Source organism: Meleagris gallopavo, chromosome 10 (assembly GCF_905368555.1).
Source record: "Meleagris gallopavo chromosome 10, MGAL_WU_HG_1.1, whole genome shotgun sequence".
NCBI lineage: Eukaryota > Metazoa > Chordata > Aves > Galliformes > Phasianidae > Meleagris > Meleagris gallopavo.
Window position 1 is genome coordinate 18,278,269 of NC_139413.1, and position 244,148 is coordinate 18,522,416.

General features: G+C 37.0%; 7 protein-coding genes and 1 long non-coding RNA gene across 63 annotated transcripts; 4 read left to right on the forward strand and 4 right to left on the reverse strand.

Annotated features, from left to right (window-relative positions):
* Positions 1 to 466: 466 nt before the first annotated feature.
* On the reverse strand, positions 467 to 23,451 carry GIPC2 (GIPC PDZ domain containing family member 2). The gene is made up of 6 exons (XM_085231614.1): positions 23,078 to 23,451; positions 16,078 to 16,263; positions 12,739 to 12,919; positions 9,613 to 9,722; positions 8,814 to 8,895; positions 467 to 1,719 (listed from the first exon to the last, which is right to left on the reverse strand). Exons 1-6 carry the CDS (start codon positions 23,318 to 23,320, stop codon positions 1,565 to 1,567), a joined length of 957 nt encoding a protein of 318 aa, XP_085087740.1. The 5' UTR covers positions 23,321 to 23,451; the 3' UTR covers positions 467 to 1,564.
* Positions 23,452 to 29,125: 5,674 nt separating this feature from the next.
* On the reverse strand, positions 29,126 to 53,594 carry DNAJB4 (DnaJ heat shock protein family (Hsp40) member B4). Of its 5 annotated transcripts, XM_010716252.4 has the most exons (5): positions 38,951 to 51,889; positions 38,422 to 38,614; positions 37,265 to 37,550; positions 34,169 to 34,743; positions 29,126 to 32,626 (listed from the first exon to the last, which is right to left on the reverse strand). In XM_010716252.4, exons 3-5 carry the CDS (start codon positions 37,473 to 37,475, stop codon positions 32,393 to 32,395), a joined length of 1,020 nt encoding a protein of 339 aa, XP_010714554.2. In that variant the 5' UTR covers positions 37,476 to 37,550; positions 38,422 to 38,614; positions 38,951 to 51,889; the 3' UTR covers positions 29,126 to 32,392. The 5 variants fall into 5 exon arrangements, with proteins under 5 accessions (XP_010714554.2, XP_085087746.1, XP_085087748.1 ...); XM_085231620.1 differs by lacking the exons at positions 38,422 to 38,614; positions 38,951 to 51,889 and adding an exon at positions 53,439 to 53,594; XM_085231622.1 differs by lacking the exons at positions 38,422 to 38,614; positions 38,951 to 51,889 and adding an exon at positions 53,290 to 53,416.
* A 157-nt stretch (positions 53,595 to 53,751) lies between these two features.
* Positions 53,752 to 94,600, forward strand: FUBP1 (far upstream element binding protein 1). Of its 19 annotated transcripts, none has more exons than XR_014885218.1 (23): positions 53,753 to 53,985; positions 54,904 to 54,994; positions 55,947 to 56,009; positions 56,833 to 56,871; positions 57,223 to 57,262; positions 58,008 to 58,057; positions 58,149 to 58,220; positions 58,448 to 58,505; positions 61,038 to 61,200; positions 61,283 to 61,381; positions 61,465 to 61,566; positions 62,210 to 62,312; positions 62,390 to 62,490; positions 63,098 to 63,242; positions 64,647 to 64,807; positions 65,547 to 65,701; positions 65,788 to 65,867; positions 68,825 to 68,953; positions 69,538 to 69,612; positions 73,733 to 73,878; positions 75,446 to 75,543; positions 76,409 to 76,456; positions 89,834 to 94,600. XR_014885218.1 is itself a non-coding variant. In XM_085231599.1 (22 exons), exons 1-22 carry the CDS (start codon positions 53,872 to 53,874, stop codon positions 89,849 to 89,851), a joined length of 2,004 nt encoding a protein of 667 aa, XP_085087725.1. In that variant the 5' UTR covers positions 53,752 to 53,871; the 3' UTR covers positions 89,852 to 94,600. The 19 variants fall into 19 exon arrangements, 12 of the variants coding, with proteins under 12 accessions (XP_085087725.1, XP_085087720.1, XP_085087721.1 ...); XR_014885216.1 differs by lacking the exon at positions 89,834 to 94,600 and adding an exon at positions 77,363 to 79,039; XM_085231599.1 differs by lacking the exon at positions 75,446 to 75,543 and having other exon boundaries at positions 53,752 to 53,985; positions 61,465 to 61,518.
* NEXN (nexilin F-actin binding protein) lies at positions 79,859 to 105,939 on the reverse strand. Of its 23 annotated transcripts, none has more exons than XM_085231573.1 (15): positions 105,806 to 105,827; positions 101,875 to 102,001; positions 96,825 to 96,906; positions 95,514 to 95,705; positions 95,288 to 95,369; positions 95,054 to 95,202; positions 93,643 to 93,684; positions 92,346 to 92,540; positions 92,094 to 92,267; positions 88,810 to 88,995; positions 84,688 to 84,891; positions 83,348 to 83,569; positions 81,267 to 81,452; positions 80,443 to 80,809; positions 79,859 to 80,344 (listed from the first exon to the last, which is right to left on the reverse strand). In XM_085231573.1, exons 3-15 carry the CDS (start codon positions 96,849 to 96,851, stop codon positions 80,331 to 80,333), a joined length of 2,040 nt encoding a protein of 679 aa, XP_085087699.1. In that variant the 5' UTR covers positions 96,852 to 96,906; positions 101,875 to 102,001; positions 105,806 to 105,827; the 3' UTR covers positions 79,859 to 80,330. The 23 variants fall into 23 exon arrangements, with proteins under 23 accessions (XP_085087699.1, XP_085087705.1, XP_085087704.1 ...); XM_085231579.1 differs by lacking the exon at positions 105,806 to 105,827 and adding an exon at positions 105,517 to 105,631 and having other exon boundaries at positions 84,688 to 84,888; positions 92,094 to 92,255; XM_085231578.1 differs by lacking the exon at positions 105,806 to 105,827 and adding an exon at positions 105,517 to 105,631 and having other exon boundaries at positions 92,094 to 92,255.
* A 1,664-nt stretch (positions 105,940 to 107,603) lies between these two features.
* On the forward strand, positions 107,604 to 119,222 carry LOC146543719 (uncharacterized). Its single transcript, XR_014885220.1, has 4 exons — positions 107,604 to 107,736; positions 111,115 to 111,416; positions 111,513 to 111,599; positions 115,952 to 119,222. It is a non-coding gene; the product is annotated as an uncharacterized LOC146543719 (long non-coding RNA).
* On the reverse strand, positions 108,320 to 143,005 carry MIGA1 (mitoguardin 1). 5 transcript variants are annotated; one of them, XM_085231611.1, is made up of 18 exons: positions 142,847 to 143,005; positions 141,949 to 142,119; positions 140,492 to 140,669; positions 139,847 to 139,983; positions 138,383 to 138,509; positions 137,805 to 137,941; positions 137,003 to 137,126; positions 119,209 to 119,309; positions 114,527 to 114,645; positions 114,277 to 114,349; positions 113,847 to 113,933; positions 113,623 to 113,721; positions 113,201 to 113,335; positions 111,786 to 111,839; positions 110,419 to 110,535; positions 109,871 to 110,032; positions 109,644 to 109,739; positions 108,320 to 109,506 (listed from the first exon to the last, which is right to left on the reverse strand). In XM_085231611.1, exons 2-17 carry the CDS (start codon positions 142,045 to 142,047, stop codon positions 109,686 to 109,688), a joined length of 1,803 nt encoding a protein of 600 aa, XP_085087737.1. In that variant the 5' UTR covers positions 142,048 to 142,119; positions 142,847 to 143,005; the 3' UTR covers positions 108,320 to 109,506; positions 109,644 to 109,685. The 5 variants fall into 5 exon arrangements, with proteins under 5 accessions (XP_085087737.1, XP_085087736.1, XP_085087733.1 ...); XM_085231610.1 differs by having other exon boundaries at positions 108,320 to 109,739; XM_085231607.1 differs by lacking the exon at positions 142,847 to 143,005 and adding an exon at positions 142,594 to 142,838 and having other exon boundaries at positions 108,320 to 110,032.
* Positions 143,006 to 143,096: 91 nt separating this feature from the next.
* Positions 143,097 to 178,741, forward strand: USP33 (ubiquitin specific peptidase 33). Of its 6 annotated transcripts, none has more exons than XM_085231561.1 (26): positions 143,097 to 143,294; positions 146,839 to 146,891; positions 147,418 to 147,530; positions 148,559 to 148,612; positions 149,282 to 149,329; positions 150,270 to 150,332; positions 152,963 to 153,112; positions 154,256 to 154,355; positions 156,369 to 156,438; positions 158,188 to 158,301; positions 158,977 to 159,055; positions 161,028 to 161,448; positions 161,854 to 161,994; positions 162,771 to 162,883; positions 164,116 to 164,288; positions 164,399 to 164,493; positions 165,045 to 165,078; positions 165,895 to 165,940; positions 166,678 to 166,858; positions 167,987 to 168,113; positions 169,337 to 169,506; positions 170,692 to 170,773; positions 173,348 to 173,456; positions 174,539 to 174,641; positions 175,417 to 175,485; positions 177,822 to 178,741. In XM_085231561.1, exons 3-26 carry the CDS (start codon positions 147,450 to 147,452, stop codon positions 177,977 to 177,979), a joined length of 2,781 nt encoding a protein of 926 aa, XP_085087687.1. In that variant the 5' UTR covers positions 143,097 to 143,294; positions 146,839 to 146,891; positions 147,418 to 147,449; the 3' UTR covers positions 177,980 to 178,741. The 6 variants fall into 6 exon arrangements, with proteins under 6 accessions (XP_085087687.1, XP_085087688.1, XP_085087689.1 ...); XM_085231562.1 differs by having other exon boundaries at positions 164,423 to 164,493; XM_085231564.1 differs by lacking the exon at positions 143,097 to 143,294 and adding an exon at positions 143,385 to 143,533.
* Positions 178,742 to 186,439: 7,698 nt separating this feature from the next.
* ZZZ3 (zinc finger ZZ-type containing 3) lies at positions 186,440 to 242,987 on the forward strand. 3 transcript variants are annotated; one of them, XM_085231567.1, is made up of 13 exons: positions 186,440 to 186,580; positions 210,878 to 211,034; positions 212,551 to 214,109; positions 227,143 to 227,281; positions 228,693 to 228,840; positions 228,923 to 229,041; positions 229,319 to 229,390; positions 229,586 to 229,687; positions 230,837 to 230,932; positions 235,369 to 235,521; positions 238,666 to 238,800; positions 241,173 to 241,273; positions 241,644 to 242,987. In XM_085231567.1, the coding sequence occupies exons 3-13, from the start codon at positions 212,602 to 212,604 to the stop codon at positions 241,786 to 241,788; spliced, it is 2,718 nt and encodes a 905-aa protein (XP_085087693.1). In that variant the 5' UTR covers positions 186,440 to 186,580; positions 210,878 to 211,034; positions 212,551 to 212,601; the 3' UTR covers positions 241,789 to 242,987. The 3 variants fall into 3 exon arrangements, with proteins under 3 accessions (XP_085087693.1, XP_085087695.1, XP_085087694.1); XM_085231569.1 differs by having other exon boundaries at positions 228,926 to 229,041; XM_085231568.1 differs by lacking the exon at positions 186,440 to 186,580 and adding an exon at positions 187,030 to 187,126.
* The last annotated feature ends 1,161 nt before the right edge of the window (positions 242,988 to 244,148 follow it).

Consider the following 244,148-nt stretch of genomic DNA (forward strand, 5'->3'; position numbering starts at 1 on the left):
CACCTATGAACTTTCTTAAATACAATAAAATGTCTGATCTCCATATGTCTTTGTACTACTCATTTCATAAAAATGAACATCTATATTAAGCAAAAGCTTATCCTTAAGTTAGAGGAACAAAACACTCACAATGGCATTTACAATTTGATGACAATCCCCTTGAAGAGCATTAACAAGATTTAAAGTCAGGCCCCATATTTTTGTTTAATTTCACTTTCAAGGATACTCATTGTGTTATTTGGCTAAAATGTAAATTGCATATATTTTTTCAAAAAATCACAATTGCTACAATTATCTCTTGAAAGTTACGTTTTCTACATAAATTAGCAAGTATGTCTTGATTAAAACCTAACACAGTAATAACTGAAAAAGAATACAGTTATAAATAAAAACAAAACACTGCTCTTCATTAAATATAGAGTGAACAAGATGATAAATGCAGACATAGAATTGTGTTAAGAGACAGTTAATTTTTTAACAATCCGAGATTTATTAGTAAAACATTATCAGTTAAGAATAAACATCTACGTACAGTATAATTTGAAATCCTGAAGTATAAAACGATATTAATTGAAGTTTTAGACATTCATTTTCATCCAGACTGCAGTTGTGATCATACAACTACATCTACTGATTCTGAGCACCTTTTTAAATATCTCTACATTGCCATTCTGAAAACAACAGACAAGATAAAGGGAGAACTTCATAGGATTTCAGCAAGGTGTTTATTACAAGCAAAGATAGGTGAAGCATTTAGTCAAGTATTACAGTCTCCAGTGCCAGATCACAGATATTATCCAAATACGTGAATATTAATCAAAATTAACATTTGTTTCTTATTATGCAGTAGCTATTGTGATAATATGGCATCTGTATAAAGCAACAGATTCCTGCTCTAGGCGTTTCTACTAAATCATTTCAGGAATACATAGGCAGTGTGTATTATGACCAAAAATGAGAGCAAGTTCATCTTAAAGTCATAGTTGTTTGTTGTTTTTTTTTGTTTGTTTGTTTTTTGTTTTTTGTTTTTTTCTCCCAGAGGAATTTACTTTTTCCTGAATGTGAAACGTGCCTTTCCAGAGGCAGGGTGGCTTCTTCTCCTCTTTGTCTACTGAAAACAGTACAGCTCTTGGCCTACTTGAATACTTAAGAACCAGCAGATCAGAGAACTGCAGTGTGTTGATTTTTTTTTTTTTTTTAAATCAAGTTTATAAATCTTTCTTAAAAAAAAAAAATAATAATAATAATCCAAAAAATTTTGCATATATCTATCACTCCTCAAAATAGATACCAAAGTACATAAAATGCATGTATAAATACATCTACTTGACCCTTCTCCCCTCAGTGATTTCTACATTTAAATTAAATGTTCATTCTAAATGTGCAGTTGTTAGACCTTTGAGTTTATTTCTGTTAGAAACTTTCCTTTGTGAAATAAAGTTTCTGATAAGAATACTTATATAGAGCATCCCAGATTTATATCAATAAAAATATTAGTCTTCTGACATACATATTTCAAAGTCACCTTATATTTTTGAATTGAGAATGATGAACTTCACAATTCTCATTCCAGTCGTCCTTGCTTAGCATCCCCTATTGCTCCCCACACATCAAAGACAAACTCATCTGGAAATGCAAAGTCTCCAAGAGTTTCATCCAATGCCACTGCAAATTCATCTGGGTTTTTCTTGTCTCTTCCTGCTTCTACCATTGTTGCAGCTGAAAACAAACAAACAGAAAGTAAAAAAATTATTCTCATGGAAGTGACAACTAACATTTGTCCAAGATATTTTTTTTGAGAGTTTTCAGAGGCCAGTAATGTTAAGGGGATCTAAAGCTTACCTACTGAATCCTAAATTCATTAATATTTGTGTATCTTTCCCCACAGTAGATACATTATGTTTTGGTAAATGGGAGAGCTTCCTTGGAGTGTTCATTATATATTCTTTTAATTGTTTGGGGGATGTTAATTCAATCAGACTTCATTTCCCTCTAGCTAAATTATGTTCACCATTCATTACTACACATAAAGCATAGGTCTAAAGGCAAGGTACAGGAAACTCCTGTGATAACAAGCCCATGCTAATGCACAACCAATTTCAGTGAGTTTGACATAGGTTCACTTATTTAAAAGGCATACTCAAATGCTTTTTTCCCCTCTAAACAACAAATAAAAGATCCCAGCAAGTCAGAGTTTAAAATAGCCAAGTTTGTTGTTGTTTTTTTAACAAGAAGTTTGTACATGGGAAAATAATATACAACGTATGCAGTAGATACATGCAACAAAATTAGTATGGGTTTGCCAGAAACAGCTTCTAAGTTTAAGTGTTATAATCCGTATTTGGAAAAGAGCAATGATAAAAAAGTAGAGAAAACACTTGAATACTTCAGGAAAAAAGGATTCAAATACTATGCACAGTATCAAAAAAGCCACAAAAGAGCAGAATGTAATTTGTTACCAAACAGAGATAGACCGTTATCTTGTTCATCCAGCAATTTCTCCTGTTAAACACAATCAATCTTTATGAAGTTTCAGACTTCAGTTTGGAAGCTGCTTTAGCCACTGGACAACTCCTCAGATTCCAGGAGAAATTACAAGTCTATCACAACACTCAACAGTGGCTGTAGGGACATTAGCGCAAAGGAAAGCTGTGAGGGCTCAAAGCTCTCTCTCTCTCACAGCACCTGCACCTCCCGAAAAGATGAAAGATGTCAGCTCAGGAGCAAAGCTAAGCTAAACCAGTAGGCTATCTTTGTTTGAGGGGTGCAGAAGACTGTAAAACAGACTCAACACAAAAGGACTGCTGAGTGAGTTTATTTTCTGAGCTGTATCTTTGCTCTACAGCCTCTGTTCATATTAACAACAACAAAAAAAGATTATATTGTACAATAGATGAAATCCTGAATCAAACTCTGATTTACTTCATTGTCATCTTTTACACCTGCCTCAAACTGCAAGATGATGTATAACAGAAGATGAAGAACAAGTAACCACCACCTTCTTCACAAACATATTAAATGCTAATGTCACATGTGGAGGATTTAATAACTTCTAGTCTTTTTTTCAGAGGGATAACTGACTGGAAAACATGTATTACAATGCCTAAGAAAGGGAAGAAAATGCTGAAATCACAGACGACCATTTTCAGTAGGACAGTCTACTGCATACTTGCTATGTAATGCATGCAGTACATGGTACTGAAATGGCAAAATCTCACTGATAAATGTAAAATAAGCTTTCCATGTTCTAATGTCTATTTAATATTATTTTGTTAACCTGAAATTGTTTATTGACAGTTGGCACTGTCTGGAAAATAGAGCTGGTTATTATGCAAACTTTTAACAGTGTGGCCACATGCCACACTGTAGACGTCAGCAACAGCAACTCTGAAGAAATTTGATGTTTCAGTTTTAACTACATTCAGACGTGAGACTGCAAACAGGATCTCCATGCCAAACACCACAAAGAAGCCCAAAGTCTGACAAACAAACTGCTGTGTTCAAGGAAGCTTAAGCTTTACCCAGACTCTTGGCAACACTACAGGATCTCAAGACTCAAGATGTCTTTCCCTGCCAGAACTAACCTATCCTTGTGTGGATTCTTTCAGCATCCCCCATGGAGTCCATGGGATACTGACTCAGAGCAGTCTAAAAGGGAAATGAGGTGAAGGGCTTAATTTAACCTTTGCAGTCCTCCTGATACAAATGAGGGTATGAAGCTGTTCCATATAGACAATGAAACAAGGTTGGAGGGAGAGAAGATGTGCAAGGTGAAAGACAATTTAGACGTAAAAAGTATGCCTGAATACATTTCCTTAAGATATTAAAAAGAAGGCAGTCATCAAAAGAGTGAGAAATATTCCAGTGGAAAAAGTGGTAGAGCAAGGAATTCTGGAGATAAACTGATATATGAAAAAGCCATGTGACAGTCTAAGAGCAGTGATAACACTTTAATATAAGAAAGTTCAACTGTCCTCGTTAAAACTTCAGAATTACCAGTCATTAACCAAAATGCTACTTCAAACAAGGCTTTTTAAATTTTGACCTTCCCAAATTATGAAGTGACAATAAGTCAAAATGTCACAGCCAATTGAGAGCAGCAGCCTCAAATAAAAACCTTTACAACCATCTTGAACAATTGCAATCAGCACTACCACTACACTTAATGAGCTGTACTTGTTAATGCAGACTGCTCTTCCCTCTTCCCTAATTCACCTGGTACACTTATGCAGAAAGTGCAAGATCTTCCTGTCTCCTGAATACCTTTTCAGTAGCATTGTGCTGACCTCTAGTGCCAGCAGCACTATATTACCGTTCAGCAAACGGCAATGTGAGATGCAAGCAGTCCCTACTGGTGCTGGCACACTAGTCCTTACCACCGATGCATACGAACAGGCAAAGATGAACCCTATATTTCGCTAGTTTCATACATACAGAAGCATTAAGACAGACTAGCTTCTCTATCACGCAGTGTACACGTTCTTATCCCCCTGGGCAGTTACCACGTGCATGGGGTGGCATCCATGACCTCAGAAGGACAGCTAGAAAATTCTGTGCAGAATATGCATGCTTACATGGTGACAAATGCATAATTCCCAAAGCAAATCAAAAATTGCTTAGTTCAAGGGTATTTGGTAGATCTGTGGCAATTGGAAGAGAACTTTACTGGCTCTCAGAGGACATCTCCATGTCAAATTAGCTCCACTCCCCTCCTTCTCCCACTGCTTCTCATGACAGCTGCACAATAAGTGATTGCATAAATTTTATTCTAATACAGAGAATATTTTTCTTGACAATCCAGATAGTCCCATTGTCTTCAGAAATTTGTTTTAAAATCCCACTGCTAGCAATGCTCATACTTGAGAAAATTTCATAAAAAAATGTGAGAAGTTCAATGAACTCAAAAGTGACAAAAGAAATTTTCTTGTCAGCATTAACCAAGGAAGCTCGCTATCAGGCTTCCCAGAACACAATCACCTTACATAGCATTTTTTGCCACCTATATCCTCTTCTATCACTTTCAGGAAAAAAAAAAAATCTTTCGGAAGCCTTAACAGACATTTCAGTATTTATTTAGCTGTAATGATATCAGAAGTTTTGCTTTCATCAAAAGGCAACAAATATTAGTCTAGCCTAACACTTTAAAAGAGCTAAAATTATCATCTACACTCCTTATCAATATGACAGAAAACAAAGCATGCCATCAGAGTTTTCAGTGTTCAATATACCTTGGTGTTAGCTTCATGTTGAACATTGTCACAAATTAATCAATTTGAAGGGCACAGAACAAAAACTGGAGAAATATAATCCTTTGAAGATTTAAGTTTGGTAACAGGAGAAGAAAGCAACAGATTCAAGGAAAATACCACTTCATTCAAAGCATTTCAAAATGCAAATATCCATCCAGCATTGCTGGGATGTACAGATGATCAAAGAATAAAAGCTTACGTGAGGAAAAGCTTAAACTATATGGAATATAGTCATATTTTGAGTACATGGAAAGCTGGAAAAATAAAACCAGAAATTGAAAAGCAGATCTGAATTCTTCTAAACAGAATTGAGAGTATGCTAAGGTATGTTATGTCTGACAACATTAAAGGAACATCTGCAAGGAAACAATCATCCAAAAGCATAAAAATAAATATTTTGTTCTATAAGTGAAGAGTAGCCAGAAGATGGTGGAGCATCTCAACTTGGACAGGAAACCCATTGCAAAAGTTTTCCATTGATAGCATTCTGGCGTTGAGTGCTGTAGATACAGGCTTTCTCCCATCCACAACCTTTGATGTCAAATACAGTTTATCTCAATTCACTGATTTAAAAATAAATGCCATAAGAATTCTTCACTAACACTGCTTTCTGAACCATTCCAGTTAATCAGCTGTTCATGTTCCTGTATCAGAAAATACTGACAAAATTTAAAATAATCTTCAGCAGCCCTCACTAATGCATTTGTATTTTAAAGAAAGCTGAAATCTTTTCCAATTTCTAACATGCGCATGAAGCTGAGGAGCACGTTTCCAGAGCCAAATGTATCTTCTATGAATTAAGCCACATTTTCCCCAGTAAAATAGAGAGGTAGAAGTGCATTCATGAAGCAGGTATGTAAATCTCAACAGTGTTTAGATACCTGAAAATAACCATCTGTTGCCACCCCCCACCCAAAAAAATATATACGATGTTCAATTAAACAATTTAAAAGCTTTTCCTCCAATTCAGGGGCTCATGTGTATATTTAGTCAGCCATTCTTGAAACTGCCAAGATACTTAGCAATGCAAAAATTAAGGGCTTTATCTCATCTTTAATTCTGTCTATAACTTTACATTATTTTTCTTTCTCTTCTTTCTAACTTCTGGCTCAAAATTAGGGCACTGTTTCAGAATTAAATCTCACTATGAAAGTGTCATTTTAATGGAGATGAAAAAGCAATATTAACTGACAACCAGAGCTTCTGACAAACAGAACTACATGGGAGTTAGCAATGATTGAGATCTTAATCACTTGTCGGCTGTCGCATTGTGATGACTTGCATTTTCAACTAATCTGGCTTGAGTAATGAGTGAAATTTCTAGCTGAGCAGTGATTGGCATTCTCTGAATGAATCTTTTCCTCATATTTCATCTTCATGGGTGACTGATCACATCTAGTATATAAAAAAAACTGACATATGTTAATTGAACAGATTTGTGACAAGTGATTAGCTCTCCTTTCCTAAAGAGATCTAGAGCTGTTTAATTATTTAAAAGTGATAAAAACTTTTTTTTTTTTTTTTTTTTTTGCCATCACCTTGACTAAGATTTGAACTTCAAGAAACAGCTAGAAGGATGTAAACTAGAGCTAGGTAAACCTGTTATGTTTGATTCATGACAATTTCTCTTTGTTTAACAGCCCTCTTGAGAGGAAGAGAAGAAAGAGGCAAACCAGCAGCCCAGTTGGGAAGCACAGAGTAGCTTTGAGGACAAAGACCTGTCCATTCTTCGAGCGTTTTTTAAAGACATTGTTTAGGACTATCCAAGGTACATACTGAAAGATGCAAGGACATTAGATCTGTTAAAATACATATATAAAAATATCAGGGAATTCATAGGACTCTATCAAGTGCTTGGCAATCAGCAGAGCCAAGCTTTCACTACAAACTGAACTCTTCAGTACAAGAACCACCCAGTTATGATAGCGAGAGAACAGTAGTTCCCACAGGAACTCTCGATCCTATCACACAGCAGAGCACAGCATATCCTGAAGATCCAAAAAACAAGCTCTAGCCTACAGTCTCAGGATCCTGGGCTACAGATACCAAAACAAGAGCTACCTGTTTTTATGAGGCAGGAGGCCTGGAGACTTTGGATGTAACTAACAAGGACAGAAGCCTACAGAACATTGGATCAAGCTGGGGCTTGCAACAGCTGCAGGACAAAAACAGCTCCAGAAGGGGTGACTGGCACGAGTCTCGGAAGCTTTGAAGTCTGAGCCAAAGACTGTTCACAGTAAACCTCAACAGAGGGTCAGACTGCACCACCCAGGGCTCCTGAGAACGTATTGCATGCCAGAGGCATCACGTACTAGAGAGTTGCTGGGAATAGAATTTTTGAGAACTGTTAGTTTCCTTAGAACTCGGAGGTTAGCACTGTTTTGCAGATATTATCTGGTTTTATGCAGCTTCATTCTCGCTTCCATGCCAGGAAGCCCACCTTTACCGTAGGCTGAAAGACAAATAGTAATTCGCCTACAATTTCTCCTGTGAAGAAATGTGTAGAGCTGCCAATAAGATGCTTGCCAGTAGGAGCAGCCAGCAAAAGTCTTTTTGGTTATTCAGATTATTTTCTATTGTTCTTATTCTTGTCTACTAACTGCTGCCTGTCCAACCATTCTGCTTTGCCCTTAGCTACATGCCAGACCTATCACCTCTTTTGCTTTGCCTCTATCACTTCTCTCACATAAAGGCTTTTTTTCAATATTACTTTCCATTTAGTTTGTCCTTTCCTAATTCTTGTCTGATTTTTAATATTGCAATAACAAATAACTTCTGCCTTTCTTTCAGCATTAATGATATCATATGAGGACTGCACCTAGCCACTGCTCCCACACGGGCAATTCTTAGTCAGCTAAACTACAAAACACGAACAACTTCTTCCCTTACAAATGGAAGTTCATATTTACGTGGTGTGAGATAAACAGAGAAACAACAGCTGCAGGGGCAAGTTTAGTGCAGTTTTAAGGAACTAATAATACTGATCGTCAACATTTTCTTTCACTATAAATTGATTATTTTAAAGCTAGCCAAATATAATGGAAAATTTCCCATATTTCTTCAGTAAACAGGCTCTAAAGAATTTGATAAATCTGCAATTACTCTATCAGTCCGGTTGCTAAATAGTTACTCCTTCATTGAAAAAGATCTCAGACGCTAACTTCAATGATCTCCTTTAAAGTGTTTAAGCCAAGGGATGAGAGAGAGGGAGAGGAAAAACAGCAAATAGACATGCTTGACCTTAACAATCGCCCAACTTCACACACAAGGTCTGTAGAAAATTTATGCCATAAAAAATGGCAATGACAGTTAATGGCAAATAACTAAATAAATTATTCAATGGTGTATAGATAGAGGGCAGAAAAAAGATTAATTATATCATAAGGCTTGTAGTGAGAAATTCTCCCTTTTATCAAAGATATGGAAAAATATAGGCAAGGTTTTCAGTTTACATTCTAGACAGGTTTTGTTGTTTACACACACAGACTGAAACAACTATAAATTATAGGGTAGGTAGAATGAGAAATTACTGAATCATGTAGTAAAGCATTTGTTAAAACTCACCTAATTCAATATCTCTTATCCCCATGTATGTTTCAAGAAGTTCATCCACTTTTTTTACTGCTTTTTCTTCAACTTCAGACAGCTTTATTGAAATAAAGGGAGAGAAAGTGCAGAAGTATTACGCAGACTTTAAAACAACAAGAAATTGCCTACTGCTCATCTTCACTCTCATTGTAGCTGCTTAGACTTACAAGACCTAAAAGTAAAACATGTTATCCCTCCCTATTCTCTTCTTTTCACAAACTAAAATCATCCTACAAACTTAAAACCACATAACTCTTACACTGACCAAACAAAATGCAGGCCTTTCAACTATTGACAATACAGATCTTTATCAAAGTCTCATCAGCTTTAGAGGATCCTGAAATAAGAAAATTTCTTCTTCCCAACAGTACTCCTGGTTTTGCACACATTCATGTCAGCATAAGTTATTAGCCTCTCCTAACAACCATGCTTAAACTAGCCCAGTACACTTTGAGGCGTCAGATACAAAACCACATCTTCAGCCATTCCTTTTATTTTTCTCTTTCCTTCTTTTCAATGCTCTTTGGTCTAATGCACTTTAACACCATCCATCTAGGTAAAGGTTCTCCATTTCCAAATTCTTGAGCCCCATCCTATCTTTCCTAGCCTTCAACTTTGTGTAAACATTTCTCCTTTCAGAAAACAGTCTTCATCGTAAGTCCCACAAGCTTTGTAACGTGGATTTGTCCCTCCCTGCTTTACCTTCAAAACACTGGGGAAGACTAAATCGGGTGCTAGAAGGTTGAACTTTTGAAAAGCCACAAAATAACTTTACCATTTCCTCCACAGTGGCAGGGCCTTTATTTCTCAGTCGAAGTGTTTCTCTCCCTCTGGAGATTTTAGCCTCTGTCAGAGTCCCACCTTTGGACCTTGCTGCCACCTTTTCTAAAGTAAAAAAGAAAACAAAGAAAAAACAAACAAAGCTAAGTATATGGTATGCATACAATGCATCTGCTTCGCTGTTACGTTACCTTCAGTTTTAATTCTAACCAAAAACCAGTAGGCATCTAAAACTAACTGTAAATTAACTACATACCCCACATAGCATTGCTAACAATATCTTGTCTTCAAACTTTGATAATCACTTTGACTACGCTGAAGCTGGGATATCTATTGACAAATATTCTGTTGAAGCCTATTGCGTTCAGTATTACATGTGCATTTCATATAATTTTACTTTCGTATTCTACAAAAACCACAAGTACTTATCAGATGATATCTGAAGTCATCACCCAAATGCTGACTTTATCCTGCCCATCATAGGCAGACTATATGGCAGCTGTAGCTTTGCAACATTTTCATTCTTCACTGAGCCTACAATGAAAACATTTCAAAATGCATGATAATGAGCCACACAGTGGTGAATCGGTCCAACTGTTTCACTCTAAACCATTTGATTACTATCAGTCACTCAGATGAAACTACCCATAAGTAGTCCTGTGGGAGTTTTTCCACAGGTTTCAGGGAGGTCAGGATTTCACACCTAATAAATCCCCGAAGAGAATGTCAGGTTTTATCTTAAGTTTTCTTTATCTGAATTCAGTTTCCTTGTTTATTATATTAGTATGAGTTATTATGAAATCATATATGATATGTCCTAGATCATAAAGGCTGAGATGAGCCATAATTTCAGATTCAGGATTTGCGAGGATTTAATTTACTTACTAACTCAGGAGTTAAGTAGTTAACTTGGGAAATACTAGAAAGAATTTTGTAGAATTGTTTTCACTGTGCTATTTTATCCTCCAGACTATTCCTACTTTTAGAAGAACTTATGCTGTATGCATTCTGCCTAGACTATTCTGCTAAAAAATCTTGAAATGTGAACTTCAATGAAATTTAATATATAGATATTTGTTAATTTGTCCCAAAATATGTAATATGCATATTTTTCTAGTTCTGCCACCACTAGAAACTTGAACTATGACATAACCTGTGTTTGCAATACTTCACTTCAAAGCGCTCTGGCCAACATAGAAACTATTCCTTTTTCATTTAAATTTATAGTCTGCCTTATGCTGTCTTTGCTTTGTTTCTATTAATTTTTCACCAATTTACTGAAGTCTAGCTTAAGATTGGTAAGGACAATTCTTATTCAAAAAAGTCTTCAATTCTGTACTTTAAGCCTTGCCTAGGGCAGCTAGTGCAGCATCTGCACACAAGGTAGGAAGATATCTAACCAGTAAATTACACTTGTATTTGCTTTCCACTAATAGGAAGGAAAATAAAAGCTGGTAATTTGACAGATACTTGTCCCTCATTCCTACACCTTTGCAAACATAATTTCAACAAAATCTGGTTACTTTAACAGGCATCCTGCATCTACTTGTCCAGTAGGATCTGGATCTTGTCATCTCCTCTGTGCCTATTCTTGGCATACTGCAGAATAAACAATCTCATACAAATTTGTGCCAAAAGCTCAACTACACCTAAGGCAAAAGCCAGGGTATTCTTAGCCTGTCTCATATTGGACACCGGTTTTAAGCCCATTTCTGTAGATTAAAAAAAAATACATACAGCTTTCAAAAATCTGTCCAATAAGCTCTACTTCACACTTAATTTAGTGTCAGATAAAAGGTATTGCCATGGAATTACCAAGTGTCCTTCTCTACATCATCAGCAGACAAAGAGGTACCTTAATCATCTTTGGAAAATAACTGCTATTAAATAATAGTTCAAGTCATCAAATGCTGATTTACCCCAGTCTTTACAAGCAAACTATGTAATAGGCTTAGCCCTGAATGCCCATATTAAAAAGATATCATTATACTGCTAATTGCAACACTGTATGTATGTACATTACACTGAAGTACATTACAACAGGAATATTAACTTATATCCAGTGATATTAGAGACATATCACATTCTGTGCAGAAGCACCAAAAGCAATCTTCCAATTTCTGTTTCTATTTCTGCTGTTATTCTGACACCAAGTGTCAAGATTGGTGTATGACAGCAGTTGTAAACTGCTAACAGATTAAAATATATATATATATATATCAAACATTTTCCACTGTGGTGATGAGACTGTGAGTGCACATGAAGTCACATACTTAAAACGCAGAAGTATCTTGTACTTTCTTGTTAAAGAAAAATAATACATGGATCAGGGGGAGAAACAAACCAAAACCTGAGAGAATAAAAATCAAAACTCAATTTCTATTTTAGCTCCCTAAGCTAACACAACATATTTTTATTTATTTTTACTATATTGATAAAATTGATGTACATATGAAGTAGCAGGAGGTATACATTTGTCCTGTATAAGTATCATTTTCACACAGCAGTCAGGCATCAGGTAGAGGCAGAGCTTTGTCTGATTCATTTCCTTCAGTTGTAAGTATACCTGCTGTAAAATAAGAGAGTGAACAAAATGTTGGGGATAGCAGCCAAGGAGGTGCTCTGAGGAATCCCAGACTCTTCTCTGCTTCACTCTTCTGCATTAGATAGCTCAGTCCCACCTAAAGCTCATAAATAGAAAAATCTGATACACAGATAAACAGGTTTCATATATAAGAGATGTAAAAGAGAACAGAAAGGAAAGTTTGAGGATCAGTGGAGTGATCCATGCTTTAAAACTGTGCCTATGAAACTTGTACTTATTCTGCATTGTCATGTGGTAGCAAAGAAATCAAGCAACTGAGACTCAGTGCTGAGTCAGCCCATACCAGGATAACTGCTGGAGAAAGCAGATGGAAGAAGATTCCTTCCTAAAATTCCCACTCCAAGAAAAATATATTATATATACACACACACACACATATGTATCTATTCTATACATAGAACGTTCCTCTCTTTTTGCAGCAGTTACATTACCTTGCCTGAAAACAAATTTATAATGGAGTGCAACGTCAGGAGCTCAATATCCGTGGAACAAGGCAAACAGCCAAGCAACACTCACCAAATGACTTCATAGGCTCTATCAGCTTCAGCTTAAACACCCGACCTTTCTCCAGATCTTTTAGCATTTTGGCAACTTCATAATGCCGAAGATCTGACACATCTTTTCCATTTATAGACTCTATGTGATCGCCAACGCAGATCATTTTGGTTTGGTCCATAAGGCTCCCTTCTCTGATTCGCTATTGTTTAAAAAACAGAAAATAATTAAAAACATTTTTTGAAATGGTAAAGAGGTAACAGATTCAAGAACGTCAGTTAAAAATATCAATAGCACTGAGTTTGCTTTGCCAGCAGGACATTTTGACTTTAAGATTTATGCCATAAAAGACCTTTTAGAAAATTATTTTTAAACAAAGTACTTTAATATACATTGCATATAAAAACAACAATAGAAAAAAATGCAATCAAACTTCAGAAGTTAAGGCTTCTGAATAAGCTAATGCTTTGGGTTTTTGTTTTTTGTTTTTTGTTTTTGTTTTTTGTTTTTTGTTTTGTTGTTGTTGTTGTTGTTGTTGTTTGCTTTAAAACTGTACCCAATGTGCCAGTAATGTGAATGTCTTCTTGATTTTTGATTTTAATACTCTGACAAGCATAGGTACAAAACTTCTCTTGTATACAAAAAAATATGTGATATACTAAAAAATGAGGTACTATGTAAGTCTAGTCTTAATAAGGCTTATCTATAGGGAGTAAACTTCTACAATTTTCCTCACTTAACTATATAACTGCATATGGTAAGTTATTTCCTGTGAAATAACAATGAAGGACAATAAATGCTTCCAAATGTTATTTCAGGGAATACAAGTGGCATAGAAGCAGAGGTCATAAAATGAAACTGAGTTTAGTATTCATAGTTTTTCCAAGGTTCAATTTAAAGTGAAGAAAAAAACAATCATTAAAAGATCTCTATGATTTATCAAGTCAATTAAAGGACAATTAAGATTTCAGTGATTCAGTTTATTGTTGTTAAATGCTGTCATATTTATCACGCTCCAATCATGAAAGCCATTATCCTATTTAATATAAAAGCTATGACATTCTAGAATGTCTTCTATTTTCGAGAGATACAGATATCATTTGAAAATCTTCCTAAATAATGTACATTTCAATAAAAACTGAGACTAGTTTCAGGCTGGCTTTGAGTTTACAGTGAGACGAGGGAGATAAACATATTTCCACCTAATACTGTAGCACATATCCTAGCTGTTAACTATCTTAAAAACCTGTTTCTAGTTTATGTGCACATGTCTAAGCCCACATAAGTGCCTCCATCTGAGAAAGTAAGTGGGAAGTGTGATGGTGCTCACTGTCCTATAAGACACTGCACCAATTTTTAGCTTCATGCAGAGCTTAACTCATTCTAGCACTTTTGTTATTGCTGTTTAACCTAGATTAAAAACAAAAACTTCTGGTAAAAGAAGGGAGGGGTATTGTATACAAACAAGAAACCAGGCTCCAAATGCATTTCTATTGCCAGGGTTCAAAACTGTATCTGCCACACTTCACGTTTAGTTTAGGCGTTGAATTCTTTCTACCATTTTTTCTTCACTTGGATCCTAATACCAAGACTGTTTAAGTAGTATTACTTGATAATACCATTTGTGCAGCATTCATACAATTTTTTTTTTTATGAGACACAGCACTCCAAGTTAACTGACTCAAGACAGTTAAACTATAATGTCATAGTAATTAAGATGCAATTGATATGCTTGTATTTCAAGTGCTCTAGAGAATGTGTAGAAGCTAGAATCCTTATTTCCTATGAAAATAAGGAAATAATTCCAAACTATTTTTTAAGTAAAGTCAGTTTCTGTTTAGTGATGTAGCTAGCCAACTAAATATATAATATATACAGCTTCTACTTTTGTGTACATACATATATTCTGCTGTTTAAAATTAGCCATTAGCTAAATATGCAACAGTAACAAAGCAACCTTGCAGAAAATCTTTTAAACTGATATGGAATTGCCTTCCCGTGAAGACATCACCACATCAGTTACACCTATTACTAGACCAATACAGCGACAACATTATATGTAGTCAGACAATTCCTATACAATTTCCTGGAAACTGCAGCTTACTGGTGTAGTGAGGGTTTTCCAGTTACTCAAATTATACAGCAGTCAGTGCGATTGCTGTTTTCCTCTTCCCCTAATACCAACCGTGGACAGAGAAAGTCATGCTCTATACAGTGCTGCACAAGTGAACTTGAAGCACTGCTTTCAATGTCTTATTTTAAAATGCGACATAAGCAGCAGTGTGACAGAGTGTTATGGGTTGCATTGATATTACCACTGAAAATTTAAAGTTCCCTAACTATAAACATAAAAATGAGGATACAGTTTTGCCAGACTGCTTGCTGAAGCCTCCACAGCATCTCAATTTTGTCAAGAGCAATCTCTATCACTTTTTTTTTTTTTTCAGCAAGCAAGCCTACTTTTTATATCCATGGTAGCTAAGAAATAAATAGAGAATACAACCTCTCCATACAAGAAGCTCTGTTAATAACAGTAATAAGATCAGTATTTGAGACAGCAGTAACCAAAGGTTATTTTCAGTGCCTCACTAGTAACAGTTAATTGGAATAGATTAAAGCAATGCACCTAGAAAGGCTGAAAAAAATGGGGCAAGGTTCCTAATACCTAGTTTAGAAGGAAAGGTGCCATAATTTCCTCCATCTTTACTTGTCTCAAAACAAATGGCCTACAGCTGGTGAGGAGGAGAGCAATTATGATTAATTAACACTTTGCATGTGCTACTACCTATGTTTTCTACGCAAACTAATTGGGGTGAATTCTGTTAATCCATGTCCTTGCCACCTTTTAATCCATCCTACCTAAGGCAATACCAGTATTGGAAAGCTGAAAGCGCTCTGTACTTGCATTTGCTCTTACAGAGCATGCAGGATTTTACCCCATGAACACTTTAAGACTGAAAGAAAACAGTCTTGTTACAATGAGTGACAGATGTGTTATAAGGGATCTAACCAATGATGTCAGAAAACTCACCAAGAAAAAAAAAAAGAGGAAGCAGACATAAGCAGTATGCAACACTTATCATCTCAGGATTGGTTACACAACAATGATCATATCATAAAGCCCATACACAACACAGAAGAAAGAAACAAATGATCTAATTTAAAAATGACATGCAGTACAGAAATAGCTGAACTAATTTCAAATGATAAATCTAAGGAAAAGCAACTTTTTCTGGTACTTGCCATATGCTAAACGGCTTGATAGTTCCAGAGGATCATTAAAGTAATAATTAAGCTACCATAGTAACAGAAACTTCTACAAAAAAAAAAAAAAAGCATTGAACTGGAAAATAAATTTACCTTTATAAAGGGACAGCCAGCTCCATTGTCTGTAACAGTAAGCCCAAGCAAATCATCAGATTTAAGAACTTCCACTTCTTTTCGTTGTCCTTTTATGTGGGCAAATATAAAATCTTCAAGGCCAATCTGTGCACCTAACAGCTTGTCCATATCAACTTTATGAGTGTTCAAAGTACAAAACATGATCTGTGCAGGAAGGAAAGAAACATATTACCTTGAAGTTTAACAGTTTATTAGGTTTGGTGAACTTGACAGTCTGATGGGCTCTTTTAAGGAGAGCATAATACCAGCCTCTGACAGATCCATAACTGACATGATAAAAACTCACTTTCTCCAGCTGCCCCAGGAGAAGTGACACTCTCCATCCATAAAACTGACAAGAAGCATCAACAGCTCAGACAGCAAATATGAGATTGCAGGGAACAAAGGAAAGGGACGCATCTGTGCAAGCAGCCTCTCACAGTGTGCCACAGGGCACCAATCCAGACACCAGCAGCTTCAGCTGAACAGCTTAAGGGGGGGTTGAGCATACCACCTCAAGAGCAGCCATGATTCTGTTCTCTGTCATTTACCAATCTCCAACTTGTAGCATTGCTTGTGGACAGACAAGGGGTCTGCCCACCACAGCACTGTATGGAGGAATCAGGCCAGCCCAGGCAGGTGTTAGGCATTCTGATGTAGCACATGCTCAAAGGGAAAATAGTCTAGCCAAGAAAATAAGAAACAAATCCACTGTTCCACCTCACAGCTAGGGCAATTTCATCTGCCGGCTGCTTGCCAAGTTGAAGCCAGACAAGAAAAAGGCCTGAGGGCGGCCCACACAGCTTCCTCTCAGGCAGTGCCAGAGAGTACAGGGGCACAGGCCAGAGAAACTCCATTCCTAAGATCTACATCTGAGGCAAATGATTCTCTCAAGACCGTATTTCAAGTAGAACTGAAAGCAGGAGAGGAGGAGGCGGCAGCTTTATACTGCATTTGGCCTCTGTCACAGGTGCAAGCCACTGGCAAGGGATGTCATCATGTTACATCTGCATTGCTGCCAGCAGGATGCATCTGACAAAAACAGCAGTGGGATGTCACAGCGTCCTACAGCTCTGCTACTGCTCTAGTAGCAGCCATGTGTGTCTAGCATGCTAGCCTAACTGCTCCTAGTCACAGGTATAGATCAGCACCTGCAGGACCCCTGGTGCTCTGATGAAAATGTGGGCTTCCCTTCTTTCCCCATCACACCTACAAAAGTTACGTGGATTTCAGCCCCAGAACAACTTCACTCTAGTGTCACTGGATGATGGCAGGAAAAAAAAAAAAGAAATGAAAGCAATCAAGCTATTCAGTTCTTTTGTAGAACAAGTGAGGGGAAAATGCTTTTCCTAATGTATTTCAGAGAGAGCATTTTGTTTTCCTCATTTATATAGAATGTGAGACCTATTAAACGTGTCTTTTCACTTCTGAAAAATGAAAGCTCAGTAGTGAGATGGAGATTCCAGGTTGGTGGAATCTTTAGTTATTCCCTTAAAGAAACAAAAAAATCCAAAACAAAACAAAACCCCACAACTAAAACAGTCTAATTACTTATCTGATAATCCATCAAACAAACACTCCAACCTAATTGCTTTAATAACAACAGTCACAACAGCACTTAACAGACATCAGTTTTATTCTCAAGTAATGCAAAAAGTATTTCAAGTTAATAAGCACTTACAAAATAATATAATCTAGAGAAATTCATATGGCTATAATCAGAATATTATATTTTATTAATACTAATCACACCTAATCATTAACATTTTTTTAAAACGAAAAAGTTTCAATCTGAACAGGTTATATAAAATCCATATATACACTCAGCTTTCTTGCAAGCTACGTAACTTGGCCAGTTTACAACTGCATCTCAGTTCTATTTCTTACAATGAACAACAAGCCGTATGGCTTTACACTTTAGACATTAATATCCTTCATCTGACCTTGTCAAATAAACAATCATCTAGTAATCACTGTCACACCTTTGAATAGATAAAACTGGCAACAGAGTAGAAATGTGATATTTAGAAACTTGATCCAGAGTTTCTCTTTTTAGACCCTCATCTGGATGGTATTCCCCACTACAGCCTATAAGTCTCCAGAATTCTCAGTGAGTCAGTTCCATACTAACCACAAAGCTGAGAGAACATCAACTGGTCAAAAATAACACTTAAATCATCCTTTATCCTCTTTAGTGAACAACTGCTTTTTCTCAGAACAGATATCTTCAAAGAGCAATGCACTAAAGATGCATCCACCCAGGATAATATACAGTTACACCATCAGTTATAGCATAGCTTTATTTGTACATGACTGAGGACTGCTAATGGAAAATTTCTATTTTTTCTTAAGTTTTACATTAATAGAGGTATCTAATTAAAACAACAGCTACTGTAGTGCACTTTGCTATCCACTCAAAACTCTGTATAATTTTAATTTTAGTAATTTTCTTACTTGGAAAAGAAACAAGAGAAAAACCAATGAGTAATTCTCATCGTAAAGTCCTTTCTTTCCCTTCTCACCCTTAACCTTCATGTGCATTTGATCTTCAGCTCAGCATAACAGTGCTGTGACATTTCATGCCAACTGTAGCAAGGTATTATAAATCATAGCTGCTGCACCAGTCCTGAAATATCTAGGATACCTCCTTCACTGAGTTATCTCACACAGCAAACACAAGAAGGAAATTCCATTTGGCTGGCAGAGACCTTGTAAAATAGATTCATCAGATAAGATTACTAACAAATTATTTCCTGCATCCATATTTTCAATAGTAAGAGACACCAGTCAACAAAAATGGGCTTATACTGTTATACAAAGTAAGAAACTGCATTAGATAAGAGGGTTACACTCTGTGTTATATAAAGTACCTACGCAGTACCGCATTGCATATGCTTTATTAATCACCTTCTTAACTTCCATTAAGCCTAGAACTTGAAAGATTTCAAAAATAAGTTGATTGATTGATAATATGATCAGAAGCTATTAAAAGCACTTTTTGACTCAGTAGAGCTTGTATACCTTTACAAAGGACATCATAATCATGTTACTTAACAAGCTGAGGACTTCTACTTATGACACCCGCTGACGTATTTCCCTCCATATGTAGGTGTCATCTATATCAAGAAACCACCAACATGTTTTCTAGCTACCCTACTCATTTCATTCTCCCTTGGGAAAATGCGGGAGCCTCAACTTGTTGCAGCGACAAGAAGAGTAACCACATCCTCTTGGTTTCAGTGTGGTTTTGGTACTCTATCAAGCAGGCAACTTTGTCTCCCCAGATATATTCATAGTACATAAGTAAATAGTAAATAAGCTTTCAGCATTTTATTGTTTAAAAAAAAAAAAAAGAAAACTCCAGAACGTACAAGAAATAGAGCAAGTTTCTCCCTACAGCTACAAAAATACAGCTAAAAAGCATCTGAGGAGCAGATCATCAACACAGCAAGCATCAGATGCACCATGGTATCAAATACAAGCACCTTAGGGAACAGCAATAAGCCAATGGGTTGAAAGGAAGTGGTTTGGAGGCAGTGTCATCTTTGATCACTTAAATTTGCTTTGCTTCAATCTTTAGGCGAGATTGAGAGAATTCATTTCAATAGATAAGTGAGTACTCAAACTCCAGATATTTTAGTAAATTTCACAAACTGATCATTTTCTCTAGCCTTCTAAACTATGTTTTAGCATTTTTTTCCTCTTGTGAAAAAAGAAAATGTCACTTATTGAAGTTGCTTCAACACTATTATTCGGTTTTGGCTATTTTTCAGCAATTTCATAAAAGTTTAAATTGAACAGGTTTAAATCAAATACATCTATGAAAGTTTAATGTGGCTGAGCCTTACTGTATACTTAACTGTTTAGCATCAGGAGGCAATGCTACGGAACAGCAGCCTGGGCACAAGCTCAGCAGCTGAGCTCCTATTGCTGGAAGAGAGAGGCAGCTGCATTTCTACTCTTGGTGCTACTGCAAAGGCTTCCCTGTTCCTCTGTTCCCCTTAATGATGTAGAAGTCCTTTCACCACATTTGATATCTCAGCCTTCACAAGCATTTGTTAGACGCACCCACTAAGCATTCAGTTCACCTCACCTTACAAAGCAAACAAAATAATCAGAAGCGTGAGCTATGAGTATGCAAACTGAAAGCTTGTATAGCTATCATTTACCATTCCCTTCCATCTGAAGAAGTAGTCTTGATATAGTTAGACTTTAATATTCACTTTCAAGTGCGTGGTTAGCCATTTTGAATAACTCAAAGCCTTACAATGTACTGTCACAGAAGCACACCAGAAAATGCTTTAACAGATCCATGTTGTCCTTTAGTCAGTGCTCATTTATTTGTCATACAGGCTGCACTTCTCCCCTGTGCAAAGAATCAGCTGGTTTGGACCCAAAAAAAAAAAAAAAAAAAGAATGGCAAAACTGAGCAAGGTGGGCAGGAATGCAGGCCAAAAGCCAGGTTCAAAAGGGACAATAGGTATGTTATCTTCAGATGATGGATGAAAAATAAAATTACTGGACAAGAAGAGGTGAGTATTGGGAAAGCCTCAGGAAGCCACTGTTGGGACTCCTGGGAAGGATCAAGCAGCTCCTTTGAATCTAGGCTGGTGTTGTCCAGTACTCATCCTACCCTACTTTCAACCAAGGTCTGCACAGAAGTTTCTGTCATCTGCACTGATTCTTCAGTGTCTGTCCAACAAAAACTGTATTTTACATCAGGCTCACTCACAGAGCCTGGAAAGGATTGTCCAGCAGAACTAAACGCAGCTTTATCCTGAACGACACGATACAAAGAGGAAACGAGGTGCTGCAACTATGCTGAGTCAAAAGAAGTGAAAGCTTACAAGTATAGCTCATCCTGCACTGTGCCGAAATGCTTAAGTAGGAACTTATCCAAGAATCCATTCCCTTGCCTACACTGCACTAAACTCACATGCCACGTTAAATGTATTCATTTCAGCAGTGGTTCGCCAACTGCTCTCTACACTGAGCTCCTCCCCTCACTCCTTCTCCGTCTATTTTCCACCTTGGTGACTGCAGGGCAGAGATCTCTGTGATAGTGCCTGTTTCCAAAGGCATTCAGGTATCACAATGTCGGACTTCAGGGCACCTGGGTCGCAGAAACTTTCCTAGACAGATAACACCTGTAAGTGGCATTTGAGTACCTCAGTCTTTCAGCTTGACAAGTGTTGCTTCAGGTATTATGCTTTACACTAGACTATACAAAAGCAGCATTAATTAGTAGATAATACTATTTAAAATGTCTGGTGTCCCCTTATTTCCAGCAAGTTTAGCAGCTGTCAGCAAATTCTTATGTTTTATGGCAACACTTGCTACTTCTTCCTATCAGAATTTTGTCACATTAATTAGGTTCAGATTCTTCACTCAGCTCTGGAAGTCATTTTTATTACTATTTTTGTTTCATTCAACATTGTTTCTTGAAGCCAGCTGAATTTCTTGTGTTAAAAAAAAATGTAAGCATTGGAACAGATAGCCCAGAGAGGCAGTGGGTGCCCCATCCCTGAAAACACTCAAGGTCAGGATAGACAGGGCTCTGAGCACTTGATGAAGCTGTAGGTATCCCTGTTCACTGCAGGGGAGTTGGACTAGATGGCCTTTAGAGGTCTCTTCCAACTCAAATGATTCTGTGATTCTAAGTTCAGTGCTTTTAGCACTATTTCCCCATCTGTTTTTACCAGTAAACCACATTAAAAGAAAAAAAAAAAACAACAATGTAAAAAAAAATATAGGAGTGGGACAGTGAAGACAGAAGAAAAAAAAAAAAGAAATTTCCAGTTTAGACTCTACTTACTATAATAAAACCTGTAGAAGTGCCAGATTATCCACCTAGAAGGAGAAATGGGAAAAGCACTGTTCCTCCAGAACTGAATTTCCTGGTGAATGCTATTACTTCGAGTCAGCAGAGCCATGAGATCGGTAACAAAAGTTCATTAAGAACAAAATTAACACAGAAGCCAATCTGACAATTAGAGAACTTGAGAGTCAAAGGTACAACTGGAGATTGAACAGAGAACAAAAGGGAACAGAAGCTCAATATGGAAAGAAAACAGAGAAGCAGAAGGTCAGAGCAGCTGGGAAGGTACTGCTTAATTACTTAATGCAACAGTGACTGGTTAAACTGTATTCACTGTTACTGACACTTCTGTAATTTACTGTGTGAAATGCTGCTGGGTCAGGGCAGCCAGCCCCAGAATAAAGTCTATGGCACTTCAGAAGAGGCAGCCACACATAAGAGAAGCGGCACTGATACATGGGGACCTCTGGACACTTAAGCATTCTCTTTCGATTTGCCACTCAGAAGTTAAGGTTCACAGAACCACGTAGGCACGGCAGAAGAACCTGATACGGCCACTGCCTTCCAGCTAAGGGAAAACAATGTGATTCGCTTGTGTTTGCGGCTGCAATCTAAACAAACGTTTAAAGCTTAGCTCGGATGAAAAACAAAACTTAAAACAAATGAAATAAGAATTAAAAAGGCTTCAGAGTAATAAATAAAATAATTCTTATTACGAATTTAAACAATCTCAATTAAAAGGACGCTCTTTGACGATCCGGCAAAGACTTCCCAGCCGTCGCTGCAGTTGGTTTCAGAGGCTGTGGCTTCCCAGCCCGTCACTCCGTGTCACCCCGCTGCCTTCCCTGCAGGCACGGACCCCCAGCAGCCCGCTGGTTTGTCCTCGATTGCGGCAAGAACGGCCGCAGCCAATAACCCCTCACTGGAAATAATTAATCCACCGCACTCCGGTATGACCCAGCGCTGCGGAGCCCTGCTAACAGCGGGCCGACGGGAAGTTCATCGTGACGGCAGACAGACCGAAGGGACAGCTTTTTTTTTCCGCGTAGAAGTTAAACGCGGTTACACTTACGCCCTTTCTTCGCACATGTAAACGCTCGCTCGGAATCAGCAGTTTCGCCCGTAACGGAACGCGAAGCCGCCCTCCCGCCGGGGCCCTACCTCGGTAGGGGCGATGCCGAACACCTCGGCGATCTTGGCGTACAGCTCGCGGGCGCTGCTGAAGCCCTCCACGCGGCCCGTGGGGCTGCCGTGCGCCAGCTGCGTGTGGAACTGCAGCCGCGAGGCGCTCGCCGCCGGGGCCGGAGCCTCCGCCGCGGGCGGTGGGGCCGCAGCCTCGCTGTCCACCAGCTTGGAAGTCTCCTTGGACTTGCCCTTCTTCCTGGTCCCCAGTCCCAGGGGCATCTTCCGCGCCTGCAGCGGGCTCCGGCCGCCGGGTCCTCGCGCTGGACTCTGCCCCCGGCGCCGCCCCGGCCCGGTGCGGCCATGCCGCCTCCAGGTGAGGCCTGGGCCCTCCCGCCCCGCCCCGCCCCGCCTTCCCGCCCCGCTCCGGGGCGCACACGGTGGGGAGAAGCGCCAGGGAGGGCAGCGACACTGGGAGCCCCCGGGCCACCGCCCACGCGAAAGCAAAGCAACACGGACCCGGGACATGAGCTATTTCTATGCATAAACAACACTTCCGTCCACGGGGTTGATTAGGAAGGGTTTATTAGATGGGCACTTTCAGTAAGTGTAAGTTACACCAGTAACACCTACTCAGCCAAAGACGGTTCATGTTCCCAATACCGGCCAGCACATACATCATTTCATTTCGTTTCCTCTGTTTGGATATTAAAAAGCATATGCTATGAAATCTATTTATATACCTTTAAAGTCTCTAATTTATACACAGAGCCATTTTGTAAGAAGACTACCATCTTTCCAATGAATAGGCTCATGAATTTCAACCAGGAAGAAAGATGTGCTAAATACTGATCACAGAGGTTTATATTTAGGTTATAGAAGAAAACACAAAGTAGGTAAGGGCTTCTGCCAACTCTTTTCCTTTTTACCACAACTTCGCATACTATAAACCTCCAAGAATTAACACAGCTACAGCCATATAAGCAAGGTTTAAAGACATTGCTGTAACGGACAACAGCTTTGCAGTATTGAGATTTAACATGTTAGAAAACTATATTTTTCTAACATTTAGTGGATTTTAAGTGTTTCCATCTCCCGGAACAGAGAAACATATTCCATATAAGGACTTAGATACCACAGAAGACCTCTGCTGTGCTCCAGCATAGCTACACTCACCTCCGTAGAATAACTTCATTTTAAGTGGTGCATTTACTCCACATCTTGAATGGTCAAGATGTGAAGAGAGGAAGATTCCTGAAACAGCATCCAGCACTTCTGCAGGAATCTGCTGTAAAGTTGCAGAGAGAAGCAGCACTGCTTTGCTTTATCTTCCACATCTTAGAAAACACAAAACACCCAGAAGAAACAAAAAAGGATTCTGGTGTACAGAATCAGAGCAGATAGGCAGATTGAAGAGGATGATGAAGAGGCAGCCTGTAGTGAAATTCTAGTATAGTTGTTTGGAGAGTATCTAGTGCTTATCAGAAAATACATAAAATGGTTAAAATTCTGTTCCTGGGGGAAGAGAAAGGTTTTGAAGTCAGCTGGATTTGGGTCTTTCCAAATAGCGTGTGATATGTTTAATTGAATAATTCAAACATGTCTAACTTTTATCCAGTAAATCAAAGGTATTAATTTTCTAGCAATTCCCACCAGTAAAATACACCAGAGAATAAAGTTACCCTCAGACTTTAACTGACCTTCCAAGACTAGTTTGAAACCAGAAAACTGAAAATTCAAGATTTCTCTGAACTTGGAAAACTGTATGAACCTTCCTTTTCAATATTGGAATAGAACTGAGAGAACATTAGCAAAAACTGAGATTGTAGTGAGACAAAATTAAAAGACAGTACCAAATGGTTCATGTCCAAACATCCTGTTATTTTGGTTTTTCACTGTTATGCTATTTTTCAATAAAGTATTTATTATAAAACATGCCTTTGCCCATTTACTAAAGTGTCAATGTCACTAATTCTTTTGTAATATAATTCTTGTCCCCACCAATCTTATCTCTTCTAACTCATTCCTTAATCTTCTGAAATCATAATTGAATCAATGTTACAAATCAATTGCTGTTCATTATTGATGTTAGCAATTCAGTTAAATGGAAACAAAAACAGTCAAGTTTCTATACACAGCAGAAGATGAGCAGATTTATTTCACAATCCTAAGGACACTGATGTAGCCCTAATTTAGGAATGTTGCAAAACCTCCTCTCACTGAAGTGTTATACTTCCTTGCATTGATCTATCTATAAAGGACAGACAGAAATAGGCAGCTAAACTTGTACCAGAATTATACTGATCCCACTTGGAAGAACAGCATCAGTTTTTAACCACAGAAAGAAAAAGCAGTGAGAAACCAGCACAGCTGACCAAGTAAACTGAAGATCATATTGCACTGTTAATACAAATACGGAACACATATATACTTTCATTATTTACATAAGAAGTAAAATTAAAGTGGTGAGTGCTATTTGGTTCTTATTTTTTTCCCTTAAATGAGAAGAAAAAAGTACGCATATGCTATGTTTTTCTTTAAAGCCAAATCTAGGACAATATTTACATTGTTACCATTAGCAGTTTTCAGCTTTGGCAAGAAATCATTAGGAAACATTCAACAGCTTCAGTTTCATATGTGCTACATGTACTTGTTTTTTGATGAGCTACAAATGCTATTCATTGATATCATTCTGTTCATGAATTAGGAGCTTCAATCACTCAGATTTAACCAGTATAATAATGTGGACTGAGTGATTCGTGGACCTAGAAATGAGTCAGACTGCTGAGCAACTCAAAGAAAAGAAAGCCTATAATAGGCACAAGACATTTTCTCCAACTACAAGCAGTTCTTTTCTCAGGCTTCTTCAAATGCATAGCCATCAGGAAAATATCTGCCCACAGTAAGTAACACACATCATAACTAGGTCATTAATTCAAATAAGCTTTCAGCAGTTCAGGAAAGTTGAGATCCAAAAAGAACTTAAATTGCATTTTTTAGTGACACTGCAGAAAGTTAATCATTTAAATAAAACATTACTTATTACTTGCAATAGTTTTATATAAAGTAAAATATCACACTAAAAAGAGAATTGGTTATATCCTACTAATATTTTACACAATGCATCATATTCCTCAGCAAAAGTATTTTGAATGCAAGAACTATGGCATGCAAAAGCCATGTCTGTCAAGAAAGTGCTGGGAACAAAACTGAGTCATACTACTAAGGATGAAATGCAACAGTGTTCTACTGCAATGTACCAACGGTGTATACAAAACGACAAATGATATATGAATCCATGACTTGAGGAGCTCTTACCTGCAAAAAATCTTGTTTTTCTGGTCATTTACATTCCAAAAGAAAGTAAGGGCTTAAAAGGATTTTGACTACAGAACAAAGAACCTGTTTTATAAGATATTACAGGACCATATCTTGCCTTGCTTAGTTTAATGAAAATTGAGTTGAAAGAAAACAGAGTTGTTCTTTATAAGTTTAGTGCTAGTACCTTGAGATCTGCTATTTAAATAAAGTTATAATAGAAATGAAACTAAAGTTTCCTAGTCATGCTACAAAACAAGGCCTTTTGAGAAAACAGAGGATGAAATACAATTTTTGAGCCAGGAGCTTGAACAGAATTTCGTCTGTGACAGAAAGGGAATGAAATCCATTACCAGATTTTACTGACCTTCTAATAGTACAGCCATACTGCATCAAATATTCGTATTTTAGCTTTGGCATGTGAAAAACTGCAACTAGATGAGAGCATTTGTGAAAGTCCACATCACAGCAACAAACTCATTTTGTGCACTGACTTCAAGTTTCAAACTGTGACTTAACAGGGCAAAAGAGCAGATCCCCAGAATTTGATCTCCACTACGTATCACTTAAGATCAATTTGGTGGTGCATGAGCAAAATAAAAGTATATGTAGTTCTCTTGGTAGGCACTGTTTTTCTTGGTCCATATTAGACTTACACTTAAGTCTTCTTTCAAGGAATACTTCTCATTCAACTCATTCTCATCTCTTCTATAAAGAGGAATACACACAGTTCAGACACTTTTGGAACATTCCATTTGGTACACACGCGGAAATGCTGCAAGGTATTTCAAGAACTGGCTCTGTGCATATTGACTTTTTTAATCATGTAGGGCAACAAGTGTGAAGATAGCTTCTCCGTGATAAAGCAATCAGCATGACTAACAAGATTGTTGCTTGGGTAGGCTAGCACTTACAGTGGAGCAAAACAAGCACACAGAGTTGCTAGACACAAAGGGAGTAACAGTAGCCCTCTACTTTCAGTATTTACACAATAAAAGAATCTTCATAAACATCAAGTCACTATGAAGTAACAAAAACATCTTAAGACTTAAAAGTTTTTGGAATTAAAACATTTTGCCTATACCTACTGAGTGCTTCAAAGAAGAAAAGAGGACGTAGATAAGTATAAGGTCAGACAATCTCAGTAAAGGCCAAGGAAAACAGCCTTTGGAAACTACTATTGTTTTTCTCTTACCTCAAAATGTACGTCAGCCAGTTTGTCTCAAGATATTATTAACACAAAGCATGAGTAATTAATAAAGTAAATTTGTTTTACACAAGCATGATGATAGTGGCACTTAGCAAGAAGCAAAACTCACTCTTGGCAAAGTACATCACCACCATCCAATGCAGTGGTTTTACTTTTGTACGGATCCTACAAAAAAAAAGTTAATCCATAACTAATGGTAGATTATCCAAAAGACAAAAGGTGACATTCTCTCCTCCAGTATCTAAGCAAAACTATGCAAGGTTGAGAGTTTTAGGTGCTCAGCTCAACCAGTGTCTTTACAACCAAGCCAGCTATAGAGTATTTCCTCATATATGCTTTGGCTCATTGGCATTGAAGATGCAACCATTTTCAGATCTTTATTTATTCACTGTACTATGCATCACTCTTAGAGATGTCTCCCTGTGCCTGAATTTTTGAGCACCCACTAAAAATACTAGAACTATCACGTGAGACTCAAAATACTGCTAACCTCATTTCACCAATTATCATAATACATGTTGCCCATTTTCAGGGTTGTTTGTAACATTTGGACTGATGGTCATATTTAAAGTAGGTGGTGAATAATAAAGGAGGACACGCAAATGAAGTCTACTTACACTACATAAAAAATGAATGGGAGTAAGCATCCACAAAGTTAAAAGATGAAGGTGGGAAAAAAATAATAGCAGAGACCCAACCCCAGCTACAAAGCACGCTACTTCCCTAAATAAGAAAATGGATCATTATTCAAAACCATCCCCAAACCACAGCACTTCCTCAACACACCACAAACAGGCTTTACATAGTCTTCAATTACACAAGGAATACTGGAATAAAACAATGGAATGCTAATATTCTCATGACATCGGAAAGTCTAAGAATGAACTCCTCTGAACTAACCAAATGGCTTTTGCTGTGTGTGGCACTTCAACAACCCTCAGGAGATTAAAAATATCACTGTCCTCCCAACTTCATGAATGTCAATTTATTTTCATGTATTTTAGTAGCTAAAGATATAGCAGGTGACTGAGTATTTGCCTCTGTCTCCCACAAAGCCTTTACTTAAAATAATCAAGCGGTTTTTAAAACATAGCTTTTAATATTTCACTATTAAAAGTGTGCTTCTTTCTTGCAAATCTTGGATTAATGCCCTCTCTCATATTTTGAAGTAATTTCAGGTGCTATTTTTTTGAAATGCATGCTTTGTTATCTCTCCATTAAAAAAAATAAAAATTCATACCAGTTCTACAGTTCTGAATTTTGAGCATGAAAACAACTAGGAAAAAAAGAAGTCTGTTGTACATGTGCCTCTAAATGCACAGGATACTGCAAATCCTGAATTGAACACTACTTTTCCTACCTGAAAATAGTTACAAGAGATAAGATAATTTGTTTGGTTTGTTTTTTTTTTCACGAGTTAGACTACTGTTACAAGATCCTGCATTACAAAATTTCAATTCCATTAACTTTTAAAGTACCATACAGATATTTTAGGATGATACACTTCTTAAGTTATATAGATTTCAGCATCTGCCAACATAACAAAAGATGAGAGAAAATGAAAAAACAACTTTACACTTTTTACTTAAAAACCACATAAGAAATGCAATACAGTACATATTGGGAACTTTTTCAACAAACAATATATAGTGTTAACAATACGCAGAAACATTAAGCAGCTACGTTTGTCCTTTGCGATACTGTTCCAGCAATTGTTTCATTCCTTGTAGATCTACTGCAGTTGTAGGACTACAACTGACAACATACAAAGAGATAAGCAGTTGAAAAATTATTTGAACAGTATCTCCCAGAAGTTCTATTTCTTTGAGTAATAAAAATGGAATTTTTTTGCTCATTAAAAAGCTATTGTAAATTGAATCCCAACTTCCATATTATTTACTTTCCCACAGAAAAGCGTTTATATGAAATTAATACTGCTATTTCTTAAGCTACCTAACAAAGCAGGTAACTACTGAGTTTCCACAGTCAAAAGGCTAACAGCAAATCCTATATATTTTCTTCTTATGAAGAAAAGCATTCTCTGAAACTGTTGCTAAAGCACTCTATTATATTTTAAACTCAAGTAACAAGAACAAATCTGCAAGGCATTTCTTCCACCAAAATGAAGGGAACCAGCCCTATTACAATATTACAAAACTAGACTATTACAGAGGGCTTTCCTTTTCCCTATGCACCTTTTAACTCTAAAGATAAGTAAGTCATATTTGTATTCAGAAAAGACTCAATGCAAGCATGTAGAAGTTTGTGGACAAGCCCTATCCTATTTCATGTCTTCAGCAGACTTCTTCTTAGATGGGACCTGGGATTCTTTCTTTAAATTAAAATCTGCATTATTTTCAAGGTCTGAACTTGATGTCAACATGATCTTTAAATATCTGCTCTATGGCACACTTCTTAGAGTGTTCTTTATACATCTTTCCACCCAAGAACCTTCTCCCTACGGATTCAAGTTGTCACATCAGCACCACCCCATCTTTGGGCTAAGCCTCATTTACAGAGCATGGTCCTTAACACTGTCTACTGAAAAAGGTTCCTAAGTCAGTGTACACAGAATCTTCTAGGTTAGAAGGAACCTCTGGTGATCACCCAAATCTCCTCAAGCATGGCCAGCTAGACCAGGCTGCCCAGGACTATGTCCAGTTTGGTTTTGAGCATCTCTATGGATGGATACTCCACAGTCTTTCTGTGACCACCCTCACAATATTAAAAAAAAAAAGTGTATTAAGTTGTCCCCATGCTTTTTGTCCCAACACTGGGTGATACTGAGAAGAGTCTGGCTCCCTTCTCCTCATTCCCTCCTTCCAAATGCTTATACACATTTATAAGAATCCTCTGAGCTTTCTGTATTCCAGACTGAACAGTTCTAGTTCTCTCAGTCTCTCATAGACTTGTTCCATCAAGCCACTGTCTTCCTTCTACTGGGGAGACTACAACAGGACATGGTATGACAGATGCAGCCTCACTAGTGAGGAGTAGGGAAGGATTACCTCCCTCAATCTGCTCGCAAAGCTTCCCAGTGCAACCCAGGATACCATTAGCCTGTTTTGCTGCAAGGACATATTGCTAGTTCATGGTCAGTTTGTTGTCTGCCAGAAACTCAAAGCCCTTTCTCAGCAAAATTGCTTTCCAGACAGCAAGCTCCAAGACTGTACTGGTACCTGAGTAATACTTAAGGGAGCAAGATTTTTACTCACAGAACTGTGTGTTTTTTTTCTCTGTACGGTTTTTGTGGACCACCAAAGCCCTTCTTAAGGCCAGCACAATCAATACGGTGTTACTGACCACTCCTCACAGTTCTGTATGACATGCAAACTTGCTGAGTGTGCACTCCATTCCATCATACAAGTCTTTAACAAAGATGTTGAGTATTACTGGCCACGGTATTGAGCATTTGCATACACCACTGGTGACTTACCTCCAAGTGGACTTTGTGACACTGATAACAAAACCCCTGTGCCCACTCAGTCACTTTTTAATTCATCTCACTGTCCACTTATCTATCCCGTACTTTGTCAATTCGCCTACTAAAGTCAAGGTAAAGAACACAGACTGTTTTTCCATTATCCATCAAGCTAATCACCACACACACACTGTAGAATGAAATCAAGTTGGTCAACCATGATTTTCCCCTCTGTAAATCTATGCTGACCTTAAATCGCATTACTGTCTTCCACATGTTTGAAAATGCTTTCTGGGAGGATATTCCTTTTCACCTTCCCAGGAACTGCATGAAGGCTGACTTGCTGGTAATTCCTCATATCTTCTCTCTAGCTTTTCTTGAAGACAGGAGTGATATTTGCTTCTTACCAGTCTATAGAAACCTTCTCAAATCAAAAGATGATTGAGAGGCCTTGCAAAGGCATTAGCTAGAATCCTCAGCAATTCTGCATGCAATCTGTCAGGTGTCATGGACTTCTGTATATCTAGTTTAAACGCACTTCTATGTTGGTTCACCACTGAGGTTACCTCTTCCTTGTTTCAGGATTCCCTTCTGGTTTCAGGGGGCTGACTCCTGGTAAAGACTGTATTACTGGCAAAGATTGAGGCAAAGAAGCCACTGAGTACCTCAGCCTTCTCTACATTATTTGTCACCCAATTTCCCTGTTCCATTTGACAGCAGGCTCACACTTGTACAATCCTTTCTTGCTGTTCTGCCTGAAGCATGAGGAACCACTCAACAAACAGCTACCTTCTCCTCAAGATACATGCTCTTTCCTAGACTTCTAATGCAGATCCCTCACATTCTGATGAAATAAAGAAAATACTTTCATTTCAGTGGGGGGCAATTTAGCAGTCCAAGCTGATTCTCCTAGTCTATGCTTTGTATAGTGGACAGCAACAGACCAAATAGTATCCTTACTGTTTTGTAATTTAAAGTATTCGCACATGTATATTTCTACTACCACATCCAATCTCTGTATAAACTGTTTACATTAGATAGAGTAGGGATATAAGGAATAAAGTACTTGGTGGCTTGAGTACTTTATCAGAAATATGCATTGGCTTTGTAAAAACTGACTACACTTTATATTAAGCAAAATACTGAATAAGCTTTTCTGATTAGGAAGATCTAATATAAAATATGAGTGGTTTTCCCTGTAAATTATACTGCAGAAGTCATCCATATGACTTGTACTTAACTCTTTTCTTCTCATGCAGCATTACAATATTTCCCCCCACCCAACCCACAAACAAACAAAAAACAAATATTCCACTAGTTGTTACACATTGCACTTTTAAAGCACAGACTTGCCAGTCTTCTGCATTTCCAGTGTCCTGCTTAAACAGTTGACATAGTCCTCATTTTATGAAACTGGAAGATTTCGCCTAAGTACTTCTTTTGATGCTGGAGAAATGTTATCTGGGAAAATTACTTCAAACTCTATAATTAAGTCTCCACGTTGGTCAGGATTTTTGGGAAATGGCAAACCGTATCCTATAATTCTTCTTCTCATCCCAGGCTTTACAACTTCATTTACTGTCATGGGTATGGTTCTTCCTTCTATTGTTGGCACATTGATAGAGCTGCCACACAATGCCTAGAGAAAGATTGTATCATAAGAAAAATGAATTGGTCAGAACATTGTTTGTAGCTGCATTTGAATTTTATTTAGAAAGGACTAGCATTGTAAACAGAATACTTCCACTGTGAAGTGAGAGATTTAATAAGTCTATCTGAATTTTGACAAGATACAACAATCTTATGCAATACCCACTGAAGAATGAGTTCATATATCCTTCCATAATTTTATCAAGTAATATGGTAATTGACCCCAGGGCAAACATACCATTCACAACTGTCCAACAGCATATCTCTAGATACAATTTCTACAGGTAATTTAGAATCCTTTCAATTTTTTGTTCACTTGCACAGGGATTTACTCCAATGCTTCCATCAACTTATGTTACATCAAATAATACAACATTTAAATGTCTAAGTGGAGACAATCAAATTTAATAGTTGTCTTAGGAGAGCATTTGTGATGGTCAAAGAAAAACAAACACTATTTTAGAATATCAAAATTAAAATATGTCATCAGGAAGATCAGGTTTTCTCCTGCTTTACCCAATGGTTTGTCTTCATTACTAAGATTTCTGATAAAGATTATTCCAGCTTCACCTGGTCCCGTATACTTGGTCTATACTGATAGATGCTCACTACTACGTAACAGTGCAATAACTCTACATGGACTTTTATCCATGAAAGAACTGTATTACCCACATCATTAAATAGTTCTCTTCCTCCTTTACCCTGTTTTAAGTGTTTCATTTTACTTTAAATGTATTTTTAGAAAGGAATCCTCTCAGAAGGGAGCTCATAATATGCACGAAGAGCTCAAAACCTAAGTAAAAACTCACTCCTTCACCTAATACTAACTGATAGAAAATAAAACACATTCAGCTATGTTAATTTTTATATTACGACCACCACACAGCTTCAGATTCTGAAGAACTCTCCTTGGTTGCCCGATTCTTTCCTTTTGAAAGCCAGCGTGTTTTGTTCTTGGAACAGAATTAAAAAAAAAAAAGCTATAGCATTTTTGTTGTTATATATAGCTCCTATAACACCTGTTCTCAATAATTTATCCTCATGAAATCAATCTCTACCTACTTTGAAATCACACTGAAATAACGTATGACATAAAAAGGCAGGCTTAGAATTTGCTGGCACTGAAAATAGTTAAGAAATTTCTACTTTGTTCCGTGGAAGCAGCAATCACATCACACAATAAATGAGCATACCATATTGAATGCATTTATTGATTTAGTCTAATATGTATTTATCTAGAAAGGTAAAGTACAAAGATTTAAGTCATATCAACTTTTACTTTCACTCTTCCATCCTCATTCTATTCTACCTCCTCCATGGTAAACAGCTTGAAATAGTATTCCATTTATATCAAAACAGCTAGTGCTTCCACTATAAATAACTACATTCTGTAGTCACATTTTTTATGAGAAACGCTTTCTTTAGAACAGAAAAAAACCACTTCATCGCTGTCATTTAGTTTTTGCTGTATAGCTATTGTACCACATTATAATAAGGTTGAACAATGAGTTCCGCTAAAAGAGAAACTTACCTCCCTTAAGCTGATCTTAACAGGATAGACAATATTTGATCCATCTCTCTTGAAATGAGAGTGAGGTTTATCTTTTATGATAAAAACAATGTCAGCTGGAATTGTGTTGGGTGTTTCATCACCTTCTTTTGGAAAAGTGATTTTAGTGCCTTCTTTCCATCCTCTTTTTATTTCAATAGTGAGAATTTTGTCTTCTGTTCGGACACTTCTACCATCTGGGTTCAGCCTTTTCCGTGAAATCCTCATCCTTTTTGTGCAGCCATGATATATCTCTTCCAATGACACCTTAAGCTCATGAATTACAGGGGGATCTTGTTTACGACGTAACTGGCTACCTACTGTATTCCTTTCTCTTGGAAAACCATTCATACTGAAACTAGTGAACGATCCAAACGGATCACCATCCACCTCCATGTCTTCAGTGTCTCTACCACCAGGCATCCTCCTTCCAAAGAAGATCTCAAAAGGATTTGTGCCACCAAAGAAAGCTGCGAACGTAGCATGTGGGTCACCATGGAAGGAATACCGGAAGGTACCACCCTGTCCATCAGGTCCTCCAGCACCTCCTTTCAGACCTAAAAAAGACAAATATGCAAAATTTTATACAAGACAGCTTATACTAATATTCCATTTATCAGGGAGTGGAAGAATAGATATCATAATTGACAAGCTGAAAAGATCTATGGGGTAGAGTGGAAGGACTCCTCCTCAATGAGGAAATACCAGACTACTCAGTATCAACTATTAATTCAAATAATATTTCTCTCATTCTCCATTGTTCAACGCCAATCTATTGCTGATAAGCTTTACTTCTGCTTTCCTGCAATGAATTTTGAGAATAAAAGAACAGGACAACACTCAAGCAGCCATACTGCTTCTTTAACATTCAGAGCAAAATCTCAAATTTATGATAGAAAAGGGAAGAAACTTGGGAATATAATTCTATCCAGCCACAAAAAAAAAAAAAAAAAAAAACCCTCAGAAGTTCACCTATTTGTGTATGAAAGTCTTCTATAAACTGTCATTGTCCCTGTACAAAACCAAAAACAAACAAACAAACAAACAACCCACATTGTTCTCAAATAACTCTTCTCTACCTCTATCTTCCCTAGGCAGATATCTACATTTAATGTCTTTCTGGTAAGACTTTCCTTACGATTCTCACTGGCTGGTCCTTTGCACTTCCTGACTGGGTTTCAGTAAGTTCTAAATGCCTTTCTCAACTCCTACTAGTTTTTTGCTTTGATGCACTGACAGTTTCAGAATACCATCTCAAACCTCTAAGAAAAAAAAGTTTTTGTAGGACACTTAGTTCAAAACTCACAATGCCCAATTCTTTTTTTGTTTGAAAAAAAAAATTTGAAACAGGTTTTATTTTTTTCTTTGTTTTGCTTAGAACTTCTATGCATAAATCTAATACCAGTTACCAGCAGTAACTAAGAAAAACATCAGAATACGGTCAACTTCCCCATCTCTGTACCTTGCCATTAAAAAGTACTTTACAATGAGTAGTTCTATCCACATAGCACAGAACTGTTAATGGTAAACAATCTGATCAGTGGATCTATAAATCTGTGATAATCTGCGGTAACAAAATGACACCTCCTGGAATAGCTGGTCAGAAGTTTTTACTGAAGGCACATCAAGGTTCTTCACTGTAAAAAACAATGATATTTGCTGCTTCCTATATCCCACCTCCTCACCTTTTCCTCAGAACTACTAATTACACTCTCTGAAGCAATGGAAAAGCTTAGAGAACAACTGAGTCATCACAAGGTATTTCCAGCGTCACCACTGCTACCTTTAACGTTTCGCTCAAAATAAGCAAACATATTTTGAATCTCTACGCTCAAGTATATATGCTAGGACACAAAAGGCTACATGCCTTACTTCTGGGAAAAAATAACAAAAATGCATCTTTGGGAGAGCTATTTGAGATGAGCTACTGCACAGGAATAAAAAATCTCAAAGAATAGCAAGGTAAATAGTTATATACTCATATACAGAAAAGAGGCATGGAAAATAGGATGAAATGCAAGGAGGCAGAAGACTAAGAGGCAATGAAGGCCTCTGGTATCTAAAACTTTTTCCTAGAACGTTTCAAAAACAGCACTGAAGATTCTGGACATCTGCAGTAGAACAAAACAAAAAACACTGCACCATGTGCAGAAGCTAAAGGCTTTCTACATGAATTTATAACAATTTTTTAACAAATTCATTAAGCCCCACAGATGACAGAGGATCAAATTTCATATAAGAACTTGCAACTTCCTGCACAAAAACTAATGCTGGGGGTCCTTTCTTGCTCTCTCGAAAAAAGGGGGGCATGAATGGCAATGAATGAGTGGACATACTTATTAAAACAGAAACAATTATTTCATCTGGAATTTCTGATAGTATAACTTTAAGGGGAGAGTTGTTAACGTCCTCCTCTGTTGTTCAATCATAAGACTGAGGCAAGTCATGTTGGTCAAAAATAAATTAAAAAAAAAAATCCTCTTCAGATAACCATTTTAGGATAAATATGACATTTCTGAGGCCTCATTCTCTTGGCATGTTATCACTGTTTACAATTAAAGCTAAAAAATGTTCTGGTATTTCATGACATCAGCCAAATTCTTTCCTCCCTAGGCAAGAAGCCAAGGACAACTACAGACTGGACACCTGGGCTTCTGCTCAGGACTGCCATGCTGAGATCAAGCAGAGTGCCCTTTAACAAAATCTTAAAACAGAATTCATCTCTCCAACTGCATCTAAAAGTGCTAGAGTAAGGGAAGGCAGCAGTAAGACGAGATCCCAGAAAGCTATTTATGGGTCATACAGACTTTTGCAGTCCAATGACTTTCTGCCTGTGAAGTAAGTATTTGGCACTTCTAAAACATAAAAACATTAACAGAAGAAATTAAAACTAGACCATCATTAAACCTGTGCAATACATTTTACATTATAAGTCTAATAAAAATGAGACAAAAAATCAAAGTGGTACAGACATATTGCCTAAAATAACACATGCTTCTATGCATCATCTGTGCTTATTTTGTTTCTTCCAACATAATTAAAGTGGCCCCTCACAAACTACAGCAAAGATATACATACCTTCTTCCCCAAACTGATCATAAATGTCTCTCTTTTTGGGATCACTCAGCACTTCATAAGCTTCTGCGATCTCCTTGAATTTTTCTTCTGCATGAGCAGACTTGTTCTTATCCGGATGCCATTTAAGCGCTTGTTTTCTGTAAGCCTTTTTGATATCCTCTTCAGAAGCCCCTTTTTCAATTCCCAGAATAGAATAATAATCCTTCCCCATCCTCTGTGTTATAGGAATTTAGATTTTCCTTGTTATAAAGAAACCAGTATCCAGTGTCTCAGCAATGCAGAGAAGCTAGAGAAGGAAAAATAAAGATCAAATTTGGAAATTAAGTAAACAGAACAACCAAAAAAAAAACCCAACAAACTCTGATACACTAGAGAAACGTTAGATAGCTTATCCGTATTTCATTCCTTCCACTGTTGCTCATTTATAAATAATTATACACACAGGACAGGACACAGCCCTCTCCAGAGTCCTCCCATCTAAACTACGTGTCTCCGGCTCTTTCTAGAACGACAAATACTACAGGGCGTCACTTCCCCTGCTGAACAGTCTGCACAGTTCATTTGCTCTCAAGCACGCACACACACAAACTGTTGAACTATTTCCTCCCTCCTCCAGCAACTAGAAAGTTTAAGCATTTAACAGTGCAATGCAATGCCTTTCACTAGCAGGGATGAACCCAACCATGTCTAAAGCACATAACCACTCCAACTGCAATTCAGTAGCTCATATGAAATAATTACAGCATTTTACTTCACAGTTTCTGTAGAGACAACTGTACATACAACTACTTTCTGAACATACAATCAACATGGGTTTGTACACTTTCCAGCGAAGACTGCAAAGTATTTGACACCAAAGCTAACAACAAAGCTTCAGAAAGTCTAACTGCATTTCTTTAAAAATAAAATTAACTCACTCTCAACAACAGTTGACTGCAGCCGTACCATTACGCACTAAATCAAACATGAAAGAAACCTTAAAAAAAAACCAACAACAACAAAAAACAACTAGAAGCAGATCAAATGTGTGGGGTATTTTTTTTTTTCTTTTCCCCCCTTTACCTCTCACTCTATAGTGGCAATATGAAGCCAATGCAAGTATCGCAACATATCCAGCCAGCATTCGTGTCGTCATATGAAAGCTAATAGAAAAGTACCTGATTCCTGCACATTTCTTTTACAACATGTAGTTCAAATTTTAATCTTTAAGATTTTCTAATACTCTGCAGAGAGAATGGTATCAAGTTTCAGACTGTTTGATTTCTTTCAGTTGTTATGAAATTATCCTTGTTTATCAGGATCGTAATAAACTTCAAGACTGATTAGCGCAGCTTGAAAAAACGCTCCTTCCTGGAAAAAAAAAAGGATTAAAATATGCTAATTTTAGTCATGTCTGGAACTTACTCATAAGAAAGCACCTCTTAGTCTCAAACTATCTTCCCTATAGTGTTGCAAAGTTTAAGAGGGTATAAATCAGATAAAGGACCCTCAAAAGAAAATGCTAATCTTTAGATTAGCTGGTTTTGTTGCTTTAAAGAAAACAGTTTCTGAAGTTGTTTTCCAGATTCTGCTCTAACTTCAAAGGAGACGAAATAGAGAAGATTGAAAATTTCTTCTAAAATAGAGAGTACTATAAAAAGAGATATCTCACCCCCTTATGTCATCACCCTATTCCCCACATCTTACCTGTTCTTTCTCACTGCGCTAGATTTGACCAGATTCCTTCAATGTATCTGGGATTTGCTTAGATTTTTTTCTAATCTCCTTGGAATAGTAATAGGGATGAAAGATGACATTTCACCACAACCATGGATTTTGCATACCTGTAATTAATATTTCAAAACCAACAGAGGTGAAAGGGCATTGAGAAGAAGAATCTGATTTATCACCAAATCTCTAAGGACTGATTTAAGTTTCTGGAACACTGGGAGCCACAAGGTTACAGAATCAATTCTCTTCACAGCTGAAGGAATAAGTTGTTGGTGATCTCTACATGGAATAAAGCTAGTCTTTTATTAATTACCCTTTTCTCCCTATCTTTCTTTAAAAAGCACTCGCTTTGTTAATTTACTCTTCCAGACAACATCTTGTAGATCCATGCCCTAAGTTGAGGGATTTGATAGCAGAAAAAATCCTAAGGCAAGAGGGGTATAATAGGTTGAATTAGAACAACGCTGAAACCAATTTCATTCAAAACATACATAAGTAAAGTTGCTTCTTAGGGAGTAGCAGTATGTTTTAGTGGGCAGCTTTAATTTTATTATGCTCAGGAAATAGCTGTGAATATGACAAATCATCATACAAACTCAGCAGTCACAGTCACTCTGAATAACAACAGCAAACAAACTTTATCACTATTGACAAAAACCAAATTCAGCACAGCTTGAAGTCCTCTTGCAGAGCTAACAGTACAAGGAGTCACCATGCCCGGCTGTGCTGCCATTGCAGTGTTTGAGCCAGCACAGTGGGGTCACACCTTACATCACTTGCAGTGCACTGAGTAGGACCACACACTATTTGTGTGACCATGGTGATTACATCATAGAACGTACAGAACAGCAGTACCTCAGACTAGCCACAGGTTTATCTTCCATTAAGTTTTTCAAAACCTCTGGTCATTGGAAGTGGTAGAGTGTGTATATGCTAGATTTAAAAGCAAAGTATAAAACCTTTCTTCCCTGTTGAGAACATTATATTAATTAATTATTTTAATTATCACAAGAATACCTAAGGAGTCGCCATAAGCACGGCTTACACTGCCCCCTGACATTTTGTAAGACATAGTAATTAATTTCCCAGGTTCCATTAGAAGATACAATAGTCAGGATTTCTCCTTAAATCAAAAGCTTTTTCCACCCAGGAAGAACTTAAGAAGTCACAATGAGAAATTTTGCTGACAATCACAGTGAGTAACTGTTCAGGCATCCTTTCTGTAAGGGGCCTACAGAGAGAAACACGCTCTTCCAGCATTAGTGCCAAGCTATAGCCTAATTAGGTAAGTTATTCTCTAAAAATAATAACAATGTAACAATGAAGACTGAGTGAAATACACAGCAATGACTATTGCTACTTCTACTTCCTGCCTACTTAATGGGACAACTGAAACACAAGGTTTTATAAAGTATGTTCCTTCTTTCTCTACATACTATCTTTTTTATCATATAATTAGAGACCTTTTGTTATTTTACTTATGTTCCCCCTTCAGTGCTGTTAACAAGAAAATCCTTTGGGCACTGTACAGAAAATGAACTTCTAGTACTGCAGCTCCTTCAAATAAGCACAGGTGAACAGAAACGAAAACAGCTACAAAAAAGCCTCCTACATTATCCGTTTTTCATGCTATAATCTGAGCTTTTTTAATGCCTGAAGGCATTAAATATCCTGTGATCACTTAAGGTGGGACAGATTAATTCATTCATGGGATCATTTAGTTCTTTACAAGTTTCTGCCTTCCTACTTCAAATACTCTCTTTTGCAGTAGTATTTAGGATCACCATGAGGCATTCTGTCAGCAAGTGCTTCCCAGAGTCCTTGCATTAGAATAACACCTTTATTCTGAGCTTGGTGTTTGGGTTGGAATACCAAGAGGTACCTACCCTGCTTGCATACCTGCCCACGCCCGCAATTCTATGTACAGCACGCTGGAATGCCAGCTCACCATCTATTTGGACTTTTAACTGAATTCTGCCTAGGGAGCACTACCAGCACACAGCCTGGTAGAACTTATGTAGCCAAGAGTGGCCTCGGCTCCTTGTATGTGACAAGCTAGCAGTACTGCATCCTGCAGCTTGATGCCTCCCGTAAGCAACCACTAAGCTAGGTAGCTGTAAAATCAGAAAAACTCTCACCTAATGCTTTGATTCAGAATGCTCATGAACAAGCACCAAGCAAATTCTGAAATGTACATCTCCAGTAACACACCTGTCCACGACACCACCTCATACGCACAATACAATCTGCCAATTAGCTACCATTCTTTCTTATTCTACCATATCAACATTTCTGAATGCTATACCACATAAACAAAAAGCTGATGGTTGATTCTTTACACAGCCAGATGCAATAGCTGTATTCAATCACTATCATATCAAATAGCAATTATGAAAATAATGCTTAGTCAATTCTGGAAAACCATTTTCTGCCAAACTATGCTCAGTGATCACAGTACTACAAGAAATATCAACACTGATTGCCAAGTTTAGATTCTGGTAGAATCTCCTCTTTCTTCCAAATGATTCATTCCATGGTGGGGAAAGGACTAAAAATAATATTTCAAATGCTTGTGCAGCACGTGAAAATTCAAATACTAAAGAAGCACCTGAAACACAGCTTATGTGATGAATCCCAATTGTTAGAAAGTTGTAGTCTGTGTCTACTTTACATCCATATACTTTCAGGCAGCACATCATTTGTCAGACAAGAATGAAAGTAAGTTCTGAAACAATGCTCAGCATGAAAAGGCATGCTTTTATAGCAGAAGTTTTCTAAGCATTTATATGTAGGTTCTTCAAACATCCTCTACACAAATAGTCACATTAGATTTTACTCTAAAGCATTATGTATACAGACTAGGTATTAGTAATGCTTGACCACATGATTCCATTAACATTGAATGAAGTCAGCTTCTGATGCTGCGTATATCACACTGAAGTACTAAAATGTCAAGCAGAGCAAGAATTTTATCCACTTTATCTACAAGATATACATAATAAAGATCAGATATCTTCTTTACAGTATATCACCACAAATGTTAGGTTTAATTTTCAAATAAAGTTCATAGATATTTTTCTAGTTTTCCTAAATTCTACTAGATCTAAAAGGTCTGACTGTTGAAAGCACAGTAGTTTTCAAGGCTTGTTAGCTGATAACCAAGTATTCAGAAACAGCAGTTCCCAGAAAACATCTCCTCCAATTCTTACAAGTTACATGAGGGAACTCAAATTCCAGATCAGTCATAAATTAGTACCAGTATAAGCTTTGCTTAAGGAAAAGCAGAACTGTATCATTCCTTGAAATAGTTGAAGTTGAACAAAAATGCTCATATCTCCTTTCAATTAAGGCTTTTAAAAATAAATTAAAAAATAAATTCCTCACATGTTAAAAGCTCAGACAAAACTGCAAGACAGGACTAGATCACAGAACAAGTTAAAGAGCAAATAAAACCACAAAGGCAAATTCCAGACAGATCACAACTATAAATATACATGTACACATAAATGTCAAAGCAGAGGAGCCAAATCTCTGCCCAGAAAAAAACTTTCACAATTAACTAGTATCGTATTTGAAAACTCACAAGAATGAATGCAATAAATTAACATCTGTTTAAAAGGGTTTGAAGAAAGCAAATCTATGTATAATAGAAAGTTTTCTGTAAGACCATGCATTATCTTCCAAGATAAAAGCATTCTGACAATGACTTTTCTCCTCACCACCTCTAACAGCATGTAGCCATTCTCTGAGCTATGTTTATGCTTTGGGACTGTGCATAAAACCTTAGACAAGAATGAAAGACATACAGCCACATTCACAAACGCATTGAATAGTGTTTCACCACAGAAGCATTCAGTAGTTTGTCTCATCTACAGAAATAAACTTCAGTGTCTGTTAGAGAAGAAACAGTAGAGCCATGTAGCGAAACGTGACCGAGTGTGAGCAGTTCTTTCTAACTAGTCAAAAGCTGCAGCTTCATTTAGTCATTCACATCACATCCAAGTAACTGCCCAGAAGTTTCTTGGAATGAATCACAGAACATCTTGGGACCTCAAAGATCATCTAGTTCCAACGCTCGGCTGTCGCCCATTGGATCAGGCTGCTCAGACCTCATCAAAAGTGGCCTTGAATGCCTCCAGGGATGGAGCACCCACAGCTCTCTGAGCAACCTGGGCAAAATTTAATAATTTTACTTCTTTTCACCGCAGAAATATGTTGCTACCATGATTTAAGTAGAAAGCTCACTGTAGATAAGGATACCAGGGTTTGATTTTACATCTAAGTAATTAGAAGAGAAAGCAAAACACTGCACAGAAAATTTAAACTACTCATAGAATTACAAAGTTGCCATAGATAGTAACAGTATACTTTAGTAATGGCACACTCACTTTACATTTTTGTAGGCATAGATGGTGCCTTCAAAACACTCTGTTCAGAAAGAATTCAAACCGAAATGCACCAAGCAGCATTAACCATAGTTTAATGGGAAAGCAGGAGGGGAGCTGACCTAAGTCTCAAGTAGATTTTACACCAAATATGGCTGCAATGATCACCAAAAGCACAAGCAGGCCGCTAAGTCATACACGTACTGATTCTTCACAACATAGCCAACTTATAGGTCATTAACAAAGAATTGCCTTCTCATGCCTGATACTTGCCTAAGTCACAATCTCTACTACAGTTGAAGATCAAAAATACACTTGGAAGAATTTTCCAAGTTTCACCTCCCACTGCTGTGAAGGAACAGTCAGCATCTTAAAGCAGGCAAAGTTCTTAGAACTCAGTTAAGATGCATTGTTTTGGCTGGAACTCAACCAACTAGGCTTACTTCACAATGGCATGATTAACCACTTCAGGCAAATGCACTTGGAAAAAAACAAAAAGGAGAATCTCAAGTACGGTTGCAGAAGACAGGAAATATTTTCATCTACAAATTAAGGATTCCCTAAATTCTTTTCAGATCCAGAGACAATAATCATTTCAGCTTCCACTCACACAGAAGCTTGTGAACAAGGTCTCTTCTCCAAACGCAAGCTGATAGATCAAGAACTAAAATAACCAGTGATAAAAAACACTTCACAGATTCCTTCACATTACTAACAACACATTTATCACACACAGTTACAGGCTTCAGTGGGTTATGATGTCATTGTCATGCTTTTATAAATATCTATGCAGAAAAATGCTCTGTGTTGGTAAGGAAAAATATTTTTAGTCTCCTTACTGTTATTAAGGAGAAAAAAGGAGGAAGCTTAAGTTACACTTCACTCAAGAAAAATGTTACATTTTGACAAGTTCCACACAATCTACTACAAAGCTTATCAATTAACAGAAAGCAGAAAAATCCAGTAGTCAGAGATATGAAAATGCTTCCACATGAGAAACAACTGAGAAGGCTTGAGGTCTTTTAAAAAAAAAAAAAGATGTAAAGAAATGAGAGGTCTACAGAATGATGGAGAGCAGGAGGATGAATGAACTGAGCTGTTCTTGACCTACTCCAACCTAAGCCAGAGCCTCTAATTGAAGCCAGTAGAAGACAGTTTCAAAAACAAAATTAAGAAGTCGTGTAAGTGGTAGAATTCTCTCCAAAGGACAGTGTAAACTCAAAAAAAAAAAAGTTTCAGGGGGATACCAGGGAGAAAAACAAAAATCACCACAACCACAGAACAGATCTGACCCAAGTTAACCAACAGAGAAGCCACGCAGGAATTCTCTGCAACAGGAAAGTGGAAAAGAAAAACAACCAGGTGCTTGCTTTACTCTCACTTAGCCTAAAGCAACTACTTAAGACCACTTCTGAATGCAAATCACTGGAACAAACAGACCATTTAATGGACAAGTAGTTCAGCATTCTCAGGACGAACAAACTCATTAGATTCATGAATATCTCAGTGCAATGTAATTCAGCGACTTCCACGCAAGAAATAATAAAGACTTTCCAGATCAAAAGCTTGAGTTGCAAGCATTGGCACTTTGCAATTAATCTCAGTGTCACACAATTGCTGTCAAAACGTATGAGTTCAGCCAGGCACTAAAATTCTGCTCCATCTAATTTAATGTAGTAAGTATTAGTATTAAGTAACTAAGTATTAGTAGAAAGAAATGTGTTTGGGTACTCTATATTACAAGAAAGCATGCTAGAATAACTATAGCATAGTTCTGTATGAGCAGTAACCTCATATCTAAGAATACTTACTTATATTTCTTCAAAAGTACATATACTAGCAGCACATTGTTTAAAACCTACTGGAAATGTATAAATCTGAGCATGACCAGCAACCACACTGCTTCCACTTTCTCTCCCACCACCTTTCTCTCTGTTCCTGAAAAACAACACATCCATTGCCTACAGGCTTTCAGTCAATTCACAAAAACACATGCAAAACCTTTAAAAAGGTATGCAAATAGATTTGTACTTTCATTTTTCTATCTGAATATGTTTATTGTGCAAATGGTAGAAAATAATCAATTTATATTGTTTTACACCTAAATGAAATGTTGAGGAGTGTTGTTTCCAATAGCAACAGTGAGGCATTCAGTTAGACTAAGTAAAGATGTCTCACTATAAACATTTTCAAGAAAAGTAAGGCTTAAGGTAACAGTGTGATCATTGGATTAAGTCCTATTCTTGCAGCACAGAAGAAACAGAAATTGCCCTAAAACCATAGAGACAGATCAGTCAACTCATACACAACTCCTTCTGTAGTCCAGCATTCACCCCAGGGATTAGAGCCAGCTGGCACCAGCCAAAGTAACATTTGCTTTGGGCCAGGCTGAGACTGGACAAGAGGCCAACCAGCTCAGAGACCCTGGGAACCATGACTAGCTCTCTGCTAGCTCTTTCACCAAATGAGTTCTGGAGCAGGAGAACTGACGTAATCACAGTGGTATGTACTGATCATCAGGAAAAGAACAACGGAAAAACAGCGCTAATTTCCACAGTACCCCTAGTTGATTTTCCTTCAAGAAATTAGAACGGACAAAAAGACCTGAGAAAAAGGCATTTAAAGTAGATTTCAATAACATACATACAGTTATCGCAACTATCTTTTCACCCAGGAAACATTAGGATGAGTAGGCTGTCTCAATTAGAGACTCTCCATTTCAGTGGCAGGAATATACAACAGCTGGTATTTTAGTCTTTACCTACAGTACACATACAAGCTGTAACAACCTCCTCGTGTTCATATTAACTATGGCAACAGTTCTGTCTGTCAAAGAAAAACAATCCTAAGGGGTTTCTTCCAACAAGCAATAACCATTAACAAACTGTTGTCTCAAAAAGGTGGCAAGCAGCAGAGAATTCAGGGCACCTAGAGAATATACAGTCCTTTCATGTTTGCTTTCACTAGAAGTCTCCTTCAGGAAGGTGGTACTGGCACAACTGGGATCTGAGTTTTGCTTTTGAATGGTTATCAGCCTATCACAGGTACTTTGATTTGTTCCATTAGAGATAACAACAACACATGGTCAATTTGGAATACTGATTAGTGGAACTAACAGCTTATACATTATAGAAATATTTCCTTAAGTGAAGAAGATGCTCTACAGCTTTAAACTGAAGACTGTCAGGCACATCTAGAGTAGTCTACTACTAGTTCAGTAAAGTTCCACAACTAAGGAACAGAGAGAAGCTAAGTCTGCAAGTCATTTTTTCCCTCTTACAAAAGCACCAGATAGTTGTTTTCTGGCATATCTAAAAAGTTATCAGTAAAGAGAACAGCTGGAAGAAAAACACTGAACAAACAACACAAATCATAGTCACATGTAAGAAGGGGAAAGGGGAAAGGTAAGAAGAAATTGTGCCTGCATGATCCCTAACCACACTCTATTTGGGAACTTTTTCCTGCAATAATGATAGAAAATAAAAATCACAGAATAATAGAACTGTTAGAGTTGGAAGGGACCTTTAAAGATCATCTAGTCCAACTCCCCTGCAATGAATAGGGACACCCACAGCACGATCACATTGCTCAGAGCCCCATCCAGCCTGATATTGAATGTCTCCAGGGCTCCCAAAGCATCCACCACCTCTGGGCAACCTGTGCCACTGCCTCACTACCCTTAACCTAACAACAACAACAACAACAACAACAACAACAACAAAAAAAAAAAAAAAAAAAACAAAAAACAAAAAACAAAAAACAAAAAACAAAAAAACAAAAAAACAAAAAAAACAAAAAAAAAACACCTTTTTCCCTATATCCAACTCAAATCTCCCCTCTACTAGTTTGAAACAATTTCCCCTTGTCCTATCATAACAGATCCTGAAGAGTCTGTTCCCTTCTTTCTTATATCCACCCTTTAGGCACTGAAAGGTTGCTATCCAGTCTCCCCAGAGCCTTCTCTGCTTCGGGCTGAACAGCCTCAACTCTCTCAGCCTGTCCTTACAAGGGAGGTGACTTAGAGTTTTGTTCCCCCGAAATAGTACTATTTATTAATTTCTTCAGACCTCAGTAGGAATGGGACTAAGTTTCCTGTGTTACGTTTGAATCAGAGTTCAACTTAGCTTTCATTTCACATCCTTGGCCCTTGTGTTTGACACAATCGTAACACTTAATGTCAGAGGGAAAAAAAACCATTACATATTTAAAAAAAAAAAAACAGTTATTGTTTTTTTTTCCTTTTTGTTTAGGAGGGTGGAGTGATGGTAATATTTCAGTCTCAGTGAAGAGAGGAACTGCAGGACAAATAAATCCACTTGAAAACAAGAGTCTCTACATTGTATTGTTTTTGATTGCAGTAAACAACCTTCATCTTGGCTGCAATGCTTCACCAAATAAGGAACTACAAACATCTTAGCATTTTTTCTTTTTTGCTGTAGACATGAGATCCTGCTGTTCTTACATAAAGAGATGGTCACACTAAATACTTTTTCCAGAGTGTTTTTCATGATCCCATCCAGCTGCTCTGATTCATGCAGTTAGTTTCACATGCGAGGTTGAAATAGTTCTATAAAGGCAAGAATTTGATAAGGAGACATCAAGAAGAATTTTGTTTCACCTGAAAGAATATATGTCAGCATATTTAAAGTGACTTGATTTAAATTAAAACACTAAGAATATCCTGTTCACCTACAGAAGACAGATACAGACAGAGTTATATTTATCATAATTCACTGTAAGAGAAGTCAAAATAGCTGTTCACTGTCTTTCAAACGTTTCTAACACATCCTATAGCTCAAATAAGGTTTCTTAGTTGTTCTCCACCCACCTCCCAGGCTGAACCTAGAAGTTCTGGGAAAAGGTGGAAGGGACAAGTTTGATAGTCCTACTTTCAGTTCTCTCTTATATGGCTTTACTTCTTCAGATGAACAAATGCATGCTGGCCTAAGAAGAAGAGATGATACAACATAGAAAGATGAACAATTAAGTTAAAAAATGTCTGGATGGAGTGGGTTCTAGAGAGATGCAAATTCCAGCATCTGATCTACTAACAGACTATAGAAATTAATGAAAGTTATCAAACTAAACCAATAATGGAAGATTGAACTATCTTTCCAGGACGTGATACTCTAGAAAGTAGCATATTTCCTGAATATATAGTGCACCTGAATCTTTTATATATTTTACTATCTTTTTTGGTGCCTGAATGCACTTTAAGAGCTCTGTTGATAGAGGAAAACATGAGACACTTCTGTCCCCCACAGCTACTACTGCATTAATTTTATCTTCCTTTTAGAAGCCCATCCCCAGTCTCCATCTCTGCCCTTCCTAATCCCCCTATTCACATACAATTTTCATACCTAGCTTTACCTACCAACCTATATGCCAGGCCTTTCTCACTTCACCCATTCTGGAAAGAGTTTTGCAGATGTTAACAACAAGCAAATGCTCTGGGCTCTCAAAGATTTTCTTCCCATGACATCCACAGAAAAACATGCAGGCCTGCAAACGAGTAGGACACTGATGACCACACTACCGTGCTGACTAACATTATCCAGCAGCCTCTCTGCACTGCATTGTGCAGAGATCACTATATGGTGATCGCTGTCTCATTGCATGCTTCAGCTGTATTTAAGGAAGAATTGCATGTTCTCTGATTTATCCTTCCATATTCATGACACATCAAACACACTGGTGGCCAAATGCCATTTGGCTGCCTCCCGCTTGGTTTCAGTAGCAAGACCACATTAATCTTTTGCTGCTAAACTGTCTTCAACCCCAGAATTGGAACTGGCTGGTAGACCTCAACCCCTTATCTTGAGGCAAAGAACTCTTTTTCCCTTTTAAGTTTTTTTTTTTTAATTAAATTTCCTTTCATCTGCCTCATCCCACTCATAACTTTAATCAAAGACACATGAAGTAAGATTCAAAGAGTAAAATGTGTAAGATATATTCTACAGCATCTACAATATCTACACAGCTTCTATTCAAATGCTTCATGTCATAAAACATTTTTGCTAAGAAAAGCAGCACAACCAAATATAAGACAAAAAAATTGAAGACATTCAAGCTTTTCTGAAGCTTACAGTATTTTAGGTAGATACACAGAGACCAGATGTGGACTTAGAGAGAAAGTTCACTCTTCCACCCAGAAGAGAAGAAGAAAGTTGTTATCACCAAGTGAAGACAAATGGGTTCTGCTTTCAGCAAGCTGCAGCAGAGCAGGTTGCCCTTCCCCTTCCATCTGTTGTTTTTTTTTTTTTTTTTTTTTTTTTTTTTTTTTTTTTTTTTTCCTTCCCATCCCATCACATTCCTCAGAAACAACTCATGCCTCTGCACTTGTCTGGAATGAAGCACTACAGGAATATTTGCTGAATAGGAAGACATGCTGATCTGTTAGATCATCCTGGGCATCCTGGGTAAGTGAAATGTGCACAGCAATCTTTTTATTTCCATCCTAAAAACTGTTCCTCTTCATCCCTCTTAAAAGAGAACCTAATCATGAGCACTGAAAAGATTTTGTAGTTAATGCTTTAATTTTATCCACCACCACATTCTTTTTTAGGTGCAACTTGTGATTCTGAAATTCATAATTGCTACTTCATTGCACACGTGGTAATTATGAAAGCTTATGACAATATGAACTGTTGTTTGGATGCAGGGCACATGCTGCAACTCCTCTCAGAAGTCACACAGGGAGTTTTCTACTGTTAGCACTGCAGATCCTGGACACCTTTTGCCAGAGCAAGAACACCAGATTACAGTTAGGACTTGAGTCAGTTCACTTGAATCTCCTAAAGAAACCAAATGCAAACATCGCCAAATGAGCAATGATTTAAAGAAAGCAAAGTGGGTAAAATTAGCACAATGATTTAGAGACTATCATAATTTTAGCATATTTAGGCAAAGTTAAACGAATTTGTTCCTGAAGAGCTACAGGAACAAAGGTATAAGAAATTTAATTATTTAGCTCATGACTCATTGAGAGGAGTCCTATGTGCACTGCTTCTTTCAGGACTACCACATCCTTAGATCTGGTCACCATGGACCAACAAAGTTGAAGCACGTTGTTTAAAAAGAAAAAACTTAGAACAGAAGTTAACGGAAGCATGCACTCAAGCAACCTACCATATGCGAAGGATTTCATACTATAATTCTACAAAACCTGAAGTATCTGATTTAGAACTTCCTCAAGTAGATTTTTGTAGAAACGAGGACTCTTTCACACAGAGAATATTTGATTTGAGTTTCAGAACTCTCCAGTACTCAAGTTTGACTATCTATAATACTGTTAAGTTTTCTGACTTGTCAGACTACTACTAATTATTCATTATTCTAGTTTGATGACTACTTTAAAAAAAAAAAGAGATACCTTTAGCCCAAATAGCATGAGATGTCATTAAGAAGCTTAAGGAACACACCCTCCTCCATCAGAAATACCAATGGACATTTTTAAAGCTCCACATTATCTGTTACCTCTACTATCTATTAAAATTTCAAAAGTGGTAGATTTCTCTACCACACAGCCTTTCTTAGCAGCAGAACAAGTTACTGTAGAATAAAAGCGTATTTTACATGGCAAAACAGAAGTTCTCTTGCTCTAGAAGCACCTTGCAAATATTTGTTTACCCATCTACCTTATTTCCTAGAAGGCAGATTTTTGAGAAAACACAGTAATTCTGCAAGTGATAAAACCGTCATAGCTGTACATTATAATATCAAGTCAGGAATGGAACTGAAAGAACGTTGCAGTTGGCACTGTTCAGGGTTAGCCTCCCCACCCCCAAATAAGGACAAAAAATTAATCCCAGAGTGGTAATTATCTCAACAGAAGTGCTATTTAACAAGGGAAAACAGAGGAAAGTGTGCTTCAGATGTAGGGGTTTCAAGGAGATCAGAACTAAGTGTCATCAGGGGAAACAGAAGCAACTCTATTGATAAAGGTCATCAGATCAGCTTAAGAATGATGAAAATAAGAGTCTAATACTTATACAGAATAACACTTAAGATGTTATTCCTCTCTAATTGGCTAAATTTAATCTTCTGGCTGTCTGGAAGCTCCAAGACTAAGAAATATACTGCCTTCAAGAATGTGAAAGATTGAACACTCATATATACATTAAGCATCTCTCTTCATTTTCACATGCACCACCTCAAACATTACCAAAAAAAAAAAAAAGTAAAAAATCCCAAAATTAGCACTCACTTATATTTAGCTGATCACAAACAGAACTAGAAGAGTTCTGTTACTACAATACTACACAAGAGTTTCCATTAACCCAAGGCATTATATTCACTTTGTAGTCATTAGTGTAACATGCTACTGGCTTGTCCCACAGTTTAACAAAGAGTCATTATCCCATTTTATAATAAAAAGACATTAAGGACACAGACATTTCACATCTTCAAAGAAGTGACAAAGACATGAAAGACATAGCCTGTAGTAACTTCAACACAACACAGTCAACAAGTATTAATTAACTTATTTATTTGCATAGCTGGCTGGTACACCTAGCCAACATCACAATAACAAAGGATATAGAAAGAAAATAGCTCAAGCTCCAACTACTGTTTCAAAAGAACAAAGAGTTAAGCATGAAAACAAAGCTTATGCTTTTCCCAAACTATTTTACTTCTCCTCCGTCCCCAGTTAACATAACTAAATTAACAGAAAGCATGTGCTAAATCTTGCAAACAGATCTCTTCCAGTAGAAAGTTTTACCTCACTCTAATTATACAGTGCCATTTACTTAGAAGCATACAGAAATTTCAACTTTGTAGAAATTAAATGTATTAGTCTTAAAACTTTTAAATTCCAAAGAGCTATACAGAGGAAAAAAAGTAGCACATTTTTCAGTTTCCTTTGGTGGAGTTATTTGGATGTGAGACACAGGATAATCCTCCCTCAGCAGCAGCACCATACCTCAAGGTGTTTTGGCAGGCTTTCCTATTACCTATTCTCATCATACTGCAAGGATCCTAATTATAAACAGCCACAACTGAAGGGACCAATGAGAAACCTGGGACTTCTTAAGGCAGCATGGAACTACAGAGCAAGGAACAAGAAATGACAGGGCATAGTTTCTGATACAGCTCGTGCAGAGTTGCAGAGCTTAATGGATTCCCCCCCCTACACGCAGCCCAAAGCCAGGCCAAGCCCAAATCAACCATTCCTCAAATAAGAGCTTATCCACATAAATACAATCACTTAAGGCTGAAAAAAAAAAACCATCCTTCAGCTTAAAAGTACAGTTTATTTTTTTTAAGCACTGAGTTAACACAGTCTGTAAAGAAGGTAGTTTGATGGATACAGAGTACAGCAAAGCGATCCCTTAGAAACCGTCATACTGCTTAGCTTCCCTTCAGTCTCTAAGCTACAGTAGGAAACAGACATTCTATGACCTTATCTAGAGGCGAAGCCTTTCCAGCACCGTCATCCATACTCAGCGTGTCAGTTCATTCCCAACTCGGTCACAAGACCCAAACAGGGCCCAGACAAAGCCCCGCTAACTCCCATTTTCCCTCACTAAAGCTTACGCTTGCTCAGCCACGGAAAACAAGTCTCCTCCGCCCCTCAGTTATCAAAACCGCGCAGCGAGCCGTGCAAGAACTGCTTAGAAATAACTGCGGATCCCGCAGGAAGAGAACCGAGCGGTGAAAGAGAAAAGCCCGCCCCGCGGTGCCGTTACTTGGCGGAGCCCCGCAGCCGTTCCGCCGAGTGACGCACCGCACTGAACAGTCGCAGCCCGGTACCGCAGCCCAGCCAGTACCCCTCCTGCCACTACCGGACCCCGAGGCTTCTCCCCCAAATAAGCTTTTATTATTCTATACAGCCGTCCCGCCGCGAGCACGCCGAACGACCGCGCACCGACCCGGAGAGCAGCCCCGGCGCTGCCTCGGGGTTAAGGAAAGCACCGCTACCACCCGCACCGCCCGCTCCTCCGACAGCCAGGAAACCCGTCAGGAAGGAACCAAGGCACCAGGGCACTGAACGTCTCCCCAGGCGCTGGCAGACTGCCAAGCCACAGAGCTGCCCATCGCCCTCCAACCCCCGCCCGCCACCTCCCTCACGCACTCACCAGTGACGCCGCCTCAACCGCTCCCAGCCCTGCCCTGCTCCCAGCAACCTCCGCGTGCCGCTCTTACTCGCGAGTCCGCGACGAAATCACGCGAGAGTCGCCCACGGCCGTGCTGTTATCACGTGACGCTTCTAGCCCTATCGCCGCGCGTCTGCTAAATCTCGCGTCGCTCTGGAAACATCACGGGCACTTCACACGGCCGCTGCTGAAGGGCACCCCCTGGAGGCCCCGCCGGCGGTTCTGAAGAGCAAGGCCGCGCGCCTCCGATGAAATCTCGCCCTTCCCCGCCCCAGGTCTCGCGAGGTTCTCCCGCTCTTCCTCCCCCCTCCCCGAGCACGATGCAGCGCAGGAATGTGAAAGGCTCCCGCCCGCCGCCATTTTCTTTCTTTCTTGGCAGGCAGCGAGCGGGGCAGGAAGCGGTGGCGGAGCGAGTATGGCGGACTATTCCACGGTGCCCCCTCCTGCTTCGGGTGCACCCGGGGGAGGCGGCGGTGGAGGTGGAGGAGTGAACGATGCCTTTAAAGACGCGCTGCAGAGAGCTAGGCAGGTGTGTGAGGAACGTGGCTCTGCAAATCAATGGGTGCCCAGGGCAGCTCCCGGCCAGGCCTCGGCGCCTGAGCTCGGGGGGGCGGTGAGGAGGGGCCCTCCGCCAGCTTCTCGGCGCGGTGGGAGCGGCGTCGTCCCATGCCAACACCTCCCTCCGCGCTGCCGGTCCGCCTTCCTCGAGGCGGCGAAAGGTCTCCCGGTCAGCCTCCGGCCGCCTCCGCTCCGCCATTGCTCGCGGAGCTCCGCGCTGCCGTAGGGCCTGAGGGGAGGCGAAATCTCGGCGGGCGCGGCGCCTTATCGCGGCCCGGGCTCGGCGCGAGAGGGCGGCTCCGCGCTCGGCCCCGTATTGTGTCCCCCGAGGCGCCCGCGCTGCCCGCCGACCTGCTCAGACCGGTTGGGAAGGCGCGGACTGAGGGCTGCGACTCGGAAATTCTTCAGCCCGAAGTTCCCTTTGTAGTTGTTGCGCTACGGGCGATGCTTTCATGAATTCTCGGGCAAAATTTTCGCCTCGTCCGGTAATAACCGATCGCGGTTTGGGCAACGTTTGAAGAGCTGGCGCAGTCGGGACTGGCCCCAGCAGTCAAGCTCTTCGACGTGCCGCAGTGTTTCTTGAAGAACGGGCAGGAAAGGAAAAGCCCCTTTTAGGAGAAATACAGGGGGGAAAAAAAAGTTTTTATTATTTGAAGAGTAGGGGTTGTTTAACAGATTAAATAATATAGAAAGCTTTGGTGTTAAAGGATGACCGCGGTCTCCTGGAATACACTAAAAAATTAACCTCTCTTTGCAGAGCTGTTTTAGCAGCAGCCTTCCATTTACTTGTTTTGGGTCATTGTAGTTTGTATCATATGACGACCTTAATGTTGTTCAGAAGACCTGCTTTTTGTTGTTGCTTTTTCCCTCACATCTGCCTTTTGTTTAGATTGCAGCAAAAATTGGGGGAGATGCTGGTACATCCATGAATTCCAATGACTACGGTTATGGAGGACAAAAAAGACCTCTCGAGGATGGAGGTATGCACTCTTTACTGCTGCATTTATTTTTACTCAGTGTGGCCAGGGTGCCAGAAAGATTTCAGGTGCTGTTTTTTGTTTTGTTTTCCATAGCACAATAGAAAAGCATTTTGTTCCGTTTATAGATCATGACATGCTTTTTCATTTTCAGTTCAATGGGGAAACTTCTTTTAAACCGCATAAGCCTGCTTTAAAATACTTTAGAGTGTGGCTTAAAAACTATTAAGAAAAAAATGAGTGCTGGGGAGGGGGACAGATAATTTTGTGGCTGAGAAACGCTTGTTACAGGTATGTTATTGAAGTCTTCTGTTTGTTACATGTGACAGATTGCAGTTTCCGAATGGCAATTAGAATGAGAAGTGGCCATTCTTTGGGTTGCTTCATATACTTTATTACCACACAGGTTCAATTAATAGTATTAATGAATTTTATTGTAAAAGCATAGGACTTTAAAAAAAGACAGGAAAGGTAAATTTTCTACTTTGTAGACGTTTTCACTTAGTGTAATGTTAAAGTATATAATATATACTAGATCATAGTTAAGTCTCCTAGTTTGTCGCAAATTTTTGAATTTCTTTTATACTGTAATAAAGATTTCTCCTGAAGTGTGTGTGTGTGTCCTCTTCTGTCTCTTACTAAGCAGCCAGTTTTAACTGAACAGGGTTTGATATGTTTAGTAAACTCACAAAATCCTGGCTAAAATATGGAAAGAAATCTCTGAACTTGTTGAAATGTTCTCGTAGGTCTTACAAAAGGGCAATGCTTTTTTTTTTTTTTCCTTTGAGAGGATTGAAACTCAGTCTACAGAATGTAACTAAGGCTTTATATCAGGAGTTCTTGTGGCCTGTAATAAAGTTTTTTTTCTATTGATGGTGAGGTTTTTAATATACAAAAATGAGCTAATGATGCTTCAGATGATATATGTAATGTATTCTTTTTATTTTATGTGTAGATGGCTCTTGGACAAGTCCGAGCAGTACAACACACTGGGAGGGAATGCCCTCTCCTTTTAAAGGCAGGAATTTTTATTTATTACCTGTGTTTAGTATGTAAACATGACATAAACTAGTGGATCTTTCTGGATAGACACAAATATTTCTTGGAATATGTGTCTTGAATTTTTGCTGCACATAAATTATGGTGGTTCATATAACCTATATTTTGGGGTGGGAAGGAAGCATCTGAAGTCTATCCTTTCAGATAAAGGTTAATTATGCCTTTTATTCCTTTACTGTACAAAAAGGATTTGGATGGTAGTGATGTAGTTGCTTTGAATCTGCTTTTTTTTTATTTTTGAAGTTTTATGCTATGAAATGCTTGATATTTGATAGGAGTTTTGTTCCAACATCCAGGTTGAGATTGCATTGCTATGTGATACTGTTGTGTTTTCAAATGTTTGATCTAGACTTGTAGTCATTGTCAGAATTTTTTTCTTTAAATTGTTGTTAGTTTTTGTATGGATTTTTTTTTAAATTATAGAAGCATCATTAGCTTGAGCAACCAACAGACCTAAACTTTGTTCCTTGTCTTAGTTAAGTTTCAGTGACTGGGTATCTGAGCGATCTACTGTGTGTTCTTAAAAACTCCACCTTTTGTTTAACTACTGAATAGATATACAGAAAAACCTAACATCTTTTCAGCTGTACTAACCAAGTGCTGAGTGCTCGTGAGATTCTTTCTTCTATTCAGATGATCAACTCCCTGAAATTGGAGAAAAATAAAAAAGGAAAAATAAAAAAGGGGGACTAAAATACACTGGAAGGTTGCACTTCACTCTAAAAGGTGTTAACAGTTCTTGAATTTCTTGGCAAAATATTTAAAAAATCTTAATTTTGCAGATCAACCAGATGCTAAGAAAGTTGCTCCTCAGAATGACTGTAAGTAGTTTTTATTTTGTTGGAAAAAAAAAAAATTCTAAACAAGTGTAGTATTTTCAGAATGACAGTTTCAAACTGTGTTCTGGTAGGTGCTACTTTAATCAGTGAGATCAAAAGAATGGCTGGGGGAGTTATACCTTCCTTTTTTGAAGCTGTGCAAATCTGCTTGGTAAAACTGAAAAGGATATATTAGCAACAATTGAGAATATTTTTGTTACATTTTTAAACTTCTTGATAAGACTTCTTAAATACTCAGTTTGGACAGACATCTGTGCGGATGAATTTTATCAAACAAAAAAGCTGTAAAATATAGTATTGTCTTGAAATTAATTTTCAAAACTTGCTTTATAGCTTTTGGAAATCAGCTACCACCAATGCATCAACAGCAAAGGTAAGAGTTAATGCTACATCTTACGTAAAGTTTTCCACTGTACTGAAAGAAAGCAGTTTCAAGAAATTCTTTTGGAAAAGTGATATCGATGCATAAAACAGTTACTCCATGTTTGTGTCATACACTGAAATTTAGCTGCAGCATTCCCACGCCAAACCTTTAAAATGCATCTGGTAATATCTTGCTGTCTGTCTTTTCTTGGCAGCCAATGCTCTGCATCAAAAATAGTAGGAGGAAAATGAATTGCTTTTCCTTAGTAGTGTTACCAAAACTTGGAAGTAGATCTAAAGGGAAAGGAGCTTGGTGCTGTCTTGTAATAGATTCAAAAAATAAATAGGGGTAGAATTAAAACAGCTTATCATTGTCAGCTACTTTTGGTACAACTTAAGTTTTTGTTACTTGTCCCTAAACAAGTGCATCCAAAGTATTCTGTCCTTTGCCGTTGAGGGACATATAGATGAAACTGTTTTAATAATACACTGGCCTTTTCTATACTCCATGCCAGTTAATAAAGAGAATAAAGGAAAGAATCAATTGACTCATGTTAAATTTGTTCTGGTCACATTTGAATATTCTTAGTTTGCTTGCCACTATGCTTGTGTGTGACTTTCAAAGTTAGTGAGAAGCATGAATGCCAAGTCAATGATTGGGACGCTGACTTCCTTCCTCCAGTTTAATGGGATGTTATTTCTAAATTTGGTCTCTGTATGCTCATTGTCTTTGTTTGATTTAACTTACTCTACAGGTCTGTGATGACAGAGGAGTACAAAGTTCCAGATGGAATGGTTGGATTCAGTAAGTATCTGACTACAGTACTGCATTATAGTGAGGGATTTTTAGCAGATGCTGTTAATGCAAATATCTTTCTCTATTTTCTTTCTCCAAGTCATTGGCAGAGGTGGAGAGCAGATTTCACGCATACAGCAAGAGTCAGGATGTAAAATACAGATTGCACCTGGTAACTATTTGTTTGCTTTTTTTTTTTTTTGTCTGGTTGCCTTCATCCATACCTTCATTTAAGGTACATTTTAATTCATGTGCTAATCATGGTTATCACAGATTAAAGAAGCACAAAGTAATGTAATAAAAAGAATTCTTTACTTCAGTGACCTTCCAGTTTATGTATTATGTCTAGCTTCATCAACTCTTCCTGACTGCTAAATTGATTTCATTTTATAACCCTAGATAGTGGGGGCCTGCCTGAAAGATCATGCATGCTAACTGGAACCCCAGAATCTGTTCAGTAAGTAAAATAAATTCCTGATATTCATACTTAAATATGCAGTACATTTTTTAGATCTAAATGTAATGTTTAGGTACTGTTTGTTTCCATTCAAGAGGCCATCTAGTGCTAACTATGTACAGAATCCCTGATACTGCAGTCAGATCCCTCAGCATATTTGTGGTTTTAAGACAGAAGTATGTATGTAATTACTAAACTTAAATTTCTGAGTCCAAAACATGTTTTTGGTAGTGTTTATCTAATTGTACGCTTCTTGAGGATGAAATGCATAACTGAATGATAAAAAACAAAAATCTAATATGCAAAAAATGAAACTCAATTGCAATTCAAAAGATTTAGGTGAAGAGTAATGCTTCAGAGAAGGGGTTACTCAAAGTGCAGTTTGACAGTTCTGAAGTATGTGGTGTAAACTGTGTAATCAGAGGTACAAAAGTGATGCCAATCAGCAAAACACACTTCAGCATTCCTGTGTTGAAAGGAGAAGGTGACAGCAAAGTCATTTTTTACTGGGACAGAAGTTTTATGCTTACTTGAAGACTTGCTTATCTTGGCTTGGCTAGGAATGATCTTAGCTGCGTCAGTATTCTTGGTAGTGCCTCATTAGCTGCTCCCACTTTATAGTTTCAGGTAAGGCCTACAGCTACGTGTTGTTCCATTGTTAAAGCAGCATGGCATTCACCTTGTACCTTGCAGCTAAGTATGCTGCTGTTTGTAATGCCATTCCTTTATGGGAGTTTCCTTTCTAATTATAGTCTATTCGGCTCATGTGTTATAAGGAAGAGTTTGTAGCTGGTGTTAGTGCTGTAATAATGATTTTACTCTGGCACTTGACTGTATGTGAGGTGTCTGCTTTTCTTGTAATGGTTAGAAGTGCCAATATCCTTACATTTCATGCAGAATTGAAAAGCAACTATGACTGTACTGGTTTATTGTATATGCTAGGTTTATTGTAGTCTTTATTTCTTTTACCTTGTTTGTAAGTGTTAGCATAAAATGCTCTAAAACTAGCTGCTTGTAGGTGAAAGAAAAAGTTCTGTCACACTAGGTTGCCCAAATTAATTACTTGATTAGTTAAGAGTAAAGTTAGAATAAACTTTAGTGTTTTGTGATTTTAATGCACTGGGCAAGAATAAACTGTGGCTATGTCAATTCCTCAAGTAAACGGTGAAGGTTTTAATAATATTTTTAAGGATGAGGTTTCCATCATTTTTTCCTGAACTAAGTTTTCTGTATGTAATTCAGGCAAAATAGTTATGTTTGAGGGGCAACATTTACTTCTGTATTTGGTAAAGGAACTATCTTGGGATGTTGGGGTGCTTTTAAGTCTACCGCATGACTTTGTCATTAGTTTCTTAAGGTTGTGGTAAAAAATTTACTGAATTTTTCCTTATTTCTTAGGGTGAAGGTGACTGTGCTTCCTCTGCAGAAATTTTTTGGCTGATGATAATTTTGCAGAGAGCCTTTTGACATTCCTGGTGTTTCTCAGTTTAGCTGCACATTGTGCAGTTTAGATTTTTTTTTTTTTTTTTTTGCACAGCCATGTATGTTGTTGTTCAGTAAAACAAACAAACAAAACCCCATGGATTTGATGACTTGGATCCTTGTAATTTATAGACCCTTCTGTGCTTGTCCTGATCAAGCAGAATGAAAGAATTAGTTTGATAATGTGAATGAGTTGAAATTTCAGCCTGTGAGCAGTTCAGGATAAATCTGTGTGTGTACAATTACTGCAGATACATAACTAAAAGACAGTCCTTTCAGCCTAGCTGTTGTTTGATACATTGGAATGTTTTCCTGAGAAACTGCCCGCTCTCTGATCATCCTCTGGACCTGTTTTAACAGATCCATGTCCCCAGTACTGAATGCAATACCCTATGTGGGGTCTTGTGAGAGCAGAACAGAGGAGAAGAATTGCGTCCCTCATTCTGCTAGTCATGGTTCTTTTGATGCAGCCCAGGATGTGCTTGCAGCCTAAAAAGCCACATGTGTATGGCTGACTCAGTGAGTTTTAACATCAACCAGTACTCTTCAGAACTTCTTCCAGTCCATTCTCCACCTTGCCTGTGTTTGTGCTTGGGGTTGCCCTAACCCAGCTTGTTAGGAGATAGTGATCTTTATGATGGTTAACTTGCACAAACTTGGCAAAAATCATCGTCCAGCAGAGATATAATCCCTTTAACTGTTAAAGAAGCTGTTAGGTGTGTTGTGCATTTTGATGCTAGAATACACACTGGAAAGGGACCTGGGAAAAGGATTAAAAACACTTCCCTTAAGAGAGCTGCATCATGGTTGATACCAGATTACTACTTTTTTTTTCTTTCAAGGCCTTAAAGGAAGTTACATGGGGGGGGCGCTCGGTGTCTTGTGAAGCATATGTTTATGAAGCAGCAGGTATCATTGATGCATTTCTGAAACTTAAGTGCATAAAGGGGTCTAAGATCTTTTAATTTTATTTCTTCTAAGGAGAACAGACACGGGCAAGTAATAATTGTAGGACTAAGTGTATTTACAAGGATGTATGTTCCTTCACAGATCAGCAAAAAGATTACTTGATCAAATAGTTGAAAAGGGAAGACCTGCACCTGGCTTTCATCATGGTGATGGACCTGGAAACGCAGTCCAAGAAATTATGATTCCAGCAAGTAAAGCAGGATTAGTTATTGGTAAAGGTGGAGAGACAATTAAGCAATTACAGGTATATATGTGTCTGTTTTTTAAGTGTGTGGTAATATTAGATCTGGTTTTGAGTGAGTATTGACCTCCCTTTTGTTGAATAGGAGCGAGCAGGTGTCAAAATGGTCATGATTCAAGATGGTCCACAGAACACTGGTGCTGACAAGCCCCTTAGAATAACTGGAGACCCTTATAAAGTTCAAGTAAGGAATCCTTCAGAATTCAGAAGATTTGAAAATCTGTGCTGATGTTGCAGTGCCTAAATGAACTTTCTTTGTGTTTTTAGCAAGCCAAGGAAATGGTGCTGGAGTTAATTCGTGATCAAGGTGGCTTTAGAGAGGTGCGCAACGAATATGGGTCACGAATAGGAGGAAATGAAGGGATAGACGTAAGCATGGTTGAAAAACTTGTTCACTGTATTTTGAGATGTTAATGTTAAAATGTTAAAGTGATTAATACTGTTGAAAGTTTTTGACTAGATTCTGAAAGTAACGGTAGTTTGTGTTTGCTAATTGCTTAAGTTTTGCCTTTAAATAGTGTGCAGTATTCGTTTTATTACCAACAGTTCTGAAGAACTTCAGTTAGCTGGCGAATTTAAGTCTTGTAAATGAGAGCAAGTAAGTTTTATGGCTAAGTATATAATGGTATATAATGATGGATGTCATTACAGAAATTGGAGTTTAGACATTAGAATATTTAATTCCACCTGTTACGCAAGTTTTGAACTCATAACTTCATCAGAGGTGAAGTTGAAAGTTACACCTACTGAAATCTGCTATTTAGGCCCATTAGAACTTCATGCTCTTTGCTTATGGAAAACGTACTTTCCCCTGCAATTTCTGCCATTATAAGAATGTGCAGTGCAGAGGATTTCCTTCTCTTTTATGTTTTTTTTCTTCCATTATTTATTGAGCTTGTGGCTTGATAGGTGATGTTAAAAAATAAAAAAATCACTCTTCAAAAAGCCTGAAGTGGCATAGGTCCTGCCTTAGTTTACCATTCTAATATGTTTACCTTTAATTTTGTTTAAGGTTCCAATACCACGGTTTGCTGTAGGTATTGTAATTGGAAGAAATGGAGAGATGATAAAAAAGATACAGAATGATGCTGGTGTTAGGATCCAATTTAAGCCAGGTTGGTAATGAATCTGTATGCTATTGTGAATGAGTTTTATGGATTACATATACTGGAATTGTTCATTTTTATTCTAGATGATGGAACAACTCCTGATAGAATAGCCCAAATCACAGGGCCTCCTGACAGATGTCAACATGCTGCAGAAATTATTACAGATCTCCTTCGGAGTGTTCAGGTTGGGTAATACTTAATATTATTTCATATCTGCTATTTGGCTTTTAGAAACCCTCTGTTAAAAATAGTGTGTAACAAGAAAAATGGTAATGGCATCATCTGAATTTCCTTCAAAGTTAAGTCTGAGATATGAATGTTTGCTTTTACAGCTGCAGTTTTGGTAATCAAGTTGGCACTGGTAATACTGATTCAAAGACAGAACAGCAGTCGATCTCTGTTTTAGAGTTGCTTTGTTTGTTGTGTCGTCTTAGCAGCCAGTATGCTGTTACCTTTAATTGAAATTAGTGCTTAAAAACTGTTTTTCATGAGATAGGCCTTGCCACTACATCTTCAGAAATTGTATCTTTGTACATTTGAAACTTTTTGCTCTTTTAGTTTATCCTTTCCATTTCAAAGATGAGGAATCTTTTGATATGCAGAGTTATGTAAAAACATGTAAAACATAATTCAGGTGTTTTGTAAGATTCTACTTTATCAGAACTTTGTAAAACATCAGATCATTTCTGAACAAATGATGTGATTATTCCAAGCAAGTAACCAGCTGACATAAATGATTTGTTTTGCAGTAATTTTCATAAATATGCTAATTTGTTGCTTTTTGTTTTTAGGCTGGTAACCCTGGTGGACCAGGAGGACCCGGTGGTAGAGGAAGGGGTAGAGGTCAAGGCAACTGGAACATGGGGCCTCCTGGTGGATTACAGGAATTCAATTTTATTGTTCCCACTGGCAAAACTGGATTAATCATTGGCAAAGGCAACGTATCTTTACATATATGTGCATCTGTGTGTTAAAATAATTTTCTTTCTGTTTCTATAAATAGCCATACTAATGAGGTGCTTCAAGAAAAGCTTCTGCATGTGGTTCTGTATATAGCATAGCAACACAGTCCTGAATTACAGCACCTGTAATATTCTTTTCATAGGATGGCTTGATTTGGAAGGAACTTTAAAGATCATCCACTTCAATCCCCTGACATGAGCATAGTTGCCAACCACTAGATCAGGTGCCCAGTGCCCCATCCAGCCTGGCCGTGAATGCCTCCAGGTGTTCAGGATGAGGCATCCAAAACTTCACTGGGCAGCCTGTGCCAGTGCCTCACCATCCTCTCAGTTAAAAAAATAAAAAAATAAATAATAATTTTAAAAAAATTTCTTCTAACGTCTAATCTAAATCTCCCTTTTTAGTTTAAAACCATTATCCCTTGTCCTAGCACTATCAGTCTTTGGGTAGGAAAGATTCTCTTCAGCAAAACAAACCTCAGTAGCTAAAAATCAAGCAGTCAATTTCTCTAACCCACATATTTAACAGTGATAAATACTAAGCTACGTTTGTAGTGTTTGCTAGACTCTTAAACATGTATTCTACTTAACTTGCATTTGAATTTGTTTCATCAGCCTAGTCTTACTGCATCTGTAATCCACTCTAAAACAGATTTTCAGACATTATGGTGAAGATCTTTTGCAGTGAAATCCTGTGACAATTTCTTTGCTGTTTATCACTTCTCATAGAATTTCATTTTTTTAAGTTAGTGTATGCTTGTAAATGCTGATCTTCTTTTGTAGTTCAGTTCTTGACCAAACAGGTTGATTTTATTTATTTAATGCCAAAGGACCTGTTTTGAAACTTTTGTTTCTACTAATGATACAGATATCTTAGAATTCTCTAACGGGAAGAGCTGGTTTAGGGCTATTTGTATTTCTGTTTGTAGTGCACTGCAAAAAACACAAACATTGCCATATGTTCATTTTCTAAGGAGTTTTGTAATCTAATTACTGCTTTATAACAGGATAAGGCTTTACAGTTGTACTCAATGATAACTGCAGGTACTGTTTGCTGTTTGTGACTAATAATAATGTTATGTCTTTACATGAGTGGAAAAAGAAGTGAACAACATAGGAAGAGTTCTTTGCTGTTTGATGTTTTTTTAAGTAACAGTATTGTCTTAAATCATATTTACTGATTTATTGCAACCAATACTTTAGGTACAGTGAAAAGACTTTTTAATGTGCTCTTAAAGTGCTCTTATATGACTCATGCATAAGTGACTTCTCGGTTCTTTATTTTAAACTTCCTTACAGATGATTTTTCTGTTCTGATTGAATCTTAGTATTTTCACTTACTGCATTAATGTTATAGAAGTTGTCTGTTTCATTATAGGTGGTGAAACTATTAAAAGCATAAGCCAACAGTCTGGTGCTAGAATAGAACTTCAAAGAAATCCTCCTCCTAATGCAGATCCAAACATGAAGATGTTTACTATCCGTGGAACACCCCAGCAAATAGATTATGCACGGCAACTTATAGAAGAAAAGATTGGGGTGAGCGTTCAAGTATATTTTGTTCTACAATTGGTCTCCTGTGAGATTTTTTTCCTTTTATTTCACTTCCAAATTACTTTATCAGGTATTTGGTTGGTTGATAATGAATTGTGTCTGTGTTGATACTTAAGTAAAGTTTATTTTTGTAGTGGTAAGTTGTTGAATATGCCTGCTTTGTGCGTACTTGACAACTTCAAAGATATCCTTCATTTTCTTAAAACTAGTAAACTCCTTGTTTAGTATTCCACTCTTAATATACAGTCTTGGTATGTTCAGTTACAGTTTTAATTCTTAAATAACACTGTATTTTTGTATGTCTGTATGTGCAGGTAAAAAAGCTTACTGCCTGGTTTTTGAACCTGACCTTACCAATGATGTATAATCATTGTGATAGCCAGATTGAGATACATCAGTATTTTAAAACACTGATGGTCTTGCTTTGTCATCGTCTTTTTTTTTTTTTTTTAATTCAACTTGTGGAAAAATCAGTGTTTTTCTAAAATTTTTCTTCATCAAGAAAACTGAAATAAATGCAACTTAGAGCAGCTGTGGAAGTAATGATTTAACTCTATTTGTTAACCTAATTAAACGTTGCCAAAAAGACCATGTTCTCCGAGGAAATTTAAAAGCCATCAGACCTTTTAGATGCCATTCTTTAATTGTTCGTATTTATACACCTAAGCTGCAGAAAAGCCCTTACTCTGGGTTTATTTTCATCAGTGTGCTATTTCTGTTACAGGGTCCGGTAAATCCATTGGGTCCACCTGTTCCACATGGACCCCATGGTGTTGTTCCTGGCCCACATGGACCCCCTGGGCCACCAGGCCCTGGTGCTCCCATGGGACCATATAACCCAGCTCCTTATAATCCAGGGCCTCCTGGCCCAGCACCTCAGTAAGTATTGCTTCAGCGAGCTTTCTTCTTTGCAATGTGACCCTGAGTCTGGTTCTCAATTTATTCTATTACTTGGTCTTTTCTAGTGGTCCTCCAGCTCCGTATGCTCCACAAGGATGGGGAAATGCTTATCCGCACTGGCAGCCACCAAATCCACCAGATCCAGGTAGGGAATGGAGCGCAGTTTACTGTAGCGTGGTAAACTTCGAATGTATTTGTTTTGTCCTTACAAGTATATGCATTCTTAATACGTGTGTTTCACTGGTAAATCTGAAAGGTTTTCTTTACAGATGGTCAGTTTATGTATGGTTTATACTTTCCCAGTTTCTTGAGATGTTGAAATGTGGTTGTTAGAGCTGGAATGTGCTTCTTCATTAAATGTTATTGATCTTGCATCCCAGTTTATGATGCTTCTTGTGAGGTGCTTGGTTATCTGCTTTTGTGCAAATCCATCCATTTTTTCTTGTAATGGAATATGATGAGCTTTTATGTTGTTACATAAAGTTCTTTGATGAGAATGTTTTCTTTTTCAGTACTCAATGAGTTCTTCTTTTATTTTAAACAGCCTCCCTGATCCTGACTTTGAACAGTATGCTGTATTGTGTATTTCTAGCTTTTGTTGACCTATATGAGATTGCTCTTCAGAGTCTGGTACAAATATATTTTGTTCAGTTGTTTTTGAGGAATAAAACTTCTGTTGCACTGTTTTTAATACAGTAAAAGTACATAGGATTATGTATTTTGAGGCTTTGCTTATAATAGTTTTGTATTTTCTTTGAAATGCATCTTTGTAGGATCTGTTTTTTCTATTTCTGTTTATCTTTGTCAAAATCAGGAGTTTTTTCTTAATTACAACTTCCTGAAGTTTTAGTCTCCTGCTTTTAAGTTACATCCTTTGGTTGGACTAAAGCAAGTGGGGAATCTCAACTGCAGTCACAGAAGGCATGGTAAGGCTAGATGCTTGAGTCACTTGTACCTCATTTGTTTGAGGCAGGCATTCTTCAGAACTTCAGCTGAAAGATTTCAGTTTCCTTTTTTGTTAAAACGGAATACATCATTTTCTGATAGCCACCGATCCTGGAACGAGTGCAAAAAGATAGGACTTAGGAGGATGTTACAAGCTAGACTTTGTTTGTATTGAAGTCTTTTATATAGCTGCTCTTGGCAAAGAACCATCTGTAGATTCAGTTCCTGAACTTATATGGTAATTTTGCATGCGTTCTGTTTTGTATTTAAATTGCCTGTTGCCAGTACTTGAAAGTAGAATGATTCAGGGTGACTTGACTTGAAGTCTCAGCCTACTGGTTGTCATTTAATCCAAAACCACTGCCAAAAAGTTGGTCTTTTTCGTTACCACATTTTCATGGCTTTATTAAGAAAAATGGCAAATACCTGTCTGGATAATTTTATTGCTGTTTTTCAGGTAAATACTTGACTTATAAATCTAACGAGGTTTTCGTTGGTGCAGTTTTCGTTGGTGTTTCTTTTGACTAGCTTTTACTTGAACAATTTCTATACAGGTGTCCACAGTCACTCATTTCAACACAACAAATGGGTCATTTTTTTGGTGTTGTCTTTTTTTTTTTCCCCAGATTCTTTCTCCATGCCATGCTTGTATTGTTGCATGGTAGTGGAGCTAGTTACTACAGTCAGATTCTTTGGAAATTCGGTGAACTGCACATTGTGTTCTTCTGTTCTGGAGAAATAGCTATAAAAGGCAAGGGGTGGGGGGTGGAACCAAGCAATCGCTTATTTGCTATTTCCAAGTAACCTTAGAATCCTACACATTAGCTCTGTGTTAAATGAGGCTGTGTAGTATTGGCTACATCTGTCATGAGTATACTGTTCTGTGTTTATCCATGCAAGCTGTTTGATAGATGTGGTTCCTTCTGCTTTTATGTTTTGTAACATGTTAAGCTGAGTATGCAACTCTTCTCTTGTGTGGAAGCATTTCTGCAGTGAACACGTGGTAGGTTTTCCTTTGACAGTCTCCTCAGAAAAGTTAAGCACAGCCCCAGAGTATAATAATATTGTTTAAATCCACAGTTGTCAAAGCTAGCAGTGTAGTTTAAAAGGGGAGAAGCCAACTCTTAACTTTGCTTTCTATATGCTGATACTACTGTATGCATATTGACTGGTTACATCTGACTGCTTAATGCAATACTGCATGAAATTTGTTGTGTTCTGGTTTTCACATCTCTGATGTTTTTTCTCAGGGGATTTCTTCTTTCTCTTCAGTCAGTCACTTACTTACCTATTTTTGGTTTGGGGAAAACATATTTTCATTCCCATAGTTGTTCTCCTAAAATGTCATTTGTATATGTGTTCTTATGTGAAATTTTTCATCATTTGGCCCCAATTATTTGCAGTTACTTATGTTCTTCAAGGATGCAAATCATACTAAAGGGAGCTGATTGTGTTATAGAACATCATGGTTTCTAATAGCAGATATGAAATTTTTGTGGATTGCCAGTGTGTTAATGTAATCAATCTCTGTGTGATTCAGCAAGAAGAATAACTGTTCCTACAGGCTATATGTGAGAAACGTTAGAGAAGTAAGACTCTAGGAAGCAACATCATTGGCCTACCTAGATGTAGTTAAAAATAAGGGAAGCATGGAAATAGCCACAGAAGATGCGAATGTTGCAATCATTTGTTTTACTAAAAAGCTGTAAGTAAACAGTGATGCTTTATAGCCACGTATGGGAATCCAGGTTCTTAAAATACTGTGTTTCTGTATTTTACTGTTTAAAAAAAAAAAAGAAAAGCATTGCAGTTGCCTGATTTTTGCCAGTATTGTGGGTGCAAGGCTATAATGAGAGTGAAATCATTGAAGTTTGGTAGTAGAATGATTCATTGTTGCAGCTGTTTAGTAACATGACTGCTTAAATAATTTTTAATATGTTTCTGTTTAAAAAAATTAGTACATGGTGCTGTAGCAGTCTTGTGAAATATGCTTTATACAATGCACTTATACAAAACTCGATAGAAAGCTTGTGCTAGAAAGGAAAAATAGAAGGCTGACATGATTAATTAGATGGATTTTTCTTTGGAGGAAAATATGGCCTAGGACAGAGTTAATTGAGAGCACTGTTTTCATAAGTGCTGTATTTGATTTCATAGGTAAGCCAGGAACAGATCCTAATTCAGCAGCATGGGCAGCTTACTATGCTCACTATTATCAGCAGCAAGCACAGCCACCACCTGCAGCCCCTCCTGGTGGACCAGCTACAACCCAAACCAACGGACAAGGTAGCTGCTCAGTAAAGTGGATAAGTTTCTCATTCCTGTGGGTGTAGATGTGCCATAATTTTCTATTGTCTTTGTATGTTGGGTAAACTTATTGTAAGGTAAATTGTTTTCTTAGAAGAATATTGTTCACAGCTTTCAGTGTTGCTGTTTGTTATATCAGCATTAATGAATGTAGTCTTTTCTGTCTTGTAACTTCAAACACATAGTTTTCCTGCTGCTTAGTCTAGTTTAATTTGCATCTTTATAGTGTGGTCAGTCAGAATTAAAAATGGAACGAGCCAGTTAATTGCCATTTGCTTGAACAGTTGCCTCACTTCCTGTGGTTTTAAGGAAATTATAGTTGTTGTATTAAGTTGTGTATTAAATAGTTAGAGGCTTAATGCATTTTAATTAGCATTTTATACTGTGAGTGTGTACACTTTTCTGAATTGTTTGCATTTATAGCAGCTTATTTCACACAGGCTTTTAGTGAAGGATTTGAATAATATTGAGATTATTGCTTAAAAAATTCATCTGATTGTAAATTGTTATATAAAACCAAAATTAGTCATTTTATTTAAACCTTTATTTCTTGCTCAATTCAGGAGATCAGCCAAACCCAGCACCAGCAGGGCAGGTTGACTATACAAAGGCATGGGAGGAATACTACAAAAAAATGGGTATGTGTGCATATTTTTCTTGTTTTGTGGTAGGATGTTGTAGGAGATCTGCATGTCTCATGTCTCATTTGATGAGATTTATTTTTCTTAGTTAAAGAAAAATGCATTATGGACTTGTCCCCTAAACTATAGCACTGAAACCCTGAACCTTGGAAGAAAAGCAGAAAATAATAGTGAAGGCATTTAATTGTATTAATTCCAGTAATGAGCATTGCAAAAAACCTGCTTAAAGATGTCTGTACTTGATCACTGGGAGAAATGATTTTTAGGTGCTTAAAATTTTGAGTATTTTAGAATATTTTCAAGCACGTTTTGGAGGTCTGGTTTGTTTTTTAATGAAAATGTTGGGTTTGGCGTTCAGTAGATTTGCTGTATATGCTTTCACTTAACTTCCATCTGCTTATTCTGCTTTCTGTCATCAAAGTATTAAAGTCATAACTAGCTTTCACTTTTGTGATGTGCTTTTTTAATAGCTTTTGCTTTGCAGCATTTAAGTTGTGCTTTCAACTGAAGTTTGTATATTGTTGCAAGCTTCTTGAAAATAGTTTGATCAGCCTGACTTCTAAGAAGCAAAGTGTATTTACATTTACAATTTAAGGTTCCATCACTGACTCTCTAACTAGAGAGAGAATATGCGATCTTGTGCATTGGCAGAAAGTGCTATCTTTTAAATCGCGGTAAATTCTGGTATGTACATGTTTAGACTGTACTGATCCCTCATGTTTACTATACATAGTGTAGATTTGTGTAAGAGGATATCTGATTTATTTGTTGGTTTTTCGTTTGTTGGGAGTTCTTTTGTTTGTTTAATTTTACTGGGACAGATTTTTTTTTAATTCTTTTCCCCCTCTTTGTATGGCACCCCCTTTTCTTCAGTAAAATATTTTAAAAGCTTTGGAGTTAGGAGTAATAACATGCTTAGTTCCTCCTACCAATGTGCAACCAACTTGATCTCAACTTGCCAAGATATAACTACCTTTATTCTTATTTTGGTGTAGCATATTTAAAGATATTTAAAGATGGATGTTATTTCAAGAATTGTGTATCAAAATGTAAAAATTGAACTTTGAAACTCTCAGTTTTCAAGAGGTAATGAACATTCTTCCAGTTTCATTTAACTGGTTTTGTTATTGTTTGGTTTGGTTCTGGTGGTGGTTAACTGTTTAAGTTTGCTGTCTCAGTTACTACAGCTCACATGGTCAATGCAAGGTACCAGAGCTTTTTTTAATTGCCCTTAAATTAAGAGTAATTTGATTTATTAGCAGTAGCTCTGCCATCTTTTTGATTTGTTATCTCTGAAAAGCAAAGTGAGGATTGCAGTACTCTTGCACTTGCTCTAACCAAATACTGGCTTGAAAGGTGGCGGGTAGCTCTGGGAGCAAGTCCAAAAAGGAGTCTTAACTCTAAGAAGACGATGTTAGGAAATGTAAAGAATTGTTCTTAGAATTGAAAATGGATAAATTCTAACAAAAATCAAGTAAGAGGTAAAACATGAAGTTCTGATCTTCATTTTTTTTTTCTGAGTCTTTGCCTGAGTTTGTAAATCATAAATGCCTTCTGCTTCTGTGATTTCAGAATGCTTTTAGAATTGTGGGTCATTCTTGGATTCCATTTCAGATTTCTCACAGCACAGATTATTACATGGTTGTTATTAAAAAATTGTACATATGCTGTTTCAGGTAATAGAACTGAAACGTGGGTGCAGAGCCCAAATAGTTTTAGTTCTGCAACTGGAGAAGACTATATTGATAAGCCAGTGATAAGCTCATGGTGGTGCTAAGCTAAACAAGTTTCATGTGATACTGCAACTAATGCTATGGATTTTTCTCATATAGTGACCTGAAAACTAAAATGCTCTGAATATTGTAATGAAAACTGGAATGCTGTTTTCCTAAGTGACTTTCTACTTGATTAATAGGACACAGCTAATCACAGAGGACATGTGTTTTGCCTATGATTTTTAAGCTTGTAATAACAGTGGCTTGAAAGTTACCTGTTACCAACTCACAAACATAGTGGCAAGGTCCGTCCTGTTTTTCAGACCCTTGTTTTGCTCAGGAACTATTGCTTTGAGTAGCAAATACAATTAAAAGTAAGACTGAAGAGCTAATGAAATTGCTTATGCACACTGGTAAGTTACTGTATGTGTGTCTTGTAGGTGGCTCAAGCCTTCTGTCTCGTAGTACCCTAAGTCGTACATTTAAAAACTTGTTTTAAACTTCAGGTTAACAGGACAGCAGTTTAATGCTTGAAGACATATTGGTGCTGTTGTCTTGAACTGAAGACATACTATTTTTCTTCCTCTCTGCTAGAGTTCAAGTAAACATTTAACTACATAAATAAAAGGATAATGGTTCCCAAGAAACATGAAGTCACGTTTCACTAAATGATCTGTATGTCGTTGTAGGAGTTAATGCGTATATTGCTTTGGAAACTTGGAAAGAGTGTATCCTGGGATGGTTTATAGCCACATTTTCAAGATAGCTTTGGTTAAACTTGCTGATCTGAAGCGTAAATTGTAATTTATGTTAGGGTATAAATGTAAATGGCAACGTATGGTTCCAGCTCAAGGTTTTCAGTAAATATTGGTTAGTTTTTCTAGGAAAACTTGTGTTACTGTATAATTAAAAAATGATGGAGAGAGGTTTTATTTTTTTTTTTTAATGATACCAACAGTGTAAGTGGAAAAACTGCATATTAGATACGGTTAGAGAATGGAAGGCTGTAATTTGTAGACATTTAAGATAGCACAGTGTCAGATATTCATTTTCTGCTCACACTTTTTATTCCTGAGGAGTTTGGGATTAAAAACAAAATCAAGAACAAACAAAAAAACACCTTTCTATCTGATACTGTAGAAAGCAGTTTATTAGAATCCTTGATACTTGTATTTCCCAGAAGACTGCTCTGTGGTCTTGTAGTTGAAAACTTCCAGCCTTCATCCTTTGGAAGCTCCCCCTTGTTAGCAGAAGATCAGACTAGGGGCACTGTCTTAAAATGGTGAAGAATGGAGGCTTGCATTTTACTAAGATTTGTTTGTTGTAGTGTGGTAGGATAGGGTTTGGTTTGGTTTCCTTGAACACTAGAAAAGGTGTAACAGTTTGGTTGGGGGAGTGGATGCGGGTCGTATTCCAACGGTAGTGTTTCAGTGGTAGCAATCCAGTCCTGCCTTTTTTTTCCAAATGGAAATATTCTGACCTCGTAATGTTTATTACAGTAGGAAGAATTGCTCTGTTTCAGAAGTTTAAGAAAATATATATGGACCTCTTCTGGCTGTGTGCAAGCAGTAGCTGAATAGAGAAGGTGGTTGTGTTCATAGTCAGGTATCTTCTTCACTGGTAACTAGCAAAGAACCTTTGAGATAAAAATCTGTGAAGAACGTAGTGGTAATAACTGGAGTGGTTTTGCTCTTTCTGAAGTAAGGGGAAAGGAAGCAAATAAGCTTGCTACAAACGTTTCTTGAAATAGTAGTATGGCTTAGGACTTAAGTTTGGCTGTAACATTTTTGAAAGAGTCAATGTATTAGTCTTATCACCTTTATTAAAATGTTTTAAGGTGCTGTTTGATTTTGTTGGAAAGATTGCATGTCTGTGTATACTTACAGACACTTGTGCCTTGAGCAGTGGTTTAGAAGTTTCAGGGCTATATTCTTCTGGAATAAAGGTTTACAAAAATTAATGCTCTTTTGAAAAAAGGTAATTTGCAGAAATCCAGAAATTTCACTGAGAAAACCAAAACTGGGAGAATGAACAGATGAAGTTCTGACAAATCAAGTATTGCAGCCCATACAGTACAAGATAAAGTCAGTCTAGGTAGGTGACAGAAAGTGATCTCCCCTGCTAACTTGTGTTTGGTTTAAACTGGTTGGTCAGAATCAGTTTAGACTGGATGTTATAAGCACTTATACTTTGGACTGTGGTTCAAGAGTTGGACAAACTTGTCTTAATGGTTCCTCAGTGGAAATCACTGCATTAAAAATAGAGTGAGTGGTAAGGTAAGAAGGAGCAACCACAAGGTTGTTCAGAAGTGTAAGCAAAGTGATGTTTGTTAGGCAGCGAGATTCTGAAATTGTTTCACTTCTGTTGTAGCAGCAAAGCCATATAATGTGAATCACTTGTAGGTCAAGCAGTTCCTGCACCTGCTGGAGCTCCGCCAGGTGGTCAGCCGGATTACAGCGCAGCATGGGCTGAGTACTACAGGCAGCAGGCAGCATATTATGCCCAGACGAGTCCCCAGGGAATGCCACAACATCCTCCAGCACCACAGGTATAAACTTGCTTCAGTGTGTTTTTTCTGGCTGGCTTCTGTTTCAGTGGTTATAGATGTTTTTTTGCATGTCTCCTGCTTTGTTACCTTTGGAGTATGCATTTTTTTTTTTTCTTAGCACAGTAACTATTATCAGAATAAGTAATAGATGATGTTGTTTACGTGATAACTTGATTTCTGTATATATCTGTGTGTTTGGTGATTTTAATTTAAAAAAAAAAAAAAGAAAAGAAAAGAAAAAAACTTTCTCCTCCCAGGGTTTTGAAAACCATGCAAGAAGCCACCACCATTTACATTAACCGATTTTTCTTTCTTAAAGGCTTCACTCCTGAGTTAGCTCGATTTAAAGGATTTTCTTTAACTTGTTGTGTATCTCTTATGTATCTCTTCTGCACAGGGCCAATAATAAGAAGTGGACAATACAGTATTTGCTTCATTGTGTGGGGGAAAATACCTTTGTTAAATGTATGGATGCAGACGCCTTGATGAAGATCTTAATTTTGTTTGGTTTAAAAAAAAAAAAAATAGTGTTTTTGAAAATGTACAAAATATCTATCACTACTGATAGGAGGTAATATTTCTGTGTAGAAATGAAAAATGGTTTGTTTTTAGTATTAGTGTAGATGTACACATTCCAGCAAATGTATTTGCAATTATGTGGTCAATGCTTTGTGATATAAATGTACTTTTTCAATGTATTCTTTATCACTTTTAAAATGCCTGTTTTGTGCTTTACAATAAATGATATGAAACCTCCTGTGTCGGTAAGTTGGATATGTGGGTATTTAAAGAATTATAGGATTGATTTACAACGCTGAATCAAGGTACCTGTATACACAAATGAGATTTTTTTTCCCCTTGGAACTTTGTTGAGTTTAAACAGTTGTCATTAGCATGTTTTTCCCCTCTTGCAGAATAGTTGTAGATGGAGGATCTCTTTCATTCATTGTATTTTGCTGCCTAGCAACAGTAATCTTGGTATCTTAATTTTCTTTCTATTTGATTAAAACTGCATGTGTTTAAGGTGATCTTTTGGCATACTTCCATTGCATTAACAGTGAAATTTCCTTTTACATGTGACCACTGTTTCAGACCTGTGCAGCTGTTACAACAGATGACTTTTGTTTTTAATTGAATACTTCAAACCTGTTCTTGCGTAACTACTTTAAGGATTTTTTCAGGCTAGTTATAAAAGTTATTTTAAGTCTAATGTGCTTAAGCCTTCAGTTAAAAGTAGTCCACTTCAAAATTCAGTGTAGAAAAGTCAATGTGTTATGCATAGTAGTTACAGAAATTGCATCTGTCCTTGAAACGCTGTTTTGTTTGAGTGATGGGGAGTGGTTGAGAACTTCCTGCAGAGCAGATAACTTCTATTTTCGTAAATACTCAAGTACTTGAATCGATTGATTTTTATTTTTTTTAATATACTTGAAATTTCTTATTGCTCTAATGCTCATACTAAAAATCTGATTCTCTTGAAATCCTGTTTGCTCTTTGCATATTTATTGGCTCTTTGCATATATTAGAGAACATGCAATACAGTCTGTCTTGCCATTGTCTGTTGAAGTGCAGGTTTGATCCAGCCAGTATAGAACTAGCTCTGTAGGGGTGAGGAGGACTGTGCTGTGTATCATCCTTGATTGTTCCTTCAAGGAGCATTGCACTGTAAGTACATCAGAATGACAAATTGATGAACTGCAACAGTATCTTTTTGTCAATGTTCCACATAATGAAAATGCCATACTTGTGTGAATATTATGTTGGAATACAGTGCTGATATCTTAGGAAATCGTAATTGCTTCTTAATTCAGAAACATAGGTTTGCGTATATACATATTACATACACATAATGTGAGCTTTGTGGGTAAGTATTCCTGAATGGTATAGCAATAGCAAAAAAAAAAAAAATTAAAAATATGTTGCTGTTTATCTGAGTAATAGTATTTTCTTTAGTACTTTTGAGACAGCTGTATCATTCAGTGTATTAAAGTATGCATATCGTAACATTGAAGTTTTTGGAACCACTTGATAGACAGAAGTTGTTTTTGTCGTCAGATAGTTTGCAGATATGTAGTGATGTAGGTATGTTTTAATTCTATAACTGTTACTTAATCTTCTTGGAACGACGTATTGTTGCTTTGAGAATTTTTTTAGGGTGGCTGCACAGACAAGTTGAGGCTTGAAATTTGAAATAGTTTATTCAGGTAATTAGCAATATATGTACTGTGCTGTAGAAATGGAAGGAATTATTTTTATCCCTTTAGCAGTTAGGAATTATTCTGGTACCGTATAAAGGATAGGAGGGTATTTGCTATTTTTAGCGTAGGGTATGAAGTATAATAGTTCAGATATTTTGCATGGTATTTTGTAGATAATCTTAAAGAATGGTGCATTTGTTATGTACTAAACTGAGCAAAATTGAATTCACTGGATTCTTTATCATTCACAAAATGGAGGCTGTTGATTTTGATTCATTTAAGGTATAAAATCTTTATTAATTGCAAACAGTGCAATTATTTATACTTCACAGTGCCTTCCCAGACCTTCCACCTTAGGTTCTGCTGCAAAAAAGCAACAGGTAAGCACAACCTAAGGAAGTATATAAATTTAAATATTTCAGTACATTAATGTTGTCCCTGTGAGATCTTTGTGGTTGTGTATTGAAAAGCAATCTTCTGCTTACCCAAATGCATTGTTACTCACGGTTCCATTTCAGTGGAAAGTCTTTTTAAGTTTTTAAACAACTGTTTATATTTCTAGGTAAATATGTATCTTTTTTTTCTTTTTTCTTTTCTTTTTTTTTTTTAAGAAAAATGAGTGAACTGCAGTAATTGAAGTCAAGCAGAATAAGTAGTCATTTTTGTTCTTTTACCTCGAATAGCTACTTGTTGCAATTAAAGAATCAAAACCTTTACAATATGCAGGAATTACTTGTGATAGAAATGTCAACAGCCTTCACAAATGTTTTTTATAGTAGGGCACTGTTCTCACTCAACTCATAAGACGTAAATACAGTAACTTCTTGTTGCCGCTGAACTTGATGACTTGTCTTTCAGTTGCAGTGTGTTAGTGGCATTTTTAGATAACTTAGTTTGCTAATTCATACTTGACATAGTAGGAAAATAGAATCTGGAGTTTCACAGATTAGTATGTTTTACTTGGAAAAGCATGTGCACCAATTAAAAATGTTAACAATACAGCAAAAAATATTTTATCGATATGTCAGTCAGTGTATCTTGTTTCTTGATACTTTAACTGAATTGCTGTATATTTTGATAGTTTAAAATGTTTGTATGTCTTATAGATGGTCTGGTACAGGTTTTTCTTTTTTTTTTTTTTTTTAGCTTAAAGTAAAGCAGCATCTGTTTGTTTTTTTGTTGTTGATATTCTGTTTCTGAAATGTGCTGCTCCTCTTTCGAAAGTCCTGCTTATCTGTACATTCAAGAAAAATATTCAAAAATACTGCCTTCATTTTCACACACAGTGCTGAAGATGCTGCAAGCACCAAATCATAGCTCATAGAATCAGGTCCTGAGATAGTTACTACCAGTAAAGAGGAATCCTTTGAGTGTATGCCATTGGTGAGCCGATGAGCATGGACCGTAGAAGGGCTCCATGTAGAAGGTAAAATTGGCAAAAGCATAACAGATTTGAAATGTATCCCATGGTGTAGGGTATAATTTTTGTTTTGATCACTTTTCATTCTTTAAAGTATTATTTGTTTGACCATAAATGTTCCATGATCTGTTTTTTTTTTTTTTTAACTGTGATTTAATAATATTAAACAAGCAATTTTAATTTATATTCTTCTATATGGTCAAGCTTAGATATCTTGGCTTTTTGAACTGAATCAATAGTTGTTGTTTAGTTTCTCAAGCTACTTAATATTTGATTATCTGTAGTGTAATATGTAATTTGACTTCATTTTTGACACAAGAAAAAGTTAGGTGTGTACCATTTGGATTCTGATACTGTGAATTTAGTGTTGGGGTGAGTCATTTCTTCACTTCATTTTACGTGGTACTTTTTTGCTTATAACTGTCATTCTTAAAATATTATTAACAATATTTCAATTGGTAAGTTTAGCCAGTGGGAGGAAATAAGGAAGAAACCCAGTTTATTGGAATATTGCTAGGGTGTAGAAGATGAGTTTCTTACCTCAGCATATAGCACTTGAGGTGTATTGACTGTCACTGCAGAGCTTACAGGCATGCTGTTTTATACTAAATGTAGTGGTTATTTTTCAACTCTCCAAATTCATAGTTCTTAGGAGAATTTAAAAAAAAAAAAAAGGAAAAACAAAACAAAACAACATTATTGGAGTTACTCTGATGGCAGAAGATAACTAGACTTTCTTACAAATGTAATGAATTTGTCCATAAGCTCTATTTATATTCTTGCTTTTCTTCTTTTTCCTTCCCTTTGGAGTCTTAACAAATTAGGTAGAGTTTAAAGAATATGAAAAGTGCTGTAAGGGAAGCATGTTTGAAGTAGAGGAAAGATTTTCATATACTTTCTGCAGCCTAGACCTTAGTAGGACATGAAGTAAAATGTCAGGTGGATAATCTTCAGTCTAGCATGATCACAGGTCATCTGTTTTGTTCAAGTTGAGCAGTCAGAAAGGATCGTTACTCACTTGCACAGCCTATCTTAACATGCTTCATCGTTTTACCAGTAGTATTTTATTGTATCAGATCACAGAAAATGTTTCTCCCCTGTTCTCTTCCAAAGTAATTTTAAGTTTTCCATTGCATGCTAAGGGCTCCTGTTTTACTTTTGTCTGGAAGTGGGGGGAGGAAGGGAGGACCGGGCCTTTCAGAAAGCCTGCAGTTGACAGGATTCCTTCTTCCCTAGTAATAGCTTATAAAACTCGTATGTATGCACAAATATTTCTCTTGCGTGCATGTGAAATGCATTTTCGTCCTGAGAAAAGTGTTCTCTGCAGAAACTACCCGTGTGTAAAAAGAAGATTGGCTTTAAAAGGCAACTGTGATGGGAACAGTGTCTTAGGGAGATGCAGCTTGGACTTGAGGTAAATTGAATGCTTTCCAAAAATGTGGTTTTGAGCTTGCATTGACATTGTATGTAATATGGGTACACGTTAACTGTATAATGTTTTTTGTATGGTTTTTCTCAATAAATGTAAACTGATGGATAATAATAGCAATGTTTTTGTCTTTCTTATGCTCCTACCCTGCCTTCATTAGAAATTACAGCTTTAGAGGAAAGATATCGCAACAAAGACTCATGTGAATGAACATCACCCACATGAAAGTCTATTTATATGGCTATTAAAATACTCACTGAAAACATCATGCAACTTACAATTTTTTTCAAAATTTCTCTGAATTTTACAACTATTTTATTGAGGCAAAAGAGTGACTTCCATAGGTAGCTATACTAATGGCAGTCATGTTTACTATAGTAAAATTTCTTAATTTAGTTTATGGAATCATTTAAAAATCAATTACTCTAGGTAGTCATGTCTTGTGCTAAAGCTCTGCATGTGCTCTTCAGTTGAAAATGTGGCTTATTTGTAAAGTAACTCTTAAAGAAGCTTATGCTAAAAAATTCAGGTGGGTTTAGCACAATGACTTTAGCACTGATACCAAAGAGGTCTTACTGAAAAATAAACTACGCCTCAAGCAGGTGTAGTTTACCGATGTAGCAGTAAATTCATTGCATCAAAAGAAAATCAAAGTTGAAAAATGTACTTCTTGAAAATAATTGTTTCCTTCCTATGAACTTAACTGTTGGCTTATATCTCGTTGCCAGCTGTTTCTCTGTCTTTTAAGAAATGAAAAAGTAGAATTTTTTGCAAGCAAATGTTGATGTTGTAATGATAACTACAGGCCTTACTGAGATTATTTTTGGATTACCAACTGCATGGGTTGATAAAAGTTTAGGAGTTCAAATGCAAGTCTATTTAAAAAAAACGCAACCACCAAACCAGTGCTCTTAAACCACAGAACAGTGAAAGTAAGCAGTTATGTAATCTTTTATTGTTTAAAAATAATACACTGAATTCTTGAAAAATCGTCGATAAGTATTTCCTTTTGCCAGTTCTATGCCTCTGGGATAAAGTAAGACAGCTTAAATATTTAGTGCTCATGCAAAACTATACCGGTAGATTTACACTACTATAAAAGTTTCCAGATTGTGTATTCAGCTTTATACTATTACACAACAGTTGGTCTTCAAATATGGGAGCACTACTATCATTCAGTTTTTCCTTTTAGTTGATCTTTCACACATTGATTCCTTTTTTTTTAGCCTGCAATACTAAATTCTGTACTGAGCAAGGAACCTGGACACACAACTTGAAGGTTATTCGTATCTGATGCAGGAATGACAGTACATATCCTTGCTTTCTTTAGTTGGCCCCATCAGAAAAAGAGATGATGCAGTAAGAAAGTTTTGAGGGGAAGAAAGATTCCAGCTAAAGTAGAGCATTAGTAGTCATCAGCTAGAAAATAAAAAGGTTAAGAGAGAGATTAATAGATTTTTCATAATAGGAAAGATACAAGAAGAGCATTTGAGATTTAAGCAAATTAAAATACTAACTCTTACTTTCAATGGTGAGAATACAGGTGCTAGCAGATGTGCCTCTGTTGTTGACTGCTTTACACATATATTCACCTTCATCTTCTGGGAAGGTTTCAGGCAAATAAAGGCAATAGGTTTCTCCTCTTTCAATATATTGATAGTCCTCAGAGTCCTGCAACATTTCCCCCTCAAACCACCATGTGACTTGAGGTTTTGGTTCTCCAGTAATTTTAACTGTAAATCTCACTGGCTCACCATCAACAACCGATGTGTTTTTCAGTGACTTCTTGAACCAGGGAGCTCCAGATCGAGCTTGATCTTCCTCATCTTCACAAGTAGAACCATTAATAACGCTTCCCTCATCATCATCTTCTTCTTCCCTTTTCTGTTTTAAAATAATTCAGTTTAGAATTTTCAGAGTAGCAATAGCAGCATGACTGCTAGTAGTAACATGTAGTTGATTACAGAAAAGCTGTTGTTTTTAAGAAGGGGAGATGCCTATCCATGCTAAAAAAAAAAAAAAACAATGTTCTGAATGTGGAACAAGCAGTAAATGCTGTCTAAACTTTGTTTTAATGAAACTGGTATGGTTGGTGTCTTAGGGGAAAGTATAGGCATGAATAGTGATTTCATTTTCAGAATATTCAAAGGAAACTGCAGATTCCTTCCAATATATTTCTCATGCTCTTCAAAATATTAACTCAAAAGCAATGACACAAATGCAGTAACTTAGATAAGTATAATGCTCCTTTTATACTGATGGCGACAATGCCAGAAGTGGTAATCAGAAGCCAAGTTAAATGATATTGAGGACTGAAGAAAAGGTACTTTGTAATCTCTACCTTCTGTAATGCAGCATCAATTTCTTTTTGTTCGAACTGCATGCGGAGTAATTTTTGTTCTTCAATTCTCCTCTGTTCTTCTTCTTCCCTAGCCCTTGCCATTTGCTCAAAACGTGCCTTCATATTTACTTTATGAGTAAATGGAGCCTCAGATTTCTTGGCTGGTCTCACATCTACCTCATCATCCTTGGAAAAAAAAAAATAGGATATTACTCACGTTTTACTTTTTAAATGTTCATAGCAATAGCACTAGTTTAATACATCAGTAATTTTTAACTATGCAGAGCCATCCTGAGTCCTCTTGGTTGTTTTTCTCCCCACAGATTTGTTAATGTTGGATTTAAAACGAAGTCTCTTAATAATCTCTCAAGTTCTGAGATGGGGGTTTTTCCCCCCCTAAAAATTACCAAAAACATTTCATTTGATGAACCTTACTCTAATATTTCAATTAAAAGTTTTTCAAAAAAAAAAATTACTTATTGAGTCTGCAAGGTATGGATTCAAGAAACAATGTATTGTACAGGTAGAAGTCTGTGTACTATAAATTCAGATGTTTCCTATAATGTCCCACTCTTGATGGCACTCTGTTAGCAGTATGTTATAGTAACACAATAGAAGTAACTTTGGCTACAGCTGTAGCTATGGATTAGAGATGATAAACTATTAAACCAAGGTAAGGAAAAGAAAAATGCAGGGTTTTTGAAAAATGTATTTACTGGTTCTTTAAGGACAGTTGTAAAGCGTTAAAGTTAATTGTCACTGCAGTCTTAGGGTATACATTTTTACATTGGGGAGCAAAGTAAATATACTTAGTGGCCCTACTAAGTATGTGTCCTTCCTTGTTTTGAGAAGAGACAGTGATTTTTATTAGGTTTCTTTCTTCAAAAAGAATACTCAGATATTTTTGCAACTGCCCATGCTTGGATTTGGGTTTTTTTTTTTGTTTGTGGGTTTTTTGTTGTTTTTTTTTTTTGTTTGTTTGTTTGCTTGCTTTGTGCATTTTAGTTGATTTTGGTTTGGTTTCAGCTAATTTTACAGAGAATTTAATTCTTTTCACCTCAGACGAGGGGACTAAATTCTATTGGGCCTATGCTGTAATTCTCCATAGTCCTTCCCAAGGAAAAAACCTATTTTCTCCAGAATCTGTGAAGTATAGAAATGATAATTGGAATACTTGGTTTCTCTTACTGTCACATACTAGAGATTTCTTCACATTGCGCAACTAGCTGGTGTCTTAGAAGTCACTGCTGATTTGCTTGTACAAGTTCTTATTTGTGCTATTGGCCTTTTTATTTGTGGCCTTGGAAACCAGGCCTTCCCAGTTAAATCATCTATTCTGTAGGCTGTTTTTTAGTCTGGACTTGTGCTCCATTTTTTGGAAAATAAACAGCTTAATGATCACAGAAAATTATTGTAGAGTAGATGAGGGAAGAGAGAAGATTAGAGATAAAAATACAAAATATTTGCAAAAGTAATTTCAAGTGTATTAGAAAAATATTTTCTAAAGATTTTACTTTCCTGTGTAAGTTGCATACCCTCTTGGGGCAATGGTAAGTGCTTAGTCACTTAACTTTTATGTCATGGTGTTCTGGCTTCAACACTTAAGTAGATTGTTGACCTTATAGAAATGTTAGTGTCACTTGTTAAATGAAAAGTTTAAACATAAAAAGCTCTGAACTGATACTGAAGTGAATGATTGCAGATATTAAAGCCTCAGTGTGGGGCTTTAATTTATATGGTGGAGAATGAATTAGAGTTCAGAAGGAGCAGCAACTTGCATGACCATTAATAGAACAGACTCAAAAATCAGCATGTTTCAGCACCTCAGCCCAGCAGGTTGTTAAAGCACTGAATTGAAGTATGAGCAGAAAAACAGATTTCTGCTTGAGTGCAAATGATTGACGATAAAATGGTGCAGTTTCTCTTAGAGATGCCACCATCATACATCCAAAGAAGGGAACAGAGAAGTAAGGACAGAATCATGTTGGAAATACAGCAAATTTTGGTGAAAGCAGTAGTATCGCCCAGTACTATCACTTGTGCTAGTTAAGTAAATCATTACCATATAGAACACAAATTACCTCTTGAAACTTCTCAGCTTCCCTTTCTCTTATTTCTTCATCCATTGCTCTTCTTTTGGCTCGTTCTTCTTCAATCTTCTTCTGTATTTCTTCTTGAGATAATTGTCCTATTTTCTCAAATTTGCTTTTCAGATTCTTTGCTTGAATAGAACCACTTCTTTTTAGCTTTATTAATTCTTCATATTCTTTGCTTAGCTCAAAAGTTTCAGACTCCTCTTCCAGCTGTTTAGAAATAACAGAACATAAGATAGAAAATATATCCTGGTTATTTTCACTACCTGTTGTCCCCTCAGATTGGTGTAACTTCAAGTACTTGAACAATTCTTTTAGCTTGGATTTATTTCAAGTTGAAGACCTTTTCCCTCCAATAACTTTTCTCTCAGTGTGGTCTGGGCTCTACTAAATTTATAGCATCTTTAAGCTTTAATTTTAAAATATCTTTTCTCTGGTTTTACAGGAGAAAAAAAAAAAAGAGATTTCAGGCTGTCACAGCTGCAAAAGAAGTGACATTTCTGGATACTGCAGTCAAACTATGTCTGCTGCGGTAATTGTTTATATTCTGCTCTATCACTTCATGGCCTCTGATGGCAGTAAGAGAATACATTTCAGTTGTCTGTCTTCTGCCCCAGCATGCAAAATGTACTTGTAAAGCCCACAAGCTGCAGCTTTTATTACTTGCTCTAGCTTTGCTTACCAAAAAAAAAAAAAAAAAAAAAAGTCATCCTCTAATATTCAAAAGGGAATCAAATTCTGAAAATTACCACCCACAACCAAATCAAATCGGTGTATGCTTCATGAATGTGATGTTCAAGTCATCTGGTATGCAAGGCGAATTCTGTGTGTGATTCTTAAAATCAGCTGTGACAGCCTTCAAATCCTTGATACACTCACTAGAAACAACTTGAGGTCACTGTAATTCTCTCCAAATTATTTAACACAGCATTCCCCTGAACAGGGCAGGAATTTTGCTTTTCTTTTTTTTCTTTCTTTTTTTTTTTTAATTTTGAATCCAGGTGTTTCTAGTTTCCCAGGATTGGAAAGATAGTACTTTCATTAGCACAGTAGAATTTGCAGGTAACTAAAGTAAAACACTAAAAGGACAAATTTAAAATTGTTTTTACTTTAAGAGTAGCAAGGGGATACAAGTTTTTTGGTAGGTAGATTAGTAATTAAATGAATGCAACGTTATAAAAAGATATTTTTGATTTTCATTCTTTTCACATAATACAGGAAGTATTGATCTTAATATCCCTTAAAAAGGAATTCTCAGTTAAAATCTTGAACTCTGAATATTGTTGTTTTCTTCAGAGCATGCTTAACACATCTTTTAATATACAAACCTCTCCCATTTCTTGTCTTAACTGTTGGAATTCTTGCTTTTCCATTTCCAACTTTTGCCTACGCTCCTCTTCTGTGCGTCTCTTTTCTTCTTCCATCTTTTGTCTCAGCATCTCCTCAAAATTGATTTCCAGTTTACCAGGGATGAGAGATTCTTGAGAAAATGTTTTAAACATTTCTGGTGATCCATCATCATCAATCACCTGCTGGAAATTCAGATAGTTAATGGTGAAGGTACTTGGGAGGAATTATGCAAGTGTTCTGCCTCAAAGCAGTAAGATGCAGTAGGGCAGCACAGGTAGTGCTCTCATGTTTTGAGCAGGAATGTGTTTGGGAGTTTTGTTCTTTCTTATTACAACACTAAACTTTTTATAATGGAGGTGAAGGTGTTTGTACAAATGCACTCTTCTACAAGATAATGGGAGAGTATGTCCTCTAAAAGCAGCTTTAGGACTGAAAGCTGTAAATTCCTGTTCATTCCACCGGCTGTCCTTAAATGAAGTATTTGTCTAAATGGCATTGCCCTTAACACTAAAATATCTGTAGTCTTTCTTCTAGGCAAACTGTGTTATATTTCTTTGATACCAGTATTGCTAATATGTATAATTGAGAAGAATTTTCTATGAGAAACTTATGCACAAATGGAAGATACTAAATCATGTTGCCAGTTCATTGTAGTGAGGATTTCCTTCTTTCCCTGTCCTTTTCTCAGGCTGCGCAGCCTGGCTGGGCGTTAATTGGTCATTCTGTCTGAGAACATGGCTTCTTTTTCTGACCAATTTATAAAAGGATAGTATGGCCCCAGAAAAGCACTTCTTAATTACTTCCAAAAGCAGGAAATCTAGAAACAAGTATTTGATCCAAGTGCACTTGTTAAAGCAGTTCATGGAAGGGGTGATAGCATGGCCATCTGAGTTGCATAGGAAAACAAATTCTAGGTAAAAACCTATGTGAGTCTACTTGTGTGTGTAACTATGTAAACCTGTCACATTGATAGAGACTTTCTCAACAAGAGCAGTCTGTAAGGTGTGAGATGAGGTCAAATACTGATCTAGAACTGCACAAAAATAACAGCTTTTGGCATGATTGAATCAGTGCATGTTTGAAAAGTCTTGTGGCAAACATTGTGGAGCCCAGTCTGCCTGAAATTCTGGACATTCCTAACAGGAGCCATCATCCAAATTTTAGAAGGGATTAATGGATCAAAGCTTTCACTTGAAAAAGCCTTTTAACTTTATTAAATATATATATATATGTATGTATATATATATATGCACATTAAAATTCTTTAGTGTTTTCCTTTATTGCTGCTTCTCTTTTTCCTTTATTGCTGCTTACTGCTGTTGTAATTTGCACTTTTTACTGCTGCTTGTGCCATCTTTGTTCATACTGCTGTTCTGACCTATTTTGCCTGTTTCTGTTTTTATTTGATCCTCCAATAATTGTTTTGTGGTTTTTTGTTGTTCTTTTTGGCTCAATCAAATACTCTTAGTCACTATAGATTTCCTTCAAATTTTCCCTGTGAGTAAGCTTTCAGTTGGACTTCAGCCCCACCATTCCTTCCATTCTTCATTCGTTTTGCATAATACAAGCATAGTTGTAGAAATTGTGTCATGGAGAAGTGGAGTCAAAAAAATGAAGCTGTAAACCATTTCCTTCAGTGAAAACAATGCAGAGCTGCATGTTTTTTAGGAGCTAACTTACAGCTAAGTCAATAAAGAGCTGTGCAAGTCTCTTTCTGATGATGTATGAATTCGTATGCTCATGAAGCGAGAAGCATTAATTCAAAATGTATTAACATATTTGTGTATAAACTTAAAAAAAAAAAAAAAAAAGTACATATGAACAAACAACTGCATCTGTTTGTATTTTTGAGCCAGTAATGAAAGGAAAGAATAGTAAGCCAACTTATTCCTGATTTAAGAGACAAAAAGAGAAAGGATAATATCAGCTGAATTGTGTGATACACAAAACCCTTGCGGTTAGCTTGGTAAATATTATGTGTGAGACTGTGGCTTGGTCTGGTTTGATTTCTACAAACTGGGAACAGATAGTTGTGGGAAACAGTCCTCTAACAGCAGTGGTGTGCAGCTCTGCCAGCCAATTTTCAGTGGGCAAACAGTGATTGATACAAAATAGAACAGCTTTTTGTTCATACTAAGACAGGTTCTTCACATACTTAGTAATGGAAAGTGACTGACAGCAGAGAGAAATGAATGCTTGAGTCTGAAAGGGATCAAGTTGATAGTGGGAGGCATGGAAGTATAAATGTAGCAGAAGAAAATGTGAAACTGGGAGGTCCTTGCAAAAGGAGGTGGAGGTAGCATTTGTGGTTTTCAGCAACAGTGTTACTACTTCGAACTAAAAGCATGAAGAGGTTCTAAAACAACAATTTAAACACTTAAAAATGAACATGAGGTTTTAGTAATTCTGAGTGAGATGACTAACGTGTTCTTAAAATGCTAAAAAGCACATCAGTACATTGCTGCTATATTGTGTAGGTGTGGATAATGCTTGTATTTTCTATTCCAAGTAAAGGAATACTGTTCTCTTTCAGGATGCTAATGAACAGAAAATTTTTCAAGCGCGTATATGCTGAAAACATCTTCAGCTAATTTTTGAGACTAGTGAACATCTTTACAGTCTGCTGTTACAGTTGCAGGCTGTGCTGCATCAAATGGATTAAGCCTTGATTAATCAATGAGATTTTTCTTGCCGGAATGCTTAAGCTTTTGTTACACAGAGGCAGAAAAAAATATTCTGAAGAAAGCAGTAAAAAACAGAAGGCAGTGTGCTGTTTCTGTCTTTGCTTTACTTTCTTTGAATTATCTGCTCACTTTTCATAAAGATTATAATAGCAGAAGTCCAGTAACCCTCCTTTTCCAGGGGCTTAAGATTCTTTGCTCCCACTTCAGAGGTGTGGACAGACCATAGACATTATTTTCAATATTTGCTTTCCAGAACAAAATCAGGTATAAATTTACACTGTAATTTTGTGGGTAGTCTTTCAGAGTAGAGGTCTTGTCTTCAGCTCAATTTTCAGCCAGAGGGAGGGAGCTCTGCTAACAGTACTAAAAGCCATACAAAGTGTTAATTTGCTTCACAAGCATCACCTTGAATTATGAAGAAAAAAAAATGAATTAAGCAGGCAGATAGTCTTTCAGTAGAGCCACATCAGGGAATGAAGGAAGAGATTGCCAGATATGTGCATTACTCCACAGCTTTTTGTGGTATGTCTTGCCCTTTGTTTTGAAGAATACAATACTTGCATTTTAGTTGGTATTAGACTAATTTAACACTGTATTTCCTAACATCCAAAAAGTAGTTGGCTTATATCCAAAAGCCTGCTGAAACTTGAACTTCTTGGAATAAGCGGTGAAAGACTCTATGCTATTTTGTGTACGAACTACTGCTCCCACTCTCTGTTAGGCATCTGTCTCTCCTTCCAAATAATGTCACTGTGTCGGTCTTTGCTTCCTGAAAATTTATCTTTGATATAATCTTAATTCAAATTTTATCATCACATATCACAGGGATCAGTTCCAGATCGATGTTCTGTATAAGGAATTGTAACAGTAACTTCCACAAGTTGCCTTTTCTGTTTCTCTGAACAAGTAATGAAATACAATAAAAACATCAATTAGCTGACTTCAGCTTCTTCATTTTTTCCTTCCTCAAGGGCCGCAGATGACCTCAGAATATGCACTTGCAGTGAGCATTCTTCTAGTATGGCATTAATTACACTTAAGTGAGTAAGAAGTGTAGGGAGATTAACTTGGAAAACTGCAGCTAAAGAGACAGGAATTTCTTCCTTGCACCCAGCCAAAAACAAAAACTTCCTTCTAAAGATACTTTGCTTTGGGTGTTTGTTGCACCTAGCATAGTACTAGCAGTTGGAAACAGTATCTGGTTCTCATTTGAGATCTTTTCTAGGTTTGTTGGGAGGAAGGATAATTTCTTGATAATTTTTTATGGAGAACTTTGATTAGTTTACCTTCTAATAAGTTGTAGGGTAAACTAATAAATGAAGTTAAAGCATATACTTGACTGTATTTAAAACTTTTCCCTTTCATTGTGGAGACTGAGGGAAAATAATGAACTAAATATGAAACAAAGTATCATACCATGTTCTTCCGTGCTTCAGCAAATGCTCTTTTCTCTTCTTCTATGCGTCTTCTTGCATCTTGTTCTGCTCTCCTCTTTTCCTCTTCTCTCCTCAGTCTTTCCATCTCCTCAAAACTGAGCCTAAGTTTACCAGGACGGAATTCTCTACCAGAATTTTCAGATTCTTCGTGGTCACCTTCATTTATCTTTAGAGAAAATGGAGAGGGGAAAAAATATATATATATAGAGAGAGAGAGTTTATGTATATATAATATAGTTATTACCATTATATATATATAAAAAATGTGTATATATATGTGTATATTAGTATGTATAGTATTATATAATATATATTTTATATATTATATATTTTATATATATAGTTTATATATAATGGTAATTTATTTATATATATATAAAATGTTGAGATAAGTTTTTGTTTTTGTTTTTAATGTATCCATTCTGAAAATACATACTCCATTAATTCCTTTCTGATTCTTTATAATCGTTTTTTTTAATCCTGGAGAAAAAATAGAGACTTTCAACGTGAGGCTATATCAGGCCCTGGGCAGACTGATGTAGCTGTGGTGTCCCTGGTCTTTGCAGGGGAGTTGAAGTAGATGGCCTTCAGAGGCCCCTTCCAACTCCAAGGATTCTATGATTCTATATTGATGATTTGGTTCCTATAAGAAACTTTTTAAACTTAATTTTAACCAGCAGAGAGAGAGAGAGGAAATATATTTCAGAATCCCATATTGAGCTTTTATATTTATGTAAATCACTTCAAGGTGTAATTTGAAGCAGGATGCCTTGTCAGGAAAAGGACAAACAATTAAGTTTTTATTTCATAGTTTCAGGGTTGGATTATTTCCTGTAAACAAGCAATCCCTATTCACTTTCTTCACATCATTTTCATTGACTTTTATACCACTGAGTTATCACCAATGCACTTAGCAGTTTGAAAGAAGCCTGCAGTTTTATAGCAAAACTAAAGTAACATCTTTAATTAATCCAGACTGACATTTTTGTTTCTCTTCTTTTTAGACATTTAATCATCACTGAAGAAAGGGAAGTGAGATATTTCATTATTTCTTATCTCCAGTAAACATTATCTGCTAAGAGAAACCCATTGTTTGCAAACTGCAGAGAAGAACAAAAGAATGAACCATCTTCAGAGCATATCATGGAGAGCCTCATTTGTTAATGGTGCAAATTGACTGGGAACTGTCAAGAGTATTAATACTCCAGCTATCTGCAAGCAAGCCTGGTATGTTGGGTAGACAGCTAAGGGAATTACAGAGGTCTTTTGTTTGGAACTCATAAGGGAAAAGTAAAAAAAAAAAAAAAAAAATTCTAAAGAATTGAACTGCTGAACTCTTCCTTTAAGGAAACTTTTTACTCAAAATTTTGACAACCACTGATACCAGATATAACTACATAATAGAAAAAGACCACGGGGTGACTTGTTTTACTTTTACTTTTGAAATTTTAAACTCAATTGTCACACTTTTATATTACTTGGTTAACAAATATAGGTATATGAAGGTGGGAGATGTGAAGAAAATTTCAATTACAATGGCTACAGTGACTTCACAAATTTCCCTCTCCTTCATTTTCTCTTCTCTTTCACTCATATCCCTACTCCAAAAGGAAAACAAAAATGAGCATTATTGACATAATGCCAAGGTTATTGTTATGGAATGGTTAGGTAATTTTTTTCAAGGGTAGAGGGAGGACAAGAGGCGGGGTGAGGGGAGTATTAACTTCAGTTTTGGCATCTGCCTGAGCCTAGAACCCTCCCAGTTTGGACCAATTGGGAATTTCAGAAGTTCAGCTTTCTGGAGATTCTGTGTTGTGCTGGTTTTTGTTTTGCTTTGTTTTTCCCTCGAGTAGCAATTTGTTTTTAAAATATAGTCAATATAATGATCTTGTTTGTTTGAGAATGGTAATTTATACTTACACTGTTCTTTTAAAGTTAAAATTAGCAAGTTCCTAGAAATAATATGTTTAAAGTTCTCATGAAATATGAAAAAATGAGACTCGTTAAACTTCTTTGTATGTGAATGAACAAAGTCACAATGTTTGAGATTGTATAGAGGAAGGATACTTACATAGAGAACTTCAAAATAAACTTTTGCAAATAGAGTATAGCAAAATAGCAAATTCAGTACTGAAGTATCTGGTGTATCTTATGCTAGTGCTAAGTGTGTGATTCCTTTAGAGTGACTGAAAAACATAGCGAGAAGAAGCTTAACTATAGCGAGGTCTGTTTATAGTTGAACTAAAATAAGTCTGGCTTATGATAATGGAAATAGTTTTGCAAATAATATAGAACAGGAGTTGTGAGTGACATTTTGGTGTTGAATCTCATAATTTGTAGTACACTGTTATTTATACCGCTACCTACAAGACAGCCAACCTATCTTTCCTTTTCTTCATAAAAACAAATTTAAACAAACATAATATATTGTATTTATAAAATAATTGTGAGAATAAGAAGTAGCAATTTCATATTACAGAATGTTTTCATAAAAATTGGTTACTGAAACAAATGAATTTTGTGATCAAAACAGAAAAGTAATTTTCTTTTGAGGATATACAGCTTAAGGCACTACAAAGTGCAGATATGACAATTGATAATATTGACAACAAATTTAAAACACAAAATTTCCTCGTTTTATTAACATAAGAGAGTTATGCCTATATGGTTAGTGAGTTATCATAGAAACATAGAATCTTAGAATCACAAGGTTGGAAAAGACCTGTAAGATCATCTGGTCCAACCATCTTCTCATTACCACTGCTACCACAAGCACTAAACCGTATCTCACAGCTCCTCGTCCAGACGCCTCCTGAACACTTCCAGGGACGGTGACTCCACCACCTCCCTGGGCAGCCATTCCAGTGCCTGACCACCCTCTGAGAGAAAAAGCTTTTCCTCATGTCTAACCTAAACCTCCTCTGATACAACTTGCGGCCATTTCCCTGGGTCTCGTCTGTTGCCTGGGGGAAGAGGCCAAACCCCTCTTCACCCCAACCTCCCTTCAGGAAGTTGTAGAGTGCAATGAGGTCTCCCCTGAGCCTCTTCTTCTCCAGACTAAACAATCCCAACTCCCTCAGCCACTCCTCATAAGACTTGTGCTCCACTTAGAACCAAGATGAGAAGCATCTATTTCAAAACTTAGTGGTGACAGAATTTTCAGCTTGAAATCAAGCTAAGCAGTAAGAATCAGGTTTAGGAGTGGATGTAAAGGCATATCCTCTATCAAAATTCTATAGCAACATGCACTAAACATGTACTTACCATTTGCTGTCTAGCTTCTTCAAAGGCACGTTTTTCCTCTTCTAAACGCTGTTTTGCTTCTACCTCTGCTTGCCGCCTTTGGTTTTCCTGTCTTTGTCTTTCAAGTTCTTCAAAAGTTACTTTCAGCTTACCAGGTGACAGAGATGCTTGTGTTTCATTGTCCTGATTTTCACCCTGTGTAAGAAAAATGAAATAGTTACCTTTTAAATAATGCATGTTTATTGCTTAGATATTTTTCGATGAGCAGTTTACCGTGAGAAATGAAAGGCACTTGGTTTCCTTAAGGAATTGGTTTTGTTCCTCATATTTAAGCTTCATTTCTTCATCTGGTCTGCCTTTTTGTTCTGCTCTTTCTTTTCCTGTGTTATCAAAGTTTATTTTCATCTTCCCAGTTGTTTTGTTGGGTTTTACAGGCACTACCGTAACCAGTAGCGAATCGTCCCCTTCCTGTCCAAAAAGATATTTATTATGTTTTCATAAAGCTTGACTTCTAGGTAACTTAATTCTTAAACTGTTGTTTTTTTTTTACCTGTGTGCACCAAAAGTTCCAAAATAATTACCTGTACTGAGTATTAACAAGAATAAATCTATCTGCCTCTGACAGTCACTAATTTTCTTGTAATATCTGAAAGCATCAAGACTGAATTATACTTAAAACATAACTGCTGGCAAGGTATCATTTCTTTACGTATTTTCATTATCTATTTCTTATAAGTATTCATTATTTGGATAAGATAAGAACAGGTGGAATTTTGAATGTGTAGAAATTGTAGTGGCAGTCTACTTCTTACTATGTAAGAGAGATACAGTGGTTGGAATAAGGTAGTAGTTCTAAAAGTTTGTTCTTTGTCAAGCAGATTAATTTGCTTTTAAAGGATGTCTCTGGTTCAAAATTATTTTCATAAATTATTTGCCAAAATATACTTTGCCCAATTTTTTTTTTAAGTTAGATACCATAATAACAAGGACACTGTCAAATAACTTAGAAGTAATAAGTTTTGGTGGTGTGTTGTTTTCTTTAACTGTAATGGGAATGTGATTTTGTGTCGGTGGCAGATGATTAGACCTTCAAGCCTAGATTTTTGAAATTATATATTTGTTTGCAAGATTTAAAATAGAAACCCATATATTCAATGAGTTCATTTGAGGGAAAAGAAATTGAGACCACTGTTCAAACATCAGTATATTGTCAGAACCCACTTTTAATGACAAGCTTAAGGCAAAGAGCTTTATGATACTTTCCAAAGCCAGAGGATTTAGAGTATCACTGTCAGTATGCCTCAACTCATTGCGGTGGCTTTGAATATTTGTATTTGAGGTGTTCTGAACCCTTCAACATATTATTCATGCTTCAGACTCTAAAACTTAAATAAATTGAGTTTTAAGTGCAGATAAACACTTCTGCATGCTTTAAAAAATTCTTAGGTCCTTGCTTGATTTGCAGTGAAATACTTGTGCCCTTTTGGAACTCCTCCCAACCCATACTACAATAATAAAGCAAAGTGAATAAAAATGTAGGTGAACATTTCTTTAAAAAAAAGCTGATTACCTCTGCTGCTGATTCAGTTCCCGTATTGTTAAAGTCATCAATCTATTAAATAAGAATTTCATAGGATTACATTAATTTGGCTCTTTGCCTTAGATTTTCAAACAAAGAACTGGATTTTTTTTTTTTTTCTTTTTTTCTGTCAGTGATATGTATGTAGCACTTAAATTCACAGAGATGGTCACGACTGAACCTTTGGTGGAATATTTTGGATAGGTTAGCAAGTCGAGGAACAGGAAAGGTGACATGGTACACAAAGCATGCTTCAGCATTCTTAACACTTCAGTGATGAACCGAGAAAAGTGCTTTAGGTGTTAATTCTTCATGTGAGCATTCCATAATTGTATTTAAAAACAAACAAACAAAAAACCACAAAAGCAAAAGTATTTCTGATCTTAGTGACATTGTCTTCCCCTCAACTGCCTGCAAAAAGTCTGTTGTATTTGGTGCCTTAATAGTGTTAGTTTTATACAGTAACATTCTTTCTAAAGTTCTCCATGATATATAATTCTGTCTTTCAAAGTAAATTAAATATTTGCTGGATAAAACTGTACTTTTAGCAGGAAATGTAACAATGTTGGAATATATATAATTATATATACATATAATTATATAATATATAATTTCTTATTGAAAACTGAGTTCTCCTGCAGTACTGTTTCTCTTTTCTTACAAAAAGCCAAACCACTTTTCATACAAAAAAAAACCAACCTAAATTAAATATTCCTAACATTTTGTAAAATAAATAAATCTTATGGACCTAGTCTATCATCTCAATGTTTACTTGCACTGCAGTATTTGCAGCACTGAAGAAAACTTACAAATGGAATTTAATATGATGCCCCAGTGCAAAATTTTACAAATGACAAGATTTTCTCTATTGGCACAGTTAGAGTCTATTTACATGTCAATGCAGTAACAGCTCACAAAGTGATGAAGGAATAAAACATGACTTGAATTATCATGATTTTTAGTTTATTTGTACCTTCACGTATTTCCCCAATGAGGTCATTTTCCTACTTCTTCCTTGCCTCAATTTATCTATCACTGAACTGCACTCATTAATTGATAAGCAAAAATTGCCTAAAGTAAGGGTTCGTAAATAAAAGCAGTATTTTCAGATTAATTTAGTAAATACTATAAATGCTTACAAACCCCATCTTGTGCCTGGTTTCTATTCCTACCACATTTTATGTCTGCCTGCTTTTGTCTGTAACTCAAGCTTAAAAAAATGGTTACCCTGAAGATTGTTTAGAGAATATTTATCTTCACTTTCTTCCCAAGTTCCACCCAATTCAGTATCTCCCATGTAAACCACTACTATCAGAAATCTTAAAGCCAAATACTTTTGCTGAATACAAAACTTTTTCAGATTTATTTACAATTATACCTTATTTTGGTCAGATCACCATACCTCCTGTGCTTTTTTGGCTAATTCTCTTTGAATTTTCCTTTTCTCTATCATATCCTGCTCAATTCTGCGCTTTCTTTCTTCTTCTGTTCTTTTCCTTTCTTCTTCTTGTCTTTGCTTCTCCATTTCTGCAAACTTGCCTTTAACAGTTCCTGTGATATGAAACACACAATTCAGTAACGAGATCTGATACCTACCTAGTGGGTTATGTGGCCTTTAAACTTTGGCCTCTCTTACCTATTAGCTTTGGAACATAACCTTTGTCTGTCTTAGATGACTTTGTATCATCATCTTCATCAGATGCAAGCAGTTCTTTCATCTGGTTGACGAAATACAGAAAAAATAAACAGTTTTCACACCTTAAATAAAATTCCAATAATACTGTCTTAAAATAATGTGAAAATACTTTCACGTGCAATACTGAATATTAAAATAACATAAAATATTTGCAAAGAAAAGTAACCTCCTGCTTTCTCCTGTTCCATTCTCTCTCTCTAACATATTGTTCTTTTCTTCTTTGCTTTTCATCTCTAGATCTCCTTTGATTTCTTTCTTCCCTTGCTTTCTGCATAGCTTCAAATTTATCCTTTACATCACCCTTGTGAAGCTTGGGCACATAGGACTTTTGGACGGGTTTAGATGAAGAAAGCAGAATCTTGATGAAGATATAGAAGAAATGAAGATAAGAAAAAGTTGAAACAGATGAACAGAAGCAGTCAGACTGGATTAGAAAGAATGTAAGAACATAAATATACATTTGGGATTATGAACTTTGTGCCACTAGCCATCATCTATTAAGTATTTGTTCAAAACTAAACAGTAATAAATACAGAAATATCCTAAACAAGTTTTGGCATTGTATTAAACTTAAAAACTGTGATGAGTGCCACATAACTAAGTATAAGAGCAATACAAATGCACACTTTTTTTTATTTTATTTTATTTCTATGGGCTTAAACATTATATATAGATTCGTATTGTTGCATTGAAATCATAAGCACTCAAAGAGGTCCTACACCCCCAACACTGCATTTAAAATAAATGTAAATAGGCAGACATAGAACACGCCTGTGTTCTGCAACTCTTCCACATCTGTTTTAAATGGTTTTAAATACATGGTACTATTCGTTCATTTAAAACTTCCAATATATTATATACTTCTTTCTTTTCTTAAAATTCAGAGAAATTCATCCAGTGATTTTATGGTCTAAAGGGTCAAGATCCCGGCTTGCAGGAATCTGATACCGATAAAGGTAATGAACACATCTTTACCAATACTTAAGTAAGAGAAGTACCTACTTTGCAGTTTTATGTTTTCCATCTTTTTACTGCAGTGACTGCTAAAATGTTGTCAATACAGTTATGCAGAGAAAACTGGCTGAAAGAAAGTTTGTTTCATATTTTCCACCTAAACCAACAGCAGATACTGTAATGATGTTTTGCTTTTGTTCCTGCCACTCGTGGTATCATAGCACAAGAAGAAATATTTAAGTAGCCTGAATTTCCCCCAACATGAAGCTTCTTCATATTTTTTTAACTTAGTTTTGCATTCTTCATTCATTTTTAATACCAATAAGAACATTTCCCACATTTCATCAAATCAGGTGATCTTCCTTAAGCTACTCTCAAGTATCCTTCAATTGTCTTAAAGTAAAATCGACAGTAGCCAGACTTGCAGTATAATTGTATTTTACAATTGTTTTTAACTGCCCTGTTTACAAGCATCAGTTGTAAATTCCTATATTACTTTGATTACTTTAAAATTGGTACATACCTCAGTTTTCTGTGCAATGTCATTCATGGTCACAGTATTCCGCTCTGCACCTGGTATGTTTAAGATTGCTTTCAGTTTCTACCTGAAAGAAACAGTTCTAGTTATATTCCTTTCTTTTCCTTTTAAATGATGCTTTGACCATCTTCCTGCAAATAAGTTTGCATGGGCTGAAACTGATGTATCACAATTTCATTTGGTCCTTTGAGGTTCACGAAGAAATGAATAGGTTCTAAGTATGCAACAGTAATTAAAAGAACAAGCTTATGATTCACTATTCATGCTCATACCCCTCTACATAGTCCCAGATATTGGTTTTTAATTTCCATTTTAAAAAGAAAGTCCGAGCTCTCAGCCAAGCTCTGGCTGCCCTGGCTGGCTGTTACGAAACTGTTTTTCTCAATACTGTGCTAGCAGAAAGGAATGTGCTCTGCACCTCTGCTGCTCCGCTTCAGGCTGAGGTCTGAGCCAGCGAGCTCAGGTTGCAAGAAGTCTGCAGAATGCTCGGGCCAAACACAGCCTGCTGGTGATGCTGCCTTGCCTTTGCATGGCTTTGGTAGAGAAGCACTGCTTTCTTCCTACTGCTGTTCAGTGCGCAAGAGAATGAAGATAGGCTTCAGCTAGGTTTTGCATCTTGACTTACCTTGTGAGCTTACTTGTACAAATCTGTAAGAGAAAAATCACAGCCAAAACCTTTTTTTTTGTTTGTTTGCCCCATGCCATATGCATGCAGTCATGAGGGGATCAAATGTGGGATGTGATCATTCAGTTAGAAGAATTCCCCATGAAAACTATTACGTAGAGAGAAACATTTCAGGAGCAGCTAAAAATTATCTGGTATAGATAGCGTAAGTGCCTGTCACACAAGGATGTGACCAAAAATGGCAGCATTCCCTGTTCTAGAGGCCAAACCATCACTTTATGAATGAACTGAATGTGAGTGGGGTGTAATGAGAGCAGACAAGTTATATATTGTGGTTTTATTCAAACCTAAAAGAAGAGTCTTAGTCCGTGGATGGTAGTCATTTAGTAATCCTATTTATAGCTGTGATTCTAGGAAGTGAATCTTGACAAAACTGTGCTTTGATTCTGTCAGTTCTCAGACTCTCTAATTACTCCTTGGAAACAAACAAACAAACAAACAAAGGTGTTCCGTCTGAGCTGATGTAAGCATTTTTCACTTAGTGTTCTTCCAGCAGAAGTTATAAAGCAGAAGTTATAAAACAGAAGTCTTTCAGTAGGTACTAAACTGACTTTGAAGCTTTGTAGTTAAGACTTAAAGATTTCTGGCAAAACCATAAGCAAGCAATTCCTAGAAGACACTTGGTTTCCTGACTCAAGATGATCATCATGGCTGATGTCTGTGAAAATCAAATTTATTTGAATAGAACCATAATGATTATTATCACAAGAAACATGCTAATGGCTCAATTACACCTTCAGTACTTTTTGGCAGTGTGGAACAGAATCTGCTTTGCTTTAATGTATGACAGCTTATTCCTGACTCCCTTTCTCCTGCTATGTCAAGGAAAGCCCCAACTTTGCAATGAGGTCAGTATGAATTCCAAACTCTCCTATGCACAGTACATTGAGGAACTGACATCCCCCACCAGCCAGTGTTAGGTACATACAAGACTTAAAAATATTATGATTATATGAAATAATAATTACAAAAAGACTTTGTCACATGAGTATGATCTGAATTTAGATACATTGATGTAGAAATGACACTTCCTTGAAAAATTAAAAAGAGTGCATTTTATGATCTTTTTATAATCTTTGTCTGTAGTATCTCTGGGGGGGGGGAAGAGGGAAAAAAAGAAAAAAGAGAGAAAAAGCTCAAAATGAGCCAGGCAAGCTGTTCATTTTTCCAAAAGAAGATGGAGAAATATGCAAAACAGAAAATACATTGCAATCCTAATGATGTAAGGAATGAAGGCACTCTGATTCTTTTTTTGTTACATTTTTCCCCTCAAAATAAGATGGGAATGATAGGGTACATTATGTTTAATTAAATAGGCTTTAAATTCTCTCATTCTTAATTACGAACAGATTACAGATGTGGGAATTTTTATATGGCATTAAAAATAACAAGCGTTAGGAATTGTCTTTATGTAGGCTCTTCAAAATACACAAAAGGCATCCACAGTTGCTGGTGCTGCTTTAGCTATTGAATGAGATTCTTAGATATCTCGAGACATCTAAGCCAGAGCAGTCACAATATATGAAATAGGAATGTTTGGCTACCACACCCTGCCCTGACTGACAAATCCTGAATTCTGGAAATTCAGCTTCAACATCTGGCTTCTCATTTTCAAACGAGTATGTAAAGTCATTGCCCAAATCAGACTGACAGATATCTTTTTGTAAAGATCTTCTTTGTAGAGTGATATGTATAGAATGCATTTCTGTTTGTCACTTGTGAACACAGAAGTACTAAATGTAAGTTCCTACTGAGTTTCAGATAAGCAATAGCATATTACAATTCTGTTGTGTCTAGAAAGACAGATAACTGTAAAAGCATTCTTGGTCTAAAGGTCCCTATGTGCCATGGATGCCCAACCTTTTGGCTTGCCTGGGCTGCACTGAGTGAAGAGGGAATTGTCGTGGGCCAGATATATGTTGGTTGTTCCAAAGGTAATGCCTCCTATTTATCTCCATGAAAAAGACAACCAATACAAAGAACACTGTCACAGTCTGAGAGAACAAATTCTCAGCTACAGAACGCTATTTTTTCAATACAGTCACCACCATTAGCTGTGCAATTTTACCCTGCATGCTGTGGTCATAAAAATCTGCACCATTGGAGTTGATCTTTTACAACCACTGCTGAAACACACCATCCACCACTTCACTGTGCCAGCATCCACTGTTTGGTCTCCATCAACATTCAGCTAGTGTCAATGAGTGCCATTTTTTCCATATGGAGGAATACAGTTACACACATTGACCTGGAAATGTGCATGAAGCCAGATGCCATTTGGTCAGACTGCCCCTCTGCTGCCATATATCACACAGCAACATGTTACAAAATACTGATGGGAAGCTTCAGCCTCTACTGCCATCCCTCCAATGTCTGCCTCTGATGTCATGGGACAATGTAATAAAATAGGAGGCATTACTTTCCGAGCAGCCCTCATAGAATATATATTTAATATATATAAAGTAACAAAACTGAATTGTTTAATGCTTTTTATAAAAACATATAAAAAAGAGAGCTACAAAACCATAAAACTAGTGAGATATGTGACCTTGTTTTTGTGAAATTAACGTGTCAGTCTGGTTTGATGGCAGTGGCTGCAATTCTTAGTGAGCTCTCAAGGTGTTCATCAGAGATGATGGATGAAATCTTACTCTTGCTGAGTTTCATCCTTCAGTTTCTCACAAATGTATGTACAGCCTAAAAGCAATGGCATGAGGAAGGCGTGCCTGTGAAATGAGGGCTATCTCCCTCTGGTAAGAGAAGGCTTATAAAAGTCTGGTAAAGAGACATGATCAAATTTTTTATTGCAACTCCACACATTACTTGTGAATTTTCAAATGGAATATATTTATGTTGACTGAAAATGGACTCACAAATAAAAAAAAATTGATATATATATATATATATATTTTGCAATCTTGAAACCTCTTCTCAAATTCCTGTATCAAAATGGAAAGCATGGCTGCATATTTTTTGATGTTCACAGGACTGTGTTCAGCCAGTGTATCAAAATCCATAAACATATTTGCCATAATGTGAGCTGGCACCACACTGCACCCCGTGCCCTGACTCCAGCCGAGGACAGCAGGTTGGATGTGCATGCTATATGCTTTAATGTACGTCTCTGTATTGTGCTTTCGAGTTTGGGTGTTTTAAGAGTTTATCTTACTTCACGTATGTAAGTGATATCCCATAATAATCAGTATGACTTAAAACTAAGACCCTTTGACTTCCTCATTTTTCCATGCAGTCTGAGAGAAGGCTCAATACAAGGCTGGAGCAGAAAAGTAAGTCCCAAAGTTAATCTCTCATGAGGAATGACTCCATTTCACTTAAAGCACTCAAAGCGATGTCCAAATGCTCATTGAACTCCATCAGGCTTGGGGCCATGCCCCCCTGGTGCAGACCCTTTCCCTAACCCCCAGCTGCTCCTCCCCGACACAGCTCCATGCCATTCCCTTGGGCCCTGTTTCTGTCACAGAGAACAGAGCTCAGAACTGCGCTCTGCTCAGCTGTGGGGAGCTGCATGCCCTGAGGCCTCTCCTCAGCTCTGCACTGAACAAACCACAGGACCTCAGTTGCTCCCCATATATCTTGCCCTGCAGGCTCTTCACTATCTTCACAAAGCTCCTTTGGATGCTCTCTAATTGTTTCACATCCTTATGTTGTGATGACCAAACAAGCATACGGTGCTTGAGGTGAGGAGAAGAGTGGGACAATCCCTTCCTTCACCTGCTGTCAGTGCTGGGCCTGGTGCACCACATCCTTGTAAATTCCTGCTCTTTGAACTTCCAAAAATGTGCTAGTTTAACTTGTTGTGGGCCTTCAAGATGGTAGATACATCTCTGCCATTTGGAATACTGCCACATCTCCTCTTACTTTAGGTCACTTTCCAATCCTTTGGCATCACCTAACTGTTAATGTGCTTGAAGGTTAGCCAGCTGGCTCCAACACATTTTGCAGCTGTAAGTCATCCTACCTCCACCTTTGATGCTAATAGATATGGATGTAAAGCAGTAGGTCCTCACTACACATGATACAGCCCATGTTTGCCCCCTCATCCCTCTTCATGCCAGTAATACCTCAAACATGAACAGCAGCAGGACCTTGCTTCAGGGACCCCTTGAGTGGTTTCCTTCAAGGTCAGGAAGCCCTAAAGTCTACAAATTGTAGAAGAATAATTCCCTCATCATCTACTGATAGCTTTGCAGAAAGCACGTGTTAATTTTCCAACCCAAGAAACTTTGACATGCTATTTTCTAACAATAGCAACTTTTAAGTAAGGTACTATTTAATACAAGCAATGCTTATTCTTCAGGGCAGCAAGGGTCTACATGTGTGTGTACTTACTTCCAAAGATATTTCTCCTTCTATTATGAAGTTGTCCAAAAACTTAAGATTCACTCTAGTCTTTTATTTCCTGAGATCATCATATCAGAGGAAAAGTCATAGGAGCTCTTCAACAAAGATTTCCACCCTGAAAATCCCAAGATTATAATATTGAACATAACTGACCAAAAAGTGAAGGCATTTCTTTTCCCATCCAATCTCATCACCTTAGTACTCACATCACACTGTTCACATCTTTTTTTTTTTCACATTTTACCTCTCTAAGCTTAAGATATATCTCAGGAAATGTTAAGTCTGGCATTTTCATGTTTGTACTGAAAGTGCTAGATTGCAGTTCCATCTTTAGGAGAGGTATATCTCAGGATTTTTCTGGAAGGAAAATTTAAACTCCAACATTAGACCAATGGTCTTACATTTGGAATTGTGTGGAAGAGAAAGCACCATTATGAGCATGGCTTGACTGGGTGTAATGCAAAGCCATCTCTCGAAATTTTCAAGTCAAAATGTAGTGCAAAACCAATAACATGCAGAAAACCGGGCAACAGATCAGAAATACTCTGGGTACTTCACGAAGAAAACAAATGTGTCTGTTTTCAAGCATGTTATTTGCATACTCTTAATGGTTATGCCGTCAGCTCTCGTGATATGTCTCAATTTGTTATTATTGTTGCACGTCAGCTTTTCACACAGACCTCCTAAAACCTTACTCTAGGCAAAACATTCTAAAACTGAACAAATTAAAACCATTAAGAGGACACAAGAGGTTTGATAGCTCCTAAGTCGTGAAATCTACCTACTTAAATATAACTTATTTTTATTTCAGTGGAGTAATTAACATCCTCACACGAGAGATGCAGAGAAATACAAATGTTTTCCTACTCTTTACAAATAGGAGTACGAAGCCAGAACTTAAAATAACCGTCGAGTTGCTCTGTGATTTCTCCTTTCAGGAGGCCCCCCTGCCGTCTTCCTGGCTACTGTGAGTTATAAATAAGCCCTCTGCAGCATGGTCTAAGTTACGGTTACCATCTGTCTCTTTTTGTGATCCACTTGCAGGGAAGACTCCATTATATAAGAAAACCATATTGTGAGACTTGGAAACTTAGCACTTGCAGCCAAAGCACTTAGGAGAGGAAAACACAGTCCGTAATGCTAAAGTATTTAAAGAAGGATTAAATAGAACTGGAAAGAGGAGGGGAAGGTGAGCAAGGCTCACCATTTCTGTCCTTACTGCAACTTCTCTGGTATGACACTACCAGTTGTTGTACTAAATTACAGATACTAAAGTAGATTCTAAAATTATCAGGCACGGGGGAAGGTAGTGAGCTGGTATAAACTGTCAGCTCCTCTGCAGCCAATGAGCAATGACAATTAACACCAGCTGCCCAGCCAGTACTTTTTGTAGAATACAAAACTACTTCCACTCAGTTGTATTTAATTCATGAAGTCTTTATGATTAAAGACTTATTAATAAGGACCTACCAAAAACTGACTCAGGTCGCTCAACTTCATCTACAATCTTTTCCTCCCTCTTTCAAATTATTGCACTTTGAGTCTTCTGTTACAGCAGAATGGCCTTTGCAGATGTTATGCTGTTTATTAAAACGTACTTAGTAGAAGCTATTTTGAATATGTTTATACAGCTCTAAATACTCTTAATGTGACAATGCCACACAGCCCAGCTGCTGTGTTAGAAAAATAAAATCACCCTTCTCTGTGGAAGAGGTCTGCCCCTTAATTCCTTGGTCCCTTCAGGTGCTATTATGGGTAGGCATACTCCAGAAAAACTGGGGTCCAGGAAAGCGCTCCTGAGATATTCAGGCCCACAATTCCATGTTCCAAGACATCTGCTGACCCTGATTACGAGGTGCAGTAAATTGTAAAGTCAGATCCCCGAGAGAAAAATGCATGTTTTGCCCCATGCCACAGTTCCTCCAGCCCCTGCTGTGTCCCAGGAGCTGAAGAGAAAGATTTCAGCTCAACTCCTGCTGTTGGCACTGACAGACTTGGAAAGCGGGCACAGAAATGTGGGACAAAACACTGCACATGAGGTATGGCTGCAGTTTGCCTCTTCCCATCTCAGATGCCAGCACAGATAGCCTATGTGCTGCTTCTCTGACACACGGATCCTTCATGGCATGGAGTGAGCTCCAGTGACCATCTCCACTCTACTGAGCGCTGGGCCAATGTCTGAGGGCAATGCCTTTGCCAAGGACACAGCCACCCCAGGGCACAGCAGGGCTCACCCCGAGTGCTCCCTGAGTTCACCTCAGCTTTCCCCATCTCCTTTCCAGCGCGGCTGCAGCACCATTCCTTGCTAAGAGAGCTACAAGGCACGATGTCCACGTGTTGTAAGTTATGGATTATCTGACAGAGGAAAACACCCATGTATGGCATTTCCAGACACGGCCAGAGAAAGCATTTCTTGGGGATGTGTCCTGAACTGCCTGCCCAGTTCTTGTATTTTGCTGAAGTTTTTCTGCACATACCAGATGTGTTCCTGTCTTGGTGTGTATTCCTTAGTCCAACTAGCCCTCCTATAGGACTAATTATCATTTCATAATTTCGTGTCACAAGACACTTTTTTAAGAGACCTGAGGGCAACAGCACTGCTCTGTAACACACAGCCACACACTGGCTGGCTCCAGAACGGTGCTGCGTTCCCCTCAGCGTTTTCTTCGCGAATGTTCGTTGTATCGACAGAAGCTCTTATATACCCAGGCCAAAACCGGTAACAAATCGTTGGTAAGCTGTCAGCGGTCCGCGCTATCTCCCCCGAGCCACCGCTGCCTTACAGCGGCAGAAGCACAGCAGCCGCTAACAAACAGCTCGGCGCTCACGAACAGCTCGGCGCTGGCAGCTCCCGGTGCGCTCGCGCGGAGCCACGCGTCTCACAGCCGCGCGGGATTTCTGACTGCACCACTCCGCGAAAAGCAGCGCCGGAGCGCGACCCGAAGCGCGACCCCGTGCCGCCTCGGAGCTCCTTCCGCGGGGCACTCTGGCCCTTCCACAGCCCTCCGCCACCCCCAGAGGCGTCCCGGGGCCCCGGGTGCCCGGTGCCGCTCTGCCCGCGCTGCGGAACCCACCGACCCTCCGTCGCCCCTCTCAGAGGGGATCCCCGGACCGACGGGAGCCCCTCCGCTCCTTACCTGGGAGCGCTGCCCCGCCGCTGCGTCTCGGCGTAATCCCTGCGGAGCGGGCGGGAGCGGTGGCGGCTGCGGAGCGCCCCTTGGCTGCGACCGCCGCTCCGCCGCTGCAACTTTCCATAAAAGTCGCGGCGCGCGGCCGGCGCCCGCATTCCAGGCGAGCCCCGCGGCGCGGCAGCTGTCCCGCCTCAGCCTCAGCCTCAGCCCCGGCCCGTGGCGGCTCGGCGTGCCCGGCCCCTCGGCGCGGCGGGGGGCTCAGCCCGGCCGTCCTGTCAGCTCACACCCTCCCCCCCCTTCGCCCCCACCCCGCACACAGCCGTCCCCGGCCAACGGGCTTATTTTGGGCTGGAAGCACCACGGAGCTATAAATAACCGGGGAGGGGGGCTGCGCATTCCTGGCCGCGGGGCAGCGGTGGAGCCCCGGGGCCCGCAGCGGTTCGGTCCCCGTCCCGGATCCCCGCCGCAGGGAGCCCCGAGTCCCGCACGGCACACTTACCCCCGGCTGCGGAGCGCTGCTGGCAGTGGCTGCCTCATGCTCCGCTTGCGGGGCGGCTTTATAACCTGCCGCCGTCAGCTCCTCGGTCGCTTTATGGCACACGCGAAGCAATCGCCTAATAATAGTGCTGTGACAGTTAGCTGATGGAGCGGACAGGAATCCGGCCCGTGCCGGAACCCAGAGCGCGTTCAGCCTAAAGCAGCGCCTTGCTCTGGAAACTGCACTAAGCACAGGCAGAAGCGTGGTTTTATTACATCTGAATGCATTCCTTTTCCTCCTTGTTTCCTACCTTTCCAATCGCACGGTTCCCAGTGCAGGAGAACGTCCTCTTTTCTATCCTTGTATTTTGTCTGCCAGACTGGAGCCAAGGGGCAGCCGGAATCACAGGCACGGGGCTGATAAACACACGCCCTCAGCCTTTGCCAATCTGAACAACAGATACCAATGCTAAAACACAGTATGTATTTCAAAGGACAGCACAGAACTTTCCCCCGTGCCATGCTCAAAACAGTTGTGCTGCCAAAGTCAGGGCACACACGCTAAAGGCAGGCATTCAATTAGCAGCTTTCAGCAGACATACACCCAAATTTGCTCATATCAAAACATATATGCACTGCTGTTGTGCATCAGTGAGGATTGGACACCTTCCTTAAGTTCTATGTTTCATTACCTGCCCTCCAGGGAAGTCTTAGTTCACAGCCTGAGCTCACTGTAGTGGGACTATTTGGAAATAAACCTGAAAAAAAAAAACCAAAACAAAAAACAGCTCCTAAAACCAAGAAAAGAGATAACAACTTGACAGAAATAGAAGAATGCAATTAAACTACACCGATTAGGCAGAGATCTCAGCAGCAGACCAGCTGCTGCCTTTGTCACACCTCTGATACCTGCTGTGTCTGCAGCACGACAACCATCCTTTGGGCAGGGTTCTCTTCCTTAATTAAGATGTCCGCCTGAGTCACCTGTTTGACTTCCAGTGCTAAAAATTCCACTCTTCAGCTTTTGGTGTATTGCTGGCCAATGTGTTGAAAATTGATCACTGCTTTGCACAATAGAAGCAGAATGAAACAGATCTACAAAATCAATTTAAGCTGGACAGCTGATCCCCTTCCATTCCTTTTTCTCATATGTTCAATGTTGTCATATTTTTGTTGGATTCTAAGAAGCAAATTTAAATTTCAATTTAAATGGCTAACTGGTATTAAAAATGCTTTCATATTAAATATTTTTACAATAGATGTTAAGAATTGTGCAAACTCAAGTTTTAGACAGTTATCCAAGCAAGTAATGTCACAGTATTATTTTATTTATTAACACAACTGCAGTTCATTTCGGCAATGAGAAGTTCACAGATATGCTTACTCAAGCACTTGATTTGACACATTTAGTTTGACAGAAACTAAAGACTACAAAAGAGCAGTATTAATAAGCATTAAGAATGCATTAAAAGTGAGATGATCTTAACAACGAAATTGCAAATGATGTAAATACTTGATTCTTCTATGGTCCTTACACATTCAACATTTCTGATCTTAGCTTTAGTTACGACAGAACAGGACGGCTTTTAAATTTAGCTTGCTCTTATTAGCACAGAAAGTAGCATTCAAAACTATTTAAAAAGAGGTTATGAACTAAATTCTTACTTCTTAGTTATGAATTCAGTAAAGCCACATCATACCATCACTGCTTTGGTGCAGCTCTGGCATTTGAGTTTTCAAAGGTGGCAGACTTGGAATTCCTCAGCTGTGTGGCAGTTATCAAGATACTCCATACGTCCCCTCGAGCTCAGTTGTGTAAACCACAGCAAGAAGGCAGCTCCCCCCTCCCACTTAAATTCACAGCTCTGCTTTTGGAGCTAGGAAGGGCAGAATATGCAAATGCTTTTGAGGAGAAGGTCCAAAAGGTCCCGAAGGTTTCTGCACATGCACATTTCTCTGTTCCCCTTTTTTTCCTTCTTCTCTCTCTCCTTACCTATTTCTTTATTCCTTAATTTCTTTTTCTTTATTTTTTTTTTCCAGAAAGTTCACATAAATAGAAGCCAAAGTCTAAAAGAAATATCTATTGTTGTTATCTCTCTGCAACCAGATGCTGTAACTCCTATTCCGGATGGGAAACATCAGCCTCATTTCTGACCTGATTCTATGGACTTCTGAGAGCTCTGTGATGTCATGGAAGCATTCCTGACCTAAAGGGATACATCTGTTGAACCAAAAATATCAGGTACTTAACCATTTTCTAAATATTTTGGCATAGCATATTGGTGTGTTTTTTTTTTTTTTGTTTTAAATCCTTTCATTTCTGACAGAAGACCACATAATTAAATCCTTTGGAAACAGCCTCATATCAGCGCTGTTGAATAACATTTGGGTTGTACTTTCTTCAGGAGTATTTTATAAATACAAGAATTGGTCACTCAGGCATTTACTTCTGTAAAAATGTGTATTTCTGCTTTTCTGTGATGAATGCTAAGGTATCATTTTCTCAACATTTTATTGGACTGGACAAACCACAGCTTCCTGTGACACACTAAGTGCCCAGGTGGTATATTTGACACCATTTTCTCTCTCACTGATTCTGAATCACCTTAGAGTTCAATATAATTCCATTCACAGACTGCAGAAAGCTGCCATAATACAGGAATTTTTGAGCACTACAATGAGAAGAGATAAGTATGTTTAAGATAAATGAGAAGGGTAATACAAACTTCACATTCTGGTATTGCAGATATTATCAACTGAGAAAAAAAGTGTAGCAGAGTGCCAAGTTCAGCAACCTGAATGGTGAAAACAGTGCAACAGCAGCATTTGGAACTTCTATTTTATTACACACAGAATTATAGTATTTCTTTTTTTTCTTTTTTAATATAATCAGTTGGCATTTCACACAAGTCATATGACACTTTTTCATAATCTTTATCAAATGAACACGACAAAATGTTGGCTTCAGTAAAACCTATGGAAAGACACAGGTCCTCATCTTCAAGTACCATCAGTTTGGGCTATTTGTGCAACAGTAGTTGAAATGTTTCTAATCAAAGTTTGCTTCAATATGTTACATTACAACAACATGCTCCTGAATATCTGAATGTTTAGAATTAGTCTGTAATTAGTCTCATTACTTACTTAACACAGGCTGGATTCTTGTAGGCTGGCTTTCTGTGGCCAAGAATACATCAATGTACTTTAAAAGCTAACTAGAAAACACTGTTTCAGATTAAAGGAATTCAAGACTATAGATCATTATTAGCTTTAACACAGTCAAAATGTTGCTGCAAGCTTTCTCATGCCTCATTACTGTATTGCCTCCTAACCAAAGTTAAGGTTTCCATATCCTGAGCCACCACTTCTACATGTTAACGTTTATGGCCAAAATCACCACATTTCCTCCCAAATAGATAATTGACCTCCTTACAAGGAAGGCAGGAAGACATAAATACTTTTAATTACAAAACACTGCCCCCTGATTCTGTTTCATGATTAAAAAATTATCATGATTTAAAAACGTATTTTGAAATGCTACATAAGAACTAAGAATTATATCCATCACCATTTAAACCATTTAAAGTCTTTGCAGTTTTAAAAAAGAAAAAAAAATATTGGTGAAACTAGCATAGCTGTTTGGATATAAAAAGTGGTCTCATACAAACACCTTCATGATTATTAGATTTTGCACAAAAAATAAAGCAAAAAATGCATACTGGAAGTCATTACTGCCCAAATGGTGCCTGCATCACTCTTATTATACTGTAGTACAAAACAACTGCTTACATCCACACAAACGTAACTTCAGGGCAGTAGCAACATGTTCAGTTTTGTAACTTTGATTACTTTATTGCACAGGTCACATGAATCAGAGACTGTATAACTGTATATACCCCCACTGAAACACCTCCTTGGTCTTGACACATCATGACTTTGAGACTCCGTAGTGAACATTTTGTACTATAAGCCTTTACATGAGACACATCGATCAGCTCCACTTACAAATTACCTGTGGCAAAAGTACAGTATTTCATAAATAAACTTTACCAAAATATTACAGAAAAAAAGCTTTGGGATACATTAAATATAAATATGATGTCAGCTGAGCTGCACATTTAATTTAGATATATACAACAGTATGCTCACCAGTTCTTTTTGTAGATGCGTATCCTCCCTGAGTCCTTTTCCTTACTTAGCAACATGGTACATTTTCAGATGTTTGCTCATTAACAGCAATGCAAGCTTTGGGGTTAGAAAGAAAGGTGGGAAGGAGCATGTCAAAGTGCACTCCATCTCATATCTCACGGATTTTAAGCTTACTGAACCTTTGCTTCTAAGAGCCCACTGGTCATCACATGCCCATGACCACTTACACAAGCACTGGCATGTTTCAACGAATCTGCTCCAAGATAGGCCATCAAAAGTTCAGTGCGTCGGATTAATAATTGCATAAGGTCTTCAGCCAAACTCTCCATAGTTGAGTATCGTACCTTTTCAAAGTCAAAGATGTCTTTCAGGAAGAAAAGCACTTGATCCTAGTGGGGGAAAAAAAAAAAAAAAAAAAAAAAAAAAAAAAAAAAAAAAAGGAAAAATGTGTGTTTATTTACATGAAGAAAAAAGAAAAGCTTGCAATGTTACCTATTTCTTGTACACATTCCACAAAAACATCCATTTACGTATTCTTCCAGTGCGATATAAGTGGTGAGATATAAGTGCACTAAATATACTTTGTAGAACAGTTCTAGGCCTAAAAAGCTTAGTCAATACGACAGTAAATATTTCCATCATTTTTTACTCTTTGCTTTACTTTTAGGAAAATACAAATGTGTTCCTATAAGCAAGATCCTCATTTCTTTTCTTCCATAGGATTTTTTTTTTTTTTTTAATTAAGATAAGTGGTAGTGAAGAAGAAGGAACAAACCTTGAAGAAGCAGCATAAGTCATAAAGGGAATTTCTAGGACCCAAAAAGCCCCATGCCAAAACAGGGCTGATATGTTCACATATAGCATAGAAATGAGCAAAAAACCCATCAGGTACCTGGGGATGTAAAAATTGGAGACAAAAGTTACACAGTACATTTAAAATAAAACCCTATTACATAAAATTGTGTTTAAAAAAGCCTAAAAACCCCACCACTGCAGAGTTATGGCAACCTGAACTCATTTAAATAATAGGTAGCTCTACCAAGCAACATTTGTTTTAGAAAAGTGGTGGTGTTGGTTTTGTTTGTTTGTTTGTTTTAAACTTCTCTGGTATTTTGTATTATTAGGAATAAGGCAAAAAAGTTCACGACCAACCTACTCCAATTCTCCCACATGACAGATCAGATAAGTTTATTCAGTTACTCCTGTTTGAGATCCTATGCTGTGTACAGCTGAATCTTGTAAAAAGTAAGAAAACTGCATTTGAAGCCGAAAAGAAATTAAAATGCCTCCTTACAATTTAACTTCTCCTACTGGAAGTTAGGAATCAAGATCACAGATCTAAATACCCGTTCCAGTTATCCCCTTCTCCACAATATTATAAGCTTTGCTAATATTAGTCTCTTCCTCTACAGACACTCAAATACAACAGCTTAATTGTTTCCTGATTTTCTTTTCCATCTTTTTTGTCCAGACACACAGTTTTGAATCACTAAAGTTGGGCTTCCTCAGCTGTGGTATGCAAAATCACTTCCAATGGCTACGGCTGTCCAGCGGTAAAGCTCAACTTCGCTTATGAACTGGATATTAGAGATGGGGGCATTTGCCTTCAGGTCTCATAAAACCCCTAAGAGCAAACAAAAAATGGAGCTGCTGTCACAGAGGAGCACTGCTTCACAATCTGCTGAGTTTCTTCCATGAAAGCCAGGATGCCAAAGGGCACTGAGGGAGACTGCAGCACAGATCCGGCAGTCCTTGAGGGCAGTGCAACTTCAGGTAAGTAAAGAAATGGGACTGACTTATAGTTAGCTTTGGAGATGGTGCAGAGACACAGGGTTGAGAACATCCCTAATTAGTGACCTTGGTCTGTAGAAATCTGAAACACGCGTGTGGACCCGGAAATCAGAGATTCTACTGTCAACTACGTTTTTGGCCTAAATAGGTTTGAGAATTTTTCAGGTAAGACTTTTTGCTAAAAAATTCATATCAAAGCTCTACAAGCTAAACTTCTTCAAGTGACAGACTTGTTTAAACTACTATGTCTACAGGAGTAAGGGTTGATGTGTAATTAATTTTTCCAAAACAAGGCAGAACTTCATGTTCTTTGGAGTAGCTTTGGTTCATATAATCTGAAAAGCAACTTACCTTCATTTGCTGTCTTTTCTGCTTCAGAACTGACCAACAGCTTGAAGCCACAGCCTAGATATAAAAAAAAAAAAAGTAAAAAAAAAAGACAAAAAAGAAAAAATTTAAAGTGTCTAAAACCATTAATAATTATAAAAATTTTCATCTAAAAAGCACTGATGTGCAGAATGTTATATTTCTAAATGTTCTTCTAGTTTCAATCTTGCGATAACACAAAATTTTCAAGTATAAAATATCAGCTGACGCAAACAACTAATTTTATGAAGTGTTCATATTTGTTCATATTTTGAAAGCTTTCTTTGTTACACTTTCCTTAGATTAATTAAAATGTGATTTGGCACTCCTGGTTTTTTTGGTTTTGTTTTTGTTTTGTTGTTGTTGTTGTTGTTTTTTTATAGTCAAACAGTTAGCAACATCTACTCAGTTTAAGTGAGGATCAGTCCATTATATACCAGAAAGTGTGCTCAGACATCAGTAGCTATTTTAGATACTAAATAGCATGTGAACACATCATAATGTCCTTTTTGCTTTTAGCAAAAACATTCCTGCAATAGCTTCAGATTCAGCGAAGTAGTTTTGTCCAAATATGGCTCTGTATAATACAATATACCCATATCAGAACTCCTCTTTTTCCCCCCTCATAGCTTCTAACAGAATTCTATCCTCATCTGATTCTCCATGCGTACTTGAAGTTAATTTACTATTCTCAAAATGCTGTTATTGCATACTTACAATGTGTGTGTGTGTGTGTGTGTGTGTGTGTGTGTGTGTGTGTGTGTGTGTGTGTGTGTGTGTGTGTGTGTGTGGGATGGCATTGTGTTCATTTACTTGTACCTGGAACTGTTCATGTCTTATTGCTAGCACTCTGGTTTATGTACCAAAATCTGGATCTAATATCTAAGATAGGGCTAACAGAAAATTCCCTTGTAAAATTTTACTTAGAGCAAACGTATTTTTGCAGGTCAGGCTAAAGTATTTTCTCCAATATACTCAATCATCTTATATGTTTTTGGCAGAGTGATAGCTTTTAAACTATGATTACAAAAAAAAAAAAAAGAAAGTGATAATACAATATTTTTTTTCTGCCGAAGATACTTCAGGTATATATTCACTATATATAATTGTAGTGGAAGCTGAATTAGTCTTTACACTGAAGGAGCCTGTAGATTCTTTATTTCAAAACTAAGTGCTTTTATCAAAATGATATACACAGTCTTTATTATGGAGCTGATGGATTTATTCTCATTCTTGAGAATCCATTCTAATAACATAAAGCACAGATCACCAGAAGAATAATTTCAGGATATACAGAATTTTATATCAGAATGCTCACACCAATGTTATATTCATCATAGCATCTACTTATACTAACATACCACAACAATACCATGATCATGAAAATAACAAATACTTACTGTTTCTTTAAAAGAGGAATTTAGCCAGCGGTTGTTTACTACATTCTGTATCGATATTGGTGGATTTTCTAAATCTTCAAATGAATCCATCAAAATGAAGTCCAGAACAACATCATAAAAATTCAAGTTTTTTACCTATATTAAACCAGAACATGGTCTAAGTAACTTAGTTTCCCTTTCAGCAGTGGAATTCAACATGTATCATATTCTAACTGTTTTAACATACAGATGTAAAGAGTAGCAGAAAAAAAATGTAAATGCTTTCTGGTACTGAAGTACACTGGTGGATGCCATTTCTCTAAGTCAGGAATATCAGGCATGACAGAGTTGACTTTCCCACCATTCTGAACTATAAAGAATTATTTTTGGCTGCTACAGTTGGCATAATTGAGGGTAAAAACACTTCAAAAAGTCACACTCACTCCTCTAGCAGCAAGTTCCATTTCAGTATTATCCCAGTGATCCGTTTGTTCCAGGAAATATATCATTTCATCAAAGACATCTTCAAATTTCTTTGGATTCTGCAAAGTAAAAGCAATGAATGTCAAGCAAACCTAACACAAGAGATGGTTTATTTACATTATAAAATGAATTATGGTAGAAGTTACTTTAGCAGTGAAACATTAGTTTAAAAAAAGGCTTTTACCTTTCGTGCTCTCACAATTAGGGCAGATAAAATTTTTCTTCCACTTTCAGCAAGAAATATTCTGTTTGCTGTTTCTGAAAGAATTATCTAGAAAAGGTTTTAGAAAACATAGACATATTCATTCACAGATTATAGCAACTGATCTTTAATTATTTCAATCAAATTTAATAGTTTTCTTCATTACAACCACTAGTATAGTAAGCATGTTCCCAAGAAGTTTTTGGTGCAAATATTCCAAATTTTGTTAATCATAAGATTGGGATGCCCCATTTTAGAATTACAGAAATGTAGAAATTATAGGAATAATTAAGAATATGCTTAATTATGGGATATATTATTAAAACATTTGCATGAGTACTGCATAGATAGTGGCACCTCAATGTCACATGTCTTAGGTTTAAGAAGGCAGATGACTTTGCTTTCTGCTTACCTGGAAAGCTTGTCGAATACAATGAAGCTTAGCAAGGAAGTCGCTGTCTCCAAGACATTCAAACATTTCAGTCCTATGAAAAATTAAAAAAAAAAAAAAATAAAAAAATCAAAAACATCAAATAAAGAAGCACAAGAAAATTCAACAACAAAATACCCTGTATGAGAATCCTGTATTCTGCACAGAATATTTAATTTCATTGTTTTCTTTTCTTGCAGATTATTAAGTAGACAAATCAATATGTTAATACCTTAGTACTCGTGAATAAACTTTGCCTTCTTCTGCTAAGTGCATTGCTTCTTCATACAGTGGACAATGGCAAAGGGAATCTAGACCATAGGTATTACGAACTTCTCTATGCTCCGTAAGCTGGGGAAAAAAGAAAAAGTAACATTCATTAAAGAACTTGCCAAAGTTTTCCTGATCTTTTAAGAAAGTTGTATCCTTTTCTGTACTTGCTTTAAAAAAATAAAATAAAAAAAGCAAAGAGGGGGCAACACTAAGCTAGTAAACCAAAGTGGGGCACCGTGCTATTAATAGGGCTGTAATTTCATGCCTTTTAAAATCTGAAATCTACAGCTGCAGGTTTTGATTTTTAAAAATTTAATTAATAAACTTGCACCTGCTTTGATTTTCACTAGTCAGGTCTGATGAGTCTCAATGCAGTCCAATGAAAGCAAACTAAGAAAGTTGTAAAGACACTAAAAAAACAGAATAATTACATTATGAATATCTTCAGGAAGGTGGAAGCGATAACTTTCTCCCACAGCTGTTCTTGTTTCCCTGGTATGTCTTCAAAACTCTAAAGCCCACAGCGATAGCTTGTGTCTCGATGCTCTGTGCTGCACAACAGCTTCTGAAGTTCACAATGCATGTTGTTCAATGTATGTTGTATGGTGTTCAGACACCAACCTATTTTCTATGACAGTTTGGCTTTAAGGCTGTACCTATTAGTGATGAGTTGATGAAACAAATGTAAAATATCAAACCCCTGGAACTTGCAATAGCTTTTAAACTCAGTATTTCTTAACTGCTCTGGTCTAACAAACAGATTCAGTGCTTTTGTTTGCCAACCACAAGTTGTTTGTTAATAAATAGAAAAAATTCTCAGCTGTGCAGAAAGATCTTTTTGACTCCCAAAATAACCACCTACACGAAAGTACCAAAAATACACAGTGCTAGCCCTTTTAGGAATTCTTGCTTGCTCCCTGTAGTAAAAAGGTCAATTTACTGGTGCAGTCAGTTTTCTTTGCATGATGCTTATCCTGTATTAAAAAAATCAATGAATTATTTCTCTGGATATTTTTCTTTTATATATTAATTCTTCCCTCCCTTTCTCCACGTGTTTTATGAAGTTGTTAAAATACATAGCTCCTCATGATTTTAAATGGAGAGTGTGCTAGACTGCAAGACATGTTCTGAGATAAAGCAGTAATCCATATGAAATTGGGTTGGACTAAATGGACATGTGAGGAGTGACCAGGATGAGAACGATGAGTCCTGAGAAGATCAGATTAGCAATAATAGTCACAATTCTGAAGTCAGTCAGAAAACAGGAAGGCACATCTTGAATCTTTGTAATGAAAAAGGAAAAGAAAACTCACTAATAAATGCTATAGGAATATACATTGCAATTATTTGCTAGCAACATTCCCTCTCGTATTCTCTATTTTAGGAAAGAAATAGAACTTCTGTTGGGAAAGCAGGAAAAAGGCAACACTGCTTTTCAGTGACAGAGCACTTCTGGAGCATGTTCTGGATCTAAAATTCTGTCTTAGACATTTTGAAGGTTTCTGTGCCATTTATAAATAGGTTCAGACTTATGGAAACTGGTATTCTTTCCCTGTTATCAAAGCCTGTTGCTTCCTGCACTACTTTGTTTTTAACAGATTTGAAGTGAAGAAGACAATCTTTGTAAAATAATTATGTGGGGAATGGACAGGAAAGGACAACTAAGGATTTTCTCACAAGTCTTAAAAATTTCCTAAGCTCTGGGCTGAGCTAACATTTCCACAAATAAAGCAAAGTTTATTTTCTAACAGAACTACAAACTCAGTTGTAATCAACATAAGGAAGTAAGACATCATAAACACAAGTGTACCAACAACACAGAGGCAGCAATGAAATTCGCTGTCAGGGAGACGGGAAAAGAAGAAAAATGGAAAAGAAGCCAGAAAACAGTGGCACACTCACTGTTGTATACTTGCCAAAAGAGGCAGCTATTTTGATCACGCAGTAGGTGAGAACACAAGAATATGAAAAGGATCCTAACTCTCATAAATGCAAGCTGATAGCAGACTGTCTCAAATAAGGATGAAAACACCATCGTTTATCACAGTAAGTAAACTGTATCAATAACTTAAAGCAAATAGTTATGCCTACTGTTCCTTCTGCAGTGCTTCTAAGAGGCCTATGTGTGTTTTGGAACAGAAGTCTGGCTGGGGATGGCATCTTTATGAGGATTTGAGCTCCTTATATTGAGCCAATCTGGACACCTGCAATTCTCTATGAGAAGTCATCAAGGCCATGATCCTCAGGATCCTCTTGAATATCAGTCATAGCCAAGATGAAATTTAAGCATACCCTACTGCTACTAAAGTGTTCGTCAAAAGGGGATGTGATTGAATCCTTGCCAACTGTTCCACTTTTGTACATTTCTTTTATTGAAAACTATCCTCCTGTGTTTTGTCCTAATATGATGCAGCACAATACCCTGTAACCTCCTAAGCAGTATACATATCAATTTGCATCATATCTACCTGTGCCTTGTTTTAGGATTCCCCATATCTTTGCTTGTATTCCTACTGAGGGCAGTGAACTACGTCTGACTTGTGTCAGCTCAGAAATGTGGAAACAGCTTCCAGTCTTTAAAATTAGAGCCACAGAACATACGTATTACTGATACTTTGGACAGGATACAATGCAGAAAGAAAACGAGTAACTGTCAATACAGCCTGTGGCATGATGTGACCAGAAAAAATTCTACTACTATGTAATTTCCCAGAAGGTGAAATTACTAATGGTTCCAGTAGGGCAAAAATGTACATGCACTTATTACTGTCTATGAATTTCAAATAAACATTTCTATTGGCAAAAGCAGTTTGGGGTGGTTGCTAAAATTGTAACTGCAATCATGGGGCAAAGGATGAAAGAACAAATATCCATTTGCCAAAGAAACATTGAAAGCTGAAAGAAACTCAGCCCCATAACCTGAAACATTCCACTTCTTTGCATCTGCAAGAACAATACATGGGAAATTAATAAGCAAGATGAAGACACCATCACGTCTAGAATAAAAAATCTGGTATATCAGTTCTAATCCAGTTACTTCCAAGTGATCACTGTTTTCTATCACTAGCTGAAATACTCTGAGAAGCAGTAGTTATCCCTTCTGATTGCAGCAGTTATTTTCAGTGCTAATTTTAATCATTTTCTTGCCCAGAATGAGTAAAATTTTACATTGAGGTAACATATTCCTAAGAGAAGATAGCTGGCACTGACTTACAACTTAGTTTTACTATGCAACAATGCCTCGGTATGCTACTATTACAGAGCCAACCAGCTCTGTAGCTCAAGCTCAGAGGCCCAGATTTAATCCAGGAGTTTGGTGGTGTTCCAATTTGAACAGTATCATTTATGGTTTTGTTAATCTTCAGGATTCCTCCTAGCAGCTGAAAATCTTTTAAAACCTTTCAATAAAATCTGACAAAGGACATCAGAGAGCATGTTCTATTTGTAAAGGCTAGAACAGCTGAAAAGGAAGGAACGTGGTCATAACTTTCTTCTGATAACAGTTGATGGAAGAGGCTTTGAGGTACTAAATTGTGTAGACTATTTTCAGGATAAGTGAAGACAAGAGAAAGGTGTAAGGCTGTTGCAAATTTTAACTCAAATGTTTCTTTAGCAAATACTGACACAATTCAATTTCTGGATAGGATGATCATTCCCCGAAAGTGATGCATCCTATTTTTTTTATTGTTAAGTAAAGCAACATAAATGAGAATAGTAGATTGTTCTGATCTTCACATACCTGCAAAAATAATTGCAAAGCATGTGTATGCAATTTTCTCTTTTTACAACTGAGTTCAGTAGCTTATTTGTAGTGCATATATGATAGTAATATCTAGCACAAAATATACCCAGAGATCAATTACTTTCTCTGTAATTTGGAGAAGAGTGTTATTCAAAATCACTTCAGGTCATGAGAGACTATAAAGTGAGATGTTCCTCATTCAACACTGTATATTAAATTCTTTCAAACACTTAAAGGGAGCTGTAGCACATTGGAGCTAACAGGCAATATCCTCTTATCCAAAGATTATTTCTTTATGTATCCTTTGCAGTCTTATCTGAGAAGACGAGGGGAAATCAGATGAAGAATACAACATACTGAAATAATACCTACCAATTACCCATAATTTCTTATAAGAAGAAAAAAAAAAAGACTCCAAAGAAGGCAAAGACAGCTTCATACCTATTCGTATTATCTAAGAAAGTAGAAGAAAATAGAAAGACATAATTCATGGAAAGAGGATCTACTATAGCTTCCAATTGATTATGCCTCTCTAATCACAAAAGTCTAAGATACTTTTAAAAGCAACTACTTTTTAGAAAGACTTATGAAAACATACTGCCAGGTAACCATGTTCCTTCCTTCTTCTTCCAACCTCCTCCTCCTCTCCAACCCCCCTTTTCCCCCCTCCAAAAAAAGCCACCAAAAAATAGATAATAAGCAGACTGATTCCAATTTCATTACTCCAGCTAATAGGAAGCTGGTTACAAGTAAGCAAGATAAGGATTGTTTGCTTGTTTTTTCTTTCTCCATAAGAGAAAAATCCTTTTCTTGCAGTAATTTGAAAAAAAAAATAAGATTCTTTTCACTGTTCAAATAAAACCATTAATCTTTCAAGAATCTATCTTCATGAGTCTTACCTCAGCTGTGGAAACAAAAGAGTCCGTCGATGCAATGCTTAATGTATCTCGAAGGCAAAAATCATCTGTGTTATCCTTTACAGTAATGTCTGTATTTTTATCTTTAAAAGAAATTAAAAAAGAAGAAAAGATAAATAGAATTTTCTGATAGCTTAATAGCGTCAAGTCTTTTAAGTATATTTCATGTACGTTTTCATATAGTACTTCTTTTGGAAGGCACAACATCGTATTGCTATCAGAATACACACTTCTTTGAACTACTAATGTACATGCATGAGTGCATTTTTTTCTGTCTTTAAAGTGGACTTAGAAACATCATCTGCATGAACAGGCAGAGAAAAAAAAGTTGCAGGGGTTTTGCTTTTTTCTTTGATAAACCTCCAAAGATCTTTGTACCTAAATATTCTACTTTGCTATATTGATCTAAATCCTTTGTTGAGGTTTTAACTTGGCTGCATCATGTAACAAAGGCTCAGTGTTTTAGTATCAGGAAGTACTATTTAAAACAAAAAAGCTATTAATAAAAAAGCAGGTTTCAGCTTCACTTAAATTTCATTTCATTGTCTAGTTCTCATGCCATTTTCTACTTGATGGTTTTCCAGCAGAGCCATAGAAGTTTTTAATCTTCACTGTATCCCCTTTTTCTTCTTTTCCACTGCAACAACATATCCAGCTGCACTTCCTATGGCACTAGAACTCTTGCCTTGAAAATAACAGATGTTCTATGCTTAAAATGATCTGCAATACAGTTTCTCTCAGTTTTCCTTTATTTTATTCCCAGATGTAAACTGCAGCACATCTTGCTAGCATATATGGCTTTGTTTCTTATATAGAAACACTTTCACTGAAGGATTAAATTCACGAGCCAGTAGGTCAGACTTTGGCTTGATGTGCCCCGTGCTGCATTCTCAGTAGAGCACAGGCATTTATTTTGGGTTACTTTACCTTCAGACATTACACATGTGTTGCTAAAAGTCTGTTTTATTTCCAGCAGTCAACAGCAACCAGCTACCCAATGTCATCCAGATCTGTTGCTATGGCAATACTTTATAAAAAATGCTATTACATCGCAAGTGGCCTCATGCCAACTTACTGGAATGGTTTACTCATCAATTGAAGTGCTACAATCCACATATCTTAACTATTATTTCAGTGGTTGTTATGGTTTCATTTGCTATGGACATGGAATGACAGGTCAAAAAGTGTACATAACAGTAAGTATCTGTCTTTGAGACTATTCACCAAGGGGAAAAATTGGTAAAAGTCTGGGCAAAGAGTTCACTAGATGCTGCTGCACTACACTGAGTTAGGCAGACTCCGACTTGTAATCACAACTTCACTAACTTTCATTCGAATATCTTTGATTCTCAAATCCTTCCTAACAGTTTAGTCTCACTTCTAATCTCTTAAAACAAAGAGGAAAAGTACAGCAGCATCTGAGTTGATTGAGAGTTAGTTATATGCTGGAATCTGAAAAGCTGGAACAGAAAACCAAACTGTGGTCTGTAAAGCACTTGCCTGCTGTCTGGTAAAAGCAGACGGGTAAAATGATGTTTTCTCCTCATTTCTACCCATAACTTGCATTAATATCCCTCTGATAATATTAAATGCTTTTCTAATACCTCGCCTTCACATTAGCAGTTGCTGAAATTGCAATAATACTTTTAAACACAGGGCTGCACAGGGCTGTACAGCCCAGCCATGGATTTTTCCACTGAGCTCTCATTTTGGCTAAGATGTTCTCCATAATAAATCTGCAATTAAAACAAGAGTTTATGGATCTCATAACTAGAAAAGCTCTCTAACACCTGGTTCAAGTGCAATCCAAAGAAATACTGTTTTCCTGACATTTCCAATCTATAAGCAACATGCAACACTTACTTCATGAGAAGTAAATAGCTCTATTCCTAAGTAGCAACAAATTACAAACTCTTATGAGAGTAATGCATGTGTGATACTGTTAATGATGTTACTGATGGCTTTAATCAAGATGTTAAGATAAGGACCCAGGCTCTTGTGTACACGAAGAGCAACTGTCAAGCAGTCTCATGTGTCAACCCAATCTCAATCCCATGAAGTCTCTGCCACCCTCATAGGGAAGACCCAAGTCCCAGCTACAGTTAAGTTTCATACCAATTTTATACGGTACAATGGCCAGAAATGTAATGCACATTGTGTTAGAAGAATGGAAGAAAATAGCCTATGTCAGTGAGGGATTAGATTCCTGATCAAATGTGCTTTTGGTCAGTCTAAGAAGATGACCAAAAACATATCTACCTCCAAGCTGATTTATTACCCTAACCAGAAGGATGCAGTAATGAGGAAACAGGATGAGTAAAAGGAAAAAACAAGAATTACTCTAAAATTTTTACTCTAGTGAACATTTTTAATTAACTTTTTAAACTAAGGCTGTATAACTCACTGTGGTAACATCAGGCTGTTTGGCTTTTTTATTTAAAATCAGAATATAAATAATTTACATTTGCTGAAGGAGTCATAATTCCAATTTTCCTAATATGGGTTTAGAACTTTCCCCTAGCCAAAATCTTTTTAAATGTTTGCTGAATATGGATAATTTTCCTCCCACACACATAGAAAAAATCTTTGTTACAAAAAGGCACAAAATTTGCAGGCTCTGACAAAATATTTATTCTTAGAAGTTTGCAAATAATACTGATACTTAGACAAGTGATATACCTGTATAAATACATGTTTAACCAAAACAAACAGTCCTGGTCAGCTACTGATGGTTACCACAGCTCCAATACTGTAAAATACCTTTAGCCTTACAGGTGCTCATTGAAACCCACATCACACAGAAAACACACCATTGTGAAAACAGTGGTGTGAAAATTCAGTTGCAGCTGGAGTACATACCATACAAGCACCAGGAGAACATTCTTAGACACAAGAACATGAAAAAAGAGACAGCAGCACAATGAGAATCCTGGAATGAACAGCTGCAGGAGGAACCCACCCACCCGTGGCTGCATCTGCTGGTACAGTCATCCCAAGTTCTTACGTAGACTAGTAGCTGAAAGAAAGGAATACCAGCAACTCTGTGAGCTTCAAATATACTCCACTTATTTGAGAAGCCAGGGAGCTATTTAGGGTTCATTTATATTTGTAAAGAGGATGAAATGGAATTTCAGATGCGTTACTGACAACAGTAATTGCCATTAAGACTCTAAGCTGTAGTGCTTTAAAATACCTAACTGTCTTTAAAGTTAGATTAAGGGGATTCCAAAACTCTAAGAATACAGAGTACGGCAAAAACTTGTGAAATTAACTTATGCAACCAAAGGTAATGATAACAATTAATAATAATGTTAAAAAAAAAAAATGATATACAAAAACTCAAACCAAAAAGCCACCATCACAAAACAGGAATAAAAAACACAAAAAAACCTTCACTTCATACCTATAAGGTACTACTCTGGGATACTTCTTTGTTTGGTCTCTGGTAGGTTCCCAAGCCACGACAGACCAAAAAATTAAATACCTCAACTCTTAAAACAGCAATTGATCTTAGAGATGGAATTGCACAGAAATCAGCTATCTAGCATTCACTCGTGAAGAATTCACCTACAAATAACATTTTCAATTCTGAAAAGTGTATACATGTTATCTTCTCTATTACCCCGAGTAAAAAGTGGTGTGAGTTTGCAAGTGAGCTTTGCACTTGCATGCAGCAGCTAAAAAAGGAAAGCACTCATCTGCTGACAAAGAATTCCCCGAGAGTTAAGGAATCTGGTTCTGAATGCCACCAGTAAAGCCATGGCTTCCTATTGTCCCCCAACCACTCACTTCAGCAGAACACGATGGGTGGGAAGAAAGCAAGCTGGGGAAGAAAAACCCCTTCTATGAAATAATTACAGCCAGCTCCCGGGATAGATGCTGGAAAGGAGAAAACTCCGCAGAGAAATTCGCCTATGAAAAGTCGGGGTACACCAAAAGTAACGCGTTCCCTCTGCTCTGCCAGGCTACCCCAGACAGCTACTGTGTTTTGCAAAAGTCAGAACCCTTGGGTGTGTGGCTTCATGCCTAAGCAAAGGAATTACAATAATCAAGTTGAGAGAGCACAGCAGCATGAATTACACACAATTCAATTTCAAAAGAATGTGTTGCTGTCTTCTAGCTGGGTCACACACAGCAGTGTTTTGTCAGCGCTGTTGCTGAAGCATCCAAAAGCAGCTTTATTTACATTTATGAACAGTCATAATGCTGACAGTGTTGACTGAATATCCTTTAAAAAGTCATCAGTCCTACCAAATAGTTACTAATGTATTACATGAAGTCTTCCAGGATGCACCTAGAAAGCAGAGGATTTTTCTATTCATTTTAAAAACATGAGAAGTAATCTCTACCTTCAGATGGGACTTTCTGATGACTGTCATATAGCTGTAGTCAATGTTTGGCCATGGACAGAGTAGGGTGACCACAGACCACTCGACCGAACACCTATCATTAGGTTACTTATTTACATTCACCAGTAACACAGATATCTGCGTTCAAGAAGGTGCTTATAGCTAGGAGCATTTCACTTTACTGTATATAAACAAAGCAGCTATTGCCTAAAACACCTGCCTACGTGCAGTCATCGTCCCTGGAGATGTTCAAGAGATTTGGAGATATGGCAGTGAGAGACATAGCGAGTGGGCATGGTGGGGCAGGGTTGATGGTTGGACTAGATGTTCTCAGTGGTCTTTTCCAAACGTAATGATTCTATAACTCTATGTATTAGAACAGAGATTTCTGAAAATATCTAATCAACTCCTGTACCCTACCAGTATGTCAGCATGCTTCAGCAAAACATTTCTCACCATTTTTTTTTGTCAGGATTGCTTTGATGCAGACCCAAGCACGCTAAGCAAGAGCTAGTCAGAGATCCATTTAAAAGAAAAAAGTAAAAAATATCACACTCTAGTGCTGATGGTTGCCTAGTTTGACTGCTGGTTTGTGCCTCCACATCCAGCAGGCTCTGCGGTGAACATACAACTTCTGCCTGTCAGTGCTCAGCCACCAGAGCAGTGGTTCAATGGAAGGGAACAGCTTGGACATGGGACAGCACTGACTACTGAGCATTCACAATTTCACTTTTCTCCTCGTACTCATAGATCTACACAGACTTTTAAAGGCAATCTTTGGTCAAGCTAACTAGTTGTCTGATTATACCCTTCTTAACAAATGTCTCAGTAGTTTTCAAGCAGACAACTGTCTGGAAAAAGATGAAACTTGCCTAAAATAACCTTGTAATCTTTAAGAGATTTTCCACATACTTCAGAAAGAAATAAAAGCAATTTCCAGAATGTTTGAAATAATTTGGTTATTTTCAGACCTTTGTGATATTGACTTTGTCCATGAAGTTCTATTATCTGCCGAGCATCACATGCTTACTGATGTATAAAACAGAGCAAGTTGGCTGCCACTTGTACATTCTAAAACAGTAAAATCAAGTACCTTGAATGTTCTCATCTAGCAAAGGAAAACACAGCACAAAATGCCAGTCCAAAAGTAATCATTTCAGTCTAAGTAAACATCAAGTGTACCTAAGACAAGAATGTTAGTATGGTTTATTTCCTGTCTATCAGACACAGCTACATTAACATGGGTCTGATGTTCTGAGTTGCTGGTAAATGAAATTATTCTTTCAAAATTTAGATATGGTAAACAAGCCTTCCACAAATTTCATAACTGAATATTTTCTGAAAGCTTTTGGTTTTTTTTTTTTTTTTGAAAGGTCAGAAATTAGTCAAATTTCTTGTTGTAAAGAATGTGAACTGAGAAAACCTTCTGAATCATTGTGGCATCCTTTATTTTAAAACCAAAATCTCAAACTAGAAAGCCTTCACAGCGTTAGAAGCTCTCCAAGTCTCAAAGAAGAGGAAAGATAAACACACTTGGTGTTAAAATATTCAAATCTGAACTTTAAGAAAATATAGAAGCACCCAATGTGTACTTGATAACTTGGTCTAATGCATCATACATGCTGACAGCTCAGAAATCAGTTTAGTAAATACAAAACAAATGCTTTCTTTGCCTAATTCTAATTCTCTGCCTAATGTGAATCTAAGAGTCTGAAACAAATTTGAGATTTATATTCTGTATAAACTATATCTCACTATTAAGTCTCCCTCCATAAAACTTTTTTTTTTTTTCCATTTCTTTGAAAATGTAGACTTTGAAAATGCAAAACAAAGTTGTCACCACATCCCCTTTAGGAGCACTCTGCTCTCCTGTAGTTCAGAAGGCGTAACATCTATTCTGGCCATAGCAAAGTCTAGTCTGAATTCACATGATGCTTATTTTAAAACGTGGGCTGTCCACTGGAGATTTATAGCACAGCACTGTGAAGATTGCCAGATGCCTTAGTCATCAGATTTGAACGTCACTGCCTTTTCTTAGTTCTTCACATCTTAAAAACAAGCACAACCTGCCACTATTTTTGCACATGCACTTTCTGCTGACAATAGAATGGTCTGTTCAGTCACATACAGTGTGATAGCACATTAACTCACTGTGATGCAGAGCAGATTCAAAATGCAGCACCATGTTTAAAGAAGGAAATACAATGTTAACTTTGAGGTTTATACATATAGAATCAGTTCATTTAATGTTTCCTACATCAGAGGCACCCATAAGCAGGTTAGGTAGAAAAGCCTTCTCACCAGACTTGAAAGCAGTCTCAAATGTAAATGAACTTGTCCCTTTGGCCTCTGTCCTAACATACCTGGGTAAATCTAACAAAATTCTAAAAAAGAAAAACCACGACAAGATATCTGCACAAGTTCATTTCTAGTGGTACCTCTCACTCCTTTCCCTGGCTGAAACTTTGAAACAGTCAGCCTTATGACATTCTTTAAATAGTTTATATATATATAAAATTTTGTATACTAGAATATAGACTATTTTGCTGGACAGTCCAAAGGTATGGGATCATCCACCATGTTCTCTTTGAAGTGACATTTTAAACACAAGATTGCTGGAAAGGTTTTTCTTTAGCCAGAGTATTATGCTTAAGGGATATTTGCATTTCAAAGTAAAGAGAGACAGGCTGACAAAAGGAACCCACGTATTCATTTGTTCTTACATTGAAAGAAAAGTGTACTGTCTGGCAGTTGCTAATAAAAATGTATTTTAAAAGTACAGAACACTTTACTCCTGAAATGTGATCACGTTAACACGCATGTGATCAGCTTGCAGGACTGAAGGCAGTGATAAGAAAGATAGGTGGGTACGTTTTTATCCCAGTAATAGGCATTAAGTTAGGAAGACAGTACCAACTATTTCTGGCACTCAGTCAAGTAAGCGTCAATAAAAATATATAAATACATATTTTTTTCTATTTGGACTAACAGATTCTGTATTAAAAAGCAAACTACCTCAGGGCAGAAAAATGTTACAGTATTGTGCAGACTGCAGTGAATCTGTTCTGAAACGCATCGGGCTTCTGCTAACCCAGTTTCACACAGCATTCACTTTAGGAACCTAAATTAGCAGGTACACATGTAACTTTAAACACTAAGATTTAAATAATATCTTAAGTGCTCTACGGACTAGGGTCTGTTTGTATTCCTCTTGCCCTGGACAATAAGAAAGAATTAGACAAGTATCCTTGTTAATACTGAATAAAAAGTCCTTCCTCTGAATAACTGAGATAGTTAAATGCATTAGTAACGAGACATTAATACCTGAATTATATTTTACAATCAGTGCACCCGACCTGTGACACTCAACACTGCTTATCAGCTACTCCAGCATATGTAGTTCAAGTTGCAAACTAATCTATATATTATTTATTCATCATTAATTAAAAAGAAAGTCTAAATTACATCCGTTCTTTGCGATCTGGAAATACTTACATGTTTGCCTTTAAACATTTGCAGGCATTTCAGCATGTAGAACAAGGACAGCTTTAAATAGCAGTAGAGAGAACAGAGCCTCGTGTGATCAGCATGTGCTCTTGAATCAGATACTCCTGAATCAGATACTTCACAGCACTTTGCTACAAACAGGATTATTAGGTAAAATGGGACATTGAGTACAGACCAGACATACCATCAAGTAAGAGTGACTGATTTCCCTTTTGATAGTTCAATCTCAAAACCACAGTTAATTCTGTAAGTCTTTGTGGCTGAGAGCATAAGCAGATGCGTAACTGAAAACTGATACAAATTTTACTCCCCTTGTTGTTCACAGCACCTTTTGCTACAACTTTCCAGAAACATACAGGTTCAACTTTGAAAAGAAGGAAAGTTGAGACAAAAGTTGAAAGAAAATTCTAAAAATGCCTTTAGGAAAAGAAATGGTCTCTGACTTAATGGGCAGCAAGACTCAAACACAGCAGGCACGTGGGGTAAGAAAAATAGTCCGCTCTCACACGTGTGCTCACGGTGTTTTCACTGCAACCCCTTGAACATCAATTGAAGGTAAAATTTGATTTATTTTAGCACCAATTACCTATTGAATTGATAAAGGAGCTATAGTGCTGAGAATTAAATTTGCTGATTTTGTATGATTCTTGATATTACACGTTTTTAAGATTAAGCTACCAAACTTACAGATCTGAAGTCTTCTTAAACACTGAAGTATTATTCTGTCTGTATCTCTCTTGCCCCATCCCTCCTTTCATTTTCCCCAAGAATGTTTCAGACAAGCCTCTCTTAAAATAAAATTTAATGCAACAATAAATTACTTCTAGTTGCAGTTCTGAAGCAGGAATTAGGCCTATGTGCCAAAACATGTTCTTGATCATCAGTTTATATAACCTCACACTGCAATACTCCAGCCAGAAAAATAAACACTTCTCCCACCCCCACAGCTTGCCATTTGTCTGGTATAATTTTTCCTGCCTCTGGAACATTTGTATTCAGAATGTATATAAACACACAGACTTCAAGTGTATATACATCCTCTTTAGTAAGAAAAAGAATTTGTAAATTCTTAACCTGCTAAGAATATCCCAGAAGAAAAGTGGTATAAAAAAGGAATAATTATTCAATAATAAAAACAACCAACAATGTGACTTCCTGCCTTTGGAAGGCTGTTTCCACTTATTCCATATTTACCACCCTTCAGAAGTATTCAAAGTGAAGGCAAGATTTAAGAAACCCAGTCCTGATGTGGGGTGGAAATGATCACCTTCCCTTAAGCAAAGAGTAGGTAGATATGTGTGAAAAGGCAAAAAACAAATACAAACAAAAGATAACCAGAGAAGCTGCAGATTTGAATTAAGCAGGAGAATGGCCAACAAATAAAATGTGAGAGGAACAGACAACACATAAAGGCACTGCAGACAATGAGTTTTCAAAAAAGATAAAGTATGAAAGTGATGAACTATTGAGTGTTGTTCACAGCTTTTCATAACAGCTGGTGACACAAATTAAAGGCAGCTTAATGCAAACTATTAGTAAGGGCTCCACTGCTATCTAACTACAGGCAGCAGGTATGAATCCTGCAACAAACAACTGATGAAGAGTATAATAAAGAATTACGATCTATTGGGGATTGCCAGTAGTCCAGAGAATATGAGAACCACACTCCACCTTTAAAAAGGAAGTGCAGTTTTCCTGATATAATCAGTTTGTGGGAAAGTGATTTAATTAATATAATAATTTAATTAATTTAATTCTTATTTAATAATAATTAAAAAAGAAAAATCAGAATTTATGGAAAGATTCCCACAAAAATGTGGGCTGAGATACAGGGCCACATTTTCATTAAAATAAATTCACAGATTAAAAAAAAAATAATGGAAAAAACGAAGGGATAACAAGGGAACAAAGTTCACTACAGAAGCAGATACTTAAGCCAGCTGATTTCAAGTTTGAACAAAATGAGTCACGGAAGAAGCTTATTAAGTGCCTAACTTGTTTCACCACTTGATTAGCCATTTAGTAACAGCACATGAACTCACAGGAACAACCTGAGCTACAAGAACCCAACAGTAGGAACAGCTCAAAAAAAAGATGTGTAGTGAAGTGATTGTTCTTTGGTCATATTGTAGAAAACACAACCAGAATGCCAGAAGTTATCAGGAGATAGAAATTATGTCACTATAAGTCCTTGTTTTGTCTGCATCATATGAACTTTATAGAATAAATTTTGGTCAAAATATTCAGAAAGAGTATACACTGAAGCTTGGAAAGCTATGCAGAAAGCTATCCAGTATAAACACAAGTATGCAATGGCTTTCACACAAGGAGAGATGCGAGGGACTAGAGTTAAACTGAAATTTGAAGCAATAAATAACAGTCACAAAGATTTTGTGTTTGCACAAGAAGGTTGAAAAGAGAAGAGAGAAAGGAACATATCAAGAGATTTAATTATAAATAGCAGGGAGAAAGATTTATTAATTTCATAGCAACTGCCCTGTTCTTACCAGGTGGATTTTTTTTTCCTCTGATTATTTTAAAATGATAAAGGTGTGGTAAGTCATAGCTATAAGACATTGTGAAAGCTGAAAGCATAAAATGATTCAAAGGGATGTTCAGAGGTCTGATCTGAAAACAGATGGTCAGAGGTAAACTTGGCTATGGCAGCCTCTACCATAGTCTGGAAGCCAAGAGTTCTGCTAAAGGAAGGCTCTTTTATACGTAGTCTATTATTAAACTCCTTTCAAATCTACTGCCAACCACTATTGGAAAGTGAGTATTAGACTACACGTACCTATCATCTGACCTGTTCAGCTGTTTTGATGTTCTGCTTTGAATTGGAACACTCTCCTTATTGTTCAGCAGTAAGTACTTACCTTAAAAGCAACGCCACAACGTTCCACGCTATGTGTTTCAATCAAGGAATATTTATACATTTATTTAACCATTTCAACAGGTTGTGGGCTTTAATTCAAACTTCAGTGCTGGGTGGGTGAAGAACTCTGCCCTGCCACAAACCAGCTTTTAATTTCCAATACCCTTCTGTTTATATCATCATCTCATTTCTGTCTATGGAGCAATACATCGTCTAATCCTTGACAATATGAATTGTGGTCAGATAGTCATCACTGACTTTCATGGTTTGCTCTTCTTGCAAAATGAAAGGAAACACCAAATAACACTTAACTAAATATTAAAAATATTTTGTTCCAATATTTGTAAAAAGCCAATCTAATCTTTGTTTTGAGGTTTACTTTAATTACATTATGCTCTTCATTAATTACAAGCTGATTCGTAATTTCATTAATACATTCTGAGTGAAGATGAAAGGTTATGACTGATGAAGCGCTGCCTGGGTAACCAGAAAGAGGCAGGAAGCTCGTGTTAAAGAGAGACATTGGGGAAGAAATGATTGCAGCTGCTCTCACGTTGTCAGGAAGAAGGAGAAACAATGAAGAAATTGTAGACAGACTTTGTATTTGGAGGACTGTGAAGGGAAACATAGGATCAGCCAGCAGAACAAAGTTCGGGAATTTATATCAGGTAGTGGGATCGTGGCGCAGTTATCGATAGCTTCTAGAGATAGAAGGAGGAACAAATTTGCTTTTCACTTGAAGAGAAGCTCTTGAAGGGACTCCTTAATGGCAGAAATGGTCACACACACACAAAAAAAAAACAACAGAATTTTTATAAACAACATTTAAGTCCATTTGAGAGAAGCAAATTTTAAATGGACAAGGTAAGGCATGAGAACACAGTAAAATTCATGAAGTGAGAGGGATGAGGGTTTAAATAGGAGTTTTGTTGTGAAAGAAGGCAGCTTTCAGAGATCCTTGCAGAAAAGCAACAAAGCATACAAACACTTGCATGGTCTGATCTAGAGAGCACTGCTAGGGGGTATGTGCTAACAGACACTTTCTGATCTTATCTGAAGTGTTTTCAGAAGTTTCTAGCCACGTCATCCCAAGCTAACATACAATAAGTGATCTCCAATGCTGGCTCTGGTACAGTAAGAAAGACTATTCTGAGCCACTGCTGAGAAGATTACCACTAATATACATTTACTGTGCAATGAAAAGGCATCTGAGCTTCTGCTTTTAAAAGAAGCACAAGCATACACTACAGGTTATCAAATATCAACACAGAAATACAGATTATCAAACACTAACCTTTTCAGTACTGATAACTTTTGTGCAGGTCCATTCAAAACAGTTCTGACTTTCAAGCATGATACTGCTAAAACTGACAGAATATTGCTGAGAAAACCAAGCATTATGATCCTTTGATACATTTCAAGCTTGCAGAAATACTTTTGTTTACAGTTCTAAAGAAATGAAGAAATCATGTAATGTAAATTTATCCTCAGGGAACACGAAGCAAACAAAATGGTGATAAAACTGGTGATAAAAAGTGAAACCTTGGAAATTATTTTATGGTATGTGCTACTAAGCAGCACAACTGAGTGAACTGATAAAAACTGCCGACCTTCTAACTGGTGCCTATCTGAGAATTAGAAACAGAAATATTTCTTGTGTGCAACCAAATAAAGCATGGCACTCTCAAACTAAATATTTTCCATTTATGTTTTATAAGCAGGAAGGAAAAAACAGGCCTCACGCATCACTAACAGCAAAACATTATAGAATTCTGTGCTGATTAAATATATAAAAATGACCCTTCAATAGCTTTGTCGATTATGCAAAGGCTTTCCTGTTTAAGAGCAGCTAGAGAAAAGGGTTCTAATATGCAGCATTTTGTCACTAGGTTAAAGGCTGTGCTCATTCTCTCCCAAATGCCAGGCATATCTGTGAGTGTGAGGAGAAGATTAAAAAAAGAAACAGACATACCTATCTTCCAACAACACAGACCTTCATGACAGATCTTTTATTTGTTGTAAAAGGTACAAACAAAAAATTAAATAAGCAAGTATTTTTAAGTTAAAATGTAATTATTAATAAAAATATATATCTTACCAGAAAGTTTAGGGGACAGCATACATACAAGTCACCATTAGCTTGAGTGTCAGCATTTCTTTTAGCAGTTAAGATCAAACTAATAATTTTAAGAATTAGGAATTAAGTACTGACAAGGAGCACTACGATGGTGTAAGTTTTCTGTGAAGTGCCTTCTTCCTGATTCTGAGTGGCTTATGCCTCCCCCAGAAAAGCCTGCTCTGGGCCTGCTAGTCCCAGGCTTCGTTCCTAAGAGAATCAATCAGCACAAAACCAACAGCAGCTTCACCATACGTATTTCTTTTAATTTCACATCCAGAAATTCTTGTGCTTTAGAAATCATTTTTAGCTTGCTGGTTTCTATGCTAATTCTAAAAGTCCAGCAGGGATTGTGATCACAGTGAACACAATTATGTTCCATTATTTTATCTTTTTAAAATGTAAATCTTTTCCAGGGCTGTATTCATTTCTAACTCAACAATAGGTTACCAAGTTGAAAGAGATGATTTGCAATTAATAATAACAGCAATAATAACTTGGCAGAATTCTACCCACAAGAGGTATTTATTTAACAGGTGTAAAGTTGAATATTCGACTAGAGCACGCAACTACTTCAAGTGATGATTACTTGCCCTGACAAGCCATCTTTTACCTGTCACAGCAAGCAGCACAGAAGTACTTCAGCCACATTGTGAAAGAGACTAGTTGCAGTGACAAGTGATTGTATTCTAACAGTATCCCAGGTAACTTGCTCCTGATTCTCCCACATAGCACATTACCAATAGCTTCCTCCAGAAGTCTGTCTCTCAAAGCACACTGGCAAATTGTTTACCATGTCAAGCAACTTCAACTAGTAAATGGGATCACAAAAAGAAAAGCAAGCTTGTGGTCTGAGACAGATGTCAGCAGTGTGTCCCTGCTTGCAGCACTCATTCCTCAGTCTTCCACAGTGAAATGTGCTGATGGTATGCAGAGCTACACAGCAATGGGGACCTTGGGAGACTGGTACAGCTCACATAACTGTCAAACTAGTGGGCTTGGAAAGTAAGGAGCCCAGAATTTAGAATAACATCAGTCAACAACAGCACTAACTTCTTACTTAGAGAAAATTAGACCCTGGGAAGAACAACATTTAAAGATGTTGAAAGGAGCAATCTCTCATGAGTAAACAAGTAGGGGGGAGAGTGGTTTCAGGAGCCCTATAGGTTTGGCCAAATATTTTACAGAGAAAACTGAAAAATTAGAAAACAATGGGTGATTTTAACTTCAAAAATTTCCCTCCTGGCCAGATTTGGAGCTCATTATAACTGAGGCTTTTGTAATAAGGAAAGTCAGATGTTTCATAGCAAGTCTTTTGAGAACACTTGATAGCATCTGCCCCATTGCCAGAGCCCTGTCTCCAGCTGTGGTTAATCATAAGTGCTAAAAATGGAGAAAACTGAAGAAAAATTCATGAAATATATCTAACCAGAGGGGAGAAAAATACAACCAAGCAAACCAATACAGCAAAGCATTTTCTGGTTACCTATTAAAGAGAACAAAGGCTTTTTCTCAAAGGTGGACGAAAGAATAAAAAGTAGCAGTCGTAATGCTGGACAATCAAATGCCGGGAAGACTACAATGACCATCTAAGCCCCACAACCATCCCTTTCTCTCAAAAGGACAAAAATCTTCCATCAAAACACCATTAAATAATAACAATAAAGGAATAGCAAAACATCTTTATCTAAAACTCTGGAATACCCTCAACACATTTTAAGGCAAGCTTAATTCAGAATTTAATTTGTTTTGCTTGAACAAGCAGAAACTGGATATAGTTACGATGCTGACAACCAGGCCTAAATATTGCCCACTATCTCATAACTTCTCCATGTGTAAGTAGCTATTCAGAAGAAGCAAATCTCCTCTTGGTATATTCTTCAGTGAAGAGCTAAACACACACAACTTAAACCTCATATGAGCTTGTCTCTTCAAAACACACATCATTTATATGGCTTGTTTGGAGCTGCCTAGTATTTCTATATCTTCTGAAGTATGAAGAACAGAACTGGTACACAGTATCCTAAAACCACACAGAAACAAGATTGTATCTCTGCAAATACGCTGATACTGTCCTTGTCACATAGTCAAAGATTAGTAGTGCTTGTGGGGCTTTTTTTTCCCTTACAGCACTGTGCTGGTAACTTACATTGATTGCGAGGCATAATTTTCCTATTTATTTTTTTAAATCTCCCATGTCTGTGTGAAATCCATACTTGCTCGTATTTAAACACAAAAAAGATAATTCATAATTCAAGGTATTACTAACCCTTCCTTTTCATTGCTCAATGCTTTTAATGCCCTAAATGATTATTAGCTTCAAGTCACGTGAACAATTTTATCTTCAACTGTATAGTTGATAGAATTACATTGTTTGACCACAAATTGCCCTAGAATATTTTTCTACAAATCTCCCCCTTCATAGTGGGACAGATCATCAACAAACGTTCAAGTCAGCAAGTTAATTCTTATCATCTAATGCACGCAATATCGCTTCTCAAAATTGCACATCTCTCAAAAAAACCTACAGTTTGAGAAAAGCTAATTCCCAAGAAATCATATCGACTGGCACTAATTACAGCTTTTATCATCTGAGGTAACAGAACACTGAATTATTAACTCCATTCTTTCATCGGCGTGACATTTTGGTTTGTGCCTTTTCTTTCACCAGCCCCCTCCCCCTTTTTTTTTCTTCCTCATTCGTAACCCTATTGGCAATTTCCCCATCATTTGCAACATCCTCCTCTTTCCAAGACAGATGATCAGTAAATGATGGATTAGGGTGCTTTCTTTATCCAGCTTCTTTCGTAAGTTTTAGATATGCGTTATCCAAGACTACCATTTCATAAGAGAGTTATACAAAGCTTTGAAGAGAAGCGAAATAAAATGAGTATTATATGTTAACATACATATTTTAGAGGGTGTAAGGGCAGGTCTGTTGAGAGCTCCTTTCATTTTCTTTCACTGGGTTACCAAATAAAAATTAAAGGAAAAACAAAAACATAAGAAAGCTTTGTCAATTCTCCCAAACACAGTTTTCTATCTTTTCCCAGAAAAGTTACCAAAAAACATTGATCTTAGAAATATGCTTCTTCAAACCTTCACACCTCATATCTAGCAACCATATTTTACAGGAAAGTAAACTATCTGTCAAATTGTGAGTGAATAAATGTTTCTATATCTAACAAATATGGGACAAAAACATCCTCTGTATTAAATCTTTTAAGTACCACAGTGATGAGATGATGTTCTTCTGTTTACATCCTAAAATAACTTTCTACAAAAGTGATGCATTTTCTGCTATTATACTTGCAGTTCAAGTCATGAATTTACAGTAATGATGAAAAACCCAAATCCAGAACAGTGCAGCACACTGCTCACTAAACAAATTCTTTACTTTTTTGCCCTTACACATCCAGGCCAGCACAATTCTTCATTTCTTCACAATGAAGAAACTGACGACATCTACTCAGGAGATCACAAATGATTTCTACTAAGAACATTTGAAAGTAACTGAATGGTCAGAGTATTCATGGTAAGAATAAAATTATCACATCTTAAAAAAAAAACAAAAACCCACACAAAATGATTTAAAATACTTCCAGGGAAACACAACAAATCAACAACTAAATACACTGAGTCCCTTGAATTCTATTTTATTAGTCTTGCCTGAAGACAAAAGCCACAAATAAGTTTCTATTTTAAAAAGTATACACGCTGCAACTTTATTTATGGCTTATGGCTTCAGACATCAAAATAAAACATCCAAACGCTTTTCTGCTTATGTATGTTTGCAAGTGTACACAGTCATAGCAGAAAGCCAGCTTTGAGCTAATTCTCATCTTACTCAGATCTGTATTTAGAAGTTGCAGAATGATGTGAAGGCTAAGAGATGAGAGCACTGCCACCTTGTGCCAGCCAAACCAAAGCTGAAGCCTAACAAACAAGACTAAAAACTAAAACTAATCCCAGAACATGTTCTGCCTTTGAAGTTTGACAGTTATTTGAGATCAGATGCTTGATACTGAATTATGAATGGGAGCAGTGATATCAAGCTTTAGGAACACCTTAAACCAATTCTTTAAATAAAATCAGCATGTCTGGCAGCAATTACTCTTATTAGACTTGCCATTACAACATCCCAGGTTTAGTAACTCACACCTATGATAAATTTAAATCTCTAAGGATGAGAGCTTTGAAAATGGATATCTTCTTCTGATCTTCTGGTTTCATTTTGTTATGGGCCAGGTTTTTTTGTTTGTTTGTCTGTTTGTTGTTTGTTTGTTTTCCTTTCCAAAGTTACACCAGGCTACACAACTAAAATATTCAGAAGGCATATGTAGCAGAAATGCTAAGTCACAGCCTGAAATGGTGATTGAGTACCTGCTGGGAAGGCAGGGCCAACCCAGGGGAGCTCAGGTTTAAGCAATGCACTTGAGCAACTGGAAGGGGTGAAGCCAGGATCAACTCCTTCCCAGACCTCATTTAAGGGTTGGCAGTGGAGGTGAGGGCATCTCTTGTAGGAGATCACTGCTATTATCACTGTAATTTCCATCCTATTATAGCATTACAATGTATGAAGCTTTCTTTTGAAATGCTCTCATACACCTACACTGTAAGAAGAGGGATGTATACTTTTACTACGTAAGTTTTTAAATACCTCAGTCAAGATAAACTTTAGAAAGTTGAGAAGAATTCTGAAAATACTTATATATACTTACAATCTATGAGGGGGAAAAAATCCTCTCACCAGTTCATTCTTATTTAAAACACAAATACTGCTTTAAGCTTTAAATAATAATGTGAAAGACCTGGAATTTATTCTGTTTATTTACTGATAAAATATAGCTCTACTCAGTGGATATTTCCATGAGTTCCCTTCACAAGAGGCATTAATACAAGCCATAAAAACAAAATAGTAGTACTCACCAATATCATTAGCCAGAGAAGCAGGATCAGAGGTCCCAAGGGTGGCCTCAAACTCCTCCTGGAGACGATAAGCTCTTTGAAGCAGGGATTCAAGCTTATGGATGAATTCAGCACTGATAATATCCTGCAAGAAGACATTAGATTTTCCATTTATTTACAGTCTATATTCTTGGATTTAACAAAGAAATCTTATTCAGTCTTTAAAGAGCTCACTGTGCCACACTAGTTTCGTATGAGCAGCACAAGGACTCTGTCAGATGAACACTTCAATATCCAGAATACACATGCATTTCTAAAGATACATATATTTGATTTGGTATAATAAAAATAAAATTTAAATCTTTAAAATTTTTTACTCTTAATGCACCAGAGTGAAAGCTGTACAGGTGTATGCTTATTTCAAAATATTTAATCATTTAGTTCACGAGAACAAAGAGGTAAAGATAAAGTTCAAACATACTATTTGTTAATATTCACAAATCATCTTTTCCAAGACTAGTATTTTTGCTAAGCAGATATTCTCTTACAGCTGTACAAGAAAGATGATCCAAGGGAGAGAACTAGTTAAAGAAATGCTTGGTAACTTGATAACAGTATTACTGTCCAGAAGTAAACATTGATGCAGCAGCAAATGACAAGAAATAAATAAAGGTACTTTTTTCCCCCCAACACTAATAAAAGAAAGGGGAAAAAAAGTTGGATATCCTTCAAATGTTTTTAGTTTTGGCTAATGCATTAGAAGATTCAGGTAGCAAAAGGCAATGAATTGTTTGGACAGTAAAAGTAGATTAAATATACTCACTTCTACACTTTCTTCTGCAATTGCATCTCCTGCTCCCAGCTTGATGGAACTACAGCTTGCTTCATCTTCCACTTGCCTGTTACGGAAAGTTAATGCCTGCTCCCATCGACGCAGCGCTTCTTCAAAGAGCTCCATACCTAGGGGAAGATCAGGAATGCCTCCATTCCATCAGACACACAGCTTTGGTATGTATTCATATTTTAGAGTCACAGGAAACTATATAGATAACATGCATGACTACAGCAAAAATGCAAGCTTTTAAAACAGCCATCTGACTTTTTAAGATGAAGAAACTCACAATATGGTTATATCAACAAGGGCTGTAGTATTTTTTCCTATTTACATTTAAAAACAAACCTATAGTTTACTACTACAAATATAGGTTTTGAAAATACAGAATTTTGACTCCTAATACTAGATTAAGTAGGTTTTCATTAACTTATGGAAATGCTCTTAGGTGCCCACAGGACACTGGAAAAAAAATTACTACAGTAATATTATGCAGGTTCCATTTTGTCATAAAAACAATTATTTACTTTCATTACTGGTAGATGCTGAATATTCTGATGATAACCTACCCATCAAATATAAGTTTTCAGGTGTAGTCACTGGAATATTAACAAGCTTAATATCCTCTTCATCTGCTTTATCCCAGGAATTAGAATTGGCACAAGCACAACTGTGACAAGAGGTGGCACTCTGAACCTAAAAATAAATACAGTTTAAAAACAACAAGATTTAGAAGCATTTATAACAACTCTATTGTTATACAGAGTATCCTTAAGATCACATTCCTACTAGAGTACATTATAGTCCAAGTCTTATCTACAGATTACCTTTTAAAACATTTTTAGGAAAGCATAGTTATTATCAGGCCCCGTATAATTGTTTCTTTGGAAAAACACACTCTAGAATTAACAGCAATGTTATGGAAGTCTGCACTGCTCTTTTTCTAAAATATGAAAGTAATCACTGATTTACAATATTGTCCAAGTAAATCTGACTGTAGATTGTTAAAAAAAAAAAAAAAAATCGGAAAAAGTCTCAATAATAACTGTCTAGAGTGTTGTAAACCCACTTCCCAGGTGCAACATTAAAGAAACTACGCTGTATTAAACTTCTTGCTCTGTAAAGAGTTTCTAATTAGAGCTGCTGATCACTGAAACAAAGATCATCTGCACCCTGAAGAACCCACACCATAGCATCTGCAGTGTAGCAGAGGCACACAGGGAACCTTCATTTATTTTAGTATTCTGACTAGGGGTTCAGTGGTTCTCACCTCTGTTCTTCTTTCTATCACCTTTGAACTGTACTAAGCTCTCCTTCCTATGGCATTTGTGCTAGTGACTTATATAACTCTAGAAGTTTTTGAGCATTTTCGGGACCTGTTGTTCCAGACTGCAAGTCTAGGAGGAGCTGATGTGGCTGAGAAGGTCTCACTACCTCTCTACATTCAGGTTTCTCTGGTACTCTTGTGTCAATTCTAATGTTTGGAGATTCAATCCAACTCACTAACCTAACAAGAAAGCGTTCAATCTTGATTTATTACAAGTGATTTTACTGCCAAGTCAGTAAACTCACTTTACTCACTAAAAGGTCTAAAATGAATTAAAGCTGGTGTGTATATTTATATTACATTTATATACATATACATACACATATACATAGGAATGTATAACTGAGTGCAAGATACAAGGGGAATCCTGCTTTCAGCTGCACTGAGTAGCATAGTTTTGGCTCATTCCATCTCATGAAACTGGATTCTTATGAAGTTGTTAGACACAAGACAGGAAAGGTCAGAGGGACAGAATCAATGGGCTGTCCCATTTACTTTACAGTTGCATAAAATCTCTGACAAAAACTATTTTCACAATGTAGGAAGTTTGGCAGTTTCTTCCACAAAGAGGTCATTTGCTCAGTCAGCCATCCTTCAGAGGCAGTGTATACAGCTTATTCAGAAAAGTTGTTTCAGCTCAGTGAAACCATTAGGTGTGACCCCAATACAGGTTGACACTGAAATGCCTTAAAACACTTTTACTTACTGAGACCAGACTCTGAACTGAACCAGAGTATTTACTGAAAAGCCCTCCATTTGCATAGATACATGACTGTGATCCTTTTTCCTTGGCAGAGCTCAGAGAAAGAGTCAAGTTTTGTCGGCTACTGGAACAACTTGAACCTATTAGATACAACATTTTCAGCATGAAGAAGCTTTAAAACTAGCAAATCTTATGTTAGCAAGAACTGTTTCCACTCATTTCAATAAAATCCAGTTCAGAAGCAAACAATTATTATTTCACTTACACTTCTCTTATTAGTTACAAATTAGAATAGTCCATATCCCTGACAATAAGCATGCATTTTAAGCATAGTTATTTTCCCATTCCATAAAGTTCAGATTTACTTCTGTTATTTTTGATGTACATCCCCAAGAACTGCAAATCCAACTGTTAGTATATTATTGATGAAATATACTTTGTTTCAAATTTAAAGTTAAAACATTAACATCAAGAAGATGAGCCAATTTATAAAACAATAACTCAGTTTTTAACAATTTCTACTTCAACAGTTTAACCTCCTCAACATTAAAGGAAAATGGTTTCTTATACTGTTACATACACTGACTCCTTCACATTCCTTTCCTCCGCCCAAGACAAACAAAAAGACTTTAGGGTTCCTTCATGTACCTTTTTCTGATGCAGCTGCTTTGGTACATTCTAATAGTAGATGACCTGGCTCCCATTGGGACACTTGCTTGTTTTTCCTTCCACGTTTTCTTTTGAAATGATGGGCCAGAAAAATGACAGATATTGCACTCACTGCTGTGACTGTGAATAGCTTCTTTAAACCAGGTGAAAGTTTTATCTGAAAATTAAAGAATGTGACTTCATTGGAAATCCATGCTTCTTCACTCTGGACTCCTTTTGATGTGCTCAACCTGGGCAACTAAGGAACTAAGAGATTCTATTCTTACAATTATTATTACTGACAAATTACTTCTTAAATTTTGTGATGACCAGGTGAGAGCCAAAGGGATTGGTGAGACATTCACAGCTGCACTGAGAGTCAAACTGCAAGGTATACCACAAATCGTTTTCAGTGATTTGCCACATGAATAATAGAAAAAAATAATTTTTGAGCCATATTTTGCGAAGCCAAATAGAAGCTTTCTTTACTCCTTTCTGTGTACTACAGCAAGAGAATGTGGCTCACTCTTCAATATGCTTATTCTCTGAAGGACATAACTGCAGTTATGTTTTCAAGTAATTCTGATGTTTTTCACTCTATCACATATCAAACATGGTTACAGGCAATTAGCACCTCTTTTCTCTGGATCTCTACAATGTAATGACAGCAACTCCTTCCTGCATGTGTCCTGAGGTAGCTCCAGGGACACATCTTTATATTGCCTGCATACAAGTAGTATCAGCTTCACAACACTCCCAGCCTACCAACCTGAAAACAAAGATCAGAATGAACATACTCTTTACCCAAATGTGAGGGTATCTGCTATCCACATTACTATTTATACAGCACTACATCAATGAAAGAAATCACACAAGTTCCATTTACGAAAGAAAATTCTGTAATTAATAGAGCCTTAATATTATATTTGACAATCTTTCCACGCATAAAACAAACACAAGAAGCAAAAAAAAAAAAAACAACAAAAGAAGAACCTGGTTCTATTCTTAATAAGAATCACTGGCTCATTTTAGTAATTTGTCACTTATTTAATCAAGCAGAAGTGACTCAGTAGCAAGAAGTACACTTTTTGATTTCTGATTAAGAGTAATCATTTAGACTAACTTGGAGAGTGGTACTACCAGTCTTTGAGACTGCACTCCATACTGTTTCCCAAAATTTTACCAATTGCTACCACCTAGAAATTCTACAGAAAGGATAGTCCAGGTTTTTTTGACTATACAAATGAAGACAAACAAACATTAAGCAGAAAAAGCCATCTGCTTAGTCTGATATATGATGATACACCATCAGCAGGAAAAGATAAGTTATGCTAGCTACTAAGACCAAGACGCTCCTCACAAATTTAGCTCATATTAAGATCAGAAGAGAGAGTACAATACTATTAAACTTTAAAAATGTATCACAAGTTACAATACTCAGATAACGTCTGCATTACCTGTGTGAGAGAGTGATACCAAGACACAGGAAGGTGAAACGCCCGGAGAGCCACTGTCTTCAGAGAAAAGCGTGCCTCGGTAACAGCCTCCTCTGACATGGCTCCTTCTCTCCCATAACCTCAGTAAGTGGAATTACATCAAAAACATCAGTCACAGATGTCCTATGAATACTGTCAAACAAAGGATGAAGAATTATGCAATGCAAGCCCAGGACAACTTTCTTCTACAGGCCCGCTGCCCTCAGATAACAGGTATCTGACTTGTCTGAGCGATGCTCATGCAGAGGGATTTGTGCTTAATGAAAAAAGTGCATTGCTGGCTCGGTTCCAGCCCATTGTAACTGTTCTCTGCAAAGGACTGTTGTCTAAGGAAGGACCTACAGAGGGCCGTCTGCTTTATTACCCGAAAGCTCACTGCTTATATCCTCCAAATTATATACAGGACAGCTCTATGATGGCTACTGTCAGCAGACCATATGCACCGGCTCAAAGTGTTCAGGGGCAGACAGGAAGGTTCTCACTGAGAGATTCAGCGTGTCTACAGACTCGATAAGGAATAAATACCACAGCCTGACGTAACCTCACTCTGTGAGATGAACACCACCCTCCCCCGACGCTGAACACAGCGCAAACCTCCAACCGCACCTCAGAGCAAGATGACAGCAAGGGCCAAGCCACGCGCGCAGAAGCGGGAACCGCGCCCGAGACATCCCCACAGGGCAGCTCTCTGCCCAGACAGGCAGCCCGCGAGCTCCGGGCGGGGACGCCGAGCCGTGCGGCGCTTCGCCGGCCCAAGCGGGTGGCACCCGGCTCCCGCGCTCCTCGGCACCCACCCCGAATCCCGGCTACGAGCCGAGTCCCGCCGCGCGGCGGCGCTGCGGGTGCCGCCCTCGGTTACCTGTAGCAGCAGCCACAAACCCCCCGGGCAGCTCCCTCCCCGCTCCCACCGCTGCTAGGAGACGGAGCGGATCCGCTTCCGGGCCGGCGCGGAGCGGCCGAGGTTGGTCCGGAGGCTGCTTCTACCACGTGAGGCCAACCCGCAGGCGGCCATCTTTTTGCAGGGCAGCCTTCCCCTGCAGGCGGCCGGGCAGGGCGGGGCGAGAGCCTGCAGCCGCCATCTTTGTGCGGGGCGCGCCCGGAGCGGCCGCATCCGGTGTGTGCCCATCTGCCTGCGCGAGGGGGCGCCGTGCCCGCGGCCCGGCTGCGGCGCCGTTTGCGGTCACCTCTTCGCCGCGGCCTGCGGGGTGGCGGAGCGCCGCGTCCCCGGGATCCGAGGCACGTCCTCCGCGGGGGTGGGGTGGCCGCGGTCCGGCCCGGCTCGGCTGTAGGCTCGGTGCGCTCTCACGGTAAGAGGAGGAACGGGGGCGGTTTCGGCGCCCTGAGGGGATAGGAGGCGGGCGGGCGGTGGCTGCGTCCGGACTCGGAGTGCGAGGCAGCTCGGCCCCAGCCGTCGCTGCGCCCGTGCGCCCAGCAGGCCGGGCCGGGCCTGGCCTTCCTGGCGGGCTCGGTGCACTGAGGGGTGTGTACCGGGTGGTGTGGGAAAGAAGGGAATGGGCAGGCTGAGGGGTTTAGAAGGCAACGTAACGTAAGTATTGTGTAACCTCATAAGCGGGTTAACTCTCGGTTCGAGCTTTTTTTAATGCCCTTTCGGCGATTTAGCCCTCCGGTATTCAGTTCATCGGTTATGACTTATCATTTTTAGTGTAACTCTTGCACTCTGTCATTTGTCCGCCTGCTTTCAAGCGTAATTCTAAAGATAAGCTTCCCAAGGAAAAACTGACTTTTTTTACTGTCGTAGGTGGAATTGGGGAATCATGTTAATCAGATTTCTAAGAACCATGTTATAAAGGAGAATGATGTTTATCTATCTATCTATCCATCTATCTGTTCCGGTTCTTAATTAAATTGTAGGCCATAACTGTGTGTGAGATAGTGCAGGTGTGTAAGCGTAGGCACACATTTTTCTTTCTTACATTTCAGATGTAGTATTGGCCATGTATTACAAAATTTTTTTTCTCCGTAAAAGCAGTGATGCACTGGCACAGCTGCCCAGGGAGGTGATGGAGTCACCATCCCTAGTGGTGTTCCAGATCCGTGGGGATATGGCCCTGAGGGTCACAGTTTAATGGACAGCATTGGTGGTAGATTACAGTCTGACATAATGATCTTAGAGGTCTTTTCCAGCCTTAATGATTTTATGAAACAATACAAGGGAAAACATCTAATGAAACTGACTCAGTAACATTGTGTCTTGCTTGGTGAGTAGCTCTTGTTGCCTGGATCCAGGCACCAGGTATCAAAACTATGGACTGGGTAGCAGAGTAGAAAGGAATAGGATGTGAAACTAAGGAGTGGTCTTTACTCCTTTTGATTACATTTGTTTTATTACCAAACTTTTTCAAGTTTAATTAAAAAAAAAAAATTTTTTTTTTGTTTTGCATACATTGTTGTTGTGAAGTCATAGGTTGTCACAGAGTTCTTTAGAATGTTGGTTAAAAAATGTACATCTTAAACATCTGAATGCTTACATCTGCGGCATAGGACGTGTGCAGTTTGCAGTGAATGTTGGTGTTGCGTTTTTCTTCTTAGGGTGAAGAATATTTGTGCAGTAATTAATTACTGCAAGCTACAGAGCTCTTTACTATTTAAGTAATTAAACACCCAGATACGGAATCACACCCCTGCACCACTCTTTCTTGGTTATTGATATTGAAAGAGAAAATAAACACAACTGTTCAGATATGTCAGTAGTGAAATAACCTCAAGTGTAGATGGAGAACCCTGAGTTTAGTGCTAACTGGCTAAATACAGTGTTATTCAGAGCTGTATGGTCAAAGTAATTAAAGCCTTTAATGAGGACACAGTTACTGCTTGAAGCAGCTGTTGTCTTCAGAATAATCCTTTTGTTTTTAGTCTTCCAGCAGCATTCCACAATTGAGTTCTGTTTTTGTTTTGTGTACAAAACTTAAAATTTATTTGACTGGGATTTATGTAAGATTAGCTTTTTATAATTATCTTTCAATTTCTCAAATTAGTTCATTTAGACGTGTTCGCAGGGCAAGTATTCAGATGTGTGGGCACAGCCCTGTAAAATGATCTGATTAAAGGGCTCTGGGGACATCAGCTGAATGAAAATGTTTGTTTATTTCAACTTCTGTTGAAATGTTAACTACCAGGATTAGATGAATGGAAACATTGATTTTTAGATTTAATTAAAAAATTAAAAACAAACAGAAACAACTATTTAAAATCTACTATGCTTTTTAAGAAATACTTTGGTAAGCTTTCAAGGTTACTTGAACTCTTAGTGTTTAATGTTTTTTTCTGTGTGTGCATACAGGCCTTCTCTGGTAGGCACCACAGAAGTCTTGTAATGCCATGGAATTCTGCTGAATAATTAATAGCTTGTTGGTAATGATGCTTTAAAATATTGTTCACGCTTTTGTGATGGCTTACGTGAGTTTGTTGGTTTTCTTGTTGTTGTTTCTCTGTGTTGGTTTTGCAGTTCCAATGGTGAGCAATAGCTATTAAATAGATATCTGGCAGGATGAGTTGAAGTTCATCCTTTATTCATGCTTGGAACATTTCATTCAGAAACGCACTTTTGTAAAGTAATTAAGCCTAAGGTTTTAGTAAGGCATTATACCAAGCCTTAAATCGGCTTTAATTCACCGTGACGACTTTTAAGATAAGGTTTTATTTGAAACTCACTCATCCATTTTTAACATTTGTGTAGACATTGCAAAGTATATGAGACAAAACGTGCGTAAATCCTTCTGTTTCCTTTCTGGAAAGGAACTTTACAGTTCAAACAAGAATTTCCAGTATGACAAAGTCGATGAGTTTTTGCCTGAAAAACTGTTGTTTTTGTATTTGAAGTCTTTCAGCAATACTGCAAATAGACACAGGCTGAGAAAATATTTTTCTCTCTGCAACTTATATTCAAGAATAATGCTCTTTAAAGGTTCTTTCATTGATCAGGGAAGAGAATTTAGACGTACTTTGGTCAAAAATCCCTAATTATTTACTGTTGTATTTCTAACCTCGTGGTCTTAGGTCTTTTATCGTAAAGCTGTTGACATGCAAAAAGATTGAAAGATACATGTGCACGCTTGAATATGTGTGTGCATGTCATATATATATATAAATATTTCAATTAAAATATTTTATACATTAATATATATGGTGCATATATATATGTATATATATATATGGATAAGGCATATGAAGATTTGTCTCATGTTATTTTTATAGGTATAATATATAATTGCAGTATATAAAGCATTTATATAGTATGGTAAGAACACATTAAAAAAATGTGTTCAGTAATAGGAGAAAGCTGAAATGACAAATGTGTTATTACAGGACAGTAGAAATGAAGACCAAATCAAAGAGAAAAAGCTGGAAGTTTACTAGGAAGTGTGTATGAGATGCTTACCAGACAAAGTTTTGTTCCCAATCTCTGCTGCCATAGCCTTGGATTACTCAGTACTGTAAGCAGTGGTTGGTCACGCAGGTGAAGAAACAGGTCTAGAGCTGCCAAAGCAAACAAGAGAAGTGGAAAGACAGTGCCAAAGGTTGCGAACAGTTAGAAGAAAGTGCATTGCTGAATTAGGTTGGAAGTTTACTTGCGTGCCTTGGTGAAGGAAAGCGAGGTTGAATGGATAATTGGGCAATGAACGTTTAAGGCTTCTTGGGCTTCAGAGATGAGGGTATCGATAGCAATTGTTTAAGCGGCAAAACTGGAGCAAGAGTCAACTGAGCACTTATGTGAACATAACATAGCCAAGTTCAGTTTTTTTAAATTGAAATAATGTGAATGTATATGAATGAATGAAAAGTGAATGTAGTTAGCATTTCTTATTTCTGATGTTTCTGTGTCTGCATCAGGGCTGTTGGAAGAACTCAAGCAAGAGAGGTTTGCTGGGCATTCAGTACTACACGTGAGTTACGAGTTTCAACTTGCTTTTGATATGTCATGTGCCTGCTATCAAATATGTGTCTTTGTAAATAAATAAAAGCAAGATAAAGTTTTGTTCTGCCTTGAAAAGCAGGTCGTGTGGCTTTAGCACACTTCAGCAATATTGTTTAATAACACTTTCCAGAACATACAGTCCTTAGTAGGCTTGAAAGCTGTCACTTTCTTTTTTTGCCTTTTGAGTGCCATGCTAGAAGCCAGAAAGATGAGTAGTTCAGTCAGGTGGCTTTGCTCCACTCATTTAGGTTTATGCCCTAAAACTCAGAAAATAGAGGATTGCATTTTTTTTTTTTTTTTAGAACTCAGCTGTATTTAATTTGGACTGTTGGTTCCCTTACTTTTAATACGTTCTTTATTTTAACATTTTTACAAGGCACATTCTTGTAAAGATTGTGTATTGGATTTCTACTATTGCTGCATTCTGTAAGGAATTGGGTTTTACTCATTCTCACTCCTGTTGAAATGTGCCTTCTTGGTCTTGGGAATCCCAGCTTCTGGATCTCGGAAACTGAAGCATCTGAAAATGGCATCACTCAGCAGCAATTGCCCACACCTGGAATCGGTTGGCGAGATAACAAAAGAGGAATTGATACAGAAGTCTCATGTGAGTTGTAGCACATTCCTTCCTTCCTATCTCAGTTAAGTGAATTTAGTTGCACAGCTCATCATGTATTGCTGGGCATAAAAAGGAAAAAAAAAAAGTGCTAAACATGGAGTAAAATCTTTTTGTGCTGCTGTAATAAGGTTTAAACTAAATATGGTACAAATAATGGACTTCAAAGGTGAAAGTCTTTTTTCCATACTTAATATTTAAGAGTATATTTCCCATCAGTGTTTTTGAAAGCAAGTGATGTTTTAATGGAAATATCACTTAAAAGAGATAAGCAGAACTTCTTCAGATGCTGCTGTTGTGACAACTGGTTACTTAGAATGTGGAAGTGTAACTATAGACTAGGTAGTATAACTGATGTTTCAAGTGGAAACTGTAACGGACAAATGATTTTTGTTGGATCACAGTTTATTTCCTGATAGAGGAGCCACAGATTGAAAACCTGTCTGAACTCTTGGTTTCTTGCTAGTATTAATAAAGAGAACAAAAGATTTTGTAACTCGTTTTAATAACTGGGAAATGATGAAAAGTCAACCCTTTTCAGTCCACGGTATTTCTTTGTAGAAGTGGAGCAGTTTGCTGCTGAGAGGAATAGCTTTTCTCCAGCGTCATATCTTCTTTGTAAACCTTTGCAACGGAGTGTTGAATGTATGGAAATGAGAATGTGCAAGTGTTACAAGTTCCATTTTCATTCTTCTTGATGTTAAATTGATAAGCAAGACTGATTTTGATGATAAGGTAACATGAAATATATTTATGCTTTATTTAGAGGAACATTTCTTCAGATGAAATCTCAGAGCTCTAAGATTTCACTAGAGATATATGAAGCTTAAAATTGGCTTAAGAGAAACAAGAATTGAGCTAGTATCAGCACTTTTTTTTTTTTCTATATTAAAGATTAGTTGATGTTTGAAATTCAGTTGATAGTTGGTCTTACAGTATTTTCCTCTTAGTTTGTCTTGAGGTTGTGGTTTACTGATGACAGTAACTAAAAATCAATCTTTGCTTGTTTAACTGAACAGGGCACTTGTCAGGACTGTAAAGTTAGAGGACCCAACCTTTGGGCATGCTTGGAGGTAAGTGGCTCAATTTTAATTTTTTTCTGCATGGCTACAGATAGAAGTTGACAGTGTTTTTTGTTGATGGAAGGAACAACTACACTGAAGTTCTTTTTCTTGCAACTTACTGTGTTTGAAATGAGACTTCTTTAAAAGAAGCCAGCATGTTAAGATTTCTTCCTGTTTTATAGCTTAAAAAAAAAGTAAATCTTTCCATCATGTCTGTAGATAATAAGATAATATATTGTTCCTGAATAAATTAAGCTACTTTTTCTAACCTTCTCTTACAATTTTTAGTAACAGCATCTAGCAGTAAAAACAAAACAGATGCTCTGAATATTGATTCTTAAAATTAGTAGTATTCTCCCCCTTTTTTAAACATATAGAAACATCCTTCAAACTTATCTGAATTTTGTACTGTATTTACACTATATATAGTTCTATCTAAAACATATTGTTACCTTATTCTTTCTGTCTGCAAAAATAAAAAAAAAATTGTATATTTAAATAAAAGAGATAGGAAGGAAAAACAGCCACCCTTAATGTCTTTTGATTTGAAGTTTAATTACATATAAAAATCCTCTTGGTGATAGCAAGACAAGTAGGAAGAGGTGTTAAGGGATGCATGAACCTGGCAGGAGGGGAAATGCTGTGAAGCTTAAAGCTTGTTTTTTATTTCTCACTTAGAACTCTTGGACTCTTATTGAAAACCTTAATTTCATACCAACAGTTCCAGTTGAGTTTTCTGATTACAGTAGTACATTTAAAGTTTCATGCTGTGATACATCTCCTCTTGGATGAATTAACATCTTGTCCTTCACCTTTTGTGCATAGAAAAACAGCGAGCACATGGTGAGATCCCAGCATGTTAACTATCTGTAACCTAACCAACACCTGTGATTATTTAATGTAGAAATTTACTGTCCAGCTGCAATTTGATTGCATAAATTAACATGCTTAGAGTACTATACAGATAACATGCTGTACCCTCTTCAGAATTGTCTTGACTCATGCAAATGAGGAATTAATGAAAACTGCTTGAAGATTGACAACTGCGAGATTTCATATTCAACTCAGCCAAATATGTTTTGCAATTAACAAAATTAAACTCAACAGTTGAATTTAACAACTGCTTTGGATCTTTTTTAATTAAAATGCAGTGAGCACCTAGCCATACAGTGCCAGAAAACTCTAAATAAAGATAAAGAATCAGTGAATAGTGGGAAAATTCTATGACAAATAGGCCTTGTTTATAAGGGCATAAAGGCATTTTTATATAAATATGTCATACTTCTAGTTTGTAGTACATCAGTGTTTTTGACACTGAGCTCACTTAATATTTCTGTCACAGTCTCTATCAAATAATGAATTGTAAAAAGATATTTTGACTTTAATTTGAACTAAAATATCAAAATGGCAAAAAATAAAATTCCAGAAATACTAACGGTTTAATGCTCTCCACCAGTGTAAGGAGTTGAGTTAAATCTTGCAGCATTCTTACTTAGCTTCAGGTAATATTTATTTTAACACTTACTGCGCATGTCTCTTGGTTTCTGTAGGAACCTGCAAGTTTGAAATATTAGTGCATTTAAAATGGACTGGCAGTGTGCTCCTACTCTGTAAACCTATTTGACGCCACTTTTTAATTCTGTGTACTTCATATCTCATTCAACAGAACAGATGCACGTATGTTGGCTGTGGTGAATCCCATGTCGATCACAGTACCACCCATTCCCAGGTAAGTGCATTTGCCAGTAACACAGTAGCTTGAAACAGTGAAGAAGAATCACAGAACTTTCTTACCCTGTTTAATGAAGTCAATAATATATGTTGGCATAACACTTTATTTTTGTTTTTTCACTGATAGGATCATGTTTTACTAGCTTAGGGATGTTTGAATAAGATCTCTGTGCAGCTGCACAATTATTTATGCAATTCTGAACCTGAGCTCCTATAAAGACTTTGGTGAATATTAAAAGGAACAGTAAACACAAAAAAACAACCCACCCACATAAACAGTGATAATTTTCAAGATCTGTAGACAAAAGTCTTCTTGAGTACTTCAAGTTTTATGCTGTGCCTTCATGGGATTATGGTTGCCTAATGAATGAGAGGAGGGAAGTTGTATTAACGAAGATAGAGTAAAACAGATGTTAAAAACAGTGATTCTTAATTCATGAAACTGGTGCTTTGTTTCTGTGTTATTGTCCCTGTTATAGTGGCTTCAGATAAAAACCCTGTAAATCAAGCTGAGCACGTCCTCTCCTGCTAGATTTTGATTTTAGATTCAGGTTGGTAGGAGCAGTGGTGTGTGTGCTGTGTGTTTGCCAGCATGCTGAGTTCTGGCTGGGCTGACCAGCTTGAGCGCATCTGTTTGGATCTTACGCTTGTGGTTTCTTCAGTGCACATACATGTGTGACTGGAGACTTTGCCAAAATGAAGCAAATAAGCTACATCACTTTTTCTCAACAAATAAGAGAAGGATTTGGGGATCCTGATAGAAGAAAAGCTGGATGTGAGCCAGCAGTGTGCTCCAGCCAGCTGTACCGTGGGCTGCATCAACAAAGGGGTGGCCAGAAGAATGAGAGGTGTTTGTCCCCCTGTGCTCTGCCCTTGTGAGGCCCCATCTGGAGTACTGTGTCTGGGCCTCGGGCCCCCAGTGCAGGAAGGATATGGAACTGTTGGAGAGGAACCACAGGAGAGCCGTGGATCCACTCTCTTGTGAAGGAAGATTGAATGTGTTTGACTTGTTTAGCTTGGAGAAGGCTCCAGGGAGACCTGATTGCAGCCTTCCAGTACTTGAAGGGAGCTTACAAGTTGGACCAACTCTTTACATGGTTAGACTGATAGGACAAGGGAGAATAGCTTTAAACTAAAAGAGGGGAGATTTAGGTTAGATACTTAGAGGGTGATAAGATGCTGAAACAGTTTGCCTAGAAAAGTTGTGGATGCCCCATTTCTGGAGGCATCCAAGACCAGGTTGGATGGGATCCTGGGCAGCCTGATCTAGTGGTTGGCAACCTTGCTATGGCAGGGAGGCTGGAAGTAGATGACCTTTTAGGGCCCCTCCAACCTAAGCCATTCTATGAATATGCTGAGGTTATTTTATTAACATATCCTACTCACTGGCTTTCTGATTAAATGAAATTCTTGTCACCAATTTACAATTCATCTGTCTCAGAAAATAAATTGGTGACTGCACACTGTAAAACTTTTGGTTTTTAATAATACTGAGGAAGAAAACAAGCAACCAAAAAAATTCCCTAACTCTACAACTGATGAATATTAATGAACAAATAGCATGCTTGCTTCTAAATGTTTTGATTGCATTTTACTCCCGCTTCTGACTTTTTTTTCTGTTGCAGAGTCTACTGCATGTCTATAGACATCAGTATTGGATTAATATAAATCTACATACAAGTGTACTTCTTTAACAAGCTTTTTAAGCTGAATCATAGTTCTAGAGCCTTTATATAAAGTCTTACAAAGAAGTCACTTATTGTGCAATTGGAAGGCTACTTAAGGAAACTATAGTCCACATTTAATATTAAAAAACATCATTATTTTACAAGACCATATTAAGAAAAGGGAACTTGGAAGTCAGGCATCCTTGCAGCTGTGGTATTATTTTCCTAATTGGTAGAAAATCTCTCATCTATAAAGCTAGTCAGTGCTGCCATATACACTGAAGGGTGGTGAAAATCTTTGGAGTTTAAGAGCAGTTGTTCTGATCTTACAGTAAGAAAAGAAGTTCACAAAAGAAAGGTGATAGTTATAACTATATCACTATATAGTGAAAATATTCTCCATCAAAATTTTTTGTGTCTATAATGTGGAGCTGTCATATGAAGAAGTAATTGAGTGTAGAATTAGTGTTTTTTTCTAAGAGCAGCTCTTACTGTAAATGGAGCAAAAATCTTGTATTATTCTTCTAATTGTTTGTTAAGTAACCAGTGGCCTGAATTTTATACAGCAAATCAGTAGAATAAAACATCATTCTTAGTATGTGGGAGAAGGAGACTGCTATTATGACCAATAGCAGACATACTTCAAGAATGAGTTTATTGCAAAATGTAATTCTTCTGACTACAATCAGTTTTCTTGCTTTTATAATTACACAGAAGCATATCACACGTGTATGATAGTGGCTAGGAGACTGATCATATGTTGTTTCTACCTTGAGTGGCTTATGCTAATAATGTATTGCCGCATGTTCTAAAATTGTACTAACCAAGTTGCTATAAAAATTAAGTATCTTAACATGCACATTTATTTCGTTATCGAAAGATCCAGTATTTTAATATTTCTGTTATTTAATTATGCTAAATCTGTGAATCATATTCTTGTTTTTTTTTTTGCTTGTTTTAGGAGACAAAACACTGTCTAACTGTCAACCTTACTACGCTCCGTGTTTGGTGTTATGCCTGTAGTAAGGAAGTGTTCCTGGATAGAAAATTAGGATGTCATTCTCCATTGCCGAATGCAAGACTGACTCAAACACTAGAAAATAGTGTGCAGGTATTTTTTTAACCCAGTGAAATGGACAGCTGTAGCTTTGCAGTAAACTTTGTGACTTCGCTTGTGAAACTGACTTTTCTGAATTCTTGTGACTATGCTTTCTGCTCATTTCTCTCCGTTCTTACAAAATTTTTCTGAAGAGACAGTGCCAACCTTGTATGTTCAGACTCTGTAATCTGTGCTTCCTAAGAACGCTGTTTTCATCTTATAGCCTAATTGTTTATTAGTCAGTAAAAAACTCTTAAGGTACAGAAAAAGTACTGGGTTAAATTTAAGGGTACAATTCTTTCATCTCTTTTAAATGTATAGTTGTTCAGCATATATCTGGAAAATGGGTGTTATTTCTTTATTGTGTTTAATGTACTTACATAAAACTGATGAGTAGCTTGGTTAATACTGATAAAAGTGCTGTATTTCTAAAAATATCTTGTTTGGGGAATAGAGTATCGGGAAAGATGATATGTAAGTTGTGTGCAGTGTTTTACTATTGAAGATGGAAGTGGGACAGAAAGACGAGCCAGCATCTCAATTGGTGTTGTATCGTTGGAATTTTTTGTAACATCTGTTAACTAGAATTTCTAGTGACTTGATATAAAGCAAAGTCTAGACTTCTGAACTTCTGCACTGTGACACTTAACCTGGTTTAGTCTGCCAAAGAAATAGGCATGGTGTACAGAGAAATCAGCAGGACTTTGTCTATCTCACACTTTATGTAGAATTTTTATGTGCTCACAAAAAGAGCCTGTCAGGCAGTAATTGTTTGCCTAATAATCTATTTCTGCGTTTGTATATTTTTGTTTCTTACAGTTTGTCTTTCTTAAATGCAGTGAGCCATCTGGTGGCATATCAGAACCACAAACTGTGGCCTTGATGTGATAACTAATGTCAAGGAAAGAAAACACTACAGCTTGCTTTGTTTCAATTCTTCAGCTATTGTCATAAAATCATGCAATACTGTAGCTACTAATATGAAAATAAAGATGTATTATTTCATGGTAAAATCTATTAATTTTGAAATCCTGGTATGCTCACTTCATGGACAGTAAAATGTTGAAATTCATTCAAGTCGTTTTAGTTACTAATTGGCAAAGTTAACAGGGAAGGATAAATACAAATACACTTTTTTCCTTTTCTCCTTATAAGGATTTTAAAATACCCAGTGTTCCCACACTGAAGATTCCATTATCAGCAGTATTTGATGACCTTGATATAGAAGTGGAAGAAGATGAGTTAAAGACTAGAGGTAAAGAAAGTAAAATCCAACACTTTATTCATCTTTATTGCATGTGTCCATCTCCAAGTCTGTTCTCCAGTTATGTATTAGTTCTGTTCTAACTGGAATTGTTTCTTTACATTGAACTGGTATCACAAAGGATACGCGTATTTGTTAGAAAGTATTTCTAATTGTCATTTTCTTAGTAATACCTGACCAGTAGACTTTTAAGGTGTCACTTTTGAGAATCTAATGCATGTGTTAAGGGAGTTTGTTTTCCTTCAGTGATGGTAAGAGTTATTCTGGTATATGGATCTTATTTCTCTTTTACTCATCTGCTATTGGTGTTCTCTCAGGCAAGTCTGCTGGCATTGACCGAAAAGCCTACTTTGCCCCTTCTGTTGTCTGGCACAGTCTTTATGGATATATCTCCACCCCACTAATTTGCCATCTGCCCTAAACTCATTAAACCACGTGTTTTATTCCTAGTTATTTTTTTTTTCCTGCCGATGTGTATATATGAGGTTTTTTTTATTATCCTATGAGTATTTCTGGGAATGTAAATTGTATGGAAGTAATGTACGAATAGAATTGTGCTGTACTTCCCAGTAACACTGATGTGGTTATGTCCATACACCTCAAATTTGAAGAAAAAAACTAAAAATACTTTCTGTATGTTTTTGATGAAATAAGCATTGAAATATTTCATCATGAGGAAAGAAATCTCTTCAAAAACTTCACTTCCAACATTGCAGGTTGGAAAACTTTGTTAGATTGTTGTCTTATTTCTTTCAAATAGCTGCAGATATTTCAACAGTCACAGTTCAGAATTATTACTACTTTCATGTTTAAGAATGACTGTCCTTTCTGTAGTGAGTCTTGGAAGGGACTAAGAGTATGCACAGATGTGGGACACAGGACTGTATTTCTACCCACACGGACAGAAACCTTTTACAGCTTAGTGAAAAAATCCCTTTAATTAAAAAAAAAAAAGTTTATTTTTCAGTTAAATTTTCTAATATACGTAAATCCATTTTAGGTTTCCTTTTCTGATATGGACCAGATAAGGGTTAGCCTTATACTTAAAGGATTCTGTTAGAATCAGTGATGTTGATTGATAAATGTAACTTTATCTGTCTTACTGATTCTGTGCTGGTGTTATTATTTTCCCACACAACAGCAAATTTATTTTGAGGTGAATCAGTTTATTAATTTAATGCTTCAGTAGCTCTGAATAGCTTGTGGTTCAGATGAATTTTTCCCTGAATTGAGATTGTATGATAATTATGACTTCTTTGAATAGCCTCTCCTCAAATTAGAGACCATTTTTGCTTGCCTCTGCAATCACTGAAAGAATATGTTAGTTGTAGCTTTTATGTGTGTGGGAAAACTATATGTGGATATCAGTCAAGAAAGTAAACAAACTGGGCTTGAAAATAAATTCTTTGTGGTAATCTTAATTGAGCAGTCTGTGTATAACAATAAGGGTATGTAATTGGCAGAGGAAAAGACTGGTTCTAATTTAATTATGGCTCTGGTAATGAGTAGTCACATGGCGAGTACATTTTGAGTGTTTACTATCATATTTAAATGTTAACATGAACTTGACAAAAAAGTTAAATCTTCATTTTGATTATTTTGGTAGTATGAGTAACTGTTTTGAATGCAGCATAGAAACAATTTAACTGAATGTGTAAATCATTTAAATTCTACTAAAGTATAAATGCTTGACAACTGTATTTTAAAATAACACTCTGCAACTGTCATAAAACAGCAAGAATTAATATGAAACATGATCTGCTTTTCTGAAGTGTTTTATACCCAATACCAAAATGTTAATTACCTTATGTAGTAATCTCGACGCAAGACTTAGGAGTCCTGTGTTTCTTTTAGTTAAAACTCTGCATTATAATGGGCTTTTTAACTGTGACACTGTGACACAAGCATTTTAATTAGCACATATTTACTATGAGATGTTTTTCTTATTATGCCTTAGATTAGCAGACTTGCTGAATATCTTTTTTTTTTTTTTTTTTTTTTCAGGTCTAACAGGATTAAAAAATATTGGTAACACTTGTTACATGAATGCAGCTTTACAGGCTCTTTCCAACTGGTAAGCAGAATGGTTGTAAATGAGATTTTCTATTTGCTTGTGCACATATTTTCTCAAGGTTGAAGTATTTTGATGGGTTAGACTATTGAAGAAGAAAACGTATTTGTTAATTCTCAATCTTGCGTACTACAAGCAGTTGTGTCACTGATAGAAAAATATATTGTGATATGTGAACTAGTCTGTTTTTTACTTGTTTGATTCTAATTCCTAACTGTCCTAAATAAAAGTGTGGTTCTAGAAATCAGAAGAAAAATTTGATGAAAGCTGTTCTTTTTTTCTTTTTTCCTATGGAAGAAATCATATGGAACACACATGAGTGAGCCCTAAATGAAAAAAGAAACGTTAAGATCAAAAGGTCCAAATTTTATCCTTACAAGGAATATATGTAACATTCTATTCTAAATCATATTAGAAATGGCTGGAATACAGTATTTTCTCCTTCCAAAGGGGTACCAGTTGACAACGGAAATCTACAAAAACTGAAAAGAGAAATTTTAACTCTGAAGTTTCTTGCACTAGGAATGGTTAGGCTAGCACAGTACTTAAGCTTGTATGGTATACTTTGTGTGCATCTGCGATTGGCTGCCAAGGTAGGTCACAAGGTTAAGTGGACCTTACTGAGAAACTCTATGAGGGAGAGGAGAACAAAGGGAAATCTCTCTAGGAGGTAAAGAGCAGACAAGGCATCTAATCATGAGGAAATTATTCTTTAAAAAAAAATAGCAAAGTTAACGTGTACACAGCAGTATCTGCTTTGTTGGCTAAAAATAGGTCCAATCTGTGTGAGAGACATCCAAAAGGAAGAGAAGTTAGAGTATGTGAGATAGTGACATAGCATGAATTAAAAAGGTAAATAGTTCTTTATATAGATGTTAAGGCCAAGTACAAGGTCCTGCACCTGGGTTGAGTTAATCCCAAACATGAATGCAGTCTGGGGAACTGGTGGGCAAAAAAAACCTGAATGTAAGCTGGTGATGTGTACTTGCAACCCAGAACTGTAGCTAGCAGGTCAAGGGAGATGATTCTCCCCCTCTATGCTGCTCTCCTGAGACTCCACCTGAAGTACTGCATTCAGCTCTGGGGCCCCCAGCTTGAGAAGGATGTAAAAATTTTTCAGTGGGTCCAGGGAGAGGCCATGAGGATGATAGAGAGCTGGAGCTCTTATCCTGTGGAGACAGGCTGGGAGAGTTGATTGTTCAGCCTAGAGAAGGGAAGGCTCTGGGGAGATCTTATAGCAGCCTTTGCATTACTTCAGGGATTCCTACAGCAAAGATTGGAGGAGACTCTTTATGAGGGGTAATAATGATAGGATAAGGGAATAGTTTTAAACTAAAAGAAGGGGAGCTTTAAGTCAGATTTTAGAAGGAAATGCTTTACGCAAAGGGTGGTGAGGCACTGGAAGAGGTCGCCCAGATAAGGAGGATGTTTGATCTAGATAATCTTTAAGGTCCTTTCCAGCCCAAGCTATTCTGTAATTACTGTTGTAGTGGTACATATGTATTTCTGTCATTGCTAGTAAATGTTGCCTTGTATTTGAATCCCTATGGCAAATTCTGGTGCTTCAATAAATGTCAGAATGCATTAGAAGGGCAGTGTTGCTGTACTTCTGAAGTTGTGCTGTTAAGAAATGATATTGAATTGTTCAATTACATAGTAATATTGCTCTTCTTTTAATAGTCTTATGAAATGTGGATTTACTCTTCTATTTCAATGTAACACTGAAAAAAAATTTTTATCTTTTTAAATCAGCCCACCTTTGACACATTTCTTTCTTGACTGTGGAGGCTTAGCCCGAACAGATAAAAAACCAGCAATTTGTAAAAGTTACCTCAAGCTGATGACAGAACTCTGGCACAAAAACAGGTATTACAACACTTTGATGATAAAATGGTTATAAATAAATTCTGGAGTCATAAAGGGTGGATTAATCTGTCCTACTCGTCTAACTTATTTTGTAGATATCACAGAATTACTCTCCTAAAGTAAGGAACTCTATCCTGCATGATTTTTACCATTCTTACAGGCAGTTATCAGTATCTACCAATGACAGGACAAAAATTGGTGTAATTTGCAGTAAGGGAGATATGACAAGAAATAAGCAATAAACTCTATAAAAAAGTGGCATTGAACTTTTAGTAATAGTTTACATCTGTTTATCATTACTCTGTCCTTAAATCTGTATCAAATATCAGTTGCTTCAAACTCCTTACGTGGTAATTTCTGTTATCTTCATCTAAGAAAATACAGGTATGCATAGAATGTTAAAGAAATAATTGTGCATAGTGTCAAGACTACATGTGATCCAACATCTGATTCTCTTACAAGAAATGTAGTATAAAAGGCCTGATACAGTCTTTGTCAATTTTCTTTTTGTATAGTTAATTTTGAACTAAATTTGTGTTAAGATTAGCATTATTGATGTTGTACATATCATAGTTCAGTTGCAGATTAAGTTATTATCCCACTAAGTTTGGAAAATTCTACCTGAATGCAGTCTTTAAAAAATGGTTATTTATGTAATTTAAACTTTTTTTTTAGGCCTGGTTCTGTTGTTCCAACTGGCTTATTTCAAGGAATTAAAAGTGTTAATCCAACTTTTCGAGGCTACTCTCAACAGGTAAAACTTTCTTATGTGTTTTATGTCACCAAGGCTGTAAATTTGTCTTTCAATTTTTAACTTAAAGCTTGAAATATCATACTTTTTATATCTATTTAAAGCAAATTCAAACTATACATTAATTCACCTACAAGTTATATTTTCTTAATTTGAATTTTCATTTAATAATTTAAAAAAATACAGTGTATTTTACAAGTAGTCTTGTGGGAACTGTAAGTTGGTAATCTATTAGATAGATTATAGACATGGATTGTTTTATAATAAAAGGCATTCTTCAGTTGATCCTTCAGATAGTATCTTGCTTCATTGATTCTGTTTGTAGTACTTTATTAAAAACATTTGGGCTGGAGGAGAGATTTAACCCCTGTCGTTAGAAAAGCTTACTAACATCTTCACCAGATTTCAGGAACCAGATATTACTCAAAGGAGATTTGCTGTCTCAATTATCATGTATTGGTGAGAGGATGAGAGGGTTAGAATGTGTTTTGATGTCCAAATGCTGTGTAGAGCTTTAAAGTAAATGTTTACAGAGTAATATCAGTGTTTTTTAATTTACATACTTTATTTTTTTTTTTAAGAGTTGCATGAGTTCCTGGAAAAGTAGAATATCAGTCTTGGTAAATGACATAAAGGAATCTATAGGGAAACTTAATTCTTGCAGCTTTGAATGCTGAGGAGAATCTTTTTATGTGGGTAGCAGCGCTTAAAGAGAGATTTCTAGGTTCTGCCTGGATTGCATTATAACATTACTTCAGTAAGTTTCATGGCAACAATTAAAGGCAGATCGGTCTAAGCTGACCAGCACTCTTCTACTGTTCATCCTCACACGTTGGGTAAACAGTGATTTTGCTAAAGGAAGAGTGGTTATCAGTTAATCTGCATTTAATGTTTTGATTCTTGTTTTCTTGGAAAAGGATTTCCAGCAAGTAAGCATTTATTTATTTATTTATTTATTTATTTATTTATTTATTTATTTATTTATTTATTTTTGGTAGTGGAAAAAAAATACCTAATGCTGTACTTTTTAAGAAAATAACAAAATTTGTTTTATACCAAAAATCAGTGAAAGAATGTTTTCTGGTCAGCAGCTGTGAGCTTAACAACTAATTGCTCTGATGGGTGGCAATGATGATTGTTATGAAAATGATTATTATGAAATAGAACAGGGAAAATGCAAGCAGCTGTTGTTGCCAGGAAAAAGAGGTTTTCTCTCGTGGTTACTTTTATTAGATATTCTCTACTGTCAGGAACCAAGCTATTGCACAGATTTTTGAGATTTAGTGGTTTTTAAAGTAGCATTTCCAAACATGGATTAGGCTTGTGGTAATGCTTGACAGCTCTTTGTGGAAACAATGATGGTTCTTGAGGAGTCCTGCCTAGGCTTGAGAAGAAAAACTAAGCTCTTACTGACAGTTTGATGAAATTGGAAAGATGTGCTAAGCAGATTGTAAAACTTTTAATAAAATGCTTCCTTGCCCAGTGAAAGCAAGGCACTAATTACTTGGCTGAAGGCACAGCATAAAAAAACTATCCTAAAACATTCCATTACTAGTAAAGCTGGAACCTGACCATACTGTTGGTAGTTACTTGAATTATATTAATTGTACATAGAAACTATGAAAGTATTACGGTTAAAAGTTGTTGAAATAAGTTTTCTTTTCAATTGGAGTGTTTTGGAGGCAATTTGTATGGCGAGAGTCCTTGTGATGTGCAAGAAATGAATATAGAAAGCAAATATGTGGTCTGGAGAGAGATTTATTTGAGATTTGTGAGATTTTTTTTTGAGATTTTTTTTTTATAATGAGATTTATTTTGAACACCAGAACTCCAAAGGAGTTTACCTTACTCTTTTAATTGTTTTTTTATGCCAGCAGTCCGTATTGTTCTCGTTAATCAGTATCCCTTCATGATTCAACATAAATATTTTCCAAATATAATGGAATAATATTGTAAAACTTGTTTAAAATCCTAGGATGCACAAGAATTTTTGCGTTGCCTAATGGATTTGCTTCATGAAGAACTTAAAGAACCCATTGTGGAAGTTGAAGATGCACAGGCTACAAGTGTTGAAGAGAGTATGGAAGTAGACAAGAGCCAGTCAGATGCAGGCCTTCAGCCGTGTGAATCCTGTGGTACCTGTGATAAAATAGAAAATGATGCTGTTTTCAAACCTGCCTTGGAGGATCCTGCAGAGACAACCATGTTAATTCAGGATGATGAGAACAACTCAATCATATCCAAAGACTGGCAGAAAGAAAAAATATCAAGCAACAAACTTAACAGGGCAAATTCAATGGAAGATTTGGAAAAGAACACAAACAGTACTTCAGAAGCAAATGAATTTTTAAATAATCAAGGAACTGTCAAAGTACAGATACACAGCAGATTCTCAGGTAATGCATTACTAATGTGTAATAGTCAAATTCTTAGCTGGAATACCTGCACAAGTGGAAAAGAGTTGGAGAATATGATAGAGAGACATAGGTCAAACAAGCTGGCTGGATTTGTTTGTAAGCAGTTCACTTTCTTAATTTATTTTTTTCAGTATACATATCCTGAATTCAATTTGAATTCCCCTAGAAAGCTAAAGATTTGTACTGGATAAGGCCTCAGATAACTCAGAGTAGAGGTTGTTGTTTTTTGTTTTGACTTCAAGATGTGAGAATTGAAATCGTTTCATTCCTAAATGTCTTATGTCCTGACAGTGTGGTTAAATAAATTACATACCTATTATGTGAGTTCATTCTGCAGTGACTTCTTTTGCTAGAATTGATTAATAGTGCAAATCTGAATTGCAGAATACATCAATGATGTCCACATGAATGATGTATCTGGAGCCCAAACCCTGTCATCAAATGAAGGGATGAACACACGCCTGTCAAGCAGTCCTCCAAAATCATGCACATCATGCTCTGCATCGACACCAATCCACAAAAAAGGTAAATGCCCTTTTTTCCCCTTCTTTCCTTGTATCAGTGAATTGCTGTATTTTGCAGTTTTCGTTTTGTTTTTTATATCTTTACAGCAGACTTCCAGATTTGGAAGATTTTACTCTGATTTCACATTACTGTGTAGCAATGCAGTATTACTCATAATGGTTGAAGTGTTTGATCAGAGGTCTGGAGATCTATGCAAAGAGGATGAGAGAGTTGGGGTTGTTGGGCCCTGTTGAAATCTTATAGTGGCGTTCAAGTAAAGGGGGGCTATGAGAAAGCTAGAGAGGGATCCTTATTGGGGATTGTAGTGGTATAGTGAGGATTAAAAGCTTTGAACTTTATTACTTATATGGAGATATGGAGATTTAGATATTGGTAGAAACTCTTTATGGTGAGGCACTGTCACAGGCTACCCAGAGGAGTTGCTGCCACATCCCTGGAAGTGTTCAAGGCAAGGTTTGGTGGAGCTTTGGGCAAACTGGTCTAGTGAGAGGTGTTCCTGCTTATGGCAGAGGCATTGAAGCTTGTGATCTTGACTTGCTTTCCAACACAAACCATTCAGTGATTCTAACTGCTTGAAGAACCTATGTGGATTGTCAGGTAGTAACAGTAATCTGATTGTGTCGTTTCTATGAAGCATTTAGTAAATAGAAATGGGGCCTTAGCCCATAATCTAATCCTAAATAGATGTTGCTTTTGATTATGTTCTTCAAAGTTGAAGGAAAGTAGAATCAGTGGTCTTGCATTAATTTCCTTATTTTATTTCTGTTCTTCTACAGTCTCAACTGTATCATCACCAAAGAGGAAGAAGTGCAAGAAGTACAGGAGTGTTATCTCTGATATATTTGATGGGACTATAGTAAGCTCGGTACAGTGCTTGACTTGTGATCGGGTGAGTAAGAAGGGGAGGGGGAATTTCTTTAATGTTTTTTGTTTTGTTCTCAATACACACAGCTATGATTTTACAGATGCAGTTGTTTTCTGCTAACTATTCTCTTGTGGCAGACATTCCTCAGAGGATAAGACTGTTCATGCTTGTTTACTCGAATGCTAATAGCTGCTACCATGAGGACCTTTTGTTTAGCTCTGTTTCATTGAACTGGAAACTTACTCAGAACGAAATAATAACATTCTGAGAATTGGTTTACAGCAAAGATGAAGGAAGAACTTAAACAGCTTTGTTTAGATATGATTTGTTCCCAATTAAGTTCTGAATATGCTAATAGTCATACTTGCTGTTGTGGTAACTTCACAAGCACATCATGATAAAAATAAAAAGCAGTAGTTCAGTCATGTTGCTTTAAATCTTACTGACAGATTGAGGCTGAAAAAATTTGTCTGTGGTAAAATCTAAGTAAAGACATTTACATGTAATATGGGTCACTAACTGCTTTCTGCAGTTGTCTTCTACTGCAAGATGTGTATTAGAACAGCTGATTTTCTTGCATTATTTGCTTATAAAATTATTTGGAATACCACAGATGATCACTTAATTATAAAAAAAAAAATAATCAATTACCTTAAGATGTATAGTGGCTCCTTTAGTTTCAAAGCAGTAGCACCAAATAGTGGATATCCAAATTTTTGCATTGAGGACAAGTTTCTCAGACACTGGAACAGGATCCCCAGGGCCGTGATGGCAGCACCAAGCAGCTGCTAGTGGTCAAGAAGCATTTGGGCAATACTCTCAGAAATACGATTTTTTAAATTTTTGGTGGTCCTGTGTGTAGCCACAAGTTGGATTCTGATCCTTGTGGTTCCGTTCCAGCTCAGGATATTTTATGAATGTTTTGTTTAAACCTCACTCTAATGCAGTTTCATGTCCTTAAGACTCCCCTTGTTTTAGAACTAATAATACTGAGACTCTGGGTTGAGCAAATTCAACAACAAAGTATTGTTTGTGTATAGCTGATGTTTTTACTCTGTGACCATATAATTGTTAAATACAGGATGCTATTTTTCTACCTTTTTTTAAAAAATGAATTCCTCCTTTAAGTGGTTAACTTGCCACCAAGAGTAATCTCCATCTATACAATGATTTAGTAACTGATAATCTTTATGGAATGTAATTGCTGTTTCTGTTAAATCTTAACTCTGTTTTATTCCATTTGTTTTTTCCTTTAGTTGTCTGTAACCTTGGAGACTTTTCAGGATCTGTCCTTGCCAATTCCAGGTAAGGAAGATCTTGCTAAACTCCATTCTGCAAGTCATCAGACATCTCTAGTCAAAACAGGGTCGTGTGGAGAAGCATATGCCCCCCAGGGCTGGATAGCTTTTTTTATGGAATATTTCAAAAGGTAAATTATTCTTACCTGTTTTATTTATTTATTTATTTTGAAATCCCTGTTTCTGCTCTTCCAGCAGAACATTTGTTGGTTTTCTTTCTTTTCTGTCAATGATGTTTCAGGTTTGTTGTCTCATGTGTTCCTAGCTGGTTTTGGGGTCCAGTTGTAACCTTACAAGATTGTCTTGCTGCCTTTTTCGCCAGAGATGAGCTGAAGGGTAAGAGGTTAATTACATGAACATGCTGCTTTTTTCTTCAGTCGTGATTTAAAATAAAAATATTAGTATATTCTTTGCTTTATCCAGTTAAGCAAAGACTACCTATTAAACTCTATTAAAGTCATGCCTTTCTCTGATGCAGTCAAGGTAAGCTTCTCAGTCATTGGAATGTTTAGGCAGGAGCTTCCCATGAAAGCTGCTTTAGAAATGAGAAGTGAATCTCAATTTGATATGATTAAGTGATAGCAACTGAAAGTTTATCAGTATTTCAAAAAACACTATGTTGTTGTTCTTATAACCTTACTTTGGTCTGGGCAAATTCTTTTCCTTTTAAACAGTATAGCATCATCTCTTCAGACAGCACATGCTGTGTTGCTTTATAGTTAAAAGCATAAAATGTAGAACCTTTCTATTTAATTGATGTGTCAACACTCTTACAGCAGTAAAGACAAATTCTCTTGAAGCTTTTATGTGTCCGATGTTTGCACTTGAGGGACAGACGTTTGGATCTAGAGAGTAATGGCTGTTTTTCTCCTATCTGATGTTTGCAGGTGATAACATGTACAGCTGTGGAAGGTGTAAAAAGTAAGCTAGCTTTTATCTCTGTTTAACTTGTTTTAATGGTGCTTTATTGCTTCTGTTAATCAAAAGAAATTTATTTTCTTTGGTTATGTCACAGCACTTCTGATCTTTTTATATTATTTTGTTCTGCCAGAAGTTTAGTATTACAGGGGTGCTGTAGCTGGGAAGCAACAATTCACTATACTATGTTGCAAACCAGTGTGGTAAATTAATTTTTGTTTCTTATGATTCTAGACCGATCTAATGACCAGTCTGATTATTATTATTTTTTTTTTTTGCTTGATAAAATAAAAAGCTTTTAGCTCTGTGTTACTGCCAAGCTCGCATTGAGATGCAGTAGGTCTCTTCAGTGTGTGTGTGTGTGTGTGTGTGATAATGAGTATCTATATTGATAGAAGTATACACATGAACGTTAAGTGGTCCAAAGGCTGCTCAGAGCCCTGTGTGGAAAAGGAGCACTATTCCTTGCTTTGTAACTGGTGGTCTGCTGTAGATAACCTCTTAAAAATAAACTTAGTATGTTTCTTTTTTTTTCCTTTTGCTGAAGCTTGAAGTTCGTTCCCTTACGTTAAGACAAACTCTTAGGTGGAATTTGGTTATTTGTAGTTACTGTTTTGAATTTTTCATCAGTATAGATTGTCCTTTTTTTCTGAAGCATTGTTGTTTATATTGTTTTGGCTATTTCATGTCTAGCCTACACTCCAGAAATATTTTGTCTTACTAATGTTCAGCTTAGATTTTCATTGTCTTCTGCTGATCTAATACACATGCACAAAAAAACCTCAGAACTAATTGTGGATTAATCTTTTCTTTACCTAGGTTAAGAAATGGAGTGAAATTCTGCAAAGTGCAAAAATTTCCTGAGGTACTGTTACTACTTAGACTTTAAGATAATTTTTCTGCATGATTAGGAATGTAGTAAGACTAATGAGTTGCATATGGAAAATTGGGTTTATTATATGACATGATGAAAATGAATCTTCGTGTTGGCTTTTTTTTTTTAATAAGTGAGAAACATTACGTTGTTCATCTTGAAAGAATGTGAACCTGGTGCATAAAAAATAAATATGTAAAATGTTGGGTTGGGTTTTTTTCCTCTATTGTTGTTGTCAGCCTGCAGAACTTAATACTCTGGTCTGTTCCGGCTGTGCTATTTAAATTATGCTGTAGAAGTCTTTTTCAATAAGTCATACTTGTAACCTCATGCACTAAAAATAATCCGATCTTATACCTAAAAACATGACTTAATGGCTGCAGTAATCAAGAAGAATTAACGTCTCTCATGGTGAAATTGAAAATATGTCCATTAAGGAAAAGGTATGTCTTTCATTGCTGCATCAGTGTAAGTATCAGTTCAGGACTATCTCATTATACTAATAGTAAAATAAGTCTTCAATAAAATTACAGATTTCTTTGAAATTTCTTGAGCTTCAGTTGATTAAAATAACATATCTGTGGAATACAGAGCTTGAGAATTTTCTCAGACCACAGAGAAAAGGGATCCTTTTGGGACGATAAAAGAAAGATGGCATGTTAAATTATAGTTATTAAAAATCAAATAGTGATTTGATGAGTGAGTGATTCTGTTGATCCTTCTTACAGATATTGTGCATTCATCTCAAAAGATTTAGACATGAACTTATGTTTTCCACAAAAATTGGAACCCATGTGTCCTTTCCATTGGAAGGCCTTGATCTTCAGCCTTTCCTTGCGAAGGACAGTCCAGCTCAGATAGTGACTTATGATCTCCTATCTGTCATCTGCCATCATGGAACTGCCAGCAGTAAGTATAAGTTTGCATTTATTATTCACATCAGCACTTTTGTTTAAAAATAATGTTTATGTACTGAAAAGTTAAATAGTTGAGAGTGGTTAATTTTAATGTTGGAGTTAAATTCTGTAATAAAAAAAAGAAAAAAGAAAAAGTTTCTGAAATAGTACATACAAAGCTATATATCCTATTGTAAGTGAGCAGTACAAATAATGATAAATCCCAGCAGTTAGTTGGCTAGCTGTTCTACATAACTGTTGTTTGTCTAGAGGTTTTGATGCTTTGTATACCTTACTTTATTTGAAATGCATTTTCCGAAGCAGAACTAAGATAACCATTCTTTTGGATGATTTCTGTCAATTAACCCCACAGTAGGGAGTGGATTGTGATGAGAATGGCATTAACTTCTTAATGCTTTCTTTTGGGTTCATTTCTGCCTTAGCACTTTCAGCATCTTTAAGATACAGAAAATCGGAGAAAGAAAAGTTTAAAGCTGGAAGCCTTAAACTTCATAGGTTTTCATAAAAGTTACCTAATCCCTTTTGTCCCTCAGACTTGAGGTATTCATTTTCTAATGATGTTGCTTTGCCACTATTCATTCTGGGATGCTATTTGGAGCTTGGTGAAGGAAACTTCAGTTTATCAGTTTAGTTGATATTTAATTATTGGTGGGATATGTATTTTAAAATTATACTACTTTAAAATGTATTATGAATAGTATTCAAAACAATGCATGGTCTTGGTATCATATAGCAGTTTCACATCTGTGCTAATTTCTATTAAAAAGTGAAAGATATAAAGAGTTCATTGTGGAATTGTTTGACAGCTCCATTCCGATTTGAATGTTATGATTTAGGAATATGCTAGATGACACTGTTGCTTGAAAAGTTCAAGTAAGAGTCTTTGTTGCTTCAGTATGCCGAAAATGTTGTCTGACTTTCTGCTGACTGATAGAAATGCAGCAGGAAGGAAGAAAGACTGATCCTAAACTTGAGAAAATGTAATATTCAGGTCCTGACTTGCTAACAAGTTGGTATTTCTCTCATTCAAAAGACTGGCCTTTTTTGTAGTTAATCTGCTTTGCATGAAAATGAAGTAATGAAGCACACTAACTAGTAACTCTTGGTTCTGATGCTCTAGGTGGACATTATATAGCTTATTGTCGAAACAATTTAAATAATTTGTGGTATGAATTTGATGACCAAAGTGTCACAGAGGTTTCAGAGTCCACGGTGCAAAATGCAGAAGCCTATGTGCTCTTCTATAGGTAAGAAATTTAAAAATATGATGGTATAAATATTGGTCAGGTATGTAAAGAATTTTTTAAGCAATTAAGTCTTTTCATTCAGCTCTCAGAAATTAGCTGCTCTCCAAGAATTATTAGAGAAGAATTAGGCCAATCAGAAAAGCCTGTATTGGAGAGAAACCTAATTGTTCAGTTACATCCTTAACACTTGCTCAATGATTGCTAAAACATGTACACAAGTTGAAATGAAACCTAAATCTGCATAAATAAAAAAAATTAAGATGACTATAAAGAGCTCTAAGTAATTCATTACTAGTTCTAAGAACTGCATAGACATCAATTAGCAGAAAAGAGTTCTGCATTAGAAATATAGCACACACACTGACTGTTAGAGCTCTAAAGGGGATCATGGAAACTTTAGCAGCTGGGATATGGAACAATAGGGATATTACTGTGTTGTAATTTAATTTCAGGGAATTTATAGGTTAGTATTTTCCTGAAAGTCAAAATGAAAGGCAAGAAGTCATATTACTATCATCTTCATACTAGGGAATTTTTGTACTTAAGCTAATAAAAGCAACTTACCAGAAATTTAGAATTTGAAAATTGAGTTAGTAGCATCAAATTTCCCTGGAAAGTTGACTGCAAAAAAGCTTGTGTCAGAGTTGCAGAAGAAATAACGTGTCCTGATAATGTTTCTACTGGGATCATGCAGGCCTGCCACCATCTGAGCTATGCCTTTGAGTCTGACTCAGAAGGTCTTCTAAAAGGAATGTTGAAGTTGTGTTGCATTGCCAAGAGAGAACACTGAACTCAATTGTGGGCAAATGTATTAAAATAAAAGAATGAAAGAACACTGTTCTTAAAGTTTGATTTTAAAAAAGAATGAAGCCACAAAATGCTGCCACACATTCAAAATAGCAGAGTGCTGAAAGAATATCTAAAAAGCTTGTTGGCAGTATGTATACGTTTTTAAGTTACATCTGGAAAGTACTTGTGGCATGTAATTCTGTAATGTGACCCTCTAAGTTCTTTGCGATACGTTTTGGTGGTGGTTTTAACCACCAGGAGAAGTATGAGAGATTTTTCAAGTCAAGTAAACTAAATCACACTGGTAAAACCTTGATGTACATCTATAGCCCTGGTAATTTACTTGAAAGTCTGTTTTCTTTATCCACGAAGTAAACTGTTTGCCCTTCACACAAAAATATATCTTTATGTAATGATTATTATTTCTGCAATAGAAAGTGTAATGAAGAAGCTCAACGAGAGAGACGGAGAATATCAAGTCTACTGAATATGATGGAACCAAGTCTTCTGCAATTCTATATTTCAAGACAGTGGTTAAATAAATTCAAGACTTTTGCAGAGCCAGGACCAATTTCAAATAATGACTTCCTTTGTATGCACGGAGGTGAGACATCAACTTGTAGCTGTGTAGGGATATAGATTTGTTTTAAGTAAATTATCATAGAATGGCTTGGGTTGGAAGGGACCTCAAGAATCATCAAGCTTCATCCTGTATGAAATCCTCCTATTTTTTTCTCTACACACTTCATTTTTATTTAAGCATTTTGTATGTAAGCTTTCTTTTTCATCTTAGAGAGGAACAAATTACCTTATCTGCTTTTTTATTTTTGAATAGTTATATTCCCACTTTAAAAATCCTGTCATTTTGTCATCATCCACAGTGCTTAGATCTGCCGGTATTTTTCTTAGCTATGTGCTAGAAGCAATGGAAAAGTTTTAAATTGATCTGTTGGAGAATGTCCAGTAGATAGAAGTGTTGTAAATAAAGTAGTAGATGTTATATTTTGTATGGGAGCATAAAAATTTTACTTTGTGCTAAGTGCTAATAAAATATTACAACAAAACCTATCTTATTCTTATACCTATTCTCTAATATAAAATACATCTATATTAGAATAGCATTCAGAGATGCTTCACCTGCTGCTGAACCAAACTTTCAACATAGGGATATTGTGCCCCTCCAGCCATTCATAGTATGTGTATATGGAAGCCATTGTGGCTGTGCTTTTCCTTCTGTGTGGTTACAGCAGATTACTCTTCTTGCACTAATGCTACAGCTACTAGATTTTCCCCTAATCAAAGAATCCTGTCGCTGCTTACCATCCACTTCAGCTCAACATTTCTGATTCTGTAAGACCCTCCCTCCCTCAGCATTTCAGTGCTTTCAAGAATTCGTGTTGTTTGAAGTAATTAAAAAAAAATGCCTATGGCAAGTAAATTTTGAGAAGACACTTATGTAACTTGTTTACATGCATAGACAGTAATTCAGCACTCATACCATTGTAACTGTGTACCTTAAGAAGCATTTTGCAATCAGTGTTTTAAAAAGGATTCTAGCCCTTTAATTTCTTCTGCTTTTATAAACTTTTTAACCTCATAAAAACCTACAGTTAGAGTGGTCTTACTGAATGCAGTAATGTGTTTCAGTATGATGAAACTTTTTTCACACCATTTCTTTGATTTCTTTGAATTCATTGAAAGCAGGTATTGTTTTTGTAGGCTGTACTGAACTCTCTCCAAAAATGTCTTAATATGGTATTTGTAAAAATGTCTTTTTCTGCTTCTGCAGGTGTTCCTCCCCACAAAGCTAGCTTCATAGAGGACCTGGTTTTAATGCTTCCTCAAAATATATGGGATAATCTGTATAGCAGGTAAGTTTTGTAGTGCAACTGAAAAGATCAGTGGTACTGTTTGAGAGAAAATACATGCCAAACAGCAAGGTGAAAGTCTACATTTAGTGCAATTAGTATCTCAGGGAAACTTGTGGACTCATCAATGTAGCTTTAGTCAAAATGTATTCTTCAGAGATGCAGCCTTAGTTTAAGAGCAAATATGTTCCACGCAGCACAGTGAGCCTTCTAGAGTTAGTGAGTCAGAAAAATACGCGTACTCTAAGCACAAAGCTAAGTGAAGGGATGGCAAACTGCCAGTTTATATAACTTGCTTGTGCAAGGTAATTCTAGAAGCCAACATAGAGTAGAGTGGTACTGGGATAATGCTTGAGCATTAAACTAATAAACATGTATGGTATGTGCAAAATGATTCAAAGTAGGTCAGAAGAAGTATTTCAAGAGGTATTCTAAAAGAACCCTCTGTATCAGCTTCCTGTTCTCTTATTGGCTGGAAACAACTTTTATTTTATGCTGGCTTTGAATGTATAGCTTCAGCTGCCAGCACTGCTTCAAAATAACTTGGATATAAACATTCCGTATTAATACTCCATGCTTTTTCATCTAGGTCAGGTGTAAGTGCTTGCTTATAAATGAGGGGTTCTTAAGATACATATCCTTTTAATGTAACAGAAAGAGAAGAGCTTTGATAATAACCTTAACAGGCCTCTGTATTGCACCTGCACTAAGTAAACTTCGTTGTTAATTTCTGACCCTGTAAGTACTGTAGGTGTTTATTTGTGTTTTGGTAACCACAAGTGGAAAAACAGAAACAGTATTTTCTTCAACTTACTACCAGCTTATTTTTCTAGACTGCTAAATTTTTCCTCCAACTAACTGTGACAGTTTCAGAGTTTTCTTGGTAAACTCTGATGTCAAACTTAAACCATTTGATAGAAAGGTCTAAGACCCAAAGACAGCAGGGTACATTTGTCTTTTCTCTACCTACTAATGTTTAGCAAAAATAATTCATCCTTTTTGTCTGGTCTCCTGACTAGCACATATACTCTTCAACACAGAATAGCTCTGAAGAAACTATATTTTGTTTTCTGTCATGCTGTTATCTGGAAATTATAGAAGAGTGTGTGCCGTGGCCACAGTGGGTAAGAAGAATTTAGTGTGAAGAAAATGAACATGATGAAAGCTGACTTTTACTGAGGCTTTCATACAAGATGCTAATCAGTACAAGCCCAGACACATTTATTTTGCTGCTCATCTAGCAGTACACTTGTTCAGTTACAAAATCTTTGGAAATAGAATTGCTTCAACATGAAATAATATAATCTATACTAGACATATTTCAGTTAAGATTTGTGGACTTACCCACAAGACTTAAGACTTAAATCTGAAGTCAGCGTTGTCTCCAGAAATGCAATCTAAGTGGTAGGTGAGTGTTTTACTGAACAACTTACTAAAATATATATCTTTATTAAGTTAAGATTATTTAGTGGGCTGAAGAAAACAATTGCTTATATACAAGTGCTATTGGACTCAATTAATACTTTAGTTTTCAGTTAAGATACAGGGTTCCTGTATTTAAGAAAAATAGCATTCCAGATTATTGATTGTTGAACTGTAGATCAAAAGGTGTGGAGGTTGGAGGAAAGGCATGTTTAGAACTTCTAAATTAAGCTATGTTTAAACTCAAAAAATACACATTTCAAAAAATATTCAACGCAGAGTGCTGTTTTATGTAATGTAAGGTTTCTTTGAAATAGAATCTAAAGTTTTTAAGAGAAGCACAATGAGAAGAGAGCACGACTGACAAAAAAGAAATCAAGTAAGACGGCTAACATAGAATATTCTTATCTCAACAAGTTTTTCAGCGTAACCTTTGTGCTGAAGAAATGCATCTCTTAATGCTGCTAGACATTCATGGGTATTTTCTTCATCAGACTTGTAGTTTCCAGACCAGCCAATGCTGCCTGTGTTCCTAATGGTGCATATATACATACATTTATATATTCTCTGCTTCTGTGTAGCAGTGGCCCTGAAAACTTTCATGTACGCAGATGCGCATTAAAAAAAAAAAAAAAAGGAGGAGAGATGCATGGAGAATAACTTCTTAAGAACAAAACTAAAAAAATGTTAGACCAGTGTTGGAATAGTAGTGAACTGATGAAGAGCTTGTCTTGGAAAAGAGAAAAGGACTACATCCATAAGCAGTTTCTTAGAGGTTTTTTAATAAAATCACACATAGTTTGTGTGTATGTATAAAACAGAATACCTGCTCAGCAATGTTTTTTCCGTAGTACTACCTTTTGAAATGGATGATATGCCAAGATCTTGAGATGGTTTAACTGGCCTTAGGTTGTAAGTAATTGGAATACGATTATGTCTTAGGATTAAGTACAGAATAGTACTAGGAAGATGAATCATGACAACTGTAGCATCACTGGCGTGTATCAGACTTCAAATACACATTGTAAGAAGCTTGTCATGTCCACAGGTACATGATCCTTTTTACATAATGGTTTCCACAATGTTAGTGTTGTTTTCTTGTTTGGTGGTTTTTTGTAATTAACTTATTTTTACTGTCACTACCTACTGTCGCAGGTATGGAGGAGGACCAGCTGTTAACCATCTGTATGTTTGTCATACCTGCCAAATAGAGTCTGAAAGACTTGAAAAAAGAAGGAAAAATGAATTGGAGATGTTTATTCGGGTAAAAAAAAATAAACAATTCTTATTCTTTCCACTTTTCAACATCACCTGATATTCATGGCTTGACACAAGGAGTTATCAAAATTTCATAGGCAATTTCTGTAACAAATGGACTTCACTAAATGTGTGTATACCTGTACAGAATCCTTCCCTTTCTGTTAATAACATTGTTCTTATGCTGTCCCACACAATTGTTTATATAGAAATACACTTCTATTAAAAAAAAAAGCAATTTAAGAAACACAAAACATTTTCTCAATAGCATGTGTACTGAGTGCAGCCACGTAAGCTACTTTCCTTCATACACTGCCAGTGATCTGTCCTGTGCAAGAAAATGATCTATTTTTTTTTGTTTGTTTGTTTTAAAGAAACAAGAGATTTTAGGAAATTTGAGGCTCCAACAAATAATTTTTTGTTAAAGAAACATATTTTTTTTTCCACTGATGCAATTAAGTCTGAGACTTTGTCTATCGCTGTTTTCTGTGATGTTGCCTTGCAAGAGAAACTTAAACAACTCAAACTGATATATATATTTTTAAATTTATTTACTTTAATTGGAACAAAGATCTTAACATGTTTTAATCTAAAACAAGTAAAAAGTTGTGAAAAGTCCTAGTGCATGAGCTCACTGGGCCTGTTCAGAGTATTGGGAGAAAAAAAAAAAAATTCTTTGTCACATAAAAAACCTTATATAAAACTGATAGCAAATCTTTAAAAATATTTTTATTTTACAAAATTAATTTTTCAGCTTTCTTCTGCCATGTGAAAGTTTGACCTTTACAGTAATACAGTAATTATCCAGTAGTATTTAACTGGTAAGTGCTTGTGCTTAAGAACCAGCTTGTTCTTGTTGTTCCCAGGAGAAAGTTCTTGAGTAGAGAACAAATCATTTTTTTTTCAGATGAAGGCTACTACCACTGCATCAATCTCATCTCAGGAATTCACCAAAGACTTATTGTCCTGATGGCCTGTCATTCTTCAAAATGTTCTGTAGCAGTATAATACTATGTTGTTAGTAGTTAGAGTGGTTGAAAGATTTTAAAGAAAAAAAGCTAGAAAAACAAAGCTCCTTTTTCCTTCCAGCTTTATAGGGCATTCCAAGAAGAAGAATCTTCATCAACATTTTACTGCATCAGTATGCAGTGGTTCAGAGAATGGGAAGGATTTGTAAAAGGCAAAGACAGTGGTAAGCTATGCTTCATTTCAAAATACCAGTTCTTTTCTTATTTCTTTCTACACAGTGATAATATTTTTGCAGGTTGTTTCTACTTTGGTAGAGAGATGGAAGAATTAGCAGCAAGAGAAGGCAACAAAAGTTCTTAGAGCAAGCATCTAAGACGTTGATTTTTGTGGGTTGTAATTGTACCCAGGAATCAAATTACAAAGTACAGTCAGATGTTGGTTATTCACAGGAGCGGACAATGGGATAGCTGTGGAAAGAACATTGTATGTTTGTGCTGGTGTGGAGGGTGGTGGTTGTTGGCAGCAGCAGGGATACAGATATGAGGGAGGATGTATTTTGCAGTACAAACTGATAAATAATGCCGCAGCTTCTGCAGGAAAGGTGATCTCACAGCAAAAACCTATATAGATAACTGAGTAACAGCCATCACAGTACAATTGAGTATTCTTCAGGTGCCTCTAAAGATTAGAAATGGGAATGTTGATAAAATGTTCTACAATCTTACCTGAGTTTGCTTTAGAACAATTTTGCTAGGGGTAAAAATGAGGATTAATTTGTGTTTGATGTTGCTTGAAGACTTACTGTAATTGCGTATGTTTTGGAAAACTTCCTCTTAATTAAAATTCTGGTTATCTGTTAACAACTTAAAACGTACTGTGAGGCAGTACAAAAAGCAAGCAGTAGACAAACTAGCTTTTTCTCCTTCCATTTGAAAATGAAAATTCCAGTCTGCCTTTTGTCTTTGCACTGTTCCTAACCATCCTTTCCATCACAATAGATCCCCCTGGTCCTATTGATAATGCTAAAATTGCAATAACAAAATGTGGAAATGCTGTGCTAAAACAAGGTAGGTGTCTGATACTACTGCAATGTTGGGCTCCTTGTGATATATTTGCTCAAGTAAATTTGCTTCAGTAAACCTATTATGAATTCTTATCTTAAACTTACGGTGAAATGGTGATACCTAGTGAATCTGTATTCTGTTCGTTTTCAGAACTAAAAATTAAATTAGGACTGCAGTTGAGAAACTGGCAGTTATTCAAAGGCTCATTTTCTGAGCGAGAAATACGCTCTCAAAGAATTAATGTCTCTAACAGGCTAATCCAAGTCCGGATGAGAGTTTAAAAGGAGATGTACAGTATCTGTAAAATGGGCAAATTGTGCTTTTGGCTTTGTATTCTTTGTTTTTGTTGGGTTTCTCTTCTCAAAGTTAGAGTTGCTTGGCTTTTAGATTGTCATTTATCTGTGTGTAATTATTTGAATCTTGAAATTAATTTGAAATGAGGGCTACTTCTGATAGAAGGCAATCATACTTAAATATTGTTGCTCATTTTTTTTTTTTGCATGTTTCCGCTGTATATTACAGATGTTCTCTAGCATGCAAAGATACGTTTTCTTAATTATTCTCCAGTCAAATGTTTAAAACCAGCCATCTATTTGAAAAATTGTGGGTACAGAGGAAAAAAAAATCTAATGTGGTCATCTTTATGAAGATTTCAGACTTCCTGCGGAAGCATAATATCAATATATTATATATAATATTTAAATTGCTGAACTTATTGCAGTGTTAAAGTTGAGGAAAAAAGCCAGCTACCAAGTAAAAGTCAATTTAACTTAAGGCTTCAGCATACTGAAGGGACCTACAGGTGGCAGTCACTGGAGGTCAGTAGGTTCTACGTGAATCTTGCCAATTGTGAAATGTGAAGAGCACACTGAAAACAGAATGAATTCTTGCACCCATGAGTTTTTGTAGTTCATCTTAATGGTTTAAGCTCTTAACACAGAAATAAAATACAAGTCTTTAAACATCTGACTGATGTTTAGTAGCAACAAAAAATCAGATTAGAATTCATACTAAAATAGGCAGTTGTTAACTCTGAGCTTCAGCTATTTTGGTTCAGATTAGGTAGAACGAGGGTGTAGAGATTACAAGGAGTAGGCTGTGGAAAAAAATTTGAAGTTGTGAAGGAAAAGAGAGGAGCACTACTAAACAGTACTCTGTTTAGTGATCCTGTGGTCCTGACTCCAGTTCTAATGAGTTGATGTTTGCTGTGCCAATTACACTTGACTGCTGGAAGCCTTAAGAGAATGAACTACTCCTGTGCCTGCAGAGGGAGACCTGTTTTTGACTCTACCTGAAAAATGTAAAATTCAAACATAACTTTGTTAGTACTGGCATAGGATCTGCATCATGACTTCCATATGAAGCTTTGCATGGCTAAGTCTGTGTGGATAAACAAACTTAAGCTCTTTGTACTTTTTATTTTTGGAAATGTATTAGATGTTTGTCACAGCAGGAGGCCTGCTAGAGCAGGTGGCAAGGAGAGAAAGTATAGGAGATACGGAGAGAAGCTTTGCTGTTGCTTTTTTTTTTTTTTTTAAAGTAGAAAATAGGCTCATTGGAACTTTTTAATAGTAGTAACAAAAGGATATTGGGGGAAACTTGCCATAGTGCAAGTTTTTAATGAGTTGCTTAAAGAAAAGGTGTTTATTCAGGTAGAATAGAAGTTTGTTCTCTTGTTATCTAGATTAATGTGAAGAATACACTACAATTTTATCAGATGGGATTACTCTGGTAAAACATAGAGGGGTAATATGCTGATGTTCCCTTGCTCTTCTGAAACTTTTGGAGAGTCAGAAAAGACTGTTGGATGCTGACCTGGGATGGCAGAGAAAGCTCTGGCCAGAAGAAAAAGATGATAAACAGAGACTTAAATAAACAAAAAGAAGTCAGGCTGACTCATTACACTGCCACAGACTTTTATTCTTTATGATCACTATTATTTATTTGACACACAAACCTTGAATCCTTGCAGTTTACACAGTAATGGATGGGAATTTTTGTTAATATGGATCCTTGCATACCAGGAAGCCCCACAACTCTCAGATCTATCAGTTGTTAGCTTGATGGATACATGTCAGATAAAATGCTTCATGTGTTTTGTATTTGGGGTGTTTTAAGTACTAGATAGTTTTGCGAGCAGGTAAGTTGTAAGAATGAAGAAATATAATGTTAATACAGAAAGGTCCTTGGGTTTGGTAGCTGGCATAGGAAAAAGTGCAAATTAGATTATTGTTAAATTTGAAATATATTTTTCTTTCTTTTTGTATCTGTTACAAGCTTCAAAGAGTCATGGAAAGAACTGTTTTAAATAATAATTAAAACTTTTTAAATGTTTGCAGGTGCAGATTCTGGACAGATATCTGAAGAAACATGGAATTTTCTGCAGTCAATCTATGGTGGAGGCCCAGAGATTATACACAGACCACCTGCTCCTACAGTAGAACCTGATATCTTGCAAACAGAAGAGAAGATTGAATTAGAAACTCATTGTCTGTAGCTGCTGAGGAAAAGACGAATTTGTAAGGAATCCAGCTTCCTTACAAAATGCCCAAAATACATTCCTAAAAGTTTTATTCTCTTGTCTATTGGAGGCACATCTCACTGGGCATTCATTAACTACCGAAGTGTAAGTTGAAATATATATTGCAATTTGTTTAAATGAGGACTGTTTCTGTTTTGGAAATTGTGTAGTTTGTTCTTGGAGTGTTTGGTCAGTGGAAAACACTGTCATTTCTGGACTTTTCAGTGTAAGTCAAAATCCTGTTATATCCTTAGACTTGAAAAATGGGAGCAAAGTTTTAGAGATGTTATGTAACCCTCCTGATTGGGCTTCTGATGCCTACGAACTTCTGCCTTCTTAATTGTGAAGTCTTGACAATGCTCGGTATAAGGAGAGTATATTCTAAATGGATTGTAATCAATGATAAAGAAAAAGGATTTTAATTTCTTAAATGCTCAGGAAAAAAATTCTCACTTATTTTGCACTGTAAGTATAAAAAATGAGTAACATCCAAATACTTAACATATTTGAATGGATCAAACATTAACGTAGATTGAATATTGTTTTAGTCAGCGAATGTCATAAGTTATTACCTGCTCAATTTTGCATCTTTAGGCTTCTGTAAGTCTACAAACCTGCTAGCATTAATAATATTTGTGAGAAAAAAGATGTAGTCTTCTCTAGGGTAATGTTTGAGAGCATGAAATGTGAAATATAAAATGATTATGGACATGAGTGATATAAATTTCGGAAGTCAAATTGTCTGGTCTCTTGAATTATATTCACAGATAGTTGCTTTTGAAGAATTTTATTGTATTGTTCATTGGCATGATGACCTATAATGTGAAAAGCTGGATAAAATGTATATATTGCAAAACTAAATGAGTCAGATCGGAATGCAGAATGGCACTTACTCTTTTCTGGGCCTGATAGTTACCAAGTAAGCAGTGTTATTCAAGGCTACTTGTTTGGTTTTTGGGTTTGCGTTTTTTGGGGGGGAAAAAAGGGGGTGGAGGGGGGAAAAAAACGGGGTGGAGGGGGAAAAACAACCTTAACATGGGGAGCAGTTGGAAGCCTTCTCAAATGCTTTTCATTTATTACATCAGTATGAAAACCTTGGAGTAATACTGTGATATTGTACCCACACCCATATATTTCCTGGCTACTTTATATTGAGGCAATGACGTGGACAGTTGTATAGTTTGAGTGCAAAATACTGATGTAACATTCTTCTGGCTAGTTTTATATCTAGTATAAAATGAAACTTGTGTTGTACTTCATAAAATATTTAAAGCCATTGTGGTTAAAAAGCCACCTGTAAGAGTCCTATAACCTAAACTACTTGACCATGTTGATGATGTGTTGTATAGGAGGTTCTGTCTGAAATCCCATCTGTAAATCCCAGTGTTTTCCTCAGCCTACCTAAGAAGTAGAGCTAAAACCAGAACACAGTAGGATGAATGAGAGGGGTAGATGAACAGCAGTACAAAGCCAATTATTATATCTCTAGCACATAAGGGAAACATTTCTCAATTTTAAACTTTATTAAACTTTATCATGGATATTCGCTTGCCAGCCCATGGTATGTCTGGATAAATGGAACAGACTGCCCCAGTAAAATTTGCAAAGGAAGAAAGGCTTGATGCTGGGGACGTCAGCTTGTCCAAGGCATGAAGCAGTTCTGTGTCAAATATTCTGGGTATTACAGCAGATCCGATAAAGAGTCAAAATCCAATTGTAGCAAAAAAAAAACCAAACCACCAAGAACCTCAAAAATAGTAATAATTAATAGTAACAAAAGCATCAGATGCAAGGCACAGGAGGTGATTATTCTGCCCTACTTGGTGTTGTGCTTGATTGTGAGATTTCTTATGTACTGCTCTCAGTTTTCTTAGATGAGTAGGAAAATCTGCCTCAGTAATGGTGACTCAGGTTTAGATAGAAATATTTCAAGATTTCTAATAGTCTACCAGTTCTGCAGAATTTTTCTGCACAGCAGTCCTGAACTGTGGTGTGCATAAACCACTAATGAGATGCTTCAAACTAGCTGAGTTGTGAAGTTCCTCTGTCACTTCAGTGACAGGCATCCTCACACTACAACTATTTGTCATGCTAACAAAAAAGGAAATTCCCAAGTTTGCAGGGATGAAATGTGTTTGTGTTTAAGATGGTTCCAAAAAGATGACTGCCTTGTTTTTAGCACTTTGGGAACTTTATGAAGGATTTTATGCCACAGAAATGGAAATAGCCTTTTAAAATAAGACAGTGTGGGAGAACTCCAGATGGATTGCTTGTGTATAGTGGAAGGCAGGCAGCACTGCAGTGCTTAAAGGAGAAAAACCTGCACTGTGAAGAGAGATCTGATTAATAGCAGAGGAAGAATGTATCTCAGAAAGGGGCCATGGAAATGATTTTTCTCTATAAGCCTTTAACCGGACTTCTTAGATTGTTTGTCCATTTGTTTCCATTTGAGGAAAGACAGCAGTGTGTTTGGATGCCAGGGAAGCTGTCATTTCAAGAAGGGAAAATTCAGTGGAGGCCTTATTTGAGGCTTGGGAGTCTAGATTTGAACTATTAAAAGCCTGCTGTTCAGTCTGGTCAGTTTAACTCTCTCTTCTGGAGGAAACTGCTTGGGGAGTCAAGTAGCTGAAAGTTTGCTCTCTCTACGTTTTTCAGGGTTTGTTGTTGTCTATTTATTTATTGTGAGTAGTTTAGCTAAGTGTTTATTGGAACCTCCAGCATCCAGAAGGATGCTTCAGATATTGTGTAAAGTAAGTGAACGGTATAATTGGGGGGAAAAAAGATGAACCAAAGAGCTGTTGAATTAGTAGCAAAACAAATCACTTCTACAGTATACTTGAGAGCTCAGAGCTAAGTAGTATGCATAATGAAGCGTTAGTTGTAAAATTGTTCCTTGTCACTGGGATGTTTTCCTGACTTATAAGCTGGTCGTCGTCTTGTTTCAGGAATATTAGGAAATGGAGGAAGTTCTAGAGATAATTATGATAAGAATTCATTTTTTTTGTTCAGAAAACTGTTTCTGTAGGCTGAATCTATATTAGTCCTATGTCTAATGATGGTGATGTGTGTGTATCAATTTATATTTGAAATGTACAGTCTATTTCTCCTGTTCCTTAATTGGCTGGAGGCACTACAGAAACTATTTTTGTTTCTGCTCTGCAATAGTGATCCTGAGTAGATGCATCAGATAAAGGTTTATGTTTTTAAACAGATAAATGACTCTGGAATGCTATAAAAGGGTGTCAGTCCTTCTGTCAGCCTGAAACCTTGCTAGGAAAGTAAGAGATTCAATACACTGTTCAGTAACTCTATCAAGAGAAGATTAAGTGGAGCAAAAAAGCGTTTTTACTAATTCGTATCAGACAAGATCACAATCAATTTTGGTAACTGCATATTTTGAGTAGTGTTGTCGTTGTCAACTGTTGAAATGCATGAATGCAGCAAAAACATGTTACCCTATAGCAGTTTTTGTTGAATGCATACAAACATCTCTGTGGTATGAAATCTGCCAAATCTGAATTCAAGAGAGAACAGATACACCCTTTGTTGCCACACATCACTGGCCGTGATAAAGAGATCTTGGTTTAGAACTTTACTGCTCTATCTAGATGCTGTACTGTGACTTGTAACCTACTAAATGCAGTTGTGTGGAAGCTTTTTTTTTTTTTTTCCCAATTTAACCTCTTTTCCCCCACAAAACTGTATTTCATATGGAAGTTCTAATCTTTTTTGCTTTGCCTGGGAGTTGCATAGTCATAAGGGAATTCTGACTGCTCTACCAATAGACCTACGCTGATTGGAGTTACCTTCTGACCAGGCTATCAGACTGGAGATGTCTGAAGATTGGAGCCAACAAGTAGTAGTGTTAGTCCCTAATTTGGAGGCACAGAATACTCAAAGAAGTCTGTCCTTTCAGCATAGCACAACATTCAGTGATACCTGAAAGAACTTATACTTAGAGCCTTCTGGGAGTGTGTATGATCCTGTATTTTTTCAACCCTACAGCAGGTAGTTTCATATGACTACCTGTTCAGTTAGCAGCTTGTCCTACTGGCAGTGAGGTATCAGCAAAAAGAGTAAGGAATATGCTTGGTTAGAGAATACATTAAGTGGAGGTAACAATTTTCATTTGTGGAGCAGAAGTTAAATACGACTGACTTTTTCTTATGAAATCTGGTGTAATTTAATGCTAATGCATTATGTAAGAGTCCTGCTTTTCAGATTCAAAGCTCATAAAGTAACTGGCTTTTAGTAACACAAGATATCCTACTATTTCTCAAAAGGACTAAATGCAAGGAGCTTCTTTCCGTTTAGTATTACAGACAATTGTTTCTAATCAATATTCATCACATAAGCTACTTTTGAAAAGCAAACCTGAGATTTGGAAAATGTACAAAAATTTTTCAGATTATCTGATTGAAGAAACAAGCAGATACTTCTTACTTGCCATACAACCATTTTACACCAAACTAAGAAAATTCTGTTCCATTTATTCCTTTTGAATTCCCTGTGTACATCTGGCTTAGTGCAGTCTAAGCAGTTTTCTCACTGAAAACCTTTCAGCTCTTCATTTTGCCCAGGAAATGAGTAAAACAACTAGGCTTTTTCATTCTTCCAAACAGATGGCTTTTCTGGCTTCCCTCTATACTTAAGCCATCCAGAGCTGACAATTAGTAGCAGGAAGCAAAGTAAGAATTCTAGACTTTTGAAGCGTCACAAAGAAGGACAAATCACTTTCAACATTATTTCACCAAAATTGTCTATTTACAAACTTAATTTATCTTACTGGATAAAAAAAAAAATCCTTTTGGAGTTGGGGTTGAAAAAAAGAGGAAAAATATAACTTATTTTCTTGCATATATTCTGTAATAATGATTGCTACTTAAAACACGTGGCTGGTCTTAAGTTCATAGCTTCAGCTTTCAGTGATTCAACAAGGCGATAAAGCTTTTATCCTCAGTAAATGTGTGAGCACTGCCACATCGTAAGATAAAAGTGGCCCTGTTTATACTGCATCTAAAATTACAGGTGGCTTGCTTACAATAGCTGAGTCATACTTTTCATTAAAAAGCTGGTATTATCACAAAATTTTTCTCTCCTAAAGGTGTGTCAGCTGAGATATGCAGATTTAAAAAAAAAAAAAAAAAAAGGTCCATTTGTGAGAAACAGATCACTTATCGGTTTTATGGATTCTTGTGAGACTATATGCCAAGTCATTTGATGACCGATTTCCTTGTAAAGGTTGTTCATGGGTAGATTTAAGCAACGGGATCCTGATACTCCAATAGGAAACTCATAAGCTGAATGAATAAATAAGTTTTCTGATTTGTTTAAGACTGCGTTGATTAGCTAAGAGTAACGCTGAGTTGTGCTGAGCTAGCTCTCATCCATTTCAGGATGGTTTATTAGGTTTGGATCGGCTGGCTTCAGGTAGTCTCTGCTCTTGACCAGGACTTGCTATGCAGCCACCAAAGCAATTCCCCACAAACCAGTCAGTCCAATACAGCTCTCTTGAATAAGAGCAAATAAGCCTGAGCTGAACTCCAGAGAAGAATTCAACTGTAATCTCCTTCCTGCATGACAGTGTAGACCCATCACAGATCTTGGAGCAGCAGCTGAGACCATAAACCCTGTGTTTAATAGCAGCATTGGGTAGGCAAATGTCCTTATTGGAGCATACTGGAAAAATAGCAGAACTAACCTAGCTGTCCTTCAGATCAGTTTCTCAGTTGTGCCGAATTGTGCAGAGTGAGTTTTGTTTCGACAAATGTTAGAAAATTAAAAAAAAAAAAAAAAAAAAAAAATTGCTTTAATAATGGAAAAGCAGTTATGCTGTTTGTTGATGTTAAACAGGTGGAAACAGTGATGCTACCACTGAAAGCATGAGCCCTGTAAAAGCTGTCAGTGCTGGACCTTAAGGTCTTAGGCACCTCTATGCACAAATATGAGCTGGGGCTCCAGTGATGAAATGGTGGGGATAAAGCAGCTCATTTTGTAGCTAATAGTGACTGTACTGGTGGGGCTGACCTCTTTTTTTAGCTTGTCCCACTGTAACATGAGGAAAAGCTGCCATTAACACAGTTTTCCCTTGATCAGAATGTTTTTGTTTTTTACTACCACCAGTGGCAGGGCCAGAAAGTTTGCTACTGCATTATGAATTACTTGAGGCTGCCCACAACAAAATATAGTTACCACTTATTGGTGTATGGCATAACTTGCTGACAGATAAAATGGTTGTGCCAAGGCTTATGGCTTTGGATAGGTTATATGAGTAGCTGGGGAAGGGGAAATGTGTTACAGAAATGTGACGGTGCTGGGCAGGACCATATTGCTATAGGCTTAGGAATTATTTAGAAGCCTCCTGCAGGGAAGGAGCTGCCAGATAGCATGAACAAATGGAAAAAGTTTGAATTGTGGGGACAACAGAGTCAAAGTAGAGCCCCATCCAACCAGCTTCAAACAAAGCAGGTTTCTCAGGGTTTAAATGTAAATTTTATTGGGTGGAGACAATAAGTATAACAAGAATAAGCATAGTAAGTATGCTTGATCTCATTACTCTGCATGGCTTGTTTTTTTTTTTCTCTTTGCATATAGTTTTTTTCTCTAGTAGGCTTGCTGAGCCAAACTGCCCTGTGGGTACACAATTGCTGGATTCATTCCAGTGAAAGCAGGGGCATATAGAGGTGGAGCGCAGCCCAGGAGCATCCCCTTCCTTAACAGGAGCCATTACCAAAAGCACTGTGCCATTAACAATGGTTGCTCTGTTATCATCTCATCACTAGATATTATTGTTTCTTAAGGAAGATAGCAGAGCTTAGCGTTTAGACACTCCTCAGTGAATTCAAAGCGAATCCAGGTCTGGGGTGTGGTTAGGCAATATGGTTGGACTGGTTCAAACTTGTTGCCAAAAAGTATTTTCTGCCAAGAGAGAATAGTCCTGTTCCTCCCCACTGCTGGCAACACCTTTGCCCCAACTTCTCACATGCTGCCTCTATTGTCCATCATCCAAAGCAGTTTATTTCTTAGCAGAAAATTAACACCCCAGAAATGGGAGCAGCTCCTCAGTGTCTTAGAAGGTCTGATTTACTGGGTGTTCAGATGGGCACCGGTGTAGTTGGGGGGGAGGGCGTGGGGAAAGGGTGCTGCTTTGTGTCAGCAGGCTGTCAGATCGGCTCTGCTGTATTGCTCAACTGCGCCCTTCGGCAGCCATGGGAACTTGAACAAAATACAATAGATTTTGCTGTGAGAACACTCAGTTCTACTGTGAAAGCGCTAGCACTTGGCTGCAATGCAATAATGTCTTCAACTGCTGCAGCTGTTGAGCTGAGCAAACATATTTCTGCACTGATCGCAGGCAATGCTTACAGGTGCTTCTGCAATAAGAACACAAAAGGCTCCATTGCTCTTTAAGGCTACATGAAAACAGCAGCAGAGTCGACAACAAAAATTTCCTTCTCCCTCTTGTGGGCTTTCTGTTGTTTTGAATCCCTTTGCAGGATTTCCAAGTCAACAAGAAGAAGGGAAAAGTGGAAACCGCTCGGGAAAGTGGAAAAGTGACTGAGGTTTTTTATGCAGACTGCAGGGCTGCATGGCCAGACTAGTAATTGGGGCAATTATGGTGTTGTTAAATGGGAAAGAAGCACAATCAGTCTGACCACCACAGCGCCTGTCCTTAAAAAAAATTGAAAATATTTCTCTCTAGGTAATCTTCTATTACAGAAAGCTGATTTAGGTTAGGATTTTCCAGTAATTTGCAGAGTTGCTAGGGGTTCTTATTATAATATTTTTATTGCCTTTCATAAGCATTTTCACAGAAAACTTGAATATTTTGATCCTCGTTGCCTGAAGCTCACCAAATACATAAGAAAAAAAAAAAGCCCCACAGAACAGTGGGGTTAGAGGAGAACGAGTTACACGGTAGATCCTCTCCCTTTGGGAAAAGGCATCGGTAAATAAAGTCCCACCACGTAAAAAGGCTGACTCGCAGGGAACGAGGGGGATGCCAAAAAAGACGTGAACGATTGATTTTCAGCCACTGTCCAGAGAGCGCAGGACGCGGATCCGCGGAGCAGCGCTTTCTGGGCTAAGGGGAAGAGCTCTCCCGGCAGCACGGTCTCCGCCGCCCTCTGGGAAGCGGTGCCCGCCGGTAGCCCGCCGCCCGCAGCGATCCCGCCGCGCCCCGGCCGCTGCCCGCTCAGCTGCACGCGCGAGCAGCGCCGCGCCCCCCGTCCCTCAGGACACCCCGCCGGGCGCCCGCCCCCCGCGCGGGTCACCTCTCGGGGCTGCCCAACGCGCGGCCTCGCCCGGCGCAGCCCCCCGCCCGGGGGCAGCGGGCAAGCCGTGCCGCCGCCCCCGCCCTCTGCCAGCAGGCGGAGCTGCAGGGAGCGGGTCCCCGCCGCAGTGGCTGGAGGGGGAGGGGAAGGAAGCGGAAGGAGCCGCCGCCGCCGCCGAGCTGAGGGGAGCAGGCGCTGTGCGGAGCCGCCGCCGCCGCCGCCGCCGCCTGGTGCGGGCAGCACGGAGGGAGCGAGCCGCGCGCCGGGCTGCGCGGGGCCGGCCGCGCCGAGGAGCGGGCGCCAGGTGAGGGCTCGGGCCCGGGCCCAGCCCCGGGGAATGGGGGACCCGGATGGTGCCGAGTTCGGAACCCGCGAGGGGAGGGGGAAGGCAAAGGAGGAGGAGGAGGAGGAGGGAAGGAGCGGGGGGAAGCCCCCACGTGACCACCGCGTGCGGGAGGAGGTGGCGGCTCGCGCGCCCCGTTCGAATCAGCTGGCCGGCAGCGGCGCCTCCTGCGCGTGCGCAGCGGCTCCGCCTCCCCCTCCCTCATTCCCTCCCTCCCCCCTTCCCTCCCCGTGACCCCCCTTCCCAGGCGTTACGTGCGTGCATGGGTGTCCGTGCGCGCGCCCGGTCTGACACTGCGCGGCTGGGGACACGTGCGCGGCGCCGCGGCCGCCATGTTGGGTCTGAGCGAGCGTGCGTGTGCGCGCGGGGCCGGGCCGGGTCGCGGGGCGGGGATGGAAGAGGAGGAGGGAAAGGGGGGGAAGCGGGGAGAGGAAATCTCGCGAGGTCGCGCGGTTCCTGCGGGAGCGGGCCGGCTGCGGGATGGCGGCGCGGCGCTGGGCGTGCTGGGTAATGGTAACGGGGGCCCGGGGGGCGGGGACCCTGCGATCAGCCTCCTCCCCGCCGGCGTGCCCCGGGCCGCGCGGGAAGCGGGGCGGGGTCGGGCGCCCCGGGGAAGCGCTACTGGCTCCGCTCCCGGCCCTCCCTCCCTTCCCCCGCCCCGGCCCGGCCCCGCCTCACCTCAGCTCACCTCGCGCTGCCCGGGCCGCGCTTCGCTCCTCGGAGCGGCGCCCGCCCCGCCCGTGAGGCCCTCCGGCCGCCTCTAGGCCGAAACCGCGGCAGCGCCTCGGGACGGGGCCCGGGCTGCCGGCCAGCCAGGAGGGGCCGAGGAACCTCCGGCTCTGGTTCGCCCCTCGGCTCTTTCTGACCGAGGCCGTTTGCAGCCGCGGGTCCCCCGGCCTCTCGTGGCCCGGCCGCGCACAGACGCCGCGCGGTGCCGGCACGGCGCACACGTTGTGCTGCTGCTGCGCTCAGCCCTGGCTGTTGGACGCCCGCAGCTCCTGTCGCAGAGCACAAAAGACATCGCAGATCTGATCTCTGTGTGTCCCATGCTTGTAGAATACTTCTCGGTCTCCTCTTCCACTTAGAGCAATGATTCCCGTAGTGCCCGTGTGTCCCAGCTGTCCCAGCTCCTCTTTGTCACCCAGCCCTGATAGCAATGGGAGGACATACGGTTCTGTGTCATTCTTATGGTGTCTTGTGTTCTCTGCCTGTCCCAGAGAGCTGACAGGGGCTGTGGTCTTAAGGTTAAACTCTTCTTGTTACTAATTTAGACTGAGGCTGATGCATAACGATAACAAAACTTTCATAAAAGAAATCTGAACAACCAGGTGTTCTGGGCGTTTAGATTTCCAACTGTTATTCAGCAGTAAGTTTGCAGTCATTACTAGATGCACTATAATAGCTACTTGGTGGTTGTAGGTGTATTTGTGTGTTTTCCATTGATATTGCCATTAATACTAAACTAATAACATAGAGATCAAAACTTGAAGTGTACTCCATGTTTTGTATTAAATACTAACTTGTACAACCCTTAAGGACATGTCTTTTCCATGTATTTCTGCTTTACATTTAATTACAACGCTTTCCCCTTTGCTCTTGCAAGGACTGGAAGAACATTGGTTGAAGAAAAAGTGGTCTGGAGGAGACAAATTCAATTCTTTTAAGGAAAACTGTATGCAGTAAAATATTAGTGTTAGTCGGGTGAAATTTTCATTCAGTTGAAGCCATTCATGAAACTCCCTTGCTGTAGAAGGGGTTAGTTAGCAGTTCCCTTCAGCATGTGGCTTCTAAGAAGTCATTCAGAATGCGAGCAACTTGGGGTGCTTATTTCATAGAAACGTGGTATGTCCTGGAATTACAGTAAAGGCTTTTCTGTGAAGGATTGTTTTGCAGTGTGGCCACGTGTGTCAATAAGGAGCGGCAGTTATAACCTGAAACTGAAATTCTGGTGTGTCTATTTGTTATGTTGTCCAGTAATGAAGCTTCCTGCAGTTCTCAGTTGTACCACTGTAAACTAAAATGATTTTTCTTTGCATTACATACTACAAATGTCTAATTAATAAGAGTGAAGCAGTATTAAGTAGTTTATTTACTGGGCTATTTAGTGATGAATTTCAATCGTGTTTTGTCTCTGGAAAATGAGAACTAGTAAATGGGATTTTTGAACTCAGTATTACACATTTAGTATGCAGAAATAGATCTGTTTCACAGAGTTTAGGAGGATATCCTATGGCCTTCTGTTCTGTTGCTAAACAGTGCCTGGCTGTCTTGACATTTATTGGCATTTCCAGTGTAGTGTGATGGTGGACCTCCACTGCTGTCTGCCACATACAGAATGGAGACTTTCCTCTCCCAGTATTTCCGAGAGACTGGAGGAAATGTTGGGTTCTGGTTCTTACAGACCATTCTGGGTACTGGGAGTAGATTGCATCTTGTCACTGATAGTTGCCTGGTGGCTGCAAGGCGATAAGACTTTCACTTTGCTCTTCTACCACTGTGTTGGGTAAGTTTCTTCATGTTTCAAAATGAACTCAGTGAGTTGGAATAGAAGTCTTGGCAGGCTGTTTCATTTCCAGTTGTTTATTATCATTTTTTAAAAATAAGCCTTTCACATTTGAAAAGCTCTCTTTCAAGTCTTTGCAGCTTATCTGTCAGTGGTTGCTTTCTTAGGGCTTTCCCCAAAATGAAAGTCTTTGCATTTTGCAGGAACTGTTGCTACAGGTCTCTTCAATCTTTAGCATTTGCCTGTATCCATAGCTTTACGTTGTATTGACATAAATTCTAGAACTGCAGTACTGGGAGACCTATTGTTCCCTTTCTTTGGGGTTGGTTTAAATATACTTGGATTATTCCAGGCAGATATTTGTAGAAGTTGTCCTTAAAATCTTGGAATGAGAAGAAGATCTTCCACCTCTGTAGGCGGGAGAGAAGGTACAGAAAGGGGAAACTTTCGCACTTCTGGAGTGAGAAAGTTCTTAGTTTCCAAATTAAGTGTGCTTTGCTGGAAATCAGGCTGCTTTTTATAAAACCTTGCTTCTGATAAACGTTACACTTAAATCTAATATTGTTCTAGCTGTAACAACACCATAAACGTTTGTGCTTCGAAAACTGCCTTTAATGTAGAAAAAAGCTTTTCTAAGCATTTATTTTAGTTTTGTGAAAACCTGTTGAAATACTATTAGGAAATGCAGAGGTAAGCATTTAATAGCACTTTCTTCTTGGACATTGTTCTTTAAACAGAAGGCTTTTAAAAAGGTTATGTGTGTTTTCGTAATCAATGCAAAATACTCGGTTTTGGTTTTGCAGCATAATAGGCTGATAACTTCTACAGTTTGTGTCTCAGTCCTGTGTATTAGTTACAGGCTTGTATTTAATTACGTCTGCTTATACAGACGATTATCATAGAGCACTTTTTATATCTTCAGACCAAAAGCTTAAATTACAGCAACTGTTCTTGAAAGTTACTTTAAGCTTTTAATGCTTATAATGAATTCAGCTCAATGTGGACACGCCAAAAGATCAGCTTTTCCAATCCTCGGCCCTTTGGAAATACAGCAGGACCGTTCTCTCTGATGACCAAATTCCTTTTTGGTTGCTTGTTTCAGCAGCTCATGGGCCCTTGGTTAAAGTTTTACTTGATACTCTATTTAAATATTTTTGCTTTGCATTAAGCTGATAGCTTTCTATCTTGTTGCTTCTGAAAACAGCTGACTCCCCTTGTAACAATGTTTTCTCTGTTCCATTAGCTGCTCTCCCTTTCTGTTTCTGTGTATCAAACTTCATGGTAAGACATAGGATATGAATGTTGGCAAGATAGAAAATTCAGTTGTCCAAGATTTTAAAGGTGTTTTTACTAGTTCAGTTAACGGTATTTAAACACAAATATTTGCTTTGATTAATTGGGTGCATATGTGCCAGACAAACTGCTGTAAGAAGGATCAGAGCAACAGCTTCCCTTTCAGAGAATCCTGGCCGGTAGCAGAGCAGTGAGATTTTGTCTTTTCCAGCTCAGTCCTGAGACATGTCTGATTCTGTCCTTAACGTGCAGTGATTTGAGCTTGATTTATAACACTTAGTAAGAAAATATAAATGTCCAAAAGCAACTGTGTGTTCTTGACAGTTTTCATGTTGATGCATAAATGGTAACATCTTGCCTTTTTGCTTTTGCCTTTATTATTATTATTATTATTATTGGTTCACATATACACTTATATATCTGATCTGAATTTTTCAGAGCTAGAGATTTCTTGGGGTGAATGCGCCACTGTTGTATCTCTGTTACAGGCAAGAAAAACAGGAATGTGGCCCAAATTCAGAACTGGAATTGCTGTGCAACTAGGTTACTTTGCCACTAATGCTTTAAATGCTGAAGAGAGTGCTGGAGGCCTCCCCTGTGTGTTTGTGTGTGAAGGTTTTCCAGCAGAGTGACAAAGCACAGTAGTGCTGAAGTTAGAAGTTTTATCTCCACAGATAAAGAATTCAGGAACACCAAAAATAGAAACTGTCAGAGATTTGCCATGCTGGTTTGTACTTGTTAATTAAATGCTCTAAGGATGTTTCAAATTGAAGGAGCGCAGTGAGTGGGATTCAGCAGGTGTATTTTGTGAGTTTAATCCCGTTTAGTCTTTTAGTTTGTGACTTGGATGATAGAACAGAGATTTACTAATTGCTATGGTAGAGCTCAGGGTGGGGGGAATACAGGCACTGCAGTGTGAAATGATCTCAACAAATTGGACAGATGATCTGAAGGAAATACATGGGATGCATCTCAGCAAGGAGAAATGTAAAATAATGTATTTGGGTAGCAACAATAAACTTAAAATGAGAAACAACTGGTAGGGCAATAGATCTGCAAATAAGTAGCTGTATCACAAAATGAACACAAATGAGTCATGCCAGCTTTAAAAACAGACACCGGGAGTCACTCTGGGATATAGGAGCTGGATTGTTGTTGTGTGTAAGATGTGAATTTCTTTTGCAGCACTCAGCGTTAGGCTCAGATGATGCACTGTCTCAGCTTTTTGTTCTTGTGCTTCAAACAGATTTGGACCAATCGAAGAGTATTTTAGGAAGGTTGCAGTAATGGCTTCTGAGGAAGGACCAGAAGGACTAAAATTGTTTAGACTGTAGCAGAGATGGGGAGGCATAATAACAGGCTTTGAGTATGGGAAGGGTCACTGCAGAGAGGAATGCAATGAACTGTTCTCTCCAGGTAGGATAAGAAATGATGGTCCTAAATAGCACAAAAGAAGGTTTCCAGCTCTATGGATAGATAAAAACAGGGTTGAATGTCTGAGGGAGGTAATGGGATATCTGTTGCTGAAAATGCTCTAGAAAAGATTAAATAGCCTTCTTCTAGAGATGATTTGGGTGTAGTTGGCCTGTCCTTGGCACAGGGGGTGGGGTGATTTGTCAGCATAAGATCTCCACATTTTTATGATGTTTATAATGTTGCTGGCCATGAGTAAACCAAACAAATGAAAAACCAAAACCAAACAAAACAAAAAATGTGGACCATGTGGTAGAGAAAATTCTGATGTGACAGTCTGTAAGATTTAGTTTGAAAAGATGTCTCAAATATGCTCATTAAAGTGTTGCTTTATAAAGCATTTATTTAAGACCTGCGTAATGTAATATTGAAAATCACTTGAATAGACATCCTTTTTTATCTTTTGACTTCCTTCTGTATGGTGGTTTATTGTTTGTGTTTGCTTTTTGTTTATGAACATTGGAAATAAACTGAGCTGGAGTCAAAGTCTTTCAGAAAACATCACTGACAAAAAGCAAAATTAAAAAGATTAATCCTAGGGAGCGAGGGAATTGGATATATTGTAGGCTTTAAAACAGAGCAGATCATGCAGCTTCTACTTCTCACTGTGAAATAGAGATAACAGCTGTTATCTGGGAGATGTATATTGAGTGATAATCAGCACAGACAAAGATCTTCAAGTTCTTGAAGAGTTTATTATGTAAGTAGTGTTCTTCAAAATTGGTTTGTGTTCCTTAAATTAGGACTAGATTTTAGTCTTTCATCCACATTGCTGTGTAATAGTACTAACACCGAAGAGGCTGAATAGGAATGCATGCTTTCTGTTACATAGGCTGTTTCTAAACAAAATCTCTCCTCTGAGGATTTTTTAGGTAATTTGAAAACCTTTGAATAAATGAAGGAACTGCCTTTGTAACAGAAGTGTTATTAGAGCTTTTAGGTTTAGAAGTACCAGACGGTTTGACTGAAATATGTTTTGAACCAAATCCATTGTAATAATTTATTCTGAAAATTTTCACCTAAGTACTTTTCCTGTGACCTTGTTCAAGCTCTTCTAATTCTTAAAATTTGACAAAGCTGTCTTGGGCTTAATGAATAATGAAGGCCAATCTCTGTGTTGCATAGGTCTATGCTCTGCAATTAGAAAAAGGGTTCAGTGAATTCTTCGACGTTCTTGGCATTTAAAGAGAGTTGAGGACTGAGATGAAATAATATTTTTGGTGCAGTTCTTCCTAATTGTAATTTGGCTTCTGTTGCATTTTTCCATTTGACTGGGGGTATGAATTAAACTTTATACAGCTTCAGCTCTACAGGATATCATCATTCTGCTTGTTCTGGTTGATGGGAAATTGCTCTTTAGATCACTGAGGAACAAGGTGTTGGTCACGGACGTGGCACTGGTTTTAGGTGCTGATGTGATACTTGGACAAGGTGAAAGTTAATTCTTATTATTGTAAGTTTCTTATAACTTAGTTAAATAAATATGTCCTCAAAGCTGTTACTGCTTTTCTAAAAATGGATAAAGGAAGAAAGAAAGCACCGTCTGCTGTACTAGAATGATGTAAAGTGGGAATTTATTACTTCCCTCAAGTATTTTATGTCTCCCACAGATTTTTTCGTATATGTATCACTACAGAACAGAGGCTTTCTTGTAGAGTATCGTAAAGGGGTCACGGTGTCTCAGAGTAAGGGCACGGAGGCTTAAGTCTTGGACAGAGACAAATGCACCTATTCCTTAAGCTCCACCTGATGAGCGAGCTGTTACTGAGGAGGAATTGTCAGGACGGCCAGACAACTGGGGGGAGAAAGCTGTTCTTACTGGGGGTTTGGAGAAGTATTTCTTGTAGAGTGGTCTGGGGGACCATATAGGCTGTGACTGACTGAAGGATTTGTAGCGGGAAACCATTAACATTACAACAGATTGTTGCTGTTTTATTTTTGCTTGGTGATATTTTTGTTGATTTTCCCCTCCCCTTCTCCCCCCCCGTTTCCAAGTGTATAGAATGTCTTTGGCAACTTTTGAAATTTTATTTTGCAAGTCGTTCTAAAGTTAGGATGTATTGGTACATGTTTTCCACCTACTGCCTTCTTGTTATTTACTTGCACTTAGTGTATCTGTCTCTGAAAGTCAGAGTGTAACGAGCAGCAAGCCTTACTTGTTATTTATACATGCTTAGATTGCTTTTGATAGTAACTGCTCTATCTAAATTGCCCCTTGAAGAGATCTGACAAGGTGTCTGTGTTTTGCTAAGCTGCCAGCACTGTTCTTTGGGTGTTTCCTCAAAAGCAAAGTTCTGGGAAAAAAGAAGCTCATCAGAACTTCTCTGTTCTTTCCAGTCTACATCTTGTCTGCAATTGTTTTGTCCTTTAGAGAAAAGTAGGCTTAGTAGAAAGCTGCTGCAGCTTATATGTATGTTTTTTAAATTAATTTTCTGATTTTAGCAAATTCATGGTCTCCATTGTATCAGTTTTCTGGAAATTCTGCTGTCCCATGCATTGCAAAAAATGCCAAAGGGCTGAAAAATTATTATTCGAAGTATCAGTGTAGAATCTGTAGTAATGTGATTACATTTCCTATATGCTTGCATAGTTTTAAGTCCATCTGGGAGAAAATGGGTTTCTAATAGAACAAAGTGTAGTTATCTCATTTCTCTTCACTGAGATCAGCTGTAGGTTTCTCTGGATCGTGTAATTGGGAATCTGCTGATCCTTTGTTAAGAGGATTCCTAAGATACTTTAGATAGAAAAGGTTCCTCTCATAGTTGCTGCCATCTCACAGCTTGTGCTGGAAAGGACAGTGAGAAACACTGACTTTTGTATCATGTCTAAATTCATATAAGCTTTCCTCCACCTCAAAGTGAAGCCTTTTCAGAGTTTTTTTTTCCTACTTCATGATTTGTTTCAAGACATTTTTGTTGCTGTTTCTTACAGCGGTGAGGTTATTGACCTGTAGTGTGATCTGTCTTCGTGTTGAAGCAAAGAGGATCTTGCAAATCCTCAAGAATCCTCGGTATTTATTCTCATAAAAGGAATGCTGTATGGAGAAGCCCATTTTGCTGCCGGGACCTTCCAAATTCTCTAGGTGTATAAAGGAATTGGTTTCCTGCTTTTAAGATCTAGACTTTTTTTTTTTCCTTTCCATTTTTATTCACCTGCTCCCTCCACCAGAAACCACTCAACCCACCAGCATTTAGGTTATTTCTTTCTTGTTAATATTTGTGATTTTCAGTTATAAGCTGAAAATATCCCTGGTTAATTACAACCCAGAAGTGATTTTATTGAAGCTTCCTGTATTATATGAGGGTGGTTGTTTTTTTTGTTTTTCTGCTGTCAGAATTCTGAATGTAGAGAGGGAATGTTTGACCTGAGAAGTTCTCATAAAAAGAGTCAGGGGATTCTCTGTGAGAATCAGCAGAGCTCTGGGAGGGTTTAGTCTGTCATATTCTTGGTACCCTTTTCAGGCTTGGTTCATGTGTCACTATGGCTTTCTTATACGATGTGTACCAGGTGATCATGTGGACATTTCTTCTTGTCCTGTCTGTTCTCTCAGCAGGCCTGATTTGCAGAAGTAATATGAGCTGAATTATAAGGTTTTACATATCCTCCCTCAAATGGCTCCTTTTCTACATACAAGCAATCCCTGCAGCTTCATTAGCGGATTAGCTGGTGCTGCTGCTTTAAAACAACATTTCTTTTTCTTACACTTCTACTGTTGTACTACTTCTGTGTGAAGTCTGATGACTGTTTCATTTCGACTCTCACCGACTATTTTCCATACTGAAAAGATGTTGAAAAGAGCCCAAGGGTTTGAATCAGTTACAAATAAGAATGCAGAAAGACTTATTTCTTTTTCTCTGTTGCCTTCTTTGTGTACCTCAGGTTCTGTCAGTGAAAACATGCATCAACTGAATTATAGTTGTTTTCGAAAGAACTTTAACAGTTTTGTATTCAAACCAACTGTAAAGCAGAATGAGAATAAAGTGAAGTAAAGCAGATTCTCTGACCCCTGCTTGGCAGAAGCAGATGTGGAGAATGCTTCCCCCCAGGGAGTTCTCAACTCCAGTATAATGTAGGTTATAGCTGGTCAATACAGATAGAAACCGTAAGGTTGTTGAGCTGCTTTCTGTGCATCAGTTATCAAATATTTGTATTCTCATCATGGAAACTTGGAGTTCTGAGTTGAACGAAGTAACTGTGCTCCTTACGCTTGTAAAGAGCTAAGGATAAGGGGCAGCCTGTGAGAAGGGCTTCACATTACAGCTAACCTGATCCAGTGGCTATCTGTCACCAACATACGTAGGTCTGACCCCTGCTTTCTGGTAGCACCTGTGCTTGTCTGACCATTACTGTAAGCCTGTTCAGGGAGCTAAACCAGCAGAAAAATAATGGCTCTTTTGTAGGGTTTGTATTTTCTAAATCAGCTCATTGTGAGATCAAATTGAATACTAAGGCAAAATGCATAGGAAAAATCAGGATGGTGCGTCAGGGTCATGGGGAGTGGGATTGCTTCTGTTTGTAGATTAAATCACTTAACTGTAAAATGAAACCTCACCTGGGAAGTCTTGTTGAAAAATTAAATAGAGAATGACTGAAGGCTTACCAGAGTATATGTCAGCTCTTTTGGTAAGGAGTGAGATGATAGGTGGGTGCAGCGTTGTGTGCTGTATTAGGAAGATAGTGGGGAAGTGGAGACTGGGATACAGCAAAGTGGAGACTAGGATACAGCAATAAACTAGGAAAATGCTCTTTGGAATAGCATCTAAGTAGATACAGGTGGAGCAGGGGTAGAAAAAAGAGAGTTGCATTAATTCAGATACAGAACGATCCTCATGGAAGTTACCTGCTTGGCACAACAAGGGAAATCTGTTTAAATTAAGACATATTCTGGTAGGAGCTCAGCTAAAAAAAAAAAAAAAAAAAAAAAAAAAAAAAAGTGTTTGAATCATAGCATCCACTGTTGATGAAAATGCCGTCTTCTGTGTAGTCTCCTGGACTGGCCAAATGTATTTTTAATTATTCTGCTAACTTGCATGTATGCTTACAGTTTCACTTTTTCAGTTTAAATCATAGATGCCATAGGTTGCTCTTCCTCTCAACGAAGAGTGAATAAAAATGTTTCTAGTGTTTCCTCAATTAAGCAAGGGCGATCCAAACAGTCTGCATGTAGCATTCCTAGGGGGAAGCAGCACCCACCTCACTTGTCAAATCCAGGGGGATTTGTCAGTCATGGGACTTGAAATTTATCAACAGTCCAAACATTTTACAAGCCCGCTGGGGAAAGTTTGGTAGTGTTTGTGTTAATAGAGCATTAATTTCATTGCAAATAGTGATTAGAAATTTTAATGTCAAAGTTTAGTGTATGACTCATTGAACTGATTATATATGCTCTTCCTGTAGTTCCCATAGACATAATTGTAAAAAAGAGAATTTAACCTGTACTTTGTTGAGAGAATGCATGTATTCCTTTGGACAGTGCATTAAATGTTTTCATGACGGCATTAAAGATTTGTTTTTTTTCTTTTCTGTGCTGTACAAAATCTGCAGGTGTATGAAATGTTAGCATACGGTTAGAACTGTTCAATCGAATACTTCTAGAGCAGTGATATGTTGATAACATTATTTCAGTGATGACAGAAAAAAAATCATGATAATAGTCTGGAGCTGATAGAAGTCTGATGACTTGATTTCATCACTGTCTAGAGGCAGAGTTATAGAAAGATCTCACAGAACTGAATGAGGGATAAAATAGAAGCAGAATCTCATTTTCAGAAATGTGAGGTAATGCATAAGAGTGTAAAAAAGACCTCCCTGACTTTAAGTCAGCTATTACTGCTCCGAAAAGTGTTCTGATAGATGCTTTTGTAAAAACATAACTCAGTTTTCACAAACTGTCAAAAAAAAAAGTAAGTTGTGTTGACTGTTACTGGGGAGGGTTCATAACATAAAACATTACTGTTCTGTGGTAAAAAATAAAAATAAAAAATCCATGGCATATAATACAGCCCATTCTTTGAATGTTTTATTCAGCACTGATCCATCTGCCAGGCTTATCATGGAAAAGTGCAGCAAGAATGATCAGAGGCTTGGGACAGTTTCTCTGTGCAGAACAGCAGGGCGATAAGCCAAATAAAATATCCATTAATTCTGTGAACAAACAGCAGGTAAATCTCAGGTCTGCTATGGCCTGTATGATCATTGTATTTCAGTACCTCTTGTGTTTCTAGATACAGTAAAACTAGTTATTAAAGGTCTGGGATTTTCACATTTTTTCTTCTCATGTTATCAAGGAAGGAACGTAATTAATTGCTTATTGCCATAGGAGAGAATATGTCACTGAGTTATGAGCACTTTGTGTATTCAAGGTATAGCAAAAGCTGCTCTTAGGAGCTATATTCTTCCTGTGTTTCTGTTTCCTCTTTTATGATTGCAGCATTATGCTGTAGGTAATACAGTTATTCATAGAGAAGTGCTTTAGTATTAGACAATAATTGTAGATGTTCTGTAAGAACTGGCAGTCAGGGTTTTGGTTATATTTTAAATCATAAAGCTAAGCAGTTTTATGGATGGCATGTAAATTAAATTTGTCAGGTTAATCCTTGCTTAATACTTGATGTCAGCTCTTCAGAGGCACTAAGAAAGGAATAAGCATAGCACTTGGTTTGACATAGCTCTCTTAAATTTCTTACAGTAGTTTGAAAAACACTGCTTTAGAAAGGATCAGAAGGGCTTTTCTGGGACATCACTGGCAAATAATAAACTGTACGCAGTTTATTATTAAAAGAGAGCAACATAGTCTTCTGCTTGATATCTTTTCTGTGTAAATGCAAATGTGAATATGTATGTCAAATTGAATGAAAGTGACTTCTGTCTTTGTTATTGAGTTTTCAAATTCATACTGTAGAGATTCCAAGCTGTCTGTGGCAGATTCAGAGAGCTGCTGATCACATTGTTTTCAGTCTCGTAAGAAATAAGCATTTTAACTAACTGAATGTGCGTAACCGAATGATTCACTGGGACAACAATAAGAAAATTTCCTCTTTACAACGTATTTGTACAAGTTAGTCTAAGTTCAACCTAAATAATTTCCCAGTTTAGTCTAAGATTTCTGCAGTTTCTTAAGATGGGGCTTTGTGCGCAATGAGTGAGACAGTCAAGTGTGTGTAGTGCGGGGGCAAAGGCCGTACATGAGAGCAGGAACTTAACTGCAAGCACACATTTGCGTTGGTGTGATGGATTAGCCATTTAGGGAATGTATCTGAACTCTGACAATCCGTTTGCCTTTGCTTAGGATAGATACGGAAACTATATAATTCACACTCTTTGACCTGGCTGCTGACAGCTCCTTCCTGTTGCCTGAGTCTGGTAAAATATGCTAAAGGTTGACTGTAGCTCTTCCCCTTTGTTGTGCTTTGAGAAACTCTCAAGTGGCTGAATCTGGAATTTGAATCACCTTTTTATATTTCTTCAGGCATTTTACCATGCTGTTACATGGTAATTGTGAGGATAAACATCATCTTTCTTTCTTGCAAACTCGTATTATTAAGAACTGTAGACAGTATATTCAGACATACTTGTATATAAGGTTAAATTCTTGAATTGTTATCTTACTGGAGTGTGATCATAATTTGCACAATTGAATTAAAAATAGATGAAATGGGAAAACAATAAAATACTACTCTAGTCATGAGTTTTGTCATCTTGAGACAAAGGCTGAAAGTCAAACCTGTCAGAAATGAGTTTCAGGAAAATACAATGAGAAAAGCCAAGGTGTCATTTAAAACCTTGAGGTCTTGCTTTCTATTAGAGGAGATAAAACTGAAAGCATAAAATAAAATTACTGGTGCTCACTGCATTCATTTGAAATGTCTTTGCCATTGTAGCATAGGTATACTTTGTTTATGCAGCAGCTTTCCATCCTTGATAATACTATGGATCTTTTCTTCTTTATTCCTGAAAAAATGTATATAGATGAAGTCAAAAAGTAAAGCTGATGGTAAAACTGAGTAAAACAGAAAAGTGTCCCTGTATGTTAAAATGGAAATTGTCATGTGCCTGTATTGAATAGCTAATTTTTCATCATTACTTCTTCCTTTTTGCCAGATTATGGATCTTGATATCTATTTAGAAAAAAAAAAAAAAGAAACATCAGATTTCTCTTTTACTAACACACCCGGTGTGTTAGCTTGAATGCTAACAAAGTATGGGAGCTCAAGGAAAGACAGGGAAAACTTACGGAAGAGAAATGCACTGAAATTTATTACACAGGCAGAAGTGACACGTGGCTTGGGAGGACTCTGAACTGACAGTAGTTGGAAGTGGGAAAGGCGTTGTGTTTTCGGTTCTTCCCTAGGCCTCTGCTTGCACCTGTTGCTGGAGACAAGGTACGGACTGCACAGGCCTTTGATCTATCTCAGTGTGAGGAAAGATGTTTCAAATTAAGAAAGTTTAAAAGAATAGACTTGCTTCTAAAGAAGTGAAGTTTTCGAAGTGGGTAGTCAGTTAACATAAAAGGGAACTGGATACCTGTGTGCACAGATAACAGACATGTTCATGTGCTTAGACATTAAGAGGCAAGTCTTTTTTGCTCTACTGTAAATGTAGTACAGTTTCTCAGTATGTGAAACTGGTGGTGTGTATTTAGAAAGTGCATGATAAAGTATTGAAAGTATTTATAAAGTGGGAAGGAATAATACAGTTGGGAGGAATTTGGGACTTTGTAGGCAGTCTTTCATTTTATGCTTGAGCAACGAGCAGAATTTTGAAAGTGAATTTCCCTTTGCAGGTACAGGAATTAATAAACTGGGTATTGCAAAGCAAAATAACTCTGGAGAACAATAATAATTAAAGCAGAATACTTGGGTATTCCTTGTACACAAAGTTGAGAAAAGCAAACAGGAAGAACACTGAGGGAATAAACTGTATTTCAGAAACATGTTGGCAGTTTAATGGTAGGTTTAGAAAAACAGTATAAAATCTTAGAAAGGCTTAGAAATGCATTTTTTAATCTATAAAATGTATCTATTTTGCAAGTTAATAAGCTACCAGGGGAAAAAAAAACAACTGATAAAAAAATGGTCGTATTGTGCAAAAACTTTACTCTGTTGGCTGAGCCGTTCATGGTAGCTGATTTCATACTGAGATTGAAGCAGAACAAAAAGACTGAGATGTTAAATGTGAGTGCATTCCAGACAAACTTTTTATGTGTTTCCAATTAATACTGTGAGCAGAGGCAAGGCAGAACACAGAAAATTCAGGAAATTAAACACAGTGTGTTATTCATCAGTTGAATGTACTGGTCTACCAAGACTTTGAGCAGAGCAAGAGAAAGCAAAATTGCAGTCAAGCTAAACAAAATTACACTGCTCATAGCCTATTGAAGTTATGTATGTTAGAATAAGAAAGGAAAATAGACTTCTGTTGTACAATTAAATCAAGGAAATTCTGATTAGCTATGCTATCAGGAAGCAGTTGGATGTAGACAGAAGCAGCTACACAAAGTAATGTATTAGCTGAACTGGAACCACTCCTATTTTGTGTGTCTGTGTGTAAAATCAGGACCAATTCAGAATTGAGAAGAAAGGATATGTAATAATGTTCATACTGAAAGGTTTTTCTGTGACCAAATGTGGAGCAGCAATGAAACAAGAAGTGACTGGTCAGTGTAAGAGCTTTAAAAATGCAGTTACTAATGCACTTAAAATACCTTCAAATTCTTTTTGGTGGAAATTTCAGGAATCCATGTAGACTGAAATACGCACAGTGGTCTTACTCAGGAGGCTTTTGTTGAGTCCTGAGCAAGGATGAGAATGTCGAACTGTAGATGGCTATGAAATCTGTCTGCTTAATAAACTAATTGTCAGTTGCAGAACAGGATTTCAATTTAATAGTAAGATGCTGTTTATAAGAGCTGGTATCTGTTGTTCTGTCAGGATGGTTGAGCACTGAGAGAAAATGTCTTTGTTTTGTGGCACTCTTGGGGCTACTGAAGTGAGCCAGGCTTGTTCTCAGGGTAACTGATACGTTCAGCTCATGAAGAACATTACTTTGAAAGACTATTTGCAAAGGCAAAGCTGTTGTATTTAGTTAAGTGTGGTCTGCAGTTGTGATTTGTATTAGACCAAACAACAGGAGGCAATGAAAGTAAATTCTGTTCTATCTGTAAGGCTAGAGTAAAAAGATTTTTTGCCATAAATCACTATTTTGAGAACTGCACAGAGACGTATCAGTGAAGTGTTTGAGCAGATGCACTGTCTCAGACTGTTTCTGCGGAAAACAGACATTTCTGTGCTTGCTGTGGGCCACGGACTTGACTTTGTATATTTGATTGCACTCTACAATTTGCTTAATCATAAAGTAGAATCATGGAATCACCGAATGTTTTGGGTTGGAAGGGACCTCAAAGACCATCGAGTTCCAACCCCCTGCTATGGTCAGGGACACTCTCCCAGCTCAGGCTGCTCAGGGCCTCATCCAGCCTAGCTTTGAGCACCTCCAAGGTTGTGGCACCCACAGCATCTATAGGCAGTACGCACCAGTGCCTCACTGTCCTCATAGTGAAGAATTTGTTCTTATATCCAGTCTAAATCCTTCTTCTTTTAGTTTAAAGCCATTATCTTCAGTCCTTTTACTACACAGTCCTGTAAAAAGCCACACTCCAACTTCCTTAAAGGGCCTTTAGGTTGCATGCCTCATGCTCCCATTTTCCAAATATTCTGGTTTGGTATTTGCCTTAACATTTGTTGCAGTGGCACTTTCAATCACAACACATGGAGAATACCTGATTGTGAGTATGTATTACTGCTCTGTCTTGTACTTCTGTCTTTGTCATTATGGAGCTTTCTGAGGCTTACGTAGCTGGTGCTGTAGTAGTCTTTATTAAAAATGTATATATTTACTGATGTGTGCCAACATGCCTTTGACTGAAAATTGTTTGGGATCAAAATACACAGTTTTGTGCAGTACAAGCATTACAGTGTACTTCATAAAGTAGCATGCTTGCAATTATTTTGAAAGTGAATCAGAGTGGCATTTCTAATGTTGTACTCTGTACATATGAGCAGTGGTGCGACAACTTGCCTTTGGGCTTTTAAGGAAGTCAGACAGCACTGTTTTTCTTCAACTTCCTTTTCAAAAATAAACCATTAACACTATTATTAACTTCTTGATGACTTCTATCAATAGCAGGGAAATTTGGGAAATAATATCTTGTTATGTGTTTAGTATTTTTTTTGTGTTATAAAAATAACAGAAAATAAAACACATTTTTCTTATTTGCTTTATTGATGTGTAAATATGCGGTTAAGAAATTCAGTACTATTGGAGTCTATTTTACTGGAATAATATTTTGATAAAAGGTTATTATAACCAAATTGCTGCTACTAATTTTTTTAATGAGCTGCTTTCCAAAAATCCATTTAATCTATTGTATCTGAGATATTAATCGCATAGGTGGTTTTCTTTGGGTAACAGCAAATTTATTTAGCAGCTGAAAGGTTTCACAAGAAAAGTAGTGAGTTTCATTGGAATGATATTGTGGAATAGATAAATGGAGTGGGAAGGATATTCAGTGATAACCAAGAAACGTGGTTGAGTGTATGATTTTTTTTAAATAGTACATTGAAGTTAATGGTGTAGTCTGTTTTTAATTTTCTTGACAAGTTAATGGTATTAGACATCAATTGCTAAACTTACCAATCAATAAAATAAGAATATTTAGTTAAGGCTACTGTTCTTAATCATGCTGAATGCAATTTTTTATTTATTTGCAAATTTGTATTAAATGACTTTATTGTAGTTGAACTTTTCATGCATTTTTCCTGTAAATTAAAATGAAGCAGTAGTAGATATACTAAAGTGTGGAATCTAGTTTATTGTTCCTGTGGCTTTGGTAGCACTTCACAGAGCTCACATCTTTTCATTTGATCCATTTAGACACATCTAAAAGATAAAAGAGATGCTGATGCTTTCATCTTTGAGCTATTGTTAGAGTTGGATTCATTCCTTAATACAGTTCTACAACTATTTGTGTTTACAGAGTTGTCACAAATATATGTGGCAAATCCTCTGGGTGATGTGCTGAGGTGCTGTGTGTGCAGCTGTGAGTGGGTGAGTTCCCAGGTTCTGGGAGGCCTCCTTGTCTGCTCCCAGTTGGTCCCAGTTCTGGATTTTTTTCCACTCTGTTGTAAGCTTTCTGTCTTCTACAAGTTCTTGGAGATTTCCAGTCTCTTCCTCCCCCAGATGTCAATATCCACTTGCTTTGTTGATCTAACTGCTCTCCTTCCCTGTCTGTTTATATTCCCCTTAGCTTACTTTCATCCCACTTCCACCAAGCATGGAGATAGAAAAATTCCTTGAACAAAAGGTCAGCAGTCTCTTAACCAGTAGGAGGGTTGGTTTGTGTTTGTTTGTTTTTTCTTCTGTATTTGTGCACAGAAATGACTAATTATTTTGACTGAAAATTGAGGTGAAAGGCAGCAGGATGGGAATAGCAGTCCAAGGCAGATGCCTCAGTATGTGATTTCAGCTCAAAATCTAATTTGGCCAAGATACAAGAAAGCTGAAAGCGGTTTAGGGCTTGTCTATAAGGAGAAGAAATCTGATAGAGTGCTTTCTTGAGTTCTGCTGTGTAGTTAACACCTGCATAATTTATACTTGCTTTTATATAAATTGGCAACCTTATCTTAGGATTTGCCTAGGAAAGGGATTATGCCTTTGTCATATCTGTCCTCCTTAACGCGGGTAGCAGCCTTTGGATAAACTACTGCAGACTGGAAGAATTACAAAGGGACAGATGGGCATTGCTAGTCATTCACATATAACTTGCTGTTTTGACCTTTATTTTGTGGTTTAGAAATGAAGGTTCAATGTAAAACAGTGCAAAAAAAAAAAAAAAAAAAAAAGCTGCTTATATGGTAGAGGAGGTTAAGCTCTTGTTTGTTTTCGCGCATTCTGTAATTTAAATACTAGATGCAGCTTATTCTTTTTCAATTTTTTTCAATAGTTTGTTTTCAGAAAGAACTGTAAACATTTTTTTCAGTAAGATTCTTCCTAATGATTTATTTTTTCAGTCTCGTCTAAGAATAGGTTTGTCTGTCCTTGTGAACCCTTCTATTCTGAGAAAGAAAATGAGCATATTCATCTATTCACTAGTTGGTTCCCAGTTTAGGGTGTTTTTGGTAAGCCTCTCCCCTGCTGGTTTGAAGTGAGACAAGGTTGTTATGTTTTTTTTACACTTGTAAGTATTTTTTTTCCTTTATTTCATCTTGCTGTCCTGCTACTGGGTATGAGTAAATAGAAGTGTTATTTGACCTTATATAATGTAATTTTGTGTCAGAGTTGGCTTACCTCTGAGAATAATTCCAAACTGTGAGACCTTATGACATGTATTTATTTTTACTCTTGCTTCTTTTAGACTTACATTATAGCTTTATGCATCTTATTGTTATATATTATTTGTGGGTGTAGATTGTTTGCTTGTGTTTGATACAGTGTAAATCAGAAAAATATAATGAGTTCTTCTGGAAACTAATTTCTTGTTAACGTAGTTATTTGTGGGAAGAGATGCTGGCATACTTAGTTTTGATAGACTGGTGAAAATAATTTGTTAAATGGAATTGATCCCTAATTTGATAATACCGCTTTGCTAGGAGTTGAAAAGCTTTATTTTTGAAGAGAAACTGAAGTCCTGATAATGTGAGGTCAGTGAAGGTTCTCTTCTGTTCAAGATAGTTTTTGTCTTGGGCAAATACTTCTGTAAGTGATTAGATTCTGTTTACATGAATAGCTCCTGTGTTTTTCATTTGATACAATAAACTTCATTTTTAAAAATGTTCTAAATAACACGCTGCTGCTTTACAGGGAATTTAAGAGTTGCTGTTTTATAGCACAGAAGTGCCACAGTTGTATTTATTAGTTTAGGTGATCCTTTAGTATTCTTCTGAGATGCGCTGTATCTCACCTGTGCTATGCAAGCTTAAAATTTATAGTTTGATTGCTTTTTCTGTCTCTGAATCTGTGTTTTGGAATGTATAGATGATGAGGAGAAGGCAAGTAGTATAATCATGGGAATCATGTAGCCAGTGAGAACACAAAAGCCTATTCAGGATGCTCTTCATGTAATTTTCTGTGGAGAATGCAAAATCATAAGATGTAGCAGCACTCCTCCCACAAACAAATACTGAGACCTGCTACTAGTGGTCAAGATTGCATGCATCTGTAATGCGTGGGTACAGCAGTTGGTTAAAAATTTCTAACCTGCATGTATGTATGGGAACTGCTGAATCACGGCCTGAACCTCTGATCACCTGAGGTGAGCAATGAGTCAGCCACGGGAGCACAGGTGAAGGCAAATCACCTGTGCTGCTGGAAGGGGTGGAGCCTGGCTCCACCTCTCCTAGACCCATTGAAGAGCTGACTGCCAGTGGGGAAGGATCTCTTCTGTAGATTGTTTCTGCTTTGGTATAATAACTGCATAGCCAAGCTCTCTGGTATACCTCATAACTATAACATCTGTACATTCATTGATTGTATAACGTAATTGACAGTATTCACAGAAATCTGTGATAAATGTTATGCTTTTTTAAACCGCTTTAGTGTAGAAGACTGAGTTATATATGCTTGGTCTGATTAAACTTAGCTTTTGTCAATTCTGTTTTGTATCTTGACAGAAGATTTAGGAATGAGATTTGTGAAAGGCCACTTCTGGCAACCAGTGGGAAGCTCTTGGCGTATTGCTCTGTCCTAAGGTGTGAATAGTGGCCGGTGATCCAAAGTGATTTCTGAGAGATTCTGAAGAAAAGAGACAACATTTATAGGTTGAGAAATATGGCAGAGTTTTCTCTACTCTTGTGAAAAAGTCACTTATTTTAATAGTTCCATACACTGTAGCAGCAGGCTAAAAAAATATTAGGTCAGTGAAAGTAGTGTTTCAAAATTAGGGAAGTAAATTGGAACGAGATACAGAATTATCAGGTGGCCATTGTGTCAAACTCACCAAGTTATACACAGTCTTAAACTCTGAAGTCACACCATATTTCTTTCATTGGTCTGGATTTTCTCGTTTTCTTTTCCTTCCCAGAAAATGTTCTGCATTTTGGTATTAAAGAGATATGTGCCAAGGGGATGCTTCTTCTGAAGTGTTAGAAACTGAAAAAGATAATGTAAAATCTGGCAGTTTTTTTTTTTTTTATTAAAATACAATGCTTTGAAAAAGGATATACATTAAGGACTCTCAGGTTTCGATGACAGAAAGAAATGTGATCAAAGGGTCTTAGAAGTGAAATAGAAAATTCTGCAGTCTTCCTTTGAGGCAATGGCAGGCAAGATTCCACACATCTGAAGCAGAAGGAAAGTGAAACAGGAGAGGATGGTTATGTATATGTCACATTTGTTCATGTAAATGGTAACTAAACAAATAATGGATTTTGTTTCTGAAGTCATTTTGGAATTTACTGCAGCATGGGACTTGAGAGCCCTGCTGCTAGTAGGAATCTACAGTTGTAATATCCAAGCTGTTGAAAAAGTTTTGATCTTTTGCAGCTTTTTGTTATGCTCTGCCACCCAGGCATGAGTTGTCTAGTTCTTTGCTTTTTAAGATATTGTATATAATGTTAATGTATTCAAATATATAAAGCACCACCACACAATAATAGTAGAAGCTTATGTTGCTTTGCTCCTTTTGGGGCCTGTTTGCTGATGTAGCCCATGTGTTCTCGTATTGACCTCTTTTCACTAATATTGCTTTTCTTGCTTAGCTCTACGTTGAACATACTTTCTCTGTAGTTCTTGGGTTTCCTTTAACCTATTGGCTTGTACTATGATCCCACATTCCAAGTACTGGTGTAACTCAGTTAGGAAATGGTTTATTCTACGTGTGTCGGGAGAAATTCCTTCATTCTGCTTTCCTCAGCTGTCAGTACCCATCTATGTATAAATTTGTGTCTTCTGTTGCTGGAGGTTTTCATACCCACAGCTTGCACCTTTACTAAACAGGATTCTGGTTAATTTAAATAATAATGATCTAACCAGAATTTGTATCAGTGGAGTCCACATAAATCTGTGTAACCCTTCAAAGGTTTTCAAATATTAAAACATATATCCTGAAATGCCATTCCGTGTTCTTATCAAATCATTAACTGTACATAAAGTCTATTAATTTCTGTGAGCAAACTAGAGTCTTGCTGTGTCCAAGTGCTGCACTGATTAATGTATGACCATTCCTTGTGAGGTTTCAGTAGCAGCACTTGCTGTCTGACTTCTTACCCATCCTTCCCACTAAGGGACAAATTCAGTCTTTTTCTTACTTTAAAGCCTTGTCTCCATCTTCATGATATTCCGCATTCGTCTGTGACTTCTCACTCCTTCATTCTAGTAAACTGCACGTACCAGGCTGTGATGTTTCTTAGCTGATTCTCAGCCTTTAGAGTTTAAGTCTTCATTGCGGTATTCCCTTCGTTAAAAATTGATTTCACTCTCTGAAGAAAAGCTTGAACCTAAAATCATATTAAGGTTCTCTTTCCACACATTTTTCCAAGAGTGGTGTCCAAAACATTAAATTATGATTCCATCGAATTTGTAGCCGTAGAAGAGATAGCTGTTCAAGGTGAAAAAGAAGTTATGCTGTTCGAGAAATATAAATAATTTATATTCAAGTCATTTTTTTGTTTTCTAGTTTTTAAGCAGCAATTGAGGTGCAGACATTTCAGTGTGCCTTGCTTGTTTAAAATTTTACTTCCTGCCACCCCCAGCAGATTTAAAAAAAAAATAAAAAATCCCAAAAACTTTTTTGTTCCCCACAGTTTCTCCTCGTGATATTTGTGTTCTTTTTGCTGTTCGAAAAGTCCTCTTTTCCTCCCCAAGGCAACAAGGCACAGCAGGGATGCTTTCCTTCCTGCAGTGAGTAAAACAGGGTTGTTTTAGAGGAAAGTAAATTGGAGGGGATATGAAATATGCAAATCTGTGGAAAGCCTGGTGTTGCTTGTTCAGCCATTCCTGAAACAAATTACACAAATCTATGGACTGGTAACTACGTTTTTTGAGATTAGGCCTTCTTCTGTTTGACTCAACAGTTGCATGTTGTCTCATGCTTTTCCTGTATTTTACCAAACTTAGTGAGCTATGGGATTTTTGTTGGGGTATGATGTTTGTTTTTTATAAGTCTGCCAAAACCTCTCTGCACTTTTGATACTTGGGTGTCTTTCCAGTCACTTAAAGGGATCTACAGAAGGACTTGTATATTGGCTTAAGTAACTGAGAATATCAGCAATATAAAAAACAAAAGGAACTTGACAAAGAAGGAGGCAAAAAAATAGTCTGTAGTCAGTGTGTAGTGGAGCTCCTGATGGGGTTCGTCTCTGACTGTTCTGGATGTGTTCCTGCTATGGTTAGATGGCAGCTGTTCCTTTTTCTTAACTCCGTTCAGTAGTTTGCCTATTGTGTTTTTAAATATGTTTCCTTGCCTTCTTGTTTCTCCGTTCTGTATTTGTCTTTTGTTTTGACAATTCCCTACTGTTTGTTAAATTCAGAAGTTCAACTGAATAATTGAAATCTCATTTGATTTTGTTATCTAGATAGAAGAATTGGTGATACTTATGTGATATCACTGTAGAGGTATCTTTCATTATTTAATTTCACTGTAACTAGAAACAATTCTGTATATGCAAATAGATGCTTATTTTTATTTGTATATATGAATAGATACTCTTCTGCACTTCCTTTGATGAATTTGGATGTCAGGGGGAAATTTTGGATGTCAGGGGGAAATTCTTCACAGAGAGAGTGATGAGGTACTGGAACAGCTGCCCAGAGAGGTTGTGGATGCCCCGTCCATCCCTGGAGGTGTTCAAGGGCAGATTGGATGGGGCCCTGGGCAGCCTGGTCTAGTATTAAATGGGGAGGTTGCTGGCCCTGCCTGTGGGGGGGCAGTTGGAGATCCATGATCCCTGAGATCCCTTCCAACCCTGGCTATTCTGTGATTCTGTGAATTTGTTTTGAATTGTCAACTTCATAGGGAATTCATTTTATACTCTAACCAATAGAAATCATAATTAGGCTCAAAATGACAAATCTGTTTCACAAGGCTTTGTAATTTATAATCCAGATGTAATAATGGTGTAGAAAGAAAAATGGAGCAGCTTGTCAGCTTGTGGTTTGCACTGTGAAGTTTCTGCTTTGTATGAAAAGAAGTTTATTTTTATGAAGTCAATAGAATATGAAGAAAAATTCAGTAGTCTCTGTTCTATTGTGAGCTATAGCATCTCCATAGTACTAGATTTCCTTAGATGTGATTCCAGGTTTTTTTATTAGTAGTTGTTGGGCATTGGCACTGGTGCCCAAATCTGAGAAAACCCAAAGTGCCAAAAATTTTTTGGATCATTAGATTTATTTCTGTCTTTCACTATCAGAATTGGTTCACTTCTACTGTTAAGAAGGTAGTATATGGTGATATTTTCTTTGTGAGGAAAATAAGTTCAGTGTGAACTCTGGGAAGTTGTTCACTTATAGTGTGCCTATTAAGGGTAATTCTGGGATTTGAAGTCATTGTAGATTTTGATTTTCTGCTCAGCTGATAAAAGTTAAATAGCAGAAATAATTATTTTTCACTATGTGTCTAGTTATATTTGACTATATATTTCAGAATTCGTTACAGTAAACTGTATTTTTTTACTACTTGCTTTCTTGTGTCTCTTGAAGTATGTTTTGAGGATTGAACACATTCATGTGAGGCTCTGTTGTGAATTCATTTTCTTGCACATCTTCGGCGAGCTACTGAATCACTTAATCCAAGAAAGATATTTTACATTTGAAGCTTCAATTAGCATTTCACATTCTTAATTACTTTATAACATACTGTTCTATATGTGGGGCACTCTTAAAGCTGGTAATTGCTTCTTAAAAAAAAGAGCTCCTACTCTCTATTAAATACTGTGGCATCTTTTTCTTAATTTTAATGAAGTAATTTAAATGTTTTCCTTTTCTCCTTTTCTCAACAGTTCTCAAAACCTTGTTAATGTGATGGCTTAAACTAGTAAAAAGGCATTTGGATAACATCATGGATGTCAGCAATGGTGTGCGATATTACTAAAGTGGCACAGTGAGAGTCTGCTGTGTGAAACATCAGAAGTTTATATTTCTTCTAATTTTGCAATGGTAAGATTTTTATTTTGTTGTAAGTAATAGATTGTTCTGTAAGGTTTATTTTCTTAGAAAGTAACAGCAAAACAATATTTTTGTCTTGTCAGAAATTAGAAATAATATACAAGTTTGACAGTAAGGACTTGCCAAAATGTACATTGGCATTTGTATTTATTATACTATAGTGAACATCAGTTACTAATCCTCAAGTATACTGGTAGAGCAATGTAGGTGGAGTGGAGTATCTAAATGACCTTCTCTTTCATGTTTGTATTTGTCCACAAATGAGAATGCACTCTAGAAAGCAGCAAGCTTGTATGTTAAAAGGGAGTATATAAGGGCCAGTTCATGCCTATGAAGAATAAGTATGAAATCACCATTGTAGACACACTAGGAACACAAGGCAGACAACATTGTTAATTGTCAGACTTAATTGCTTAAGAGGTGTATTCTTCTTGTCCTATTCTCTCTTTTCTACTCTAAGACTACATGGCACTAAGTAGTAGAATTTTGAGAATTTATACTCTCACTTATGTCTCATTTCTGAAATGAAAATAACTTCATGAAACAGTTTTCCTCCATTTGTTTTCTTAAGCCTTCCTAAAATAAACATATAAAAGTTTTGATTCTGTTACTTAAAATTTTAAGTTTTCACATCATATGACAACTGAGCAGGTCTCTGAAATATGGCATTTGGTTGTATGGAGAAGGGAAGCAATACCATCATGCACAAATGTGAATCTACTGATGATCATGTATATTATGACAGATCTATGGTAAAGTGCTGTTTGATAAGTTGACTTTTTAAAGATGAAATGAACAGAAGAGGTATAAGACTAAACTGATGCTTATGAAAAATGTTATTTTGAGTTTGGGAAAATAATTGAGTACTCCCGCTTTTCACCCTGAAGGCTCAAATACTTACACTCTCAAACTGGTTGTTTTTAATTTAGCATTGAGTCTGAATTTACTTCAGAATTGGTAATGATTCATCCAAACAATTGCATGACAAGTTTAAAAATGGAGAGAACTTGGTAGACAGCATTCTAGTACCTCAGATGAAATTACTGACAGCATAGCCAGGCTTTTCATTGATGTAAATGGTGCAAAAACTGGAGACAGTAATCGTAAATTGAAACAGAGAAGGCCTGACCTGTATGTGAGAAAAAATATTTTCTTTGTAAGGACAAACACTGGAACAGATTACCCAGAGAAGCCGTGGAATATCTGTACTTAGTGGTGTTCAAGACCCAACTGGATGTAGTCTTATGTAACCTCATTTGAATTTTATTTGAGCAGGAGGTTGCTTCTCAAAGTCCCTGCCAACCAATGAATGATTTTATGATTCTGATTCCCACATTAATGAGAGTAACTATTTTTTTACAGGTTTAATTTCTTGGCACAGAAGAGGTATTAATACCCAGCACAGACATGTTTGACACTAGATAGATGTGATGATATGTTCTTCGGAATTGTTTTTTCTGTGGATGTTCTTTGTAATTTTTTTCATTGGTTTATTTTTTTTTTTAAGGTTTCCCAATGAGTGGATCAGGATGAACATACTTTAGGGACTTGCCATAGTATGGCTACTTCTCGATCTACTCGTGTTACAAGATCAACAGTGGGTTTAAATGGCTTGGATGAAAACTTTTGTGGTCGAACATTAAGAAATCGTAGTATTGCTCATCCAGAGGAGGTTTCACCCCATCCTCAAGTACGGTCAAGGTCACCAAAGAAGAGGACAGATTCTGTGCAAACTCAGAAGGGAAGTAATGGTGGAAGAACTACTGATTTGAAACAACAGAGCGCTCGGGAATCATGGGTAAGCCCTAGAAAGAGAGGACTCTCTACTTCAGAAAAAGACAATGTTGATAAACAAACTGTGGAAAATTGTGAGAAAAGACAAGGAGAACCTGTATCACCAGTTTTGAAAAGAATTAAACGCTGTCTACGTTCAGAGGTACCCAACAGTTCAGAAGAAGACTTGCCTACTAAAACAGAAAAGGAATCTTTGGAGCGTAAAAGCTTAGTGTCGGACAATGATGCAGTCTCTCCTGGGACTAAGAGAGCTTGTCGATGTCTTATATTGGATGATTGTGACAAAAGGGAAATTAAAAAGGTGAATATCTGTGCAGAGGGATTTAATAATTCTGCAATAGTTGAAGAAATCACAGGCTATCAGACTGTCAATGGAGTTGGCGAGAGAGACTCAAATTCTCTAAACTGTGATGACTGTCAGTTTGATGGGAACTCTAAGCAAAACAGTGCTGGCTCCTGTATACCCAAGGACAAAACAGTAGCAGAAAATGGAAACTCATTTGCCCATTCTTCATTGTTGCTTAATAGCAGCAAGGAGGATGGTGTTGTAGACCATTATGTGCCTTGCACAAACTCTCAAGAACAGGTAAAGTTAGAGGACCACAAAATAATAAGTGACTGTTTGCCTGAGGAGCATGCTAATCAGGCAGATGAGCCAGCTACTGGGTCCTTTTCTGAAATCCAGTCATCTTTGTTGAGGGATTCTGAGGAGGAAGTAGACGTAGTAGGAGATAGCAGTGCCTCTAAGGAACAGTGTGCTGAAAACACCACCAACAACCCGAATACTCATCATGACAGTACATCAATCTCAGGTGAACCTGAACCACATTCTTCGTTGCTGGACTGTGTTTCAGCTCAAATGACATCTATTTCAGAGCTTCAAGAACACAGATACACATTGAGAACTTCACCACGAAGGGCTGCTCCTGCCAGAAGTAGCCCTACTAAAAACAACTCTCCTTGTAGAGAAAATGGACAGGTCGAGGAAAATAATCTTAGTCCCACTGAAAAGAATGTACCTGTAGGTATTAATAATATCAATGGATCTCCCAAAAATTCTGAAGAAATTAAACAGAATGAAAAAGAGAGAAATTGTAATACAGATAATGGGAGTGACGGACTAAGAAAGCCGCTTTCAGAGACTAGGCTTGTTGCTGGATATGTACCATCTGCCAAAGAGAGTGCCAACAACCACACTGCAGAGGATGAGGAGGAAGAGCCTGATGTGTATTACTTTGAGTCAGATCATGTGGCATTGAAACACAACAAAGAGTATGTGTAACTATGGTAACCATGAATTCTGCTTTTGTCTTATAAAAATATATAATAAGTATTTAAAGTACTTTCAGAAAAACTTAACTGCTTTATAATTTTCATATTCTTCAGTATTCATTTTTCTTGCTTCTACTTCAAACAAAATTAAACTATTTAATATGCAGTATGGTACAGCAATGTGGTTTATACATTTCTCATGATGGTGAGTTCTTTGGACAGAAATTGTTTTTGGAAATACATCTGTTATTTCTTTTCTCTAGAAAACTAGCTGGAAGCAAAACCAAAGGATTAATAACTCTCTTTCTAATTAAAGAGTTCAGTTACATATCAGTGCCTCTGATAAGAGAGTACAGACAGTTTGAAGATTTGTCATTCTATTGTACGTAGAATTTAAGGTTAGATACCTTGTTTTCTTGCTCATGGGAAAGGCCATTATCATATTAAGGAAGATGAATTTACTGCAGCAGTTTGAGAACTTCCTTTAGAGTAAGTTACACCTGCATTGTTCTTCATTTAAATGTAAATGTGTGCATTCTAATTATTAGAAAAGAGCACTGACTTGTTTTTACATTTACTTAGGTGTCTGTAAGTAGAATTGTGGTAATTGTAAATATATGCTAACTGTGACAGTGATTCTTAAAACAGAAGTATACTTCTCTCAGTGAAGAAAGTTTACATAGAAAAAAATTGTCTTCAAATAGTAAATCGGTCCAGATTTTATTGAACAGTCTTTGTACTGCTCTACTGAGTTCTGTGTTTTTTTAGTTGCGATGTTTTCTCCTCTTTCTGTTGTGAGTACTGAAAGGCCAAACGCAGGTGAACTTCAGTTTGCTCCATATTAAGAGCTAAAGCCACTGCTTTAATTTATGTATGTAGCACAATTATAATGAATAAGAAATGCTAAGCAAAGATGATAGTTCAGTCCAGCAGAAGTTTGTCTGTTTGGGGAGGATGGTAGTTCCATTATTTTCATGATGAAATTTTGCTCAGTGTTGGATACAAATGCGTTACTTTAATCAAAGAGAACTGTGGATTAGAGCATAATTAGAGCACGATTGAGTCACACTGACATGTTAAAATAACTGTGAAAGGTCTACAGCTTCAAGCATCAGTCCGAAGTATATGGATACTTTTTCTGTTAGATAGAGAAAATGTCAGTCTTGTCTAAATTGCAAATGAGACAAATGGACTGTTGTCTTTTGAAATTTTTGTATCTGTGTATAGAATGACTTTGCTAGTTATGGTAGTAAAAGTCATAGAGTTATAGTCATATAGTATCCACCTATTTGGTATTTAGTAGGAAAAGAATGTTGAAGATAAGATCAGATTTTTACATGTAGCTTCAATTTTTACTTCTTCCAAAATAAGTACATCCAAGACTCAAGAGTTCCTTAAATGAAAATCTGCAACTAAATGTAAATGCTGTAAAGAAAAAAAAAAAAAAAAAGAAAGAAAAAAAAGGAAGGAAGGGTTGTTATTTTATTATTAAATAAAACAGGTATTTAAAGTGTACTTGAAAAAATTCCGGAACATGCAGGAACGTGCTCTAGTGTCAACTCCTGAATATTTACAGTTACTCTGAATGTTTGGCTACTTGTTCACACAGGCAATAGTTTGTGAGAGCTGGTCAGGGGCCTTTTGAAGTTGGAAGTTTATGTAGATTGCCTGCAACTTGGCCCTGCTACTAACTTGCTGTCCAAATGCCCATTTTCTAAAAAAAGTGCTGTGGTTTTTATTTATATTTAATTGATTTTTGGTGAAAAAAAGTGAAATATAGAAGTCTCTTCTAGAGCAAAAATTTCTAGTTTATACTTTTCAAAAGGGAAGCATGCTTTTGAAGGTAGTGTTACTTAACTGGATATTTTTTTTCCTTTAAAAAAATGTTACTAATGCTGGAAAATTTTGGATGGAAATGTGTTGTTTCGTTCTTTTTTTAATATGGGGTAGAGGTTATATTTGTAAGAAAATAAGTCTAGTATTCTAATGGTTTCTCTTGATCATGTGAAAGATCTGAAGTCTATATTTGGCATTTTTGAATGCCTTATCAAAATAAATTACCTTTTATCTGGAACTTCGTAGTTCAAGAATTAATAAAATACAGTGCAATACATTCATTTCCAGATCTAGAAATAGATGTTCACTCCAGGCTACTCTTAATTTACGTATTATGGCTTTTCAGTAGTGTGTTGGATTGTTCCTGTTCAGTCTCACTTGATGCTTATTTTTGAAAACGTTAAATTAAAAAGCGATAGCAAAAGTGTTTTCTTAGGTTAGTGAGGTGCAAGAGAAATTCCAGTGTTCCTGTGCTATAACAGGTAAAGGCTATATTCATTCTGACTTCAATATTTTTAGCTTAGCCAAGTGTGTGCTGGTCTTAGGCTTATTAGGTGTACAAATGGCATACCATTTTGTTCTTCTGTCTTTTGTTAGTTTCTGATTAAACTTGTCTTTATGGATGATATTTCCTCTGACTTATGTTTCTGTTCACTTTTGAAAGCAAATTTGGAGAGAGATTTTGACTAGGATCAGGAGGTAGATTTTGCAAGACAGTAATATTGTTCTTCACATCCTCCATGCAGGGGAAAAAAAGGCTCTGTTCCTCCATACTGAAGAATCAATTTATGTCTGTGGACTTAAATTATTTCTAATTTTATTACATAGCTTGATTACATACACATTCGTTCAGCTGATTTTCACTCTCCAAGGAACTGTTGCAACATTGATAAAACATCAATATAGCAAAACCTCCAACAGCTAGTGATATGGCTTACCGTATGGAAAAAAAGTAAAAGCATATTGTGATACTCTTGTATCTATTGTTCTTTCAGTCATCTTTAAGCAACATTCATACATGAATATTTTTAGACAACTGATGATGCATTAGGAAAAATAATCACAGAAAGCAAAGTATGGAATATTATTATTCTGAGAGAAGGTCAAAGTGGTGAGTGTTCCACAACCCTCTAACAGGATGCATCCATCCTACAAAGAAGGATCCAGGATCTCTAAACAAAAATTTTATTGCAGTGTTAGATCTTCTGACACTGACAGGCTGATCTAAAGGCTTGTGTAATTGTAAAGTACTGTTAATGTTAATTTTCCTGTTATTACATGCCCAGTTTGAATTCTTGTGTATTGTTGTAATCAGAAAAATTGTTTCAGAAAAAATATGGTTTGGTGAATATTTGAGAACTTCGCTTATATTTCCTAGCTCAGAAGGGTTTGTGTTTTCTCTTGAGATATTTTCTTAAAACCAGAAATTTTTATTTAATTTTGCATTGCTGAATTTTATATGTTGTGCTTAGTGTTTTGCATGTGTCTTTTATCAATAGCATCTAATATGTCTTTTCTCTTTTCCCATTTTAAATCTCCCTTATAGTGCGAAAGCTTACTTTAATTTTCTGTCTTTGATTAACTTCTCAGTCTGTTTTCCCCTTTGTCCTGTATTTGTGTTTCATTTAATGTTCTTTTTTTTTCTTTTTCCTCTCTACTGTTTTTGGAGGTTTGTATTGATTGGCAAGCATTAGGGTTGTATGAGGGGAAAAAATTCTGCTCAACACTCTTCTCTAGATCTGCTGAAGACTTTTGGTGAAAATGTGATTGAGGAATTAAGTTTCCATGTACATATAAGGCATTGTGCAGTGTGTTTCTAAGATCATGTAATTGGTGGTTAGCTTTAGAGGGAGTGGATTGCTTAGGCCTGTAGATACAGGCACAATACAAGAATTATGCATGAACACTTGCCTGCAAGCATTAAGTTGCAAGAGCCAGTATGTTGTGCTTGTTTGGTAAATAAATATTCTCATATCTTTGTTTTTATTGCTTTGTAATATTTAAAATTACAATAGTTGTACCAGCATTTAATCTGAAGTCAGACAGATTAGAATGAATTAGCTTAATACATCTCTTAAAACCCCATTTTATGAATACTTAATGAGGGTTTTATTGTTGCAGAAACCTGGAAAGACAGAGAGGAATATGCTGGATATTCCAGTAAGATCTCATATTTAATTGACCACTCGTAGAAATGTTGATTTATTTGAATGTGTTTAACTTCCAATATTACATGCGTGTGACAAACAAAAAAAAATCATCTCTGGCATCTTTTACTATGTTACAAATTCTGTATTTTATTTAGTTGGTCACAAATGTTTCAACCTAATAAATCAGATTTTAGAAGTTCTCTGTAGAATTTCATCTCATTGCACTTGCTAGAATGCAGTCTGTTGCATCTTGGTGTGGTAGTTGTTCATTTGTTATTACCAATTTTTCTTGAAGTGCAACTCTAACGTAATTCTTCAGCAGCATTTTTCACTAATATCCATGCACCACATTTTTTTTTCTTTAACTGGATGAGTATTAAAAATCAGACTACTTTTCATTGAGTATGTTTTAAGATAAAAGCTCCATATCTATCTTTGTATCTACATATTATTTAAGAATAAGTATATTACAACAGTATTTATCTCTGTATTTTCAGATATGTTCAGGAATGTATGTCAGAGAATAGATCAAATTTATCACGCAGTATGGATTAATCTCAATGTGCGGATAAGATTGTGTAACATTCCTTTGTAGTGAGGGTTTGTAGCCATGAGTAGCCAGTACTGCAGCTGAATTATCCTTCTCAATTATTTTTCAGGACACCTTTATCTCATTTTTCTCTGCAGCATCCATGCAGTTTTATTGTGAGGAGACTGGTTGGTAGATTTTCAACATCTTCACGAATATAACAAATTGGTGCAAATAAAAACTTAAGTTACTTTTCAGTGGCTGTTTTTTTTTCCTTAATGAGGTGGAGAATATTAGAAGAAAGCTGTAATTTTGTAAATATGTAACCTCCGCTGATTTCTTAATAGAAAAGTATTTTTGAGTATTGATAAAGTATAAATTTTAGTGTAGGAGAATAATAAAAGTGAACAGCTAATTTTTTTATTTTAAATGCAGATGTGCCACGTGCACATTAGATTGGAATGTGTTTTGATTCTTGCTTAGTCTGCTCCATGGCATAGTAACATGGCATAAAGTGATACATTTTTCTTATATTACATACTAATGCAAAATTTAAGCATAGATTTTTTCACGGAGCAGGTTCTGTTCTTTGATAGATAGATCCATATTCTCAGTAAGTACCAAAATATAGGCTTTAAGTAAAAATCTCATTTAATGTAGATCTTGAATGCTGCAGCTAGTTTATCTGCAAAGCAGAAAAATAAGAGAAATCAATTAGAACTCGTAATAGGAGTTTCTGATCAATTGCAGTGTGTAGTGCGGATAATTGCGTTACTAAATCATGTTGTGCTACTGTAATGGGCATACCACCAGATCTATCAATTAAGTCCTGATTACGTTTTACACCAGTGTAAGATAGTTAGGATTTTGATTTTTTTTTTTAATTTTTACTGCTTGCATCGTTTTTTTATAATGTATTTACTCTATATTTATCAGTGAAAAAGTAGTAAATGATATAAATTATTGCAAGATCAAAGCAAGGTTTAGTAAGAGTATTTTCATAATCATAGAACGTGTTTTATAATTACATAAACTATCCAATGAACACTAAATAATAGAGCTCTTAATTTGCAAGAGAGAATGCCTTGGGCCTGTGCTGTATCTGCTTTTTTCTCACTAGTAATAGGCTTATTCTGGGAACTATGAAATGTCAAATACATTTGTCAAATTCATTTTTCTGTCTCTGACTATATTTATCTTGCTGTCAGCCACGGTACTGTCCTAGTGAACAGCACTATCAACCACAGAGCAATCCTCATTTAAATAATGCATCCTGTGGAAAACTGTGTCCTTTGCTCCTTGAATTCTCTTCCATTCTGATTTGCCTCGTTTTTCTTTTTCTACATTTTTCTTTCTACACTCTTCCAAGAGTCCTCTGTTGTGACTTCTTGACCTGGAAGAGAGCAGAAGTTCCATGGTGCAAAGTAGTATGTCTGCATTTGCTTGCCTTTCCCTTAGTGGAGACAGTAATTGTGATCTCTCCCACTTCCAAACTGCCAGATAGAGAACATTCAGGAACTCATTTATCTTTCAAAAATTCATTGATCACCATGGTTCAGAAATCATGGAGAAAAAAATCTACAAATTAAAAAAAAACGCCCACCAACTTACTATTTTTATACAGAACAATGGTAGAAATTTTTTCCTACCTGGTCATAAAAAACACTTAAAATTCCTGAAGGATCCTCATAGCAATCAGGTCCTGATTTAAAAAATAAAAATAATAATAATAATAAAAAAGTGCTGAGTTTATAAGTTAATATTTCACAACTGCTGTTCTGGTTGTGTTTTTGGTTATACATGAGTGGCACTTTTCACAAAAGCAGAAGTATATATGATGACATTTAAAAGTTTTGTTAAGACAAGCACAAGCTGTGTTTGTCCATGGTTTTATTTTCATAGTGGATGTTAATAAAAAGTAATATAATAAAGTTTTATTTTTATTCCATCCTTCTCTTTCCTCCTTTACCCAAAAACGTACATTCTGTTCCTATAGCAAGAACATGTAAATGGAGGTTTTCTTTGTCATATTTTAGTGAAAACCTGCATAGATTAACACAGAATGAGTTGAAGGTGTTCAGTAATCAGTACTGCCAGCTTTCTCAGATTTGATTTTTTTTTTTTTTTTTAATGAGATGGCGTTTCTGTTCAGATGGTCGAATTTTGTGGTAACATGGGATGCTCATGTTCTGTCTCGGTAAGAAAGCCCCTTGGCTGCTTTCCCATTATTTTTTAAGAGAAAAATATCCAAGGGGTGATAATGAAGAAATCAAAGTGGCATTTTCTTTCACTGAAGGAATTGGAACTGTTTTCATTACAGATGAGAAGGAAGGAGTAATAGTTGAGGGTGTGCAGTTGGTATTCCCTTCCATGCCTCTTGTGAGAAAAACAGTTCTGCAGTTTCTGCATGCCACTTCAAGCCTCGAAAATAGAGAAATGACAGACACCTACAGCATCTTCCCCACTCTCTTGACTGTCCCACAAATACTTTTATATGAAAGGAAGATCACCAGCAAGCTATATTAATGTGTTAACTTTGGGAGAGCTAACGGGTGATGTTTTAACCTTTCATGTTGACGAAATTGCAGTAAGTTACACATTCATTCAGAGGCACAGAGATACAAGTGCTACTAAAAAGTTTGAAAACTAGCTGGAAATGCAGTTATTTGCTAAGGATGGTTTGGTATGGCTAATACTAAGCACTGTTGAGTGTGGTGGACAGCTCTTGACAAGAACAAAGCCTACAGAAATACATGGATGTGGATGTTCTGTTTCTGAGTCAAAGATAAAGACTTAAGAAAGAAAGGGACATCACAGGTTCAGAACCATGAAAATATTGTTCAAATGCTAAAAATAGGAAGCCAGGAAGTTAGAAGGAGCATGTATCTGTTTCCTTGGGCTGCCTTTGAAATAAGGGTGGAATGGAGTTCCTTTAGCATCCAGGTAAAAGGCTGCAGAAGGGTTTTTTGGTTTAGTGATGGTGGTGGTTGTTTTGTTGTGTATTTGTTGTTGGGTTTTTTGTTGTTGTTGTTGTTTTTTTTTTTTTAAGTCTTCCTTTAAAAAGAATTATTTTGTTGTACTTCTTGACTCTATATTGTTTTAATTTAATTAATTTAATTTAATTTAATTTTAATTTAAGCACAACTTCTTCATCGTGGCGTTCAGAAATTGTAATTTTTATTGCTACCACCAGGGTAAACATGGCGAAACTAGCCTTGTGTGTGTAGGCTTTGCTGTTGCTTTTTACATAAAATGGAGATACAGGTTAATTATTATTTATCTCAGAAGTCTTTTAAATGCCCTAAAATAGAAATATTATTTATGTATATAGAAAGTACAATAAATTACTGTACATATAAAGAAATCAAGTTGTAGAAGAAGAAAAAATTAATTATGGATTGCCAAGTTGGCCGTTAAGTCAATTACCTTAGTCATAGTATCATAGCATTAGTAAGGAAAAACCTACTATGTGCTGCTTTCTTTAGGTAAGGGTGCTTTTGTCCTGACAGGAGTTGATGTATGCCTATATTGATTATCTGCTTTTCTGTTTCTGAAAGGCTGTCAGAGAAGGGCCACTCTTCATCAGTCTCTTTGCTTCCATGTTGCTGCCAGGTGTGTTCTCCAAGTCTTGCACTCACTTGGGAATCCCAGCATTCTTCCCCACTGCAGTAATGGACTTTTAAAAATCTCTGCTGGACATTAGAATAATTTGTGAGGAAAAAATACATTGTTTAAAATTCTGTATCACGGCACTGGCAAAGATTTCAGATGAAGCTTAAAAGCTGGGTGCTTTGTCTGATGTTTCTGAATTAAACTTCAAACAACAACAACAAAAACCCACCATTTTTTATTTTTATTTTATAAAGAGAAGATTCTGTTTGATCTGACTAGAAAATTTCTCCAGGAAGCTGCCTTGGGTTAAAACGGAAATTCTAAATATATTTTCAAGAACTTTAGACTAATACTAGAGTACACTTGCTTTTTCTGCATTAGTTTTCAGTCCTCTAATGAAACCTGATTAATATACCAATCCTTTCTTACTTTAGCGTCTGATAAGGATTTTTTTCTGAACTGCTGACACTGCCAAAATCCGAAGTGATTAACTGAATAGAGCATTTTAATATCCATTTTGCTAGAGTGCCAGTAGATGGCACTAAAACAAAGACTTACTCAAAGCCTCCCAATGAATGATAGATAACTGATAGTTCTTGACAATACAAGTTTGCACTAATAGTCTAACAGTGATAAATATATTTAAAGAGTACAGAGGTAACTTTGAGATAGCATCTGAAGTGTTTAAAATCCACAATTGATTGTACTGAAAACAAGTGGTAAGCGATAAGTGCTCATCTCTATGTCTGTAATAAGATAGCCTGTGTGAATGCTGTGAAACTGGGGTGATCAAAGTTACATCTGCTTTTAAAGATAAGCAAATGTGAGAATATTTATTGTATCACTGAGGGTGCTATGTAGTCATCAAATGCTGAAAAAGATAAAGTAGTTCATGCTAGGAAATACAGGCTAAAACTTGGAATTGAAGGGATTTCATTCTATAAGTTCCATTTATTTTCATGAGGGAAGAATGGATGTAATACATCTGTCTTCACCTTAAAGATGAGAAAATGCCTTAAAATTATGTGTCAGTATTTCATGATGAAAACTCAGCTAATAGTGCACTGTGGCATATGAGTTAATGTGTAAATTTACTTTGGATAAAGATACTTGAAATAGGACTTCCTTTTTATGGATGAGACAGTACCCATACGTGGCTCAGTTTTCTCAGGTGTTCCTAAATGTTTGTGGATTCGAACTTCGTAGGGAGTTTGTTTTCAGTGAAAGCTTTGCCAGTCTTTTACATCTGCTCCTTACATTGTCTAACAGGACAAAACTGATGCTTCACATTTCTTTAATATAATTTAACTGAAAAGCCTCACTCATTAATTTCATCCAGTTTGCAGATGTGAATCAGATTAATTAAAATCTTCATTTCATGCTGTTTCACAGAAAACTCATTCACTTAAGACTTAGAGTATATTTTCCTCTCAAGAAATGTTCAAAAACCAGAAACTAGCGTCTGACTCTGACATGAGTTTATTTAAATATGCTGAATGACACGGCTTCTTGTATAGACTGCTGCTAAGCCATTTCATGTATGAGTTGTGGAAGTACATTGTGTAGGATGAAAATTTTCCTGCAAAGTAAACTGTGCTTCAGGCTTACATCCTAAAAATTTAGTAATTTCAACTGAGAAAAGTGTAACTTCCATCAGGGTAGGTGTTAGACTGACTGCACTTTTCCTAAATAATGGATATTTATTCATATGACTTTGTTTTGTTTTAGCAGAGAATGTGGGATTTTCATGGTAATTCCTCACAGATTTTGCAGAAAATTACGTAGTTGCAGCTGGGCAGTTCTGAGATGGTGGCTGTGTGGTTGCCTCTCTGGCTGTGCCCCAGTTCTGCAGCAGAGTGGAGACACAGGTTGCAGTAACTTTCTCCTCTCTGTGCCCCATACCTTTATATTCTCTGGGCTTTTTGGATTTTGGATTTTGGAGGTGGTTCACATCTTCAGGAAGTAGTTTGAGTCATAATTGTTGTGTTTATTTACAAAAAAGAAAACTCTGCAAGATGTGTGATGAAATTGTTAGCTACTTTTTTGTTGCTGTTTGGAACTGTCATGGAAATTATGTGCATGCACTGTTTTTTGGTAACATGGTAGAAGTATTGTGCCAGAAACAGACAGACTTCAGGAAAATGCTAACTGTGTGTTATTTCACTTAGTATTTTTGCAGAGAAATGCTTGGCTCTTTTGCGATTGTGTGGGATCACAGAACCAAAAGCCTGCACAAACATATGAAAACAGGACTCGTGCACTGTTATACAGTTGGTTAAAAACTTGTGTTGGAATTTAAAAGGATGGTTTAGTACTTGGTAAATATGACGTACATCAATGTGAAAAATGTTGATTATTTTCAGTGTTTTCTTTGGAAAATAAGACCCCAAGATGCACATTTTCCCTCATTTAAACAGGTCTGATAGTCACATAATAAAACTGCACTCCGATTCCAGTGCTTCAGAAAATAACCACTCATTAAAAAACAAATGTAGAAGTTGGAGTAGCTTGAAGTAAATACATTTCTTCAGCAGAAGTATTAAAAAGCACTGTGAACTATGTTTACTCAAAACCCCTTCTCTCCTGAAGTATTTTATAAAAGTGCTATGTTATGGCAGATCAGCATCACGTGAAATGCTTCTCATTGATTCTGACATTGTTGTAGCATTTTTTGTATTTCCATGAAGACCAGTGGAATCGTTTGTGAGCCATTGAACTTCTCATCAGTGATAACTGAAGTCACCTGAATGCCTTAAGAAGTAGTAGTTAGTTTTCAGTATTCTTGTTTTGTTTGTTACTTCTCCGAAATGCAATTTCTTCCATTCAGACTTAATTATTGAAGGCCACCTCATTAAGATGATTTCTTCTGTGCCATGTGAATCCTCATTAAAACCAGCATTTGTAAAATGTATTTGATTGCCTTTTGCCTTGTATATATGTAACTGTGTTGAATATAATGATTATTTTCTTTCCATTCAATTTTGAAAGCAATCAAATACAATTTGAATAAATAAGGAAATTAAATATCTGCCTTTCTTTTCTTGAGCCACTGTAACAACATTTTAAGTGCAAATTTTTATGAATCTCCATTGCTACGACTGGAGTTAGCTCCAAAGGTTGAGCAGAAGTTGCATTACTTGATGATAGAGAAAAGGCTTTTCGTTCTTCGTCTCCCTGAGTTTTTTTATTAGCCTGCTTTTCTTTCACTTCTCTGGAGTGTACAGGGCAGTCTTCTGCATGACAAGTACTGTCAGTGCACCTGAGGTGGACGGAGGTTGCCCGCACAAAGATAAGCAGTAATCAGAAGTTACTGGTAAAAACTTAAGTGAAGGTTTTGTGATTACTTCTCTGAGCCCATAACAACTTGAGCTGCGGTGTTGTTTCAGGCCAATCTTGACATATACCATCACAAAATTTATTTCTGAAATCATTTTGCATGTTCAAGAATAACCTCGCTAGTTATTTAATGAGCATTTCAGGTGTCAATTAAATGTAACCTGAATATGTGAGGACTAATTTAAATAAGAAATCCATAAGAGATTTATATCATGCTGTTTTTAAATAAACTCAGCACTTTAGTTTCAAGCTGAAAAACTTGTGGCTGTAGTTTGTGTTTTCAGCTATTACACAGAAGTGGAAAGAAAATTACCTTCTCTGGGGTGATTCAGTGTCTGGGCAGAAACCGATACACTTGATGGTATGAAGCCTGTATTTTGCCTCGAAGCTGTTTACTTCCCTCCACTTAAAGCCTTACCCAACTACCAATATAGTGGATTGAAAATCTTGCATTAGCTCTGAAACCTCTGGATCTTTTTTATAGTGTGTGTGGAAATGATTGAGTTAAGATTCTTTTTACTTTAGCAATAAGGGAACAGAAAGAAGATTTTACTGAAATAGTTTAGTAGTAAAGAGATCTTACCTGATTTTAGTACACACTAGGTTGCATTTTGCATTGAACTAAAATGTAGTTGTAATACTAAATGTCAGAAAGCATTTTCCTGAAGGCATTGATATGTAGTGATTTGTAACAACAGGAGCCACAGGTATCACAGGTTTGTGATCTGAAGTGGACAACCATACCTATAAAGCTGATAAAGGGAATTACTCGTTTATTGTAAGGCTGTGTTATTGTATGGTGTGATTTCCTGCCCCAAGTTAGCTTTACAGAAGACAGTCTGGGCAGCCTCCATTACTGAGTGCAGATGTGAGAGTCATATGAGTGATCTTTAACATACCTGTTAAACAGAAAATCAGATTTGCGTGAGGGTCAAGCATGGTGTATTTGAGGGCACACTGACATTTCAATTAACTTCTGTATTCTTAGAGAAATCTCTCCTGTATGCGTTTATTTTGTGAATTTCTTTCTGTGGTTTATTGTCACGTTTGCAAATGGTTATTCTATTCTCTGAAATGAAGTTTCTCTGAAATGTTTAGCTGCAGAGTTTTTAAGAGTCATTCTTATACATTCTGTAGGGGGTTGAGTGCAATGTTGAATTTTCGCAGTAGAATCATTCGTGGTTTATTTTGGAGTGAGTGAAATTGCATCATTTTGTTTGTTTTCATTTTTTTCTTTGTAAGCGAAGAATATAGAGCATAACTGTTGAGAATATAAGAAGCATGTCCCTGGTAGCATTGTTTTAGCTAGTATAGGATTTAGGTTTAAAAAAACTCAATGTATTAGTAGTAATAGTAATACTGTTGTTTTTTTTTACTGGTTTATATAAATTCATCTACTTAAAATAATTTTGATACAATTATTTATATAATTCAGTAAAAATGCCTATCATCTGTTTCAGATAAGCTATTAAATCTGTTAGATACTAGGAGATAATCATGGCTAGTATTTAGATTTGGGGGTTCACTCTTAAAGACAAATTTAGTGAGATGTTTTCCTTTGTCTCTGTAGTTATCAGAGACTGTTACAGACGATTGCTGTACTCGAGGCTCAACGTACTCAAGCAGTTCAAGACCTTGAAAGTTTAGGCAGACACCAGAGAGAAGCACTGAAAGATCCTATTGGATTTGTGGAAAGACTCCAGAAGAAGGTATTTCAATGGGCATTTCTTAAGTCTTACTCAGATTTTTTTTTTTTTTAAATAACTAGTGATTCATCATCTGTAGAAATTGGAATTCTTTATAAACTTGCATTAGGAGTTTAAAGCCTTTTCTCTGCTGAGCAAAAAATGGCCCGTTGTTTGCTTATTAAATCTGTAAGAGAAAGCGCTTCAAATATTTAATTAGATATATTTCCTTTTTTTCTTGTGTAGATATGTAATTTTAAAATTTCTAATTGTAATATGAGTATTTTAGGACAACCTGAAATCTACAAGTCATAAACTTCAGATCGAGGATTTGGGACTTTTCTTATTAGAGAATTTAAGTCTTGTACTATGAGTGAATTTGGTAGGGTAATTTTTAAAGAGCAGGAAATACAGTTCATAAAACCAAAATGAACTCTGGAAGATATGTCTAGAAGAGTGCTGGATAACATAACTGAAACATTGTTTGATAGAGGAGAATGAATTTTGATAAGCAAGGATCTTTTCAAGTGAAAAGAAAAAAAGAACAAAAACACGGACAGATGTTAAAAAAGGTTTAAAGGTTGAATATCTTTTCACTCCCACGTCTGCCAGTGACAAATGCCTCCTCTTCTTGTCTGGCAGCAATATTTTGCATTTCAGTGGAAAATGAAATAGGTACCTTACTATGCCCTTACTCTATGCTTGTAGAGACATAGATTTAGAGAGGTCTGCTCTAAGCCCATTGGTTTCAGTGGTTATTATCCATTACATTTTGAGATGAGTTTATAGCATGCAAGACTTAATAGAGGTTGCATTTGATAATGGTTGTATCATGTAGGAAGTAGTAATGCTAGCTGAAAGCATCTGGTGCATATGAGTGTCTGAAGGAAATAGATACTCTTAAGCTTGACTGTCAAATACATTGGTGACCCTTGCAACAGTTGTGTTCTATATAGAAGACAGCAAAATCAGTGTAAAACATATGTTGAATTCCTTGAGGGGATGTGTTTAGGTTTACCAGATGATAAAACTTGAAGTCCTGTGGTTTCCTGTGTTTTCTTAATCTTGAGAAAAGTACATATCCTAGGCAAAAAGTATGTCTGAACAAAAGTCGGATAGACAGCAACGAGAAATTGAAGTCAGGAACTCCTTATTTCAACTGTGAAACACACATTTTCAAGTCTTATGCTTAATAAGCCATCATTGTCCGTGCCGCTGCATATTTTATATGCACTGTTGTGTATTACTCTTGAAAGATACTTTCTCTTTAAAAAAAACTGTGTGCTGCATGGCACTTCAAAAATATTGATTTTCAATTTTGCTGCTAGCTAAAAGGCAGCATCAGGTTTTCGTGACTTTTTAGGATTTGTAGCTATTTGTTTGGATATTCAACTAAAGTAAATATTGCTTTTCAATGTTTACTTTCTTTTTTCAGGTTGATATGGGTCTTCCATATCCTCAGAGAGTTGTTCAACTCCCTGAGATTGCCTGGGACCAATACACCACTAGCCTTGGAAACTTTGAGAGAGAATTCAAAAACCGAAAACGTAACAGTAGAAGAGCAAAGCTGATTTTTGACAAAGGTAAAAGGAGAAAAAACTTATGTTACAAAAAGCAAGAGATGAGGATGGAGATTTAATGAATCCTTTCCTTTGTTCCCACCAGTAGGTATACCTGCAAGACCAAAAAGTCCTTTGGATCCCAAGAAGGATGGAGAGTCAGTTTCTTATTCTGTCTTGCCTTTAAGTGATGGTCCAGAAGGTTCTACAAGCAGTCGTCCACAGGTAGTTATCACAAAAGGAAATTTTTATAAAACAATAACTTTTTAAACTGCTGTGTGAATATTTTAAACTTTTACCTCAAATGTTAAAATTGGTCATGAAATTCATGCATGTATTGAAATCTGTTTACTTTTTTTTATTATTTAGGCAAAACTTATTTCAAATTTCCCTGATTTATTTGGTCTGTATTTGATTTTTACTTAGGTAGGAAGAAGATCAGAGTATCCTTGCCATATGTTTTCTAAACACCTTTTCCATTTTATGTACTCTGTTTGAACAGATGATAAGAGGGCGACTCTGCGATGAGACCAAACCTGAAACTTTTAACCAGCTGTGGACTGTAGAGGAACAGGTAATGGGAAACCTTTCTATTTATTTTGTAGCAGTGATAACATACATGATAATAATAAAAACAAACTGTGTAATAATATTTAATTAGTAATTAGAAACTAAAATCACATACATGTAGATGCTTGTACTTTGACAACTCATGCCTATGTTAAAACAGGTGGTTTTTCTTTAACTCTTGATTTTTTGTTCGATTTAGAAAAAACTCGAGCAGTTGCTTCTGAAGTATCCCCCAGAGGAAGTAGAGTCCCGAAGGTGGCAGAAGATAGCTGATGAACTGGGAAATAGAACAGCTAAGCAGGTAACAAGTAGAACACTTTGAGAAGTAATCCCTCTCATTGATAATGTTTTTTATTGCTGTTTAGAAAGTGTGATAAGAACTTGTATCTGGATTTATTCTCACCTCTTGAATCATTTATTTCTCATCTTGATAATTGGCAGACATTTTAATACTTGCATACCAAAGAATTGGCTCTATATTGGTGTCCACATCCACAAAGGAAACCAAAAGTGGAGACACTGAGTTTCTGTATCTGACTTTTAGGAGCTTTTGCAGTAACACGGTGTATAATCAATGGATATAGAGGTGATATGGTATATCCAGGAGCTTGACTGATGTAATTGTTATATTGGAGTAAGAAAAGAAAGTCATTCACCCTATCCAGGGCTCACAAAATAGACTCCAGTGGAGCAGATCTCCAGAGAGATCCTTCCCATTGGCAGTCAGCTCTTAAACGGGTCTAGGAGAGATGGAGCCAGGCTCCACCCCTTCCTGTAGCACAGGTGAGTTGCCTTCACCTGTGCTCCCATGGCTGACTCATTGCTCACCTCAGGTGATCAATCAGAGATTCAGGCTGTGATTCAGCAGCCCTATACACATGGCATAATTTCTCCAGTTGACCAGGAGAAAAAATGTTTGTCTTGTTTTTACAGTATTTTAATTTCTTCTGTTTAGCTAGTGTGCTTTCACATTAAGGAATATTAAGTATTTCAGCATAAAACATTACTTCATTTCTAGTGATGTCTGTATTTATGTTTTTCAATAGTGGCAAATTGAAATGTGTGAAGCTCATTTCATAAATAAAATATGGAAGTACTTTCTATATGGTACCAATGTGTAATTTATGTGTTACTGTTTACTGTTAAGACAGAAAAAGTTTAACTTCAGCAGGTAAGAAGTTGCTCAAGTTCTTTATCGCTGTTTTCGATAGATTTCTTTGTGTATTTTTGAACAAGATGATTTTTTAATATGAAAGCCTTCAAAGCATCTGGAAATATGACAAATGTAGCATTACAGAATATAACAGTTAGAGTAGTTGTTGCAGTGTTGGAAGCGATAGTTTGGAGTCTTTATATTGTGAGCCAGTGTAGTGATACTGGCAAAAGTTTGATGTGAAAGCCTGTCATATTTCATTTGACATTCAATTGTTGCATTTTGGTATTTTTTTAGGTCGCCAGTAGAGTGCAAAAATATTTTATTAAACTGACTAAAGCTGGTATTCCAGTTCCAGGAAGAACTCCAAATTTATATTTATACTCAAAAAAGGTGAGACAATATTACAGCAGAAATTCCATTTTTATTGTTACATTTGCATGCAAATTGAAACTTAATATTTCAATGGATTTGATTAGTCTTGATTACAACTTTCTTACTCGCAAGCTCCACCAGTGTATTTCTTGATCTATTATTTTGACATTAGCAATGTAGAATGAATTGGGTGTTATTCTAATTTCACATCAACACCTGTTAATTGAATAATCCTGGGGAGATGAAGTGTCAGAAAAGAGAACACTGTGTTTAGATTGCAGACAGAGCTAACGGGGCCAAAGGATTGGTCTTGGGTGTATTTTTTTCCTCATTTGTAAGTTTACTGAAATTGATCTAGAAAAGGATAATGAGAACTATACTGGTAGAAGATAAGGAGCCAAATACTTCATATTGTACAATCATCTTTTAATTAACAAAACCATAGAAAATTAAGTAGAACAGCATACTAAGCTAGCACATGCATAGACTTAATTCTGAACTGCTTTGTTTTTTTGTGATTTGTGGTGTGTGTCCATTAAAATAGAAAGCTAGTAGAAATTATTAAAATGTAATGTTTTTCTTGATATTGGAAGGGGTGAGAAATTACAATCCTGAGAAATCTTCTTAATTTGCAAAAGAAAAGAGAGGACTCTAGATTTTTTGCACTGACCAGTTATACATTTTGATATAAGTCGTTCACTTGGGTACTAAAGAGAACTCTAGATGTTTGAAGAGGGCAGTCTCAGTGCATATATTTGTTTTTGTTTCTGTTACCATTATGTTTAAAGAGGTTGTTTAAAGCCTGTCACAATGGCATTTTGTAGAATAACATTACTTTTTTTTTTTTTTTCCATTGATGTGTCTGATGTTTTCTGATAATGAATAGAGTAAGCTCCACATTGTTTCTGAAAAAGAAACATTTACAAACTTAATTTCTTGAAAGTTTGGGACTTGAATTGCTGTCAGACAAGCCTGATAGAAAGATCTGCCACTGCGTATCTATAGTGATTTAAAATGTTGCACACACCCAGTTATCTCCTAGTTTTCTCTGAAAATGTTGCAAAGGAGTCTTTTATCAGAAACTTTCCAGTGTGCCGTCTAACATTGTAATGCCATTTTACTTTCACCAGTTTAATCTACTATTCTACTCTATAAACAGAGGCATGATTCTGCTGCTTTATCTCTTGGAAAATTGCATTCTGATAGGAGAACCAAATAAATAAATAAATAAAAATCCAGCTGCAAATACTGTTACCTTAAATGCTGTAGTGAGGTTCATGTATTATTTATTACTTGTGCATTACTTGTACAGTTTACTGTACTGGGGGGCTAATTTCAAAAGAGGTTGAAAATTTCCTTCTGAAAACAATCTTTTATTTTCTGTATATCACCTTACTATTTTAAATAACCTTAGTCCCATCGCTTTTTTTCTTTCCTCTTAATTTTATTTGGGAAGCCTGTTATTACTGAACACGAGAAATGCTGCAGGGCAGCAGATCACTGTGTTTGCTGAATAATAGGAGCACTTAATCAGTATATATGTGACTCTTAACTGTATTTTTCACTAATTTGAGCAGCAATCCATAAAGTTCTTTATGCTGTTCTGCTTACATACACAGCACAGTAAATACAGAAACCATATTTTATAAAATTCTTAACATTTGCAAACTACATTAGCAATCCTTAGATTTTTCTTAAGCTTATATGTAAAACAACTCTAACACTTATGTCTCTTTTTGCAGTGTGAGTAATACCTTTATTCTTATGACTGAATTGTAAGAATAGGTCACTGTGCCCTAGTTTGTAGCAAGGTAGCTTCTCCATTTTCTATTTGAAACCCACGTTAAAAAGAAAATATAATTACACAACAGATGAAGAACAATGTATGTGGGGGATTTGATTTCTCAGCCTGCTAACATAGCTGTCTACTTACAATAGAGATTGTATCAGACTGTAGTTATTCCCGGTAGAGAATAAGATATTGTGGCAGAAAGGAAGTGCAAGGGGGTATTGAAAGCCTGGATTGTGCTTTTGCTGTGCTCATGTTTATTTTGATTTCTGAGTATATACATATACTATAAATGGCAGTATCTGCTTTACTGCCAGTAAGAGATGTGTAAGTATTGGATGCTGATTCCAAGTATGCATTTCTGAGGGACTAAAAAATGTTGTTATGTTTAATGTAAATACTGGTGTCAAAAGAGATTCTTCACACGAGGAGGTTTCTCCATAGGGATCACCTAGTCTGCTTCTTTGAAATGGTTACTGGGCAGGTGAGAGTCCTATTTCATTCTTGAACATCTTGCTGAACTCATATGACGTAATGTCTCTTCAGATAAATGGTACACGAAGTTATGCAGGATTCTTCAGTTTACTGTTTAACTGTTGCCAGCCACTAGTGAAAATAATGCATAACCAGTGATGTAGCACTCCAGTATTCAGTTCATCAGTTATGATTTATTTTTTAGTGTAATGCTTGTACTCTGTCATTAGTTCACCTTCTTTTAAGCTTAATCCTGATAATAGACTTCCCAAAGGAAAAACAACTTTTTTAGCTGTCTGCTCATAGGTAGTATTGTAGAATCATGTTAAAAAGCAGAATGATGATTAAAAAAAATTCAAATCCTTGGTTAAATTGTAGGCCATAACCACATGTGAGATAGTGCAAGTATATAAGTGTAGACATACGTTTTTCTTTCTTACATTTCAGATCTAATATTGGTTGTGTATTACAAAAAATTTTTTCTCTGTAAAAGCAGAGATGCACTGACACAGCTGCCCGGGGAGGTGGTGGGATGACCAACCTTGGAGGTGTTCCACATCCATGGGGATGTGGCCCTGAGGGTTGCAGTTTAATGGACAGTGTTGGTGGTAGATGATGGTTTGACGTGATTATCTTAGAGGTCTTTTCCATCCTTAACGATTCTGTGAGTCTATGTGGATCTGTTTTCCTTATATTAACAGAGTATGTAAATCATTGTGTCAGCTCAAACTGAAATACAGCATAACTTTATAGATGGAATTGTTCTGGCACATATCTTAAAGGAAACCAGAAAGGAAGCAAAACATAGGAAGCCAGTGATCTTAAAGCAGGTGGAAAAATTCAGCACAAGTGATTCAGCATCAGTCTTAAGACAAAATGTTCATTTTTATTCTGTGCATTGTAATTCTCCTGCATAAACAAGGTACTAGTTTCCAACCATTATTACTTCATATCTTTCCTTATAAGTAAATGGGACTAGACTCAGTTCCTTTGGTATTTTTGTCTACATAGCTACATTTCATCCAATACAATTGCTTTGCCTTTTTAAACTATACACAGTTTTAAAATAATGTTACATGTTGAATCCCTCTTCAAATAAATGGTTTTGTAACTGGTTTTAGGAACCTCTGGAATACAAGTTCTTGATAAAAGAGAAAGTAATAACTATGTTACATATTTATTATGCTTTATGAATATGACAGAACCTAGACAAAGAGCAAGACAGTCCTCTCTTCTATAATTACAAAACAGACAAACAAATGCTTTTCATGCTTAGAGTTTTTGATTCACGCTGTTTTTTTTTTAAGCTATGGAATATATTCAAGATGCCTAAAAGGTAGTCTGGAAAGGAGCTAAGTAAAAAGTTGAGTCAGTTTCATTCACTAAATATTCTTCTATTTGGTATTAAATATTCCTTCATGGGGAATTCATAATAAGGGCTAAGTGCCTTTAAGTAATCTACTTTCAAATTGCTGTGCATTCTACACCTTCAGACAGCATTACATTTGAAAGGTTTCAGATGCACGCTAATGGAATAATTTATTTCTTCTGACATTTCTTGGGTTCCTTTTCCAGTCAGTGGCGATGAAAAAGAACCTTTGGAGAGCATTTATTCCTAACTTGTAGAAGTATCTTTTGTGGTGGAATGAACTGCTTTTACCAATAGCTTTTTCTCTCCCTAGACTAAAAAAGAAATCTGAACAAAATGAGTCTAGACTTGTATTAACTGGGTTCTTGGAATATCTAAGAATTTGATGATGTGTCAAGCGCGGAGATGTGTGCAAAAGCATTTAGTTGTTTAGTCCCACACTAGCAGTGTCCATTGAGATTTGGAAGTCATTAATATCTTTGCACTTAAGTTCTCAGTCTTTAAAATCTTGGCAGTTTTATTTTCTGTTTTTCTGTTATCTCATTTGTTTAGATGGTTGGGTTTTTATGATGTGAGCACTTTCTTGATAGGTTTTTACTAGAGCAGTGTTCCACTGTTTGTCTCTTTCACTTCCTATTGGGAAAAAACTCCAATATGAGGCTATAAAAAGCTGTGATACAGAGGTATAAGTAAACATACTGGGAAAGATGGTGCAGTGTTGTTCAGTGCAGGAAGGACTTTTTGACAAGGTTGTATTTGATAAAGATTGTTTAAATGGTAACCAGGTAATGTCTTTTAAAATGTACCATTTTTCCACTGTAGTCATCGAGTAGACGGCAGCACCCTTTGAATAAACATCTTTTCAAACCTTCAACTTTTATGACATCACATGAGCCTCCAGTTTATATGGATGAAGATGATGACAGATCCAGTTTTCACAGCCATATGGATATTGCAGCAGAAGAGGAAGTATCGGTATGTCATTTAAGTCAGAGAATATATTCTTTGCTCTCATCTAAACTTTTCAAATGAATAATATGAAGATTAAGCATCTGTCATAAAATGAATATCACGTAAGTATTATAGTCAGATTCATGAGCCATTTTGAATTGCAAACACATTACTATAAAGGTCCACAATTGCAGGAAAATCGGAAAGGAAGAAAAAGAAGTAATAAAGAGTTCTGTTGTGAAACTTCTAAATTGTTTTAGTTATATAGTTTCAAAAAGTTATCTGACATAAGATCAGATTAAAATCACATAAACTGTATAGATGTGATTCTAGTTGATGCTGTGTTGCATTGCATACAGTCCTGTTAAAATTTGAATTCTGTTGGCATCATTGCTTTTTGCCTTCTTTCACTGGCAGAATTAATTATGGAGTTTTTTTCAACCTGCTTGAAAGCGTGAACTAACAGACTTGAGCCGTGAAGCATCAGGCTCTGGTAGATATCCTGTCCCCGTGTGTCATTACATCACGCACTGTTCCAGTTTCTAATTTATCATATGCAATAAGGCACGTCTAAATTCTTGTAGTTTTACATACATCCGTACAGTGGTAGTGTATCCTACTACTAATATGTTTGACAAGGTTCACAGCTGGTGTGAATCACTGCAGCTTTACTGTGCTTAGACCAAAGAACATGACTTGTAATGTTTTTTTTTTGTGAGCTTAGTGCCATCTTGTGTGTGAAAAACCTGTTGCATAATAGAAGTATTAAGGCCATCTAGGATAAGTCCGTTCTTTTACTTTGCTGACTTTTTTTCTTACGTGCACTGCAGAGTCTTCCTTAAATTCTTAAATTTCCTTATCTATTGCTCAGTCTTAAATTGCATCTTCGCTCATATTTTGTCTTCTCTCTGTGATGGTCTTTTTGTTTGTCTACAGGCATTTCCAGTAATTTTTTTTACTCCAGTATGTATCTTAAAAGGCATGGGAAATAAAATACAGATTAGAATTGCTGCAGATCACTATTATTTTTATTACTATTATTAATCTCAATTGAACTGTTTTTGATCAAACAGTCCTTTGTCCTGTATTATTTTTTTTTGTTATTCTCTCTGTTCCTAACATTTTCTGAAAACATTTTGTTTTTTTCCTGTGGAATACTAACTCTAGTAAATAGGGGGCAACTAAGATTTTTTTCCATTGTTTTGATAGAAATTGCTGTTTTACTTTTTTGCAGTGATAATGGTGGATGTGTGCCCCTTCTCCCTGGTTTCTTTTTTTCCATTTTCTTTTTTTTTTTCCCCAAATTTGGCTTAATCTTTTCTTTCTTCACTAGTGCAGCATTTCCAGATGGATATATTTCTGGCTTGCAGTAATGTAGAAAGACACAGGTGAGCTCAGTTATCAGAAAGATCCCCATTATCAATGCAAAATAAAAGCAACTTAGAAGAAAAAAGAGATCATGAACTATAATCAGAGTGAATATATTGGAGTCTGCTTTTATCCAAGTTGGAAGAGACCCTCAGGGATCATCAAGTCCAACAAATCAGGTCTCTTAGTGACAGGTGGTATCTCAGGGAGAAATACTATACTGTGCATTGACATGGTCAAGAAGATATTTGGTGTAGCTGGAAAATCATAGGAAAGGTTTTCTCTGACTTCTTCACAATACAAGTGCCAGGTAGTGTTTCCTTGTAAAAACAGAAGATTTTGTCTGGGCATTACCAGTTGATTGGCAAAACCATTCCTCAAACATCACTGTAATATGAATTAATTATTCTGAGGTGAAGACCCTCTGTTGTCAAAAGAGAGAATTTAACTTTCTGTTATAACCACTTCATGGTGTGAATAGTCTAATTATTCTAGAATACAATGTACTAATCCAGAATCAAGTGTCCACACAAGGAGCTGTTGTAGCATATTTTATTCAATATATAGGTATATTATTCCAGGCTTTTTTTTTTTTAGTAAAACTTTTTTGCATAAAAGGTAATTTTTTTTTTTAATAGAAAAAAGGTAGAGCTTATCATCACAAAATGGAATTGTCATTTAACTTCGTTGTTTTTTTTTTTTTTTTCAGAGTATTTGCAGTCTAGTCCTCTAAATATTTTCAGAATTACAATTAAATATTTTATATGGCCCTTAGAAAAATACTTAACACTAAAGAGCATGCAATTTTCCCTCTTTTCCTTCAGTAAACTTACTAAATAATGCAGACATTTCAAGCTTCACAGATTTTTAAAAGGGAATTGAGATAAGGCTACATTCAGAGAACGATTATTTGTAATTCTTTTTCATAACTGAACATGCCTACCAGTATAGCCCATACAGACTTTGCATCTTTGAAGACATCTGACATCTACCAAGTTCAGCTGCTGAATTAAACAGCCATCTTGAAGTAGTCCTGTGAATATGAGTGAGAATTTCTGTCTTCTCATAACATACAGGTCTTCAATCTTTGTTGAAGAAAATTGAATGAGAAAAATCAGAAATTGTGTTTCTTATTTAAAAAGAGAATTATGTGTTATAAGTCTTCATCAAGTTGTATGCACCTGTCTGTAAGGATACAAACTTTTTTTCTAATTTAGGGAAAATAGAAATCCATTTTCTCAAGCTATTAAAAGGCAGCATGAAGAAGTTAAGAGAATTAGGAGTGGTCACAAGATGAAATAAGTTTGCAACTTCTGCTCTTAAAATCATGGAATGATATTTCTCACCATTTTTTATTCTTACAGTTGAAGGTGAGAATCTAATACTGTTAAAATTGGCTTTATTGATTGAGAAGTACGTATAACTAAAGCTTGATACTGTCTTGATTTATGGGTCTTTTAAAAATATAAATATAGGACTTAACAGTATAAATATAGAACTTAAAGTTAGGCACTGCTGTCTTCTTCACCTGACAGCAAAACGATTTGCCAGAAGACACTTGTTACCATGGTAAAGTTTTGGTATAATGCAAATAATAAATTATTAATAGCACAGAATAAAATTTAAGTTAGTTTTGTGTACATTTTTGCTGTGTTTTTAATTATAATTTCCCAATTTGTCTCAAAACAGATTACCAACTTCTTCTCAGAAGAAGTTACACTTAGTGATTTGTGAAATAATATGTATTACTAGTTATATTCCTAAAGTAAGTAGTAATTCTCTTTTTTTAACCATGAACAGGATGAAGAGAGTATTCCAATAACATATCGTGAGTTACCTGAATACAAAGAACTGTTAGAGTTTAAAAAACTGAAGAGACAGAAACTACAGCAGATGCATGCAGAGAGTGGATTTGTGCAGCACGTGGGATTCAAGGTAAGCTGATGCTCTGCACTCTCTTGAGTAACAGGAGAAGTTTTCAAAGATAACACGGTTGGAATTTCCTAAAAAGGCTTTGTTTAGTACGCCAACTGTGGTTTCATAATTCTTGTTCACAGTGTCTGCTTTTCCTCATCTTTAATCAGTACAACTCAGGTAATTCATTCTTTCCAGTACCTCAAGTTTCACAGAATATGGAATGCTGCTTGAAAATTAATAATCATGCAAACTTTTCTTCATAGAATGAAAATAAAACTAGAACTAGGTTATATCACCACACAATTCTGTTTTGGCATTACGCTCTGTCTTGCCAATGATTCCCTGATAATAATTCTCTGATTTTTGGAGTTTTTTTGTCCTGCACCTTAGACCAACAAAAGGACAGTATGAGAGTGACTGTTTTGTTTGTTTTTCACTACAGAGAGAAAAGCAGCTTCTTATTCCTTTCAAATAATGCTTGTAGAAGTTGAAACAGTTCTGTAAAACAATATGAAATAAAGAAAATAAACTCAGAGTTAAAATGGTGTGTTGTCCCAGTGTCAGCCATGTCATAAACTATATGAAAAGAAAGATTCTCTAAATTAGGTTTTCTGGTTTGCAAGATATTTTTGTTGTCTGCTGTCTGCTCTGTTGGAACAGCTTATTTGTCTTCTTAAAAGTATTAGGCAGCTACATTTATTTTCTGGTAACCATCCATATAAGAATGCAAAAACATACAGTTTAAAGTTCAGTTCAAAATACCGTGATTAAGCCTGTCTCCTCTCTCCTTCAAGTTAGTGGTTTTGTTCAAAAAAAAAATTAAAAAATAAAAAAAATTTGATCAGATAGAGCAGCCTCCTAGAAAACAAAATAAGTACTTTGTTCTGCATAATGTTTTATATGAAATAATACTGAAAAGTAAATTGACATTATATACTGTCAAGCATTAAAAGTTTGAAAGTTTCTTTGCAACTCCAATTTGATTTTATTATGCATTATAATCTATGAAATTACATGATTATATACAGTGTTCCCTCAAGAGTGCTGCCTTGCTTAGTGCACGGTCTGGACAATAGTCACCTAATAAGCATCTCTTCAGAACACTTAGTTCTGCATGGCCTTCAGCCTCAATTAGAACACATTATTCAATTTCTACTTTGAATATTGAATTATTGAATCACATGTGGGCTTTTTATGGCTTTCATTGCTTTAATATCAAAATACCTTGCAAATACTATTTTTTAATAAAATGAAAGGTATGGTATTATTTCTGATTCACAGAGGAGCAGGAAGCTGGAGCACAGAAGGGCTAAGGGTTTCCATTATTTTTGGCTCTGAACTAGGGATAACTGAAACTGGATTTTTTATTTTTTATTATAATGTAGTATTATATTGAATTCTGTATTTTCAGAGAAAAGTCCTAAATATGCTTACAACTTCCTCCTTGTCAGCCCTCACACTCTGAAAGCTGTCATTGTGAAAGCATGGGATACAGTTGTGACAGTTTCTTAGTAAGGTGTTTGTAACCTTGAGTTGATTGTTTATGCTCAGGAGCAAATTACTCTGCAAGTAAGTTTCACAGATGGTACCCGAAGCTCTCTTAGAGCACTTCATGACCTAAATGAAGGAGAATAAGCTAAGTGAGCACAAGATTGTTTCCACATTTTTCTTTCCTTTTCTGTTCTGTCCTTTCCCTACAGCACTCTTCCTGGTTTAGATTTTGAAAAGTTCTTGCCCCAAAGTCCTATTTTCTAAGTTTTATCTTTTTTTAAAATCAAATCTCTTTGCGTTTCTGCTCCTCCTCTCCAAAGTCATGAACTTTTCATTCACTCTTCTTTTTCTGTTTGTAGTTTTTCTTTTCTTCTTCCATTTAGCTGCACTTAATATTCCCCACTCTGAGAGGAATAGTTTTTACTTTCTCATTCAGCTTAACGTTCAGGCTTCTCTTCCTTTATATGTTGTCCCAGTTGCTTTTCAACCACCGCTGCTTTCTTCTGTCTGATCCACAGAAAGTGGATCTGTGTTAAGATATTTCACGTGGTTGGACTTAAGCTACAGAAACGTCTTTCAGCCGTATGAGGATAAGCAGTGACTACAGGCAGGACTGGGTGTGCTTTTGTTGAGCAGGAGAACAATGTCAATGTGTGGAGCATTCAGGTAGTGGGAAGCAAAGCCAAGAGAAAGGTTGATCAGTCCTCAGGGAGAAGGACGTGTCTCCGAGTATGAGGACTTTACCCATGAACACATTATGGTCTGCAAGGAGAAGAATTCAGCTGTGCATGCAAGCAGTAATCAACCTACATCTTCATATATGGCGTATTGATATATACTGTTACTGGCTGAAGTGAATGCAGTTGGTTTTCTTCAGTACTCTTCAATCTGCTTCACAGTGTGATAACTGCGGAATTGAACCTATTCAGGGTGTTCGGTGGCACTGCCAAGACTGTCCTCAAGAAATGTCCTTGGATTTCTGTGACTCTTGTTCTGACTGGTGAGTAGTATTCTTCACTACTTGTGTTTTGTAATTAACATGAGTATATGTGTAGCTTGATTGCAGTGGCTGTTGGGTATCTACTCAAGCATAGGATACATATCTTTCACTTCACTCAACGTGGGATTCTGTAGCGTATGTTTGTGGGAGATACGCATCTAGGACGTGCTTAAGAAATATTTTTAAAAAATAACAATGCAGTGGACAGATTCAGTTTAGTACTGTTAAATAGTGGGGGAAATTGTATTTTGTGAAATAATTTTTCAATGTCAAATTTGGTATGATCCTGTTAATGTGATCAGTATTTCTGAAAGTTAAAAATAAGAAAGTATTTAACTTTTAAACTGTTATCTTTTTCTTTCCCTTGCAGTCTGCATGAAACAGAGATTCATAAGGAGGATCATCAGTTAGAACCTATTTACAGAGCAGAGACGTTTTTAGACAGAGACTACTGCATGTCCCAGGGCACCAGTTACAATTATCTTGACCCAAACTACTTTCCAGCAAATAGATGACATGGGAAGCAGATCTACAATCTTGGGCTTACTATACTATTTGAAAAATAACAATGGCATCATTGTTAATACTGTGCACATTTTGGAAAGACTGTCTGCTTTCCCTGAAATGTCGCTCACAGCATGACAGCTTCCTGGGTGTACTTGTCAAACTACAGCTTTGAGCTGTCATGGTCCTAGATCACTGAACAGCAGCTGAACATTCCTAGTGTGCAGAAGGTTTCACTGGGAGACTTTTCTTTCACCACATTAGTCATTTTTAGGTGGTGAATCTAAACACAAAAGAAAAACATACAAAAGGGTGAGCCAGAAATGAGAGCACACATTGAAGATAGAGTAAATTCCAAAGGCATTGAAGAACTTGGTTATAATGAGATCCAGAGGAGATGAAGTATTTATATAAAAAACAGTTTAGTAGCTTGCAGTTTTGTTGTGAAATAGTTTTCAGCACAGTAACTGACTTCTTTAGGCAAGGTTTTAACCAATGACAGTGTTTGCTTCTAGGATGTACTCTAAAAAATGCTCACTGTCTCAGCGATGGTTGGTTACAGGCCTTTATTAAATCGGAGCTGCTTAATCACATTGACTTTCAATTTTTTTTTTTGTTTTTTATTTTTAAACCACGATGAACTCTATTTACCAACAGTGAAGCACTATAGGAGGCAACTGTGGCATTGCTTCCTTAACCAGCTCATGGTGTGTGAATGTTATAAAATTATCACTCAGATATATTTTTTAAATGTAATGTTATATAAGATGATCATGTGATGTGTACAAAATATGGTGAAAAGTGCCAGTGGTAGTAACTGTGTAAAGTCTCTAATACTCAACATTAACTCCTTTAAAATAAAATACACAGCCTTCTGCCTCTGTATTTGGAGTTGTTAGTGCAACTCATCAAAGAAAACTGCCTAATATAAATCATATATATGGTAATAATTTTTCCTCTTTTGTAGTCTGCACAAGATCCATGAAAGATTGTATTTTTATTACTATTTAAACAGTGATTAAATTTAGCCTGAGCAGTGAGCAAGGGTTCACATGCATTCTTTTATACTGCTGGATTTTGTTGTGCATCATTTAAAACATTTTGTATGTTTCTTCTTATCTGTGTATACAGTATGTTCTTAAATAATGTTCAATTGTCAGGAGAACTGTGAGAAATAAACTATGTGGATACAGTCTGTTTATATATAGAATGCTTGCTGTGACTTCCTTTCTGTGTAGTTTTGACTTTTTAATCAGAATTGAGGACGTGAAAAGGACAAATATTCACTATGCAGACCTGCAAGATGACAGCACCTTCCTCTGCTGTGAGTTCAGTGGGAACCGGTGGTGTTCTGTGCCCACTGAACTGTGCTTTGCCTTTTGCAGGATTAGCATTTTAGTTTTCTCCTGTCTTATTCATACATGGTTCTTTCAGATTTCAGCCAATCAGACTTACGTAGCTTTGGTACACTGTATACCATCATCTGAGAAGCTTTGTAATTACTGTGACATATTTTTAGTTAATATATTTTTTATTGAAATGTATAGCTGGTGATTCAGAAATACTTGATTATTTTATAACTGTAGTAGACTTCCAGTTGCTTTAAAACTTGAATATTCCGAGTAATTAGCTATAAAGGAAAGTAATTTGACTTAAAAATGGCAATAAGAAGGGTAATTGGCTGGCTGCACCTAAGAACTTTAATTATAGCCTGATCAGTGTTAACTTTCGCAGTGACATGTGGGTGTAGTCATTTTCTGCCTCAGAGAAAAGTAAGTTTAAGCATTTAATCTATTTAGAAGGTAATAGAGTATGGTTACTAGAACACTGAGCAAGCATCCTGTGTAAACATCTCACATATCTTGTATACTTAGATAAATTTAATAAACCTTAGAAGTACAACAGAAACATTCACGAGATGTATTTCAGTTTCCTCTCTAATTCAAAAGAAGCTCTGAAAATCTCTCGTGCAATGAGGGAATGTGAGAGACTATTTATGCTGTTTGTAAGGTGGAGATGTATTATCAGGGAGAGAATCTGCGACAATCTGCTTGTTTTGTTTTCTGTTGATATCCTGAAAAAATAATTGGAAGGAAGTAGCAGAAATTAGTGAGCATGTGATTAAATGCAAATATCCAGGCATTGATTTAGATAGCTTTGGAAGAAAAAAATCCTTATTGTGTCTTGAATGAGATTGGAAGCAGAAGGAGAACTTGAAATCTGAATCACTTAACAAGCATCTTGGATAAGTCCTTTTCTAATTGAATGTGTATAAATATTTATATTTCCATATGCATGCGTATACAGCTATTTCTCTTGCATACATTATGGGCAAATGCAAGTAGATTTGTAACGCACACATGCCCGATCG

Coding starts and splice junctions, on each gene's coding strand:
- NEXN (XM_085231575.1), bottom strand. CDS start 96,851: ATGAATGACATTGCACAGAAAACTGAG. Junction 92,268..92,345: donor AGTGCCTTTCATTTCTCACG/GTAAACTGCTCA, acceptor TTTCTTACACAG/GGTGAAAATCAGGACAATGA. Junction 88,996..92,093: donor AAGAAGCTAGACAGCAAATG/GTAAGTACATGT, acceptor TTTTCTCTAAAG/ATAAATGAAGGTGACCACGA.
- USP33 (XM_085231564.1), top strand. CDS start 143,499: ATGGGCAGGCTGAGGGGTTTAGAAGGCAACGTAAC. Junction 158,302..158,976: donor GAACTCTGGCACAAAAACAG/GTATTACAACAC, acceptor CTTTTTTTTTAG/GCCTGGTTCTGTTGTTCCAA. Junction 174,642..175,416: donor TGTAAAAGGCAAAGACAGTG/GTAAGCTATGCT, acceptor CCATCACAATAG/ATCCCCCTGGTCCTATTGAT.
- ZZZ3 (XM_085231567.1), top strand. CDS start 212,602: ATGGCTACTTCTCGATCTACTCGTGTTACAAGATCAACAGTGGGTTTA. Junction 227,282..228,692: donor TGGAAAGACTCCAGAAGAAG/GTATTTCAATGG, acceptor TTCTTTTTTCAG/GTTGATATGGGTCTTCCATA. Junction 229,391..229,585: donor TGTGGACTGTAGAGGAACAG/GTAATGGGAAAC, acceptor TGTTCGATTTAG/AAAAAACTCGAGCAGTTGCT.
- DNAJB4 (XM_085231620.1), bottom strand. CDS start 37,475: ATGGGGAAGGATTATTATTCTATTCTGGGAATTGAAAAAGGGGCTTCT. Junction 34,744..37,264: donor TGATCAGTTTGGGGAAGAAG/GTATGTATATCT, acceptor TGTCTTTTTTAG/GTCTGAAAGGAGGTGCTGGA. Junction 32,627..34,168: donor TTAAGATCAGCTTAAGGGAG/GTAAGTTTCTCT, acceptor ATCTTTCTCTAG/GCATTGTGTGGCAGCTCTAT.
- FUBP1 (XM_085231594.1), top strand. CDS start 53,872: ATGGCGGACTATTCCACGGTGCCCCCTCCTGCTTCGGGTGCACCCGGG. Junction 61,201..61,282: donor AGACAATTAAGCAATTACAG/GTATATATGTGT, acceptor TTTGTTGAATAG/GAGCGAGCAGGTGTCAAAAT. Junction 65,702..65,787: donor CCTCCTGGCCCAGCACCTCA/GTAAGTATTGCT, acceptor GGTCTTTTCTAG/TGGTCCTCCAGCTCCGTATG.
- MIGA1 (XM_085231607.1), bottom strand. CDS start 142,047: ATGTCAGAGGAGGCTGTTACCGAGGCACGCTTTTCTCTGAAGACAGTG. Junction 140,670..141,948: donor GGTATCACTCTCTCACACAG/GTAATGCAGACG, acceptor TTTAATTTTCAG/ATAAAACTTTCACCTGGTTT. Junction 138,510..139,846: donor CAGTTCAGAGTCTGGTCTCA/GTAAGTAAAAGT, acceptor ATTTATTTTTAG/GTTCAGAGTGCCACCTCTTG.
- GIPC2 (XM_085231614.1), bottom strand. CDS start 23,320: ATGCCCCTGGGACTGGGGACCAGGAAGAAGGGCAAGTCCAAGGAGACT. Junction 12,920..16,077: donor CTGGCTGTCCCTTTATAAAG/GTAAATTTATTT, acceptor TTTAAACAATAG/CGAATCAGAGAAGGGAGCCT. Junction 8,896..9,612: donor CTGCCACTGTGGAGGAAATG/GTAAAGTTATTT, acceptor ATTTCAATAAAG/CTGTCTGAAGTTGAAGAAAA.